General features: G+C 47.2%; 39 protein-coding genes, 2 long non-coding RNA genes, 1 other non-coding gene and 1 pseudogene across 78 annotated transcripts; 24 read left to right on the top strand and 19 right to left on the bottom strand.

The window, feature by feature from the left end:
- Positions 1-272: 272 nt before the first annotated feature.
- On the bottom strand, positions 273-1,302 carry LOC112887330 (putative F-box/LRR-repeat protein At3g28410). Its single transcript, XM_025953472.1, has one exon. The coding sequence runs from the start codon at positions 1,300-1,302 to the stop codon at positions 586-588; it is 717 nt and encodes a 238-aa protein (XP_025809257.1). The 3' UTR covers positions 273-585.
- Positions 1,303-6,790: 5,488 nt separating this feature from the next.
- LOC112887327 (leucine-rich repeat extensin-like protein 4) lies at positions 6,791-8,858 on the top strand. The gene has a single exon (XM_025953470.1). It carries the CDS (start codon positions 7,053-7,055, stop codon positions 8,295-8,297), a length of 1,245 nt encoding a protein of 414 aa, XP_025809255.1. The 5' UTR covers positions 6,791-7,052; the 3' UTR covers positions 8,298-8,858.
- A 4,116-nt stretch (positions 8,859-12,974) lies between these two features.
- Positions 12,975-14,702, top strand: LOC112887325 (cyanidin 3-O-rutinoside 5-O-glucosyltransferase-like). The gene has a single exon (XM_025953468.1). The coding sequence runs from the start codon at positions 13,093-13,095 to the stop codon at positions 14,575-14,577; it is 1,485 nt and encodes a 494-aa protein (XP_025809253.1). The 5' UTR covers positions 12,975-13,092; the 3' UTR covers positions 14,578-14,702.
- Positions 14,703-22,890: 8,188 nt separating this feature from the next.
- On the top strand, positions 22,891-24,050 carry LOC112885139 (strigolactone esterase D14-like). Its single transcript, XM_025950806.1, has 2 exons — positions 22,891-23,234; positions 23,603-24,050. The coding sequence occupies exons 1-2, from the start codon at positions 22,891-22,893 to the stop codon at positions 24,048-24,050; spliced, it is 792 nt and encodes a 263-aa protein (XP_025806591.1).
- Positions 24,051-24,978: 928 nt separating this feature from the next.
- LOC112887328 (nuclear ubiquitous casein and cyclin-dependent kinase substrate 1-like) lies at positions 24,979-28,053 on the bottom strand. The gene is made up of 3 exons (XM_025953471.1): positions 27,390-28,053; positions 25,776-26,034; positions 24,979-25,606 (listed from the first exon to the last, which is right to left on the bottom strand). The coding sequence occupies exons 1-3, from the start codon at positions 27,714-27,716 to the stop codon at positions 25,257-25,259; spliced, it is 936 nt and encodes a 311-aa protein (XP_025809256.1). The 5' UTR covers positions 27,717-28,053; the 3' UTR covers positions 24,979-25,256.
- A 1,622-nt stretch (positions 28,054-29,675) lies between these two features.
- On the bottom strand, positions 29,676-38,101 carry LOC112885137 (annotated as a pseudogene).
- A 10,266-nt stretch (positions 38,102-48,367) lies between these two features.
- LOC112887326 (acyl transferase 7-like) lies at positions 48,368-50,553 on the top strand. The gene is made up of 2 exons (XM_025953469.1): positions 48,368-49,070; positions 49,178-50,553. The coding sequence occupies exons 1-2, from the start codon at positions 48,627-48,629 to the stop codon at positions 50,027-50,029; spliced, it is 1,296 nt and encodes a 431-aa protein (XP_025809254.1). The 5' UTR covers positions 48,368-48,626; the 3' UTR covers positions 50,030-50,553.
- Positions 50,554-55,009: 4,456 nt separating this feature from the next.
- Positions 55,010-67,903, bottom strand: LOC112884748 (structural maintenance of chromosomes protein 3). Of its 2 annotated transcripts, none has more exons than XM_025950287.1 (30): positions 67,567-67,903; positions 65,218-65,269; positions 65,062-65,137; positions 64,522-64,560; positions 64,366-64,433; positions 64,212-64,283; positions 63,830-63,909; positions 63,660-63,738; positions 63,464-63,581; positions 63,217-63,392; positions 62,143-62,388; positions 61,944-62,065; positions 61,728-61,872; positions 61,350-61,522; positions 61,148-61,247; positions 60,940-61,076; positions 60,629-60,830; positions 59,063-59,150; positions 58,822-58,971; positions 58,300-58,451; positions 58,010-58,201; positions 57,746-57,929; positions 57,598-57,668; positions 57,366-57,517; positions 56,746-56,914; positions 56,489-56,635; positions 56,153-56,248; positions 55,792-55,966; positions 55,392-55,602; positions 55,010-55,283 (listed from the first exon to the last, which is right to left on the bottom strand). In XM_025950287.1, the coding sequence occupies exons 2-29, from the start codon at positions 65,230-65,232 to the stop codon at positions 55,412-55,414; spliced, it is 3,615 nt and encodes a 1,204-aa protein (XP_025806072.1). In that variant the 5' UTR covers positions 65,233-65,269; positions 67,567-67,903; the 3' UTR covers positions 55,010-55,283; positions 55,392-55,411. The 2 variants fall into 2 exon arrangements, with proteins under 2 accessions (XP_025806072.1, XP_025806073.1); XM_025950288.1 differs by having other exon boundaries at positions 60,629-60,728.
- Positions 67,904-71,722: 3,819 nt separating this feature from the next.
- Positions 71,723-72,311, bottom strand: LOC112887287. Its single transcript, XM_025953426.1, has one exon. It carries the CDS (start codon positions 72,222-72,224, stop codon positions 71,952-71,954), a length of 273 nt encoding a protein of 90 aa, XP_025809211.1. The 5' UTR covers positions 72,225-72,311; the 3' UTR covers positions 71,723-71,951.
- Positions 72,312-75,739: 3,428 nt separating this feature from the next.
- Positions 75,740-79,408, bottom strand: LOC112887383 (E3 ubiquitin-protein ligase At1g63170-like). 4 transcript variants are annotated; one of them, XM_025953535.1, is made up of 6 exons: positions 79,091-79,381; positions 78,972-79,012; positions 77,349-78,101; positions 76,731-76,856; positions 76,379-76,655; positions 75,956-76,289 (listed from the first exon to the last, which is right to left on the bottom strand). In XM_025953535.1, the coding sequence occupies exons 3-6, from the start codon at positions 77,951-77,953 to the stop codon at positions 76,062-76,064; spliced, it is 1,236 nt and encodes a 411-aa protein (XP_025809320.1). In that variant the 5' UTR covers positions 77,954-78,101; positions 78,972-79,012; positions 79,091-79,381; the 3' UTR covers positions 75,956-76,061. The 4 variants fall into 4 exon arrangements, with proteins under 4 accessions (XP_025809323.1, XP_025809320.1, XP_025809321.1 ...); XM_025953538.1 differs by having other exon boundaries at positions 75,740-76,289; positions 78,972-79,381; XM_025953536.1 differs by lacking the exon at positions 78,972-79,012 and having other exon boundaries at positions 79,311-79,408.
- A 1,287-nt stretch (positions 79,409-80,695) lies between these two features.
- Positions 80,696-84,715, bottom strand: LOC112885807 (pre-mRNA splicing factor SR-like 1). 21 transcript variants are annotated; one of them, XR_003227262.1, is made up of 7 exons: positions 84,497-84,715; positions 83,202-83,689; positions 82,992-83,052; positions 82,817-82,897; positions 82,236-82,307; positions 82,012-82,043; positions 81,743-81,780 (listed from the first exon to the last, which is right to left on the bottom strand). XR_003227262.1 is itself a non-coding variant. In XM_025951460.1 (6 exons), exons 2-6 carry the CDS (start codon positions 83,635-83,637, stop codon positions 81,738-81,740), a joined length of 516 nt encoding a protein of 171 aa, XP_025807245.1. In that variant the 5' UTR covers positions 83,638-83,689; positions 84,497-84,715; the 3' UTR covers positions 81,600-81,737. The 21 variants fall into 21 exon arrangements, 9 of the variants coding, with proteins under 9 accessions (XP_025807238.1, XP_025807239.1, XP_025807241.1 ...); XR_003227271.1 differs by having other exon boundaries at positions 83,350-83,689; XR_003227266.1 differs by lacking the exon at positions 82,992-83,052 and adding an exon at positions 82,663-82,733 and having other exon boundaries at positions 81,763-81,780; positions 83,350-83,689.
- Positions 84,716-89,332: 4,617 nt separating this feature from the next.
- On the top strand, positions 89,333-92,548 carry LOC112884764 (auxin-responsive protein IAA1-like). Its single transcript, XM_025950313.1, has 5 exons — positions 89,333-89,702; positions 89,804-89,976; positions 90,066-90,180; positions 91,882-91,943; positions 92,032-92,548. The coding sequence occupies exons 1-5, from the start codon at positions 89,506-89,508 to the stop codon at positions 92,049-92,051; spliced, it is 567 nt and encodes a 188-aa protein (XP_025806098.1). The 5' UTR covers positions 89,333-89,505; the 3' UTR covers positions 92,052-92,548.
- A 1,192-nt stretch (positions 92,549-93,740) lies between these two features.
- On the top strand, positions 93,741-97,504 carry LOC112884763 (serine/threonine protein phosphatase 2A 57 kDa regulatory subunit B' kappa isoform-like). The gene is made up of 2 exons (XM_025950311.1): positions 93,741-95,181; positions 96,823-97,504. The coding sequence occupies exons 1-2, from the start codon at positions 94,099-94,101 to the stop codon at positions 97,189-97,191; spliced, it is 1,452 nt and encodes a 483-aa protein (XP_025806096.1). The 5' UTR covers positions 93,741-94,098; the 3' UTR covers positions 97,192-97,504.
- A 1,883-nt stretch (positions 97,505-99,387) lies between these two features.
- LOC112884765 lies at positions 99,388-100,556 on the top strand. The gene is made up of 2 exons (XR_003227172.1): positions 99,388-99,520; positions 100,154-100,556. It is a non-coding gene; the product is annotated as an uncharacterized LOC112884765 (long non-coding RNA).
- Positions 100,557-108,867: 8,311 nt separating this feature from the next.
- LOC112885136 (gibberellin 3-beta-dioxygenase 2-1-like) lies at positions 108,868-110,627 on the top strand. The gene is made up of 3 exons (XM_025950805.1): positions 108,868-109,340; positions 109,451-109,609; positions 109,725-110,627. Exons 1-3 carry the CDS (start codon positions 108,868-108,870, stop codon positions 110,191-110,193), a joined length of 1,101 nt encoding a protein of 366 aa, XP_025806590.1. The 3' UTR covers positions 110,194-110,627.
- Positions 110,628-110,642: 15 nt separating this feature from the next.
- Positions 110,643-114,504, bottom strand: LOC112885135 (coleoptile phototropism protein 1-like). Its single transcript, XM_025950804.1, has 3 exons — positions 113,236-114,504; positions 111,009-111,377; positions 110,643-110,873 (listed from the first exon to the last, which is right to left on the bottom strand). The coding sequence occupies exons 1-3, from the start codon at positions 114,079-114,081 to the stop codon at positions 110,643-110,645; spliced, it is 1,446 nt and encodes a 481-aa protein (XP_025806589.1). The 5' UTR covers positions 114,082-114,504.
- Positions 114,505-116,531: 2,027 nt separating this feature from the next.
- On the top strand, positions 116,532-122,481 carry LOC112885838. Its single transcript, XR_003227284.1, has 3 exons — positions 116,532-117,785; positions 120,909-121,017; positions 122,349-122,481. It is a non-coding gene; the product is annotated as an uncharacterized LOC112885838 (long non-coding RNA).
- Positions 118,590-120,407, bottom strand: LOC112885837 (UDP-glycosyltransferase 73C4-like). The gene is made up of 2 exons (XM_025951509.1): positions 119,863-120,407; positions 118,590-119,769 (listed from the first exon to the last, which is right to left on the bottom strand). The coding sequence occupies exons 1-2, from the start codon at positions 120,333-120,335 to the stop codon at positions 118,785-118,787; spliced, it is 1,458 nt and encodes a 485-aa protein (XP_025807294.1). The 5' UTR covers positions 120,336-120,407; the 3' UTR covers positions 118,590-118,784.
- A 765-nt stretch (positions 122,482-123,246) lies between the features above and the next one.
- Positions 123,247-125,296, top strand: LOC112885836 (UDP-glycosyltransferase 73E1-like). Its single transcript, XM_025951508.1, has one exon. The coding sequence runs from the start codon at positions 123,288-123,290 to the stop codon at positions 124,833-124,835; it is 1,548 nt and encodes a 515-aa protein (XP_025807293.1). The 5' UTR covers positions 123,247-123,287; the 3' UTR covers positions 124,836-125,296.
- A 9,794-nt stretch (positions 125,297-135,090) lies between these two features.
- LOC112883813 (boron transporter 4-like) lies at positions 135,091-141,217 on the top strand. 4 transcript variants are annotated; one of them, XM_025949050.1, is made up of 15 exons: positions 135,094-135,548; positions 136,726-136,832; positions 136,921-137,003; positions 137,302-137,494; positions 137,586-137,724; positions 137,800-137,965; positions 138,049-138,215; positions 138,318-138,491; positions 138,752-138,847; positions 138,931-139,047; positions 139,488-139,810; positions 139,893-139,903; positions 140,018-140,160; positions 140,528-140,659; positions 140,780-141,217. In XM_025949050.1, exons 2-15 carry the CDS (start codon positions 136,726-136,728, stop codon positions 140,852-140,854), a joined length of 1,926 nt encoding a protein of 641 aa, XP_025804835.1. In that variant the 5' UTR covers positions 135,094-135,548; the 3' UTR covers positions 140,855-141,217. The 4 variants fall into 4 exon arrangements, with proteins under 4 accessions (XP_025804837.1, XP_025804835.1, XP_025804834.1 ...); XM_025949049.1 differs by having other exon boundaries at positions 135,096-135,548; positions 139,893-140,160; positions 140,780-141,215; XM_025949052.1 differs by lacking the exons at positions 139,893-139,903; positions 140,780-141,217 and having other exon boundaries at positions 135,091-135,548; positions 140,528-140,658.
- A 2,348-nt stretch (positions 141,218-143,565) lies between these two features.
- Positions 143,566-144,426, top strand: LOC112886396. The gene has a single exon (XM_025952293.1). The coding sequence runs from the start codon at positions 143,705-143,707 to the stop codon at positions 144,035-144,037; it is 333 nt and encodes a 110-aa protein (XP_025808078.1). The 5' UTR covers positions 143,566-143,704; the 3' UTR covers positions 144,038-144,426.
- Positions 144,427-147,458: 3,032 nt separating this feature from the next.
- On the top strand, positions 147,459-148,295 carry LOC112886485. The gene has a single exon (XM_025952395.1). The coding sequence runs from the start codon at positions 147,535-147,537 to the stop codon at positions 147,901-147,903; it is 369 nt and encodes a 122-aa protein (XP_025808180.1). The 5' UTR covers positions 147,459-147,534; the 3' UTR covers positions 147,904-148,295.
- Positions 148,296-149,515: 1,220 nt separating this feature from the next.
- On the bottom strand, positions 149,516-153,333 carry LOC112886442. The gene is made up of 4 exons (XM_025952345.1): positions 153,158-153,333; positions 152,973-153,067; positions 152,800-152,890; positions 149,516-149,903 (listed from the first exon to the last, which is right to left on the bottom strand). Exons 1-4 carry the CDS (start codon positions 153,184-153,186, stop codon positions 149,873-149,875), a joined length of 246 nt encoding a protein of 81 aa, XP_025808130.1. The 5' UTR covers positions 153,187-153,333; the 3' UTR covers positions 149,516-149,872.
- A 214-nt stretch (positions 153,334-153,547) lies between these two features.
- LOC112886248 (mitochondrial ATPase complex subunit ATP10) lies at positions 153,548-156,601 on the top strand. 2 transcript variants are annotated; one of them, XM_025952076.1, is made up of 7 exons: positions 153,548-153,752; positions 153,895-153,935; positions 154,095-154,158; positions 154,259-154,456; positions 155,388-155,459; positions 155,942-156,102; positions 156,194-156,601. In XM_025952076.1, the coding sequence occupies exons 1-7, from the start codon at positions 153,621-153,623 to the stop codon at positions 156,309-156,311; spliced, it is 786 nt and encodes a 261-aa protein (XP_025807861.1). In that variant the 5' UTR covers positions 153,548-153,620; the 3' UTR covers positions 156,312-156,601. The 2 variants fall into 2 exon arrangements, with proteins under 2 accessions (XP_025807861.1, XP_025807863.1); XM_025952078.1 differs by having other exon boundaries at positions 153,573-153,752; positions 154,090-154,158.
- A 748-nt stretch (positions 156,602-157,349) lies between these two features.
- Positions 157,350-159,878, top strand: LOC112885134 (zinc finger CCCH domain-containing protein 34-like). Its single transcript, XM_025950802.1, has 3 exons — positions 157,350-157,475; positions 157,667-157,774; positions 158,577-159,878. Exons 1-3 carry the CDS (start codon positions 157,377-157,379, stop codon positions 159,876-159,878), a joined length of 1,509 nt encoding a protein of 502 aa, XP_025806587.1. The 5' UTR covers positions 157,350-157,376.
- A 3,029-nt stretch (positions 159,879-162,907) lies between these two features.
- Positions 162,908-166,539, bottom strand: LOC112884769 (wall-associated receptor kinase 5-like). 8 transcript variants are annotated; one of them, XM_025950322.1, is made up of 5 exons: positions 166,207-166,539; positions 166,034-166,102; positions 164,790-165,942; positions 164,504-164,689; positions 162,908-164,404 (listed from the first exon to the last, which is right to left on the bottom strand). In XM_025950322.1, exons 3-5 carry the CDS (start codon positions 165,748-165,750, stop codon positions 163,218-163,220), a joined length of 2,334 nt encoding a protein of 777 aa, XP_025806107.1. In that variant the 5' UTR covers positions 165,751-165,942; positions 166,034-166,102; positions 166,207-166,539; the 3' UTR covers positions 162,908-163,217. The 8 variants fall into 8 exon arrangements, with proteins under 8 accessions (XP_025806107.1, XP_025806106.1, XP_025806105.1 ...); XM_025950321.1 differs by having other exon boundaries at positions 166,034-166,124; positions 166,212-166,539; XM_025950320.1 differs by having other exon boundaries at positions 166,034-166,114; positions 166,212-166,539.
- A 2,059-nt stretch (positions 166,540-168,598) lies between these two features.
- On the top strand, positions 168,599-174,956 carry LOC112884767 (probable cellulose synthase A catalytic subunit 1 [UDP-forming]). Its single transcript, XM_025950317.1, has 14 exons — positions 168,599-168,971; positions 169,618-169,813; positions 170,024-170,214; positions 170,302-170,386; positions 170,477-170,666; positions 170,907-171,173; positions 171,276-171,621; positions 171,707-171,844; positions 171,930-172,055; positions 172,143-172,355; positions 172,436-172,694; positions 172,871-173,067; positions 173,193-173,543; positions 173,998-174,956. The coding sequence occupies exons 1-14, from the start codon at positions 168,885-168,887 to the stop codon at positions 174,583-174,585; spliced, it is 3,234 nt and encodes a 1,077-aa protein (XP_025806102.1). The 5' UTR covers positions 168,599-168,884; the 3' UTR covers positions 174,586-174,956.
- A 6,867-nt stretch (positions 174,957-181,823) lies between these two features.
- LOC112884777 lies at positions 181,824-185,363 on the bottom strand. Its single transcript, XM_025950333.1, has 3 exons — positions 184,911-185,363; positions 184,671-184,776; positions 181,824-182,502 (listed from the first exon to the last, which is right to left on the bottom strand). Exons 1-3 carry the CDS (start codon positions 185,087-185,089, stop codon positions 182,155-182,157), a joined length of 633 nt encoding a protein of 210 aa, XP_025806118.1. The 5' UTR covers positions 185,090-185,363; the 3' UTR covers positions 181,824-182,154.
- A 7,304-nt stretch (positions 185,364-192,667) lies between these two features.
- Positions 192,668-194,325, top strand: LOC112884781 (uncharacterized protein At2g34160-like). The gene is made up of 5 exons (XM_025950338.1): positions 192,668-192,944; positions 193,057-193,105; positions 193,626-193,688; positions 193,849-193,913; positions 194,044-194,325. The coding sequence occupies exons 1-5, from the start codon at positions 192,810-192,812 to the stop codon at positions 194,134-194,136; spliced, it is 405 nt and encodes a 134-aa protein (XP_025806123.1). The 5' UTR covers positions 192,668-192,809; the 3' UTR covers positions 194,137-194,325.
- A 74-nt stretch (positions 194,326-194,399) lies between these two features.
- On the bottom strand, positions 194,400-197,960 carry LOC112884773 (adenine nucleotide transporter BT1, chloroplastic/mitochondrial-like). The gene is made up of 4 exons (XM_025950329.1): positions 197,763-197,960; positions 196,793-197,679; positions 195,269-195,430; positions 194,400-195,154 (listed from the first exon to the last, which is right to left on the bottom strand). The coding sequence occupies exons 2-4, from the start codon at positions 197,372-197,374 to the stop codon at positions 194,684-194,686; spliced, it is 1,215 nt and encodes a 404-aa protein (XP_025806114.1). The 5' UTR covers positions 197,375-197,679; positions 197,763-197,960; the 3' UTR covers positions 194,400-194,683.
- A 2,270-nt stretch (positions 197,961-200,230) lies between these two features.
- LOC112884778 (embryo-specific protein ATS3A-like) lies at positions 200,231-201,083 on the bottom strand. Its single transcript, XM_025950334.1, has one exon. It carries the CDS (start codon positions 200,956-200,958, stop codon positions 200,389-200,391), a length of 570 nt encoding a protein of 189 aa, XP_025806119.1. The 5' UTR covers positions 200,959-201,083; the 3' UTR covers positions 200,231-200,388.
- Positions 201,084-201,305: 222 nt separating this feature from the next.
- TRNAP-AGG lies at positions 201,306-201,377 on the bottom strand. The gene has a single exon. It is a non-coding gene; the product is annotated as a tRNA-Pro (tRNA).
- Positions 201,378-202,049: 672 nt separating this feature from the next.
- Positions 202,050-204,828, top strand: LOC112884782 (phospholipase D alpha 1-like). The gene is made up of 3 exons (XM_025950339.1): positions 202,050-202,156; positions 202,258-204,185; positions 204,288-204,828. Exons 1-3 carry the CDS (start codon positions 202,050-202,052, stop codon positions 204,722-204,724), a joined length of 2,472 nt encoding a protein of 823 aa, XP_025806124.1. The 3' UTR covers positions 204,725-204,828.
- Positions 204,829-205,779: 951 nt separating this feature from the next.
- Positions 205,780-208,972, bottom strand: LOC112884772 (phosphoenolpyruvate/phosphate translocator 3, chloroplastic-like). The gene is made up of 9 exons (XM_025950328.1): positions 208,071-208,972; positions 207,850-207,972; positions 207,439-207,591; positions 207,264-207,349; positions 207,095-207,179; positions 206,863-206,982; positions 206,704-206,772; positions 206,241-206,370; positions 205,780-206,141 (listed from the first exon to the last, which is right to left on the bottom strand). Exons 1-9 carry the CDS (start codon positions 208,494-208,496, stop codon positions 206,065-206,067), a joined length of 1,269 nt encoding a protein of 422 aa, XP_025806113.1. The 5' UTR covers positions 208,497-208,972; the 3' UTR covers positions 205,780-206,064.
- A 1,006-nt stretch (positions 208,973-209,978) lies between these two features.
- LOC112884775 lies at positions 209,979-213,362 on the top strand. Its single transcript, XM_025950332.1, has 6 exons — positions 209,979-210,672; positions 210,771-210,884; positions 211,425-211,505; positions 212,312-212,484; positions 212,566-212,662; positions 212,892-213,362. Exons 1-6 carry the CDS (start codon positions 210,379-210,381, stop codon positions 213,003-213,005), a joined length of 873 nt encoding a protein of 290 aa, XP_025806117.1. The 5' UTR covers positions 209,979-210,378; the 3' UTR covers positions 213,006-213,362.
- Positions 213,363-214,130: 768 nt separating this feature from the next.
- On the top strand, positions 214,131-220,971 carry LOC112885133 (protein NSP-INTERACTING KINASE 3-like). The gene is made up of 13 exons (XM_025950801.1): positions 214,131-214,473; positions 214,645-214,774; positions 214,866-214,937; positions 215,181-215,324; positions 215,448-215,519; positions 215,636-215,695; positions 215,816-215,949; positions 216,062-216,205; positions 217,854-217,980; positions 218,023-218,123; positions 218,653-218,994; positions 219,258-219,649; positions 220,657-220,971. The coding sequence occupies exons 1-13, from the start codon at positions 214,359-214,361 to the stop codon at positions 220,969-220,971; spliced, it is 2,148 nt and encodes a 715-aa protein (XP_025806586.1). The 5' UTR covers positions 214,131-214,358.
- A 2,530-nt stretch (positions 220,972-223,501) lies between these two features.
- LOC112884779 (auxin-responsive protein SAUR50-like) lies at positions 223,502-224,545 on the top strand. The gene has a single exon (XM_025950335.1). The coding sequence runs from the start codon at positions 223,749-223,751 to the stop codon at positions 224,271-224,273; it is 525 nt and encodes a 174-aa protein (XP_025806120.1). The 5' UTR covers positions 223,502-223,748; the 3' UTR covers positions 224,274-224,545.
- Positions 224,546-226,264: 1,719 nt separating this feature from the next.
- On the top strand, positions 226,265-234,426 carry LOC112884771 (protein NSP-INTERACTING KINASE 3-like). Its single transcript, XM_025950327.1, has 10 exons — positions 226,265-226,397; positions 226,517-226,588; positions 226,994-227,137; positions 227,274-227,345; positions 227,441-227,503; positions 227,631-227,710; positions 227,820-227,966; positions 230,919-231,260; positions 232,320-232,711; positions 233,706-234,426. The coding sequence occupies exons 1-10, from the start codon at positions 226,363-226,365 to the stop codon at positions 234,027-234,029; spliced, it is 1,671 nt and encodes a 556-aa protein (XP_025806112.1). The 5' UTR covers positions 226,265-226,362; the 3' UTR covers positions 234,030-234,426.
- A 587-nt stretch (positions 234,427-235,013) lies between these two features.
- LOC112885132 lies at positions 235,014-235,460 on the bottom strand. The gene has a single exon (XM_025950800.1). The coding sequence runs from the start codon at positions 235,458-235,460 to the stop codon at positions 235,014-235,016; it is 447 nt and encodes a 148-aa protein (XP_025806585.1).
- Positions 235,461-241,547: 6,087 nt separating this feature from the next.
- On the bottom strand, positions 241,548-244,826 carry LOC112884768 (LRR receptor-like serine/threonine-protein kinase GSO1). The gene has a single exon (XM_025950318.1). It carries the CDS (start codon positions 244,756-244,758, stop codon positions 241,837-241,839), a length of 2,922 nt encoding a protein of 973 aa, XP_025806103.1. The 5' UTR covers positions 244,759-244,826; the 3' UTR covers positions 241,548-241,836.
- A 3,982-nt stretch (positions 244,827-248,808) lies between these two features.
- Positions 248,809-249,909, bottom strand: LOC112884780 (universal stress protein PHOS32-like). The gene is made up of 3 exons (XM_025950337.1): positions 249,625-249,909; positions 249,278-249,506; positions 248,809-249,151 (listed from the first exon to the last, which is right to left on the bottom strand). Exons 1-3 carry the CDS (start codon positions 249,797-249,799, stop codon positions 249,046-249,048), a joined length of 510 nt encoding a protein of 169 aa, XP_025806122.1. The 5' UTR covers positions 249,800-249,909; the 3' UTR covers positions 248,809-249,045.
- A 2,519-nt stretch (positions 249,910-252,428) lies between these two features.
- Positions 252,429-256,947, top strand: LOC112884774. Of its 2 annotated transcripts, XM_025950330.1 has the most exons (11): positions 252,431-253,106; positions 253,229-253,345; positions 253,451-253,551; positions 254,324-254,395; positions 254,612-254,693; positions 254,795-254,875; positions 255,258-255,302; positions 255,542-255,607; positions 255,691-255,840; positions 256,310-256,438; positions 256,603-256,947. In XM_025950330.1, exons 1-11 carry the CDS (start codon positions 252,822-252,824, stop codon positions 256,621-256,623), a joined length of 1,149 nt encoding a protein of 382 aa, XP_025806115.1. In that variant the 5' UTR covers positions 252,431-252,821; the 3' UTR covers positions 256,624-256,947. The 2 variants fall into 2 exon arrangements, with proteins under 2 accessions (XP_025806116.1, XP_025806115.1); XM_025950331.1 differs by lacking the exon at positions 254,795-254,875 and having other exon boundaries at positions 252,429-253,106.
- A 7,133-nt stretch (positions 256,948-264,080) lies between these two features.
- On the top strand, positions 264,081-266,743 carry LOC112886496. Its single transcript, XM_025952405.1, has 6 exons — positions 264,081-264,387; positions 264,507-264,593; positions 264,711-264,953; positions 265,430-265,594; positions 265,788-265,841; positions 265,951-266,743. Exons 1-6 carry the CDS (start codon positions 264,160-264,162, stop codon positions 266,476-266,478), a joined length of 1,305 nt encoding a protein of 434 aa, XP_025808190.1. The 5' UTR covers positions 264,081-264,159; the 3' UTR covers positions 266,479-266,743.
- Positions 266,744-268,209: the final 1,466 nt, after the last annotated feature.

Below are 268,209 nucleotides of genomic sequence, written 5' to 3'. Positions count from 1 at the left end.
AAATCTGTTTATAAAACTTTTTGCACAGCTGGGTGCTAATTCGCGAGACAAATTTAATGAGCCTAATTAATCCATAATCTGCCACAGTGATGCTACAGTAATTATCCGCTAATCATGGACTAATATATCTCATTAGATTCGTCTCGCGAATTAGCACTGGGGTTCTGCAATTAGTTTTGTAATTAGACTTTATTTAATACTTCTAAATGATAAGATTCTCTTTGATGTGACCCTTCTAAAATTTAGATCCTAGGAAACGAACACACGCTGAATGCTGGAGGCCACCATCCCCAGGCACACAGTGTTACCGACACGTCGCTAGCTTCTCTTCGCCTCCTCGGACACCGGTAATGCTCTAGACCCCTTCCCCGTCTCACCCTGGCCTTACCAAGACGAGCTTCACCGTGCCCTTGCCCAATCCTGTCCTCCCTCCTCGTCTACAATGAGTCTCACCACTGGTTCTCTATCGTATCTTTTTTTTTCTTTTCAAAATAGGCATATTTGGTTCCTTAACTTTAATCCGAAGGTTAACTTCATCCCTTTCAAACTGCCAATACAGTCTCTCAACTTTCGTTTTGATCAAACTCATCCTTGTATCGATATTATACTCCATTCGTCAATGGTTAAGCTCCTGAGCGAGGCAGATGATATCTCACGGCCTTCCAGATAGCACTTTTTGAGATCCAGGACTTCCAAAGAAGGGCACCGAGAAGAGAGCTGTCTTAGCGTCCTGTCACTCAAAAACGACTCCGATAGCATCAGGACTTTCAGGTGGCAGGACACGATGTTGACGCGCCGGAAATCAGTGTAGGATTCGTCCTCTGGGTGCCCGACGAGCTGGATGACGCGGGCTCTACGCTTGATAGCGGAATGGATCCACATATCAACATCATCACTGAAGTAATCCTTCCCTCCTACAGAAATGGGGCTCCCGTAATCGTTCCGGCCGCCTGCGCAACCGGGGCTCGAGAGCAGCCGGAGCGTGTCCACGGGCGCGGACGCGTCCCGCTCGAGCAAGAAGCGGTAGGAGAACTTGGCGAACTCCTCGGGGGGCCACCGGTGGCGGCCGAGGCGCCAGATGCGGAGGTCGACGCAGGGCGCAGAGGCCCAGAGGTGGCGCCAGCGGCGCGAGAGCACGCAGGTGCGCGCCACCTCCCACGCCCGCAGGAACGACATGACGTGGTGCAGCATCGCGTCCGGGAGCGCGCTGAGGCGGTCCTCCGGGGCCGCGCCGCCTCCGGACCCGGACGTGTCCCCGGCGGAGCATAGCCTGGGCTTCTTCGTGGGCGCTCCGTCGAGCATCTGGCCTGCGGTGCACGTTGACAGCTTCCTCGCGTCAGAGTCGAGTTTGCGAGAAAACCACGAGGGAGAGCTGGATCGTAGGGGCATGAGATCGAACGGGGGCGGAGGATTTGATCAAACCTACGTAGTGATTCGTCGGGATAATGGCGACCTGTTGCCGCTTCAATCCCGCCGGACGGGACGGCGGCGCGGAAGAAGGCGGCGGATGAGTGGGCACGCACGTACAGATATACCATGGTCCAGCGCGCAAAGCCCACTCCAACAGCCCATGAAACCGTCTGGCCCATTCGCAATTCAGCCCCAACCAGCATTAATTAGGCTCCGTGAATAACGTTGTTTTTTTTTTGATGTTATGAATAACGTTGTTGGACAACGATACAAGAGCCTCCCCTCCATCCGAGTCTCAAACAAAAATCTTTGCAGGAATGACACATTGGCGTTTGGCATCATCGAGTCGAACATGTATCTTGTTATTAAGAGTCTAATACCCCTAATTATCACTAACGGTCGATCAATTTTGAAAGTCAAACTGAAAAACCAAAAGCCAAGTATAGCTAAAAAACATCGGTTCATCCGTCTGTCCGAATGCTTGATGGTCTGGTTCACGGGCTTTCGCTGAGCCCTACACACAAGTACCGGTGGGTGTGTTCACTTGCTGGTGGTTGTCACCGGCTCGCCGCCGCACGATCCAGGGCGTGACCGCGATGGCTTTGGACGCACCTGGATTCTCCACTCCTCCTCCTGGCCGACCCCTACCAGGGCGCTCGGCGCAAGCGCAAGCGGCACGCGGCAGAGTTCGGCGCACGCCTAACGTGCCATGCGTCTATCCCACCGCAACCTGGTGCCGCAAAGATATGGCCCGGTGGTTGCCGCCCAGCGTGCTACGGCAGCAGATGTGTGGCGCGGACGCACCGGTGGCGCTGGCGCAACCAACCTTCGCACATGTGCTTGCAGATAAAAGGCCATGCAGGGACACGCCCCCACAAAAGCACGTAACGAACCGTGGCCCACCACACCTTCTTCTTCCTCGATCACCTGGGTTGGGTTGGGTCGGAGTGTCAGACCACCTGCAGGCAGATCAGCGTATGCTAGTAGTATGTTCCTTGGACGCCATGCCTCCATGTTTCATTGATGTCGCTGCAGCGGTCAACTGGCAACAAACGTCCCGTGAGGAGGCGTGCCCAACGAGCAACCGGAAACCCAGGCCCTGCCGTGACCAGAGGCAAAGGCAGCGCACGCAGCACAGCAGGAACGCACGCACGCCCGCGGCCTGCCACGGCTCACGACACTGGCAGCCGCAGCAGCGGCGCGCAGGCAGATGGCAGCTGAGGGTCGGAGGATGGCGACACCCGTAACGAACAAGATGTAGGGGAACCGATCACTGTCAATCTGCTGGTGTACAACGACACGAGATCTCGGCCGTGGCTAGTTGACGACGCTCCCATCTCCTTTTCCACCCTCCATCCGTCTCGGCATCTCGTGGCCAGTGCGCAGCCAGGCGCGCGTACCCCGTACGCGCACGACGCGCCGTTCGTGCCCTCCAGCTGCGCGCACCAAGCGAACCAACTGGCCAGTTCTGGAAGCACACTTCGTCGTCGTCAGGACTCGAGACCAAGCCGTCGATTATCATCGAGCAAACGCACCCTGTAAGGCTGACTCCAACGGGTGGCAGCCATTTGGGCCATCCATCCCGGAGTTTGCCTGCCCCGTTAATTTTACATTGCCATCGATGGACCTGCTGTTTCCAACGGAGCAGCTAAAATAGCTGGAGACGTTGGCCCAGGCTGGTTCGCGCCACGGAAAGGAAAAGTGCCGCGCTAGCAGGTGGAAGGCGGGGGTGGGGGGCGCGGCGGCGAGGCGGCAGGGGCGGGGGGGGGGGGGGTGCGGGCGCGGCGGCGGGCTGGCGGCGGCGACGGAGGAGGAGCTCCGCCTTGGGGAGGGGACGCGGCGGCGGCGGGCTTCGGGCGGGGGCCGGGCGGCGGGAGTGGGGGGGCGCAGGGGCGCGACGTCGGGCGGAAGGCGGCGGGGGCAGGGGCGGGGCCGGCGGCAAGGCGGTAGGGGCGCGGGGGGGGGGGGGGGGTGCGGGCGCGGCGGCGGGCTGGCTGCGGCGGAGGAGGAGGAGCTCCGCCTCGGGGAGGGGACGCGGCGGCGGCGGGCTTCGGGCGGGGGCCGGGGGGTGGGGGGGGCGCAGGGGCGCGACGTCAGGCGGAAGGCGGCGGGGGCAGGGGCGGGGCCGGCGGCAAGGCGGCAGGGGCGCGGGGGGGGGGTGCGGGCGCGGCGGCGGGCTGGCGGCGGCGGAGGAGGAGGAGCTCCGCCTCGGGAAGGGGACGCGGCGGCGGGCTAGCGGCGGCGGCCTTCGGGCGGCGGGGGTGGGGGCGTGGCGGCAAGGCGGGGGCGGGGGCAGTTGCGCAGGGGCGGGGCCGGCGGCAAGACGGGGGGCGGGCGGCGGCGGGCTCCGGGCTGCGGGGGCAGGGGCGTGGGGGGGGAGGGGGGCGGGGCCGGTGCGCGGCCGCCGGCGGGCGGCGGCGGGGGTGGGGGAGGGGGCCCAGGGGCGCGGCGTCGGGCGGGAGGCGGGGGGGGGGGGGGGCAGGCGCGGCGGCGGGCTGGCGGCGGCGGGCTTTGGGCGGCGGGGGCAGGGTAGCGGAGGCGAAACCGATGGAGACGGAGGGGGAGCGGGACGGGGAGAAGGAAGCCGCCGTGCTGCCGTTGGTAGGAGTGGGCCCAACACCGATCGCTAGCGGCCACAGTACCATCCAGTTTTGCTGCTTCTCCCTCCTGCCGCTATTTTGGCTGGCTCAAATGGCTGGCCCGTTGGAACACCCATCCGAGCGCTACAGTACCGCGTGGGAGCCATTTTTGCTTTGCCTGCCCGGATAGCTGCTCCGTTGGAGTCAGCCTAACCAACAATCTTTTTTGCTGTCTGTTCGTGCATAGGTCTGAATATATGCAGAGATGTGATGACGATGCTAGCAAGAGTGCATGTAGACACTGGCCATCACTAATGCATACAATACTAGCCATTAACCGTGCAAGCAAAATGCTAGTGCGGCAGAATACTGCAAGTGATCGCTGATACTGAAAAGGAAATGCGTCTAGTGGTAGAGTCCAGCTAATGGCTAACTGGTGTTCAGGTTTTGGAACTGGAACTGGTTGTGCTAAACATCTGTGAATTTCTTGATTTTTAATATCATTTAGTCTAACAATTATAAAAAATAGAAATTCTAGGATTGACTGGATCTGAAAACATCTATCCTCTTGACCTCCCTTCTCCCCGACGGCTGGACCTACCACCACCACTACTACTATACAGTTATGCTATAGTATACATACTGTTGGCGGCACTTTCGCGTCAACACATACCCATGATTAACAGATTCTTAAACGAAATGAAAAAAGTAGATTCTTCAGCAAAATGCTATCGATACCCTCACAACTTACGACAACAAGGTGCTCGATGAAAGCAGTGCAGCCTTCCATATGGCACTGTTTTTGGTTGGTCACCAACGGGCGTCGCATCCTTGAACTTCAGGGGGCGGCCGGGGAAGCACGCATGGCCGCAGCAGTGCTCTGCAAGTGATGATCAGGCTTCACCGACAAGATTTGAATGCAACTTCTTACCAAACTGTCCTAAGCCGACACAAATATACCCCGTACTACACTGCACATGTTTCCTCTCTTGTTCCAGCTACACGGTGGTCATGTGTGACAGTGCCGAGCCACAGTATCCTCTGGAACTGAAAGCTTTGCTCTTTGGGCAAACACGACAGACCATCTCGGACGGCTCAGATGGCGAGGAGGCTCCAATCCAACCAAGACTGGCTCGGCTGTTCGGCCGGCACGACGCAAGAATTGTTTAGAAGCCAACGAGGAGAGCGTGTGTGTGTGTGAGGCTTGCAATTCCACGGCACAGGTTTCTTTATCTATACTAATCATGTGGATTATTTAACGACCAGCATATAGCCTGCCGTGGTACTAGGATACGCTACTAATTAAATAACGCCAATTATTCGAGGCGACCTGATCCTTAAATTCCTCCGATCGTCGCCCCTCTCTGACTCGCACGCCGCTGTCAGTCTCTGCACAAGGAGGCATCATCCATCCCGCCAGGACACCATGTCGCTAGCTTTGCTTCCAAGCTGAAAAAACATTATCTTTTTGGGGATCGCTGTGAGAACACACAGTTTTTTTTAAAAAAGAAAAGAACTGAATCCTTTTCTACATCGCCATGACATTTGACTCCATGTAGGAAAATCACTTTTAAGATGAAAAGATTGAGAAAAAAAATACTAAAAGAGGTGAAAAGGCTAGGGCGTCATGCGAAAGTACGGTTGGTGAAAGCACATTCGTATCTCGGTGAATTCTCGTACTCGGATTCGATGAATTAGCTGGAGTTAATTAGGTGGCGTCTCGCCGCGTACGTGCGGCGTTGAATGGCGATAAATCAGAGTGTACGTACAGGCAGAATAACCCGGGTCAGGACTTCAGGTTAGGCCGACAGAAGGCAGGCCCACCGGCAGCCTCCCCTTCCCGTCCGCGAAGATACGGTCTCGATAGCATGTCATCATAATTATTTAGTTGATCCACAAATATATATCACTGATACCCAATTGCATCCCTATTTATAACCATGCTAGTAGCGTACTCACCATAAGTGATCTTTTCGCAATAAAATCGCTCAAAGGACAACATCGTCTACGATCAGGATCCGGAAAATTTCCACCTCGCCCTATCTCTTCTACTGTAGCGCTACTAGCGGATGCAATGCGAAGAGATCTCCCTCCTCTGCCTCCTCTCTCTAGCGGTTGTTGTAGTGGTGTCGTGCACACGCAATGTGGCATGTGAACATTCCGGATTTAGGAAGCCACGGTCAATCATGGGCGCCGGTGGCTACCATCGGCTCGGCCGCGAGTTGGTGACACGCACGGCCGTGCACTCCGGCGGGCTCGTGCGCACGCCTTTCGCTCGCATGAACTAGTGGCCTTCCAATTTTCCAAAGGGCTTTTGCACACACTTGTGCGCAGATCGAGGGGAGGTAGGGCAGCAGATCCTACACTTTCCTCGCTCACTTTGCTCTTCTCCATAGTCCCCCGCAGTTTTCGGAAATGTCCAATTCGCTGTCACTCACTTTTATGTCAGTTTGTTTACTTTTTCAAAAAAAAATTCTGTTTTAAAAAATACAAATAAAAATATTTATTTTGATTACTTTTTATATGTTCGATCTTGAACACACAGTGAGCTAACATGAGTGTGGGTTTTTGCACACTTTTTTAGATGCGTGATTTTTAACAGTTTTTACGTGTAATGAATGAAAGATATTAAAAAGAGTGATGAAGTAGGTAGACCCACACGCACACGGGTTGAAAAACAAAAGTAAACCCACGCCATCCCCGCCATAATTACCGTACCGTCCTCCGGGCGGGCAGGCGCGGCGGGGGCCCCGGCATTACTCCCCCGCCATAAATCCTCCTCCGCCGCAGAACCCCTCCGCTCCGCGTCCCCTCGCGGGTAACCCCACCCACCCCAGCTCTGAGCTGTGACACAGCTGTCCTCCTCTCCCCACTCACCCCAGGAGCTCACCTCCTCCCCCTCCCCCTCATCTCCCCTCCACAGGAATCCGCCGCCATAATCCCCTCCGCATTGCTTGCGCCGAGCTCCCTCCTCCGGTTCCCAGCCGGAATCCGCTTCCCTCCCCTTCGTTTGCTTCGTTCTGGACTTTCGGTGGTATGAGCGGCTGGTGAATTGGTGAGACGATGAGGAAGGCGCTGCTGCTGCTGTTTGTCCTGTGCTGCCTCGCCGCCGCCGGCGAGGCGCTGGCAGCGGTGGGGAAGGAGGCGGCGTCGGCGGAGCTGGCGGTGGTGGTGGACCCGTCGTGGCGGTTCCCGAACCAGCGGCTGCGGGACGCCTACGTCGCGCTGCAGACGTGGAAGCAGCAGGCCATCTTCTCCGACCCCCGCAATTTCACCGCCGACTGGGTGGGCCCGGGGGTCTGCAACTACACCGGCGTCTTCTGCGCGCCCGTGCCGCGCGGGGAGCCCGGCGCCGGGGAGCTCGCCGTGGCGGGCATCGACCTCAACCACGGCGACATCGCGGGGTACCTTCCCTCGGAGCTCGGCCTCCTCACCGACCTCGCGCTGCTGCACCTCAACTCCAACCGCTTCTGCGGCCTCGTCCCCGCCACGTTCCGCCGGCTCCGCGTCCTCGTCGAGCTCGACCTCAGCAACAACCGCTTCGTCGGCGCGTTCCCCGCCGTCGTGCTTGACCTCCCGGCTCTCAAGTTCCTCGACCTCCGGTTCAACGACTTCGAGGGCGCCATCCCGCCGGAGCTCTTCGACCGCCCGCTCGACGCCATCTTCCTCAACCACAACCGCCTGCACTCCCAGCTCCCCGACAACTTCGGCAACTCGCCGGCATCCGTCATCGTGCTCGCCGACAACAGCTTCGGCGGCTGCCTCCCGGCGAGCCTCGGGAACATGTCCGACACGCTCAACGAGATCCTACTCATCAACAACGGGCTCGACTCCTGCGTCCCCCCGGAGGTCGGGCTGCTCCGGGAGGTGACCGTCTTCGACGTCAGCTTCAACGCGCTCGTCGGCCCGCTGCCGCAGCAGGTGGCCGGGATGCGGAAAGTGGAGCAGCTCGACGTCGCGCACAACCGCCTCTCGGGGGCCGTCCCGGAGGCCATCTGCGCGCTCCCGCGGCTCAAGAACCTCACCATCTCCTACAACTTCTTCACCGGCGAGCCGCCGTCCTGCGCGCGCGTCGTGCCGCCCGACGGCGACAGGCGGAACTGCCTGCCCAACCGCCCCGCGCAGCGCACGCCGCAGCAGTGCGCCGCGTTCTACTCGCAGCCGCCCGTCGACTGCGCCGCGTTCCAGTGCAAGCCCTTCGTCCCTGTCCCGCCAATGCCGCCGCCGCCGCCAGCGTACCCCGGGCCCTTGCCACCGGTATACCCCATGCCATACGCATCGCCGCCGCCACCTTCACACTACCGATGATTCGTTGATCGGAGAGGCACTATCACCTTCACCTTCCTTCGCCGCCGTGCTGGATGGAGACAGCAAAGTTCACCGTCACAAGTGTACGTGGTCAGTCATTGTTGTGCTTAGATTTCTAGCGTTCTTGATTGATAGCTACCGGCATATATAGAAGATTATGATTATATGGTGCAAATATATCGCTCTTGCTTTTCGCATTGGTCGGTCTCTGTTCTTGGCGTCGATCAGTTTGCGTCATGGTGATGGTGAAAAGGATTGGAGAGTGTTGGTGATGGACGGAGGGAACAATTTGAGCTTGGATTGATTGCTAATTGGGTTGTGAATAATAAACTGCTTGAGAGAGACAGGTTACGAGGCTGAGGATTGGCTGGTGTCTTGGTGCGCACCTGGGCCTGGGGTGTATAGAGGGGCTTGAGCTCGAGTTTAAGCTGCTTTCAGTTGAGAGTCGAGAGATAAGCTTTCAGACCAAGAAATGTATCCTACTTAACTATTCTTTCTTTTTTTGTCACAGTTACTTACTGTTATTCGATTGCTATGATATTTATCTTGGATTCTTAGAAACTTCGGCCTCTTGATTGGTACTCTGTTTTGTTCTTACGTTGTCGATGAGATGATCGTCGTATGTATACTGTTTTCAGGTCGGTCGTTCTTTCTCTTTGCATGTACATTCTGTGTGCTCTCTGCTACAGAAATCACGATGGTGTCTTAGATGCTGCACACATGGTGTGTCGAGCATAATTAGCATCCTATTGGCACAAAAATTTCAAAGCTTATCCTGTCCTTATGAAAAAAAAAGAGTGATACTGCCAGGTGCTTCTTCTCCTAGCTCCGCCATTGCTTTCTTCTGACGATAGATACACCTGGGCAGCGCTGATGCACAAAACTGGGTATAGCTTTGCCAGTTCTTTAAAGGGAAACTTGGAGTACCAATTCAAGATGAGGTCCTTAATCTCTGCTCTTTTCGGCACTGCCACCATGATTAGAAGGTGTAATGATCATCGCTGACGGCATTGCCCCGCCTTTGCTTCACTCGAGTAGGGGGGGAAGTGTGATGAAATCATGCATGAGCTGCTCTGGTGTGATCCCATTTGCTTTGGCCCTAAGGTAATATCATGAGCGTTGTACAGCAGCTTTCACGGCGGTTAAGATTAGAGCACGCTCCTCACTTTTTAGCGTTCTCTAATCTGATCTAGTACTGATTGTTTACTGATTCTGGGAGAGTGCATTTCTAGCAGTGGCAGTGGGGGTGCGGGTTCTTCTTCCGTCACGTGGTGGATTTGCAGTACGAGTTTACTAATCCGGCCATGAAGGGTGCACTGAATTAGCGAGCGCCGTAACAAGTTAACAACCGTTAGCTGTTCGTTGCGGTGGGCAGTCTGGTCATTCTGTAATGCACCCGCACTGCCCCAGGTTCCGTGGGACGGGGAAGCACGTGCACCCCCACCGAGTCGTCGTGAGTTGCCTGTCTGCAGGTCCCCTTCTCTAGTTCTCTTCTGTTCCTGCGATGTGCTGCTGTTCGAGTGAGTTTACTAATCCTGAAATAGTTAGCGCCGTAACCATGCTTACCCGTAGTGGGCATCTTCTTTTGTTGGGAAGGGTAGTCTAGTCTTTTGTCCCATGCACTTGCGCCAAGTTGGGGAGCATGTGCTGTGCGTAGCGGTAGCGTAGGTGTGAGATGAAATGAAATGACACTCGAGAAAGATAGAGCTTTGAGTTCATGGAGAAACTTTGTTCCCAAAAGAAGCCTCTGGGTTCTCGGCTCGGCATGCCAAGACTGCACTAACCATCCCTTTCGGCGCGTCGCAGCGCAGGCAGCAGTGCCGACCGGGCCCCGGCGGCCGAGCCAAAGGTGGCCGCCACTGTTGCTACTTGCGATGCAGCGCAGGCGCTACCGGTACTGCGAGCACTGGTCATGTGCTCGCGTCCAGCAACCGCTTGGCAACTTTGCAATCGTGGCAACCAAACCCAAGTTTTACCAGAAAAGAAGATCGCCGCGGCAGAAGGTCAACTTCGTGGTGGCCTCTCTGGATCCTCTGCCTGGTCGAGCGCTCCTGCATCCGCCGTCTGTTCAGCTCGCCTCCTGGCAGAAACCGCTGCGAGTTCTGCTCTGGTCCATTTGACCACCGACACCGTTATCCGCTGGAGTCATTGAGTAAACGCTGGTGGTGGCACGGCCCAGTCGGTGCGCCACACCGACGAGACGAGAGACGACGCCATCGAGGGACCTTCAGGGGTGCCAAAGTTTGAGAGAGGCGAAGGCGGTCCAGAGGAGAGGCCCTATTGCATAACGACTTTTTTTTGGAAGGGTTGCATGACTACTGTCAACAACAGCAGCAACAAAAGCCCTCGTACTGACTGCTGACACGGTGCACGCGCACCATCGCTGAAACAAATCTCTATAGCCGCATTAAATCTTTATAGTTGCATACAAAGTGACGGGCCGGAAAGTCACAAACCGTAGTACTCCACCGTAGCTCGTAGTAAAGCAGTCACGCACGCCGCCTGCCGCAAAGACGGGCGTACAAAAGCGGTGCGCCGCGTCGTGTCTCCATCCACCATCGCTCGCAGCGCACACGGTTCGGTTCCGTTTCCCGTCGTGGTGGACCTGCTGCTAGCAAAGGCAGGCTAGCTAGCTAGAGGTTGCTGGTACGAGCACTGGACCGCCCCACCGAGAGACGGGCGGAATGGAATGGAATGGCTGGACCTGGACGCGCGCGGACATATTCCCCTGGGCTTTTGCGGATTTGGATACGGCCGGCCTGTTCGCTACCCGTCTCTCGCAAAGGGAAGGGGTCCGGGTCGATGAGTGCCACACGGAACATGAGCGCGCACCAGAGGCTGGGCTAGCGGCTAGCGGCTAGCCTGGAAGGATCCAACCAATGGGACGGCCCCGTTTGGCGGGTTCTGTTCGTAGCCGTAGTGGCCCTTCCACTGCTGATCGATCGAGGCCGGCCGCTCCAGGGAGCACACGCGCCTGCCTGCCTGAGCTCAAATCTCGGGTGCCCCCGTGCAGAACAGGCAGGGAAAATAGGAAGCAGATTGGTGAAACCACGCCGCGCACAGCACACCGGACGATAGACGATGCTGCGTCGTGTGAGTGACCTCATATGGGCAAAGGCAAAATCGGTAAAAGCTATCTGTGCTCTCGACATGCTTGCTTCGCCGACAAACGGGGAGCTTTTTCTGGCGGGCCAGGCCAGAGGGGCCCGGGCGTCCGGCCCTTTGCTGTGCGGCGCCTGCAGCAGCAGGTTGCAGGCTTGCAGCAGCCAGCAGCTCAATCCCTGGCTGACCGGGACCAACCGGACAGCTCAAGTCCGCCGAAAAGCTTGTGGCGACAAGCGTCGGTGGCTCTCGGTGCAAGCAGCAAGGTGGCTCGATTGGTAGGAAAATAATTAATAGGCTTGTTTGCTATAAGGAGGGGCGGGGCCCAAAGAGGAAATCGGTGGGCTCGTGTCCTACATGGACGACGGGTGGTCACAAGTGACAGAAGAGCCCATGGGTTCAGCACAAACAAATCTTGGGAGGCCCGTTACCATCCTACTACATCTTCTTTCTTTACACCAGGAAGTTAGAGGCGCCCGTCAACCGGGACACCGGGTGGAACATAAACACATACCTAGCCAGTAGCCGGGCAGCTATTTAGATGCCTTCCAATTTTTGTTCAGCTAAAATCAAGGTGCATCAATAAAATTTAGCTATCATTTGATTTACACCTAAAAATTCACATTTCAATATTTATGATCAAAATTATGGCAAATTAGTAGAAACTTGTTAAACCTTACGTGAAGGAAAAGTATCGTTTCCCATATTTTAGCACTAAACGACCAAACTTTAGCATACTCTAATTCTAGCAAGCTATGATATTTGTTTGCCATCATTTTAGCTGGATAAAAATTGACATCCAACCTATAAATGCATCGATTTGCTGCCAAATGCATCCAGATTGATAGGGTTCTATGGCACGTTCCTCCTTCCCGGCCGCCGCCGCCGTCCTGCTCCTCGTCGTGGCCTCTCGTACGCTCCGCCTACCGCCGTGACCTTCGCCGGCTACTGTAGCAGCAATCTCCTCGTTCCTCTCTGATCGATGTGTTAACCGTGTGCGTGCAGGGCTGGGCGCTGCGGCGGTGATCAATCTGCCGGGGGTGCGCCAGACCCGGTGCCAGAAGTGCCCGGGGTACTGCGTCCACGACGACGCGTGCTCCATCATGTGCCGCAACGAGGGCCACGACACCGGCGAGTGCCGCGGCGCGCACCACCGGTGGGGTGCTCGCCGCCGCCGACGAGCTCGCGACCGTGAGTGCTCGTCGGATGCGCCTTGTGCTCGTGTATCGTTTCTTTGGTTACATTGCAAGAGATCGCATTTCTCAATTTTTCCTGGTGAGAAAAAGGATGTGAAATCTGTTGAACAAAATCTCTCCCGGATACATGTTTAATGTTGCGAGAATTATGCTTGCAGCTTGTGTTCGTTCGTGCTACTTCGAAGATATGCTGACGTGTTTACGGAGAATAGTATAGAGCTTGTGTACCTCGTGGTCACCTTCTATGATGATACGACAAGATGACTCATTTGCAGAAAAGTCCAATGAGATAAGGAGGCGGAAAAGCAGTGCAAAAGCAAGAGCACAACAGAAGTACAAATCTTATCGGCTATGCGCAAACGTGCTCGAGTCGCCTCGCCTCACTTTCACTCCTCTGCGGCTCTGCCAGCCATCGCCGCTCCCATTCCTCACATAAGAACGCCCGCGAGGCCGCGACGGTCACTCGCGACGCCGTGGAGCCGCAAGACCTAAGCGCCATGGCCATGGAGCACCACCAGCAGCACTTCCTGATCGTCACGTACCCGGCCCAGGGGCACATCACCCCGGCGCGCCACCTCGCGCGCCGCCTCGCCGGCGCGTGCCCCGGCGCGCGCGTCACCATCTGCGCCCCGCTCTCGGCGTTCCGGCGGATGTTCCCGGGCGCCGCTGCGGTGGCGGGGGAGGAGAGGGTCGACGACGGGGATGAGCAGGTCGCGTACGTGGCCTACTCGGACGGCTACGACGGCGGGTTCGACAGCGCCGCGGACAGCTACGCGCGGTACATGGAGCGGGCCAGGGCGGCCGGGGAGCGCTCGCTGGCCGCGGTGCTCCGCCGCCTCCGCGCCGGCGGGCGCCCCGTGACGTGCGCGGTGTACACGCTGCTCCTGCCGTGGGTGGCGGGCGTCGCGCGGGAGCACGGCGTGGCCGCGACGGCCGTGTTCTGGATCCAGCCGGCCACCGCGCTCGCCGCGTATTACCACTACTTCCGCGGCCACCGGGACGCCGTCGCGGCCGCCGCGGCGTCCGGGGACCCCGGCGCGGCGGTGCGTCTCCCGGGCCTCCCGCCGCTCCGCGTCCGCGACCTGCCGTCGTTCCTCGCCATCACCGACGAGGACAACCCCTTCGCGTTCGTGCTCCCGGAGTTCCGCGAGCTGATCGACGCGCTGGAACGCGGCGACGACTCATCGAGGCCGCAGCCCACGTACGTCCTCGCCAACACGTTCGACGCCCTGGAGCACGACGCACTCGCGTCGTTGAGGCCTCATGTCGACGTCTTTGCCGTCGGGCCCGTGCTCTCGTTCCTGCACGAAGCGGATGACGCCAAGCGCACGCTGTCTCCTCCTCGCGATGTCTTCGACCATGACAGGAACGGCTATCTCAACTGGCTGGACTCCAAGCCGGGCAAGTCGGTGGTGTACATCTCCTTCGGGAGCTCGTCGGTGATGAGCAAGAACCAGGTCGCCGAGATATCCGACGCCATAGCGCGGATGAAGAGACCGTTCCTCTGGGTCCTAAGGAAGGACAACTGCAAGGACAATGAAGACGACGCGGCGATCAAGAGCCTGGCGGCGGCTGCGGGCGCCGCCGGGACGGTGGTGGAGTGGTGCGACCAGGCGCGCGTGCTGTCGCACCCGTCGGTGGCGTGCTTCGTGACGCACGGCGGGTGGAACTCGACCCTGGAGGGCGTGGCCTGCGGCGTGCCGCTGGTCGTGGCGCCGCAGTACTCGGACCAAGGCACGAGCGCCTGGCTCGTCGCGGAGCGGGCTGGCGCCGGCGTCCGCGCGGCGGCGCGCGAGGCGGACGGCGTCGTGGAGGCCGCGGAGATGGCGCGGTGCGTGGCGGCCGCGACGTCGGGGGCGGTTGCGTCCCGCGCCGCGGCGTGGAGGGAGGAGGTGAGGGCGGCCGTGGAAGGCGACGGGGGCTCGGACCGGAGCCTGACGGAGTTCCTGAGGCGGATCGTCGCTGACGGTGCTGGCAACTAGCAGACGACGGGCAGCTCGCTCCATTTCCAGCGAAAAACGAGCGATAATCGAGTGCGATTTGGTCGAGAAATCGATGGATTGTTCCGAAATGAGAATAAAACTCCGTTGAAGGAGATTGACACAGATGGCTCCAATCCAAAATGGTGCAGAAAAGTGCTCGTCTGCGCGTACTAGTCTGCTTCTGCCTGCGTGCTGCTCCAGACGTGCATGCATCTGCAGCCTCAGGAACCCAAGCAAACGTGTCGACGCAGGAAGCGGAGAGCGACGGGCCCCTGCGGACGGACTCAAAGCTGAACTGCTGAAGCGCTGGACCCGGTGAGCACGACGTGATCCTCGTCCCGTCGACCGTGGCCGGACGCACCGAGAGGTCGCCCTCGCCGCGGGCAGAGATGGAGAGGGCAAGGCCCGCGGGGGACGGGAAACAGATGCGCGCGCCACCGAGGCGCGGCGCTCCGACGGGTGGGACGTATCCATCCGTGCGTCGTCCTCTGCTTCGCTGTTGGGGCTGGCCGGCTGGGTCATTCTTTCCGCTGCCCTGCTTTGCTCTGGCGTCGGGACTCGGACGGCATGACTCCTCCGCGCGCTGCCTCCACTGGAGACCTTCCCTGCTCTGGCTGCTCAATGCTCGACGCATGATTCCTGAGTGTTGTGTGGATCACGGTTCACGACGGCGATCGAGTAACAAAACAAAATGGCAGTAGTTTTTAGAAATTTGACAACTGTTGTGAGTTGTGACCAAATCAAAACAGCAGCTAAAACATGGAAGGACGCATCGAAATCTGTAGGGGATGTAAAGACGGGACAAAAATTTGTTTGCAATTATCCATAATACACATGCTGTTTTTCATACGGAGCCATCAGCATTGGTGAAAATCTTTATCTCTTGATTGGGATGGAGTATTTGCTTTTCAGAGAGCAGAGCTTGCAACATTAGTATCCCCAATTGGGTTCATGACAAAAATGCCTATCCAATGTTAACAACACAGTGTCGACAAGAAGTTTCTTTGCCTTGACTTCTCTAGATTTGGTAAGCTCCAATATCTCAACAGTGACAACTAAAATCGGTGTAAAGAAGCACCCATTGCGAAAGAACTACTGTAAAAGTTATCAGGCACGAAAGGGTGCTAGTAATTCACATGTGTCAGTCCCCAGCCAAGCCAATGCTTTATATACTGCTGCCAACCACCTCTAGCTGCGTGCTAATACATAAGAGCCGTACTATAATTTTCCGTCCAGTCCGAAGACCGTGGGCCGGCCCACGGCTCAGCTTTTTGGCCTGGCACGTGCGCGGCCCGGCACGAGGCTCGTGCCGTGCCTCGGCCGACTCGTCAGCACGTGGACCGGCTCAGGACGGCATGTTTACGTGGGGCACGGGAGGCCTCCCCTCCCCTTCCGTTCCACATGTCTCCTCCCTTCCTCGCGCCGTCGCCGCCTCCTCGACTGCCTGCTCCACGGCGGCGGCGCCACCCACTCCTCCCTTGCTTGCGCTGTGGCCGGCGTCACCCGCGCTGCGCTAGCGGCTGGCAGCACCCCCTCTTCCCTCCCCACGCTGCGGTTGAAGACGCCTTCCTTGCTGCGCTGGCGGCCGGCGTTGCCCCCTCCTCCCTTCACGCGCTGTGGCCGGCGCCGGCCCTTCCTCTCCTCCCAGCGCTAAGGCTGGTGCTGCACCCTCCCCTTCGCGCGCTGAGTTGGCGGCCGGAAGCGCCCCCCTCCTCCCTTCCTGTGCTGCGGCTGACGCTGGCCCTCCTCACTGCACCGGCGGCCAGCGATGCCCCCTCCTCCCTTCACACGTCGCGGCCGGCGCCGGCCCTTCCTCCCCTCCTAGCGCTGCCGCCCCATGCTTTGCATCGCCACGCAGCACCTCCTCTCCCTATGCGGTGGTGCAGCTGGCGCCGCCCCTCCACCACACCGCGGCCGCCTCGTCCCCCACTCATGGCCTCACGGCGAGCAGCGCTGCTCCCTTCTCCCTCCCCGCGTCACCGCGCGGCGGCTGGCGCCGCCTTCTCCTCCCCTCCACTCTATCACCCATCACCTCCACGCCAAGCGGGCCAATCAGGCCTGCTGCTGTCAAACGAGCCGATCGGGCCGGCTCGACACGAAAAACATATCTTTTGTGCCGTGCTTGGGCCGAGGCCTCGGCACATGGGCCGGCCTGGCACGGCCCGAATAAGTAATCGGGCCAATCGGGCCGTACCGTGCCGGGCAGCCCGGATGGCCAACTATAGCCGCGGTCCAAGGCTGGGGCAATCGGGAGAAGAAAAGATATGCTAAAGACAAGTCGTGTGAAAACAGCGTAATATGTAGACTCCAGTTTGATGGCCATTCTTCTTTCTTTTCCAACTCATGTAAATGAAATGACAGCTGGTCACAACTTTCATATGATAGGATAGCATGCCACAGCAGCGCAGCTGGAGAAGCTTATTACCTGAAATTACCCTTCGTGCCTCATTGCCTGAGATTCAACACTTCGATTGTCACTATTGCTTCATACTGGAGGTTGGAGCTCAACAAATCTAGAGAAGTCAAGAACGAGGGACTGCAAGCAAAGGGAATTTTTTTCCCTCAGGGTTTGATGCAACCCTGTAAAGTAAGAGATCCAACAACACAAGAACAATGAATAGTTTTGCATCAGAGACCAGATGTGCATGTCGTCTGCAACCTCAGGAACCCAGCGTGTCGCCGCGAGAAGCAGAAAACGAGGGCGGCCGTGCGGCTGGAGAGCATCTTCACCAGTTCACCGGCGTGAATCCTATCGTGAGTCGTGACCTTCAGGTCTGCACTGCCAGACGAAACACCGAAGACCGGACCGGGCACCGCCTCGCCGAGCTATAGGTCCTCACCGTCTCGGTCCAAGGAGTTAGCGAAGCGCAGCGCCGCCACCGCGGCCGAATTGCCGGAGGAGGTAGGAGCGCGAGACGAGCGCAAGAGAACCGGAGGCAGCGGCTAGACGGGTGGAATCCGGAGGTTCGGATGCTAAAGCAGGATCCATCGCGCCCGTGCAAGCGGAGATCACCGGCGGCAACGCGGGCTTGCCGGGTGCTCCGACGCCGGCATCCGGCATATTTGCAAAATGCCCGAAGGGGTACTTTCGTAAATATTTGGATCATATATTTTCAAAATGCCCTATAGTTTGGATCACGATTAAGGATCGATCCAGGGTCTTATCTGTAAAATGTGGGATTATATATTTTCGCACAGCTCCCTAGTTTTCCTAGTTTGGATCGTGATTATTAGTCGCGATCCATACTAAAGGGCATTCTATAAATATTGAATTATATATTTGCAGAAAACCCACTGATTTGGATCGCAATCCAAATTAGGGGTCCATTTGTAAAATTCTCGAACTAATATTTGCATAAAACTCCCTGGGTTTGGACGCCTCCGGCTCCGGCATCTACGGCGGCGGCGGCGGCTCCAGCTTCATTTCCAAGTCCCATACTAGCTCAGGCCATCCCCTAGTACAAGAGATTCACCCCTCAGCTCTGCCTGCGGCAGCAAGCCGCACGCATCAGCTCGCGCGACCGGGCATGGCCGGGTCTGGCGTCGTCGTCTCCTCCCAGGACACGGTACTCTACGCGGCCATCGGCCTCTGTTTGTTGGATTCACTGCCACATCCGCACGCGATTCCCACTTCCAGGCTGCGATGGCGGCTGCTGCTTGCTCTGCCGCCATGGGAGGCGAAACAGAGCTGCTTTCTTCCCGCCCCCGCCGGCCGCCGTGTGATCTTTTTCTAATGCAATGCGAATTCCACGCGGAATCGAGCTATTTCTCGGTTAAGACTGTAGAGATTTCTTGGTTTTGACAACCTGAATTGAAGTTCCAATTCTGGCAATTAGCAGCCAAATATACAAAGCAAATGTTCCGCACATCTCACAACGCACACTCGATTACCCTTCCAACCGTCCTGATTCAACTCTCTTACTGCTTCCATCTTCGAGCTCGCTGCTTGCCCATGCCGGTATCTCAGAGCACACATCAAAGGGCCACGCCTGGAATGCAACGTCACATACAAAGCAAATGGTCGGACCACGACGTAACCGTCCTCGCCACGGGTGGAGGGCGAGAGGGACGGCCGGGCCGGCGGCGGGGAAGGGAAACAGATGTGCGCGCCACCTACGCACGGCACCGAGACGGATGCAACGTATCCATCCGTCCGCCCTCTGCTTCGCTGTTCTTGCTAGGTGCCGTCCTGCGTCCTCTCGCTGCTCTGCTTTGTCTCTGCTGTTCAGAGTTCAGACCAAACGGCACGTCTCCCCCGTTTCTGCTTTGCTGGACGTTCGCTGATCTAGCTGCTCAGCGTTTGACGCATGATTCCGAAGATTATTGTGTGGATGTGATCATCACGAGGGATTGAGTAAAAGAAGATTTGAAATTGCCAAATTGGCAGGAACTCTGAGAAATTTTAAAACTTGGTGAACGAATCGCCAGCCGATTAAGGTTGTTGAGAAATCTGAAACGGATGCGTGGAAATCGTGAGCCAAAAGTTGCAAAAGAGAGAGGATGGTTCGTTACGATAGCTCTAGTAGCTTACACAGCGAGGCCACAAGTTTAGAGATGGATTCATGTATCATAGTGGCAGAGCAAGCATTGGAAACTGAGCAAACAAAGGGTTCTGCTTCTTAGACGTTCAGCTTATGCGCTCTGTATATTCTTGTATTCTACTGTAGATTGTGTAGGTGATAGTATATAGAATGTTAAAGTGCTGTAATGGTATGTGTATAGGCTGACTGATCCTCACATGTTTGATTCTAGGCATCATCTATTGGGCGGTTCATGGGAATGTGTATAAATTGACCTTGTCATATGCCTGTGCTGCATTGATTCTCAACATGTAATATCAGAAATTCAGAACTATAGCATGTAAATTTTGTAATTGGGACTGTTGATTATTGTGTAAGGTTTAACGTTCATCAGCATCTAATAATTCCAATAGGAGTCTATATAGAGTGACCTTTGGAGGTTTGTCCATAAGGCACAATAATGTCCACGAAGCTCTGGGCCATTTTGAAACACCAGATTAGGAGAACGAAGGAATTTGAAAGGAATGTATGAATATATGTGCAAACTAGAATGAATATTGTGGGTTTGATTATAATTCAATGGCTAGCTTGCATCAACTATAGAAAAGGATAGAATCCATGCGATTGTAGCATAGCATTCCCAATTTCCTCATCATCAATCACATGCGCAAAAAGCATGAAGCAATGCCAAATTCAACTAAGCTTCATCGCTAATGGAACTTCAATCGAGAGTCCATATGAGTAAGACATGAACAGTCTCTAGAAATAACTATGTCAATTCCTGGATGCAAAAGGTTACAAAAATGAACAAAACTGTTGGTCTTTATATTTATTTTTCTTCAAAGTTTCTAGGAACTCAATTGTTCCATCCGTTGCTTCGTAAGATTCCAATTTAAAGAGGCTATTCTTGTGCTCTAAAGGTCAATGGAGCCATAAGTGTTTTTTAGGATTAAAACACTATATAATGTTTCTATAAAAGGGCTCTCAAGATATATATTTTTATACAATTTTAGTATAAATATTTCTATCAACCATGCATACAATAGTATGAGAATGTAAGGACAAGCTAAGTTAAGCTTAGTCAAAGATTCTAAGCAAGTCAAATTCTTTTCCAAACTAATCATTCAAGTTACTCGTATGTCTATTTCAAAACCATGCACATAATACGCGTGAAGCATGTCGCGAGGCCTAGCTAAACTTGGTCACAGATTCTAAACGAGTCAAACCTTACTGTGAGTTATTGAAGTACTATTCAAAATCTTGTCTCGCCTTAGATTTCTTACTAGGATCCCTTCGAGGCGCCCGAGGTTGTTATGTCATTCGCCATTGAGGAAAAAGAAGTACTATGCATTCTCCACTTCTTGGCTTCTCCAGATTTGTTGAGCTCCAATATCTCACAATCAATATGGCAACTAAACTAATAGCACAGAAAACAGGAGCGGACCTCAGTAGAGGCGAAACTAGGCTCTAGCCCCTGCTTCCCCAAAGCAAATTTTCTAATGTTCAATCAGCGCATAGCCCTCTGATGTATTATTGTCCATTCTTGGGTCACGTTCCGTCACCGACAGGAAAGACTCCATTGCGAAGGGACTACTGTGTAAACTATAAGGAGGAGATATGAAACAACGCTCGTATTCCAAATATCTCACTCCATCTGGATGCTTATATAATGTGGCATTGTGCTAAGCTCCCCTAGCTATGGCATGCCATCGTATCACATGAGAGTTTGACCGGTTGTCATTTCATCTACATGAGTTTCTTCAAGGGAAAAAGGTACATGCATGATAGCACATGCGTTTCCCATGTATTTCCGCTGTGAAGGCCCGCAATGCGGCATCGCGCGGTGGATGACGAGAGCTGGCGATTCCACAGAGGCAGAATTGTTCGCTAGTACTTGCCGCTGGGGCAATCAAGGGAAGCAGTACATGCTGGGGAGGTTTGCGCCATACCTCTTAGATTTTGAACTCGAGGAGGATGAACAGGCGTCTACTTCTCTCTCATATGAAGGATTGATTGAACAATTTATTTTGAGGAAAAAACAGCCCTTTACATGCCTATTAAACAATGAATAATGGTTCTCTGGGTTGTTTAGGCCCTAAACGACCAGACCGTTTGCTCGGTCAAAAAACGTTTAGAAATGGGTGACTTGAGGAGCCTATGCTAGGTGGGTTAAACGAGCCCTTCTGGCATTGAATTTTGGTTGTGGTGGAGCCCGTTCAAGCGTCGTGATCTGTGGCCGGCTAGCTAGCTCCTGTTGACGAGGTGTTCGACAGAATACCCAAGATAAGAGAATACATACATGTTTACAGGAAAAGTTTATGAAATCAGCATAAAAGTAATCTCTCATAATAAAAAATCATTCAAAACATCACCAATGTCTTTCAAATTAAATCATGTCAGGTTCTTTTTCTATAGTAAGTTGAATTAGAAATAGAATATGAGATAATGATATCCCATGAACTAGCTAACTTTTAGTCAGTTTGATCGATGCCATTGACAAGGAACATTCCATTTGGCCTGTTGAACTAGATGGATTCTTACATGCATGGCTGGCCATTTCTGATGCTATTTGCACTAACACAAAATCTGGCAACCATCAAGTTCATATATGTCCGGCCTAATATTTTCTCTGATTTAACTAGCCAGCATACACTTGTTGAAACGGTCTTTTGATCAGGTGACGACTCAATAGTATATGTAAACTAATTAAATCAGCGTAGAACCTTATGTTTGAGTAAACAACGGCACGACAACGACATCTGATTATGAGAATCCGTTGTTTCCAGACAAGTAGCAGTGATGGAGATATCATATCATTGGATGCGACAATAACATGGCTTCGAAAGAGGTTGCACTTAGATTTTGGCCTCCCAATTAATCAGAGATGCTCGGAGCATTAAATAAGTATGAGGAGATGCTTTTTTTTTTTCAACAAAGGAATGCTTGCCAATCTTTGTGGCTGTTTGTTTATTTGGCTTCTGACAATGAATTTATCCCGTCAGTTAAAACTACAAATTTCGAATAACGTCAGGCCAAGGTTTAGTCTTCCTTTTTGTTTCAAAAAAGTTATAACAATTGTAGTTTATCTGCGTGCTTAGATCATCTAAGGATCATAGACCTGATCTGTCCTTCGAGGAAGAGGAACTTGATCTATTCGACCATGGAGGCCAGCTTACTGTATAAACTAGCAAGAAAGTTTGATTAACAGTTTGGACTGTTGAGATTGTGAGTTCCAGTGCTATTCTAAAGCCACCTTGTGCCCTACCAATGCAAATTAGGTGCTCCTGTAAACTGAACACGCCTCACCTACGACAAAAGCGGACCATCCGAAGCCCTAGTCCTCGAGCTCATGGGAATCTTCCGGGTCGCAGTCACGGGCGCAAGGCGCCAAGCAACACCTTTTTCCGCTCGGCGTCATCGTCGATGCGGACGCGAGGTGGCAGCATCAGCAGTTGCTGAGACATGCAGGCTCTCTTGTGACACCCCTGCTTGTTCCCACCCCGGTGGCTCATGCAGCTGTCCACCTCCGCTCCTTACAATTAATAGAATATTCATTCCCTCCGCGCACCACATCACGTCATCGCCCCTCCTCCGATCCTCTCGCTGTCGATCTCTCCGCTCGATCTTATCTAAGGGCGGCTGTAGCTGATCATGAATTCAGGCTATAAATTCAGATGAAACGTAGCTCACCGTGCCTTCTCATCGATCACCACAGGCGAAGAAGCAGCAGCAGCAACTGGTGTAGCTGTAGCTAGCTGTAGCTAGCTTAGGCTCTCCCTTTGGCATTGGGAAGATGAACGCGAGGGTGTTCGGCAACGACGGCGGGGAGACGGTGGTGCTGGCGCACGGGTACGGCGGCACCCGGTTCACCTGGGAGGACGTCGTCCCGGCGCTGGTGGAGAGGTTCCGGGTCGTCGTCTTCGACTGGAGCTTCTCCGGCGCCGCCAAGGACGGCGGCGAGAGGTACTGCTGCTCGTACCACGGCCTGGCCGACGAGCTGGTGGCGCTCATGGACGAGCTGGGGGTGCGCCGGGCGGCGTTCGTGGGGCACTCCATGGCCGGCATGATCGGCTGCATTGCGTCCGTCGCGCGGCCGGACCTCTTCAGCCACCTCGTGCTCGTCGGAGCCTCGCCGAGGTACGTCGAGATCAGACACTTGGAGCTTGGAGGTAGCAATTTAATTGCATGCAAGACTTTCCTGAAGCTAGGACCACGTTTATTAACCTCGTAAATAAATCCAGCCCGATTTAGTCATAGGTTTACCGCTGGCTTATCTGGCCTCTGATTACATGTAACACATGTTACGTTGATCCAAATAGTCGAGAATGTAAAAACAAAAAAGGACGAAAATGTGACCTCAAGTTAGATGTAGTAATCGGCTACTCGCGTATCTTCGAACGCTCAATGAGCGTTATTGTAAAACTGCCAAACTTGAGCATGTCAACCAACCAAACAACAGGTTATAGAATATATACTTCCAGACTGCAGCGTTGCACTTTTTGTAGGTACATCAACGAGGACGGCTACGAGGGCGGCTTCGAGCCCGGTGACGTGGACGCGATGCTCGCGGCCGCCGGCGCGGACTTCGCGGCGTGGGCGCCGCGCTTCGCGGAGGCCGTCGTCGGGCCGGGCCACCCGTCCGCCGCCGCCAGGTTCGCCAAGCAGCTCGGGGCGATGCGCCCGGACGCCGCGCTCCGCGTCCTGCGCGCCGTGCTCACCAGCGACCTCCGGGCCGTGCTCCCGGACGTCGCGGCGCGCTGCACCATCGTGCACTGCGCCCGCGACGCCGTGGCGCCGCTCGCCGTCGCGCGGTACATGCAGCGCGCGATGGCCGGGAGCGGCGGCGGCGTCGGGGCGGACACGGTGGTGATCGAGTCCTCCGGTCACTTCCCGCAGCTCACCGCGCCTAAGGAGTTCGTCAGGGTTGTGGAGACCATCCTGCTCGACCGCTGATCGAGCTAGCTATACCAATATAATACCAGCCATGGGATTTCGAGGCAGTTAAAGTTAGTTAATTTATGTATGGTGCTTTGTTAGTTTCTGCTTGCTTGCTTGCTTGCTTGTAATCACACTAATCACCGTTAGTTGGTTTGCTCTATATTTGTACAAGATGTGAAGTCTGATCTGTGAGAAATGTAATAATGTCTGGGTTGTACATGTAATATACACATGAATGCTAGAAGTATTTGTTAATTTCTACAATATTTCCAAGTTGGTTGATCTTAACAAGAGAAGCCAGAAAATATCTTTCAATCATGAAAAGAAAATAGTATGCATGATAACTTGCTAAAATATGACCTTGAAGCAATAGGCGACCCTTTAATTAATACATATTATTGATGTATATAATATTTTGAAAATAAATTCCACCTGCTTGCTAGGTTTTGAAAAATGATAATGTCCTGCCTCCATACTGTTGGAGCTCCGCACCATGACAGTGGCTACTTTTAAACATATGCTGATGTTTAGAAGAAGGTTCTCTGTTTTAAAATATTTGACGCTCGAACCTTAACCAGCCCATCTCCAGCCTATTATTCATCAGTAGCCTGACCTAGCCCAACTGCCCGAGGGCAAGGAGCCTTCTATCCAGTGAACCAAGATGGTGGACTCGCACAGATCATCAATCCGTCTGCTGCTCTCAGGCAGCATATCCGCCAGCATCCGACCCAGGCCGCAGAAAATTTTCTTCCTGACCCTGAGGGTGGTGCCTGGGCCAAGCAAGCTTTCCAGGACCATATCCAAACAGGCCCAGTGCTAGCGCACCTTCAAAGGCATGCCAACTCAACCACATATTTGTATCTCCCATGGATTGAAGGATATGTAAACCCTGTGCCAGGAAAATCAACGGCATGATATACGATCTACGAACAATTTGCAGACATTTAAGCAAGAAGATAGGTATCCAATATCCCATATATTTCCATATAGTCAGCAAGGTTCCTATGACCAACACCTCAGAGCCCATTTACACCATCATCCAGAATCCAGCGACAATTAGGCCCCCTACACCAAATATAATTACCAAAACGAGCTTACGAGCATCAGACAACACTTCCACCAAGTCATAAACACAGCATCTCAAAAAACTTGTTGCGGAGTCCAAAACGAACAAGGGGATATCAGAGCTCAAAAGTTCTCTAGATCCAAAATCAGGGCAGTTCACCGCAGAGGCTGCTGGTTGTAATGGCTCTTCTCTTTCTTCTTTGCTGCAGCAAGCCTGGCACTCCTTGCTGCGGCTTCGGACGCGGCGATCTTTGCTGCTGCATCCATCTCTTTGCTTGACTTCTTTTTCTTCATAGAAGCTACCTTCTTTATGCGTTCCTTGACATCCACTGAAGCAGTGTCTTCATCAGGTTCTTCCGATCCATTGCCCTGATCCTGTGCTTCCTTTGATTCTTTTGAAGACTTGTCTTTCTTAGATTTCTTCTTCTTTGAGCTCTTACTCTCCGGAGGAGCAGGTGCATCTTCCTTTTTCTCTCCATCAGTGGCTTCATCTGCGTCTTTCTTACCTGCAACAGAAGATTTGGAATCAGCAACTTCACCCCACAAAAGTGGTAAATCTTGAGCAAACATGGCCAACCATTAAGGCATCAACACACCCGGATTGAGTTTGTTCAGTATGCATGTAATTCTTCGTGAAGGACAATTTAGTGGAGAAAGAGACTGGACGTGACTTACCATTTGATTCATCTTGAGTGGAATTGGCTGGTGTGCCAAGTCCCAACTCAGCCAAAACAGCATCAAGCTCTGCTAGTTCTTTTTTCTTCAATTCCTTCTTGGAAAGTTGTCTTTCAGTATCTTTGGGTGCTGTAGGTGGAGCTGCAGCATTCTTCACAGTTGGTTCATCAGGGACAGCATCTTCTGCTTCATGCTCATGTTCCTCATCAGCATCAGCATCGACCTCATCATCAAGGCCATCATCTTCACTCTCAATTTCCTGCATTGTGGGAGGCATTTAGAGTGTTACCAGTACTACTATTCAGGTAAGAATATTGCATAGTGCACTTAGAATGAACTGACAGCGTATAAGGTTAACAGGAAAGACATATGGAAAGGTAAATAAAACAAGCTCTGCTGATGCAGGACTTGGGAGGCAAGAGTATTTCACAAGTCCACAATAATTTGCTGCCCGTTTCAGAACCTATATAGTAGCATAGTAACATCTACATAGCACCTTGCACAAGAACTTCGGATTCATTCCTGTATATATCTCAGCAAAATTTAAACTCAGGCAGATGCAAGATACATTCCACAATTAGTCAGCAATGTGCACAAACGTCCATAAATGCAGGTGTGACACCATCTTATAAAATAAAGTTCTTTCCCCAGCCCTGTTTTCTTTACTTAATGGCAAGAAGGGTTCTAGTTAGATTTCTGGAGTAACTAATGAACTACAAAAAACATGCCAAATTTGGAAAAAAATAAAGGTTGAATCAAAGAATCAATAAGGCCACATGCTAAACCAAAAGTGGGATATCATGGTAAAGTCATTTTTCAGGTAGATGTCAAGAATAAGCAGGTGCCACTAATGCCAGCATTATCTATCAGCAACAACTGGACTGCTCAAGGACACTGATGTGTCTTTTGCTTCCATGGAGCCCATTAGCCGTTATTGGTTCCCTATCTGATTCGCTAAACCTAGCCAAGATTTCCATAGATACTTTTTATTCGTTACTACTTGTCCTATTTAATGTATGAGTGTACATATCAACTTACGTTACCATGCTAGGGCTTCTAACGGCAAGAATCCATCAATAACAAGTCGGTGCATATACCATCCATGCTTACAATTAATGGATAAGCTATAAACTACTGCAAATCATAGCACATTATACGAACCCAAAACCACGATTGGCTATCGTGTAGGCTGTCAATTGAAGTGTGTACAGGGCACATCAACGCCACGCAAGCAAAGCGTTTCAGTAACGCATAACAACAACTAATAACCTTATCATGCAAACATCCAATTCAGCACAAGATGCCTAGGTGAAACTTTTGTCCGTGACACCACCCAAACATCATACTAAAATTGGCGCCAAGCAACATACTAGAATTGGCGCCAAACATCCTGCAGTGCAACTATGTCTTCAAGACCAATCTACATACCATCATGTCGTGTCTAAATGACTGAATCATCAGAAAGCATGCATATGGCATAACCACAAACTTATAAGAAAAAAAAAGAGACAGGAAATTTTGACAACAAGACGAATTGCGATTCAGCTATTCATACAGCACAGGCATTTCATTGAGGGATGCTCGGGAGCAGACATGATGAGAGGCGAGACGGACCTCTTCCAGGGCGGGCGCGTCGCGCTGGTCCTTGGCGTCGTTGCGGCGGTTGTTCCCCCAGATGGGCCTGGGCGGCGGCGCGGTGGTGGCGAAGTAGTCGTCATCATCGTCATCCTCGACGTCGGCCCACGACTTGGTGGTGAGGGGCGCGGGCGCCCAGAAGACCTCCGGCTTGCGCTCCTCCTCCCTGGCGGCGGGCTTGCCCCCCTTGTCCGCCGCCGGCTTCTTCTTCTTCTTCTTGAGCGTCTCGAGCGCCGCGAAGACGTTCCCGCTGCCGATCCTCGGCTCCTCCGCCGCGCCGGCGCGCCTGCTCCCTCCGCCCGCCATCTTCGCGACTTCGCCCACCACACAGCAGCCGAACAAAAGGAGAGGGAAAAAAAAACGATCTCCGCCCCACGATCTGCGGCGACGGCGCGGGGATGGCGAGGACGGGAGGGGGGAATCGAGAGGGAGGCGACGGCGGGCTAGGGTTTGCGGGACGGGGCTGGATCGGATTTGGAGGTGCTCGCCTGCTCGGCTCGGTTACTTGTTCGTTCCGGCTCCTGGGTTTGTGTGCCGGTGCCTGCGCCGCGGAGTGGAGAGGAGACGGGAGACGGGAGAGGCGAGCGAAATTATCCGCGAGCACGAGGGAGGAGGAGGGGGCCCTGCGGCCGTGGGCCTCGTGGTTGAATCGGACGGACGGGGAGGAGCGAGAGCTCAGAGGACGACGGGCTTTGGGTCGGTGCGTCTCCGTGGGCGCGGGCGCGGCGGCGGTGCCGTGTGCAGCCTTGCAGCCCGCCGCCTGTCTGTACAGTTTGTGTCCGTCCTGTCTGCTTGGGCCTGGGCCCGGATCTAGATAGGATCTTGCGTGCACAAGCTTTTACTAGCACCCGCTCAAAAGAAAAAAAAAAGAAAAATGTTCAAAAAAGAAAAAGGATTTTAGCACCTATCGCTATTTCACCAAACTTTTTTTTTGTCGCATCGGCAGGCAACAGGAACTACAATAGATTTGTGCAAGTGGTACTGCATTACTGCCTGTATATAAAATGGCTCGATATACCATGGATTATGATAAGAGGCACTCACAAAAGTAAACACACTTTTGATATACAGTAGAAAAGCACCGTAGCACACTTGGGGTGGCAAAAATAGATTCCATTCAGAGACCCACCACAAAATCGCACTTGCGTTTCTCTCCAAGCAGCATCATACGTCGAGATCCAGAATTATCCACGTGGCTGGTAAGCGACGGAGCGGATATCGATGGCTTTTAAAACTTGCACCACTGTATCACCACAACAGCCAAACGTCTTGACCTGCACCATGTCTTTGAAAACATTTGTTTGGTCGGAGCCATTTTTGTATTTGGACGGAGCGAGCTCTGCACAAAACTAAATGGAACATAGCTAAATCAAGTGTACATAGCTAAAACAATACAATCATTGCTAAAAGATGTCATTTATGCAATCCCATATCTCTGTAATATTAATCTTCCATGATAATCTGGAATCTGAAATTCCATTTTCTTTGGTCCTTGACATTTGAAAACGAATCTCAGATCCTAGATTCTTGCTGTAAGCTCAATTTTTGCGAGAATATCTCCATCCAGGTTTGAGATTGAGGAAAGGGAGTAGATTAAGCTCTTTTTGTCCTAGACATCACAAATACACGTATGGAAAGGTTCATCTCTATAGACCTACCCAATGATGCTATACTTGTTAAATCAAACGAATAGAAAAAAATTCCAAGGCAAAGTATTGAGTATTTTATTATGCAGAGGACATTCATAAACATTATTTAGAAACATTGGGGTGATGCAACAGATGGGTTGATACAAACAATTTTGTTTTTCTAAAGTATCACCATTGTGTTGATATTTCCATGTCAATCAGTACTCCAGGAGCAATTATACAATTACAAAATATGCCCACCATGTTTTAGGGTTGTCGAAGACTTGGATTTAAGGTTTTATCAAGCTATGGGCTAAGTAAAGGTTCAAGGTTCTGTTCAAAAGAAAAAGTAAAAGTTTACCAACGTGCAACCTGACTCAATCACACATCTGAAAACACTTGGAAATTACACTTGAGATCTTAGTCAATTAAGATTAATCTCGTGCTTTAAACTAATTTGAAGCTACTGCAACTTCGAAAGAGAACCACGGTAGCACTTCTCATGAATGGCAGTGTTTCAATGCGGAAAATATCAACCTGTGAAAATGCTGTACGTAATACATCCTGTAACTAAAACATACCTAGAGAAAAATATGCACTTCATCAGCTGTGAGATGTATTGGGATTTGCACAGGTATCACGTGATGAAGAGTACAAATATTAAGAGGAAAATAATGAGCACAATGAAGATCTTGCTCATCAGCCACCTGTTTGATGATATGTTATTGAGATGCTTGAGGAGTTGCTCTTGGGCACCCTCTACATTAACCAGCGTGTCATCCATATATGTTCTCATCTATCCTGTCATGGAGAGCAAGACAATTTATCATTATCTAACAAAAGAAAAATAAATAAAATTAATGCAACTCTTATGACTTTTTTTGTTTTGAAATTATGTCAGAGCTCTACAATGTATTTGAGATGACATCTGGGTTTAAACAACATGAATTCTCTTTTTCTTCTAAAAGGGGATGCAGGAGCTTTGCCTTGGTATTAAAAGCAAGTACCGAACCGACCAGAACAGCTCATCAAAGAAAGAAGAATCTATGTAATGTTTAATGATGGCAAAAAAAAACGATAATATACCATCTGCTTGAACAAGCAATGAAAGGATTGACAAACATTTTGAGTTCAACGAGTACTAGTGGGAAAGAAAATCACTTGTAACTTAAGTGATCAATCGACTATCATGCATGGATCTCACACAATTTCCACTTCAAACAGTGAAAGTATCTTACTATTGAATGGGTTCCCAATGTTACTAACATATGTTTCATATGGATAGCAGGAAAAAAATAAGTCTTTTTCCTCATGAATTTAGACAAAAGAATGTTGCTGAGGTATAACCTGATTGCTACCTCTCCTTGCTGGGAAACCATAGTTGCTAGTTGTCTGAAAATTTGGCTCAGCTCGTTGGTGGTTGATTCCAAGTTTTGAATAGCTTCGGCTCTGCTCTGCATGTAACTGTCCTGCTGGACAGCTAACTGCTGCTGCTCAGGTGAAGAAGATACATCACCTCTATTTCTCTGCCTGGTCAACAAATCAACAGAATTGAAGTTAACTATTGCACAAAGTCGCCATGTAACCCCAGGTGTGTAGTTGGGACTGAATGCTAAGTACTTCAAAATGATTGCTGAGTATTCGATCATATATGAGGAACATTCAAACAGACGGTACAGCAAATTATTATGTTTTTACTAGTGTACTAGAATGTATTTGTAGCACTACCATATCAGGTTCATAAATTCTAAGCAAACAGTGTGAGCACAGGGGGAAAAAATGCCAGGAGTCCAGAAAAATGGACGTGGCTGCCCAAAAAAAAAGGACTGCTACACCACTACAAACTGTGATGGTTCGCAACAGCATGTACCTTTGAAACAAAGAGTTAGAAGCAGAGTTAATGGCCCATGGTGCAGGAGGTATGGACTCAGATGGTCGATCCTGCCTTACGGAATGATTTGATCCATCCCCTGAAGCTGACAAAGAGAACAAATTTCTTCTGTCTTGATGGACCCTCAAGCTCTGCAAATTATGGTATATATGCCACTATGTCTCAACTCTAAACTGCATAAATGAATGGAGTAATGGACTGAAATAAGCAATACTTGTCATAAATCGCTTCTTTCAGGATGTCCACTATCGCAGTTGAATGATTCGCTGCATCTTGTGAAATGTTTCCACCCTCGCTTTGTGAATTGAAGAGGATCTGAAGGTCTAAAACAGCAGCCTTCAAGGCAGTGATGTCCTTGTTGACTGCAGCAGTCAGATTTTGTATATCCGCAGTAGGGTCATCAAAAACAGAAGTGCTCTTTGCCACTGAAAACAGATACTAGAACAACATCAATCATGGTATCCAAAAATAATGAAAAGAACAACTGCAGGGACTCAAAATAACCTTTTGTACACCTAAAATGCTACAGTCAGAACTTCGTAGCATACCAATTAACTCACACCACAACATTAAAAAAATCATGCAGAAATATCAGCATGTTTTACTTAGATAAGACGCTAAGCAAGTAAAGATACGCGTTGCTTTGTATATGCATGGCTAGAGCAGGAACTCATTCAGAAGATTTATCACTTAAATTTCTTGTACTAGGCTTTCTCGGTTCTTAGCAGATGATCAGAACTGCATGACGCTTTCACCAATGTGAAGATCCGCAGCAAGTTCATCAAGTAAGCGCTAACTAAAGTGTGGTCATGGAATTCAGTGCAGAGTTCGTCAGGTAAGTGTTAGGCTCGTGGATCGACTACCGCGTGATTAAGTTGAAAGAAATCGAGTAGTTCTAACACAAGCCGAGTGGGAGAGAAGGAGAGTAGAGGGGCACGGGGTTTATACCTTCGTGGCCCTGCATTCCGGGGTTTGCAGAGGTGCCCGCCATGCTTGGGGCCGCGCTGGTGCTTGCGGTGGCCGAGGCACGGGTCGCAACCGAGGAGAGGGGATGAGGCGGTGGAGTTGAGGACGGTCGTAGGTGGGTCTTCCCGCCGCTGCTGCGCCTTCTTTAGATCGGCTAGGGTTTGCAGTGTCGGTGGGGCGGCGGCGGCGGCGATCCTCGTATCGTGTGCTGCTGGCCCCCACCTTCTTTTATAGCGCAGCGGGGGCCCACTAGCTAAGAACGAGCTGGAGCGCCCCCGATCAGGGCGCGGGTGAGCGGAGGCCCATCGGGCCCGTTGGGGTCCGAGGGTCTCCAGGAGATTAATCCAACAGTCTCCCCCTTGATCTCACCCTATACTTTTCTTTTCCTTTCCATTTACTTTTTCTCATTTCGTCATAGATTTGTGCATAGAGCATGCCTTATCGTCATGATCAACCGCCGATAGATTTAGCAGCTACAATACACGCTTTCATTCAGAAACGGATTCTTTAACCTTTTGGGCCCTTGTAGTCTGAAGATCACAGACTATCCCTTAGCCCCATGCCGGCTACGTATTCTTTGAACACGCTGGGTGGTAAGCCTTTCGTTAACGGATCCGCAAGCATCTTTACTATGCTTATATACTCGAGATTTATAATCTGATCTCGGACTTTATCTTTCACAACATAATACTTTATGTCAAAAATATGTTTGGCAGCACCACTTGTCTTATTGTTGCGTGCATATATTACTGCGGGCTCATTATCGCAGTACAACCTTAATGGTCTAGATATGCTATCGACCATTTTCAGACCGGGTATAAACTTCTTAAGCCAGTTCACTTGCCCCGTAGCCTCATAACACGCAACAAACTCGGCATACATTGTGGACGATGTAGTGACGGTTTGTTTGAAATTTTTCCACGATATTGCTCCCCCTGCGAGGGTGAACACATACCCAGACGTGGATTTTGTCATCCCCTGCATAATCGGAATCTGAGTATCCTACGATACGCAGGGATTCTATTTTTCTGTATGTTAGCATGAGACCTTTTGTTCCTTGCAGATAGCGCAGAACTTTCTTTATTAACTTCCAGTGTTCTGATCCTGGATTACTCTGGAATCTTCCAAGCAACCCGGTAACATAAGCTATGTCAGGTCGTGTGCACACTTGTGCATACTGTAAGCTTCCCATAGCTGAAGCATATGGTACCGTCTTCATCTGATCAATTTCATATTGATTCTTGGGACATTGAAATTCCCCATATCTGTCGCCCTTAACTATAGGCGCAGGTGAGGCGCATTTATGCATATTGAATTTTTTCATAACCTTTTCTATATATATATCTTTTGAGACAGTCCTAATACCCCTTTCACTCTATCTCGATGAATTTTGATTCATAAGATAAATCTTGCTTCACCAAGATCTTTCATCTCAAAATGTGAGGACAAGAAGCTTTTCGTTTCTAGTAGCAGACTGACATCACTACTTGCCAGTAGGATGTCATCCACGTACAGGATTAGAAAAATATACTTCTCATTTTTGAACTTTGCATAAACGCAATTGTCCTCAACATTTTCTTTAAACCCGAACTCTTTTATTGTTTTATCAAACTTCAAGTACCACTGTCTTGAAGCTTGCTTTAGCCCATAAATAGATTTTTTTAGGCGGCATCCCAATTTTTTTTACCTTCTATGACAAAACCTTTCGGCTGTGCCATGTAGACGGTTTCATCCAGATCCCCATTTAGGAATGCTGTCTTCACATCCATCTGATGCAATTCTAAATCATAATGAGCCACAAGGGCCATTATAATCCTGAAGGAATCTATACATGAGACTGGAGAAAAAGTTTTATTGTAGTCAATCCCTTCTCTTTGTGTGTATCTTTTTGCCACGAGTCGTGCTTTAAATTTATCTATATTCTCTTGGGAGTCATATTTAATTTTGTATACCTATTTGCAGCCTACTATCTTGGCTCCTTTAGGAATTTTCTCTAAGTCCCAAACTTCGTTGGTACTCATCGATTTGATTTCATCTTTCATGGCATCAAGCCATTTGTATAAGTATTCACTTCTCATGACTTCTTCAAATGAAGTGGGATCATCCTCCATTTGAACTTCTTCACTATTATAGACTTTATAGTCGTCAGGAATAGCGGACGTCCTTGTTCTTTGGGGTCTTCCATGGGCCTGAGCCTGCGGTGCCTCGTCTGTTTGGGGCTGCTGTTGCTCCTCTCCATGTGTGGCAACAGGTTTTTCAGGAATCTGATTGACAGGTTCCATATCCTCATTCATTGTTACCATAGGAGAAGCCACTGCAGGTGTAGGCATCGCAGTGACTTGCACTGGTGGTGTAGTTACAGCGGGCAGCGAGAAAAAAGATTCTTGAATCACAGGATTGGGTGTATATACCCGCTTCTCCTCAAGATCAATCTTCCTAACTGTTCCGCTCCCCCGGATCATCTGATCTTCAAGGAAGACTGCATGTCTTGTTTCTACAAATTTTGTGGATCTGTCTGGGTAGTAGAAACGAAAATCCTTTGACCTTTCTGGATAGATAATGAAATAGCAAGATACTATTTTGGGATTTAGTTTCGCAATGGTCGGGTTAAATACTTTTGCCTCAGCAGGACTCCCCCACACCCGCAGGTGATTCACTGAGGGTACTCTACCTGTCCACAACTCATACGGTGTTTTCGGCACCGATTTACTGGGAACTCCGTTGAGAATATAAATGGCGGTTTTCAAAGCCTCCATCCATAAACTCACTGGCAACATATAGTAGCTGATCATGCTTCGCACCATATCCATCAGGGTACGATTATGTCTTTCAGCCACTCCGTTCTGCTGAGGTTCGCCCGGCATCGAGTACTGGGCCACTATACCTTGCTCCATCAGGAACTTCGCAAAAGGTTCTGAAACTTGGCCATATGGGGTATGTCGACCGTAGTATTCCCCTCCACGATCGGATCTTACGATTTTAATCTTTAAATCATGTTGATTTTCTACTTCAGCCTTGAATATTTTGAATTTATCCAAAACTTCAGATCTTTCTTTAATTGGATAAATGTATCCATAACGGGAATAATCATCTGTGAATGTTACGAAGGAGTCATAACCATCCACACTCTTTATATTGAACGGACCATAAATGTCTGTTGAATTATCTCTAATACACCTATGCTCCTTTTGGCATTTTTCTATATTTTCTTTACGATTTTTCCTTTTCTGCGTTCAATGCATTGTTCTAAGTCAGAGAACTCTAATAGAGGAATAATCTCATTTTTAACTAATCTTTCTATTCTCGCCCTCGAAATATGGCCTAAACGACAGCGCCATAATTTCGACGACGCATGATGAGTTCTTTTCCGTTTTCTATTCGCGAGTGTAGACGGGAATACATTCGCATTGTTATCGCATATGGAATTCACACTTTCACGCAACGATATCAAATAAAGATCGTTTCTTCTGAATGCAATGGAAATAACTGTATCATTACATTCTATCAAATACCTACCATCTCCGAAAAGACAGGTATAACCATCTTTGTCCAGACAAGACACACTAATCAAGTTTCTCTATAATGAAGGTACATATAAAACATCTTTAAGAATTATGATAAAGCCAGTGTCGACTTTCAAATGAACATCACCCACTGCTTCAACGTCTGCCTGGGCTCCGTTGGCAACTTTAATTTGCCTTTCGCTTCTTTGAGTGGTTCTCGTCGAATGGAATCCCTGCAATGAATTTGCAATATGAATTGTTGCTCCTGAATCAATCCACCAAGTGGTTTTTGAATATTCTATATACAAGGATTCATTTACGAACGAAATAATATTCTCACCTCTCTTTTCCATGATCATATTTAAGTATCTGTGACAGTTTTTCTTGTAATGACCCCTTTCTTTGCAGTAGAGACACTGGTCCTTCTCTACTAGAATCTGTCCTTCTTGAGGTCTGTGTTGATGAGAGCTTTTGCCTTTAGAGAAGGATAAAAAATTGCCTTTGAAATTGGCATTCTTCTTCTTGTTTATATAGTTTAAAGATCCGCCAGTGGCGGATTTTATCCTCTCCTCCTCCTGAACACACATCGCAATAGTCTTTTCTATATCCCAAGTATGTGGTTGGGTGTTATAGTTGACAACAAAAGTGTCAAATTCTTTAGGCAACGAAGCAAAAACCAGATGGACAATGTGATCCTCCTTGAAGGCAAGATCTAATGACTTAAGCTTATTGTTCTGGTTGACCATGCGATGAATATGTTCTCTGATGCCACCTCCATTGTATCTTTCTGAAACCAGTTGTTTGATTAACTGGGTTGCATAAGTCTTTAAAGTATCAGTGTACTGGTTCTTTAATTTCTCAAGATACTCTATAACAGTAGCACAATCTGGAATTGAGCCCATAATGGCAGGCTCAATAGTGTTCTTTACCACTGCCAAGCACTTCTTGTTGGCAGGGAGCCATTTAGCATAAAGCCTCTCATAGTCTGCTTTTTCTTTCTTATAAGAAAGCTCTGTTTGCTTCCAAGAAACATCTGTGTCTGTGTCCTTCCTTACAGGAATCACAGGCTCTGTGGGAGTCGGTGTAGCTAAGACCCAATCCAATTCACCCATAATGAAATACAGGTCTAACTTTCTGTACCATTCATGGTAATTGTCTCCCTTTAAGATAGGAATATTATTGATGGAAAATATCATTGATAACCCTCCTGAAAAATATTCATGAGTGGTGAAAATATTAATATAAATTCGAATATATTGTTGCATATTTTAAAACGACGTTGGTCAGAATTTAAAACATGCAATAACCTTTTGTATTAAGTCTAAAACACCGTTGGGCAAAAATAGAGGTAATACATGAAAATTATCTATCACAAGGATTATAGCATAATTCTTTTGTATTAAGTCTAAAACACCATTGGGCATAATTAGAATTAATACATGAAAAATATCTATCAAAAGATAATACTAGAATAATTGCAATATTGTCATTGTTAACGTTGGTCAACAATATTACAATTCAAAAATTATCTATTTGCCTTGATAATTTAAATTCTCCCGTTGGTTCAAATGTAAAAGACAAGACAAGCAATTATTAGTAAATTAATCTATTGAATCTTTGCAGCGGAATAAACAAATACTATCAAAATTATGTCTAATTTATCTTTTGGAAGCAATGCATCAAGGTTCAATCAAATTTAAATTTGAAATGCATCAAATTCATTGAAATTCCATTGCAAAATGACTTCTGAAAATTGAAAAACTGATGCACTATGCTTCCAGTTGATCCAGCCCGCCCGGCCTTTTTGTGCGCGGCGGCCCAGCGGGGAAAAAGGACCCGCGCGCACCACAGCCCACGGCAAACGGCCCATTAAGGGCCTGCCTGCATGTCCGCGCGCGCAAGACAACCTGGGCCCGGCCTCAATTTCGCATTCCCGCCTGGGCCAAAAGAAGCCCAGTAACGCGTGGCACGATCTCGACCGTCGGATGGCGATGGACGGTGCGCGCGCGTTGCGGCCGAACAACACCCCCCCCCCCCCGACCTCCTGCAGTAACCCTAGCTCATTCTCCCCCCGGCGCCTCCGTCTTCCCCACCCGAGCGAGCGAGAGAGCGGCGGCCGGCAGCATACCGAGCGGCGCCACGACCCATCGGGCCTGTTGGGGTCCGAGAGTCTCCGGGAGATTAATCCAACAGTAAGCACTATCTCCTAGCTGTCTAGGTGCATCGACTAGAAATAAGTTTGGTTGGAGCGTAGAATCGATCATTTGATTCAGAATTTATCCAAACAGGGACACCGTTGGAATCTACAACGAACCCATGCATACTTCCTGCGTGGAATCTACAACGAACCCATGCATACTTCCTGCTTACGTCACGCTTCTACTGCCCGCAACTAGATCGCAGTAGTTCCACTCTTTGTGATAAGATCCCAACAACAACGCGGAAGAGGGATCAATGCAACTATGCAAGCAAGAGATGATCGGGAGAGGGGGGCCGTGGAGCGGAGGGGAACTACTTACGCTGCTCGAGGTGCGCGATCTTCCTCGAGGCCTCGCTGATGCCGTGCCCAACGCCGGCGGCTCGCCTCCAGCACTCCGACACTAACAGCCCGTGGCCGAGAGAGCCACCGGCGGCGCCACACGCGTCGCGGAACTCGCGCGTGCGGTCGCGGCAAGACGACGGCTGGTGCCTCGGGCGCAGCATTGCCGGGGATCGAGCGAGCCGCGGCCGTGGAGAGGCAGGGTGCGGCTGCGGCGGCGGATGAGATCGAGATCGATCAAAGCTTTGGCGCCCGGGGAGGCGAGGCGGTGTTTTGAATGGGAGGAGGACACGGTTCGAGTGATCGAGACCCTTTTTGCCTTGCCGCCCTAGCGTTGGAAGCCAGCTAGCCCAGCGACAGCCCACGCCGTGCCGACGAGAACCGCGTGATTACCCCGTAGATGGCGATTGGGCCTTACAGGCCCATTTTAACCAATGTATGAGACCTGCGTACTGATGGATATTTTGGCCCATTAGTTATTACTCTGCAACTCTCTCTGTCTCTCCTTCCTTTCCTCTTTTTTTTTGTCTCTCTTTTCCAGCATTGTTGGTCCGGAATTGAACTTCAGATAGACGCTTGTCGATCGATGAAAGAACTACTAGTAGTTGGCTACGGGAGTTTAACCGGATTTTTCTAGTTAAAATATATTTAAAATTTTAAATATTTCTTTTTAATATGATATAGTTTACAATTAGTTTAACAAAACAAGATGCAATTCAATATTATGAATATAGTGCAGCATTCTTTTTATTTTGTAGATGAATAGGGTGTGTTCTATATTTTCCCCTAGAGAGTCATGTGGATCCCGAGTGGGCAAGCACTGAGATGATTTTACTCTCGATCTTTGGTGATGTCATGTGACACCCTGAACTCCGTTTCAAACATGTCTTCGCAGCCGACTCGCAAGCGTCAGATCACAAGATTTTGCGTAGCTATCCAGATTGCAGCGCGGATCAATCCGCAACTGGCGCTGATCACTGATCACCTGCTGGTCGATCGTATCGGTTGGAGAAAGCTGAAGCAGCTGAAGGCCGACATGGCTGGACATGTTGGTTGGTTAGGCAGGAGTCGCGTCCGAGAGCACTCAGCGAGGTGAAAAGATGCTCAAGTGCTGGCTCCATCGCCTGGTATTGCTCTGCCCCTTGTTTGCGCCAACACAGGTATAAGAATCTTATCTTCTTTGCGGTAAAGGCAGCCGAACTGGCGGTCACGAACACGCAGGAAACATTGATGCGTGTGTCAGTGTTAGCTAGTACTAGGGTGTTTCAGAAATTTCGGCAGCTCAATGCTGATGTACTCGCATGCCATTACGTCATGCTCCATCATCTTGTTGGAGCATGTTCTAACCATAGAGCATGCCATTAAGCCATGCCACTGAATGTGGTAAGTTTCATTCAGATTTCAGTTTGGCCATGAAAAACTTTAAGGTCAAACTGGGATAGCAAAGTCAGTATCGTCAATTATTTCAAAATGGGCATAGCACATTACAATCTCGTCAATTAATAAGCTAGCCCACATGTGCAAACCTCATTGTTTCTAAGCTGGCGGCTGGCGCCTTCCATTTGCCTGGTTAACTAGTACTACCTGGTGGATTAGCTGTAACAGATAGATGTGCCTGCATCGCTTAATTGATGCCTACGAATGCCTGCAAAAAAAAGAAGAAGATGTCTACGAATCCTCTCAAGATATTTGTGTCCCCATTACTTCGTCCTAATTGCATCTTCCACGAGCACTAATAATCAAGTAACAGGAAAAGGCATCCCTTTTCTTTCCAAACAAAATAATAAAAATTAAAAGAAAAAGCTGCATCAGTTAGTGCTTGTTCGTAGTTAGAACTTAGGACGCATGATACACCATTATTCTAGCGGAGATGGTGTCATCAGCAACGATCATAGCACGGGTTTTTGCATGGTAACACTACTAGACAAACTTTGTCTTGGCCTCATCATTCACGATATCCTTCAAGAGCTAGCTAGTGAGGCCTACATGGATTCATCATCAGCGATCATCGCCTCTCCTGCTGCATATATTTGCATCAGCCGGTGGGCTTATAAATTTGTCTCATCACGATGAAAAGGTGACACACATGAGCGGCTTTTGCCAAGATAGTGGCCCCAGCCCCAAATATCTATCAGCCGAAAAGCGAATCATCTACTTGGCAGATTGGCAGGCATGTTCTCACTATGGGCTGTATTTTGAGGCTACCTAGGTCACTTGATCAGTGCTTGATCACTGCTGTCCTGATCTCACACCTTCAGGCAAATGAACATTTAGTAACCTATATTACAAATAAAAAGTCAAAGGAAAATTTTAGTGCTATATTTAGTGATAAATAAGATGGAAGATCCTCTCCTCTGACAACTTCTTGGCTTTACCATCTCAATTAATTATGTCAAGACTTAAATCATGATCAGACACCTCAATCTATTTATTATTATTTATTGCTAGCCCTATTTTTTTCCTCGAATACGCAGGAGAGTTGCGCATCTTTGTATTAAGAAGAAGAGACGCAGGAGAGCTAGCTCCATTCTAATGGCATTACCAGGATCATGATTAATCAAGCTACTATGCACCAACTATTCAACCCTAACAACCTGCATTGACATAAAGAAGAATAATTCACTTGTACTTTGAATGAGAAATTGCTAATGATGACACATTTTTACTGGCATCCAGAGATGAAAATCGTGAATACTTGGTACCTGCCCAAGCTGCTAAAATAGCTAAAAGTAGCAACAATTCATATCATGTTTATGATTGCCGCGGATCTCGTTTGTAGCTGTAATTGCAGCGCTAAGCAAACACAACATTGAAATGATTCCTTCTAACTTGAATGCAAAACAATCTCTATCTTCGAAAGTGAACGATGCCGATCATACTCCAAATTCTTGACGTGTAGAATTAGCAACATATTGAACCAACTACTACCACATATCGCTCTCGTACTCCCTTGGGTCGCTACCAAAACTATTTCTTCATTTCTCGCAAATAAGTCACCTAAGCTATTATTGTCAGCAAAAGCTTATATGCCAGGAAAGTAACATGGCGCTCTTCTATTTTTCATGGAAGATGATTAAGAACTCTAGTCTCTAGATGATGCTCCTTTTTATGCAATTTTTTTTGCCCTCTCTTTTGTACAATAAACTGATGTGTTACCGGTGGGAAAGAGAACTATGAAGGAGGGCACCACGCGGCATTGGAATGAGTTCGAGTGATCTAGTTTCATCCACTCCAAAAGCGACAAAACAAAAGACTGAGAGAAGAAAATGTCAGCCAAATTATGAGTGCGAAACAGTCTTCTAGTTGGAAAAGAGAAGGCATGAACAGCGAACATAAGACGAAGATTGGTCTTCTTTTATCCTTTTCGAAGGAAAGAAATCCAGAGCTAGTTTGTACTAACCATCAACCATTCCACTGCACATGACATGCATATCCTTGTTGGACCGGGAGGGGTTGAGAGATATATCTCTCCAATCCCAATCCACTCCTGGCTGCACCTGTTGCAAGCTTAGCTTCCTGGTTGTGTCTGAACACTGCCAAACTTTGAAGGGCAGGTTGCCAGTAGCTCCAAGCTACCCGATGCAAGGTAGTCTAGGACGCGTATGCTCATGCATCCATGTGAATTGAAGGACAGGGACCTCCAACGGTCGTCGGAAGAGGCTTCGATTCCTTGCTGACTCCGATCGGTCATCGTCGGTATTGTTTGGCATCACAAGAACGCAACTTGGATTTGGACATTTGGCCCGTTGGATGGGCGCCGTTCGTGGTTGCTTTCCCCGGCTGAAGTTCTGGGGAAGGAGGAGGTCCGGCAAGTCGGGCGGGAAGTGATTGGGAGCAAATTTGGCGGGGCGCTTTTGACTTGCGGGGTCTTCACGTCTGGTAGCTCGCACGCAACATCACTGCAAGCTGGCATCTTCTTCTCATGGATGCGTCAAGCATGTTCCTTATTATCCATATATACAGTTAAATTATACACTAATAATATATATATATTTGTATACATGCATATCTCCTTTAAGCATACTCCATACACAAATAACCACCAACTCTTGAAATTTGAAAAATATGAATCGTGGGAACTGCTGTGTACAGTAGATAACGTGAGCTGGATGAGCAATCCTTGCCAATTTTATACTATTATATACCCTATAGATACATGAATAGTGGCAACTATGACGAAATGATTAATGTGATGTTTAGACATCATACTATAGTGCTTGTTTGATATGGTTTCGTTTGGGTTGTGGCCGGCTGTCTCATTCTCGAATCTATTCTTGGGTGAGCTCGATCTGACTGAAACGGGCCTAAATATTTTTCCAGCCACGCAAATTGCGCAAATTGAAGGAAGCAGGTTCTTTCTTCAGGGATGAAGATGAAGTGCAGAGAAAGAGACAGAGGAGTTGGTGTGAAGATTGTCCACGCAAGGTCGCACACATTCTGCGGCTGTCAAAGGTTGCGAAAGGAGCAATCCTAACTAAGTTAGGCCCAAAGCACAGAGCTGGGGAACCAAATTCACAGGTGGAAACGGACAAGGAAAAGGAGTTTTCACCATGAGGCGGCAAGCTACCTACCCAGGGTGCAGGAGGCCAGCTGGACCCTGTCTCAGTTACTCCAACAACACTCCTAGTTACAGTCTAGTCCATCATGGACGTGATTATTGGTCCAAAGATAAAAAGTCTACCTGCAGAAAGTATATATTTATATTATATATATATATGCACCTTTTTTGTACTGAAAAGTAATACTTACTATGGCTGAATCAATTGGAAATCAAGCAATCAGTTCATTAGATAATTAAGCTTTAATAAAGTTAGCAGTTTTTTTATACCAGCCAACTAGAACTGAAGTTTGAAGATTTGAATGCCTCTAAAGAACTGGTCTCTGAATGATTGAAGAACGACGGCACATGATCCCATGTGAGCTTCAAACGTGCGTGTAGATGTAGCAGTAGTTCACTCCAGCCCTTAATAAGGTCCAAGAAGAACTACAAAAATTAAACTTCGGCTCTGAGATATCCTGCAAGTACTCCCTGATTATTTATCGGGATCTCCCTCCTCCTACTTGGTCCAGTGCAGCAAGTGCAACTTGTTGATAGACTAGATGAGATTGTTTGGAGGTGGACTGCAAATGGTTGTCACTCTTCCAAGTCGGCATATCAAGCACAATTGAAAGGAACTTACTGTAGCTTTGATGCCAACGCCGTTTGGACAGCGCACGCAGAAGGAAAACACAGATTCTTTGGACGGCTTTTGGTTCAAAGCAAGATCCTTACAGCTGACAAACTTGTCGCTAGGCATTGGCCGTGTAACACTGTTTGCCTTATGTGTAATCAAGAGCCTGAAACAGGCGCACACCTCTGTCTGCATTGCAGCTTTGCCAAGCAAGTTTGGCTCCTTGTCAGCAATTGGACTTCGAATACAATCCAAGTTCCAGCTGACCTAGAAGAAGGGATTGAGAATTGGTGGAAGACAAGCCTGGAAATTTTGCCACAAGTGCAGAGGCGATCGGTTGCTGCAATCCAGATGCACACTGCATGGAATCTTTGGAAGGAAAGGAACAGAAGGATCTTTGAGCAGAAGCTATTGCAGCCACTACAAGTATTCCAGCTAATCAAAGAGGAGGTAAACCTTAGAAGGGTTGCTTGTGGCACCCCGGTGGTGTTTTAGTTTGTAATCATGAGTTGAGGAGTTTCTTTTGTTTCATGTAATCACAACCTCTTGTATTAACTATAACCTCTGCTTTCTCTCTTAAATGAATCGGCAGTGCTCCTGTCTAGTTTTCAAAAAAAAAAATCTTTTCAATGCCAGAACATCAAACTTTTTTCTAGGCTGATGTATTTGTTCCAATGATTGATTGGTCACTGAAGATGCATCATGCATTCATGCATGCGACAATCTATGAACTGGTGGCTTAGCAACATACGTTGCGTTGCTACATTAACAAGTACAAGTAGTAGAATAAAACCAATTGATATGAGTCCAAGCCAATAGATAGGATGACATGAGTCATATCACATGCCAGGAGTCCAAATAATGCGAGGGTATATAAACAATTGAGCTATAGACCTATGGTCCATGTCCACTACTCCAGTCCACTACTGTTGCAGCGTTGCGTGCTTTTGCTGCTGTGTTCTTCTAATTTTGTATTGTTATTAGTTCTACCTAAACACTTGCGCCTTGGAACGTGAAAGGCCATGCAATATTCATTTATTAAAACACTGAACGGCACTAATCATTGGTTTGTATTCTGCTGCTATATACCCAACGACTTCAAAAAGCCACCGTACTCCACGTGTTTTTCCATGAGAAAAGGACAACGGGGTTGTTAAGCAAGCTGCTCAAAGCAGGCTCTTTTTATGTTTTATTGCTCTGCAACTTCGCCGCTTTGAACTTTAATTTTGTAATATAACTAGTTCTTTTGTAGCCATATCTGATTTCAGCGTTTTAAAAAGGAAAACTGCTATCTGAATTTCAGCTTCGTGCACCAGAAACCTCTATGAAGAATTAATCTTGAAAGGATTTCCTCTGGCAAGTCTCGTAGAAATTAAAAACTTATGAATCTTAACGCACCTTAAGGGTAGAAAATGTAACTGCATCAACGCTTGTGCACAAAGATCAAACTTCTTTGCTACAATATTACTTTTCCTAAATATTATGTAAGATGTAAATAGTTTTATGGGAAAATCCACTTGCAAAAATGATATTTTTTTTAGAGATAGCTAGAGTACAAAGAGCCACGACCGAGGCTGATCTGTAAATATTGTGCATGCAAAGTCTCACGATCTACACATTCTTCAGTTGTCAAAGGTTACAAAATAAACAAGGCACGACCACACTCTTGTTTTGGCTGGCGGCTGCTTGAAGATCTTTTTGCAGTATATATGGAACACTGGTGCCTGAAGATTTGGATGCGCCTAAAAAAACTAATCAGGGCTGAAGAACAAGAGCACATGATCCCAATTTACCAAACCACCGTGCATATGCAGATTAAACAACCCATTAAACCAGAAGATCTTCTCTCGGAGACATGTGCACACTTCCTGATTATTGCTGGAATCTCCATCCCAACTTGGTCCCTTTGAATAAAGCTCTTCTGTTGGAATCCTTTCATCAATGCCAGGGCGTCAAACATTTTTCTAGGACGACTTACTTAACGATCCATTGCTCTCACTGGAGATGCGTGCATGCGACAACATGAACTGGCCGCTTAGCAAAAAATGATGCCTGCTGCGTTGCTACATTAGTAGCACTTGATGTAGAAGCAAAGCAGTTTTATCAGTACAAGCCAGTAGTAGGATGGCATTGGACCATTGGTTTATCCTCTTTCCTTTTAATTTTGCAGTTTGACTGGTTGAAATGCTCTGTCTACACGGTGGCCGGTGGCCCATTGCAATCCTGTGATCAGGCAATCCGACGACCCTTCCGGTAACTAAAACCAATCGAAGAACTCCTTTCAGCAGAAATAAAAAGGAAAAAGATTGGCTTCTAGAAGCTAATAATAAGTCACACGTGCAGGCAGGCACACACAGCCAGAGTAAGGTGGCACATCGACTTCATCCAACAACACACACACCACATTCAGGAAAAGAAAAACAACACGCACTCTGTGCAGGCTCGGGAAGCTGGCATTGGCACGTAGCGTACGGCTGGTAGGATCGGATCGGAGCACCGTGCCTTCTAGCATGCGATCGAGGCCGAGGTGTGTGTACCACCAGCTTCAGTACCGAACTGATCGACCGCACGTAGCACGTAGGAGAAGCTTAGGGACGCACACGACAGCGAGGTGGAGCCAAACGTTTCGCTCTCCTACCTCGCATGCAATGCAGCCCACCCACAGTGAATCAGTGATGGACCAGCTGAGATCGCCGATCGTCCGTCCATGATGCGTCAGCACACGATCGATCAGTCAGTGAGACAGTGACGCTGCTGGCCCAGGTAGAGAACAATGGTAGTAGCGGTTTGGCTTCGCGAACCACCTGTGCAGCCGCAGCAACGCCACGCGTTCTGTGCACCACGGAGTATTCATAGCAGCGGGGCGGGCATGGTGCCAAACTTTCTGGTCACGCTCGTGTGCGACGAGCAGCGGTGTGGGATGAGATCATCGTTTCACCACCCATCAGATCACGGTGCGATGCGACGAGCCTGCGACCCTGACTGCGAGCTACGGCGGCCCTGCTAGGGGCTGGTAGCCCACCGAAGTCAATGCGATTGGTTCGCGCGAGGGGGCGGCGAAGGGCGGCGCACCTGACCAGAAAGCGGCGGCGCGGCACAGGGCTCGAGGCTCGAGCAAGCTCTCTGGCCGTGAGACGAGGCGCAGGCGACACTTGTATCGTGACGTGCACGCGTGGTGACAAACCCGGGCTTTGTCTTCATCGTGAGGTGGCGCGGAGGCCTCCGACGGTGTACGCACTGCAGCGCCCAAATTAAGTTGCTGAGTTGATGGACCAATTAATGCGATTGTTACGAGAATGTTATCCACGCAAGGCACCCGAACCGATCGGAGTTCGCGCGCACGTTGAGCAGGTTGGCCTGCAACCAAGCGCAGTCAAATGGACCGGAGGAGGACGGGCGGCGGCCCTCAGCCGACGAAAATATCCCCAGTCCCGAGAGCAACAAACCAAACGTCTCAGCCTGCTCGGTTCCAGGATTAAAGTTTAGTTTAGTCTTACCGCATCAAATCTTTAGATGTTAATTAAAAGAACGTAATTATAAAACTAATTACACACAGATGCAGACTAATTCATGAGATGAATCTATTAACCCTAATTAATCCATCATTAACATATTATTATTAAATTATGGACTAGTTAGGTTTAATAGATTCGTCTCTCAAATTAATCTCCATCTATGCAATTAGTTTTGTAATTAATTTATATTTAATATTCATAGACTAAAGTTTAAGCTCCGTTTGGTTCAGCGTTGGTAGGCAGCGTTTGCGTTGAAAACGCTGAAGCCGAACCAAAGGAGGCCCAGCCGACACCTGCTTTTTCAAAAGCAGCTGCGTTTCCATGTGCAATTTCCACCGCAGGTCGAACCTGCTTTCACAGCGTTGGAGGCGATGGAAAGTCGCCGAAATTACCTGCAAGTGCCATCCGTTAAGTGATACCAATTCGCTCATGTTCTTTTCTCCACCCCTCCCGACTCTCCCCGTCAGAACGTACAGAACGCACGACACGACACCGCCGCAGCAGCCAGAGCTCGCTCCTTAACTCGCTCCTTAATGTAATTGAGAGCTGGAATGGCTAATTGATATTTGGGAATTAATAGAATGGTTAGTTAACAGCTCTCAGCTTTTTTTACAGCAGTTTCAACCAAACAACGTTCAGCTTTTTTCACAGCTGACATCTCACAGTCGCTTTTTCATAGCTATCATTTTACAGCAGCCTTTTCACAACTCACAGCTGAACCAAACACACCCTTAGCGTACCAAACACCTTCCTAAATGTACCAAGTTGCCTAACGAGCAGTAGTAGTAGGAACGTAGGGGATGCCGAGCTGCGAGCTGCGGCGGAAGGTTCTCTCTTCTGGGAGATCCTCCTACTGTACCGTCCACGCAGGTTCTCGGGCGCCCGTTCGTCCACGCTGTTCTGTGGCGGCAAGCGGACGGGTTCGGCCGACCCCTGTCAGATACGTGCATGCCCTCCGTGCGGACATTCCCAACGCGAGCACGGCATGTGCGCGCCGCGCAGCTCCGCGGCTCCCGTGCAGGACCGTGACTTTTCTTTTCCTTTTTCGGCTCCATTCTCGTGCTCGATCGCGCAGCTATTCTTTTAGAAAAACGGCGAGCGCCGCGGCGACGGCGGCCGGCACGGCACGAGCACGACGCGTTTTCCTGATCGGGCTGCGGCTCTACGCGTTGAAGGACCGCGCGGCGCGGCGCCCTGGCGCGCCCATGCCTGCCGTCGCGCCAGCTGCCAGAGCTCCGCCCCCGGGACCAGCCGGAGTCCAGAGAGGCGAGAGGGAGGGAACAGGCCGGAGCGGGCAACGGCGGCGTCGCTCTTAAACGTTCTCCTTGGGCTTGGGGTAGGGACGGCGGCGCTGAATGCTTCATTGCTGACGGCTCAGGTTTCGGATGGTAATTTTCAAAAAAAAAAAGGGTTTCGGATGGGAGGGCGAGTGATTTCGAGCTGGTTTAGTGTCGCCAACTTTTTTTTTCATGCGGCAAACCCATGGACCCTCTGGTCCCTCCTAATCTGCTAGTCCAATGGGCTTAATCGAAGAAGGCAGTCAGGCACGGGACCATGGACGCGTGGACCGGGTCCATGTGACTCGCGTCCTCGTCACTCACGGGCACCCCCGGGCCCCATCCTACTCCCATGCTCCTCTTCTTACCGTTACCTGCCTCCCAGAGGTCAGAGCTGTCCCCGTCCGGCGTCCGCCACTGTGCGTGTGCGCCACCTTCCCCCTCCCCTCCCTCCCGGAGAAGCGCCGCGCCGCCTGCCTGCTTCCCCATCCACTCCCCGACGAACTCACCCATCTATAAAACCCTCCACCTCCCCCGCGCACATAACTCCAAGCAACCACCATTTCAATTTCACTTCACCTCGACAGCGCACACCCCACCCACCGGTCTCCCTCCTCCTCCACCACCACCGAATCCCAAGCCAAGGCACAGGCAGAGCAGGGGGACCTCTCCCTCCTCTCCTCTCCTTCCCTTCCTCGCCCCCTTCGCCCGGCGAGCCAGCCAGCCATGGAGCCGGCGGCGAAGACGGTGGAGCGGCTGGGGCAGCGCCTGGTGCCGCCGGCGGAGCCCACGCCCACCGGCCCGCACCGCCTGTCGTGGCTCGACCGCTACCCGACCCAGATGGCGCTCATCGAGTCGCTGCACGTCTTCAAGCCCGACCCGGCGCGGGACGGCGTGAGCCCGGCGGAGACCATCGAGCGCGCCCTGGCGCGGGCGCTCGTCGAGTACTACCCGCTCGCGGGGCGCCTCGCCGTGTCCGACGACGCCGGGGGGCTCCACGTCGACTGCAGCGGCGAGGGCGTCTGGTTCATCGAGGCCGCCGTGCGGTGCCGGCTCGAGGACGTCGAGTACCTCGAGTACCCGCTGCAGATCCCCAAGGACGACCTGCTCCCGCACCCGCTGCCGCGCCCCAGCCGCGAGGAGGAGAACAAGCTCATCCTGCTCGTCCAGGTACGCGGAGGCCTCCTTGATTCGAGCCGCATTGTGCGGGATTGCTTCAATTGGGCGCGGATTTGGGATTTCCGGCTCTCTGACCGCCGGTGCCGAAATTGCTGCAGGTGACCACGTTCGGGTGCGGCGGCTTCGTGGTGGGGTTCCGTTTCAGCCACGCGGTGGCGGACGGGCTGGGCGCCGCCAAGTTCATGGGCGCGGTGGGGGAGCTGGCGCGCGGGGCGGACCAGATCTCGCCGCCCCCGACCTGGGGCCGCGACGCTATCCCGAACCCGGCCGGCGCGCACGTCGGCAGCCTCCCCGAGCTGGACGGCGCCAAGCGCCTCGAGTACCTCGCCATCGACATCTCCGCCGACTACATCGACCACTTCAAGTCCCAGTTCGCGGCGGCGTCTGGCGGGGGCCGCTGCTCCGCCTTCGAGGTGCTCATCGCCAAGGCGTGGCAGAGCCGCACCCGTGCCGCGGCCTTCGACGCCGACACCCCCGTGCACCTCTGCTTCGCCATGAACGCGCGCCCGCTCCTCGCCGCCCGCCTCCCGCGCGCCGGCGTCGGCTTCTACGGCAACTGCTACTACATCATGCGCGTGTCCTCCACGGCCGGGAAGGTCTCCACCTCCTCGGTGACCGACGTGGTGAAGATCATCAGGGAGGGGAAGAAGCGGCTGCCGTCGGAGTTCGCGCGGTGGGCGGCCGGGGAGGAGGCCGGGGACCCGTACCAGATCACCTCCGACTACAGGACCCTGCTGGTGTCGGACTGGACGCGGCTGGGCTTCGCCGAGGTGGACTACGGGTGGGGCCCCCCGGCCCACGTGGTGCCGCTGACGAACCTGGACTGCATCGCCACGTGCATCCTCGTCAAGCCCTGGGCCCACAAGCCAGGGGCGCGGCTCATCACGCAGTGCGTGACGCCCGACCGCGTCGCCGCCTTCCACGACGCCATGGTGGACATGAACTGCTAGTCCACACCGCCATTTGTTCATGGTTCTTTTCTCTTCAAGATTAAATTACCGCGGTAATTAGCAGGGGGTAATGGCATTAAACAGCCCTTCTGGTGATGAAGAGCGACAGCAAAGAATAAAGTCAGAAAGTGACAAAATATCGATAAAGTACATAGAGCCAGGTATGGGGGACTGGTAGACAGCTAGATGGTAGTTGGCAATAGTGGGATTGGTATTGGATTCCTTATTTCCTTTGGATGTCTTCTTCTTTTGTTGGTGGTGGTGGTGGGAGGGATGTCTAGGGGTGTGTGTGTGTGTACATGTCCTCTTTTCTTCTTATTTTCTGCTGTCAGTTCTTGGGGGGCTTTGATTGAAGGAAGGATCAAAGCTGGACTTGGTGGGAAGCCACCAACTAACCTCCCCCGATATCTCAATATAAAGATGTCAATTAGATGACCTGTATTATAGTATTCAACATTTTTTGCTTCTTTGTCATATATACACAAGCCAAAAATGAGTACAGCCTTTGAATTGTGGAATCTAAATTTCTGACTTGTTAAAGTGGTGCTTGTCCGTGCTCCAGTTTAGAAATTATAATTCTACTGAGATCCTCCGATCAGAAATGTAAATGATTTATGATTTTTTATCATTTAAAATTATGCGATTCTCATTAGTCAAATCTTTTTGCAATATTGATGTTAATCAAGGTCTCATCTTATAGAGGCACCAATACTTGGGATATCAAATACGGTTAACTTCGTCCTCTCCTCTCTTTCTACCAGAAGTTGAGATGTCAAAACTCGACCTTTTCTCAAGCATGAATGCATACCTTTCTTCTGAAAAACCTCAAGCATACACACTATCTGAATAAAAAACTATCTGAACGCTTGCATGCCAAGAGGACTGAATCACCGAGAGTCTGAAACCCAATTCGCTTCTGCAAGTTGCAACACGGCGTGTGTTCAGAACGTTCACTGACCTGGGCATCATTCTGTCTTCCAAAAACCGAAGAACTCGGCGCATCCAGGAATACGGTGGCTGCCTGCCTGCTAGCTTGCGTCCGCATTGACGAGTCCATCGGTTCGTCGATGCCGTCGGTGTCAACTATAGCTGGTACGTGTGGGCTGGAGAGCAGGGATGGTCGTCGTTGTCGTCCACGCTGTTTTCCTGCCACGACCGACAGAGGTTGGGGCAACCCGTGGCCTGGCTGCTGTTCAGGTCCGTCCAGGTCACTGCTAGCGCTGCAGTCCAGGGGAGGTAAAAAAACATGGAGATTTTTTCTTAGGAGAGGCTGAAGGAGGACTAGTTCTGAGGTCTAAAATTCTGTTGTCGATGTTAGGGAGGGTGGGTGATTGCGCAACGCCAACGACTCCAGTACCAGAACGACACTTCTCGCCGACGCTGATCGAGTCATAGACATTGCGTCGTCTTGCTAGCTAGCAGTCTCATCAGTTCTGGACCTCTCTCTCCTCCTGGACTCTTTCACATTTGGTATCTTGCTAGCTAGCTAGCTTGCAGGCTCCTTGCAAGGAACGTACCCGTACATTACGGGGAGGAACGACAACACCAAAAGTGTCGGCGAGAGGTCATAAAAAATCGGGGTTTCGTGTGTGTGATGATCAGCCGGGAGCTTATTTTCTCGTATAAACAAGTTGTTCGTATGCAGTAGTAGGGTTCAAATTAAACCGGTTGGGTTTAGTTCAGATTTGACCTAATAACTCTTCGGCTTCACGCGGCAGCAGTTCTCCTCCCATTCCAAGCAACAACCCACCGCGGTGTGCGGTTACGATCTCCCAAGACAGCGAAAACGAGCGCTCATGAAAAGGGCAACCAAACAGGCTCGCTTTGCACAGTTTGCACGCAAGTGAAAACCACATCATTTACCACAGTCTGCTGGTAAAACGCAGGCGCCAGGAGATGCCATCCTTGATTGATCCTTCTGTGCATTACTATTTACCAGACGCGAGAAAGAAGATGTCAAAAGCGAGCGTTCTTGAGCACACCTCGTGTATTTCTGTCGTTTATTTGTGCGGTCAATGTCTGGTGAAGCCGGCGACGGAGGGGTTTTGAAAGAGGGTTAGGTTTTGAGGCTGTGGGTAGGGTAAGTCGGAATGATAGTGGAGGTGAAGGCGAGAGCGGGATGGCAAGTGACGGAAACTACCCTTTGCCATGTCCATCCAATCGAACCACCCTTTGCCATATCATGGAAGGCAGGGGAAGGATGAGCGATGTGTATCTTTGGTGAGAGGAAGGAGAGAAGCGGAGCTGATCAGAAAGAAGAAAAATAGGAAACTGATTAGCCATAGGATCTCTCTGAAAAAATAGCCCACAGTTTAGCTCATTTAAAGAATCCCAAAGTAAAAGTTCATGACAAAAATAGTCACACACTACTAGATTAGGTTGAAGCAAACTAATTTAAATAGAAGAGAAACCTTACTCAAATAACTAAAGTGTAAAAAATAAACAAAGAAAAGGATGGGTCTTGGTGGCTTGTGTTATTGTGCTCCGTCGTAAAGGCTTCACGAGGTCGCGCATCTTTGGTTTACATCATGTTTTTGGATCCGTCACATTAAATCTATCATGTACCTAGTAATCGGTGTACCGACAATTTATACAGAAGATGGTAAGATTATATCTCGAGCAGTTATTATGTTATTTATGATGTAAATGATATTTATGAAATTCTATTACTTAAATAATATATGGTAGAATTAACTGCATTTCCAAAAGAAAATACTCAGGGGGTGTTTGGATTCAATGTGCTAAACTTTAGCACAAGTTGATCCAAACAAAAGTGCTAATGGAGCGGGATCCAAAAACTTTAACAAAAAAGTATAAGTGCTAGTAGGTGTTAAAGTTTAGCACTCAACTTTAATCCATCCAAACAAACTCTTATTCACTCTAACTGCATTATAAGGACAGAGTTGCTGCAGCTGCTTTCTGCCGTGGTGTCCCTGTCAGGTTAGGAGGTTAGGATCGCTGTATCAATGGTCGAGACTCGAGAATTTGTGAGCAGTGGCACCAGTAAAGTAACATTTGTTGGTACTCTGATCAGCATACATACGCAAACACTGTTTACTGTATTTTCCCACTTGACTCCAAAAGATTAGTTTAGTTCGTGGTCCAAACAAAATATGGTCAAAGTCTTCGCTGCAGGAATTGAAAGTAGTGTCCATCCTTACGAAATCATACGTGTTCCTGTCAGCTTTTGCCACCTAATTTTAGTTCCATGAAAGCAACCTTTTACAACTCTGTACCCGTGTGTCTACAAGCGCGAGAACCTGGGCCCTCCTGAACGTTGGAGCAGAAGCTTTTGTTTTTCTCTTCCCTGAAAGAAAGCCTGTGGACGGTTAAGTAACGATTTGGCGCTATTTGGATTTGATGTGCTTCTAGTAAATTCTGTCATGTTAAATATTTCAATATAAATTAAAAATTAAATATAAATTAATTATAAAACTAACTGCATAAGTCTAAGATTTATTCGCGAGACGAATCTATTAAGCCTACTTAATCTATGATTAGCATATGTTTACTGCAGCATCACATGAGCTAATCATGGACTAATTAGATTTAATATATTCGTCTCGAAAAAAATCTAGGGATTATGAAATTTATTTTATTATTAATATATATTTAATACTCCTAATTAGCATCAAACATCTATATGATGGGATTTATAATAAACCCTGTACTAACCAAACCTAACCTTACTCCTACGTTCTTATTCTGTTCTATAGTAACATGATGCTAATTCAGCGAAAATAGTATCTGTGACAGTGCCATTTCTACTAACTGCATGGTACCCATGTTTGTTAGTATAGTTTTTGCTTCCCAGGATTGTTAACCAGTGCCTTTTAAGGTTGGACTAGGATAGCAAATGCAGCTCTCTGAAGATTCTTTTTTTTTTTGACAAAACTAGGGAGGCAGAAACGGGAGCAAGACATGCGTGACGCGCGCACGGAACACGCATGGGCCGGTCGAGGGAGGAGCGGCAACGTCCCGGCGCCAAACGCAGCTGCAGGGAGCGGACGCAACCAAGGGGGTTTCGGTTAGCTCAGCTCAGTCTCAGACTGCTGGGTCGGAATAGGCCCATGGCGCATGTAGATCTGGATCTTCCTAACCTATTCCTATCCTGGGAGGGATGTGGGACCCGCGCACGCGATCCTCGTGTCAATAGTGTAGGAGTAGCCGACTAGCCGAGTCAGTGTACAGCAGAGCATGGGTTCTTACCAAAAAACAAAAAAGAGCATGGGTTGCTTCGGAAGCTTCTTCTGTGAAGGAGCACGTCGTGCCGGGATGATTTGGACAATGCGGCCCATGTGCATGCGCTGATTGGTAACAGATAGTCCAGCTTCCGTTAAAAGAAAAGGAAAGAAAGAAGGCGAGCCATCTAGATGGCAAAGTGGAGAAAACGAATTGTAACCTAGGAGTACTGTACTAGGGCGACTTATTGCTACGCTAGCAAGAAAAAAAAACACAACCAAACAGGCAACAGCACTACAGCAAGCGATGCCTTTGCCCTAAAAATATAAGTGAGGTCTGGTCTGGTTCCATGCACGTCACAGACACATCCCTTGGTCCAGTTTATAGCGATCTGCATACAGTCCCATGGAATTTAAAAGCTGTACCAGCAATTCTGATGGGAGAGCCCCGGCCGGGTATCTGCTGCCTGCTAGACTTTTTTTTTTGCAAAATGAAAGCTACGTCCATTTCCTTGGAATAGCTGCGAGGGGTCAAATAATTTTAAGTTTGACTCTCTCTTAAATTCCCATATGGATAAGGAAAAGTAGACGAAAAAATTTATACAGAATAGTAATAACATTTATATTATAAAATAAATATCATTTGATTAATTATGTAATATGTTTTTATACTAAATCTATTTGAAGATATACGCATCAGTAACGAATTCTCCCCCAACCATCAGGTGTGGTCGCCACCTCCGGCAAATGGTTGCTGCACACGAAATGGAGACGAAATAGCAATCAATCACAAAAAAACTCTCGTTCGGAAATGCAACATGCAAGAGCAATCAATAAGGTTGTGCAGCTACATACAGTGTACAACGTTTAACAATTTGTACCAAATATCAGCAGCAAACCAAATGGTACCCAAATTCGCAATAACACATCACAAATTGCGCATCTAAGATACAGTTAAACAAGTTATCCAATAGCTAACTATATACACACAACTACATCAACCATGGGCCAGAATATCCATGACAACAGAAACGTTGCGAAAGCTGCTCTATCCTTTCTACGTCAGCATCTGCCTGCATTAAAGAAAAAGAAGAGTAGCTGAATATTGTAGGTACCAACAAAACTACAAGTACATGAAGGTTCTAAGATTCAGTATGAAAATAGGTGTCTACGATCAATACATGTGTCGTCCTTAGCAGCCTTAGCTGGCATTGTGCGTCTGATCATGCTCAATGAAGTCCAGCGCCTGGTCCTTGGACACCACATTGATGTAGCTCACCCTGTTCTTGTGTGTCACGCCATATATTTTATCAGCGACTTTGACAATTTCTGGACGGAATGTGGTCGCGATGAACTGGGTGTCAGCCATGTCTGCTAGACCGCGGATCATATCTGGAATAAAAACTTAAGGAAAGCTGCAGCAAAGTTTCTTTTGCTCCAAGGATCTACAAAAGGCATTGATCAAGCCAGTGGTAGACATTAAAGCATGAGTCCACAAAATATCTGGAAACTGCCACAAGCAGAAGATCATTATTCTTTTATGATGAAAAAATATTAAGACAAAAGAAATAAAAAGGATACTTCCAACAGCTGTTCGGTACTGTGGATCCAGAGCAGCATCAATCTCATCAAACAGATAAAATGGTGCTGGATCACATCGTTGTATAGCAAAAATCAGTGTTAACGCCACCACTGTCTTCTGCCCCCCTGACAATTGTTTCATAGACTGAGTTTCTCCCTTGCCAGTAAAGGAAACCTGAATCACGAGAACCCTTAAATATAAGTATAAGGAAAAAGTAAACTGGTCAGGCATCAGAATTATCCAAAAGGAATGTAACAACTTAGAATGCTAATTGTTCATCATCTGGAATTATGTGATGGTTACCAAAATGAATAGTAGATGCACGCCCATACATATACACCCTATGCAAATAAGACTTGCCTTGACTTTCACACCGATATACTTCTCTATTCTCCCTTCAGGATCTGGGTCACGAGGTCCATCTTCGTCATTATCATCATCACCTGCATCCCCATCCTAACAGAAAGGAGCGCATAAACATTAGAAAGTCAGCAAAATTCACCATTGAAACAGCATATGTGCAAGTGCAGGTGAAAATTTCAGGGAACCCAAAGCAATTCATTCATAGTTATAAACATCATTACAAATTATGGGTGATTGCCATTGCATCAAGGAACAACCAGAATAAAACAGAACATCAGAACAATTCCAGCCAAAAGAGGAAGGAGCAGGCCGGGGCGGGGGGTGAGGGCGGACCTTTTTCTTCATCATAACTAGGTATCCATGACCACCTTGCACTAGCTCAGAGAACACTTCCCGGAAGTGCCTTGCAACCCCTTTAAATGTGCGCTCAATCGATTCATCTTTCCTTTGGTCTAAAACCGATATGAGTTCCATAATTTTCTGTAACATAGACCAGAAGTTCTTCAGATTCTAGCGTTTAGGACATTCAGAACTCAGACAGAAGCATGGAGCTAGCTAAATTTAAACCATTTATGCTAATGTGACCTTACCTGATCACCAGCATCAAGTTCAGCCCGCCTTTTCTGCAGTTGTTCACGTTGTTCTGTGAAGTTCACATACTGATCAAGAGCCTTTTGGTTGACATGACTAAACTGCTTCAACTGCTCATTGCAGTCATAGAGCATCTTCTGCAGCTGTTTCTTGTTTTTCCTTTTATACCTAGATTTTGGCCAAAGACAAAATAAGCTGGAACAGCACTCTAAAACCCCCAGTATATATGCTGAAAAGCCCTACAGAGTAATGAAGCCATTGACAGAATACAAATTCTAGCTCATGGAGAGTTGTCTATTCCCTCTGTCCAATTGTATAGACCGTGCATTTTTTTGGAAAAGTCAAAGTTTGTACAATTTGACTAAAACTCAGTCAACTTTTAAGTATGCTTAGCGTATGAAAGTTATACAATTAGACTCATATCCCAAAAGTGCTTCCACACTAATTAGCTTATGTAGCTATAAATGATATATAATGTAACAAAACAATGGTCAAAGTCTAGTTTGGATGACCGTACGAAAACAAAATATAACCTATATACTTGGACCAAGGGAGCATTTAGAGAGACACATCTAATGCCATAAACAAGTAAAGATAATGCAAGGAATGAATGCAGTACGCTTCAAAAGCATCAGCAGGCAATGAGCCCAGGTCTCGGATCTTCTTCATGCACTCTTCTTGCTTGGCTAGATAAGTGCTCCTGCTGTTCATTAACTGCTCCAAATCTTTAGCACCATCTTGTACAGTCTGCTCCAGAATAGCTTCACGAGTCTGGATTTAAATATAAACCAGTATATAGCAAGTCAATAAGTGTGAGATCAGACGATGAAAACTATAGCAATGATAATTACCTTCAGATCATCCCTTTTTCTTTTCAGATCATCCATCTTTCTGGTGAAGTTATGTATGGCATCGACATTAGCTGTCCAAAGGATTGTTTAAGACCTTAAAGGCATTTAATATGGGGGAGAGAAAGAGAAGTCAATCAGTGATATGTACCCTTTAATAACGAAGTTAACTCATCAAGATTTCTCTTAGAACTTTTCAATTCTTGCTCTTTCGACTCAGCTTCCAGAGGCAAGGTTCTAGAATCCGCAGATGAAATTATTGCTTCTAGCTCTTTCTGACGCCTGATAAGATTCGTTGATAAATTGGTCTCCAATTCTTCCTTTCTTGTTTCAATCTACATAATATTAACTGGATTAGAGCACATAAAGGACTCTTGGAAAAAATAATATAACTGCTACTGAATGCTTCAGCAACCTCAATCCGACTGTTTTTACACAATAGAAATCTCTCCTTTAATTCTGTAATTTCAGGATTCAATCGTGATAGGAGATCTCTTTCTTCTGGTGTTAGCTGATCAATAAGTTCTGTGCCCATTTCGTCATTCTTCATTGCAATGCTAGACTGGATTTGCTCAATTTGGTTGCGGATGTTGTCAAGTGATTTTTCCTGCAAGTTAGAACGTTAAACTACAGTGCACATAAGATTGCAGCATGAGTAACAAGAATCCTCCATGAACAATTCAAGAAGAAAACAAAACAAAATACCTTCTTGCCTAGGGCTTTCTCAAGTGACCCTCTTTGCTTCATTGCACTGGCGATGTCAGCCTTAAATTGTTCCAACTCCGACTTGGCATGATCACGTTCAGCATCCATTTGTTGCTGTTTGGTAACTAACTCTGTAATTTTCGTATCTATATGTATGGGAAGTTAAGCAAAATCCAGGATATTTAACATTTTTCTGGCAGATAAAGATTTAACAGTAAGAAAATTAAACCATGAAATATTTCTCTTGCATATAAAAAGTAACCATAAGACAACTTATTGTTGTTTAATGTTTCCAAATTACTTAGAAATTTTGTTTCTTATCTTGTTTGCTTGTCTTTGTGAACTGTTTCAATCGCTTTATGATTTCAATGGATCTATAAGGTAGAGAGCCCTCTGCAGCTCTACCTTTTGCTTCAAAAAAAGTATTCAATACTTATCTAGGAGAAAATAACAGGACATAAGTCTTCAACCAGACTCATGTAAACAGAACAAGTGAACTATAATTAAACAAAAGCAGGATATCTTTTAGCTTGTTTCCCACATTATCTAGATGAACCATCTTTTTATCGATCGCCGTCTTATTATCCCTTATTATTTTCACAAACTTCAGTTTTGAGCGTCTAGAGTCGTAGAAACCTCCTGTCATACCACCTTTTCTTGCCACTTGATCACCTGACATAATAACCAGTTAACTACAGAGTTAATTAACAATTTTAGAATTGAAGTAATAATGGCAACTCAAATGTAAAGTCTTCATGACTACCATCGAGTGTAATGCAATCTAGACCATTGCTACGTGCAACTTTAGTCGCAGTTTCCAAGTCTCGACATATTACTGTCCTGCCAAAAACCTAACAGAAATATCAAAGTTAGATATTGAAAATAATAAAGAAAAATTTTAATGTAGAAAGATAATTGATTTGAGAAGCTAGCTTAGGTGATTGGACAAGGAAAGCTAAGTATCTCGAAGAGGAAAAGCCCCATATAACCATGCAATGCGCAAGTGTGCTAAAAATAAACATATGTTTGAAGAGAAAATTCCCTATATGGCATCAGATAAAATCTGGTTCCCTATACAACACTAGAAAATTTTGCCTCCCTTATTTGACATCAGGATCTATTTTTCATTCCTTTCTCGACACTTATGTTCCTTATTTGACATCGGGATATATTTTTGGTTCCTTTCTTGACACTTACGTTAGTCTGGCTGGTATATCCCACCTAAAAGAAATTTTTACCCCTCATCTTATCTAGAAATATATGGTGAGTTTGATGCAGCTTCATCTAGTTTAGGGTATCGATCACAAATATAATTTTTACACTTATGTTGAACCTTTTTTTCATATGCGCAGGAGAGCTGTGTATCTTTGTATTAAAGAAGAAGGATAGCAACCCTGAGCCTACACACACCCACAACCTGAGTCTACAAGGTCGAACTTTGACTCGCAATTTCTATAAAATCATGATCATGGGAAAAAGAAATTATATTTTACCAAAGTACCGCATGAAGATTAGGATAAATCTAACACTGTCAATCCGTCTAGTTCTTTATATACTGACAGTCAAAGTTGAAAGAGTTTGGTTGGAGGAAGTATGCATTGTGTTCTGAAACATCCAGCATTGCACTCAGAGAGCACATAAATTAGGAAGGAACCTATTTCTCTAAGAAAGGTTCACCTTGAATACATTCAGTATGTACATGAACTTATCAATAGTCTGAAATGTCTAATACATCATACAAGAATGGTTTTCCATGGCGGTTGTGGCTCAAGCAGAGGCACATGGAGAACAAAGGGCTGAGGGCTGGCTTGAACGAGAGCCGCAAGTAAGCAGCAGACAGCAGTGATTGGCATAGGAAAGGCACATGTGGCCAAGATGCTATGCAGCAGCCGTGAATGTGAGCAGTGTGCTTGACCAATCAACTGACATGCTAGATGCAGCAGATCAGCCATCTAGTGTCCAACCTTCAGATCAGGTTTACTTGGTGCCCATCTAGGTATGGGACAGACTAGAACTCAACAGCAGCAAGAGAAGCTGAGTGTATATTACCGGAGACTCGATAGACAACTGCATGTTCTCATCAATGAGGAACCCGGTACTCCATGCAATGTGATACTAATTCATAGCATGCCTATAGCCTGATGATATCAATTGAATGATTAGATTAAATAATTCAATTTGGTTGTATTTAATCGGATGGTAGCAAGAAGGCAACTATTTCAACAGATGGATGAGGGAAGCTGCTTCTAACATATCCTCAATCAAATTAACCAAATGAAACATGTAGGCATAAATTTGGAGGGGATAAGAATATGCGCCCTTGTAATACCTGTTCGAAAGCACGACGATGATCGGCACGATATTTCAATTTTTTTAACAACGGCACAAAATCAGGACTTTGTGGACAACTGAGGTCTGGGACTTTCACCCTGTTCAATGGTATAAATGTCACCCTTCCACCTTTTTCTCGAGTCAATATTTTAATGATCTTTGTTGATATGTCATCATTCTCAACAACCACATGGAACAAGCTATTCATTTAAGAACATAATGGATTAGTGAACTAAGAAAACAATTGATAGAAGGATAAATAAACAAGATCATCATATAACTATCTAAAAGGGCAGTATGATCATATACCTATTTGCAGCAGTGACCTCAACAGCTGTAAAGAACTTCTCTTCGCAGTCAACCAGTTCTAACACAGGACCAAAAACTCCAGAAATACCATGGTCCTTAATGATTCTGCTAACAGAATTCAGGCCTCTCCTGATATCCTGAGGAAGGAAAAATATCAATTAAAATCAGTAATATGAACAAAAGAACATATAAGTAACATTTTCCATACCCCAGGTGTTGCATGGTCCAAGCTCTTTTGTGCCTTTATAAGATCTTCTTTTAGCCTATCGATTTCAGCTGTCACATCAGATTCCTCCTTCCAAAATGACCTGGAATTTTGTTCTATTTAAGTACACAAACTTTAATGCAATACATCTTCCATTCAATGACAAGCTTATGACCATTAAACTGTCAGTAAAAAATTTACATACTTCCTTTCTTCTTGAAGCACATCTCTCTGCTTCCTCAAATCATTGTAGTCATTATGTCTTTTTGCAAGTGCGGCCTCTAACTTACTTGATTCGCTTTTCCGAGACTCAATGTAGTTAGTCAAATTACTAATTTCATCTTTAAGCTTCTGAATTTCTTCTTGAAGTAAACCTTCCTGTCATATTTGCAAGAATGTAATAGATATAAACCATAGATCAGCAAAGAAAGTCTGAAAGAAAAAGGTTTCTTGGATCATGGCATGGATCCAAGATACAGCTGAAGGCTGTTGGCAGAACGTCAGATGAACTGGATCAAACTAAATACATGTGGTAAATGCAGAATCATTCCATGTAGACGCAAACCAGTCAATGGATTACTACCTGCTTTCTATTTGATAGAAGTACAGGCTCAAGATCTTCAATTTCCTTTTGAAGCCATCTATCCCTGGCAGCTTTGTTTGCAAATTGGGTTGCCCTTCCCTGCTTTTGGTACAATATACTTAGCCGCTTCTCACGATCCATAATGCTGTCCCCACAAAATGGAAGTGTGAAATGAATTTTCATAAGAAACTATATAAATCCAAAAATGCATTTTACCTCTTTGATATCTCCTCCTCCTCCTTTAATTTGGCCTGATGCACCTTACTAATTTCAGCCAATTCAGACTTTGACTTTTCACTCTCCCTCCTCACACTCTGCAAATCCCTGGCGGCTTCATCCTAACAGCAGGTTATTTTTAGCACAACAGCAAAATATAACTGACAAAAAATCATTAACAAGGTCAAACATGCCATACCTTTGCTCGCTTCTCATTCACAATCCTGTCCTTTATATCTCTCAAATCAAGTTCAATCTGAGCAACTACCTTCAGTGCTTCAGTACGCCTCTTCTCAACACCTTCCTTTTGCGCCTTGGTATCATTTATCCCTTTAGTTGAGACTTTTATTTCTTTATCGAAACTCTTGATCATCTCACGTACATCCACCACTTCATTATCCGCAAGGGACATACTTTCAGAAATTTTTCTTCGGGTATCATCCATCTAAAGCAACAACGAATTCAAATACAAAAAAGTAGAAGAGTCATTACAGAATAGATCAGGATGATGGCATCTGAAGGTTAGATTTACAAAATTGTATTATTGATTATAGTACTTTGTACAGTAGACCAATGGAATTACCGCACAAGGTGATACTGTTGCACCAAGGGATGGCTAAGAACTAAAACAGTGTGCAGGCAAGGGAAAATATGGTGATGCATTTTAAATGCTTATGCGCATCAGCAGATGCAATTAAAGATAGCATTCATCAACAATTGCTTGTCTGAACAGAAATACAAATAATCTTTAGATTAGTAAAAAAACACCAGAGTACAACCCACCTAACTGATCAGATGAAAAGGCCGATCTTTTAGATAGTGAACGCAGCACAATCAATTGCTACATTTTTATTGGAAATGTCGAGGAATACAAATCCATACCAATTCACAGGAAATGCACTCACAAGAGCAGCCAGAGTGATATTAAAGATAAGTATGAAGTATGACAAGATGAACTGCAGGCCCTTGACTACAACAGGAGCAAATAAAACAAAAGAAGCATTCGCTGTAAAGATGATGAAACAAGCATTTCAAAAGTAGTGCTCCTATGCTCTCCAGAAAACTAAGGTTTTCCCATCAGAGTATGAGACAGTCAAGAGTATCAGAGAGATCATCAGGCAATTGGCCTATGTAGTAGATGTCAATGATTTGATCATCAAATTCAATCCCAATGCCTTCCTTCATTTTCTATTCAAATTATTTCAATTTGTTGGAGCAGAATAAAAATAACATCCAAAAATGTTTAAAAGTTAACTGAAATTGTAGGTCTTACCGAAGCTAATTCATTCCTTGCATCATTTAGCTCATGGTCCAATATAGTATACTCAAGTGATCTTCTCTGTTTGTCAAGCTGCTGGTACTTCTTCAGTTCTTCTTTCTCTTCATCAAGTTCTCTTAGTCTTTCTTCCAAGTACCGAACAACTTGATCAATCTGCTTCCTTTTGTTAGCTGCTCATAAAGGAGGAACTGTCATCTCGACATGCCAAGTTATATAAAGAATTGTGGTAATTCAAACTTACCTGTATCTTGCATTATTTTCAAGCTCTCACGCCGTCTATCCTCGTAAACACGTGTACCACCGATCTCTTTAAGAAGATCCAATCGTTCGGAATCTTTCATTAGGGTAAGGGATGCAATCTACAGATGACAAATTTGTTGACATAAATACATAATATCTGAACAGATGAAAGGAATGACCAGGTCAGTACTTGTTACCTTTCCTTGCTGGACAACATAGTATGGATTAGAACGAGAGAAACCGGCACTCTCTAGAAGATTCATGACTTCAGTTTTACTGGACATAACAATAAAAAGTAGCCCTGAGCAAACAATAGGATAAAACATTGCCGGACTGGTTTAGGGCATACAACAAAACGATAACGTGCCTGACATGCTTCCCGTCCAGGTAGTATTCATCCTTCTTTGAAGCAACGGTCCTGCGCAAGCGTACCTCCTCTTTATCAACCTGCAGCAAAGAAGTATTTTCATTCGCAGCCGGAAGAACAGGGAACATGTTGTACGTTATTGTGCCGATGGAGAAAAGGCAATCATCACACAGTTGTTGCTAGAGCATGTTAATAAGTGACTGGAGCAATGGCTGTCAACTTCCTTACATGAACCAAATCACGTATGCAGAGCTTATAATTATATAAGTGCCTACTATAAAAGATCTAGGAGTCAACATTTTTCATCAAAATATGCAGTTTGAGACTCAAGAAGACAATTTGGAATAAGTAAATTAAAATTGGAACAGATTAGAGGACTTACTGGAATACGGTTGTCTGTATTATCAAACACGATCTCAACAAAAGCAGATACAACCGAGTGTCCAGCACCTTCCTGGAAATGGTTATTAGTAAAGTACGAAACAACAGTTACCTATTCCAACTATCTAGATTGCTTAAACAAAGAGGACGCATACATGGAGAAGAGCACCCCTATCTTCACTCCGCAGATTCTGAAACATGTCACTCAGGACAAATCGTATAGCTGGAGCAATAAGCATGGCCAAATTAAGAGAATAGTCTCATATAGGAGCAGCATGAATTATCTAACAGCATCACATGTTTAAGATTACCATGAAAGAAATTTGATTTGCCGGATCCATTTGCTCCAACTGTGACAAACAACCAAATAAATGTCAGTTCATTAGGAGCCAAGAACTATGCATTAAAGTTCCGGTTCCACTCTTTTAGCACATGCAACAAATTCAATCAAAGGATTGAAAGGTTACTACCATGCAACAGAACAACATGCACACAGAAGAGTTACAAGGATTTAACCATATGTTTCATAGCAAGGTCATGGTTTGCTGATAGAGTCTGTTATATATATATATATCCCAATTTAGGAGATAAGAATATTTGAATCATGAAGAAGTGCCCAATGTTGATCAGTGGTTCATCGCTCGAGCTTTGCAATTAACCTACTATATAAGGATTTATCTAGTGCAGGCTCAATATAGATGGAGATTGCTTTTGATTTATAAGAGCACATTAAGTGATGGAGATTGCAATTAACCTACCCAATGTCTCTAGATCAACTAGCAAGCACAACACATGAACCTAATTACCCTATAGTGAAGTTAGTTTGTGAGGGAACGGCAGTGGGGGTTTACCGACTACGTTAACTTTGGGGCTGAAGGGCTCTGTTGAGATCTCCTCCCGGTAGCTCTTAAACCCTTCGATTATGACCTGTACAGACAGACGGCTACTAAGTCAACACGTTTTCATGAGAACTGCCACTAAATTGTGCCCAAGGCAGCACAGATTACCTTCTTTATATACATCTTTGAGGACCGGACAGATCACGCCACCTTCAAAACCCTGCAAAAGAGCATGGTAACTCAGTAACAAGTAGACCATCCACACAAACAAGCACTATGGCAAGAGTTAAAGCTGGGAGCGCGGGGATTCGGTTGAAGCCTCAAACTTTTTTGAAACAAACTGCACCCGCACCTTGGGTATCAAGTCCAATGGTGTGAGCTGATACAGGTCTCAAGGCTATCAAAAAGGGGGAAGAGGGCGAGTGGAGACAGGGAATTTCTTTGGCACCAGTAACACTGGCTCGCTTGGAAATCTTTAACGCCCCCTTAAAAGGAGAAAAATGGAATTTTGCTATTATGAAAACTGAGCTTCACCTCCTGCAAATGAGATTCGCCACAATGCCATTATCAAACAGGATATACACACTATAATTACTTCTCTCCCTTCTCTAATCCATTCAGACTCTATTTGGATCCCTGGAATTGAAACTTGTTCCATGAATTAGATTCTAGAAATTATATTAACCAAGAAATGAATTACGAAGAATCCGATTGAACTCAATTTTTTTGTTTGGATATCTGTAGAATCCTTTTCCATGAATCAAATTCCATATGCTGTTTGGGCGATTAAACGTGGAATATTTTTAAGTATACTGAATAAACATATGGAAAAATCTCTATCCCTATATCATACACCAATAACTGGATATCTCTCCAAAGAAAAGGTCGTAAGCTTCTCTCTCATCTCCTCTCTCTCCAATGCCTATGCATATGCTTCACTTCCAGTGTCACACACGCGCACGCACACACACAAAAAATCCACGCAAAAGTTCAACGCTCATTGCGTCAATCCTAATGCATCACATTTTTGTAAAACTGTCAGTAGGTAGGGGCCACAGATTCCAAGGTGCACCGCTCATGCTAGGGGTTGGAGTTTATTAATTAATATTAAAAATAATCAATATTCAAATGGCAATTAATGCCACATCTCCTTCAGAATACATGCCATTTGATAATTTCAAACCAACCCAGACAAATGGTAGAGAGAGCTACATATTGAACAGCGGGCCGCAGCTCGCATATGCACATATCCGCAAGTAACTAATAAACCTTGCACACCTTGAGATGAGATGCATCCATGTCCAAACCATGGAGGAACTTTATCTATATTCAGAGAAGGATTCTCAACTATCCATATGACAAAATTAAAAATTAAAAGGAGCAGATTCTTCTACCTAAATATGAAAGCCAAGAAGGCTCACAGCTAGCCCAGGAGCTCGCACACAAAGAACACACACGTACACAGTGGTTTTGGTGCTGCAAGATAGAACACAGCCATACACTTCAAGATAGCCTCGGTCAATCAGCTAATAACTGCAGCCATTACTACTTTGATTCGGCTATTATCCTCACTAACTAACAGTTGGAAATCTGCTACTAGAGACTCTGCACTTAGACACTATGAACCTGGACAGATTCATGCAAACACAAGATTATTGCCAACAAAATACAGTTTGCACAATCCTAAATGGTGCTCAGTAAACTAGCATGAGCAACAATCATCTACTTATCCCTCTACAGTAATAGTGGACCAAAACTTAGTCAGAGCTAATCGTCTCTGCCCAAACTGACACAGATGACATCCAGAATAGGAGTTCCTAGTCAGGATCCTAAATGCAAGGACTTGTACAGTGTCAAGAACAAGATATCCCATCATATTCAAATCATCAAGTGAGCTAGAATATTATTTTCCCACATCATATCCAAAATTCCAAATTCAATTGTTAGCATCTAAAGCAACTCAAGTTTAGGAAAACTTGACGAGAACTGAGATCTGGAGGAATGTAGGGCAGCCCAGTGGCGGACCCAAGATTTGAATCTAGGGTAGTCCTATCCAGTTCTACAATTTGCAGTTCAGCATAATCGGATATACAATATGGTATACAGGTACAAAATTCACTAAGAAATTGGGTATACGAATATAAATTAACCAAAAGTATGGTACGCATGTATTCAGCTCGCATAAGTTACAATATAAACAGTAAGGTTGCATAAATAGAAAATTATAATACTAGCCTAAGTTGTTCGTTTTACGCTTCCTCAGTCCATGAAAGTGTTAAGTATGTCATCTTCACTTATATTGGAAAAAAGTATTCGCGCAATGAAGCTGACTAAAAAATCATTCAATAACTTTGATGGACTAAATAGCACCAGATTAAATGATTCCGATTTGTAATGTACATATATTCACCTGAGGCAGAACTAATTCACAAACAAAATGGAGCATCCACTCATCATCCAGCAATTGGATATGTTACTGAACCGGTACCGTATTAACTAAGCCAAATTTGAGCTCACCACCGCTTGATACGAGGAGGCCGTGCAGAGGGGTCGCCGGAGGTGAGGAAGCCGAGGCGCAGTGGCCGAAGATGGCGAATCGACGAGCGGCCGCGACGAATCCCAGTGGAAACCCTAGCCTAGGGTTTTGCTTGCTGCTTGCGGCGGCGGGGCAGCGCGCGGTGAAGTGGTGCGCAGGCGCTGGCGGCACGGGAGTGTGAGGGAGTGAGGCGGCGGCGCGTGGCGTCGGCAGGCGCGCAGCACGTCGCGTCGGCGACAGAGCACAGCGAGGCCAGCGGCGGGAACCGCGGATGCGCACGCCCGTGGAGTCGGGAAGTCGTCGGGAGAAAACAGCGGAGTGAGGGGAGGAAGAGAAAAGCTTGATGGGCCTTTTCTTGCTTTCTTAATTTTGGGCCTCTATGTGCCAACTACTGGCCCAAATCCAGGGTAGTCCTGACTCCTGAGCCCACCAAGTACCAAGACTAGCCCTCTGGATTGCGCTTGGGCGGATCTGCTTTTGGAGAGACTATTCAAAAGTGTGTTTGTATGGAATACTAATGATATTCAATGATGATTTATGTACTTTTCATTCCCTTTGTATTCGGAAAGTTGACAAATTATAGTATAATATATCATTTATTACAATGGAACTATTGGAAACTAACGGCTTGTGATCTTCAGGGCCACTTTAGTAGAGCTCCAATTGATTCTAATTATTTATGGAAGTTGATTCTTATAGTTCTCTAAGATTAATTTTATAAAACAATCCAATAGGAAGCTATTTTTTAAGCTCTCAGCTCTTTAGTTTATTTCAGAGAATCATTCTATAAAATCAGCATAGATCGTTTATATCGGAAAAAATTTAGTTTATTTCAGAGAATCATTCTATAGAATCAGCATAGATCGTTTATATCAGAAAAAATATTTGGTAGAGCTCTGTCGGTACATACAGGGGTACCTCCTGCTAGGGTGTTCAGGCTCTTGGCGTCTCACGATCCGGAATCTCCCCCTCGCCTCCTGGGTGACGTGGCATACGGCCCGGGCTTGACAGCTGGGACCGTGGTCTCCGGATCCTCCCCGTGCTCTTTCAGGACCAGGGCCTCCGCGTGCCCAGGGAGGTTGGAGAGCTCTCGGGAAGCCCCCGCAGACCCGGACTCCTCAGGGAGGTCCGGAGCCACCACGTGTGATGGCCAGCCTATTGCGGGCCAGACCACTCCAACCGGCTTCGGGGGGCCCGGACCCCCCTCCCCTCGGGAAGGGGTCCGGTGCCGCCTCGTGCCGCCCTACGGTGGGATCAGGGCTGGCCCTGCCACGTGCCTGCGGCTGGAGACCCTTCGCGGGTCTCCAGCCTACCTACCAGCATTCAATGCGGTAGCTGGGCCGGGCGCGCCCAAGTCAAAAAGTACGGCCTGCCACTGACACACGGGGCAAGTATGCTGACACCACGGTAAGCCCGCCTGTTTCCAAGGCGGCGCATCGTATCACCGTGCACAGTGCGCAAGCTGTGTACAGTCCCGTCGCGGCGCTGCGCGCGTGATGATGGCCTGTAATAGGCAAGCCAAGGCGTGCGCTGCAACAGTGCGCACGCAACGGGTCAGCGTCGTACCACCGCCTGACAGAAGGTTCCATCTCAACAGTGACAGCACGGCTTCACTGTTGAGCAACACTGACACCGGACATTGTGCAAGACAAGGCTGCACACAGCCATATCCTGGCTGTTGGCTGTGGATACACACATCAACTTTCCGATCGAGAGGACTACGGAGAGGAGCTCGAGGTGATGACCTCCATATCTCTCATAGAACAGGCTCCTGATGGCCGGGCCCACCTGTCGAGGCCCCGCTCAGTGTAAGCACTCCTCTTGGACTATAAAAGGGAGAGTGCACTCGTTAGAAGGTTCAACACACACATCGGAACACACACGCCTCAGGCTCAGTCAGGTTCACACAATCTATACAACACCAAAGTGGACGTAGGGTATTACGCTCCGGTGGCCCGAACCACTCTAAATCCTTGCGTCTTTTCTGCGTTCATCCACCCAACGATCTAGCGCTCTTAAGTCTCCTCCGAACCCATCCTTAATTAGGATTAGGCGGGTGTATTCCACCACCCGGCTGGAGATTTACTCCACCAAGCTCTTTCTAAATTCAGGCTAGAAACTGGTTTTAGAGCTCTGCCAAACAAGATCTTAAATATCTTAACTAGATCTCTCATGGGAGTCTTTTTTTCTTTTATATCAACAAAATTCGTGTTAGCTACTCGTATATATATTTGGTTCAGTCGTTCAGCTGATCTATGAAGCTACGATTGAAAAACGACACCCTTTCTCCTAATGACATATTTGAGCTTTCTGTAGCCACCATATTCGTTCAATACATATATTTGTTTTTATACATTGCTTTGTTGATCTCCAGGGGACCAAGGTATGGTTATCGAGACACAGTGATGCTTGCTTTTGCAGATAATGGATCTCTAAAATTGGAATCCGAATTGACAAGCAGATCCGTGATGGTAATGATCTTGCGGCTTGGGTAAGGAAGGGCGCGATTATTCATCATTTTAGGAAGAGGATATGATTTATTCGCTACGGGATGCGGTCGCTGTTTTGGGCCGCACATTAGGCCCGTTAGCGCGTGCCCACAAACTTAACGGAAAAATTAGCATCACGGGTAATACTCCCCGCAAGAGGAAAGAGAATAAGATATGCATGTGAAAGTGGAGACAAAAATCGATAACTTATACCACATGCAAAGGGGTTTCAAACTGAAAAAATCAATAAATCTTACAATATGTATCCAAATTAAATTCCGATTACACCATTATCTTTCTTGTGACAATATCTTCAAAATAAGACCACATTTGCCTATCTTTGTACGATATCTTTTAAAAGTAGATTTTTCAATACTAAATAATTAATTTCGACTACTAGGAATAAATATTTTAACAACACGAATAAATGATTATTTTATACGAACAAAAAAATAACATGACAAACAAATAATACTATGTTACAAATAAAATATTAAACATCACGAATATTTGATTGTATAGGATAAATAATGCATATCACGAAAAAATAAGTCAGTCACGCTGAACAATTGAATTTACAAATCGAAAAAATAATTGGGCATTGCGAACAAATCAGTTTCATGCATATAAATAATTTTACATGCGAGCAAATGCATCTACATCATAAATTTACTTTTATAGGCATATATACACATGATAAACAAGTTAGCATATAAAGAAAATAAATCATTTCACACCCCCAACTTATGAGTCTACAATAAATAAACTAGCATACACTAAGCTCTACTCGCTCTTAAATATGAATAATTAGTTTATACTGTAGTACAGGTAAGTATAAGTCTATTAACATGTGATTATATAAAAAATAAACATAATTAATATAAATTATAAAAATAATTTAAATAAATATTATGTACATGAGAAAAAATAAATAGACACCAAGAGTTGAAAAAGAGAGAGAGAAATAAAAATAGAAGGAAAGAAATAGGAAAGAGAGAAAAAGAACAAGAGAAATAAACATAAGAAGAAAATAAATAGAAAAGAAAAATTAAATATATTCATATGTGGTATTTTTTGTTGCATTAATTGTGAGGGGCAATGGTAAAAAAAATATATGATTTTTTGTTAAAGAATCTATGGAAAACAGAAAGAAAGAAAAGAAAATAGGGGGGGAGGTAAGAAAATAGAAAGAGAAAAAAAGAAAGAAAAGAAAAGAGTAAGAAAACCAAAAGAGAAGAAAAAAGAAAAAAGATGCACTAGCTTTGCATGCATGCATGCAGTCGGACAAAATAAAACGTGTAAATAGAGGAGTCATCACTTCGTAGCGCCTGCATGATGGGTTGCAGAAATTTAATTGGACCGCTTATTCTATGTTAGCCTGTGGGACATGCTTCAGGTGATCGATACATATTTGGTAACATATGCGATGTATTACCCGCCAAGATGTACAGCCCTGGCGGGTAAGAAAGATCACGGCTTCGTCTGTTCCGGTTAGCTCAAACTCCTGAACCACCACAGCTTGCGCCATTCCCTACTTCTCGTCCCCGCCGCATTTTCTCCTAGCGTTATTCTGGCGCTCACTATGCGGCTATGCCCACACTGGGCGCCGCGTGGTTCGGTAGAGAGCCGACATGGTGACACGGACTGGTACATGAATTGCAGTTCCGTCGAATCACAAGCATTGTTGCTCAAACACACGCCAAATTTCAGAATGAAAATCCACCAGCGTCTGATTATTTTTGACAGGCTGGCAGTGTCCACGTGCACGCGCATCTCTCTCTGGGTTTCCTACATACAGATCGAGCATGGAAACCAGGCCCGGCCCGCGTAGATACAGCCGGGCTCTAACCAGGACGGAGCGGGGCGGCCCATGCTCCTCAGTCGGAGAGGTCGTCGTGCTCGTGCCAGCACAGGAGCATGGTGACGCAGCGCCGGAGGATGTAGAGCCGCGTCCGCTGCTGCTTCAGCACCGCGTAGCACCGCCGCCGGAGCCCCGCGCAGCCTCCGCCGTGCTTCCTCTGCCGCCGCGCGAGCTGCTGCGCTGACACCGCCGCCTGGTCTCCGCTGTCACCGCCGGCTGCCGGCGCCGGCGCCGAGAGGTGGTTGTACGCCGAGCAGACGGAGGCGGACGTGGAGGCGGCCAGCTCCATGGACGGAGAAACAGGAGTAGAAGAAGAGCTCGACGGCTGTGGCGCAGGCCGGAGAAGTACAAGATGATGGTGAGGATGAATCGGAGTGCGGAAAGCGTGGTGCTCGCACCGGAGTCGAAAGCGGGGTTAATATAGGCTAGGCCGGGCTGATGGCCCGGGCCCACGTGACCGCGACGGCTCGTCATTGCAGGCCGACATGGGGGCCTGGAGTGACGATTGTGTCCTCCATCGACCAAAATCATTCATGGGAATTTCCAGAGCATCCCTTGAGTTGAAATTGGGGCGGATCATGTCCCTTCCCTCCCTCTTTTTATTTAACCACTTCGTTTCATTTTTATACAGATCAGATAATTTTTGAGAGACGCGGAATTTTATCAAAAGAAAAAATCAGCACTCTCTCCAAAATCCAAAACCACGCATGATCTTGTCAAATTCGTGCTTGACCATGTGGCGACGCCTTGAAAAGTAACCACCCTTTGCCTTCTGTTTTTGGGAGCAAGACCTTTGTCTCCTCCAATGTTCATGACATCTAGGGTTAGGAACTAACGCAGCCAATAATCCCTTGTGATGTATATTAGTTATGTGATCCATGACGTACAATGAGTTAGGCGTAGCGTTTCAGGTCATTCGGAATTTGTGGCGTGATTAGATTAGCGCAATGATTAGGAGACATTCGTCCGTTCGCCGCACTGATACGGTGCCAGCGGGACGATTAGTGCGCTAGTGGTGACGTTCAGCTCACTCAGGTAGTCAGGCAGTACATGGATCGGTTAGCAAAAAGGCGGGCTCCTGACTAGGATCTGATGCATGCAGGCCGACTGGTACAATATTTTTTGTTAAAAGAAAGAAATATATACAGTACTAGCTTACATCATGCCACTAATTTGGGCATGACTAAGACAGGAAATCGTATGCTACTTGAAGGGCGCGAAGGCACTCGATTTTCAAAGGCACTGGCGGCGTACTTCGATAGCAACAGGTAGCGCGAAAAGGACACTAAAGCGTAATGGATCGTGGCCCTCTCTTCGCACTCTAATTTGACTATTATATATTTTTAGCTTAAAATTGTATAAAATTAGAGTCTGATTTTTTAGAGCCCGATCCTCAGAGCATCTCTAACAGATTACTCATCCCTCTCCCTAATAAAAAATAATATTTTGATGATTGGAAGTGTTCCAGTAGATTACCAGTACAATCCCTAATACCTAAAGATTTTTAGCGATCACCAAAACACACCTTCCTCCATCCTAAATGAAGAGAATTTATTCCTCTACCTTATTCTTGGTGATTGGATTTTGGTAGTCTGTTGCAGCAACCATTACTAAAAGTATAAAATAGAAAAGTAGTTATTGGTAATGAAGATAGAATGTATTTTAAATGTGAGGTATAAATAATCCGTTGGAGATACTCTTGGACTGAAAATTAAGACCGTTTACCACCCCTGCCCGCATGAACTTGTTGGCAGCAAAGCGCTGGTGCAGGAAGGTCCTGCTATGCTGTGAAAAATAGGCAGACGCTAGGGCAAAGTTGTAAATTCCCGGCGTGCGAGAGGAGGCCGGTCAAGCGTGGGCCCGCGTTCTGACAGTGGCAGCAGTGCAAAGTGCGGCCGCGAGCAGGATCCGGCACCGTCCGTGCATGCCACCGTCGCCAGTCTTATCCGCCGCCACACGCCCCCACACGACACGAGGTCGAAACGCCCCGCGGGTGGCTCCTCGCCATCTATCTCGCGGCACACCACGTTCTGCGTGCATCAATTCCTCCACCGGCGGCGACCGCCGGCCGGCCGGCCCGGGCGCATCTACCCCTGCGGCTATCTCTGACCAGAGGCAGGGACCACACGTGCGAGGCAGCGGGCGCCACACGTTTTCCCCGCCCCGCCCGTGTGTCCCTCCCTCCCTCAAGCCTACCGTACTCGTCTCTGATGGCAATCGCCCGGTGATTGCTCAATCGAAGTTACGTTGTGGCAACAGAAATACGGTTAAAAATGGATAGATGGTGTCAGCTCCGAGGCTTCATCCTTGTCAAGAAAACAGTGTAAAATGGAGTTACAGTACTACATGTACAGCAGGCAGGCACAATGTGCGTCTCTTTTCTGAGATACAAGTTCCATGTCTCGGTTCTCACGCCATGATTGTTAATTTGTTTTTCCCTCTCTTTTCTTGTTGCTTCGATCTGCTGGATTGCACTTGGTGGTTATTGATTAGGAGTTGGACAGAAGGAATACTGCCCGAGAGAAGAACATGGTGCCTGTCATGAGCTGTAGTCTCTGTCGTGTTTTGCTGTTTTGGTATATGGCAGCGAGCAAGCAAGAACAATGATTGGAGCTCTCCATCCATCAGTTTATTCTTCTTTGGCGGTGGACGACAAAAAAAAGGAAATATTTATACTCCAGTTAGTTACGTAATAATCATGCAGTAGTACTTTGCGATGAATCATAAACATTATTAAGGTATGAACCTTGCTTTTATTTTTTTATCTAATGTCAGGAGAGATCAACACTTTGTTTAGATCAATTACTACTCACAAACATATATGTACTAGTAGTCTTTAATCCTTTCCTTTTTTTAAGAAGGTGGTTAAATATGATTTTGCTCCGACGCTTTCGTTTCGGATGGAAAACGAAAAAAGAGAGTCAAGTACTTCAACTCATACAACGTATCTGTCGCACTGTTCAGCTCGTTAGGTGCAGTGAACTTGCTAAGTGAAATGATAGGTGACTCGTCATCCCGAGACTTGGTAGCATCCTGCATCCTGCCATGGCAACTCATAGTCGTGCTCAGCCAGTTGAGGCGCACACATGCCCTGTTCCTGCCTGCAGATTCCACTGCATATCTTGGATCTGCTCACAGACCGTTGCTTTGGCCCTCTGCAACACCTCACCTGATCATCAAATAACTGTCCAATGATTCAGAACCAGCTACGCACTCATGGTCCTATGTTAGTATCTGACAGGAATTTCTGAACCTGCGATGCAGGTTCCTAATGGTTGCCATCCATCCTCATGATACGCACACATAATTATCGAGAATCTGTACTGCGCTTGCAATTATTTGATCGATTGAGGTGGGGCTAACTGTTCCAGATGATTTATACGATGGAGTCTTTGCACGTTTATTTACAGCTTTGGTCAAATTAGTCTCTGACTACCTGTTTCTTGAGATCGTACTCAGCAGCCGTCGTCAAACTGACCAACACAGCAACACTCCAGCGGAGACCTGTAGCTACATTCTTGTGCAGCAACAGCAGATTGCCCCATTCATAGCTGCATGCAGGTCGGCCTTATTTAAGCAAAGGCTCAAACACTATGCAGCAACAGCAGAATGACAACTTCAGACATACAAAGAGGTCTGGTTTATTTCAGGAAGCAAACGCTCAGCGCACTCCTGCGGCAACGCATTTCACTGAGAGACGAAACAATATATGCTGAGAGATCATACTAAAAGGCCTTTTCAATCTTCGGAGGCACAAACAAGTTCCTGAATCTGAGAGGCGAATGCAGCAGGAACGACAGCATTGGGGCAACAGCTGTCCTGTTTCCCAAGCCGTGCTACCAGGACTGCATTTCATAATCAACAGGATCATATCAGCATCCAGAACATGTTGCACAATGGTAACTCTGGAGGTAGGGAACGAAGCTAGAAGCAACACATATGGACGACAGGAGATATCAGCCAGTCAGGAAATAACTTGTTGGAACATAAGGGCTCATCGACCGACGCTCATCGATCGACCGTACAATCTACACTATATATAATTTACAAATTGCTCTTGTGGAAAGCTGCATCAAAGGCACGTTGTCCTATGGCTTTGCTCCAGCCATAGGACAAGCCGCCATAGCTACTGTTGCGATTCAATGTCGTTTCCTACCCTGTTGTCACTGTGGCGGCGCCCAAAGCCCATGGCTGGAGCAGTCATCGAGACAACGTCAAGCTCAGCTTTGCAGAGGGGGCACAGTGCATTTATCTTGAGCCACTTGTCGACACAGTCCTTGTGGAAGAAGTGACCACATGGGAGCAACCGGAGTTCGTCATTGTCCACGTACCTTGCCAAGCAGATACAGCAAACCTGCGACCAAAAGAGTCAATTTAGTTTTGCATTATGCACGAGGACAGAAATAGTAGTGAAGTTAACATTAGTGCAGAAGAAAATCTCACAGCATCTTCAGCAGAAACAACCCGTTCCTTGTCTGTTCCAGCAGCCAAGACCCCACTGCCACCTTCATTTCCATCTCCATTACGAGGCTTCTTCAATTTAAACTTGTATGTGCCCAACGCATTGATAGCATCTGAACTGGCACCTCTATTTTGGTTCAAATCTTCTCGGAAGCCCATTACAGAGATTATGCAGGGGAGGCAGCAACATATCAGTGCGCAGAGAATGAAGGGCATAGCATAGCCGATGCAGCTGAATGTGAGGAAGGCTATACACAACCTGGAAACATGAGTACACCATGAAACATCTAAATAAGTTGCAAAGATACTGCATCATGGCGGGCTAGGAGCGCACCTGTACAAGTTTGGCGCCTCATGGGCAGAAGAACGTCCACCAAACACCCACACATTTCCCACAACGAACCATACAGCGAAGAAACAGTCCAGAGCCATTTTGAAGTGATCAGCAAAAGCTTGGGCCCTACAAGAACAAGAATGAAATTCAGAGAATGGACTCAGAGAAGCTAACCAACAAAGCATTTATGATTCTGATAACCTGTATTGACCGTACATAGGTAAACTGCAATGGATACCAAAACAGTGGGACTATAAAACGTTAGAAATATTACTGCATTACTAAGTTCTTTTACTGTGCCAAGTGCCAAGCAATTTCACTCCTTTTTTTATCTAACAGGTCAGATCTGATAAGATTAGTCAGACCTGTATTATATCAATTGTTACTTCTTGAGGGAAAGAAAGTAACGACACAAGATATATGAATAATGAAAGCACGTTGCCAAATTAATTCTCTTTGCAATACCACTCAGGCCTCAGTGCATAATATTGACCGATCCCTAATCACTCATATGTAAAGTATTACACACCATGCAACTTATGACCACATTTCACAGATATAGACAGTGGAAGTGAATGATGAAGGAAGAGAAATATATAAACAAAAGCAGTAATGTACCTTGGATTTACAGTAACCACGTTGTTTCTTGAATCTCCATTTGTGCCAGTTACAACACCAGCTTCAGACACTCGAGGGGCAGAAAATTCCGCAAAAGAATTACTTTCAGGGATGTTGTTTGGAATGTAGTTCTGATTAGTTGATTCTTGCACAGTGGCCAGGTGGTTGCTGTGGAGATAGCGCCAGTAAAGATGAGGAAGAGTTGCAATACAACCTATTGTATAACCAATGACCCACTCAAACAATGGAGCATGAGGATGTTCATTCCTTGATACAGACAGAACACAAATAGCAGCTATAATCTGGCTAAGATTTACAACTAGTTCAACTGAGATCCAGAAGCCAGAATTCAGAGGACTTTGCCGGCGAGGACCGCGATTATCATCTCTTCTTGCTACAGGAGCATTCGGAGAGTTAGATGCAGCAGTTGTTCCAGAAGAACTTTCTGAGTCAAGAGGCAGTTGATCCATGCCATCATGATTGTCTCGACGAGGTGTAGAAGAAGAAGGGACATCATCCCTTGGGAGACCAATCACATGCTCCATGAGTAAAGGGTGACTATCTGTTTGACTTTCTCTTTCTGATACAACAGGAAGAGCATCCATCAACCAAGAGATTGCATGGGAAATTAATGGTTCCTGTTCCGAGAAACAGAGCTGATTTGATTTAAGATAAAAGTAGCGAAATCCAGATTTTACAAGATAATGTGCTTTGCTCTGTCCCAATTACAGTAGCAAGTTACCTCCAATCCACCTGAAAGAAAAGGATCACTTGAAATCAATAAGCTGTTTAGCTATCTCTCTTTAAGTAGGGAAGTCTTGAAGGAGCAACACAAGCAATAATAATATGGATCTGTAATATAGGCATGAAGGTCGACACAAATGACTACAACATATGATTTGGAACTCCATTCTGAAACAATTTTTGGATCGAGCATTTGCAAATGTTGTATACAATTACCAAATGACAACCATTAGGGGAAAGAAGGGCATATTTTCTTCAATTGAGCATCCCGAGATACGACATATGGTTCACTGCAGGACAGGATTAAAGTAGCACAAAGTACCAAATCCAGCTTCTAGAGATGTTCTGAGGTCCATATGTTATGTCCCATCCTGTGAGGGCATGAGTTTGTAATTCCTCCTAAACTCCTAATAGCTTGAGTTGTGTGGAAATGAAAATTTATGCGGGAAGGCTTCTCATCAATTTCTACACATGCCATAGTCATAGAATAGAATACTAGGATGATAATTTAAGGGATCACAAGTTACAAACATAATGAGTTTGGAGCCCCATATTGACAAATCCTACTGAAACTGAGCAAACAGTTGAACTTAGAACCTTAAGTTCTCTTCAAAGAAGAGAACAAACAAATAAAACAATAACTCTACAACCCAAGCAAGTTCTAATGTAACAAATTCAGCTCTTCCAGTCTTATATGGTGATACACAGTAGCAACAACAATCATGCCTACCACGAGGTCAATCAAAAGAGTAGCATGGTAATTATGTCCACCAAATGATTGTTAACTTGCCACCACATTTTGCCCACTACTTATCAGTTCCACAAATCGCAAGAGACTAGGTAAATACTAAGTCCACCAGCAAGAAAAAGATAAATCACCTCACCAAACGGTCAACCACGGGCACCTCCACTCCGACCGCCTGAAAGATTCACGAACCCATGAACAACCAAGAATCAACGGCGCCAAGAACAAGAGCAGAACCACACGAAACAATCACCTCGGCCACTTAAAGCCGAATCAATGCCAAGGTCGCGCCCAAGATTTGCAATAAGAAACCTCAAAGAAAAATCGCCGGGCGAGATCGCGGAAGCAAAGATTGCGCCGGGGAAGGAAGGGAAGGGACAGGTGCCAAACCCTCGGATCAAGGCAACGCGCTAATATAGAAAAGGATGATAGAAACACGGAAGCATCGCACTTGCGGTGGGGGAAAATTTTACCAAATCTGTGAGCCCGAAGACTTGGAGCCGAATTCTTCCTCCCCTCCCCTCCCCTCCCAGTCTCGAGTGGCAACGTTTACTTAGATACCTTTTTATCGTTTGATTTATTCAATTTGTTTTGGGTGATGGGAATCTTTTTTTTTGGTTCCGGAAGAAGGAAAAGCGTGTGGGCTGCGTCCATCGTGGCCGTTCGTGGGACACGTGTCCCGAATCGGACGGAGGACAGCGAGAAGGACACGTGTGGCCGCTCGATCGGGAGAGGCGGGAGTGGATTAGTTGGATCGGTGGTTGGTTTTTTTTCCTTTTGAAAAGTTTCGTTGATTTGATTTCATCAGCGTTGTACTAGTGTGCGATGGAATAATGTATGACTAAGAGGGGCATTTCATTTAACATTTTCCTTTACTTTTTAGAGGCCTAGTAAAATTGCAATATAGGTCGTCTGAAATCCGTTCGGAAAGTATAGGACTGAAGGAGTATACTGCAGCACATTTGAAGGATTGCAGCAGATGGGATGCTCTAATTTAATTAAGTGTTAGGGTCACTGATAGACGAATCAGAATATTCCTTTCCAAATTTAATGTTTTTCCTATATTATCTCTGTTCTTAAATAATGATGTTTAGAACAAGCAAATTACTTGTCTTAAATGCCATATGTTTAATGATGCATGGAATACAATACAACAACAAGAAAACCCCCACAACTCATTCAGACAGATGCGATCATGTTGTGGATATCTACTTTCACGGCTCCACTATCTTATTGACTCATCTTCTGGGTTCCGCTCCCACTAACCAAATATTACTTGCATCAACTTTTACCTTACTAAAAGATAATGAGACTGACCCGTCAGCTACTTTGGCAGGAGATGACTTGTGGACACGTGGTATTGCCGATTTGAGTCCCAACTTTTTCTCGTCGACTCAACCGTGTGTACATCTTAGACGTAGAGGCCGAAACGTATTGCTCTCTACTGTCTTTATAAAGAAGAAATGCTTTGTCGTCAACTAATCTTGTACCTAGTCCCGTTGCGTTGTTTATTTCATCATCATGCTGCAACTGCCAAGGCATCACCCAATGGTCGGAGTACTTGTTCAGTCACACGTTGCTTTCAGATGATGCACTAAGATATTGTTCTTACGCGTTTGGAATGAATGCTTTAATGCCAACTTGCAATGACGGTTATCGGACAAACTTTGATGCATGGTATAAGCACGAAGATACTGTTCTTACGAGTACTGGACTGACCCCCAAATGCATAGTACATTCTTAGTACAAACATTGATGTAGACTCAAAACTGACTTTATGAGATCCTAAAAGGAAAATGTGAGGTCTGCAGCTTATACTCAGCAAAAAGAAGGTACTTAACTTACAATATTTGAAAGCTGAAACTGAAACATTTAACCTTCATTTTGCATTAGCATCAGGCAAGCACAAAGCACGGGATACCAAGTGTTTATACAGTTACAGTGTGTTCCAATATCTCCAGATGCATCATGCATGGGAGCAGCATATGAAGTATCCGTTAATGACTACTCGAAGTGATAACAAGTCAAGATTCCAAATAACCCTCAGCAATAGCAAGTCTAAGAACAAGTAGCTTTTCAAGACTCAACCAACGCAGCACAATGACAGGTAGAGACCACGGTATTACAGGTCTGTATTTACCTCCATCTAGGGCCTCCTAACCTGATGACCTCCTCAGCGCATGAATCGCGGCGAAGCTTTTCAGCATCGCCATCTTCCTTCTTCTCAGTAACATCACCGTACAGGTCCTTCAGCTTTGCTAGGTTGCTTGAGACTGTGGCTGCCTTCTCTTTATGTCCATCCCCGAATGGGCTGGATCGCTGCTCGTTCCTGCTCCGACTCCTGCTCCTGCTCCTGCTCCTGCTTCGGCTCCTCCTGCCCCTGCTTCGGCTTCTGCTCCTATGACGAGAGCTAGAGCGCCTGCACCTGCTACTTTCACGATCCCTTCTGTCGTCTCGTCTTTCATCTGAATGCCTGGACCTGTAGTAGTCGCGGTCCCTGCTATCACGCTCGCGTCGATGATAATCTCTGATATCCCTGTCACGATCACGGTCCCGGCTTGAGCGTTCCTGGTCCCGGCTCGAACGGTCCAGGTCACGGCTAGAACGGTCAAGTTCTCGATCAGAACGATCACGGTCAGGACCCTCGCGACTACCACTGCGATGAGATGGTGAGTACGATCTTCGAGTATCATCATGGGTGATGGTTCGCCGAACAGGGGATGAGTCTCTGGTGGAAGCCCGGTGTGGAGCACGCTGTCCGAAGGAAACTGACAGAGAGGCTTTCACAGAAGGAGGGCGACGTGCAGTATCTTCTGATCCCTGACGACTGGAGTCTCCAGTCGCTCCAGAAAGCTTGGTAGGCAATTTCATCTTCTCAAGATTGGCTGTTACCTGACGAGTTACTGGAAGAGGAATTCTTGGAAGGAGACTATCAAAATAATACTGCACCATGAAAGGAAAACAAGAAGCATGCTGATCAGTATAAGTTTAATAGAAGCTGGAGTGGCTTAAAATGGCAATCATTTGTCAACAGTAAATGACAGATATGAAATATTTCCACTTAACTGAAAACAGCAAAAAGAATAAACAATGGATTTTCCTTGATGCAAAATACCAGAACAGGGAAATTGAACACAAAGTCTAAATATGTTATGGAACCATGACTTGACTTACCAAAAAAGCAGTCCCGCTAATTGGCATAGTTTCTGATGATACATGAAACAAATGCAGGGATTTAAAAAATGTTCACACACATTGACATGGACAAGGAATCAAATACATAACCTCAGCAGAAAGCAAGAATCTCAAGATACACATGAAAATATGTACAAAACAATATAGCAAAAGACCAATATGCTTATTCCATTCTGAAACGATAGGGGAGTCAAGAAACAGACCTGTCCGAGTATAAGATCACGGACATAAACACCCATGGTAGTCACGCGGCCATTAGATCCAGGGGAGAATTCCTGCACCAGGAAATATACAGCTTATTCAGCTCTTAATTAATGCTCATCAGCTCATTTAGCACATGAAAACAAATGGGCACTCCACAATTCCACATAGCATAAGTGTCAAGCAAGTATATTCAACAAAGAATGACACCTTTGGTCCAAGCAAATATGGGGTAGCCTAGAGATGAAACAGAATAACAGCCACACAAACCAAGAGAGGAAGTAAAGAAATATAGTAATGTCGAACTTGACTGCTGGCATAAAGTGCTAGCAATAAACTAGTATTCTTTGGTATTTTTCATGGATTTTTTGCCTCTGCCTTTTTTAGTATCCCACTCTAGTACAAGTCACACAGAAACCATAGTGGTACCTTTCTTATCAAAGATGACAAATCAGCACTCTTTGGGTATCAAATGAAAGTCCCAAAAAGCGATAAGAGTACTATAATATCAAAAGTAGGTGTTATTTAAAAGTGTGGGGAACAAATAAATAAACAAGCAAAGTTTGTAAAAAGATCTGTGTACCTCATCATCCCTCAAATAGGGCTCATACCATGTCCACAGAGTCTTTGGATCTGCAACATAACGAAGATACAAGAAACCAATCTGCAAAAAACCAACACCACACAGTCATTCACTATAAAATCGTCTGATTGTTTAACAGGCTAAGTGAAGACAAACAAAAAAACAAAATGCTCACAACTCCAAAGCACAGACTGGTACACTATGAACCCGCTTGCAAACTTTGTCATCACCGTGTCCTATGACCAAAAAGTTCAGGCACAAGTCCATCCAAAGAAATAAGTCGTTGGACTGTTAGTGTCTATAACCAAAATGTAAGCACAAAATTATGTATTAAAGTGAATTGCAAAGAATGCAAGAATTATTCCTTCAGATCATAGAAACCTACTTTTTATCGCAAAAACATTGCTCAGTTGAGTTCTGAAATATCCCAATAAACATCTGGATTCATGCACTAACCTCAAACCTAATGAATAGATACAGCGCCATGAAGCAAGACATTCACAAAAAAGAATATGCAGGTCACAGAAACTTACAGCTCTAATGTATGGGGAGTCAGGATGCTTCAACAAACCATGCATCTGTTTGATAGTAAGCTTCATGGTGAAGAACTTGTAGAGAAGACAGAATGCAGTGGAGGGGCCCCTGCAATTGCCAGTCATCCAAGGCTCCACGTGTTCGACACAAGAGTAGATCTCATCGATAACTTCATGATAGGTTTTTAGCCTATATAGCTCCTTAAAGTATTCAGAAGACAGAATGTTCATGCAAAGAACCTTCTCCATCAGCAAATCAATGGGCTTCCCCGAAGTCTGGATCTCCATATTTTTGAACAATCTTCAACCTCAACTACAAAGAACAAGAAGTTTATGTGACCTGCACACGTCAAAATCGGGAGATGAGAAAGGTATGACCAAAACTAAGGAGATAACTGATAAAGTTTCTGCTAAAAAGCTGAAAACAACCGAGTGAGACGGATCATTTCCCAAGAAACAATCTAGTGAAAAATAATACCAGCCTAAACCTTAGATGAGCGAAAGCTACCGATTTAACGCATTATACCTAAAGTGCCAAGCTAAACTTGCATTGCTTTCCACTATGTTAATATCTGTGAAAAGAACAGGATTGACACCAACTCACAGCTAAAAGAACGTTATTTTCACAAAAATCTAAAGATATTCACCACATATACACATCCAAATTATCGAATTGTACAAGGTGCAAGCTGCTTAACCCATTTGATAACGGGTAGCCTAGACAATTTCCCAAAATATTCAACACTCCTGACAACGCTGGTGCAGCAAATAGTTGTGTAACCCTAACCCAGGTAAACCAGACGATTCCTGCACCTTTTATCGATTGTAGCAGAACAAATCCAACAGGTGCCCATAGAATCGATATACCACGAAGCGCCCAGACTCGGATGCGGCCTAATCGTGCGACATGCTGTTTCAGTTGTTAGATGAACCCGCACAATTCAGGGACGGATAAAGTTAGCTGCTAGTATTATCGCGGTATCAATCCACACGGCAAACAAAATCCGCAGCAGACTGGGCGCAAGGACCGAAGCATCCGCCACGGAGAGAGAGCTCTGGTTTCGATTGCTCACGGCTCAGAACAAGCGCCTGCGGCAGGAAACTGAATCATAGAACAGCACATCCAAGGGAGCTAGGGTTTCCGTACCACAAAAACGAGGATTCCAGGCCCAGATGGATCTTCGCGCAATGCCGACCCGGCTGAGTGGAGGAGGAGGGCGACGGAGAGGAGGATTCCGTCGAGGTCGGCGTCGTGCTAGGCTTGGCGGAGGATGCGTGCGCGTTCGGCGCTGCGGCCGGGGAGAGAGGGAGGGGAAGAAGGAAGAAGAGGATTTGATTCGCTAGGGGGGGCGGGGGCCTCGATGCGAGGCTGCGACTGCGAGGGGTATTTTAGATATTTTCTAGTCTATTTTGTTTTCTTCTTTAGATTAGAAGGCGGATTTTGTTGGGGTCCTTTTCACATTTTGTCGTCGAGGCCTACTACGCTTTACCGCCATTTACAGCAGAGCAGCAAGCCGAATTTGACTTTAGAGTGACTGAAAATTACGATGAGTTCTAGATTCTACACTCGTGAGTTGTTTGAAGGTACATTGCAAAAGAAACTCGAATTTTACACCATAGTTTTCAAAAAAAAAATACACCAAAGCATTTAGCATTTTTTTTAAACGACGAGAGTGCATTAGCAAGCATCTCGGGCCGGCTTGGCCCAGTACTTTCTGGCCCATCTGGAAGCTTGGACAGTTGGCCGATAAAAAGAAGTATGGTGTATAGCCTGGCGCTACTAAGTAGTAGCAGGCATGGTGCACTGTAGGTTGTGATTGAGGCTTGCATAGTGCAGGTTTGGATGTTTGGCAGTATGAATAGATCCGTTAGCCAGATTTTGGATGTGCAAATGGTTCGCAAATGGTTCTGTATGGCCTGCATAGTGGGAATAGGAAACGCAAATGAGATCCGTCTCCGGTTGCGCAGGCTGCACAGTGCCCCAGCTTGTCAAGTTTTGGTCCTAGCCTAGCTATAACAGTGAACCTAGAGAGCGATGCAGTCATCCAAACAAAATCTTACGCGGACCAAGACAAGATATGCAGCCACCCAAACAAATCTATAAAATATTATATAAGTCTAGTTTGGGTTAGCTCTGCATAACTCCCAGAAATAGATCAAGTAACCGATCATACCATACGTGAATGCAAATGTATAACCATTCCCACAGCCTTCAGTATTCTAGCTACAAAAGACCATGTGTGTTCGCCCAAACTAGATGAAGGATACTCCCGTTTCCTGCACCGTGAAATGGGACGGCCAAAGCCCAAAGGAATTCGAACGAGACCGTGCGCGCAACAGAACAGAAAAAGAAGAGAATAGAATAGGAGAAAGCCGCAGCACAGTGTTGTCTTCCTGTCCGGCACTGCAGCGGCAGCCGGCAGGCGAAAGATATCCGATATCCACAGCAGCGGCCGGCGCACCCTGCCGTGCCCATGGACGTAGCTGTGGCTGTGCAGTGCAGAAGCAGAACAGGATGCGCTCGATGGCCTCTGCTTTTTCTGCTGCCTGCATCGTCTCGCTTTCGCTCTCTTTCTTTCTGCAAAGCCGAAGGCGCTCATCGATCCGTGCCCTCTCCTCAGCTTTCGCTTTTCTTGCTGTGTTTGGTTCCGGTCCAAGCTGAGCTGCCGACATTGTTTTTGTTTACACGCCGGTGGAGCCTGCCTGCCTGGAGCATATGTGCTTGCAGCCAAAGCTAGCAGATGCTGTCTGCTGGTATTCCACTCACTGCCTCGATCAATCTTGATGAGACGGTCGCCTTTCGGCCTACTAGTCTTATTCCATCCTTTATCTTCCATGTTCCTTTTGCAGAACGCCTATCATAGAGCGCAATGGCATTTCTTCAGTCTTCACGCAAGCGAAGGGCTCCGAGACAGATGAATTGCATTTGCGTGTGTCGATGTATGGGACCTCCAGGTTTCAGATTTTGTCTAAGCTGCCGAGAAAACATGCTTCATGCATCATAGTTGTTAGTTTTTTTTTTCTTTTTTGCCCCGCTCCAAAAAAAACCGGCCAGTCCTCACCCCCCCTCCTTCCAAACATACTAGTACTGGACCTTCCGTCTACCCGAAATTTCCGATTTCTCGGCTGGAACTTCTGGTCCACGTACGGTGCGCGTTACGTTTCCGTGTTAGCCGTATTAAATGAAAACAAGGAGACACCTTGTGCAACTGGCAGTAAATCAAGATCAGCACAAATCCTCGTTAGAATCTAATGATTTCCGTAATCCGGGTTTATACGCGACATGGTGTTGGTACCACAAGTGGGCAGACATGTTGATAAGCGAGGTTGTTATCGATCGGATTCCATGTATGAAGAATCCACCTCAAGCTAGACGGCCTAGACCATCACCATCCCTCGGGGTTCCCAGCTAGGTCAACTTCGGTGCATTTTTTCTTTAAAAAAACAATGCACCTAGAGACCATTCTGGCTTCTGGCTGCTGGACAGATGCATGACAGTGTGGATGCAAATACTGTGTATTTCGTCTTGTGCGCAGACAAAGTGTAATCAGACTCTGAAGAAGAGAACAATAGAAGATTCTGATCGATCCATTTTACAAGTGGTTGCAGTTTACTAATTGCTGTAGGTAATGGACCGGTTGACGGTGATGGAGAAGACAAATCAAGTTGCTAGGATAGAACCAATGGTAGCCAAACTGTACATGTAGTACCTGCAAACAAAAAAAGGACAGCATCTTAGTTTTCATTATTGATGCGTCAAACAAAAGGGAAATAAAAATACTGGCGGCACTCCTTTTATACTCAGACCCTTTTAGGAGGGCTCTAGCTCCGGCTCCATCATCGGCTCCTGCTAGAGCTCTACCAAACACCGATACGTCAAACAGCTTCAGAGGAGAAGCTCATTAGATCCCGGTCAGTTAGGCCACCGAAGAAGCCGCTCCACCAAAGAAGTTACAGCCGGAGCCATAGCAAACGGATCCTCACTGCTCGTAGCTTCTAGCACAGTATATTTCGTTGACTTATAGATAACAATGCCAGGGTTGGGTTTGGATTAATTAGCATTGAGAGACCATGCCAACTTGGAAATGCACTTCCTCCTATATCAACTAAAACGTTGTTTATGACAGCGTTATGATCTATCAAATCTATAAATTATAATATGCCACTTTGGTTAGAAATTATGAAAAATGCCATTTGGAATAAAATGATTATATATCATGAAAGTTTTTTCATGGTAGATCCGGTGACTTTGGTTAGAAATTATGAAAAATGCCATTTGGAATAAAATGATTATATATCATGAAAGTTTTTTCATGGTAGATCCGGTGACTTCATTCTTACTTATGTTATCAGTTATTACCATGCGTAATTCTTCTTGAGACGGTGGTTTAAACTAATAAAGTTTGATCATTAGGTTCTCTTGAACTCGTCTCAAAATAAGTGACTGAAAAATTATTTATTTATGGATGGAATGAGTATTTTTAATTGGAGCTAGTAATCCATTTGTGGTTTTAAGTGCTCGTAGTCGTAGGAATACAGAACTTCTCTCATTGCTCTCTCTCTCTCTCTCCCCCTACTACCGGTGAGGATAAATGTCTGAGAAGATTGTGACGAACCCGGCCTAATGGTCTGAATAAGCAATCGGGCCGACAGGCCTAATGGTCTGAATAAGTAATCCATGTGTTGGATTCTGAATGAAAAGTCCAGCCGACAGGCCAGGAAATCAGCAAAGCTGGGTTGATAGCAGTATCCGCCCGCGGAGAATGAACTTGACGCGAGTCGGTTCTTTACTTGCAGCTTAGCCGCTCAAAGACAAAAAGGGAAAGAGAAAAATGAGGAGAGCGCGTCGCTTGTCACCGATGGGCACGATGCGGAGTGCGCGCGAGGACTTGTTTTGAGCTGACAGTAACTCGTGCCTCCCCTTCCTACGTTCAGCAAGCCATCATCTTTTTTTTTTTGAGATGAGCAAGCCATCATCTGTCTTGACTATTGTCGCTGAATAATCGTGTGGGAAATGTGCACCAAACGGCAAACGCAGCAGCTGCTCTAGGGCGGTGCCATTGCTGCATCTTTCTTTGCTCGTGTAGAAGCAGGCAGACTGGACATTAGGTAGGAGTAGACGAGAAGCTCTGACTGAAGCCGTCAGGCGGGCAGGGGTGTGCCCGGGACAGCGACTGTGCAGTGCCGACAGGATCGCCAGTTTCGTGCTACGAGCACGACGAACAGAGAGATAGTCATAGAGAGGGTGGGAGACGCGCCCGGCACAATGGATGCGGGCACTTGGGTAATCGCGGGCGCGCGCTCTCCGTTCGCGCACCATCCCTGCCTGCGTGTGCCCGCTGCGAATTTTCTGCTCGTACGCCATTAGCCGGGCCCACCTGGCAGTGGCGAGAGATACGAGCACAGCTCGGTTCGGCCGGGCGGCCCGCCGGCGACAACTGAGCCACGGCCGCAGGCGTCGCTGTCCGCGCGCCTCCCGTTCAAAGCGTGCGGCAGCAGAAAGCGATCAGCCAGCCCAAATCAAATCAAACCCCGCGACCCGCGAGAGAAGATGCGGCACGAAATTTTAATCGGGAACGGGGAAGAGAGGGGACACGCTCCCGACAGCCCGGCACGTCCACGCGCGCCCCGCTTTATCGCCTGTCCCCGCGACCCGGTCCCCGCACCGCACCGGGTCACGCAACGACGCGGGCTCTACCGGGGCGATCAAGGACGCGTATGGCCGTCGGATCCGCTGGAACGGGGCCCATGGGGGTGGCCAACCGCCAGCCCTGCGGGTGGGAGCGTCCGGCACGGTGGGGCCGGGCGTTTTCGCGGATACCACCTCGCGTTTCGTCCCAATACCGTCGCACCGCGCACGACCACGAGAGGAAACTGCCAAACCTGGCCCACTGCTTGTCTAGAACCTCTCTCCCAAGCCGAGGCGCCACGTGTCGCGGCGTCACTGGCCGTCGACCGCGGATTAAACCCCGACGACCGGTCCACCGGTGACCGCACCCGCCTCTAACCTCCGCCTCCGCCTCCGCCAACCCCGCCTGCTGCCGCTCCCGGCTCACCGCCCAGCGTCACCGACACGGAGAGAAGCCACCGCCGCCGGCCCGCCGCCAGCCGCGACCGGAGAGCCAATCCGCGGACCACGCCGACCGAGCACCCGCCATGTCCGAGGAGCCGGCGCGGAGCTCCACGGAGTCCTCTGCGGCGTCCTCGGGGCTCGACTTCGAGGACACCAAACTCAGGCTCCGCCCCCCGGGCTCCGACCCCGACCGCAAGCGCGCTGACTCCACCTCCGACCCGGCCGACCGCGCCCGCAGCCGCTCCCCGCGCGCCCACGACGCGCCGCCGCCCTCCAACAGGTACGCTCGCGCGCGAGACTCCTGCGGCCTCGTGGGTGGGGGAACTGGGACTTGGGCGTGATTGATTGATTGATTGGTCCGTTCGTTCGTGCTGGGTGCAGGCCGCGGGTGGTGGGGTGGCCGCCGGTTCGGCGCCGGCCAAACAAGGTCAAGTTCGTCAAGGTGGCCGTGGCCGGCGCGCCGTACCAGCGCAAGGTGGACCTCGAGGCGTACGCGGGCTACGACCAGCTGCTCGCCGCGCTCCAGGACAAGTTCACCGCCCACTTCACCATCCGTGAGTGCATCGCCGCCGGAGCCTGCTGCTTGTGCCCCCTGCGTCTTCCCTGTCGCGCGACCATTTTCATAGAGCATGGATGTGTGCAGGCCGGGGGGCGAACGAGGAGATGGAGCTCGTCGACGTCGTGAGCGGCGCGGAGTGCGTGCCGACGTACGAGGACAAGGACGGCGACTGGATGCTCGTCGGAGACGTCCCCTGGAGGTCAGCTTTAATTCGAGCTCCTTCCTCGCTGTAATTCTTAGTTATTCTTTTAACCGAAATAAAAATCATATTGTTTAAGTTCATCAAGACAGCTTATAATAGAATCGTGACGTCTTTTAGGGTTGATTTGAGGTTTGGCGGGGGAACTAGTTAGTTTGGATTCAGTTAATGATCGATCTGAGAGTATATGGGAATTAGGATCAATCCCTTAATTGGATATTGACATATTGTGATTGTTTGTGGGCAAACTTTTCCGTTGTTGGCCAGGGAATCATGCGCATAGCCCATCGGTTTCCACTGCTATGAGATATCAATTGGCATATTGGTTGGATCTGACTAGCATTTGCTGGTCCTGGATTCATAAACTGTAGTGATTGACATATTGTGATTGTTTGTGGGCAAACTTTTCCGTTGTTGGCCAGGGAATCATGGGCATAGCCCATCGGTTTCCACTGCTATGAGATATCAATTGGCATATTGGTTGGATCTGACTAGTATTTGCTGGTCCTGGATTCATAAACTGTAGTGTATTCTTGACTTGTAATGTTATTTGCTTTGTGGATCTTGGAGCCTCTCGGAATATATCTTTTCAATCGGATAGGACAGCTGCGATAAGGCCTGAAATTGTCTACTCCATCTCCACATAAGTGCACTCAACCATTTCATTTTTCTGACCCCTGAGAACATAATGATGGTGGAAACGATTTAAGACCAGCTAGAAATGTAATCACCAGTAGTTTTTGGGTTGTGTTCAAAAAGCAATCTGTTGTCCCTTATTTGCTAAGAGCTTCAAGTATATAGTTAACTCAATTTAATTAACTTTCTAAGGGTGATAGATAATGGGAGATTATCCATGGCAGTTGACAACTGGGCTTGTGCACTCTCTTTGGGAATTTCTATCTGGTGGCCAGTAGTTCAATCATAGGAGTTCCCTTGCTGTTGCTTCCCCCCCCCCCACCCCCCCCATCATGTGTTCTTTTTATACCAGTAGGCTCAACAAACTCTCGTTTTCTTATTTCTTATATAACTGACTGGCTGAATTGCGTTGATGTATTTGTCTCACCAGAAATAGATAAGCATGTGCATATATAAAGAATAAAGTTAGTTGAAGCTGCTTTGGATGAGGTTGCACTGCTTGCCTGTTTTTGGCATAACCTTTTTGGTTAGGGCTAATTTTGATGGTTTTGTTTGTTTGTGCTCAACCGTTTCTTATACTTTTCTTAAATATCTTTTTACCAAACGTTAGATTCTGGATAGAAACTACAGCCATAGGTCTGTAGGAGCTAAGATTCTTAACTATGGAGTTTGAGCATGCCACAAACCTAAATAAATCGTTACTTCTCCTTTAAAGTTGATTGAATAAGCTGCTCTGGATAGGTTGTAATGCTTGCTTGATTCTGGTATAACATTTCAGGTTAAGGCTACTAATATCTTTTGGACAAACTTGGATTCCCACTGTGTTATTACTTGCCTCGGTCTGTAGATTCCTTGTCTAGGGAGTTGGAGAATGGCACAAACCTAAATTAGTTGATACCTTCTTTACATTTTCTAGTTAGGTTTCAACAAACCAGAGCATCACACAAACATTGAGACAACTGTAAAGATATATGCTCTCTTTATACCCTTTAGAAAAAGTGTCTCTCAAAAATTGACCCCCCTAGTCTCCCAGATGATCCTGACCTCTCTAATATCTCACTACAGAATGTTTGTGGAAACCTGTCAACGTCTTCGTCTGATGAAAAGCTCCGAGGTGGTTAACTTGGGTATGTGCTATCATCTTCTGAACCTTGTTTTGCAGAGCTTTGGTGGTGACTTGTGTTATAACTAGTCCATTTCTCCTTTTCCTTGCAGCGCCAAGAGCTGGCGAATGACAGTGTGAGGCACACCCACTCTCCTTTTCTACGGACTGGTTGCTGAGGTTGGTCTTGTGTGTGACAGAGAGAAACGTGTACAGCCTTCGACTTCTACTTTGGGTTTTGGTTCCAGCACGAGCTGAGAAAAGTTTGTAGCCTGTAGCATCACCAGTTATTGGTGCCTACATACATATAGGCGAGCAAGATGTTTATGCTTTTGAAATACACCTATAGTTTGTCATATGACGAATAAGACCAGGTTGGAGCCACCCCCCTGTTCTTTTCCATCCCGTGTGCTAGTTTTCCAGATTTTGTGATGTTGCGATGCAGGTAAGGCCCCCTGGTATGGTAGCGCTAGAACACTTCATATGGTGTAACGGTTTTGCTCCGAGTTGTGTTTATTGAATGGTACACTATGTATTGTCTGTCTATTGTTCTTCCTTTCTTCTGTCGGCTCTTTTTTTTTCCTTCACTTTTGACTAATTCTGTTCATATGATAAGCAAGAATTCATCTATGTGATTGTGTGTGATTTGATGCAAGGTATGATAATGTTTGCCACTATCCTTTGCATCTAGAATCCAAAAGCTTTTGTTAACAGCTCGAAGGAAAGGAGACTGAAGCTTAATGTCCAACGAAGGAAGTTACAGCCACTACTTTGGCGGAGTACATGATATACTGTACCTTGAAGTGGTTGCTCAACCAAGTGCAGCTGCCGGTACGTTGCTACGCATCGCATCCAACTGTGATGCCGCCGTAGCGTGTACTTCGTGATCGCCCCTGCGTGAAGCACACACGTCGTGTCGCAGACGAAGGGGCAAATGACAGAATTGAGAACAACTTGCCAAAAAGGAAAGCACCAACAGAAAAGGGAGAATGAATCATCTCTCTCCATCTACTGTTTGAGTTTTGGACGAAACGTATCTGAAGATTCATCAGCACGACAAGTTCCTTTCTCCCCTTGCTTTCTCTTCACAGGTGGATCTGCGGTGCATGAGCCGCTGCTGTCAAAACACCACCTGTGCCCTGAAACAAATACACCCCTCTCCGATGCTCCGACCGAACAGCAGGTTACCTCTGTTCGTGAGCTATGGACTGGGAGCCCCAGATATTTGTTGATCGATAGCTGTTGGGCCAGGGCATGGACGACGGGGCCTCCTTTTCGTTTTGTGCGTGAGCTGTCAGCTACTCAGCTGAACTAGCTGTCGCCGCTTTGTTCTATGGAGGGGTTCGGCAGCGATGGATCAACTGCAACAATGGTGTTTCCCTTTCTTTGGCCGAGAAGTTAAAATGACCTCTCAAGTGTGGCTAGGCCCTATATGTCTGCGTTTGGCCATGATAGTCTAGTGGAATGGTTCAGTTCAAAAGTCTTACTGGTGGTTCCAAGCAATACTATGAACACTCTAAATCCCTATTCATAATTTAGGTATTTCTCTAGACTTTTGCCAAAGTTAAGAACATCTTTTTGGTCATACTTTAGATGTTCGGTACATTCTTTAACTGTGTTTGGCTCAATGCTGCAGAATTGTAGTTTGCCAAACCTTCTCTTAACTCGATGCCACTTTTGTGGCTCTTGAAATTCCCCCGTAAAATTCAAATGCAAAAGGATCGAAAGAAACTGTTTCTACCGTCCCGTATCGACACACTCCAACGGTCGGTAAATCGCGCTGCATCGAAACCGACGGCTGAGATTAGTAGAGCCACCCTCTTCGTCTTCCGTACGCCCGCCCGACACCCAGCTGTAAGCTCGAGCTCCCCACTGCGAATCCGCCCAAAGCTCTGCGCTTTCTGCCCCCTCCTCTACCCCCCGCGAGATCCCATCCATGGCAGCCTCCGCGGCTCGCCTCCGGGTCTGAGCCCGTCCAGCTACCACGGGATCCTCTTCTGACGCTTCCGCTCCACTGTCCGACGGCCGCACGGTTCTTTGCCGTCCAAGATTCGCCGCTCAGTTTCTGGGGGTCGGTATAGTGGGTGGTCGGTAGTTGTCCGTGGCCTTCCCATGGATTGTTGAAACGGGTCTTTGATGCCAGCGGTGGGCACCCGCACTCTGCTGCTGCCGCCGCCGCCATGTGGAAGCAGTTTCTTGGCAAGATCTCACAGAAGTCGCTCAAATCCGGCAGCGGCGGCCGAGGCTCGCCGCTGCAGAAGTCGCCGCCGTCGTGTGGAGCCAATGGGGCTAAAGCGGAGCTGAGAGCATCGCCTCCGCCGCAGGCGTCGGCCGTCGCCGCGGCGCCTGGGTCGGAGACCAGGGAGGACGTGTTCCTCCGCAAGCTCAACGTCTGCTGCGTGGTGTTCGACTTCGCCGCCGAGCGGGGGAGGGACTCACCGGATGTGGAGAGGAAGCGGCAGGTGCTCGTGTCCCTCGTCGACTGCGTCTCCGGGGCTGAGGAGCCCCTCACGGAGGCAATGATCTCGGCCTGCGTCCGCATGTTCGCCATCAACCTCTTCAGGGTCTTCCCGCCCAAGCTCCACTCCGGCGGCGCCACTGATGAGGACGAGCCATTCTTTGACCCCTCCTGGTACCACCTGCAGGTCGTGTACGAGCTGCTGCTCCGGTTTGTGATGTCACCGGTTGTCGATGTGAAGGTCGCTAGGAAGTACATGGACAACTCATTCATCTCTAGGCTTCTGGACCTGTTCGATTCTGATGACCCTAGGGAGAGGGAATGCTTGAAGGCAGTCTTGCACAGGATATACGGAAAATTCATGGGGAATAGGTCGTTTATCCGCAAGGCGGTGAGCAACATCTTCTACAGGTTTGTGTTTGAGGCGGATCATTACAATGGGATTGCTGAGCTGTTGGAGGTGTTTGGGAGCGTAATTAGTGGTTTCGCAAAGCCGCTGAAGGAGGAGCATAAGTTGTTTCTGTGGAAGGCGTTGATTCCACTTCACAAGCCAAAGACAGTTGGAGTGTATTTGCCACAGTTGACATACTGCATTACACAGTTTATTGAGAAGGAACCAAAGCTCACAGGGACTGTTATTAGAGGCCTCCTGAAGTACTGGCCGGTGACGAACAGTCAGAAGGAGATGATGTTCTTGGGAGAGTTGGAGGAGGTGCTGGAGTTGACAGAAATGGCTGATTTCCAGAAGTGTGTCGTTCCCTTGTTTCGCAGGATTGCGCAATGCCTGAATAGCTCTCATTTTCAGGTGAAATTTCTTCCTTGAATATTGATTTGAATTTGTCCTTTAAACACTGCTTACTGTTTGTATAAGTTTCTTTAATGCATCTTGTTGACAAGAATGGCCACAATTGATAGCCTTAGGCAGAAAATGCATAGATAAGGGTTCGTCACATGTACATCTGTTTCTCTGAAGACTACAAATACCTTAATAGTTAGAAGAAGCTAGTAGCTAAGGGGTTGTCACATATCCATCCAGTTTCTTGGGTGGAAATCTAGAATACATTCACAGTTAGATTTAAACAAATTTTGCCACCTGTTTTTTTCTGTCTCCATGTGTGAATTTGGACAATGGAAATTATCAACTACAAAACAGGCCACATTTTTTTGTGAACGTGCCTGAGCACGTGTTTCATTAAGAGGAAAGAAATACGACCATTACAAACCTTAATAGGCAGAGGCTATTTAGGCGGAAACCGAGCACCACCAAGCAAGTGGCAGGCGACCCATACGACAAACAACAACAGCAAGAAAAACGGAGGAGACATAGACGAGCACACAAACCTAGGTACGAGCACACAAACCTAGGACCTAGCACACAAACCTAGGTACGACCACAGCTGAACCTGCTAAAAGATACTACAACGCCAAGGGAGCAAAGGTCGACAACACGACAAAGGTGGCAAAGCATTCACCCGACCCACCATGGCGGCAAAGCATCTGCCTGGAGTGATCATCAACATGACGACGGCGGCAAAGCATCCGCCAAAGCAAAACGGCGGCAAAGTATCCGCCAATGAACAGAAGGGCAGCAAAGCATCTGCCAGCAACCCGGACGATGCAGACGCAAAACAGGCCACATGGCTGTGCTTGAATTTGCTCCTTAGAAATTAAACATTAATGAAGCATGACACTGTGGTAAGGAAAATTCATTGTCACTTTAATCCACAAGCCTTAATTATGTTTGTCCATTTTATCCTAAACTTGTTATTTATTTTCAATTTCTGTCATTTTGTGGAAGTAAGATACAGTATTAAAAAACAAAAAATGCTAGTGCCAAACTTGCAAGGTAAAAGGGTACATGATAGCAGTATGACCCCATACTGGGAATACAACAAATACTCCCCCAGTCAGATTACATGTCGTTTCAGACAGTGAATTTGAATTGGATGTAGTTTAATTTTACTGTCTGAAAAACGTCACCTAAAAGTGACTGGAGGTGGTATATATTTTGAATCTGCAGGATAGTTTGTTCCTGTTTGGGCTTCCTATTTGTTCACTAGAGTGATCAAGAGAACTTTATGAGAAGGAAAGATATTATGATCTAACATGTAAGATGAGCATTCTGGGGCCTTTTTCCTTTATAAATTTTGCAGCCTGGTAGTGCAGGTTAAGGTTGTTTGTAGGAAATGAATTTTTCTATTTTGTTCATGAACAAACCCATACTGTATGCTGCTACAAGACACTGGGTACACAAACAAATGCTAATAATCCCAAATCGAACTCCAAGTTCAATCTATGCACGATTTTGTTTATCTGCTAGCAATCCATTGGAGAAATGCTTTGCATGTGCATGTGCATGTGCATGGTGCTTTGTACAGCATGGCATCTTTAACAACTATGCAACAATTTGGCAAACTTAAGAATGTTCTTTCTTTGTTTATAACAGGTTGCTGAAAGGGCCTTATTCCTGTGGAATAATAAACATTTGTTTGACCTGATTTCCCAAAACCGACAAGTTATCCTGCCAATCATATATCCTGCTTTGGAAAGGAACGCTCGTTGGCACTGGAATCAGTCAGTTCTAAATGTAACAATGAATGTGAGGAAAATGTTCTTTGACATGGACGAGAGATTGCTTCTGACTTGTGAGACCAATTTCCAAGCGGAGGAAAAGAGGCGAGCTGCATCTGAGGAACGAAGAAGGCTTGTATGGGAGCGCCTCGAGAGGAATGCTGCATTTCAATCAGTAACCGGAGACATAGGCTTTGCAGTTCCTCCTACATCTGCTCCTCTGGTAGCTCCTGCTATGACATGATTAGTCATGGACTCAGATGTAATTCATAATTCATTCTGCTTGATCGATAGCTAGCTATGGGTATTTGGTGTTGCGCAAGGAATTTTGTTGCCTTTGTAAGCCCCTTGTGCCAAAGTCTGTAATTAATAGTTGCTGGTTTGACAACAAATGCTTGATCCTTTGGTGTACTCTCAAGTTATGGACATATCTGTCTGTCTCAAGATAATGTCCAGTTATACTTGACTGGTGGGGGTGTGAAAGTGGTTTATTTTCTTGGAAAATTTTTGAATGGATCTGAATAGCTTGTGTCATGTTAATGTGGCTGTCTTCTTTATCTTTTGTATTGTGATGGATCTAAGAAAATGTCAGAGTTGATGGAAGAGCATGCAATGAGGTAAGTTCATAGAACTTTTCATGACTTGGTAACTCAAATCACATCATTTATGTTTCTACTTAGCAAGGCATAATCCGAAATGCATCAGAAATCAGGATTTGGCTACAATAATTCGCAGATGTTTGTGGCATTTTAAATCCATTCAATTCATGGCATGTACCACCCTGTCTAACTGATACTTTAGCTCTGCTTTGCCCACGGCTGCTGATCTAGGCAATCACTATGTTATGTTTACATTCAAGTACATTAAACAAAGATAATGGGTGCCAACGTGGTAAATGGCAGACCTGTATTTTGCTGTACAAGATTTGGGGCCTACCAAACTAGGCTAACAAAATACTAATGCTCAAATTACGGCATTTCCACTCCCACTTGTTGTTTCATGAAAAAAAAAACTCTTGATGTAATTTCAGGTTGATATAGATTAGCTCATCCATAATATAAACTCTTTGGCTTAAGATTCATGAACTTCTCTAGAAGATGTGTACTGAAGCAAGTTCCACGTCGTGCCCCCTTTGTTATGAGCACGTGTTTTTTCCCCTCCTTTGCAATCGTGGATCAATGGATGTTGCGCTCATAATGATGGCAGTTGGACCAGATAACAAGGATGGTCCCTCATGTAACCATCTATCTGTGAATGCTAGAGGGGCCTAACTTCACAAAAAAAAGGATTCATAAAATCATTTTCCATCAAGCTATGAGCCTAGTAAAAATTTTCAGCCAGATGGATAATCCCGAGGAAAAAACTTTCCTCCTTGCATCACAGAGTTGCTTTGTCCATCAAATTCTGACGTGACCTGTCTGGCCATGGACTGATGTAACTATTTCTACAGGGTTTGGTTTGGAATTCTAGGCTTAATAGTTGCTACTTGAATTCAAGTATTTTCAAATTCCAATCCTAAACAAGCTATTTCCAAGCATTTAAAAGACTGAAATTCTGAATCCCTACATAAGTATACTGGTTGCAGTAGGTAAACTACCAGTGGCACTTTTGATATTCTACAAACAGTCACAATTCATATCATAATTTTTTTTGCTTATAAAAATGACAGAGGCAATTTGATGACTATAAGAGATTAGCACAATACTGCTTCCGTCGATAAATTTTCCGCACCACACAGGGCACTCGGAAGGTGCCTGGAACCGCCGACACCTTGCAAGTTGTCCAGCTGAATGCTATAAAGAAGGCTTCATATCCACACATATGACTAACACACCCTCTATACAGCTCCCTGCTTTGTTCAGAGCCCCTTTCCTTTACTCCTTGCATATTCTAGATACTTGAAAAGTGAGCTCCGTCAGGCAAACAAGATGTATAACCCTCCCAGTGCACAGGAAATGTCCTACTACGATCATGTTCAGAAGCGCCATGAGGAGAAGGGCTGCCTATATGCATGGTAAATGGAGACCTTTATGTTGTGTTCTCAATTACGCATACCCTCTCTCTCTATATATATTTTTTTCCATTGATATTTTTGTTAACATAATTTCCATGATGAAGCCCCTTGAACTCGTGAAGTTGTCTTGAATCGTTTTAAGAATAGGAAGAACCTTGTCATGAGATGTACAAGGTCACCAAAGTAATTTTTCAAAATTGTGGTTGTTTGCTCATGTTAGTTGATAAACAACATGGAAGAAAATAATTGAAAAGTAAGTGGATTAAACCAGTTGCAAGTAATTTCTCTGAACATTGTAGACAATATCTCTACGTCACAAGAGCAGGCTAGCCTGCACAAGAATACATTCTGGAAGTTCAAATTAGGAAGTTGTATGCAGTTTACACCTTATACTCTTCATAGCAAGCTAATATTTATATTTGCAGAACACCTGCTTAGGTATCTGCCTGAGAACTTTGTTAAGTTTTTCAAAAGAGAACCATGTATGGTTTGAGGATCCAGAACAAATGAGCAAAACATTAACTGGGAAGATATCGCTTGCACAAACCTGTCATGGAAGGTATATGCTGTTCCGCTAACTGAAAGCTTTTCAAAACTTCTTTCAGAGGGAGGAACTTAGCTCGATTCATCAAATTCTCTTTATGTGATTCTCGGAACAAAAATCTGTTAGCCTCCAATTATGTTATATGCTTCTTTCCGATCACGACATGCTAGCTTCCCTCTTCATCAAAGTCCTTTGGAGTTTGGACAGGTCGATTAATCCTTTTTTTGTGAGCATCTGGCCTAGCCTACCATGATCTCTGAACAGAAAGAGGGTCCATCAGCTGTCGTTATCAAGGTCCCTACTGGGTTATAACCTATAAATCCATGATAGAGAAATCCACCGCGCAATCTGTCCCAACACTGTAGGGCCTTTGGCTCAAGTGGTCAGATGGGAAATGGCAATGTGGTGGTTGCTGGTCATTTTCATGTTCTGTGCGTACACCTCGATGTGATGTTGTCCTCCATATCACTTTTCTTGTGGCCATTATCCTCTCAAATGAACCACGAAAAACGGATGTTAAGTGTTTCAGTAGAGCTAATGCTTTAAATCCTGATTCAGAGACTATGGATAAGTTCTTTGGTATACTTAATTTCAGTTAAATATTGATTTTCTACCACAATCATAATGGGAGCTTGTTCTTCTTTCCAGCCTGTTCACTTTGTGCTGCTGCTTCTGCTGCTACGAGACCTGCGAGTGCTGCCTCGAGACCATCTGCTGCTGCTGCTAGTCCAGCTCGAGGAGACCATCAAGGAGGTGCGGCCAAGCGGGACACTCAGAGCTGTCCCATACATGGGCCATGGACCATGGTTATCAATAAAATGCTGTGCTTATGCAAGTATGTTAAAGATGTATTAATGTCTGTATGATGTAATGTTCGTGTGTCGGGGTGTGTGCGTGTGTGTGTGTGCATATTTGCATTGAAAAATGTTTTGTAAAATGCTGTAAATCTGCTGTATCTTGCTCAGATGAATGCGTTATTGTGATCCTGCTGTATCAAACTGAAATTACCGCACTTCTAAGTCAGTAGGATACAAGATTACCTTTTTTTTAACCTTGGTGAGGATGCAGGCACGAAGGAAATGGAAAAGAAAAACATGGGCTTTTGGTTTGGTAGGATTGCAAGTTAGAAGAAGAGAGTTGGAATATAAAGAGAAAAGTATGGCTGTTCTGACTGGATGGGAGAAAACTGCACGAACTTGAAGTGGGAAGAATGGCAAAAGAATGCTTTTATGGCCATGTCTGGTACGGCTCTAGCTCCTAGAATATTTGGAGCTAAGGAATTCTCGGAGCTGGGAGCTTGAGCTGTGAGAAATTCTTGTGGAACAAATCGTTCATAAGAATCTTAGAGGTTTCACGAGTGAACTTGGGATAAGCATTAAAAAAGGGGCTTGGATGAGCATGCTAAAGAAACATTATAATAGCACATTTGATGAGAGATGTGAGAAGAAAACTTCTGTTTTGCTTTGGGAATATATGAAGCCGTAAACAAAGAAAAACAATACAGGCATCTGTTAAAAAGAAAAAGAAAAAAAAACAATGTAGGCCGAGCTGATACTCTTTCTTTGGGTTGATCCACCAGACATCACACTTATGGGCTTTTCAAGGAGAAGAGACAGGAGATAAAAACAACAAATTCATGCAACTGTTCTAAGCCCATAGAACATTCATTTCTCTTAATCTGTGGCCCAAATGTATTGCTATTAGAGGGAATTTTGATTTCCTAAACCAAAAAAAAGGCTTTTGCTTTGTCCTGTTTGGATCCAGGTTGCTAACTATTAGCTGCTTTTAATTTTACGGATAGAAAATCCGGCTTCAATATCCTCATTGAGGCGAAATCAAACCGCCAATTATTACACGTAGTTGGCAAAAGCTGCACGAACTCAGAATGAAACATTTACAAAACAGCCAACAATTCTTATCTGCTAATAAAGGAAGCCAGTAAGCTCTATTAGCTGGGCTAGCCGTGCCCCATTTGGATCCTCCGGCTAACATTTAGTTGGCGGAGCCACTTAATATTTTTTATTAGCTGGAGTTCATTAGACTATTAGAGCATATACAGTGCATAGACAGCTGTTGTCTGTAAGTGCTTAGAAAGACGTATATAGACAACCTAATAGACAGTTCATACAGTAGGCTGTCTATTTGCACTGTCCGTGTGATATTTAATATCTATGAGGCCTTTTAAAGTTACAAGAGATTCTATGTATATGTCATCTTTGTAACCACTGTGTTTCTTGATTAGAAACTAAAATAAACACATTATTTTTTATGGAAGCAAAGAAATATAATATTATCGGTACATATTATCGGTACATACGGACAGGCGTACCTCCTGCTAGGGTGTCTAGGCCCTTAGCATCTCACCATCCGTAATCTTTCCCTCGTCTTCTGGGTGACGTGGCGTATGGCCCGGGCTTGACAGCTGGGATCATGGTCTCCGGACCCTCCCCGTGCTCTTAGAGGTCCGGAGCCTCCACGTGCCCATGAAGGCAGGGAGCTCTCGGGTAGCCCCCGCGGATCCGGACTCCCCACGGAGGTCCGGGGCCACCACGTGTGATGGCCAGACCATCACGGGCCTGACCGCTCCAACTGGCCTCGGGGGCCTGGACCCCTCCCCCCAGGAAGGGGTCCGGTGCCGCCATGTGCTGCCCCTGCGGAGGGAGCGGGACTGGCCCTGCCACGTGCCTATGGTAGGAGGCCCTTCGCATGTCTCCAACCCACCTACCAGCATTTAATGCGGTAGCTGGGCCGGGTGCGCCCAAGTCAAAAAGTGTGGCCTGCCACTGACACACGGGGCAGGTAGGCTGACACCACGGTAAGCCCGCCTGTTTTGCAAGGCGGCGCGTCGTGTCACCGTTGACTGTGAGAAGGCGGCGTACAGTCCCGTCACAGCGCCGCGCACGGCGTGATGATGGCCCGTAACAGGAGTGCCGAGGCGTGCGCTGGTACAGTGCGCGCGGAGGCAACGGCGCAGCAGGTCAGCACTGCTCCCACGCCTGACAGAATCGCACCCAACAGTGGCAACACAGCTTCACTGTTGGGGAGTACTGACAGCAGTCACTGTGCCTGCAAGGCAGCACACAGCAATATCCTGGCTGTAGATACGCACGTCAACTTCCCGATTGAGAAGACTACGGAGAGGAGCTGGAGATGAAGATCTCCATATCTCTCATAGAACAGGCTCCTGTTGGCCGGGCCCACCTGTCGGGGCCCCGCACGGTGTAAGCACTTCCCTTGGACTATAAAAGGGAGAGTGCACTTGTTAGAAAGTAAGGTTCAGAGACACACGAACACAAGTTCACGCTAAGTTCCATTCAGTCTTACACAATCAATACAACTCCTAAGTGGACGTAGGGTGTTACGCTCCGGCGGCCCGAACCACTCTAAAATCCTCGTGTCTTTCCTGCATTCATCCACGCATCGATCGAGCGCACCTAAGTCTCCTCCAAACCCATCCTTAAGTAGGATTAGGCGGGTGCATTCCGCCACCCGGCTGGAGATTTTTCTCCGACAAATATATATATATATATATATAATATGTATTACCATTTGTAATTCAAAAGACATGACATAATTGATAAAATTAGTACATAGCATGATAGTTCTATGTAGAACTATTTTGATGGTTTCCAAATTTTTGCCATATATTTGCAACCAAATCTCTCTTCAATTGAGTGTGAGTCGAGGGAGCTTGAATAGCAGAATTTCTTTGTAGCACCTCAATGAAGCAAGGATCGGGATTGTCACTAGTCTGCACTTCCGGCGGTAGCACAATTGTTGCTCCTGGATTTTCATTTAAATCCAATGGAATTCTAACTTCTTCTTTTTCATCTTCTACAATCATGTTGTGAAGGATAACACAAGCTTGCATTATGTTCACAACATCCCCCCGCTTCTACAAACGAGCATCTCTGTGAATAATATCAAAACGGGACTGCAAAACGCCAAAGCACACTCAACATCCTTCCTTGCCATTTCTTGATATTTTGCATATAACTTGTCTTCTTCCATTTGAGGATGATGTATTGTCTTCATAAATACCGCTCACTCAGGATATATTCCGTCAGCAAGATAATATGGTGTGTTATATGGATTCCCATTGACAGAGTAATGTACTCGTGGAGCTTCCCCTTTTAGCTGGTTAATAAAAAGCGGTGACTTATTTAAAATATTGATGTCGTTTTGAGATCCGAATGTTCCAAAAATAGCATGCCATATACAACGATCGTGTGATGCCACCGCTTCAAGAATCATAGTAGGACAACCTTTGTCACCACGTGTGAAAAAGCCAGCCCAAGCTTTAGGGCAATTTTTCCAACGCCAGTGCATACAGTCAATACTTCCAATCATATCAGGAAAACCACAAGCCTCATTTTGTTGAAGTATTTTTTCTAATTCTTCAGGTTTAGGAGGTCGCAAGTATTCTTCGTTGATTTGAGCCTTCAACTTTTCTCCAACCTGCCTTCCAATTTCATCCAAGATTTCTTCCTCTGCAATAAAATCCTCCATACTGTAGATGTCTAGAGGATCAAAATCGGCATCACTCAAATCATTGTTTTCTTGATCTGAGTCTGGTTCGTGTGACATTGTGGCTGGCTGGATTGTGTGACGTTGCATCAGGTTGCATTAGGGCATTTTATACACACAGCGCACCAACGCGTTCACATGAAGCAGTTTTTTCCACACCAACACGTTCACACCAACACGTTTATAATAAAATGATAGCAGTTCACACCAACCATGCGAGCATATAAAAGGAACTAGATACCTTTAGGGAAAAGTTGCATTCTCATACATCTACGTGTAGCCACATGCTCTTCTTTCTCTTCTGCTGAGTACCCACTGGTGTCTCTTGATAGCACAGTGGTGTATGACTCCAACAACTTTGCTTCATTGTTCTCAACTGCTGCTCGATGATTTAGTTTTGATGCCTCAAGTTTCTCTGTTGAAAGCTTCTGTTGAACCTCTAAAACTTTTAGAGGACTTGCATTAGCTTCACTTTGGATTTGGCTATATTTTTCAAGATCAACATCAATTGCTCTTTCCTTTGACTGTCCATCCTTTTTAGCTTCCAATGCCATCTTTTTTGCTTTCTTCTGACCCATAGTTCGTGGCAGTTCATGAGGATCTTCATCAACAGGTTGAGTGTCGTTTCCCTCATCTACACAGTGAAAGGACCAACACTAGGCCTAGAGGGGGGGTGAATAGGCCTTGTTCAAATTTTTCCTGAAAATCTTGGCAGAAAAACGTCAGCGGCCGGATGATCCGGCTCAAGATCGGATCTTCCAGGTTCCGGATGATCCGGCCTAGTGTCGGATCTTCCGGGCGGCGAATGATCCGGCCTAAGGTCGGATCTTCCAGCCGGGAGAAAATAACCAACAACTAAATTCAAAATATACTTAACTTTTGACGATTCTCTTTGAATACAAAGTTGGTAAAAGGTATTGCAAAGCGTATGCAGGAATCCAATATACGAGATCTACCCCTATCTAGTAGATCGGGTCGAAACAAGCTCAAAAACGATATGAACAACAATAAGTAAATGGAGATACAAGATTTAATCCAAAGTTCACTCCACAAAGGAGCTACGTCTCCGTTGAGATGCTCACAAAGACCCGGGCTGTCACTAGCCCAAGTCTCTCACAATCAACCACAAAGGAGGATTGATATTTATTATTGATCTCACAAAGAGAGGGGTAATACAAATTTCCAGGAGCTCAAAACACAAAGGAATGGGAGCTTACCGGCACCTCTAACCGTCTAGGAGCTGGGCTCCAAGAGTAACAAACGCAAATCGATGAATTAAAGGATGCTTCAAGTGCTTCTTGAGATGAACAAGTGAAAGCCCACGAAGTGCTCTCTTCCCACACCCTAAATTTCAGTCCCTCTCAACCCCTAGGTGAATCCTTAAAAGAATCAAACTCTTGGATGGAGGGGAGGGTTGAAATGAATGCTGTGGAGGTATGTTAGGTCGTGAGAAGCAGCAGCAATGAATGAGGGAGGTGAAAGGGTATAAATACCCCACCCACCTCAAGTGACCGTTATGTGTATTTCTGAGGGGTACCGGATCATCCGGTGTTAGTCCGGATCATCCGAGCAAGCAACAGAATAGGTCAAAATACACTACGCAACTCCCATGGCCGGATCATCCGGCCTAGGGTCGGATCAGCCGACCCAGCACAGAGGGGAACAGCCAGGCAGACCGGATCATCCGGCCTGGGGCAGAGGAAAATTTGCTGGCAGGCCAGATCATCAGGCCTAGGGCCGGATCATCCGATCCAGATGAATTTAGAAGATAGATTTTCTCAAGAAAGAATTTCATCTCAAACTGAAGCACTTTGACAACCTGGATCAATCGACAGCATCCCCCTTTATAGTACGGTGGTCCTATACTCAAATTCAAAATGAAAATCTGAATTAAATCACCAGTGATCTCCATCACCATACATATTTGAATTGGGGATATTCTTTTCATCTTGTTCTCAATTCTTTCATTTTATTCCTGCACACAACTTCATCAAAGCATTCAAATTATGATTGTCAAGAATCACCAAAATTAATTAGAGGCCTAGATGCACTTTCACACAGCCCTTGCTTTCGCGTGTTCTCTTCAGGCCACTGTTGTATGTAATCCACTTTGCCACACCTCTAACTGTATACCATACATCCATTAGCATGAAAGGACCCAACTTGAGATGCTTGTTGTCCTCTAGGTAGAACTTATGTGCCTTATCAATCCACATTTGATCTAAATAGCCACTTGTATATATTCTGCGAGCCTTCAATCAAGCAGCGTGAAATAAGTCATTCCATTTGTTAATCTTATGCCAATGATCTTTAGCTTGCTTCTGAGTTCTCATTCTATTTTTTGGTGTTGTCATGTTGTACTTCTTAACAACATCACCCCAATACTGTTCGTTTCTCTTATCAGCTCCATGAATTGAATCCATCGAATTCTCTAACCAAGCACTCATCTACAAAAAAAATATCTATGTTAAAGCTAAATGGCAGCAACTCATAACAACAAAAATAGAATAAACTACAACTAACCAGTCGAACATCTTCTTCTTGCGTCCAAAGAATCCTTTTCTCAGTTCGGACAACTCCGTCCTCGCTGTCCACATCAATTTGAATGTGGTTTGCCTCTGCAGTGGAATCATCTATACTCATAACAACAAAATGGAAATTATGTGATGATTGATCATTCAGTAGGTTCATAAATCCACCAAGGGGTGTGGATTGTTATCCCTAAAAACAGAATGATGTAATAGCAGTTAACATGTTGAATCAACATATCGATGAATGGAGCATCCAAACATATATCACACAAGGTAAACAGATCGATGAATGGAGTAATTACCAATTTGTAGGATCCGATTGGGGAGTAACCGGAGGAGATGAACCAGGGCTACCATCGAAGGATGAACCAGGGCTACCGTGGAAGGTGTCTGTGCGCAGCAGCCCTGCACCAGCCGTGGTGCCTGTGCGCGGCCGGCCGAAAGTGGCCGTCGAGCCTCGGCGCACCTAGAAAGTCCTCGGCACCGCCGCGGGCCCTGGGCACGGCAGCCCCGTCCTTGCTGGCGCCGCAGAGCCTGGGCGCGGGAGCCCCGTCCTTGCCGGCGCCGCGGATCCTAGGCCCGGCAGCCCTGTCCGCGCAGCCGCCGCGGAGCCTGGGCGTGGTAGCCCGGTTCCCGCTGCCGCCGCGAAGCCTGGCCGCAGCGGCCCCTCCCCCGCCGCCGCCGTGAAGCTAGTGCTCGGATCTCGGCTCTCCGTGGCCGAGGACTCCGCGCGGAGCTCCCTGCTTGCTGCCGCCGCAAGGAGCCGTCGCGCCTGCGCTTCATCGAAGAAGAAGGTGGCTGCCGGTGAACCTCCATCGACCTCCGCCGCTTCGGACTCCATCTGGATTAGGGAAAAATGGAATCACGATGGGAAACAAAGAGGCGCGAAACTATATGGGGAGCTCTCTCTCCTCCGTAATGACTGTCCACGTAGGATTATTTTTATTAATGATGGCTCTTAGAGACGGCAAATTTAATAGCGCTGTACATGCCCTTAGTTGGCCGATTAGCTAGTGTTTTGTGAGTAGTTCCAATGCACTGACTAGAGTAGTTTTCATAGCATTTAATATGCTGCTATATAGGATATTTTGTTGATTTGGCAATACAATTAAAGAGGAGAGAGAGAAAAAAGATCAAGAAACTGAATCTCCTCATGCAAGTAATGGTTTCTTGCATAAAAATCAAAGTCCAAGAAACTACTTCATAAAATCTATTGGATGGATATGACAAATACCAAGATAGAATTAAAGAGTGGGAAGGAAGGAGGAGAAAGGCCATTGGAGAAATTTATTTTATTACCATAACTACAAATTATACATTAGGGGCTATAGTTTCTTAGATGGTATTTATATGACATGGCATTCTATAGACACCGTAGTTTCTTGGCTGGGACTTCGCAGATCCACTAGTGCTAGTTGCAGCAAATGACAACGGGCCTTAACATCTCTTGGCCAAAACATTTCTTTTTCTTAATTGGCATCGATCACTTTTTCAATGGCTCTGATGCATTTTGCGATTCGTGTTTTGTTTGAGATTGTCGTTATTTTCTATTGTTTTATTGGGCCGAAAGCGTATCGCGGGCAGCACAAACATTGAGCCCATGTGGTTCCATTTTCGCCCCTTCTCGTCTTTTCCCCTCTTTTCTGTTCCGCACGTCTTTTTCTCTCCTTTTGCTAAGCAGTCTTTCCTCTGATCCAATTCTACTGCACGCATGTTGTCCACGTCACTTAAAACGATCATATCTGAACTGCACCATGGTAAAGCTGCACGATTTTGAGAGAAGCGGTGGGTAAGATTCCTGGTTTTGCACATTGGACGGCCGACGGTAAAAATGATCTTGCCAAAAGAAAAGGTTAAATCTTGTGAGTCGGGACTCGGGATTACTTGATAATCTTACTAGGATGTCTGCTAAGATTGGGATGACGTGGATTGCTACACATTGAGGAGAAAGTAGAAACCGATACGGTGGTTCAACACTCCACGCCATGCTCGTCACCTCTTTTCACGCACTCAACTCGATCACTCTCCCTGGTTTTCATCACCCTCTGCATCAAAAGCTGACACTGCGCCTCATCTCACAAAGTTGGAAACTGAAACCTGCCAGCGCCCAAACAAGTGTCACCAGTTCTTATCTCTTGCATGCCACGCGTGCTGCGCGCTTGCGTTACAGGCTTGCAGAAAGGGTTCTTACGTGCCATGAGTCGTCTCTGGCACATAGCTAGAGACAGTTGGTGCTAGAGCCTTTTAATTCGTGCCGATCGGGTTCTTACGTGCATTGCAACAGACCGCGCGCCGCCGACCATGATGCCGTCGCCGCCGACCCCGCCGGCCGCCGCCGCTCCCTACGTCGAGCTCCGTTCCGCGGAGCGCGTGCCGGACACGCACGCTTGGCCGGCCGGGCCGGACGACCACCACCCGTCGGTGGAGGCCGTCGGGCGCGACGCGGTGCCGGTGGTGGACGTGGGGGACCCGGGCGCGGCGCGGGCGGTGGCGCGCGCCGCCGAGGAGTGGGGCGCGTTCCTGCTCGTCGGGCACGGCGTGCCGGCGCGCGTGACGGCGGGAGTGGAGGAGCAGGTCGCGCGCCTGTTCGCGCTCCCGGCGCCGGAGAAGGCGCGCGCGGGCCGCCGCCCCGGGGAGGCCAGCGGCTACGGCTACCCGCCGGCGCTCCACCTCCCCAAGCGCATGTGGTCCGAGGGGTACACGTTCCCGGCGGCCGCCGTCCGCGCCGAGTTCCGCCGCGTCTGGCCCGAGGGCGGCGACGAGTACCTCCGCTTCTGGTACGCGCGCGCCACACGTGTCGCGTCACGTGCTCGCAAAGCCTTAGTTTACGTCACGTTCTACATTACACGGGCTCACGTGTGGGCCCGCGTTGACTGCATGCGACCAGCGACGTGATGGAGGAGCACCACTGGGAGATGAGGGCTCTCGGTGGCAGGCTGCTCGACGTCTTCTTCGGGGCGCTCGGGCTCACCGCCGACCAGATCGCCGCCGGCGAGACGGAGCGGAAGATCCGCGAGACCCTGATGGCGACGATGCACCTGAACCTGTACATCAAAATCTCTGGCCAATCATTTCCTTCTTTCTAGTCGCCGCGCCAGCGCCACGCAGCTCTGTGCATGCCATTTTTTATGCCGGTGTGTTGACGTCGTCTGTGCACGCAGGTACCCTAGGTGCCCGGAGCCGGAGCGCGCGATGGGGCTGGCGGCGCACACGGACTCTGGCTTCTTCACGTTCATCACGCAGAGCCCCGTGCCGGGGCTGCAGCTGCTCCGCCGCGGGCCGGACCGGTGGGTGACGGTGCCGGCGCCGCCGGGCGCGCTCGTGGTCGTGCTCGGCGACCTCTTCCAGCTGCTCACCAACGGCCGCTTCCGCAGCGCGCTCCACCGCGCCGTCGTGAACCGGGAGCGCGACCGCATCTCCGTGCCCTACTTCCTCGGCCCGCCGGCCGACTTGGCGGTGGCGCCGCTCGCGTCCGCCGTGCCGCCGGGGAGGAAGGCCGCGTTCCGGGCCGTGACGTGGCCGGAGTACATGGGGGTCAGGGAGAAGGCGCTCCGCACGGACGCGTCGGCGCTGGCGATGCTGCAGGTGGAGGACGAAGGAGAGGATGGTGGAGTGCCACCCAAGAGCTAGCTTGATCGAATAGAGGATGTGAGAATAATGTATAGCAGCTTAATAAATAATGTCAAAGTTGGAGCTTCAAAGGTTATCCTTCACAATCATACATTCATATCAGGAGTCGATAAGAGAGGGGAAAAAAAGACAAGCAAAGAGAACAGTGCACCAGTGAGATTAGATGCTGTCATGCATCTTTGCCAATGCACAGAAAAGATGCTTCACTTCAAACACAAAGAAACAAGCAGTAACCAATCACTCAACCAGTAGCGAACTTGTGCGGGACAGGCGCCATGCGCATGTTCGTGGTGAGGCCTCCATTTATTTCCTTCCGCGATTTGAAGGAACACATGCATGACTACGTCTACATGAGCAAATGAAAACAAATATGAAAATTATAGCACAATCTCACTTGATTTTGATCAGAGACTGGTACGTCGATGCTGGCTACCCGCGCCGCCGAGCCTTCAGGAGTGTGACCTGCGCCACCTCGCCACCGTCGGCGTGCCCGTGGCCGGCGTCGGCGCGTGCCGGCCCTGCTGCTTCCCTCGGCTCAGCGGCGTCCTGTCCGCGCCGCTCTCGGAGTCGTCCGAGCCGCCGCGGAACAGGAGCGCAGCGCCCCAGCCGAACAGCCCCCGCCGCCGCCGGCCCTCCGAGCTCAGCCGGTCCACCTGCGCCTGCAGCGCGTGGCACTGCACCTGCATCCATGGAGCCACGCGCGGGGAGCACCACCCAACACACGCGCACACGTATCCGTCAGCACCCCACGCGTCACGCTGAAACTGATGATGACAACCACGAGCTACGTTCATGGCGGCGTTGCACGGACGGACCTGGAGGCGGGCGACGTCCTCGCGGAGGCGGCGCAGCTCGTGGTGCTGCGCGGCGACGACCTCCCGCTTCGACGGGCACCGAGCGCCGGTCGCCCCGACGGCGGCGGAGGGGAGGTCGAGGGCGGGGGCGGGGCTCCTGATGTGTTGCAGGTCGCGGAAGGAGCCGCCGGTCCACTCGGCGAGGCGGTGGTGGCTGAGCTTGGCCCCACCGCCGCCGCCGTGCTCCGACAGGAAGAGCACCTGCACCACGCAGCGCACCGGCAGGCGGTCGTTCTGCACGGCGTGCGCGGCCGCCTCCGCCGACAGCTTGCGCGCGTCGATCAGCCGGCACAGCGACCGCCGCTCCTCCTTGCTCGCGCGCGGGTGTGCCTGCACGACGCCACGCCATCAGTTTTGTGCTGCAAAGCTCATGTCTGAAATTCTGAATCCAAAGGAACCATCCAATGAAAATGGCCATCCCATTTCTCCTCCTTTCGAACTGCAAGTGATCCGATTCCTCGTTCTTGTGAACTTCAAATTGAACGATCACTTGCATTTGTTCAAATCAACGCAAATATTAGGAACGAAAAGGATCCCACGTTCCAAGAGGAGAACAGAGAACAATCACATTTCAGAACAATCACTTGATGTGTACGACCAGCACATATATGGAGAAGAGAATCCATGTCCATGTGCTACGACAGACGATGAATCTCTTGTTCTCTAGCGCTTGTAGATTGAGGTAGTAGCTCACGTGATCTCGATCAGGATCTCATCGTAGCTTCACCATACATTGAGACTTGAGTGATTGAGAGAAGCCAAAAAAGAAAGATCCCTTTTTACCCTCTGACGTGACCAGACCGTATAGTACTCGTGTCTGGAATGATACAAAGTAGTGGGTGAAGCACACTCTAGATGCATGTTGCAGTAATTTCCTCGCCCAAAGGACAAATAATGCTGATTGCGGAGCAGTATATCAAAGAAAAGAGGAAGAGTGGAAATTCACCATTTTGGACTGTTTGAACAGTTCATCAGGAAGACAGAAGTTCTGCGTGAACTATTTGATATGACTAACTCATTTATGCATATGTGTAAGTAAAGCCTTAATCTGAATGGTATGTCGACATGGTTTCACTATCTTTTGTCTCCGAACTTTTTATCCAAGTTCGAATTGTACATTTTGATGCCAATTTCCTTCAGAAGTTTATGCCAGCCTTAAAACAAAAATAGAGCCATCCTGACCAGTAATCAACTACTGCATCCGTTGATGGTCCAAGTGGAACTACTGCGGTCAAGCACAGAGAAACATGTCTCTGATCCATGGCTTTTTACCACGAGCCTACGCAGCAGCATGCGTCCAAGCGTCCCCACGTACCATACATCGCCTCTGCATGGGTGTTCGTGCGCCGATCACGTCCTAGACATACACACCTTTTTGGCCTGTCACGTCAGAGAGCCAAACGGTTCCCGAAAGAAAGAAAGGAAGGAAAAGAAAAGACGCAGAGCCAACGGGGGAGGAGGGAGCCACGAACTGTCATGAGATTTATATTTCTTTTGACACGGCGTGTCATAAGATTTGCCACGCTTAATGATTTGTTTGGTCATGAGCAATGAACATCATGATCACCCTACTAGTTACTTCGGCCTTGAAATCAACCAACTTCTAAAGCTAAACTTGGTTTATAAAACTCAACTTTGGTAGCATACCATTTTAGTAGCCCGATTTAAGAAATAAAGTAGTACTATTGATATCTAAGTTTGAAAGGTTGAATGGAATTACACCATCCCGTTAGAGGAAGCTTCAATGGTTTTAGTGGGGTGTAAAATGGTGATCTTTGTTTTAGTTTTCAGGTGAACTTTTGAACGTTTTGACAACCATAACTAATAGAGGACATACAAATAAAATAGAAGAAAATGTACATTACTATAGCTAGGATCATTCCAAAGCACACATTAAGTTGGGAGAATTCGCCAAAACCACATGAACAAATTATAATTTTAAACACGTTTAGATGTGAAACACGCCATGATCAATCCTGAAAGATCACTGTAAAAAAAGGCCGGAGCCCCCTTTTCTAACCAGGACACGATGACATAAATAAACATACGATAAACGTACGGACCATAAGTTAATTAACCAAGCAAACCATGAACATGCATGATTAGCCAGAGAGAGAGATAAGTATGATTGCTCCCATGTCCTGCAGATGATGGATAATTAAGCAGCAGGCCTGCGCAGCGCACTCACCTTGAGGTAGGTGTCGACGGCGCGGTACAGCCCGTCGTCGGCCGCGCGGGCGTGCGCCGGCACCGCGCGCGCAAGCTCCTCGAACTCGGCCGGCCGCAGCCCGGCCTCCAGAGCCGCCTCCGCCAGGTACGCGTCCACCAGCCTCGCCACCCTGGCCGCCGCCGCGCCGCCCCCTCCGGCCTTGGCGCCCTCCCGGAGAAAGCCCCGCACCAGGCGGAGCACGAGCGGCACGTCCAGCAGCGTCGGCGACGGCGCGCACGGGGACGTGGCCCCGCGGGACAGCCCGCCGAACGCCGGGATCATCAGGGCGCCCAGGGTGGCCTGGTCCAGCCGCCGCGCCGCGCGGGCCTCCAGGTCCCCGAGCAGCGCGGCGTCCGCGCCCACCGTGCTCCCCGCGCGGAGCAGCCGGAGCAGGAAGTCGCACGTGATGCCGTCGCCGCCTCCGCCTCCGGCGTCGTCGGGCGGGAGCGCGGCCACGAGGGACTCGAGGAGGAGGCGCTTCTTGAGCCACGAGGCGGTCGGGCTCTCGGGGGGCAGCAGGAAGCGGCCGGACGGGGAGGACGCCGCGTCCGGGAGCCACCTCGCCGCGTAGTGCGACAGGACGGAGGCGAGGCTGCCCGTGCCCGCCGCGGCGGATGCGGGCGGCTTGGACCGGATGGCGGCGATGGTGCGCGCGAAGGCGTCGACGTCGTTGACCACGCACGAGTCGTCGGCGCTGGCGCGCGAGGGGGTGGCGGCGGAGTAGGAGTACCGTGACGGCTCAGGGGAGGAACCGTGGGCGGTGGGCTCGACGGCGCGGGTGCCCGCAGCTCGCGGGGACAGGGACGGGGACGGGGGCCGCATCATGGTTGGCTTCGTTGGGCCGGCGAGCTAGCTAAGGCTGCGGCGAGCAAAGCTCTGTGGTGGAACAGACGCTAGCATGATGGGTGGCAATGCGCCATTATGCTTCGTGTAGTGGCAGCATCGCGAGCTTAGAACTCGACGGTTAGTGACATGGAGCTAAGCAGCAGCAGAGTTAGTGTGCGAGAGGCCGGGGCCTGAGGGACTGACGGCCATGGCTGTGGTGTGACGCCCACATTCATGTGCAAGCGGTATCTGGCGTCTGTTTGGCACATTGGTGCCATAGTTGGAGTGGTGTGATGCTCCATGGCCCACGTGTCATGTGGGCCTGAAGTAGAATGGCCTTACGAACAGTGGCAAACCGAGCCCAAAAGAACATGCATAGGCTGTAGGCCTGGACAAATCGAGCGATGATGGATTGACCATTGCCGTAAAAAAAATAAAAATGGACTGAGCATGCACAAACACATCCAATATGTTTTGGCGTATAAGTTTTCTATTCCATTCGAAATTATTGTTCACGTCAGTCTTGTTCTAAGTCAAAGTTATTTTATTTTAATCAAATTTATAAAACAATTATAATTCAAATTGGTTTAATTGAATCCACGATGAAATATGTTTTTATAGTGCATTTATTTGATATCGTAGATGTAATTATACTTTTCTATAAATTTAATCAGAATTAGACAAATTTGAATTAGTACAAAGCGAAAGTGATCAATAATTTAGAACGGAGAGATCTTTAAAAAGATATTGGTAGTTATCTTTTGTGTGCTGGTAACTTTGTGCTTCCATTGTGTAGCCAGCAACTATGGTTGCGGAAAAGGTTGCATTAAGAGATGATGGACTCGGCCACTTGTGCTTCTATGTTGTAAACAGTTACAGTAGCTAGCTAGTTCACTGGTCCAATCAGAGAAGATGAACACGGCCGGGCTGATCACAAGTTGCAACTGCCGTGGTCCTTCGGCAGGGAGGTGTGGTATTTTTACTCTTGCCTCTTGGTCTTCAATCACTCGTCCCCAGCGCGAACGAGTTCAATTTCGCCGATTGGTGGATACTATCCGAGCGGAAGGACAAGCTTGGGTTTTGGCCGGATTTAAGGTCATTGGGTGTGAGCATGATGCTACTAGATCGTAGACGTTTGATGTAATGTAATACGTTCATTTTGTCCGTGGGCTGATTCTCTTACTCATCTGTGCGCTGAATAGATGGTTTGAAAACCGGGTTTTATATTTGCTCTTTTCTCCTCTTAATAAAACACGTTCAGAAAAAAAACACGGCCGGGCTGGCCGGCTGGCGAGGACATCCAAAGTCGTCTCCGGTGCGTACTGGACACTGTCCCCACATGTTATCTTCTCCTGCAGGTTGAAGGTCTCCTTCGTCCTAGCTGTAAACTGTAAATACCACTACAACTACACATATACCAGTTCCATCTCATTTTTTTATATGGAAAAGTGCAGAGCAGTTTTTATCCATCAGCCATTTGGTTGCCACAGGAATTGTGAAAAGGCACGTGGCATGTCGTTGATCGTCCGATCACCTGCGTGCGTGCCAGTGCCATTTTTTGCACGAGATTTGGTACTCATTGCACGGCCAAAACTGTGAACGCAGGCCAGCAGCGCTGTCCCCTAGCTCCGGGCCAATCTTCTGTGCTCTCCAAAAGTCTGAAGGCACTGACACGACGATGAGATGGACCAAAAGCCGAGCACCTTTTCCGATCGGTAAATCTGGTCAGGTTTCCCAAGATCTGCCTTGCTGCTCTTGTTTGGTCACTGGCTTTTTCGCTTTTTTCACAGCAGATGCTTCAGTTGCTTGCTCTTGCTTATGAGGTAGAGCATTTCCTTGAGGATCCAGCCTTACTACCGCTGTACTGTACTGCATCCATGAGTTGTAGCTTAGGTTATGATGTATGTATATCCGTGTTCCAGTTCTAAAAAAATAGAAAAAAACAATCCTAATAAGGATAATGAGTGACTGTATTCTAGCATTAATTAGTTCTGGTTCCTAAAATCCACCTTTTTCTTTCCTGTACAACCGGCGCTGTGTGTTGTCTGCATGATTGACTTGATGGCCATGCCTTGCTGCTGCTCCAGTTCCAGTCACCCTCGACAGGATCGTCTGATGAAAATGTAGCTTTTTCCCCATACGGATACGCTGCGTAATAGTTGCAAAGAGGCTAAGAAAATTTTTCACCTTTTGCAAAAATGTACAGTTGGTTACTGTAGTTGTCCTCAAGTCTCCGGCTCTCACCTCTCAATCTTCTTTTCTCTCCCGAAAACTTAGCTCTCGATTAACGAAAAGATCAATCGACAACATAGGACTAGTTGTTTCCCATGACTTGTGTGAGACATGCAGAGATCAGCCACCCCTGAAAACTAACCGAACGCCATGAAAATCAAGCAGGAGGTGAGGTCCCGCCCGCCCCCTGCTGGTTGCTGCCCCTGCAACAACTCAAAGGCTGCTGCGTCCCCTGTAGTTGCCTGCATCCCGGGCTACCTGCACCCGTCCCAGCCTTACTCTGCGCGTCACTGTGAGCGCAGGAGTGCGTGGTCCTTGATCTCTTCCATGCACTCTAGTCAATCCGCACACACGCATATGGCCAAATTGTTAACTGCCGCAGGGTTGCTCCGTGCAGTTGCAGCAGCAAGGCAGGCAGCAGTCCACCACCATGGCTGCTGGATGCTGCTGCTGCCGCCGCCGTTGCCCCAAGATGCTCCACGGATCGCCTGTTGTTTACCGGACCAGGATCAATCATTGCTGGTGTAACCCAATGACGTATTGGTGTGAGAGTGAGGTTTCTGGTGGTATTCCTCGCAAGGATGCCGGGGCGGTGTGGGTGTTCGGCCGGTGCAGCGCCGGTGTGCCCGGGACCTGTTCGGCAGAATTCCCCATCGGGGTCCCTAGCGCCGGAGCCCGGGCATGGGTGCCTGCTCTTCACAGAGCAGCGGATGAGAGAGCTGTGGATTGCATGCTAAGCAAGACGGGGCAGGCTGCCCGGTGTGACGGATCAATGATATGGTATGGCCACCTTGCAGAGCAGATTGATCGACCGACGACCACCAACAGCTGCCACAAGCAGCTTAGAATTGGCGGCGTGGCACATTGTAACTCTGAACTGTGTCATTATCCATGGATTTGGATGAATGATGCTTGGGTGCTGAACGTGGGTGGGACAGGCAGACAATGTTGCTTTGCTGAACTAGGATTGAGCCCTACTAGCAGGCGTGCCTTATTGAGGAGCATATGCAATGGTTTACATGTGCAGGAATGGGTGGATGCATTGGTAAATATGTGCTCGCTGTCATAATACATCAGCATTAGAAGTACATTTCATATGCCCATGGGAATTCATTGGTGCTTTGATGACCTGCATTGAGAGATGGGAGAGTCAAATGTGACTCTCTAAAGTTACACTTTGTTGAGTAATCTGGAGTGCTAACCTCAGGTCGAATAGGAGTCCAATTTTCTGAAGTGGATTAAAAAGATATGTCGACTATCTTACACCCTTCTGTTCCAGTATATATACGCACTTTGGGATCCTTCTTAGATAATGGAGAATGGATGAAGAATAAATGAATAACCATTTTGCAGAATGAGTAATTGGAGTGGAAGGTCTGATCCTTGGATCTATCTGATTTACTGGGAAATATAGCAGATAATGACATATTTCAAGAATAATGCAGGCTCTGTTTGGAGTTTGCATGGTTCAGGTAATTGATTCGTGCAATTCATTTTTCATTAATCTGTCCTAAATAAGAGCTGACTACTAATCTGTTATACTTACTCTGAAGAAGTTCATTTGAAAATTATTACTTCTCAAAAGAAAAAAAAATGTATGTTCAGACTGTTCCAGAACTGTAGAATAAGAATTAGTAATGAAAATCTAAGGGCAGAACCACAGATGATGTCCGTTATATGTTATTTTGTGTAATGATTAATGAAGCTATAGCTATCTGTGCTCTCAACTTTCACTTGATACCAATATGTTTATCGGTTAGTATTATTACTGTTTTGGGTGAAACAAAATTAAAACAATTTCAATATTCCATACCACTAGCACATTGTTGAGAGGCATATTCTCAGTCCTTTGGAGATTGTGAGTTTTCCAGTTCTCAGTAAAATAAGGCAGATGCTTTTCCTAATCTTCAGCTTTTAAATCTTGAGTCTTGGTTATTGCTCCTTCAATAATCTGTTAGCGATCAATGTGCTTTCCGTACATAACAAGAAATTGTCTTCAAATGCCTTCTATTTAATACCCAAAGTTATTGGAGAAAAATACAAAATTGACAGTTTTGGGCTTATATCATGTGTGCTTAATCAATATAGTTTATTTTTTGTTTCTCCATAAGTCATGGATATGAATATATGATGCAACTGATTGCAAACTATCCCTACAATATAGCAACTCCAAGTAAATAGCAATTGGATCTACTACTATCCAGTGAAAAGGGAAACTGTGCGCCAAGCATTTCACATATTTAAGTATTAGTTTTTAAGATCACTAACAGGAGTCCTGAACAATGTAGTTGCTGCCACGGCAGTTTTCTCACTGTAAGAATGATATGCAAAAGTTTCTAAAGTCTGAACATACTGTGTCATACAATACATGGAATTTTGAGAAATAACTTTATTCTTTTAGGAATACATACTAAAAACTGTAAGAAAAAGATGGTGGAAGAATAATAGCATAGATCACTGAACTTTGGGTCTTATTTCCTGGTTGTAACATATTCAATCAGCTGCTGTATATTGCTGTAAGATGACCCTCCATCTATAGCCTGTCTAGCCTTTTGCTTTAGTTCCGTAGCTCTCATTCTTCTCTCCTTTGCATCTTTATCTTCACCCATCAGTTTCAACACGGCTTTCTCTATATGATCCCTCTTTACTATAGAAATCTCATGAGCCTCCATTGTCCTGCTTGTGATGTTCTGCACGCCAACAGGCACTCCTATCCTCAGAATATCTACTATCAGCTTCTCATTCAAGAATTGCTCTGCACAATGTGGCCATGTAATCATGGGCACCCCATTTGAAACTGCTTCTATTGTCGAGTTCCACCCACAATGCGTCATGAACCCCCCTAAAGATGGATGTGAGAGGATCATAGCTTGTTGTGACCAACCTCTTATTATGAAACCTCTATCCCTTATTCTCTCCTCAAATCCCTCACTCAACAATTTCTCAGTATCAGAAACCTTATCATCAGATTTTATCACCCAAAGAAATGGCCTCTTTGAAGCCTCTAAGCCCAGTGCAATCTCTTTGAGCTGAGAAAACACAGTGCGAGCCATGCTACCAAAGCTAACATAAAGAACTGAGCCTGGCTTCATGGACTCAAGCCATTGCAAGCAATGCTTCTGATCAACCGTTGCCTTGTCACCTCTGATTGCTATTGCACTCATCTCAGTATTATGAAGGAACATCGGACCAAGGGACCATACTTTCTTACCTATTTTCTTCTGGTAGGCCTCATGATACAACGGCTCTAGCTCATAGAAGCTGTTAGTGACTACACCATCAGCTCTCCGTTCCTCCTCCAAGATCTTCTCGCTGAATTGCTCAAAACCTGGTGAATTGAAATTCCCTGGTGATCTCGCCTTTGATATCTCAATGCAATGAGGAAACCCAGGAAGGATAATTAGCTCATTGTCATCAGCTACATTCTTAAATACCTTCTCTTGATGGATGATATACCTAAAACATTGCCACGAAATTCCTACCTGAGATATGAGGAGAAGAGCTGAAGGAAAAGGAAAAAAAATGATTAATGAAAGGAACTGCATGTACCTGCAGAGGGAGGAGAAGGCGCAGAAGCCATTGAACATGAACCTTGGGATTCCCAGCTCCCTTGCAACATCTCCTGTCCATGGCTGGCACAAGTCTGATATTATGCTGGAAGGCAGGTTGCTCTGTGCTTGGAGATAAGATACGAGAGGCTTGTGTAGCATGCTATAGGCGTCTGTCAAACTCTTCACCTGCTCTTTCCCTATGACCTTGTCAACGTTCTCGCAACCTTCTGGTAGTCCTACCTTGGCACAGTCGAGCTTGAGGGGTACAAAGTGGATTGGGAGGTTCAGCTCTCTTGCCTTATCAATGGTGGACTCTATCCGTGTGGTGTTGGCTGGGGTAGTGATGAAGGTGACCATGGCGCCCTGTTTTGCAAGGAGATGTGCCATGTCGATCATGGGAATGGTGTGACCTTGGGCCATGAATGGCACCAGAACAAAGTGCGGCTTTGGAGATTCATCTTCGCATTTCATGGCTATCTGTTTGGTCTTCACTCAGATGCATAGATGGGGAAGAAACTGCTGCCTCTAAATTAAAAGGTATGCAACTTGCTCATCAAATTATATTGAAAACATTGACCCATTGACTCCAATAAGAAAATATATATAGCTGGTATGCAAAGGGCTGCTTGTTTTCCTTGCATTTTCCAGGGCCTGCTTTGTCTTCCATTTTCACCAGCAGAATCCATTGACCAAACTTCAAACAGGTCTCAATATGTAGTCTTGAGTGTTGAAAATTGTTGTCATGTAATTGATTAGTAAAGGATCAGAAAAACAACCAGTGAAACAGATGTGTGGTTGTTTCACAGTTGGCTATTGTAACTAATAAATAATAATTCCAATTGCATAAAAAAATGACATAGGAGAACCAATGAAACTGTGAGCAGATAAAATGAGCCAGATGTGACAAGGAAAAGAATCTACAGAGTATGGTAGGACTGGATATTTTATAACCAATTGGGATCGATCAATTTAGTATTTCTGCTAATATTTGGTTCAATAATACAAAATTATCTTTTCTGAACCATTGTATATCTGTGGCTGCAGTTCGTTATCATTGGAAATTTATTTGAGCCAAGAACTCAAGATCACTGAATTCGTCTGCACTACAATGGGCAAAGAGTAGTTGGAGCTATCTGCCTCAAGTGCGTAGCAGGTGAGCAACTTGGCCAACTGAGTAATGTTAAAAAAAAATAGTGAAACATTGACTAAATGGTAAATACAATGTAGGAAATGTAGACTCTGGTACACTATGGTAGACTTTTTATGGGCCGATATGAAAGATTTGAACTGTCTCATTAGGCTGAGCAACATTGATTGGTTGGTCAAGTAAAATTTATGGGGCATCAGGGGGAACTTTGAAAACATAATGAGATGAATAGCTCGGTCATTAGACTGGAATGAAACATCTGAACTCAGTCATTAGACTTGGTATGCATAGTGTTTTGATTTACATATAATAACTTCAGATAAAACAGAGTGTTTTTCTTTATTTACATTGGAAAAATAGTTCCAGCCTCTACATGATGCACACAAACTAATAACACGGTGAATTATATTGGAACAGAATTGCGTCACAATCAGCAGATTGTTTTGTGGACTGCATAGGTGCGCGTCAGCTGGTCCAGGCTGAAAGCACCACTGCCAAATTAGATAGCTGATTAATGGCCGTGCTAGGATATACTACTGATGAATAGCTGTCCTGGGATGAATACCAAACGTACACCAAAAGTATATGAAGCTTGAATAACAATACAATCGCTGTCCTTTTCTGTTGTTTTTCACTAGAGTTTGAACCTTCTGGGCATCAAATCCACATAGAAAGCTACCGAAAGCTCCAGTTCCAGAAATTAGACGTTTCCTGTTCCATATGGTGTGGTCTGAGAATCTTAGGTAAAGTTGTTCTGCAAGTGATAGAGTTTCTCTGCTCCTCTGCAAGACACAACTACGGCAAAAGAAAATAAAAAAAATTTAAAAAACACTTCTGAGTGGATCGTGGAACAGTAGCAACACATTAGAAATGTTTGTGCTCACCAAACCACCTATGATCCTTCAATCAGTAATTCAGTAAACCAATGTTTTACATTGTATACATATGAGCGTTTCCTAAATTTATAGTACCCAAAAAGATTAAACAATGATTTTCTGGAATATGTAATTATCATCTGAATAACTGAATTTATGCCTCTCCAGTGCAGCTGCAAACACCACAACTATTGCAAATTCACTAAAAACGACTCCTGGAAGCTTTCAAAAGTTTTGTCAAGCTCTAGGTTTGGTTTGGTTATATATCCATGTAAAATTTCAAGTGTAAACCTGATCATGTTTATGAGGTATAAAAAGGAAAAAGAATTAGCTGAAATAGATGTGAACAGCACATTTGTCCTTTGTGCCAATGCATGTACTATGCACCTGAATTTTCCTCTCTTTCTTTTGGGAAAAAAAATCTCTCCAAAGGTACTTGAATCTGCACCTGAAATTTTACAGGGATGGAGGGTTTGCACCGTTGCCGAAAAGGAACCCCCATAAAAAAAAATTGCACCAGAGATGCATCATCCCTCTCCCCTTTGTACCAGGAGCCAATGAGCGATGAACAGCAGCTGACTAGTAGCAATGCGCAATCAGCCACGGAAGCCGTGGTCCGAGGACACCTATTGCTACGGACTTGCGGCCATTGGACGGCCACTTCCGTGCGCCGTGCGGCCGCCGATGTTGCAGCACGTCACCGTCGCTGCGTTATTCTTTTCCTACGCGAATGCGAATGGTCGCCGTGCGTGGTTTTGTTTCCAGATTCTGGAACACTTGCGGTCGCCGGTGGTGGGAGTCCTTTTGTCTGGTTATTGGCCACAGAATGCATGGTGGCGGGCTTCTTGGCTTCTGTTCGGGGTTGGACCTCAGTGCCCCTGATTAATCACCGACTGATCTTGGATCGAGATAAGTAGTGTCATGAACTCACATGGCATTTTGAGCAATCACATTGGCTCGATCTGATATACAATTTTGATCAAAACCTTTCATTATAGGATGAATAATAAGCAATGATGAGTTACTATGTTATCAAATGTTTTTCGTGACAAACTCAGTTATATGCGATTTTTCACATGACCAATCCAAATAACTCGGTTTAGATGGGAAAAACAAAATTTGTCCTTAACACCTGAATTTGTCCTGATGACCAATCCAAATTAATATGTCGCCCTTATGAGAATTTTATCATTGAATAATTTATTTATTTTATTATGACATACGCTAGGGTAGAAAAGTCCAGCTACCGTACACAGCCCCCAGAAACTATGCTCACGTCCACATGACTATTGTATACTCCGAACTTGCATAATAATACTAGTAACGTGCAAATCTTTGGTGATGAGTATATACTGTATATAGTAGCAGTGGTACTCACAAGAGAACGGCGCGAGTAGTGCAATGGCGGCCGAGCTCCACTTCGTGCTGGTGCCGCTCCTGGCGCAGGGCCACGTGCTTCCCATGCTCGACCTGGCGCGCCTCGTCGCCGGCCACGGCGGGCGCGCCACCGTCGTGCTGACGCCCGTGAACGCCGCGCGCAACAGGGCCGTCCTGGAGCACGCCGCGCGGGCGGGGCTCGCCGTCGACTTCGCCGAGCTCGCCTTCCCGGGGCCCGCGCTCGGCCTGCCCGAGGGCTTCGAGAACCTCGACATGGTGACCGACGTATCTCTCGTCGTCCCCTTCTACGACGCCGTGTGGCTGCTCGCCGAGCCGCTCGAGGCGTACCTCCGGTCGCTGCCCCGGCGCCCAGACTGCCTCGTCGCCGACTCGTGCGGCCCGTGGGCGGCGGGAGTCGCGCGGCGGCTCGGCGTCCCGCGGCTGGTGTTCCACGGCCCGTCCGCGTTCTTCCTCCTCGCCGTGCACAACCTGGCCAGGCACGGCGCGTACGACCGCGCCCCCGGCGACTTCGAGCCGTTCGAGGTACCGGACTTCCCGGTGCGCGCGGTCGTCAACAGGGCGACGTCGCTCGGGTTCTTCCAGTGGCCGGGGCTGGAGAGGCAGCGGCGGGAGACGCTCGAGGCCGAGGCCACCGCCGACGGCCTGCTCGTCAACACGTGCGCGGCCTTGGAGGGCGCGTTCGTCGAGCGCTACGCGGCGGCGCTCGGCCGGAAGGTATGGGGGGTCGGGCCGCTCTGCCTCCTCAACACCGGCGCCGACACGATGGCAGGTCGAGGCAACCGCGCGGCCATGGACGCCGAGCACATCGTGTCCTGGCTCGACGCGTGGCCGGCGGCGTCCGTGCTCTACGTCAACTTCGGCAGCATCGCCCGCCTGTTCCCTGCTCAGGTCGCCGAGCTCGCCGCCGGCCTGGAGGCGTCCCGCCGGCCGTTTATCTGGGCGGTCAAGGACACCGCCGGCCTCGACGCCGAGTTCGAGGCCCGCGTCAAGGACCGGGGCCTGGTGATCCGCGGGTGGGCGCCGCAGATGACCATCCTGTCGCACCGGTCCGCGGGCGGCTTCCTGACGCACTGCGGGTGGAACTCGACGCTGGAGGCCGTCTCCCACGGCGTGCCGCTGCTGACCTGGCCGCACTTCGCCGACCAGTTCCTGAACGAGGCGCTGGCCGTCGACGTGCTGGGCGTCGGCGTCCGTGCCGGCGTGAAGGTGCCGGCCACGCACGCGGGGCTCGTGAGGCCCGGGGAGCTGCTGGAGGTGCAGGTCGGGAGGGACGACGTGGGGAGGGCGGTGGCCGAGCTGATGGAGGAGGGGCCAGCCGGCGCGGCGCGGCGGGCTAGGGCGAGGGAGCTCGCGGATAAGGCGAGGGCCGCGATGGCTGAGGGTGGGTCGTCGGACACTGACGTCAGGAACATGGTCCTCCACATCGTCGAGCTCGCTCGGAAGAAGGCGGGCATGGCTCCTGGTGCGGAAGAGGCCGTGAGCAACAGCAAGGAGAAAAAGATGGACGACGGTGCGGATGACATGCTCCCAGTGGCGCCCAAAGTCGCTTGAATTACTATGATTGCAAGTACAAACCTCCAAACCTCCGAAGCCTATACTCCCTTCGATATTAGCTCACGATGCTTCTTGGCATTCTTTGATCCGTGATTTAGAATCCCATACATGCACTCGCGGACCACAACGGAGGTGAAACTGGGCTCCAGCCCTTCTTACTCAAGACAAATTACCAGCCCAGTAGTGAATAGCTCATGATATCCAATGCTCAAAACTGAAAAAAAGAAGCTAACTAGCTGGTACCTATCAACGCACACATCAGCAATTAGCCCCTACAATTTACTTCACTGTCCGCCACCGCATACATACGCATAATTTGAATTTATCCGTACCCTTGCTGCTGTGTTTGGAACTGCACAAACTCCTCCCATTCAACTTTTGTCTCGAACAATGGCAGTGTATTGCCAACTTTTAAGTACCTAACAATTGATGGATCAAGTTTGATCAAATCTGCCAAATTTTGGTAAGGCGAGATATGCCATCAATGGAAGGTAGGCTAGTAGGCATTGCTTTGCTTATGATCTCTGAAGATTGCAAGTAAACTTTCATCAGGCTCCATACCTTCTGTTTCCTCTTGTCGCCCTCTCTTCGAACAGGACCAAGCAACGAGTCTTTTCTTGTCTCCCCTGCTTCTGCTTCGAGTGATGTTACGGCGATACTGTCCATTCAGCCATACGTATACTTTGAGCAGTCCACGGCATGTGTGGCGGCCAGTGGATGTACGGGCCCGGCCGGCCACCGGCCGCCGCTGTGCGTCCCTCCGCCCATGCTGCGGGTCACCGTCGCCAAGATTTCGGTGGGTAGACGGTGCTTCTTGGCTTCCGTTGGCAGTTCGCGCACGTCGATTTATCTCGGATCAAGATGTAGGACGACTACACCAGGGTTAAAATAGGTGAGGTCATGTTCTTGAGTCGATTGTAAATACGTATGGTCTTTATGATCGTACTCTTCCTCTCTCACGTAGATTTCGTATGGTATCTAGCGATTTATAATCCGTCTTTAGGATGCCGTTGACGATTTCACCTTATAACACAGATGAGGTTGCTGGCATCTGCCATCTTACTATTACTTGAAGGTTTTTTTTAAATGTCCACGTGAACCTACCTAGAATTCTAGGTATACGCTGTAGAGAAATTTTAGAAATTTTCATAAAAATCAGAAACATCCGGCTATCAATCCGACAACTCTAATCATAATAATCATTATATGGCAGAACCACCTAAAATTAATCCGGCTCAAGTGCGCTACCGTCACCAATCCGGCCAACACGCACCTCAAACAGAGTAATTTATTGGTCTGTTGGGTAACGTCCCGATGCAACTACTGGAATTTTGATCCAAACAATGCATATATACAATCCACACGAAGGTGAGCCCAGAGATTACAATAATTTATAAATTTTACATCACAGAGTTCAACATGAATTATTATTACAAACCAAGTTCGAAAATCATAAAACAAAACAAGTTCTTCACAGTTCAAATGAAGCGAAAATAAATAATAGTTCTAGTCGATGATATAACATGTCATGATGAAGCCTTAACATGACATCACTTAGCGTCATCATCGTTGGCCGGAAACCCATTACATTTCACCGATCAACCAAGACGAAGTGAACACGTCCAAGTCAAGCCAGTAATCATATCCTTAGAAGACCCATCTGAAAACAGAGCCACAAGCAAAACTGAGTATACTAATACTCAGCAAGACTTACCCGACTATTAGTATATATTTATCCAACTATTGGTATATATTTAGCTGACTCGTAACATGCAAAGAGTAGGTCCTTAATTTCATATTTTAGCTTCAAAATTCTAGTTTGATTAACCATTCTAGATGAGCATCTATCCAACATCACACATGGTGGAAGAAATTAAAATAAGCAACTAGCAATATTAACCATCGTCATTGGTCCTCTTCTTACTCCATGTGGTAGTAAGTCAAGCAGTCTTAATGGCCGCAAGAGACGGACGATTCGAATCGAATTTCTTAACCTTTCGAGGGAAACCTAAACACAACATCATGTGGTTACTCACAGAGTCACATGTGCAACTTTTCCCCTTTATTCCCGTTTCGCGGAACAGGGCCACCGCCCTCAAGTATAGAGCCGCGCTCTGCACTCACCATGCGGCCGCATAGGAACGAAGTCAAGACTGCGCAGTGGTATGTTCCACGCCCCAGTTCAATCAGGTACTTAACCTTACTTATTACCATATTTTCGGCATGTGGTTAGTAAATTTAAAAACTTGACCACCACTACCACATACTGCGACCTTAGCCATTTTCACTATACAGACGGGACCTCAACCATCAACATGAATATCATAAATAGCCCTGCCCGTCAACATTATAATTCCAACATAAGTAAACAAACAACTTTTATATTTTATATCTCACGAGTGACAGGAAATCACTCGATTTTTACCGGAGTTCTATTAGTATGGCAATCTAGCAAACTTTACAACAAGCGTTCATAGCATGGGTATCTAGGATCATGCAACTAAGGTTTCAACCAAACTCCTATAAACGTAATTGCACAAGTAAATAGAATTATAATATTATATAATTTTGAAAATAAGAGTTATGCTCCAGAGCTTGCCTTCCTGAGTAGTGCTAGCCTTAGACTCTTTCAAACTTTGGTTCGGATCTTCGACGACTTCAGTGAGATTGATCTGAGCTTCGCGTTGCTTACTCTCGGACTCCAGCACCAGCTCGTAGGTTCCGTCGGCGAGAGTTGTCGATTCTATATGAATACATAGGTTTGCATTATTTTGATGGTAAGATTTATCATTTATTTCACTATAAAGTTGTAATCCAAGAAAATTTAAATTAAGTTGTAAAATATTTTATTTATACTTTCTTGGGCAATCATTTACCGAGTATAACTTAAACTAACTAACTTCATTAAGTAACCAGGGTTTTGTTATTTTATAAAATACCATTTTTCAAAAGCAAATATGGATTATTCATAACCGCTACTAGGGATAGTTTCTAGAGGTGAGATTTTTATCCAGAGCATATTACTTAAGAACAAACTCACTGTAAAGTTTTCAGCTATTTTTATTTAGCGGATTAATCATGAAAAATAAAATTAAACAACTACTGTTAGGATGTAGATCCATTTGTATAGAAGAAACCATGCAAGCACTGGTTTTCAAAATTTTACCGAGTACTCCTAAATGTATGGTGAGTCTGCAATGAATTTTTTAGATTTTAATGTGCAAGTTACAGAGTATAGAAAAATAAGTCAAGATAAATTTACATTACTCAAGATCTATTTCTATAAACAGTTCTACAAAGTCTCTGCGTCTCAAACTTTTCCAACATAATTATCTACTAAAAAAATATCCACACGTAAAAATATCATCATTTTCTAAGTAAGGAACTATTTATCTTGATTTATTGTGCTTATTCATGGCAAAAATTACTTGAGCAAGTTCCAGTTGGAGCAAAAAGTCCTAATCTTTTTCCACAACATCTAGACATCAATATAATATTACAGCAAAAGTTTCACCTCATGAATCTGAAAGCATCTAGGCCCCTAAATTGTGTTTTGGTAATTAATGACAACTATAAGTGGACTAACTATTTCATTGAGGTTTATGAGAGTACGATGGTCCATAGATGAATAGTTGAAAAAAAGAAAATAGCGCAACGATCTAAGAAGAGACTCAAAATGGACAGCTCAAGACAAAGGTATAACATAGGGATTTTATTTTTGCCGGTCCAAAGTAGAGTAGAGAAGAACTCGACCGGGTTTTAGGCTAAATAGCCGTACTATTAAGAGGGGTCGATGTTCGATTGCTCGGAAATTTGCTAAGTGCCCTATGATCGAGTCTTTGCATTGCACACCTTGAGAAACATGGCACATGAGAGAAAAGATGCACACATAGTGAGGTTTCCTGCACTTCATGCCTGAACCGGACAGTCCGATTCGTTAGACCGGACAATCCGGCACCCCCAGACAGTCCGGTTGCTTACATCAGACAGTCCGGTTTATCTCCAGCTTCTGAGACAGAAAGTTTGTGTCCGGTCGTGTATGGCGGACTGTCCGGTTTTGCTATAACGGCTAGTTCTGTCGGTGTTTAACCGGCTGCCCACCGAGGGATATACCCAAGGTGGTAAGTTTTGGGTGAGGAGACGCCGAGATCAGGAACTCGAAGGTGCAAGGAACACAAGACTTTAGATAGGTTCGGGCCGCACGGAGCGTAACACCCTACGTCCTGTATGGTGGTTTGTATTCCCTTTGGTGTAGAATGACCTAATGATCTTCTGTTTTTTGAGAGGGGTCCCTGACCTCCCTTATATATCCGAGAGGCCAGGGTTACAAAGATACTAACCAATACCAGCTGAGGAATCGTACCAGAACATATCTCGAATAGATTCCCCCTGTACCGGTTAGCCTTATCTCTTATTTAAACGGAATAAATAAGAGATAAATAAGATGAATAAGAGATAAGACGGACTTAATCTCTTAGACCTTTTTAAACTACGTTATGTGCCCAGCCCGGTGGCCCCGGGTCTGACAAGCCCCCGAGCTCTTCGTAGCTGAGTACTGCAGGCTTATCGAGTACTTTCGAAGCAGTCTTCGACTTCTTCTGAAGCTTCGTCTTGAAGTCCTTTTTCGAGTACTTGCTTGGCTGCATCGAAGTTATGAGGTGCTCATGCCCCGAATTTTATTTTTGATATGGTGTGCGATTTGAAAAATCGCACTCCATATGGAGTAGCCCCTGAGCCTTAGGATGAATCGGAGAATCAGGCTGAGGATCCCATTAGTCTGTAATCCTCCTTATCCTTCAAAGAAATTTGAAAAATAAGTAGTCGATGCCACGTACCCCGCAGCCCCCGAGTCTTAAATCCAAATCCCACAAATATGGAGATAAGGATCTAGAAACCGTGGCATTGGTGTTACTCTGGAATTCTGAGAAAAACTCTTCGCCTCTGCATAGTGAAATTAAGCCTCCCGCTGGTTTATTTAACCGTGCGGTGGTTTAGAGTTTCTTCTGCACTCTCAGTCTTCATATGAGTCGTCTTCGAGTAGTTTTACGGCGTCCAGCCCCCGAGCTTACAAGCCAGGAGAGCCGAATGAGTCATGTCGAGTAGTGCGCATCGCCCGGCCCCCGAGCCTGGGAACTAGCGAAACTGCGATGGCACGCCGCGCTGCCTGGAGGGTTGTTGCTGAATCTTGACCTGAAAAAAATGCACACATTATGTAGCATAATGCGAAGATACCGAGTAGTACTCAGTAATAATATAAATACACCAAAATTTATTCGGTGTAAAAATTTCGCATCTTGCTCTTGCTAGGCCATGTAATTTCCCTGGTCAGTTAGCCTGTTACGTTTAAGCACCTGATCCCTGATGGCCGTAGACCATAGCGTAGGGAGCTTAGCCGCATGCACGCGTAGGAGCATAGGCTTACAGAAGAGTCGAGGTTTCACGGATTAAGGCGTGTGCTACCCGAGTACTTTAGCAAACGTTAAGAGAAGACAAAGAAGTCGTCATGCGACAAAGAGGATGCGCAGTGCGCAAAGATAGTCGGCGAAGTGTAGCTCTGGAGGGTTTCATGCCCATCGAGAGTCGTACACGGACAAGTAATCGATCATGGTGTAGCCCCCGAGGGTTTCATGCCCGTCGAGAGGCGTACCAAAAAAGGTAGCCGATCTTGTGAACAACAAGTCGGAAAAGGTATAAATCACTTAGCTTGATTCGTAGACGAATGTCGACGAAGCCGTGGAGCTCGTTGATGAAGCTGCGACGATTTGTTGATGAAGCTCGACTAGTTGGAACCGATTCCGACTAGTTTTCAAGTCGAGACGAGTAGTTGATGTAGTCGTCGGCGAGCTGCCGATCGTCCTCGCGAAGTCGAAGTAGTCGAACACGTTGCTGCCGCGCGCGGACATTGCGGCACAAGCCGAAGTTGAGCCGGGTCGTCGAGGTCGACGGCCGCGGTGCATCGACGCTGCAGCGCAAGGTGAAGTCGAGCCGAGTAGTCGAGATCGATGTAGCCGTTCGCTGAAGGATCCGATCTTGAACTCGATGAATTGATTCGTCGATGCACATGCGTGAAGGTAGCAATCCACCACCTGGTGAACTAGAAAGATGCCATCGAGTTCGCCGGCGGATCTTCGACGCGCTCCCCTACCTGGCGCGCCAGCTATCGGTGTTTAACCGGCTGACCACAGAGGGATATACCCAAGGTGGTAAGTTTTGGGTGAGGAGACGCCGAGATCAGGAACTCGAAGGTGCAAGGAACACAAGACTTTAGATAGGTTCGGGCCGCACGGAGCGTAACACCCTACGTCCTGTATGGTGGTTTGTATTCCCTTTGGTGTAGAATGATCTAATGATCTTCTGTTTTTTGAGAGGGGTCCCTGACCTCCCTTATATATCCGAGAGGCCAGGGTTACAAAGATACTAACCAATACCAGCTGAGGAATCGTACCAGAATATATCTCGAGTAGATTCCCCCTGTATCGGTTAGTCTTATCTCTTATTTAAACGGAATAAATAAGAGATAAATAAGATGAATAAGAGATAAGACGGACTTAATCTCTTAGACCTTTTTAAACTACGTTATGTGCCCAGCCCGGTGGCCCCGGGTCTGACAAGTTCTGCCCACGTCACTTTTGCAACAGTTGACAGTTAGGGGAGCTGGCAGACTGTCCGCTAATGTCGCAGAAAAACCTACCAACTCCTTCAAACGGCTAGTTTGTGTTAGGAGGCTATATATACTCACCCCTTGGCTGCATGAGAGATCTCTTGGCACTTGAGAAAGACACTAGAACATCCTTGAGCTCTCATTCACTCATCTCTCACTCACCATTGCTTAGTGATTGCATTCTTATGAGTTAGAGAGTGTTTAGTGCATTGCATCAAAGAGGTTGATCATTGAGGTACTAGTGGGATTCCAAGCAAGTGTCGTTGGCTTGTTACTCTTGGAGGTTGCCGCCTCCTAGACGGCTTGGAGATCGTGTGGGCCACCGAGCACTTAAAAGAAGATTGTGAAGGTGCTGTGGCCAAGTTTGTGAGAGGTTGAGCTCGCCTCGCCGGAGCGGTGAAGAGCATCCTAGTGGAACTGAGGTTTGGAGAGGTTCTTTGATCAATTGGCTCAAGGACTAAGTGAAGATTTGGTAGAGGAGCAATCGAGTTCATTGAATCCACCTCAACGTGAATTAGGGGTGACCAGCAAGTCATCGACACCACGGGATAAATTCTTATGTCTTGAGAATTGGTTCTTACCTTGCAATTCTTTATCGCTTCTACTCTTGTGCAAGTTTACATTCCTAGATTCTAGTTTTGCTTGATCACCCTAGGTTGCAAACCCAACTTAGCTCGACTTAGGCTAGAAATTTAAATCTCTTATTGTACTAATTAAATTTCTCCTAAGTGCTTTGTATCTAGTTAAAACCGTCTATTCACCTCCCCTCTAGCCGGTGTCCTTGATCCTACAGAATCACAGTAGAATACCTAGAATATTTAGATCTATTTATTCATGGCATAGAACAAGATCTAATAAAATCTATAGCTAGAGATTACCTCTAGCCCTGAACATTTTACACAGAACCAAACTCGTAGAATTTAAACCACAGTCCAAAAATTGTGTACAGCACTTGCCTAGAACATAAGTTACCTTTATGAGCTATTTTCTCTAACTTTTATTCTAGAGATACAACATATTTAGAAACTGAGCATGATTATGTAAGCAAAGTTGTGGATATAGTTGCAAGGAATCCAAAAAGTTTTAGTTTGCATTTTTAGGTTTTTTCTGCAATTTTTAAAGAATTTTTGAAGTTCGCTGATTTGGATTCAAAACTTGAGATATGGTTTTGCAGATATGCCCCTAGGTTTTGCACTGGGAACCCAAGAAAGTTGAAAACTTTGCAATGTGGCCCCTAGGCCATGGCTACGGCGAGGAAGCGCGCGGCCGGCCAAAATCTAGGCTCACCGGCGGCGAGGGGCAAGGGGCGGGGAGGCAAGAGGGAGCCAAGGGCTACCTTGGAGTGGTTTTGGTCGAGGGCGAGGCGACCTATGGAGGGCCGCCGGCGTGATAGGGGCTCGGACGGCGGCTGCATACAGCGGTCCGGCGAGGGGCTGGCAAGGTGGGCGGCGGGGTGAGGTCGAGGAGCTTCAGGAGGGCACGTGCAAGCTTGCTAGCGGGTGGTTCGGGGCGGAGGGAGGCCGGGAGGAGGGGGCTTGGCAGGAAGTGGAGGCTCGGGCGCGCGTGCAGGGGAGTGGCCAGCCTTTATAGGGGCAAGAGGAAGGGAGGAGGGGCAAGGCGTGGCACAACGGAGAGAGGTGCGGCCGGGACAAGGCCGCGACATGAGCGCGGCGTCGCCGGCGTGTCGTGGCTCGACCATCGGGAATCGACAGCTGCGTGGCACGTGTGCGCCAGGCATGGGAGGATTCGGGGTAGGGGAGATCGGCGGGGCGCAGACTTGGTCGCGGCCTGTTGGGGTTCGAGCCTTGGCGCGGCTCAGGGCTCAAGCATCACCGCCCAGGTGGCCGGCAGCCTCTAGCCGCGATGGAACAGAACAGGGGAGTGGAGGGATGTAGGAGAGAGAAGGGAGACGGAGAGAGACACCAGAATTTGACTTCAAAATTTCTCCAAATTTTGTGCAGAAATTTGAAAAACTTCCAATATGAAAGAAAGTTGTCGAGAATTCAAAACTCTACAACTTTTATTTCATGCAAAAGTTCATTTAAGCAATGGTTTGAAAGTTATTTTTAATTTACTCAAATTTGAACTATTTGCCAATTTATATTAAATTTTCAAATTTTGGTCAAAATTTATAATTTATTTGAACATTTCAACAGGGATGCGTGAATACATTTTTGCTAAACATATTTAGTTGATTTTGGAAAATGATAGAAGTACCCTATACTAAGCATATCTGCACACATACATAAGCACACACACATGTATTCATTCGTAAAAAGAATGCATTGTTTGAATTTTTCTTGGTCATTATGCATGATGCTATATGCATATCTCGAATTTATCATTTTAAACACCTAGGGTGTTACAATTATCTTTCCTAATAAATTACCCACCTCTACCATTATAAAAATAGACTAAAGTAACCCTCTAAATATATATCTAAATTACCCACCCCTGCCATTATAAAATAAATCTAAAAGTAACCCCTTAATCTTCATGTAAATTACCACCTATATCATTATAAAAATAATGCAAATAACCCCGTAAATTTGTATATAAATTATTCAATTATATCATTATTAAAAGTTAAAAATGACCCCTAAATATGAATCTAAATTATATAATTATAAAAAAAATATTAAAGTGCACCAATATAAAATTCTAAATTACTATTTCTCTCATTATTAATATAGTATTTATGTTATTTTTATATAAAAAATACTACCCACGATATGTGTCAACATGTATTCATGTATGATGGAAGAGATAATAATACCAATTCACAAATAAATGGTTCATTTAAAAATTAAAAATGTATCAAACACATGTGGAGGTGTAATGCAAAATAAAATCTATTGCAACTAGATAATGATAAATATGTATTTTAGAGTATGTGTTATAATATTTAATAGATGAAAGAGGGCGTGCAATAGATAATTATAATTATTAGTTATAAACTTTATTTTTATATTAATTTTAATTAGCTCATGCGGGAGCACAGGTTGATAGACTAGTAGAAAGTAAAAGATTGTCTGAACACATTAAAATCATCATCATTAGCGATCGATGATTAACCAAATTTAAAGATTATGTGTACGTAGGGATCACCCTGATTTGATTGCTAATGAACAGTTTATTTGAGAAACAATCTTGTATTACTTTTGAATAATCAAACAGTATACTTAGAAACCGTTTGTCATAATTGATGATACTAAAGATTTCAAATGGCCATTTAGGTCACCGACCCAGCATGTTCATAAATCAGACGGCCTTTCTGTGGAATACAATCGGTGTTAATGAACAACTACATACGATGTGTGATATTTCAGACGCTGATTCACGCAAATGAACAGAAAAAAACTACAATATACAAAGCTCAATCTTCTTTTTAAAAAAATTAAAGATAGGAGCGCTGCCGGATCAAGGAGATGAAAGCGGATTCTTATCATACAAATCTCAATCCAGTTGATTGAATATACCACAACAATCACTTGACTACTTTTTTAGCTAACGAAAAGTTGAATCTAAAGCTCATACTGATAGTACTGCACAAGAAGGTGAGAGTGGAATCGAAGCTTGAGCCAAATCTGAAGAAAACATCCATCAGCAGCCAGCAGGACATGTGCTCAAGCCGCGACAGGAGAAAGCAAGAGAAACAACAGCAGGGACGGCGAGCGGATGGCCGCGACCCGCGATCGCACGGGGTTTCCAACCCGGCCTCCCCAAAAGCGTGCGCCCACGGCCGGCCCGGAGCGAGCTGGCCTGACGACACGTGTACAACGTGGCCTTCCCTTCCCCTCCCCTCGCGCTCGCGTCGCCTGTGTCTGCGCCTGCCCTCTCCTCCGTCCGCCGCTCCCGTCGCTTCGGGCACCTTGTCGTCGTCTATAAGTAGGAGGCCATGGAGGAGGGAGGGGAGCAGGGCAGCAGGCTCCTCCGCCGATTCGCCACCCCTCCGCTCCCCCGCGCCTCCGCCTACCGACGCCTAGGGCTCCGCCTCGCGTCGCGGTGGAGGCGGCCAGCATCGCGCCGCCGCCCGCCCCTCATCGCCGGTACGTTCGTGGGGCTTCCATCTGTTGACGATTTGTGGTTGCATTGGTGTTCGCGCGCGCGCGCATTGCTCTTGCTGTACAATTGCTGCCTCTGTGCTCGAGTCGTCTGGATACGGCACGATGTTCAGGAGCAATATGTTGCGCTGGAGGTGTTCACCGAAATGGAAGCTGATTCGTTTCCTGCCATCATCCCATTTGGACACGACACGGTAGTCAGGATAAGTTTGCCGCGATACGGGGGTAGTCAGGAAGCTGTTCGAAATCTTGGTTCTCGTCAAGTCGTCATTTGGACGTATTCAGCGAAATGGAGGTTATTCGTTTCCTCAAGGAATTCCATTTCGGAAGAGTAGGCGGCTGCATAACATCGTGGCTGCAATGTAGTATGATTATTATGTGCTTCAACTGTATCGTGCGGCTGCATCCGAAGGGATTTCGTTTAGAAGAGGAGCGCTGAACAATTTATGCCAATTTCGTGGGTTTTATTTTGGTGTGGCTGTGCTGCGTCTTGATTTCCTGTGCTCTTAATAATACCTCCCTTATCTCCCGGTTTGCTAATTACTAGCAAGAAGGAGCCCATATGTTCATCTTTCGTTGCTAATATCTTTGCGTGTGTAGATGGGACCCGCCTGAATTTGGTTGGTTGTTCTAAGGAGAGCAAATTCGTCTGCTAGGAATTTACCAAATTTATATGCCCAAACGTTCTTTTTCCAACGGTCCTGCTGTGTTTGCATGAAACCTTTGTTGGATCTTCCGAGCTGTCGGTATGCTCATGAAAAACGTGCTCAAACAAGCTAAAGATAGCATAAGGTGAAGTGGAATTTGATCATATCATGGTCTCGACACAAGTTGAAGTCCCTTGTTAGGCACATACATACCCAACTGTACCAACCTTCCAATCGTCCCTTGTTAGGCACATACATACCCAACTGTACCAACCTTCCAATCTTTTTAACCGTGGCTTGATGTGCTACTTATGTCATTATTTTTCAAAGCCAACATCTTAACTTTTAATCTTGCCTATTGCGTGGTAATGCTTGTGTAATCCTGCAGAAATTTTCCTGTTTTCCTGTGATGATATCTGCTGTTCATGAAGCATTTTGACTTATGACTTGTTTGTAAACCGAATGCGTGCCTTTTATGAGCGCAATAACTTATTATTTGGGAGCTTCTTCTTCAGATGGCGGGACCTAATAAAGCCCCGTTTAGTGGAGTGGCTGAGGATTTCAAAGGAAGAGCAGCTTGTTACAAACGAGACTGGAACAATGGATTCCGTTCTGGTTTCAGGTTTGCATGGCACCATTCTGTAAATGCATGTACATCCTATCATAATTTAGCCCATCATGTTCAGTGTGCTACATGAATCTGTTGTCAGGATATTGGCACCTACACTCTACATATTCTTTGCATCTGCCGTTCCTGTAATAGCCTTTGGGGAGCAATTGAGTAAAGATACAGGTGGGTCGTCATCCTTCACACTTAGGAGTCAGGATTGATAGATATTCGTGATCTGCAGTTACTGCCATGATATGATGCATCATTTCCTTCTAGCTTTGTGTAAATCGGTAGAAAAGAAAAGGGGAACACTGATTTGCCATTTGGCTTGCATGTCATTGTTGTTTCAAACAGGGAATATTAGGAAATAGTAACAGTTTGCTAGATTGCTCAAAATTCACATTGTAGAAGAAAATAATAAAAAGGTTAATCCTGAATTTCTTATGCACAGTTGCCAATGATTAATATTGATATGTTTCAGATGGCGCACTGACCACAGTTGAGGCATTAGCATCAACTGCTATTTGTGGAATCATACATTCAATAATAGGTGGACAGCCACTATTAATTGTGGGAGTTGCAGAGCCGACTATTATTATGTATTCTTATATCTACAATTTTGCAAAAAGTCAGCCGAATCTGGGAGAGAAAATGTTTCTTCCATGGGCTGGATGGTAAGGGCTAAATAATATATTATGTCCTGCATTAGTTCGTCATTCACATCTAAATGGTAGGTGTATTTCCTTTTCATGGGGCCTTTGACAGGGTTTGCATCTGGACTGCCGTTATGCTGTTCCTCATGGCAATGTTTAACACTGCAGTTATTCTAAACAAATTTACAAGGTTTTCAGGAGAACTTTTTGGAATGTTGATCACAATTCTGTTCATGCAACAGGCGATCAAAGTATGCAATTTACATATGTTAAATCTACATTCTTAACTGATTTAGTTTAATTACTAACTACATAGCATGTCATAGGGGATGGTGGGTGAATTCAGTGTCCCTGAGGGTAATGACGAAAGTCAACCGATATTCCAGTTCCAATGGCTATATGTTAACGGTCTGCTTGGAGTTATCTTTTCAATGGGCGTACTATATACTTCATTAGCCAGCACGGAGGCAAGATCATCTCTATACGGAACTGGTTTGTTATATTGGCATATATATACTTTTGATTCCACTAAGGTTTCCACAGACCAACTACTAATTCCCAGATAATACCTGCAGGGTGGCAAAGGAGCTTAATTGCTGACTATGGTGTTCCACTGATGGTCATACTGTGGACAGCACTATCGTATTCATTGCCAAGCAAGATCCCTTCAGGAGTCCCTAGGAGGCTTTTCACCCCACTTCCTTGGGAACCCAAGTCACTCCAGCATTGGACAGTAGCAAAGGTAATTAGGAAGTGTTATTATGATTCCAGGATTCAATTGCAGTTTTGTGAGCGTAGAATATTTTTCATGGCTATTCCACATATTTCAATGATGAACTTGCAGGATCTTTTGTCTGTCCCTCCAGCATATATATTTCTGGCTATTGTGCCTGCTGCGATGGTTGCAGGGCTCTATTTCTTTGATCACAGTGTAGCTTCACAGATGGCTCAGCAGAAGGAATTTAACTTGAAGAACCCATCAGCCTACCATTATGACATTTTGGTCCTGAGCTTGACGGTATGTTGTGTTGATTTGTAGGTGTCTCTTTAAGATAACAGCATTACTTTTCATATTAGGGATATCACGTAGTAAAAACTATTGAATGCTTCGCTAATGAATTCCTGCTGCTTATAGGAACCGAAATACATAAGAAATCAATGGTGGAAAATAGTTGTTAAATATTATTTATGTGATAGCATTTTTTTGAACGAACATGATAGCAGACCTTTTATTATTGTGTTTCTTCCTTCTTCTCATACTATAGAAATGTCATGTAGACCTTGATCTGTGGTCTTCTTGGCATTCCTCCATCTAATGGAGTGCTTCCTCAGTCCCCCATGCACACAAGAAGCCTTGCTGTCCTCAAGCGGCAGGTTGGTGATTTTCACAGGTCTCTTTGATGTCGTCTGCTATACAGTTAACGTTGCTCATCTGCCTTCTCTTTCATTTAAAATAGTTGATTCGCAAAAAGATGGTCCAAACTGCCCAGGAGGGGATGATGAACAATGCTACCAGTTCAGAAGTTTATGGCAAGATGCAAGAGGTTTTCATAAAAATGGACCATGGAGGCGACGTGAGTATTCATCCATTAAACACATGCATTACTAAGGAACTATTCTTCTCACTACATTAATAAGGATCTATTTGTCGTTGTGGGTGGGGGCTTATCAAAAGCACCCCTTTATTTATTATGACTGATGTTGTTGAAGCATGTTCATCAAAATACAATGGCGAGATCTTTATAGAATTGGTAAAGGCTAATTGCACTGTCGCTAAATTACAATGCTGTGTCATTTTGCTGATGCCTCTATTTTGTTTTGTTTTTCTCATGGAGAGGCTTTCATACCTTTGTTGCGAGTGCTGTAGCGTTACTGTTTGAGAGCACTGCCCTAATTAATATTTCAGAAAATTGCTCCAGAAATCATCGTAATAATACTTCTGTAAGAAACACACAAAAAAAAATTGGTATCAACTACCTGAAGGCACTAAACACATCTTTGAAAAATGCTGCAGTCTGTTTCTGCCAGCAACGAGCTGAAGGACTTGAAGGATGCCATTATTCCAGAGGGGGATGGAGCAGGGAAAGTGCCTGAAGCATTTGATCCTCAGAAGCATGTGGATTCTTACTTGCCTGTCCGGGTGAAAGAGCAGAGAGTAAGCAATCTGTTACAGTCCCTGTTGGTTGGTGGTTGTATCGGAGTTACGCCGCTCATTCGGAGGATACCAACTTCAGTCCTTTGGGGTTACTTTGCCTATATGTCCATCGACAGTGTTCCTGGGAACCAGTTCTGGGAGAGGATACAACTTATGTTTGTCACACCTCAAAGGCGCTACAAGTAAGCCCTTGTTCGCTGCAGTATATTTTCATTTAGGAAACCGGTGCTCTCAGTGATTATTTGTTTGTTATAACTCTGACAGGGTTCTTGAAGGTGCACATGCATCCTTCGTGGAGTCGGTGCCTTTCAACATAATATTTGCCTTCACGCTTTTCCAGCTAATTTATCTCTTGCTCGTCTTTGGGATGACATGGATACCAATGGCAGGAATCCTCTTCCCACTGCTCTTCTTTTTTCTCATTGTCATCAGGCAGCATTTCATTCCAAAGTATTTCGATCCCGCCCACCTGAGGGAATTAGATGCAGCAGAGTACGAAGAACTTGTGGGTTTCACCCCTGATCCTTCAGAGGTATGAAATCCTGACCCACCTGATCCTGTCAGTTGCCCGTTCACTTTCCTAGTTTATACAAAACACAAGCTATTTTCTTGGTTAATGTTTCCTTTTTGCATACCATATTAGTACATTCATCTTCGTAGTTATTTCAGTTATAGTCTATTCTTTTAGTCATTGTAGTCGAGTTGTTACACGTTTTGAACACCATAACCTTTGGTTGATACTATAAAGTAGTTCTGTAGCAATGGGGTCGCTAGGAGCACGTTATATACCTCCTTTCCTCTATTTGCAATTTGCAAGTCAGATATCTCGATAAGAGTAAAGATTGTTTGCATTTCCATGTTACTGAGATGAACTGAGTTTATTTTGATCCTTTACGCAGGGCGGCGATGAGTCTGTTCGCAGCAGAGATGCCCAGCCTGAATACGCTTCAGAGATACTGGAGGAATTCACGACACACCGTGGAGAGTTGAAGCGCAGGAACTCGAGCTTCCGCGACGGGAGGCTACTTCAGGTAACATCATGCCCAAACAATTCAGCACCACCGGGCTTCGTATAACATGAATGATGATGAAAGCCCCGTGAACATTGGAGTCATCAGAATCTGAAGTAGCTTTTGTTTTGCGTTCCGCAGCTTAACTCGGTCAGGATGACAAGAGAGTTTTCCCGGACTTTGTCGAGGGCTCCAACGCAAAGGCAAAAGCATTGAGAAAAAGATTAAAAAAGAGAGGAAAAGTGAGGCTTGTGTACTAGTCATGTGCAGCAGAGATGGGAGGGAGGGGATACACAAAAGGTGAGAAAAGGGGTAGAATGATTTGCATATATTTACCGTGATATGTGCATTGCTACTAACAGAAAGGGTAAAAATACGGACAGGGTTTTAACTGTCAATGCTGTCGTCTGCTATTGCTGTGCCAGCCTTTGCCGTTGTTTGGATACGACCTACATGTGAGCAGAGGGAGAGGGGATGGGCCTGGTTGTTAGCGTGCGCTCCTCCGTCCACTCGATCGATGATGAATGAGCATTTGCGTTTTGTATGGAGAAAGATCCCTCCGGATGCATTTACTCATCTCAAGCGCATCTGACGCTGTGCGTCTGGCTGAATTCGAACGAGATAGTACGTGCTCTATCTTATCCCTATCTTGTTTCAGAGAAATGAACGAATCGTGAAACGGATCATTTCCGTCCACGACAGTAAACCGCGAGCAACGGCCGCTAATCAAATGAGCCCATGGCTGATGCTAGGACATCAGATAAATGGGTCGATCTCGATCCGACAGAAGTGGGTCGCTGTACCTGCATCCTCTACTGCTTATCCAGCCATTCAGATCAGACATCCCAGTTTGCATGCAGCCAAGCTAGCATGGCCAGCAGAATAGTTAGCCAGGCAACCAGCCGGTGCCGACCTACCCGTCCACGATCCATCCGGCTACAGTAACAGTCCATGATCCATCCGCGCAGAAGCAGCCAGGCCGCACCTGACCCCGTGTTTGTTCCCTCTCGCTTCGCTTCTCCGTGGTCACCAGATCCTCCCGCGTTTCATTTGATCCAGTTTGTTCGTTGGGATTAGCCGTGCCCACCGACCCCCGCGTCCACAGGATGACGAGGAGCCGAGTCAGACGCAAGATTTTAAATAAAGGTTATACTCACTGCTAAACCCGGCTATAACTGATACAAAGGGCAGCCGCTATGGCATTTAGCCGGCTAAAGCCAGCTATAGCCCACTCAATGCCGGCTATAGCTCGCTAAACGCCGTAATATCAGCCCTGCCGCTAAATGTCTTAGCCGGCGATTTAAAATCATGGTTAGACCCCATCCGGCAAGACGGCTAGACGAGGTCCCGTCGTGCTCTGCGTCGCACGCCGTTGCCGTAGGTAGAACGAAGACGGAGGGCGGGGCGTACGGGAAATTCTATTCATCGTGCGCTGCTGCACGGCGACCCGTGGCAGAAGCGCCGCGGCGGCACCCATGTTCATCTTCCTCCCTGAGCTGCGGCAGCCGGATTTCGGGATCGGGGTTGCTGGAGCGCTGGTGATCACCGGCGGCCTTAGATGAGGCGGGAGCAGGGAAGACCGGCGGCGGAGACTGGTTGTGAGGGTGGTGCAGCGAGGCGGCGGGGGCGCCGCCGGCTGCCGGCAGTCGGAGGACAACCGGTGGGGCAGAACAAGAACGAGAGAGCTTGACGTTGGAGTGGAGGTGGGTAGGGGAGGCGGATCGGCGGCATCGACACCCGCCAGAACGATGGTTGGAGGGTGGGGCGTGGGGTGGGGGCGCTTGGATGTTTCAACGGTAGGAAACTATGAATAGACGCACGCGGGCGCACACCTTGGCAGGTTGGCCGCTATACGAGGCCCAGCTTCATGGAATACAACGGCCATGCAAAAGAAAAACGTGAACTATATATCAAATAACAGCACATAGTACAGACCGTAGCTATAAATTTTCCTTTTATTAATATTTTTGTAAGACCATCTCTTTTTTTCCTGTATTAACATAACTTATCAGACGCAGCAATAATAAATAGCCGTTCCATGACTTGAGACAGAGGTCTTCTAGATAGTTTTAGCTTTCCTTTTCATGTTCAACAAAGATCGCTCTCATAATATGCGTGATACTTAGTCCGTATATTTTAGTTATTAATGAAGGTGAGCATGTCAATCGGACGTATGTTGATAATAACACCCACAGAAGGTACACTAATAAAAGTTACTCTCTCCGCTCTTGAAAGAATACAACTCTCGCTTCCCGAGAAGTTCAAGCAATTTTAAATTTATACTAAAATTACAAATATTTATATCTCTAAATAGATTTAGCATAAAAATATATTACATAATTAATCTAATGATATTTATTTTGTAATATAAATGTTAATACTATTTTATATAAATTTAATCAAATTTAAAATTATTTGATTTCTCGGAAAGTTATAGTTACGTTCTTTTATGGATGGAGAAAATATATACCATCTAACTCGACCACCTGTTAGAAAACGACGAGTACAAGGGTAATTGAACGAGTCGCCGTACAAAAAGTCCTTTAACTGCTTCAATATGAGTAGGATAAGAGTATTCTACGGGTTAGTAGTCAAGCAATCCGAGTGTCATTGCCATCTAGAACATCCAATTTAAGATAGTTTGCGCACTGCTATCGCGTGGGGGCAACAACCATTAACCGCTCATGGCTGGCACCACCGTCACGGCAATTAAAACCCATCATCCGGGGCACCTGGGCCCAGCTGTCCGTGGCCCAGAAAAGTAAAGAAGCAACGGTAACACAGAGAGGAGCAGTTACCGTCACAGCACAGGCTTTGCAGGCCGTGTGACGCGTAACGGATCCGTGGATCACCGCCACGTGGCCACGCGGCGGTCTTATCCTCATCGCTTCCATTCCCTCCCGCTCCGATCGCAATAAATTCCCCACCGCCCCCAAGCCTTGGTCATCCACTCATCCATCACCAGCCTCGCTTCGCATCAAGCAATCGGCCGAAGCAAGCAATCTAGCAACTCCAGCCGCCCAAGGCAAGAGGAAGCGTCGGAGAGAACCAATCGGCAGAGATCCAATGGCGACGGCACCGTCCTCATGCGCCGCGTCGTTCCCGGCCCTCCCGGCGGCTGCCCGGCCCCGCGCCGCCGGGGTGATCTGTGCCGCGGGCGGCAGCGGCAAGTGGTGGGCGCCGCTGCTGGGGTGGTCCGGGAAGGCCGACTACCTGGAGGCCCCGGCCCCGGTGGTTGTCCAGGACGGCGCCGTGGCGGCGGCGGCCCGGAGGCAGTTCGTGGGTGGGCTGACGGAGGAGAAGGCGCGGGAGCTGCGGGCGCGGATGGCGCAGACGGAGTCCTTCCACGACGCCATGTACCACTCCGCCATCGCTTCCCGCCTCGCGCGCTCCGCCTAGGCCAGGCGGCACGGCCGCCGGAGACGACGCAGGCGCGAACCAGCTCGCCGGCGCCGCCATCCCACCTCCGTCTCCGCGTGCACTGTACATAGTAGTTGCCGAGGCGAGGAGGATTGATTAGGCGAGCGAGAGGGAGGGAGGGATTAGGGAAGGGGGACTCTGGTTTTTAGCGCGGAGATCCCATTCCCGCTCTGATCAGTGATCTCTGCCGCATGCATCTGTTTTGATCCCACAATCAGTTGCGGGTGGCAAATTGAAAACATTGTTTGTTTCTGTTACGAATTCACGACGATCACAGCTTCATGTTTTGATGAATTATTAGAGCCCTTCTTCACAGCTTGCAGAGTTTTTTTTAAAGAGAAGCCTACGACGAAGCTATTTCCACCTTATTCCAACTTCTTTTGCAGATCCATGTTCCGCCATATGATTTTAAAAATAGCTTCAACAGTTTCATTTATGAAGCCTACAATGAAGCTATTTCCACCTTATTCCAACTTCTTTTGGAGATTCATGTTCCGCCAAATAATTTTAAAAATAGTTTCACAGAAACTGCTTTATGAACTGTTTTAGAAGAACCTGGCACTATATAAAACATAGCTTTATTCCTGCGGGGTCAGATCAGCAGCTCTGTCGTGTTCGATTCAGCTGGCGCTTGACTGCCTTCAGGGCTCAAAGCCAAAAGTTTCTTCCTGAGTACTGATCCCTCGTGCCAGGCCTGAAGATCGACGACGAACCTCCTCCCCTCCGGTACATCAGCAGTCCTGCCCCAGGCACTGCGCACTCACGGCCACGGCCGCACGCCAATGCGAACGACGTATACCCTTTTTGACGGTGCACGGCAGGGCCGGCACGAAGAGTCCGACGACCGCTGCAGATCCGTCGGGTTTCTTCAGGAATGGAAACACGAAGTGCGAGACGCGGACGCGGTCGTTGGCTCTCTGGCTCGGTGACCGTGACCGCGCCGGCCGCCGGAGGTGCGTGGAGGTGAGTCAGCTCGCGGCGCGGGCCGGCACTTGTGGCAGGCGCGCGGAAGCAGACAGCCACCCTGCCCACCCAGGGTGTTCGTTAGGCGCACGCACACCAACCACTGTGGTCCAGCGGGCCACGCGCACGCGATCAGAGCAGACCGTGACCAGCTGACAAGGATCCGAGACGGCTCGCTCCACCTGCAGCCTGCAGGCTCGCCGGTCTATTTTCGTTGAGGAACTGGTGGCTTCCGGGCACCTGCTATCGCGTGGGGCAACAACCATTACTAGGAAAACGGACATGCCAATCACACACGCAGGTCCACACCAATGTACGGCACAGTACCGTGACATGCCAATCGCACACGCGCGCAAAAACACCTGCAGCCCAAACGAAGAGATACTAGGGCCTTGTTTAGATATCTTCAAAATTCTAACTTTTTACACTCTCTCTCCATCGCATCAATTTTGGGACACATGCATAAAGCAGTAAATGTATGTAAAAAAATAACTAATTGCACAGTTTAATTGTACATCACGAGACGAATCTTTTAAGCCTAGTTAGTCCATAATTAGATAAAATTTGTCAAATACAAACAAAAACGCTACAGTAGCAAAAAGTGCCAAAAGTTATACAAATTTGGAATCTAAACAGGCCCTAGGAAGACGGACGGTTTCGTGAAATAAAGCAAGTCATGGCCTCAGGGGTACCAGCCAGAAAGCGACGGCCACTGAGTGAGAGCTTCTGTGGCCATGAATTCGTCGTCCACACATCCCGCTATGTTGGTTTACTTGAGGGTGGATTATTTGTTCTCTGCACAACCACGCTCCTATTTACTGCAATGAATATGTCCATGCCTCCAAATCTTTACAAAGTCACAGCACTAGTGTGCGCGCGCGCACGCGCGCTTATTGGATATCCAAACCTCTAAAATGTGACACCACCTGGTCCAATTCTTCCACAAAAGGCCATGGAAGTCAACGCAAAGAAACAAATGAAGAGTTACCCCTTGGATTCCGAGAGAACTATATAAGGCCTGGCCACCCTTTCGTCCTGAGCAAAGGGTGGTTCTTGCCACTTGGGTGACCCTTAGTTTTCAACCATGGAAGCCAATACGAACAAACAAAGTTTTTCGAAAAGAATACGAACGAACAAAAGGAGAGTATTAAGAAAGCGTAAGCAAAGTCCGACCGGTTATTATGTTATCAGATGGTAGGTGATGATCGCGCGATGTAAATATAATCATCTAAAGTAGGAAGCGGCACTTGGATGGGGTATAATACAATATAGATGAATAACATTTTTACTCTTTACCAGCAGGATCTTATTTTTTTTAGATTTTCAGGGGCTCAACCCCCGGCCTTAAGCACGCCAAAAGGCCAGAACGTTTACAGCATCTGAAGGGGATCACCATTCTACAGTTTTGTTCAGCACCAAAACAGTTTTGTTGAGCACCAAAAGGACTAGAAATTTTCCCTATCCTTGCATGAGCGGAATTCAATCCTGCCATCCTGTACCCATGCAACAGCTTCATCCTCACGAGATGCTCTTCAACCGGATCTTTAGTTACAACAATGTCCAGAGTTGCCGAACTGGATAAGTGGATTCCAGGAAGCAAAACGTTTCCCTTCCTAAACGTAAGATGAGATTGCCGCTAACGGGCGGGCACTCCCTTCTAGAAACCCTAAATAAAGATTAGGTTGTGTGTGTTCTCCTCCATGGCTCCGTATAACTAAAGATGGAAATGTGAAGGTGGAAATTTGATATCCGTATCCGCTTAAATATTAATATGGATATCCGTATTCGAATTTAATGTGGTAGTAAAGTGGATACATCCGAATTCAATTTTAATTGATTTTCTCTATCCAATTCCACATTTGTGTTTAACAATATTCAACACTATCCGTATCTATTTTTATTAAAACTATTTAAAAAAATTATATTCATTTCTCATAACCAATGTTATTAATTTTTATAAGAAGAATAGTTTACATTTAAATATTCTTATTTTATCTAAATTCGAATCCGAGGTATCCATTTTGCATTCATATTAAAAAATATCTGAATTCGTATCCATATTTAAATTAAAATATAGTAAAAGGTAATATGAATCCGATTGCATACTGATCCGATGCGCTTGGATCGTCAGCTGTAGCAACGTTAACCGCTCCCGACGGCATCGCCGTCAGGCCGAGGAGGAAAAAAAAAAAGCAGCACCACCGCCCGCAGGCCGGAGCCCACAACCTGGACCCACGCGCCAGTGACCTGACGGCCCGCCAGAAATAGTAACCGTTGCTGTACAGGCTGTAACGCTGTAACGCCGTTAATAGCCCCGTACCAGGATGGCGAGCACGTGTCCACGCAGCGGTCTTATCCGTTCGTCCATCCCGTCCCCCCCGCCCCAGCCGCTATAAATACCCTCGCCACCCCTAGGGCCGAGACCTCCACCAGCATCCTCCATCTTTTCCTCGCACCAGCCAAAGCAAAAGCAACCACCAAGCTCCAAAGCGAAGCGACCGACCCAACCCGAAATGGCGATGGCACCGTGCGCCGCGGCCTCCGTCTCCTTCCCCGCCCGCCCGGCGGCTTCGGCGGCGGCGGCGGGGTCCTCCGCTCGGCCGCGCGCCGGGGTGGTCCGCGCCTCGGGCGGCGGGGAGGGCGGCAACGGCAAGTGGTGGGCGCCGCTGCTGGGGTGGTCGGGCAAGGCCGACTACATCGAGGCCCCGGCGCCCGCGGCGAAGGAGGACGCGGCGGCGGCGGCGGCCCGGGGCAGGGCGTTCGTGGGGGGCCTGACGGAGGAGAAGGCGCGGGAGCTGCGGGCGCGCATGGCGCAGACGGAGTCCTTCCACGACGCCATGTACCACTCCGCCATCGCCTCCCGCCTCGCCCGCTCCGCCTAGGTCGGGACGACGGGAGCAGCCCGTCGACACCGCCGTGGATCTAGCGCGCCGTCCGTGCGCGCGTGTGTATATGCATGTTGCGTCCTGGTTTTTTCTCTTCTTTGAGTTGGGGATCCGCCCCATTGTTGTTGTTTGAGTTGGGATCCGCCCCATTGTTGTTGTTGTTGCGGAGGAGGAGGCGAGAGCGCAAGGGAGGGGGCTCTGGTTTTAAAAGCGCCCCTTCCTTCGCCGGCTCCCCGATCTGCTCCGATCTGGAGCATGAAATGTGTTGTTCCCGAATCATTTCCGGTCTGCGCTGAAATGGCAGATCCGCGAAAAGTTGTTGCAAACTTGATGAGATTGGATCCCAGACTTTGTTGCTGCCAATTTAATAGAAATGCATTTGCGCCTCATCGCCTCGCTTCGAATTGCTGAAGGCGGAGTGCCAGGCAAGATAGACGCCGTTCGGAGGAACTGTTCGAGAACATTGTTCAACAACTCCAATCCCCATGTTTTTCTTCAAAAAAAAAAGAAAACCCTCCAATCCCCATTTTTCCGAGTGTCCTTTCCCTTCACTTATTTCGCTCCGGTTCGATTATTGGGATTTGGCTGATCTTGTTTGATGATTGGGTTCAGGTTCATCTTGCCCGCTATGATTAGCCGTTACATTACATACACCCTGACGCGTGTTTGGTGGCCACTGACCAATCGCCAATCAGTGATGCCGCCAGTGATTTGCTGTGATCTGGCTAGGAAACAGCGTGCTGCGTACCGCGTCTCAAACGGATCAGCATTGGTGCCGCACAGATTCGATTCGACACCATTCTGATCCACACAAATGAGTAGCCGAATCTCCCCTCGGCCTCCCCTGGACTGGACGGAAGCCTAAAGGGAACATCGACGGCACACTTGGCATTTCTAATTTCGTATTTAAATTGCTGATGACACCGACCTCTCTTTAAAGTAATCGTTCGATACGCTAATCAGAATCAGGGCCAAGGTCTGCTTGCCGGGCGGAACGCGCGAGCTGCCGAAGAAAATGGAGCAAGTGGGCGGTCCCGTGCAGGCGCGGCAGCTTATTTTTAGCCCCCGAGAGGCGGTGCCCCAACGTGACGTGCTTTAGCCTAGGAGGACACGGGGTATCTTTCCCGATCAAAATAACTTAATAAGGATCCACTCGCTGTATGCTAATACTAATTGTTCAAGTTAAACAATTGCTCCACTCCCTGTATGTTCAAGTTAAACAATTGTTCAGCTAGTCCGGATTTGGGAGGAAGGTTGCTGTCCAAGTCCAATCCGTACCTGCGATGAGAGAAGCGGCCAAAGACGGCACGGGCGCACAGCACAGCAGCTACCGGCCTCGTCGATAACAAAGATCGTCAGACTCGGCCTGATGCTTAAACCATCACTACCAGCTCAGCTGTGCAACGGACAAAATGCCGAATGCCAGCTATAGAGGCGTATGCTTGCATTTGTTTGGTGATGATGCCATGACGGTGGTAACAAGACCACGCATCAACAGAGAAACAGGTAACACTAGGAGAGAGATTTACAGGTGTGTTTCTATTTCACACGGAGCAAAACGTTGTGGATTGCCTAAAGAAAAACGAGCACAAAAGAAGCCACCAGGAAAGATCGTAACCAGCCATTCGATACCGAGCTTTTGCCTTTGCTTACCGAGCTTTGAAAGCCCCCACCTTAGAGCACCGTTTCAATCATTCCGATGTACTAGTAGCATCTAATATAATCAAAATCATTCATTAACGCAAGCCGATGACTTGTGAACGGATATATATTTCTCGCTGTCAGGATTATTTTGAGTTTTCAAACTCTATCCTTTTGGTAAACATAACAGCATGAATTGAAGGAAATATAGATACACGGCACACTTGTCAATCTGAAGACCCAGTCAGCTCTTATCCAATGTGGACTCAATATAATCAAAATTTGCAGTCTGAAACTCATCTCCTGATCTTTAGAAGGATGCAACTCATTTGCTCTCCACGTCATATAGCTCCGATCTGAAAGAACAAAGATAAACCAGATAAGCACAACCAGGTTATATCTCTTTGTGGATTACGCTAGCATAGAGCTTCACTACCAAAATGGTAAGAGTTATCCTCAATTCCTAATGAAGTTCTGTAACAGTGCATATGGACAAACCAAATAGAGAAAACGTGGAAGTTGCAAGAACAAGTTCTATGAAAATGCTAGCAACGGTATCAGGCACGACAGGCACTCACGAGTCACGACAAATCAAGCACTAACAGACATAAAAGTTTGGAAACAAGTTTGCACAAAAAAGAAAACAGCATGAAAGATGGGATGTCCACCTAGTATCTCTTTGTGGGTTACCATAGGTTTTCACAGCTATATAATAATTATTAAGAATTATCATCAAGAAGAAAGTTTATCTGTAAATTTGTGCACATGGACAATTCATAGAGACATGGAAGTTGCAGGGAACTAGTTCAATACGAAACTGCCGTCAGGGATAAGTGCATGACAGGACAACTGAAAGATACAGCAATTCTATCACTAGAAGGCGTGAAGATAGGTAGTCATGCACGATAAAATTAACTGGTATGGTAGATGCAGTCACGACCATTGGCAGTGTAAATCAGTTTGCAGAAGCAAGAACAGCAAGAATGAAGGGGTGCCTTTTCACCAGGAACTATAGACATGATTAGCCCATTCTCCCTACTTTTATTTATATGTAATGTGTAAACAGGATTGTAGCACCAAGATTTACATGTATCAAGAGCACTTCATAGTAAGAGTAGAACTTTAGAAAGCGGTTCCAGTTCCTTGTTCAGAATTCACAACTCATTCATAGGTTCACACATATTATATGAGCCATTCATTCTGAAAACACAGGCAATGCAATATGGGATGTCAAACAGACCATGGTTTGACTGCTGTCCTCACATCCTGGACTTAAAGTGCTATATAAGAGTTTGTTGTGAACCGCCAATTCCAATTATAACACCAGGACCTCGAAACAAACTAACAATACATTATTCTAGGGAAAATGCTAGCATCGCCATCAGGCATGACAGGCCCACTGAAGCACTAACAGACATACAGACTTGGAAACTAGTTTGCGCATGCAAGAACAGGTTTCCTTTTCCACACAGGAGCTACAAACAAGAATGTTCCGTTTGTATGGCTTCATGGACTAGCTTAACATAGGCTTTGACAATAAAATAATAACAAATAATTCATGGAGAAAATTTGTCTGTAATTTTGTGCGTATGGACCAGCAAATTGAGACGTGGAAGTTGCAGCAAATAAGTTAAATACGAACCGCTAGTCGCGCCATCAGGCATGATAGGTCAACTGAAAGATACAGTGATTAAATGACAAGCAGACATGTGTGCAGAATAAAAAAAACACTGGTGCAGAGCACCACCATCATCAATGTAAAAACAATAGCAAGAACAGCGAAAGCAGGGGCACCTTTTCAGAGAGGAACTACATACAAGAACATAATCTACCTATTTAGGTTCATACTTCCTATGATATACAAGAACATAGCCTACTCATTTAGGTTCATACTCCCTGTGTAACCAGGATTGTAGTACCAAGTTTTACATATATCAGGATCAGTTGATAATAATAGTGAAAATTAGAAGAGCAGTTCCTGTTCCTTGTTCGGTACTCACATTTGCTCCATAGGTTCACTCATTATATAACCTATTCATTCTCATCTACAGTAAAAAAGGTAACTCAATATGGGATGGCAATAAACATCCTGAACTTAAGGACTCCTAGATCAATGCAGGTCAAGTTCTTTGCTGGCACATATGATTTTTAGTTCATGGAGGATTTCATTTAACATGCCTAAACTTCAAGTGCTTCAATAACACAATGATTCATTTCAACTCCAGTGACATAAGAGTTTCATGTGTGCTTCCTTCCCATTATACCATCATGAATCAAAGAAAATATAATCATGCCTGGAATTTTTCCACGTCACAAACTAACAATAAATTGTTCTAGGACAACCCTGGATAGATTCACAACATAGTAGATTATCATAAAACCTAGATATGATTTCTTTCTTCCTATAACATGCACCCAGATGTTCACAGAAAGTAGACCAACTGTATGTAGGGATCAACTCTCACTTATGTTGAAATCTTATGTATGGATTATGGACATAGAAAATAATTCATGGTCTCTAGTACCTTATTAATACTACTCATGAATCATAGCAGCCAAGTCACTAATTATTTCCATGTTGAAAACATAACAATATAGTGATCATGACTGAGATGGTGAGACATAAAGATTGTTAAGTTCATATGATCATATACAGTCTTTTTTTCCTTCATTTTATTTCCTTTTAAAAAAAACTGTGATTGCCAGATATCCTATTCTTGAATGTGGCTGTGCAGAATTGCCTTTTTTTTTGTTATACTCTAAGGAAACTTACAACAAGTTCTGCTCTGTATTTGGTACAGATGTCATATGACCACTCATGTTTTGTAATTGGTATAAGAGAGAAAACAACACATCTAAATGTAAGTTTCTTAGTGAGCACCATCAAAATTACTGCCTTCTACTATTTCTCTCCGGTTGAACACTTACCAGATATTATCAAATATACATCTGTCTCTAGCACACTAACAACCACATTTATTTTCCCTACAATTGAATGGCATATGCTAGAGTGTTGCAATGTCCGCCATATTGTAATGTTGCGAAACTACAGGCATTCCTATCAGCCATCAGCATTACCAGCTAAGCACAAATAGGCTGAGACATAGATTTATTAGACAATAAGCTGTGCCAGAATTCGCAGCAATCAGAATTGTTCCAGCATAGCAATCGACCATTCAATAAAAACAGGGGCACATAGGCACATAGAGGGCAGCACGAGCGTGCAGAGTGAGGAGGAGGAGGAAGACGTACATGAGGTAGGCGCCGTGGGCGAATGCGCCGGCGAGGACGCCGTAGAAGAGGCGGTCCCTCAACACGGGGTTGTTCCGCAGCCCGATCCTGACTGCCCATCGAGGTCGAACCAACCACAAGTCAGCAAAAACACAGCAATTGAAGAGGGATTGGGGCGGAGGGCGAGAGCGTACTGAGGGGGAGCACGGGGGCGTAGACGAGCGGAAGCAGCAGCATATACGGCGGCTTCCGCTCATGCTGCGGGGGGCGCCTCACCGCCGCCGGATCGCTGACGAGAGAGGACGATGCAAGTCAGGAGATCACTGGTGGAGCAAAAAGAGAAGCCGAATTGAGTAATAGTGGGTATTGAATCGCTTACTCGAACTGCGAGGAGGAGCGGGACGCCATGACCGGTGCCGGCGCCGGAGACGGAGGAGAGGAGATCGAACCGAGTGGAATCTGAACGAGGAAGAGGTGTCTGGCGTCGCGTGCTTCTCCTCCTCCCGGGATTGCTCAGTTCGGCGCCGCCGGTTTTGGAACTCCTTGGAACCGTGGTTTCTACAGGAATACGCCTCCACTAGGTGGTTACGTATTGTGGAGAGGAGTGGGCCAAATGTGGCTTCCTGGACCAGGTTCTTCTCGTGCCGAAACAACGCCCCAGCCCAAAATGATGAGAGGCCCATATGGCCATACACAATTATTAGATAGGCCCGGCCCAGATCTTTAGTTCCGCAACTCAGCCCGCGGATCAGGCTCGCGGGCCGCGGCTCCTCCCGAGTCCTGAGCCTGACCCGGTGACCCGAGTAGACTCGGCGGCGGCGGCGGCGGCGACGACGACGACGATGATGCTGAGGGCGCGGGGGGCGGCGGGTGCACTGCTCCGCCTCGCCGGCGCCACAGCCGGTGTCCAGAGTGGCGGTGCCCCTCAGCTCGCGCGCGCGGCATTCACTCGCGGCTTCCTGGATCTCCACAAGGTAGCCGCTTCGTCTCCGTCCCTCCCCCATTTCTCCGTAGCCGCTTCGTCTCCGTCTCTCCTCCATTTCTCCGCAGCTGCAGTCAATTAGAGGGTTAGAGCGAGAGAGTGACTTGTTTTTCTCGTGTTGCTGGGGTAATCAGATGGCGAACAAGGAGGCCATCGAGAAGGAGAAGGCCAGGCTGTAAGGCTCCTCTCCCCCCACCTCGTTTTACTAGCTATTCATAGTTTTCTTTTTTTGAAGAAAACTAGCTATTCATAGTTACTGCTGCAACTTCACTGCAGCACTGTGTGGAATATGGATGTAACGTGTGATGGTTTGGTTCTGATTGGTCTAGTGCAGTAAGGATGAGATGAGTAGGGGCTACTTCGCGGACATCTCCGAGATCCGCAAGAACCATGGCAAGGTATACCACCTATTAAGCTGTTTTTAGTATGGAGTAGCTTACATTTCGTTGTTGATGAGTTTGGGTGATTGGTAATCACACTGCGATCAAAATGGTTTAGATTGCAACTGCAAGTAAGGTTATCATCCCGGAGGTTGATGCTATGAAGTTTCCTGATCTGGCTGTGGAGTCCCCTTATGGTGGGGCTTTGCACCTGCCTCTTGTTGTGCCTGCTCTACAAGATGATGACGTTGAGGCTGGTGATGGTGTCATTCCTGATGCTTCATTGGTCTGCCTTTCCTTTCGTGCAAGCTCTCAGGTATTTGAATGACTGGTTAGCTGCTTTAGCTTGATAAACCTGCAGTTTACATCTGCCTGGTTTGCAACCATGGTGGTGAGCATTCCAACCGTTTGTTTTGCATTACATTTGCAAAATTATTACCTCTACATCTCCTAAGTTACTGTATACTTGCTAGATACATGTACATAGGAGATTTTGACTGGATGGTCTTGGGTTTTATTTGTATCCATGATAAATCAAGAGTTAACAAATCACTGGTCATGTTTCTATGATAGCATCTTCATCCAGGAAGCTTGGTATTGCGTACATCTATGATTAAAGTTGCATTCATGTAGCTTCCTGGCCTGGTATCTTGTCATTCATGTAGCTTCTTGGGTTTACAGAAGCTTTTATCTTGTCATTCAGGTTCAATTTCGACCAACTACTTCCCACTATGCAGGTAGAAACTTTTAGTTGCGCCTAGTCGAATATCTAGGCAAGACATGACATCCAGCTACAAGTTCTCTCACCATGGTAGTGAACAATTCAGTGTAGACTAGTGTGCCCACCAGTGCATGTTGATTGTGGATTGATGGGCTGAATGTTGATTATGGATTGATGGGCTGAATGCTGACAGTGTGCTATCCAATGTATGTGCACTTTGTTAGATGCCCCTAAAAGGGTTGCTACTTAGGTCTGCAGATGCTCAGATCTTTTTCACATTTTCTCTAATATACTTGATTTGTGGCTTTCACATTTTTTCATGCATTAGTATTTGGTGACTGATACTAAGATTTTCTTCTCCAATATGATATACATTTTTCGTTAGTGTTGCCTTGTAGTTATTTTGTTCGAAATATATAATTGATCTAGTCGTTTACATTTGCATTGACTTTATGCATTTAAAGCTTATATGCCAAGTGAATCTTAGCGATTCAACGTCTAACTGGATGTGCCTTTTGCTTAACAGAAAATGGCAGAATCATGGAGTTCACCTTTCCTGGATGCATTCAGTGCTGACAAAAACATTCATGTTTATGAGGTACCAGTACATAATGATTTTTTTGTTTGGTGTTTGATGCCAAGTACTACAAACAGTATTCAAATCAAAATAAATGAAGGAAGATATTGGATGGCGCTTGATATATTCTGTAACTATAGAAACATTTATGATCAAGCTCTTTTTGTCAATTCTCTCACCAAAATCTTCTTATGTAACACTAGCAGTAATACATTACTCAAATCAAGCTCTTTCTGTGTTACAGGTTCTGAAAATATTAAGACGCTCTAGTTTACATGATCCAATCTATAATAGTTTTGATTGTCAAATTATGGTAGTTACTTTACCTAAGCTTATTGCCAGAGCCAGCACAAATTTTTCATGCACATAATAAAATAGAATAGTGCCAATAGTTAATCTTTTGTTAATTAAGTAATCAACCTGTAAGCTTTTGAATAGTGCCGAGGAAAAAAAAACACCAAACTATTCTAAGCGAGCTGAAAGGGAAATATTTTATGTTCCAGGTCTCATTTATAGATTCTTGGTTATTATCATCGGGTCCTGTGAGACGAGCATTCCTCAAGGTGATGAGGAAATCTAACAATCCTCGCAGACATGTCGTGTATGCTTTTGGGGACCATTATGACTTCCGAAAGAAGCTTCAGATTATAAACTTTCTTACCGGGTAACCTGAATTCCTTTCCCTTTGGTAGTTTGTTAAAAGCTAAAAGTATATATTCTTGTCAATATAAGGTAGTTCAACTCTTGAACCGCAGATACATATACCTGGTCGACCGTGAAGGAAGAATAAGATGGCAAGGCTTTGGATCCGCAACAGAAGAAGAGTTGTCGTCCCTAACAGCATCTGCCTCCATTTTGTTAGATGAAAAATGAGATGGGGTTGGTACTTATTTTTCCCTTGTAACATTTGGTGGATGAAATTTTGTTTCATAGCAACTTCAAAGTGATTTCTACCTTCTCATTCGGCAAATTGAGGCATTTCTTTCACTGCTGTTAATAAGCGTGGGATGGCTGGTTTTTTGGTAACAACTACGATTGTTCGAGGATGCAGCATGGATATTCTGGTGCCAAATGATTTCCATGCCTTATGTAACAGTTTACAGGAACGCAAATCCTAACTTCTGTGGTTAATAAGACTGCTGACCTGATTACGGGTTTTGATATTTTTGTACAAGAAGTTACATGTGGAAGATATGGCAAGTCTCTTTTGTTTGGCTCCTTTTATTCCGAGGGAGGATTTGATTGCCCTGGAACGTGCATAGTTAAAGAAGACGATGCACCGGCTTTTGATAAGTTTTCACATGATTCCGTACCTAATTTTTTTTTATGCTCGAGATTGGCTAAGTTTCCGAGATTCGTAGAATTTCAAGCATATGGTTACGGCAAACAAATTTCTCCCTCAGTTGATTCTTTAATAAAAAATAAAACGGAAATTTTCATTAGTTTTGCATTACAGTATTTAAACATAGTATTTGCACAAACGCTCATATATAGGGGCTCATACACCCCTAGGATAAACTATAAACGCACAGAGCCAAGCATCCGAAGTTTTGCATTACGTTATGACAATAAAAGTAGAACTATGCAAAGTTGAGTAAGAAGAGTCAAGAGTGTAGTTTGAAATATGATGACAGAAAAAATGTCCTTTTGTGAAACTTGATTCTTAAAGGGTTTTGTTAGTTCTTCCAATCTTAATGTGATCTCATGAAATTTACTCTTAATTTCACAAAAGAAGAGACAAAAAAATAAAAGAAGATGAACAGCACTCTCCTCGTAAAAATCTTCTGTAAATCACGACCTCTTGAGGGGCCTAAATGCAATTCTCGAAGAAATCAACAACTGGCTAGTTGATGGCAGTTCATTGATCGAAAACCCCAAAGCCGTCGATACCGGCGCCGCCTCCCCATTTCCGGCACCACCCCGCTGCCGAGTGAAGCAATGGTGGACAAGGCGGCGGGAGATGGGGACGACCCGAGGTGGAGGCGGAGCAGCACCGATTGCGTCTCCTTCCTCGCCTCCCGCTTCGCCTGCACCAAGGTAGTACCCTACTCCCTAGCTACCAAACCCTTCGGCGGCAAAGCCCCAGTCCGGCGCCGCCATTTCTAGGGGTTTTGCGTTTCGGCACCGGCAAGCGGCTGTCGGAGCCACCGTGGAGACCCATTGGTTGGTTTTGGTGGTTGATCAGATTCTTGTTTTCTCTCTGTGTGTGTTTGGGGTTTTGATTGCAGGGGGCGAATTGCGAGTTCCGGCACTGCGAGGGCGCGCGTTTCAGCCCGAGCTGCTGGTACTGGTTCCAAGGCAACTGCGTCAATCCGAGCTGCACCTTCCGCCACCCCGTGAGTGATCGGAGCCTGGCCGCTGAGTTAAATTCCTTGGATGATACGCTGTGTTGGTATGCTTGCTGTGTACCATGAGTAGAGAATGCGCTCAGGTTGGGTACTCGATAGTTGATAATGACGGATGCAATTGTCAAGCTTGTGCTGTTATAGCTTTGGCGACTTCATTTGTGGAGACCCTTTGAAAAAACTTGCATTGTTGAGAGGTGTTGTAAGAAAGATGAGATGGCAGTACTCTGGGCCAATGGACTGACTGTGAGCGACTTATTAAGAACATTTGCAGTGTTGGTACATTGGTCCAGAGGGCTTGTTGGTTGGAGTGATGAAGTCGATTGCATACAGACAGCCCATTAGACTGCACTCAATTGCATAGAGGCAGCCCATTCGGCTACTGCTAATGGACTTTCTAACAACATTGGGTTCTACTTGCCCGTGTTGGTTAGAGTCGACAGTAATTTCCTGAAAAAATGGGTTGTTTGTATGGTAACATTGACCACTTCCATGTTATTGTTCTGTCTCTTGTGCTATGGGCATGTGGCGTTGCTGATGTGTGTAAATGAGTTCAGGGATGGAGAGGGCAGTACATTTGATCCAGTGGTTGAATTTGTTTGTGTTCATCAATTCATTTCCTGATGTAAAGATAAGAGGCCGCCATGCTATTTGGTATTTCTGCCTGTAACATAGATAGCGCTCATTTGTTTGTTAACTTGTTCATAACTATTGATTGAAGTAACTTACATTCTTCACTCTCTACTTTATGCCTGTACAGTGCTTGTTATCTCATTTCACCCTTATCTTGCAGCCATTGGAAAGCTTGAACCATACCAAACTCTTGGCAGATCCACTTCCATCATATTCTTCTGCTTCTGTCAAGGCAGCTAGTCCTTGTTACTTCTACTACAACTCATACTGTAAGAAGGGTGGCAATTGCCCCTTTCTACATGAGCCTCCAACTTTTAACAATGTTGTTGGAACTTGTTCTGGAGCCACCACTTCTAACATTGCTGTACATGGAATTACTGCTGTAGAAGAGAAGATTGAATCATCGAAATATGCTCTTGCTAATCCTTATCAAGGCAGCCCTGAACACATAAAGAAACACCACTCGAAAGGAGTTTCAGAGTCAAGCAGCCCCGTATTTAATGGAGCTACTTCAAATGCACCTGAAACATCAGCTGACACAGTTGGATACATGAAAAGCTCCACGCCGTCTGATCGCAGTTCAGGAGATTCAGGAATGGAACATGCAGAACAATACGAATCACGTGATTCCTCCCCTGGATTTGATGTGCTTGTGGATGATGGACTCCTGGACGAGATTGATCTTGAGCATCAATTGGCACAGGAAAGAGACACTGAGGTGCTTAATGTGAAACATTATATTGGAGACCCAACTGTTTGTGCTCTGGATTATCATGATGCAGAGTACCAGGAACAAGGACTTAGTGTCTTTGAACGTGGCTGTTATCTTAATTATCTTGAAGGAGTTCAAGGGCATGATTGTTTTACCACTTTAGGACATATACCACATAGTAGATTAGATATTGTAAAGTCCAATTCTGAAGAACATGGCAAAAGATTCTTCGACCCAAGAAGTTTAATGTGCTCGTGTGCTGACTTTGATCATCAGAGCACTCAGATTGGACACATATCAAAGCAAAGACCTGAGAGGAGAAGAATTGCAAAGGGCAAGAATGGTCGCACTAAGAGATGTCGTATTCAAGAACCCAGGAATGGTTCTGAGGAGATTGAGCAAAGACCAACTCATCACATGCAAAATTCGTTGATGGGAGATTGTTCTCGTTCTCTTGTCTGTGCAACCTTCAGAGGACAGAAGAAGAAAAGTAGAAGAAGGCAACAACATGCTCGATCTGCTAGATCATCAAACTATACTAATGCAATTGCAAATCACCTTAATAATCCTGAAGATTTTAAGGGTCCAAAGTCCCTTGCCCAGATAAAAGAAGAAAAGTGTAGATCCAGGTCAAGTATTAGTCATCCTACTGTTCACGTGGCTCACAGGAGATCGTCCTCAAATGATTTTGAGGGGCCCAAATCTCTGAGTGAGCTTCTAAAGGCCAAGGGTAGGACTCCTGCTGGTTAAGGAATCATTCTGTAGCAAGTGTATATGGTGACCTTGGTCAGAATGATGCCAGTGAAAGCTAGTTTTTGCTATCATAACAATCAACTTGGAAGTACTTTTGTGAACGAGCATGGAAAATGTTGATTTCCTGCAATCTCTGGACAAAGTGTTAAGAAGACGGTGAGTGTGACTGTGAGGAGGATGAAGGGACCAGTATTCAGGACTTACTTTTGCTTACTGCCGTGATTGGTTAATGGCATTAACCCACTTGTTTACTTATTGTTGCTCTTAACTGTAAAATGGTGCTTTCTGGAGATGAACTTCTTTTGCGCTGTTGGATACCATCCAATGGATGTGGAACAGTCATCAATGTTCTTTATGTAGTTCGCTCAGTTATATGACATCAGCTTATTTACAAGCAAGAGCGAACATTTCTACCTTTGTCCCTTCTGCTATGAATTAAGATAGTTTATGAACTTATCGTCTTCGTAAGTTGATTAATTGATTTTGCATGGATGGAATTATTAACTAGCATGTGCATTGTTTATATGATGGGAACCAATGTAGTGATGCTAAATCAATTATTTATTTATTTTATCCTCAGCTCACTGCAAGTTATACTCAGTCTTTTGTCAAATTTTCTTCACCATTTATTTGTGGGTAGTTATTTTGTTAAACAAAATTGTGCACATGGATGTTTGCTGCTTCTACTGCCTTTGATGTTAATATACTACAGATTAAACTATGTTCAGTAGCTAACCGAAGGGGGGTGTTTCAACTAGTACCACTTGTTTAAGCACGGCGAAGAAGATAGTGGCCCCCATTTCCTTTTCGTCCGTGGCTTGATGTCAATGTTTTGTGCATACAATCCCCCTAAATCTGACCTAAGACCTCCCAACTTGTCACCATCATCTGACTCATACTGAAATTTGTTATAGTTACACTTCCTTTGTATGCAACTATGCATGTACATTATTGGTTTCGCAACACATCATTTCCTCCCCACTGCAGTCCTTACTATAACCTACAGGACTTCCTAGGTTGACACACACCCACACGCAGAGAGATAGAGAGGGGAGGGGGGGGGGGGGGGGGTTGATGGCAGAGCTGCAGAGATCTTCGCAAACATTTAGGAGGTCTGGTTCATCAGGTTTGGTCTGGGACCAGAACCAGAGGGGCCATGGGGCAACTGGGGATACAGGGGAGGACAGCTTAGAGGTCAAGGAGCTAAGGCACTCCCGAAGTGTTGGCTCCATTGGAATGCTGCAGCAGAGTCGGAGTGGTGATGGCAAAGAGCACAACAGGTTCAACGATGACAACCAGGCTTTCCGTACTCGACATGTCCCGCCTGCTCTGGATCCACCTTCACCCAAGGTCTCAAGCTGCATGTTCTGCGGGATTTTCAGGAAGGAAGAGCCCTCACGCACATCCAAACCCAATCCCAGAAGGTACTAGGTGTTATATAAATTTGAGACCTTGTCAGGGTAGAGTAAAGTTCAACTGCATCATTAAGTGTGTTCTTGTTTTGTTAGAGTTGTTGTTTGAATGGGTCTGTGTGTCTTGTGGTGTGCTGCTGTTCCATTTCCTGTTTATATTTGATACTCAGGCCCTGATAACGGCTACTTGTTACTATATCTGTTCTATCTAGTACATGATACTCACTTCTAGCTGTAGTGTATTTGTTGATACACTTGTACATGGAGTATAATGTTTCATTTCAAGGCTACTACTGATTGCTGATTGTGAACCCTGTAAATGACCCTAGTCTTAAAGTTAAACATCATACAAATTACAAATTAGCTGCACCATGAGTTCACTTTTCTCACAGAAGAAACCCATTGTAGACATGTAGTCCATTATGTAATTGTTTTCCTGATGATTTGTTAAATATAATGCTTTAATTTTCTGTCTTTTGAAATATGGCTGCTAGGTTGAGTGCTACTTTTTTTAAAATGCCACAAGCAAATAATACTGTTAGATACACTAACTATGAAGGCACCACTGACCATGCAGAAGCTTTCTATCTTTGATGCACTGATAGGAAGCTTGAAGGTATCAGCTATTGTTTAAATAATTATCACTGTGTCGATGACTTTGTACGAAACAAATTGTAGTCAACTTTCATTGTTTTGTCTTTTTTACCTTATCGTGTCTAATTGCTTCTAAATAGCGATACTAACTCTTGTCAGTTTCTATGGTCCAAGTATTTAACCGAAGTTGCAATGCCATCATTTGATGTAAGCCATTTTCTCTATGGACCATCCCGTTCAGGGCATTAGTTTTTTATTTAAGAATCACTGAGCTATGTTTCAGAGACAACGATGCACACATGCAAGGTTCCTAATAACATGGGCTTGCTCCTTTGATCTCCGTATTCTGTGCTGTTTAAACTTCTGATTTTGGGATCTTTCATTTATCCATATAGAAAAAAGCCTTGTTGTGTCCATGGAATTCTATTTCTGTAAGGCCCCGTTTGGAAAGAATTGAATTTCCATTCTAATAATCATAATTTAGACACAAATCTATTAAACTAATATGATTATATACGGAATATATTTATAAACTATTGTTAGCCATATGAGGGAGATATTTATGTGCTATATTTCTACTACAGAGGAGTGAGCCAAATAGCGTGCCATAAATTATGGAATTGAAATATAGTTTGGTGGTGTATAGAATCAATTTCTATCTCCTATCCTATGAATTTAGGATAGGTTTATATCTAAACTTTGGAAAGTGGTGGGATGTCAAATTCTAAATCAAATAGTCTATTTTATTAAGTAGATTTCAATTTCTTCAAAATAAGAGGATCTAAACGGCCCCTAATAGGATTGAACTAAACCTGGCGATGTTGGAAGCATTTGAACATGGGTTGCGAGGGTTTGGTAAAGCAGGTTATCTAGGCTATACTGAAGTTCCATATATATGACGTGTAGGTCACGTGCCTCTGTGAGCACTGGTTCATACAGGCATACAGCAACCAATATTTACCCACAGGCAAACTGGAAGTGATTGGAATGGGATAAAAGTCAAATAATCAACAAAAAAAATTCCTGTGATATCACGTTCAGATATGATCTTTGCTTCCTTATCTGAAAGGGGAAAAAACGGCAGGCAGGTGGTTGAAAGGCCCAAAGTTCATCAGCAGAGTGCCAGCAAGGGGAGAGATATATACATTCCCTACATTTTTAGGCTAGGTATTAGTTGGACAAATATACATCTGACGTACAGGTCTGAACCTCAGAAGCTTGTATCAAAAGACATGAAAAGCACAATACAAACATGTACCCTGCTCATTAGTTACAAGGTCATGGCTAAGATGTACGCTAAAATTTCCATCTATACACAAAGTAACTCGTGTTACCGTGGGAAGTCCATGGATAGCAAGATCTCCCTTTCCATACTGAACCGCCTGCTCCCATCAGTACTGCCGCTTTTCTGCCCAGCTGAAAGAATGTTCACGATGTGTTCCTCGGTTCTTGGATCGTTTCCGATGTTGGTTGACGCATTTTGTAGCACCTCAAGTCTCATCTCGACTTGCTTCATCGTGGGCCTATCTTCCCCGCTTGGGCTTATGCACATTGCTGCGACCTCTGCCACTTCTCTGGCATCTTCATCCCCTTCCTTGGTGACTTGAGGGTCTAGTATCTCAGAGAGCTTGTCTTGGTTCTGTAGCAAGAGAAACTGTTCCACTAGACTGCAACCTGACGGTGACATGTAAATATGCGGTTTCTCCCTTGTTAACAGCTCCAGTAGCATGACACCGAAGCTATACACGTCACTCTTCTCAGTGAGCTGTCTCGTGTTGTAGCACTCTGGATCTAGATATCCAAAAGTTCCTTGAATGGCAGTTGTTACTCTAGTCTGATCAATAGGGATGCCTCGAGAAGCTCCAAAGTCTGACACTTTGGCTGTTAAATTATCATCAAGTAGGATGTTAGTGGCCTTGATATCTCTGTGAATTATTGACATAGAAGCAGCTGAGTGTAGATACGCAAGAGATCGCGCAACTTCAAGAGCAATTCTCAGTCGTTCCCTCCATGGCAATGATAGTGAAGAACAAACATGAAGATGCTCGTAAAGAGTTCCATTTGAAATGAACTCATAGACTAACAGTGGAACTTCTGTCTCCAGACAGCATCCGAAGAGTTTTACCACATTCCTGTGGTTTATTTGAGAAAGAATGGCTACCTCATTGATGAAATTGTCGGTTTCACTTTGGATTGCTCGCATCGACCTCTTAATGGCAACGACACGCTGGTCAGACAATATGCCTTTGTAGACGGTGCCATGGCCTCCTTTGCCGATCTTTCGGTCCTCATCGAACGTATTCGTTGCCTTTTCTAGCTCTTCTAGGCTGAAGATCATCCTTTCAGCAATGTCCTTGTCTACTAGCTGTTGCAACAATAACCCACGGTTTTTCCTGAAGAAAAAATCTCTCAACTGTTTGGCCTTTTGGGCTCTTAGCTTTCGCCTTAAGAGAATAGCAGAAAAAGTCAGAAGCAGAAGGCATGCGCCACTGCCAAACCCTGTAGCAACAGCTAATCCTGGAACAAATATAAATTCAAATAAGATTTAAGTAATGCTTTCATCAGAAGGTAACATAGCAACAGTTGAAGCTACAGTTTAATGGGAGATCTTGTTACCTGAAAATTTTTCTGCGGCTTTGATGCATCCATGTGGTTTCTGGGGGTTGCCTGAGGTGCCGCGTGGACAGATGCAATTGTAAGATCCATCCGTGTTAATACAGTGGCCGAAGCATTCGTATTTATCTGGATCTGTGCACTCATCAATATCTGTTGCAGTGCAAACCACAGATGTGAAGCATGCTCCTGTGAGAGTTAGCATACTGAAAGTGGAACTCATTTTTTCTTTCTTTTTTTGGTGATGAAGTGAAACTGGAAAGTAACTTATGAACGATAAGTTGCATACCTTGGCACCCATTTGGTATGTAAGGGTTGCCCTCATAGCCATTACTGCAGCGGCATATGTACCCTGATGATTCGCCAGTCCAGTGATCATGGCAGTAACTATTGGAGCTGCGGCACCCAAAATCACTTGAGCTCCAAGCATCGGCACAAGACAAGTTGCTGAAATTCCACTTAACAACAGCCATGGTCTGCACCGGCCCAGCAGAGCTAGATATGTCCCATGATGTGACTAGACCATCTGAGACTGCCTTCTGCAACAACATAGAATGGTTGTCTTTATCCCACCACTCGTTCTCCACCATGACCAAGGTAGCGTTGAACGGCTGCCCTTGCCTGGCCAAGTCATTACTTGCAGTGTAAGAGGCAAGCTCAATTGAATACATGTTGCCTGCTCCTGGCATGGATGCCTCACAGCAGCCAACACCAGAGCACAAGCCATCGGTGGCTACCACAGGACGTCCACGCAGGCACGATGATGTACACCTAACGACCGTGTCGTTTACATGTGGCAGGCTGACAAGAAACTCGAACCCACAGCCCATGATGACAAAGTTGTTCCAAAACGGGGATACTGTGAAGATGCTTTCATCAAGGGGGATCCCCCAGGTCATATTATACCTATTGCTCCCAGTCAGACTGACAATACCATTATCAACGTAGAGCTTCCCATGATGCAGAGATATGTCGAGCACCTCAGCTCTGGTATTATCCAACTCCAAAAAGAGCTTAGGTGGGTTGTAGGTCTCGTTGCAGGTGAGCTTGAACCCCTGGCGGTAGCACCCGGCACCGACACCGAACGGGTAAGGTACCCTGACCTCTCCGCACTTGCTAATGCAACCAGGCAATGCTAGGTTGGTGTCTGCGAGGAGAACTGGTGTGATGGACTGAAGCTGCAGCAGGTGCAGCGCTGCTATGGCTACCACACGCATCCTATGATTTTGATGAATGACGCAGAGAGCCATATTCAGCTCGTGAGGCCAATCACATATATATATGTGAAGGGCATGATGATGCCACCATGTGGATGCGGATAAAGAAAAGTACTTTGACCCCAGAACTCAGATAATTCTTGACTGGTTTAAGGGATAGAGAATCCATTCAAATGGTGTGTGCACTGGAATTTCAACCTTGCTCTGCCATTTTTAAATGCACGCCTGTGATACGACAGTATGTCCATGTCAGCGAATGAGAGAAGTAACCTTAAATTGATGAAAATGCAAGGAGACAAGTTTGAATGAAACTTACTCTGACGCACCTTCTCCCAGTATCTGGGTATTTGTTTAGCTGGAACTTAGGTGACCACCTCGGAATACCCTGCCGTTCAAACTAGTGAAACCTCAGAGGCATAGCGACAAACAGGTGAGAGACATCAGAGACTAAGACAGAGTATCAAGCAAGCGATGCAGCGAGCAAATTACTGAACTGAGGTCTGAGCCTCTGAGGTGCGGCAGCTCACTCCATGGCTCCGGCGCGCACGCGTTCTCCTGGACGTTGGCGGGGCCTCGCCGTCGGCACCGAGCATGTCGGGACAGTGACAGGGTCCTAGCGGGACGGCCAGAAAACGCGACGACATCGCGGGCGTCGGCGCACCCAGGCCATTTCCGGTCCCCGGCTCCAAGGGAGAGCGGAGGGTACCCGACCTGGCAGCGGCATCGCCAGGACGGCGACGCCTGCCGCCTCCGCCTCCGCCCCACGCCTGACGCAAAATCCTCTTCTTTGCTTGCGTCAGGAGAGACGGGAGGAGAGCTGGTGGGCTGGGCCGTCATAGATTCCTGGGCCCTTTCCCTTCTTCTCTCCCCCTCGAATTTACCCTTACGTTTTTCTTTATAACAATTTACCCTTACGTTTCATTATTTATTTGAGGAAACGAAACTCACAAGTTCAGAAATTTTCGTTAAATCATGAGAAATTGAATTAAAAATCATTTAAAATACAGGTTTACAGTTGGACTAGAAATAAACTGGCCCATCCCTATGAATTGCCCTTCGTCAACAGCCTGAGGTTGATCCCTGGTCCAGCACATGTTTACAATTGAGAGCACATCACCCTCTCCCTCTGAACATGTCTGTGGCTGCCGGAATTCTTGAGCATTGTGATTGTGGCGTCTCTGTGCTTTCTTTGTTTTGTTTTCGGTTCCTCTGTCGCCATGCCATGTCGGTCGAGACTCCAGAGACAGACAGCTCTGGGGGCCTCTGCAGCTCTGCTCTGTCATCTGAATATTCCCTCACGTTCCATTCTCCAATTAAAATCTCGCCGTGGCACGGGCACATGTGACCAGCAAGGCGCAGGGTCGTTAGATTAATTGTTTAATGGTGGTTGATGCCGCTCCAAATCCAGCGAAGCATCCACGGATCTGCACACAGTCACACACACTAACCTGATGCTTAAGCTTCACTAAGCTGAACGGTAATGAAAGAGCTGCTCCACGTCAGGCTCGTCAGCTACGGTAACTCCCTGCTCTCTGTCATTTTGGATTTTTGGTGAGGTGTGACTTTCACTGGAAGAGCTTCGATTCTTCGAAGAGACTACTATTCATGGGGCATGACTCATGACAGCATACCTTTTAGTACACATCCTGACTCCACATGAAATTTAGCAGCAAATACTAAACTTTGCCAACGGTCGATCGGTAGCATCAGTTTTCCTTTTCTTTTTCATGAGCTTGGGTGCCATAGCAAACAAGTAACAATCAGACAGTACCGTCACGACAGCACCACGGAGTGTCCCGTCAAACCCAATCACAGAAAGAAAGAGAGCAGCAATAAAAAAGGAGGTCACCGACGGCCGGGAAAGCTGCGCCCCAACCGCCATTATTGGGACAGGAACGGATTACCGGACAAGTTTAATGCAAAGCGCGAGCCGGCAAGTTGACAATGCTCCTAGTAGTATGCTCGAGTGGCAACAGCTGAACAGCAGCGCTGCACTGTCTGCAGCTCAGTCACAGACACGGAAGGGGCGGCGATTTCCCAGAAAGCCCCTCCGGCTTCCTGCTTCACGTGTCCCTTCGGCTTCACACAGACAGGAGTGCTGCGTTTGCTTCTTGGAGCGAACATGCTTGCTACTCACTGTAGGAATTTGTACCTTGCAGATCTTTTTATTGTCGGTGGATGAAACGAAAAAGGGTGGGATGAGTGTTGTCAGCCAGGAGTGTTTGGTAGTCTAGGCATTTCCAATGGCGTAGAGATCTAATCAGTTCAAAGGGAGAGGACAAAACCAGTGATGCTCCTCAACCTAGAAAAAAAAAGATAAGTCACTGTCAAGAGATGATTCCCTATGTGCCTCCTCCAATTCAGTTTCATTGGTTTCCTATGCAGAGGTGTAGTCATGACTCATACTGGCTTCAGAAATGGAACAAAGAAAATCTTTTTTTTTCTTTTGAAAAATCTATAGCCTTCATATGAAATATGAGAATTACAGACAAACTGTAAAAATAAATTATGATTCGTTTCCTATCATGTACTTTCTTTAAAATTGTGGCCGTGGCCAGGGGACACTGAGCCGGTGCTTTGACCATAAATCGATCACCAGTGACAAAATCAAGCCTGTGATGTGATTTCCACCGTGACCTCTCTCCATCTACCAATCACACACCCATGATCAGGCGGCTGATGCCAGCTCACACGGAACACGCATGGTGCACATGGCCGTTTCCTCTCCCTTTTGCCAATAAAAGAAAAAAAATCCCCTCAAAAAATAATAACAATCACCGGCAGGTAGGAGGGCAATTCGGTCCACCGACGAGAGGCCCCCCTCGAGGAGCAATAAATCACCGGCAGGTCGGAGGGCAATTCGGTCCACCGACGAGGGGCGCCGACACATCGACCCGCTGCAGCCGGTGGGAGAGGAGGCTCCCCACCAACTCAACTAAAACTAACCCAGCGAGCGGGGGTGGTATGTAACAGAAGGTGTGGAGAGGAAGGAAGCAGAGGAGGCGGCAGCAGCAGCAGCAGCACTGCGGCATTGCAGCGAGCGGGGGAGGGGCTCTGGGCATGGTGGTGGCCGCCGCCGCCGCTCGGATCTAGAGGAGGCCGATCGGTCTCCGCCCGCGCCTCGTTCGCTGTCGGTGAAGCGGTGTCGGTGAGGGGGAGCGCCCGAGATGGCGGCCAACAAGGGGATGGTGGCGGGCTCGCACAAGCGCAACGAGTTCGTCATGATCCAGCACGACGGCGACGCGCCCGCCGCGGTACGTGCGCCCTCCCTCCTTCGGGTTCTGTTTCTGACGGCTCATGCCGTGCGGCGTGCGCGTGTCGGTGGATCTGGGTCTCGCCGCGTTGGTTGAGGTGTGACGCTCGGGGTTCGCCCCAATTGCGTCTGGTGCTGCGAGTCGTTTCACCTGCTCATTGCGGCGATGCTTCCGTAGCCACTAGATCACAGCTTGTCCTCCCTGCAATTTCAGAATTGTTCGAGCGCGATGGGCAATCGGGCTTCACATGGCAAATTGCCGATTGGGTAGTGCCATAGCGGTCGAGGTTCACTGCATCAGAGATCTAGCGAAATGCAGCCTCGTTTTGTCTAGATCCTGTGTTTACCCAGTAATTCGTGTGCTTCGATAGTTCCACCGACGATGAATTAGATCCTTGTTTGGCCTGCTGCAACGTGCCTTAGTGACCGCAACACCATGGAATTAGTTTGTCTCCTCTGAATTGCTGCCACCCTTACGGGCATCTGGTTCTTAGCCTCGACTTGAAGCCGAGAATACAGTTGATCACCGGCTGATTTTCAGTCTGTGGTGGCTCCTGGGTGGAGTGCCTGAGAGACTGCTGTGCATTTTTAACACGTGTATTTCTGTTTGGATGTGTGCTGACTGTATTGTTCTCTTACGAATGCAGGCTAAGCCGGCGAAAAGTGTGAATGGGCAGGTCTGCCAGATTTGTGGCGACACTGTTGGTGTTTCAGCCACTGGTGATGTCTTTGTTGCCTGCAATGAGTGTGCCTTCCCTGTCTGCCGCCCTTGCTATGAGTATGAGCGCAAGGAGGGGAACCAGTGCTGCCCTCAGTGCAAGACTAGATACAAGAGACAGAAAGGTTGGTTTCCACTTCTTTGAGTGTTCGTATAACTTATATGATAATACTATCGGGGTGTCCACATCATCTGCTTACTTTATGCGAACAAAAAGGTTGCAGTGTAGTGGACATTCCTTATGATGTTGGCAACCAAGATTAAACCTTCTTATCCATTTCATTCTCAGCAACAACAATTGACGAATTCTTCTTACTATCTTGGATAAAATTCAGGTTGCCCTCGAGTTCAGGGTGATGAGGAGGAAGAAGATGTTGATGACATTGACAATGAATTCAACTATGAGCAAGGCAATGGGAAAGGCCCAGGGTGGCAGCTGCATGGTCAAGGAGATGATGCTGATCTTTCTTCATCTGCTCGCCATGAGCCGCATCATCGAATTCCCCGCTTGACAAGTGGGCAGCAGGTATAACATATGCCATTATGTTCATTTATCAATGTTAATCTATGGATATGTGCTCTTACAACTAACATACTGATAAAATTTCTTCAGATGTCTGGAGAGATCCCTGATGCTTCCCCTGACCGTCATTCTATCCGCAGTCCAACATCAAGCTATGTTGATCCAAGCGTCCCAGGTATTCTGTCATACATTATAAATCACTACTTTTGCAGATTTATCTGCATATTAGTTGGGAAGCATTAATGTTTCTTTGCTATGGTTTCAGTTCCTGTGAGGATTGTGGACCCCTCGAAGGACTTGAATTCCTATGGGCTTAATAGTGTTGACTGGAAGGAAAGAGTTGAGAGCTGGAGGGTTAAACAGGATAAAAATATGATGCAAGTGACTAATAAATATCCAGAAGCTAGAGGAGGAGACATGGAGGGAACTGGCTCAAATGGTGAAGATATGCAAATGTATAAACTGCCTTCCTTTGCCTATGTTATTATACTTCCTATAGTGCATTAGATTTAGGTTTGCATGATATAAGTTCACATTGCATACTGGAACTTGGATTTCTTTGGGATGAATTAGCAGGGGGTATGTTATACAAGCTTACACTGAAGAGGACTCACAGGGGCATTAAAGTGCCATTCATGTTTATTGTAGATTTTGCTTCAAAATAACTGAGGTATCTGTAATTTTCTTTGTGGCAGGGTTGATGATGCACGGCTACCTCTGAGCCGTGTTGTGCCAATTCCCTCAAACCAGCTCAACCTTTACCGGATAGTGATCATTCTCCGTCTTATCATCCTGTGCTTCTTCTTCCAGTATCGTGTCACTCATCCAGTGCGTGATGCTTATGGATTGTGGCTAGTATCTGTTATCTGTGAGGTTTGGTTTGCCTTGTCTTGGCTTCTTGATCAGTTCCCAAAATGGCATCCAATCAACCGTGAGACATACCTTGACAGGCTTGCATTGAGGTAAGCTGTGACATTGGTGCACATTTCTTCAAGATTTTGGGTACTGAAATGCTCCTTGTGTTGACATTTTGTGTGTTGATATGCCTAATTCTAATGTTGCAGGTATGATAGAGAGGGAGAGCCATCACAGCTGGCTCCCATTGATGTCTTTGTCAGTACAGTGGACCCATTGAAGGAACCTCCATTGATCACAGCCAATACTGTTTTGTCCATTCTTGCTGTGGATTATCCTGTTGACAAAGTGTCATGCTATGTTTCTGATGATGGTTCAGCTATGTTGACTTTTGAGGCTCTTTCAGAAACTGCGGAATTTGCTAGAAAGTGGGTTCCCTTCTGCAAAAAACACAACATTGAACCGAGAGCTCCTGAATTTTACTTTGCTCAAAAAATAGATTACCTAAAGGACAAAATCCAACCTTCATTTGTTAAGGAAAGGCGAGCAATGAAGGTAAGCTATATATCTCATAGTTACACTACTGTACTGTTGCTGCACCTTTTGCTTAGGTTATAACTTTGGGTATGCTTTTTTTCAGAGAGAGTACGAAGAATTCAAAGTAAGAATCAATGCCCTTGTTGCCAAAGCACAGAAAGTGCCTGAAGAGGGTTGGACCATGGCTGATGGAACTGCTTGGCCTGGGAATAATACAAGGGATCATCCTGGCATGATTCAGGTGCCCTTTACTTAAATGAAGCCATTTCTTTAAAAAAAATGAATGAAACTTGGATCTAATTGAACTTGCTCTATTTGGAAATCAGGTGTTCCTGGGGCACAGTGGTGGGCTTGACACTGATGGAAATGAGTTACCGCGCCTTGTCTATGTCTCTCGTGAAAAGAGACCAGGCTTCCAGCATCACAAGAAGGCTGGTGCAATGAATGCACTGGTATGTTTAGGTTCCGTGAATTCACTTCTGCACCATGCACTGTATTCTATATTCTGTACTAATTATACCCCTTTTGCTGGTGGGCAGATTCGTGTATCTGCTGTGCTAACAAATGGTGCCTATCTTCTCAATGTGGATTGTGACCATTATTTCAACAGCAGCAAAGCTCTTAGAGAAGCAATGTGCTTCATGATGGATCCTGCACTAGGAAGAAAAACTTGTTATGTACAGTTTCCACAAAGATTCGATGGCATTGACTTGCATGATCGATATGCTAATCGCAACATAGTTTTCTTTGATGTAAGTCTGACAGAGTGGTGGTGCCTCTGTTAACCATTCAAACCAAAATTTCATAGCTCACATGATATTTGTTTTTGCAGATCAACATGAAAGGTCTAGATGGCATCCAGGGTCCAGTTTATGTGGGAACAGGATGCTGTTTCAATAGGCAGGCTTTGTACGGCTATGATCCAGTATTGACCGAAGCTGATCTGGAACCTAACATTGTTGTTAAGAGCTGCTGTGGTAGAAGGAAGAAAAAGAACAAGAGTTACATGGATAGCCAAAGCCGTATTATGAAGAGAACAGAATCTTCAGCTCCCATCTTCAACATGGAAGACATCGAAGAGGGTATTGAAGGTGCTTGCTTGCTCTTATGCATTTCTTTTATCCTTAGAGATCTGAGAATAATAATTGCTTATATTGCATATCAAACATGCTTCCCTTGGTCTGATTTTGAACCATAAAAGAACAAAAGAATGTTAACTACTCAAGTTGCCTACCTCCTACTGATCTTACTTTTGGAATCCTATTAGGTTATGAGGATGAAAGGTCAGTGCTTATGTCCCAGAGGAAATTGGAGAAACGCTTTGGTCAGTCTCCAATTTTCATTGCATCCACCTTTATGACTCAAGGCGGCATACCACCTTCAACAAACCCAGCATCTCTACTAAAGGAAGCTATTCATGTCATCAGCTGCGGGTATGAGGACAAAACTGAATGGGGCAAAGAGGTTAGTGTGGCAAGCAAAGTTTCCCTCTTTCTTTTGTTTATAGAGTTGTTTAACTTTGTATTGTGGCATGGAATCTCTTTTCCCATTCCAGGACTCAGAACATGATGTTCCTTTTTATGTTTCAGATTGGCTGGATTTACGGTTCAGTTACTGAAGATATTTTGACTGGGTTTAAAATGCACGCAAGAGGCTGGCAGTCAATCTACTGCATGCCACCAAGGCCTTGTTTCAAGGGTTCTGCACCAATCAATCTTTCTGATCGTCTTAATCAGGTGCTCCGTTGGGCTCTTGGGTCAGTTGAAATTCTGCTTAGCAGACATTGTCCTATCTGGTATGGCTACAATGGGCGGTTGAAGCTTCTGGAGAGGCTGGCTTACATCAACACCATTGTTTATCCAATCACATCAATTCCACTTATAGCCTATTGTGTGCTTCCTGCTATCTGTCTCCTTACCAATAAATTTATCATTCCTGAGGTTAGTCACAAGATATCCTCTTGACTTCCTTGCTCTGTTCAATATTTTTAGGTATCATTTCTGTTGCTTTTTTTATCATATTACTGCTCTAACCTGTATAACTGTTATCACATTGAACTAACAAATAGTACAAGTGCGCAACATTTAACCATAACTAGTACTTCCTCTGTCCTTAAATATATGACATTTAGGACAAGCTAATTAGTCAACATCACGTACTTAAGAACGGATGGAGTACTTGTTTCCCCTTGGCATTTTTCTTCTTACTCAGTAGTCAATTATTTTAAAGTACTACACTTGTTGGGTTGATGAATGCAACCAAACAACGTTTTTGTGCTGTCATAAGTTCAAGTTCAGCAGATCTTTTTTTTTTTGCTAAATTGTGCAGAAACCATTTCCATTGAGTATCATATGGTTAACTTTCTAATGTCCATATATTTTTTGTGATGTGCAGATTAGTAATTATGCTGGGATGTTCTTTATTCTTCTCTTTGCCTCCATTTTTGCCACTGGTATATTGGAGCTCAGATGGAGTGGTGTTGGCATTGAAGATTGGTGGAGAAATGAGCAGTTTTGGGTTATTGGTGGCACCTCTGCCCATCTCTTCGCCGTGTTCCAGGGTCTGCTGAAAGTGTTGGCTGGGATTGATACCAACTTCACAGTTACCTCAAAGGCATCTGATGAAGATGGCGACTTTGCTGAGCTTTATGTGTTCAAGTGGACCAGTTTGCTCATCCCGCCAACCACTGTCCTTGTCATTAACCTGGTAGGAATGGTGGCAGGCATTTCGTATGCCATTAACAGCGGCTACCAATCCTGGGGTCCACTTTTTGGAAAGCTGTTCTTCTCAATCTGGGTGATCCTCCATCTATACCCCTTCCTCAAGGGTCTCATGGGCAGGCAAAACCGCACGCCAACCATTGTCATTGTCTGGTCCATTCTCCTTGCGTCTATCTTCTCCCTGTTGTGGGTGAAGATCGACCCTTTCATCTCCCCAACACAGAGGGCTGTTGCTTTGGGGCAATGCGGCGTGAACTGTTGATCATGACTAGACCCCTCTTGGAAGAGGCTCAATCAGGATCTACCCCCTCGTGTTGATACCTGAGGAGGCTAGGTGGGAATTTTTTGTTGTAGATGAAGATGGATTGCATCTAAATTATGCCCCTGTTTATTAGCTTCTTCAGTGCCGGTGGCTCCTGTTGCGGACTAAAAGAAAATGTGAAGCCTCCTGGCAGCGCCAGCCAGCAGCGTAAATTGTGAATTTTGCGTTTGGTACACGTGGTGTTTATTGTTTTAGAGTAAATTATCATTTGTTTGAGGGGACACTGTTCACACGAACTATACATTCTTTGGTTTGTGAGCAAACACTGTAATCTCTTATAGCACAACTATATAAGGAAGCTGTTGCATGAACTCTCATGTGTTCCTTGTGCCCGGGAATATGGGATTGTCATCTGCTGGCTACAGTGTATGTTGGCTGATGGTGATTGCAATCTGTAATGCTTTAAAGACATGGAGGGATCTATCTCCTGCGGTCTCTCTGGTTGGTATTCAGAATCACATGGCAGCACAGCCAAAGAACTGCTGCTAGAGCGCCAGCTTGTTTTCTGTTGGTAGTATGCTCGAGCACACTGTATGCACACTAGTTAACATGAAGCTGTAGTAGTTAACTAGTGCTTACCAGTAAGTATAGGCTATTTTATGACACCACTATGGCAATGACTTCACAGCGCGTTCGAGGATCCCCTTCATCCAGCATGGGTTGCTCGTCCGGCGTTATTTAAGGAGTGGATGCGTCCTGGACTGGAGATGCGCATGTATGGTTGTTGGCCTGTGAGAGCACTGCGCGGAATGCATCCTCGATGAAGGAACCGGCGACGCAAACCAAACGATCTAATCGATAAGCTTCGGATTCTGGATCGGGTGATTCGTTAATGCAAATCAAACACGATAACTTGTGCACGCTTGTGGCCTCGCGTAACATTACATAAAGGGAGAGAGACTGGATGCTGTGGTGGTCATGGCCAGATCACAGGCATGATTCGTGAATGGAAACTTCGGCCGCGCCGGCAGTCAGTCACCAAAAGGCACCCGACACCGAGACGCCGCCGCGTGACATGCACCCTGTAGTCCGTATCAGGCGTGCGCCCCTTGCGCCTGCCTGAGAGAGGGAGGGAGGGGGGCGGCGGGCCGCAGAGGGGATTGATGGATGACGACGGCCGCCGCGCCGAGGTCGCTTTACGCAGGAGCAGCCGGTGCTGGATACCCTATCCGTCGCCTGCAAACCGACACGCCTGGAGCTGGATATCCTATCCCCGGGCCTCCTGCAGGTGATATCTACTATCTCGCGCCCCCCCGTGCGGAAGCTTCGTTTTCCTCTCGCGATCAAGGCGCACCGGGTGTCACTGCCTCGTTCAATTGGACACCTTGTCGGTACTAGCTCGACCGATCCGCGGGCTTGGGACACTACGCCTCTGCTCTACTTTCCGTTTTCAGCCGACGCGGTGTCCGAAAGGGAGGGGGATTTGATTGATCGACGAGAGGACGACGGCCGCCGGCGATGTTAACAAATAATCCGAAAACAAGATCAAACACGAGACACGATTTTACGTGAAAAGCTTTTATGGGAAAAACACGGGTACCACCGCGATCTTTACCATCTTTACTATAAATAAGTTACAACGCAGGGATCTTCACCGCGATCGTCAACGCTTACCATACGGCTTATGTATATATAAAGCGGATTGAACTGAACTACACAAACATGGAAACAGATCCGCTAATCACGTAACCTAGACCGGGGTCCTCTACACACGTTATAATTCGGAATTCGGATGATATTCAACAGGCGATAAGCGATACGCGCAGAAGCCGGCCGGATAGCAGCCTACGGAGACACGGCGACGATCGCCAGCCTCTAGCTAGCTACCTGGTGAATGATATCTCACGCCCGTAGTGTGCGTACGACGTGACGCCGACCTGCCGGAGTGGCCGCTGGGGAGACCCGAGGCGAGGGAGCTTCCATTTGACAACCCTCTGCAAGATTTTTTTTTTTGGAACCGCTCTGCGAGATATTTTATAGAACCGCTAAATTTTGGGCTCGGCAAAAGCAAAATCTTCCTCGCCGCGGCCGCCTCATCGACTTCTGATTCTGGCTCGCCTTACCCTCCTAGCCGAGCGGCACCTCCCCCTCGTCCCGGCTACCCTCCCGCCGGCAGCCGCGCGGCTCGGTTGCTGATGCCCCCTCCAGCGTGGCAGCGTCCTGCTCGTAGCCTCGCCTCGCCTTTCTCGACGGCCGCACAGACCTCGCGGCGCTGAGGCTGCCGTTTGATTCCATTCCACGCAGTAGTAGGTGCCGTTCCCAAACTTGATGGTGCCCGTCTCGCCGGAGGACGGCGGCGGACCTCGAAGTTTGATGGCACGGCTCTGCGCAATGCAAATCCTCCTACTCCCCGTGCCGCTGTGGCGTTCCGCGTGCATTGGGACGTGCGTAATGCTTCACAGTGTACTGGCGAGTGGCGACCAGGGAGGATTAATCCGCATCGATGTTTTTCTCTGTTAAGCTGGCATCCACAGCGAAACCTGTGTATCTAACCTCTTATTCGCTTTCCATAAAAGCTGGGTGAACCCTGTTTCTAAAAAAAAAATCCGCATCGACACCGGAGAGTGATCTGTAGCAATGACGAGTCAGGGAGATGCTGCTGGTGCCGGAGCAGAAGGATTCGAGGTTGATGGGCGTGCGTTGGTGTTGCGGAGTGCATTGGCAGCAGCTGTTGCTAGGCATTTGGGATTATTGCTCTGCATCGGCAACCCCCGGATGATGCGGCAGAGAATGATTTGGGGGCAATTCAGAAACCAGATAGATGATGCTGGAGTTAGATCAGGCCTTTTGCTATGTTGTGCCTTTGGCTCCATTGCAGAACAGGAGATCTCTACAACTAAAAAAACTCAACTGGCAACAAAAATTTCGTTGGTACATCGCCGCTGCCAAAACCGTCGTCCCAGCCAAAAAAGTCCACGCGCCATCGGATTAGTTTCGTCCTGCGATCCCTTGCGTCCCGTGGTCCGTGTTCCCTTATGTCGTGCGTTCTGCAGCTGCCCTTTTTCCCTTGCGTCGTGCCTTCTGCAGCTGCCCGGGGCACGATCATCGGGGCGGTTCTGCACCTGCCGGCGGCAACCACGGCGAGGGCCGCGTTCCGGCCACTCCGTCCAAGGAACAGCGCTGCCAACCGCTCCTACCCCTTCTGTGCCCCATCGAACACGTTCTAGACCGTCCAGAATAGACCCCACCGCCCTAGAAACCCTTTGCTCACCGTGACTGTGTTCTTTCTGTGCACCGGCAGGCTGAAGGAAGAAGACGACGGAGGGAGGGATGCTGCGGCGAGGGATTTGGCTCGGGAACGACTCAAATCAATACGTGAGGTGGCGCTGAGGCTACTGGGGCAGGGAATCGACGGGAGACCACTCCTCGAAGACGAATTTGGCGGCGAAGCGAGCTCGACGGAGGAGTGGACTGGCGAGCGGAGGAAGACGATGGCCCTTCAGGCAGCATTTATTCTCATCCGCAGCGGCTGAGCGGCCTCCCCCTCCTGCTTGCTCGATTGCTGCTGTCCCTCGCTCGAATAGACGCGTGGCTCACTTTAATTTTTACCGCCATTGATCAGCGGCGGCCATGTAGAGAGGATAAGCTCGAGCTGCTCTATTTCTATCTCTGAATTTTCTAAATGGCCTCGATTGCCATCTAAACTAGCAAGTTTGAGCTCAGTTATCTCCAGAGTTTACTACTGAACTTCAAAATCTGTCAAAGCGACGTTGTAGCCCCGATATTCCTCTACAACTTTCATTACAGGTACCTTCCTTGGTTTGGCCTCGAAACCATTCAAAAATGGCTCTGAATATTGCTGTTTGCACCAAGTTAAACTGAATATTCCTGAACCTGAACACTGCACAGTGCATATTTCTCCAAATTCTTTCACTAAAATTCAAAATCTCCAAAGAGTAAAGTTGTAGGTCTGACAATTATCTACAACTTTTGTTTCAGGCACCGTTGCTGATTTGTTCTCTAACCTTTCCAAATTTTGCTCTGAACAGATAAGGTTCATGCTGTTTTCCTGAATATTCAGCTAAACCTTTTCAGGCTACCTTTGTTTGAATTCAAATTTGAATACCTTGCAAAAAAAATATATGGGAACAAATGATATATTTGCATAGCTCATCCAACCAGCTTTGAAATGGGGTACTTGTCATCCAAATTTATCCCATACAAAGACACTTTATTTGGCCTAAAAGTTGAGCCCTTTTACTGAAAGTTTAGACTTAGAAATATTTGAAGTGCTGAACTGTTTCAGCATTTTCTTCAAACTTTGAGCCCTTCAAATAAATTCTTAGCATCTCCAAATCATCCCATCTTTGATTCTATTGCTTAGTAAATGCTTTGTACTGTACTTTCATGCTGAGAAAGTGCTCTTCATTCGTGTTGTTTTTCCACGCTTGATATACGTATTACTACTATCTACTTGCTTATTCTTAGATGACACATTAAATTTCAGAGATAAGACATATATGATAGCAGATAGTCAGATAGACATCATGTCTATAAAATATATTTTCGTAAGCCATACCATTTTATCTTTTCCAAAATTACTGTTGCTGCCCGTAGCAATGCACGGGCACGCACCTAGTAAAGTTCAAATTCTCAAACAGAGCTCCATCTAAAAAAAAATTCTCAGCAAACTTGGAAACCAGAAGTGTGTGAGTCTTCTCAGCACAATATCCCCAAATTCTCATCTCATTCGTACTATAAATTCTTCCAATGACGCTAAGTTTAGATAGATCATATCACTTAGCTTCTTCACTTCAACCTTCCTTTCATCAGTGAGGAGTCCCTTGAAAACCACTCCTGATCCGCCTCTACCTACTTTCTGGAAGTTCCTATAGCTGAACCTGCAGAACTGGGCGTAAATTGTCATACTCTTTTTTTTTTCGAAAGACCCGGAATGATTCCGGCGTTAATTGATAAGAAGAAAGCATATTACAGGCGCCAGTGACGCTAAGTTTTTAAACCTGTACCGGCGAAGCCAGAAATAGATTGGATCATCAGAAAAACCCCACACCAATAAATTATCATACTCCCTACATCTGTAGTCTCTGATCTTCTTTTGCATTTGTCAAGAACCCAAAACCCAGTTAAGATTATATAACTTCAACAACAAGCAGTTGCAGAAGTAAGGAAGTAGCGAAATTTAAACTTTTTGTGAGGAGAAATAGGTATAGAAGGTGCCCATTTTTTCAGTGAATTTGCAAACAAGGCTTTGTCTAGAAGGCAAATTTGGCAATGGCAATGCTACTTGGGAGCTTTCAGATAGATATCACAGTAGGGTTCTGGAAATTCTTTTATGCCACTGAAAAGCAAAGTCCTAGGTCTCTTCTTGGATCTCCTCATTCTCTTTAGCGATAATCCAAGTTGTCGGATTGTGCGAAAAATGTTATCCATAAAAAAATTTTATGGAGATTTCTCTGGGCAGAGGTTTTTAAGAATAAAAGGCGGGGTTAAGTTTTGAAAAGATTGTACCCTTCTTGGTCTTGTTACTCTTACTCTTATTTGATCGATGAGTTATTGATCTACAAATCGATTACAAATTTGGCATATTTCTATTTAGTATTAGACGAATATTATGAAACAGAGAGGACAAGGGGAGAAAAAAAGAAGAAGTGAAAAGAAGAAGTGAGATTAAAACGGAAAAATGGAAAACGGAGAGAAGAGTGGCGGACGCTTCGCCACCTGGCGCGCGATAGCGAAACATGACTCCGCCGTGAACCACTTCTTTCGGTCTCATCCTAGATTGTCTGGTCTCGTTCTAGATTTTTTTTCCCCTTCCACCTCGTGACTTTGTGAGCAACCAACGATCCGCCCGAGTCCTCATCAGTCACCTCACCTGGATGTGGATTCCTGCTTGCTCCCCTTCCTCTGTTTTTCTCTCCTTCACCCTGATGTTTTCCTTCCGTGTCTCGTCTGCACAGAAAATACACTCAGGTCTCTTGTTTTGTTTCTCCAAGCATAAAGGGCCTGTTTAGATCGCGTGTAAACACAAAAAGTGTAAACGCAAAAACGCAGGTGTAAAATTTTACACCTTTTTGCATTTACAGGTGTTTAGATCGCGTGTAAACGCAAAAACGGCGATGCTGGAGCTCGGCTGCCGCGGCAGGGGAGGGGGCGGACGGCACGGCGGCGGCGGGGGGGGGGGGGAGGGCCGGCTGGGGAGGGGCGGCGGGGGGAGCAGCAGGCGGGGGGAGGGGCGGCGGGGGAGCAGCAGGCGGCGGGGGGGGGGGGGGGAGGGCCGGCGGGGGAGGGGCGGTGGGGGAAGCAGCAGGCGGGGGAGGGCGGGGGGAGGGCCGGCGGGGGAGCAGCAGGCAGGGGAGCAGCAGGCGGCGGGGGAGGGCCGGCGGGGGAGCAGCAGGCGGGGGGAGGGCCGGCGGGGTAGGGGCGGGGGGGGGAGGGGCGGCGAGGGAGCAGCAGGCGGGGGAGCAGCAGGCGGCGGGGGAGGGGCGGCGGGGGAGCAGCAGGCGGGGGAGGGGAGCTGCAGGAGAGAATGCACGCGGCCCGATGCCCAAAAGTAAAAATAAACGTCCCGGCCCGTTTAGATTCCTAAACGCGAAAAGACCCTAAACGCGAAATCGTTTTGCCTTTTTGCGTCGATCTAAACAGGCCCAAAGAAAAAAAAGGATCACAGGAGGTGTTGCTTTCCTTGACGCCTCTCTTCTCCGGCTCCGAGCTAGATATACTCGGTGCTCTCCAGCCGTTTCGGATTAGGACGCCCACGAAACGCCGCGTCGGCACAGGAAATCCAAGGACATGGCCTGATGGCCACGAACCGGAAGATATGGACTACAGGACTAGCCGTAGACATGTGCATGCAAGCAGATATCGATGCATGAACAGTCTGGTGTGAACGGCTCACCGGGAGACTAATTCTAATGGAGGTCTTCATTCTCGTCAAATGAGACGTCATGTAAGCAGATTACTTATCTTTTTCCTTATTATTAAAAAATTTTACTTTTATTAATGAAAGATGCTCCAGTAAATTACCAATTACATCTCTAATATCAAAATATTTAAATATTTTGATCGTCAAAATACACCTTCAGAAAATTTCTCTCTATCTTATATCTTATCTTATATCTTAAAAGTTGAGTCTACAGCACTAACTAAAAAATATTATTGATAATAAGAAGAGAAAATATATAGAGTAAATATTATTGATAATGAAGTAAGAAAATATATAGAGTACGAGACTTGCTGGAGATGCTTTTAAGATGGGCGCGGTATAGCTCTCCGGGTAATAGAAAAAATAACAGCACTGAGTAAAGATTGAGGACAAATGAAGAAGAAATCTTCCTGCCTTAGTTTATTCTTCACTTAGAAGGGGAGCTTTTACTCTTACATACCACCCTACCACACTCGATGCATATACAGAGTACAGACGACGACGCCAGCCGCACTCGGGCGCCTCGCGCCCGCCTCGTCACCGCGATCGACGGCGGCGCACGTACGGCTCCAACGCATCAACGCCAACGACATGACCACGCAGTCGCGCACGCCATGGCTAGCTGCTCACGCGCACGAGATGTGCGCCTCCTCGCCGACGCGGATGGCCTGCGCCGCCGCGGCTGACGGCACGCACTGCGCGGCAGCCGCCGGAGCGGGGGGCACCGCGCCGCCCTGCTGCTGCTGGTGCTGCTGCTTGACGGCGGCGGCGACGCGCTTGCAGGCCCCCAGGACGGGCGCGCCGGCGAGCGGGATGACGGGGAGGTTGTCGCAGTTGCAGATCTCGATCATGAAGCCGTCGGGGTCGTGGAAGAAGATCTGGTCGACGTTGATGCCGCCCTCCTCCACGCACCGCTGCACGTACGGGATGCCCAGCTCCTTGAGCCGCCGCTCCACCGCCGTCATGCTCTCGCACTGCAGACCATACAGTGCAGACATGAGTACGTACGAAGGTGCCGTCACTTTCAATTCACAAGTCCACAACTTGAAATGATAAAAATCAGAGCTTTTACACGTACGGTGACTCGTGTGGGGTAAGATATTTTTTTTTCTACTTTGGCCTATCGTGTCAGATTCGTGTGATGTGAGTCATCACGGCGATCGAGCACAATCCCTCAATCATTATCCACCTCAGCCCTCTGTGGCTGCTGACTCGGACACTACGACACACACGCGACCGCTCAACAGTTTCTGTCCGAAAATATCCCGATCGATGCGTCATCAACGGTCTACACAGGAGAATAGGAGATGGCCGGCCGTCGTCCTTGCAGCAACGTGATAAACACCCGGCCGTGACCCATCGCCGGCGAAAATGACTTGGCGCTCGCCGCATCCGTGGTACCAGAACACGGGCAATTATGCGCGGAGGTTTGGAGCCTATAGCCGCTGATGGACAGCGTCGCTCTCGTGACTGCTAATATTTCCTCGACATTTGTGAGCTGGTTGCTGAGGGAGAGCTAGCTAGCTGTAGGGCCGATGAGCCATGGAGGTGTCTGTGTGCATGTGATTGTGTGTCCCGGCCCGGGAAAAAAGGATTGGGAAAGGGAGGTTAGGGGAAAGCAACATCGACAGTTGATCTGAAGAGGACATGGCTGACCTAACAGCTTGGCTGCCGGAGGGACATGCATGTGAAGCTCTAGAGAGTTCTGACGCTTAATTCCCAGGACTTTGTAATAAAAAGATGATGTTTAATATTTTTTTCTCGAATACGTTGAAGATCAGCTCCGCATTTTTTATATTATATATTAAGAGGAATAGAGTTTGAGCAAGTTTCAAGTGACACCAATGCCCAGTAAGATAAAGAACTTCCGAGTTTTAATGCTTGTTTTGGTTTTGTTTTGGAAGATTAATTTAGCCTGAACTAATTGTATGGTATCTGGAAAACATTATGGGTAAGGTTTGATCATATACCAGTATATCAGGGTAGTACAGCTGTAGCACAAACAAATTCTTTTATGCCTCTCATCTTGGTATAACTGTGGTATCGGAGTGTTTATGTATCCCTCGTTCACTCTCGCTAATTGATACGAGACCTAAAGCCATAAATAAATAATAGATAGATAAATAATTAGACTATAACGTCGCTGCACTGTCAAGCAGGTGGCCGATAGTTGGGCAAAATCCCAGCACGAAACCAACGTGGAGCTCCTAGGTAGGCAGGTACCTAGAACAGAGACAGAGTGACCTTATGCTGAGACTAGAAACAGTGGCTGAACGTACTGCATTTTATAGCAGGTAGGTCGGACGGCGATGGTATCCGCTCGATTTACATGTAGAACAGCGGAAAGATACTTTCGCTGTAACCTGAAATCGTCGCTGCAAGTTGGCTGGAGCACGTCACTGTCGACCACGAGCGGTAGAACCCAAGCCGTACACTCATTCCTAGCTCCTTTTTTCCCCCTGATTCCGTCCAAGATATCGCATGACCTAAGCTACCCTGCACGACATGCACTATGCTATCTGTGGACTCGACCGGCCGGAACACGGCTCGGAATCGTCCTTGCTGCGGAGCGAAGCAGCAAGGGAACGCCAATTCGTCCACATGCTGCTCCTCCCCTTGGTTCCCATCCGATGATCATCCATGGCGGATGGCGCGCACGGCGCAACTTGGCGGAACGGACGGGCAAAGGAGGAGCTCCCGGCCCCCGGAAATGGAGGCGGCGCGCGCACGCAAGCGACCGGAGAGGCGCGCGGCCTTAGCGTGCGCGCCCCGCCGCGCGTCTCGATCGATCGGCTCCGTGACGGGCATGGACGGACTCATGGACACCGACGTGGCTCCATGGCCCGGGGGTGAAACCGTGAAAGCAACCTTCGCCATGTGCGGACGAAGGTGGGGGCGGCGGCTCGGCGTTGGAGGCTAGCGCGGCCTAGGTGGTGGCTACCGTGCAGGTTAATCCATCCACCCATCGATGGAGATGGAAATTATTAGTTCCCAAGGCCCCGTCGCCGTCGGGGATCAGGGAGAAAATAGATATTAATTCTGGAGTGACTCAGCTCAGGCAGAGATTGCTGAGAGTGAGCAAGACAGAGAGATGAAGGGCATGGAGACGAGATAGTTTTCTGGTCATGGTGCTGATGAGTACCTGGAAGGAGATGTGGTTGTCCTTGGGGTTGATCTCCCTCTTCTCCGGCAGGCTGCCGGGGTCCTCCGACTGCAGAAGGTGGATGCCGATCCCGTAATTGAACAACCTAAGCATTCAGAACCGATCTGATCATCATCGCGCGAGAGGCATACAGTGCGTGGCAGAGCTGCTGTGTCTGTGGGCAACAAGACTGTAGATTGGTATGTACAGACTACAGAGTTGCTGAATCGCTGAGCGTACCATGCGCCGTCGAAGTCAAAGGATCCCGGGCGGCGGATGGGGACGAAGCCCAGCACGTCGGTGTAGAAGCGCAGCGACTCCTCCACCGACCGGCACACGATGCTGATGTGGTTCAGCGACGCCAGAGGCAGCACACCGCCCGCCCTGCCGCCGCCGAGGCTCACCGCCGTGTTCACCATCCTCCCTCTGGTGTTCGGCCAGGCACGCGCTCGACCGGGTCCCCAAGCTCGCGGCTTAAGCCGTCGCCGACGAACGAAACCGACCGAGATGACCGGCAGCAGCCCGGAGCTATCTCTATCGACCCAGCTCCCACAGAGCGCCTGCTCTGCTCTGCTCCTCCCTCCTCTGCTACACTACCACCGCTGCGCTAAGCTTGCAATGAATTAATGGCAGCTGGAGGCTGCGTGTGTACGTAGGTTTGCAAAAACAAACAAGCTCCTCCTGCGCTCCAGTGATGAGTGAGGGAGAATGGTGGCGCTCCGGGGCGGGTTATATAGCGCCGCGGCCGCGCCGGGGCTCCGCTCCACGCGGACCTCCCGCCGGACACGTGGATCCACGTCATCCTCATCCAGATCTTTCTCCCCTCCACGCAGGGGCAAGAGAACCCTCACGCTACGGCTACGATGACCAAAATTGACCGTTCCGTCCCCACGCTCCCTCGCGTAGAGTACGTTAGTTAACCTCCCCCAACTGACAGTGATCACTTCGCCTAATCTACTCTCAGTCTCTCACCTCTCAGTTTCAGTGAACCGTACGGTAAAATGGTCCCTCCTTTCTTCCTCGGATGCAGGCCATTTTTACCGTCCTTTCCTTTCCAGGTAGTAGCAAAATCAAGAATCGAGAACGAACTTGATCCATCTGAGCAAAATGCTATACTCCGCGGTTCATGCATGAGAGGAGCGGAACGCGGCCAAATTCGTGCGTCGTCGCTACTCGTCGCGTCCGTAGCTTGCTTTTGTCTAGGAGCAGAGCTGCTACGTAGGGACGTAGGGTTCGAGAGGCTTCCATGGAAGCTGGAGCGGTCGGGGCGGTTGCCGTGGCCAAGGAAGGTCGGCTACGACTGCCGCTGGAAGGGCGCCATCTGTCCTCGCCGATCCGGATCGGAGATGGGCGCCATCATCTCCGGTTGAAGTTCATGTGCATGCAGTTGAAGAAAAATGGAGTATAATTATCCGGTTGAATTTGAAGTACGTAAAAAAGCTGGAGGAGATGAGTTTATGTACGCAAGCAATATATTTTCTCTTTTGCGAGGGATAAGAAGTTTTCAGTAACTTACCAATATTTTGACCACAAATACCAACTTTTAGATATAAATTTTATTGGCATATCCTGATTTTGGTTTAGCAAAAGTTGATATGCAACCAATAAAACTACTAGTCTTTTATAGATTGTGAGGGAAGAGTTTTGAAGGTTGCCACTGCAATCTGCTCTGTTGACAGGGGATGGGAGCATGCGCAACCGGCCCCACCAGTCAGTCAGGTATATATAATCTATTTGTTTTCTATAAAATTTTTTATTCTTGTATCGAAGCCAGCTATACGCTTATAACATGCTTTTTCTCTCTCCTCTCCTTCCTTCTCCACATTAACATTTAATCTGCTTACAACCTCTTCTCTCTTCTCCACCTCAACATTTAACCTGCTTACAACATATTATTATACTTGCTCTAAGCAGTTCAGTCTCCTGCTTGCTTGCTGGGGTGACTGTACATCGATCAAAAGTTTGCTCTGGCTGAGATTTCTGACTGTGTCTGGTGTCTACAAATCGAACTGGGGTTCAGACGACACCCAAGCCAAGCCGAGGGGATCCGATCTGATTGGGGGCAAGACAGGACAGTGCCGACTAATCACGGCCATCGTGGGTACCCTGGGCGTCTGGCTGGCATGAAATGCATGCAGGACGGGCACGTTGTTGATCGAGGCCCACTGACGCCACAACTAGCGGGACCTGCCAACGCTTCATATAGCTTGAGCAGCACTGATCATAAGCTGGTAGGAAAAATTTCCCAGAAAATGCTAGACAGCCATCAAGCCTACGAAGGCGCGAACTTCTGCGTTTGGATTTTGTTCAAATCTGAAGTGCCACCATTTATATATGAGTTCATCCTCTGCTGATGGCGTGATGGACAACATTGTCCAGGTTGCCGTATAGGTTTGGGGATCTGATCTTATTATTCCATGAACTATTACAAATTTCTTTAGGATTGGCTAACCCCGGTAAACAAGGCTAGCGGCCATTTCTTTTTTAAGAAAATGCACAGTTCATTATACATAGATGGTCATACAAACATGCACGCACGCTCAACCCTTCGAATCCTAACCTTTAACGTGGGACTGTGATTGTACATCCTAATCGCTTGGGTTCGAGTCTCATTTTAGTACTTAGTTTTCTGCTAGATTAAGCCTTGTTTCCTAAGTACTTTCCACGCAACATAGAAAGATATAATATATTAATCAAAGATATACGTACTATTCCGATCAGCTCGTAGCATCTCACGTTGCCGTTGGGTACCCAGCATCCGTACCCAACCTATACCCGTTGTATTTGGGTAGGGTACGAAATTACCCATCTAAATTTGGGTATGGGTAGGATATACGCAGGTAATACCCATTTCAAACATACCCATCAGTTATACGCAGCTGCGACAACAGCGAGGGGTGTTCTCCGCGATCTCGTCATGACCGGCGTCACCTAAGCGTGCGACCGGCGGGAGGTGGACCATGCTCGCGCTGCTCATCTTCGTGCATCTCTCTTCCAGTGGCGGCGGCGGCGCCGGCGCCGGCACCGGAGCTCGCGGACGACGAGGAGGGTCGCCTCTGCCACAGTTCAGACCCCGCTTCCATATGTTGTGCAGTGCATTAACGTCCGGTTTCGCTTCCATGCTACCTACTCGTTCAACCATACCACTGTCCTCACCGACGACGATGACCCTCCCCGTACTCAGCTCCTCGACGAAGCGCGCGCGAGGTTGCCGAAGAACAGACCCCCACCGTACGGAACCGACGTCCGCCGCCGCCTCCAACTGATCTGCTGGGACCAGGCCGAGCACCTGACGACCTTGACGCCGAGCTCGAGGCTTGGCTGTACGCACACAACTGCACAAGCCTCAACAATCAAGCCTTGCGCTTCGAGAGCGACGAGTCAACACTAGCATAGGGAGCATCGGCCAGTTGCATGATCAACTGCTTTTAGCCGTATGAGTGCTGAGCTGAGCAGACATAAGAGCTTACCTATGGATTATCTATGCCCGTTGGGTAATTACCTACTCATTTGGGGATGGATAAATTGGGAATGGGTAATATGTGGGCATGGGTGTGGGTGACCCATTCCTTCCCCAACGGCATCGTGATAAACTAGCATCGCCGTATTTTTTTTTAAGGGTAGCATCGCCGTTTATTTTGACATACCAGCGCCCGCGGCGTTACACTCACACCCCCACTTCTCGAGTGCGGGAGAACAGCTGGTCATCATTTCACGAATCACGCGTTAAAATAAACTAACACATCCGCAACCTTTCTGTCCTCATCACCATCGTCTGCTCAACGTCGTGACGTTTCCGGGACGTGGAGAACATGTCGATCTCTGCATAAAAATGGAGACACGGAGACCTACCAAAACATCCTAGCCATTCAGCTAGCTGTCCCATCAGAGCCTCAGCTTTATTTTGCTTCAGATCGATCTAGTAGCTAATGGCTCAGGCTAGCTAATAGGTTCACTGCAACCTGTCGAGGAAGCTGCCAAGCACAAAAACAGGGATGCCTGTTGAGTCGGATAGCACTTCACCTTTGCTGCTGCTACTACCTGTTCGCGCACCTGTGAATGGGATTCGTGATCTTGCCAGGTAGCTCCTCACTACGAGCCTGGGCGAATCAGATGGATCAACATGTTCCTGCTCTTGCTTCTTCTAGTTCAGGAACTATAAAGTTACCTTTTTTGTTTTTTACATAACAATGAGGAACTATATATACAATTAATTCTGGCACTTGTGAACAAAGCAAGTGGTGGCTCATGAGTCATGCGTATCATCAGAAGGCACTTTGTGTTCTGAAAATTGTTGTCCGAAGCTAGGAAAATTAGCTCGCCATTGCAGGAGATAACCGCCACTTCGGGATGACCAGACGCCATCTTGCTCAAAGCAAACCTTATCAACACTACAGAAAATGGTTTTAATACGGTATTTTGTGGTAAGCTAGCGCTGTTCCAAGTTGCAACCTCACGCCACCAAAAGTGTAGTCCACGAGAGACACAGTTATAGCTTTCAAAATGAGCAAATTAAGATTAAGAAGGACGAGGGTGTTGGCTAGTATGGATAGGTAATCTCTAGAGATAGAGTTGGACTTTCATGCATGGAAAAGTTCTTTGCTTGTAAATCAATGCAAAGCCTGTGTGTGCGTGGCATTCATGTAAACAAATCTTGTAAGCCACATTGTCTTTTCGCGTGTGTGATCTACCAAGTCATGCCCCGGGCGCTGTATCTTCACATGTGTGATCTGCTAAGTCATTTTAACTTGTTTAGCAGAGCCAAAAAACGGGGATCAGTGAGAGCGAATTGTGAACAACTAGTACTAACTAAATGAAAGCGAACAAACTCTGAGTCGTTCAAACGATGTCCATGAATGTATCCTAGCTACTTCTCGATCTCCATCTGTTGTCCAAACTATGAATAAGCCTTGGTTTAGTCAGAGCACCTAGCAACGGATGCGGGATGCGCGTGCTGCATGCCCCCGGTCCCATTGGTGAGCTGTGTGAAGGCGCATGACCCGTGAAGTGTTCGTTTTCAGCACGTTTTCTTTGTTAACAGAGGAGTATCAGCAGGCTCCATCAGCTATACAAGCTATCCGTTATGTCTTTCCGCGCGGTGGATTTGTGCGAACTGGGTCTGGAGGATTTCAGACACATTGGGGCATGCTGATTGGGACGCCGCCAAAACAAGAAATGAATCAGCCTCCTGTTTCTGGCATGCCGACGGTTTCCGCAATCAAGGCTTGCTTGATTTCCATCATCTGTACGTCCATGATGATCAACCAAATGATGCATGGTTTCTGGTACAAATGAACTCGATTGCTATCCACTGCTATCATGTACATGAGTTCATGGGAAGCAATACACGAAAAATGCAGAGGAGAGGACAACCACGGCAACTTCTGCATATTGCAAAACAGTTCGACCAAGCATGCGTAGCTAAGGCCATGCTACTGCTAGCCACTAGATTCCTTGGACTTGGAAACAACTCAGAATCGCTGCCAGCCATCTCTCGTCTGCAAGTTCTGCATGTCTCTTGCGTTACCTCGAACTTGTGAAGGCTGATGAGGACCATGCCATGTCCTTTTTTAACTGAAGAAATCATGCCATGTCCTTCATTCAGGACCTTTTTGGCTTGGGACATGACAGGCGTTGTTTTGGCCCCCTTCTGTCAGACTCTTTCGTTTTTCAGGGGCCATCTGTCAGGCTCAGGCGGCATGCATGCCAGTGCAAGCCACCCCATATATCTGCAGTGCAGATGGCAGTTGAAGTTTGATCTATCTCTGTTTGGTTCAGATATCAGTCAAAGGATGCATCATATCATACATGTGGATTGGAAACAAGACAAGAAGTCGATCGATCTCAGACAAAGGGAATCTATCAGTTCGTGTGTCTCTGATCAAAACTTGTTTCTCTTTGTTGCCATCATCGCATAGTATTTTTTTTTCCTTTACCAAAATAGGCTCCAAATTTTATTTGGAGCGTCAAGCTTGGGGGCGGGGCAGAAATGAGAATTTGCTGCCTTTGGCAACTTTGATCCTGTCCTTTTCTAACCGCTAGTTGTATCCCTGTTTCAAAAACATAAACATACAGCTGCTGCGGTAGTGTACCTACTTTTTCAAGTGCTCTGAAGATATAATATTAACGATCTTTTTATTTTTGAATCGAACCACGATGAATAAACTAGTAAATCCTTGACCCTTCTGCACTTCCACCATTTTTACCGACCCCATTACCTTGAATACGCCGTGACGCTTCTGGGACGTGGAGAACATACCTTGCATTAAGATGAGACACGGGGACCTAATAAAAGCATCCTAGTCAATAGTCATTCAGCTGTGTTCAAGGAGACTCATCAGCTTTACTTCACATCAAGCAGCTGTACATCCACTTCAACCTGTCTCTAGGGACCAGCCAAACAAAAAGACTAGGCAGCAGAAATCTGTTGAGAGTTACGTTGGAGAGCACCTGGCTATCTAGCAGCATGCGCATGTGGTGAAACTGATGCATGATCTTGCCAGGTATTAGCACCTCGCTAGCTAGCTACACGCAAAGGATCAAATCAGATCAGCGTACTCATAATTCAGATCAGCACGCGTCGTGCTCATGTTCTTTATTTTGTCTGGTCGATCGTGTGCAGGAACTAAAAGGTTCTGCCAGTCGTGTATCATCTGAAGGCTGATGAACGAGGCCAATTCTTTCATACACCACAATCGGAAACCCCTGATTTTTTCTATAATTAAGCCAAATTAGCACACACATTGTAGGAGACAAAGATCAGGCGGTAATATTTGAATATATGGAGAACATCTTTTCTGCTCATGTGCATAGATCTTCTTTCGATGCCAATATAACGAGATGTTTGGTTGGGAGTCAAGGAGGGATTGGGTGACCGGGGGGAGAATATTTTCCAAGATCGTAGACGAGCTAATTCCAAAAAAAAAAATGGCGAATCGCTCCATCCCGCTTCCTCACTGACATGCGGATCGTAATATCTCATTTCAAGATAATCGACTCGGTGATTATAAGAGTCTCTCGGTAGCATCTCAGGTCCTAGGTTCGACTCTTCGTGGGAATGAATTTTCTATAATTTAACGGTGCTGTGCTTTCAGTGATAGACGACGTTCTCGTCGACAGCGAGATGTCTGTGGTGACTTTGTCAATCTTGAGAATTTGCCAATTCAGAATCTTCAAAGATTCTCATAGGAGTAGGATTTGCATATGTGTGTTCATATGGGTGAGTGTGCGTTCATTGTGAGTATTTGAATTGTACTGTGTAATCGGAAAAAAATGACGCACTCTCTCCGTTTCCTTTCACAAACGTGCCCACAGTTGTTGCTGGTACTATCCACGTTTTTTACGAGCTACATCATAAGATCTAATGATGTATCGGGACCCGTTTTTCTCGTTCACTTTTACGATGTTGCCATAAGAACTAACCAATATTCTGCTGGTGGCAGCTGCTAACCTTGTGGAGATTATAAAAATGACATGATGATATCTAAGGTTATTGTTGAAAACGACATCGTAAGTGTGTGCACATACGTGATTACACGTTCCTCGTTTCTCTTTTTGCGTTCAGCAATGTTCTTTTCCTTGCGATAAGATTTAGGAAATGCTCTTGTAACAGAGTTTTTTTTTTAAAAAAAAGGACCTACATCCTTCTTTCTCTACGCTATTTCCCCCCCCTTAAAGCAAAAAACATGTATATCTGTACTCGTCCTTAACTCTATCCATCATTATTGATGCATGCACGATAAGAAAAATTATAATAATGTAAACTACTACCTCCATTCTTTAATGTTTGATGATGCTGATTAGTTTAAACATTAAAGAATATAGACAGAGTACAAGAAATACTTGATACCTTTCCGGCCCTTGGGCCATGGGATGTGAGTTTCAGCGAACGGCCCAATTCGTGTGAGGCCCACCAAATCGTAATCGGACGCGGGCCGGGAACGGGAACGGGAACGGGACGGAACGGACTCGGTATCGGTCTCCTCGTGTGACCCGCTCCCGATCCGACTCGCCTTCTCCCTCCCGCTGCTGATCCGAGGCCGCCATTAATACCCACCCCACCTCGCCACGAAGCACCCAATCCCAATCCCGCGAGACGAGCAAACCCTCTGATTGTCCGGTCCATTGATCCGCTCCAACATGTACAGCGACAAGGCGGCGGTGGCGGCGGTGCAGGCGGGCGGCGACGCGCAGCAGCAGAAGCCCGGCGCCGGGAACCGGATTCAGGTGTCCAGCTCCAAGAAGCCGCTCTTCTTCTACGTCAACCTCGCCAAGGTACGATCGATCCATCGGCCTTGGCTCTCGCTCGCTGGCCCTTCTTCACCGATGGTGGTGGTCTCTCCGGTGGTCCGCCTGATGCTGATTCGTTGGCTTCCGTTTTGTGCAGAGGTACATGCAGCAGCACGGCGACGTCGAGCTCTCCGCGCTCGGGCTGGGTGCGTCTCCCTTCTTATCCCCATCCCAGTTTCGTCTGCAGATCGAATCTTACACAATTTTGACTCCGCACGTGATGCTTGTTGGTATCTCTGAGACTGATTTTTTTTTTTCAGTTCCCAAAGTTTGCCTGTTGCCATCAGCTGTAGCTAGTATTGCACCGTGTACAAATTCTACAATGCTGCATTGATCAAATTATGAAATTGAAATTAAACCGTTGGGCTGACCAATGCGGTTATAATGTCACAGCTTGTAGGCACTTGTATTCACTCTGAGATATGCAGGACAAAATTATTGGCAAATGCACTGCCATGTCATGTTAGCATAGGCATGTTGATCAACGCCGTTCAATTTTCATAAACATGGGGGGGGGGGGGGGGAAGGGAACTACACCATTCTGTTTCCCTTCGTTATAACTTTCTGTAGTGCGAGCTTGGAGGTCACACCACAAATTTTCAGCATGTAACTAAAATTCTGTTTCGGATTAGTCAACACTAACAAAGCTGTTTAATTTGCTTGCAGCCATATCAACAGTTGTGACCATTGCGGAGATCCTGAAGAACAATGGTCTTGCCGTTGAAAAGAGTAAGGACTTCTGGTTCTTATTCCTCATCAAATATGCGTGTAATTACATAATTACATCGAGATAATGTCAACATCTCAATGTCTTTGTCACTGTTGTTCTTTATCCCTCGTCCTGGCTATTCTCTGGATTCTCTTACTTATTGCCCCTTAACCTGTGCAGAGATTAGAACATCCACTGTTGAAATCAGCGACGAAATGAGAGGCCGGTCGATCCAAAAGGCTAAGGTTAGAACAACATGAATCCCTTCACAATTTCTGAGGACATGGACCAACATGGTTTTTCTGCTAGTTTGTTCATTTTCATACGGCATCCTTCATTTTTTTGAAAAATATTGACCCCGAACTCCGTCTGCAGATTGAGATATTGCTGGGAAAGACCGACAACTTCGATGAGCTGATGGCCGCCAGCGCTGGAGAGGCAAACGCAGGAGATGGCGAGCAGTCCTAGAAAGTTCAAGCGTCTAGTTTTCCCTTACTTTTTCGCCTTTTGGGTACTGTTTTGGTGTGTCCACTTCTTGTGTGGCGTTTTTGAAACACTATATTTGAATTATTCCATTTGTAGCCGAGTTGTGTCTAATGTACACTGCTTAGTGCTAATTTAGTGGTGTTACTGACCACTGCACTGTTGTGAGATCATACATATACATCAGAATAGTTTGATACCATGCTTAGTTAAACTGCACGATTAAAACATCAAGAACATAGCAGCCAAGTGAAATTCCATCCACTTGTGGATTATGATTGCCAACGGCATTCCAATTTGTTTTAGAAAGCCATGCTTTCTACTCATCAAGTATATGAAAATCTGGGAACACAGAGGTAAACTTATCTGATCAAACTGAACAAAACGGATCAAGAATTTTTGCTGCTGCAAGCAGCACCTCAGTCGTGACTTTCAACCAGTTCCAGCACCAGTCGACTCAAAGAAATAACAAAAGACGACCGCTGTCAGAATGTCGCAAAACTGAGCTCTAATGAGGTCGTGCATCTGCACTTCACTCATCCTCTTCTTCGATCAGTATCTTCTTGCAAGCCTCATAGCACATAAAAGAAATCCCAGCAGCAGGCACCAACTTCATGCAGCTCGGCCCCAGTCCTCTGTAAAGTCCCCCAACACCTTCATCCTCAAGAATGCTCAAGAGAGCGTGAAGCATGTTCTTGTAAACCTTCCTACCACCAACGGCTCCAACTTGCATGTGCTTGCGAGCGACCTCGAGAGGGAATGTAGCGGTGCTCGATATAGCTCCTGCTGCGGAGCCGATGAGCAGGGTTGGAACATTTCCGATTTCGTTCGTCTTAAACATCTTCTTGTAAACCTTCTTAAGGGTGTCGTAGGCAAAGTAGTTGGTTGCAGCATATGGCACTACCCCAATGAGACTTGGAGTTAAGCCTCTGTAGAGCTCAGTCGGCCCTTCATCACGGACGATTTTGACGAACGCATCAAGGAAGTTGTCATACACACCTCTCTGCAGAAGTAATAAACAACCATAATAGTCTGTCATGTTTTGCACTTCAGTAAGAAAGCTCACTCACTCTACCAGTTTTAGGGAACCAGATATTTCTTGTGGGGCAGCACTAACCTGTATAGTTAATCGTGTCTTAATCAATTCCAGAGGGTATGTACACAGTGTTGAGCTGACACCAGCAAATGCCCCTGCCACTAATGAAGGAGGGACTGGGATCTTCTGTTCCTCCCCAGATTTGGGGGTCAAGAACTTATTAGCAGTATCAAAGGCAAAAAGCTGCAAAAGAAAAAGGTGAAAACAAACAATTAGATATTTCGATGATTATATGTAGCCATAGATCCACCCATCCCATAAGCATAAGCATAAGAATCAATTGATAGCCATTTTTATCATGGCAACATTACCAGAATCACAAAGCATCTGCTGCTTCATGTATGAGGTCATTAAGTCTATCCAGGATTAAGTCACTATATGGAATAGAAAAAATACAGCAAAATCCATCCATGCTACTGAGAGAATACTGCTATGTGTATTTGTATAATACTATTTGGCAAAAAGCTACTAGCCACCGAGTCTTGTAAAATATGAGGCTAAATTCTAATAGTCGCTAGGGGATGTAAAGTTACAGACTATTACCAACTCAAGATTGTTGATACAAACTTAGTTTTGTCCAATAAACAATTCTGAGTTTTGAAATACTCAAAAGACTAGTCAGTTACATGAAGATTTTGGAAGTCGTAAAACAACAAAATGACAATTCACAACTGAAGGTTTATTTGGAGTTATATTGACCTTATCTGATTCTATAATCTGCAACAAGAACTTCATTGAATGACAAGCAACAAGCTAGATCTTCTACCTTATGCAAAGAAACAGTAATTAGTTAGGTGCTTAAGTATCTGAATTTGTAGGGAGCTCAAGCAGACACCAAAGCAACAGACAAGGCCAATCGTTTCTATTAATTAATGGGCATCTTAGCATAAGTTTTCTCAAGGTCAATATGAGTAGCATTGTAACAAGGAGAGTCAGATTGGAATTATTTACAACTTTTAACATACGAATTTTGATCTTATAAGTTATAAATACAAAGTACATAAAAGGCTTATCTCATTTAAAGTCTGCATGGTGCAAGATTATCCCAATAACCTATATAACTAGGCATGGAAAAAAGTGGTTAGCTCCAGTTATGGGTCCTTAACCATAATGTTCCATTAAACTAAACCGATAACAAAAATATTAAATCTTCCGATAAGCCAGAAGGATAAAAACCCTAGCATTAGCCTCTCTTATAGATGGGGCTTAAGTTTAAAACAATACCGAAAACAAATTAACTCATTGTCCTCTGAGTGACAAACTTAAACACATTGCCACATAGGCCCCAAGAATAGAAAAGATCTAAACATTTCATAGTGTTGCCACGGTGGAAATATTGCAATGAATTAGCACTAACTGTAACCAGGACAAATGTTCAGTTTATTTGCAAGCAGGTAGTAGGTTCTGCAATAGAAATATGTACCAAAGGTTGATTCCCACATTATGGTGAGGAATAATCTACCTATTGAACACAAATAGCAAAGAAAGCACAGTAAAGAATCACAGGAAGATGATGAATTATGTAACCATGCATCAGTTGTTTACCTCGATTGCCTTGCTTGGGGCTACCCGGATGACATTAACAAAGTTACCACGGAATAATCCAGTCCACCCTTCATGCTTCATGATAGATTGGAATACCTCCGTTGTCGAATTCCCATTGCTCCCAACCATCAAATGCGTCCTAATCGTCTCCAAAGGTGCGACGGCAGTCCTCGACACCGCACCCGCAATCGCCCCACTGATCAGCCTCTTGAGGTGGTGATTCCCAACCTTAATATTAAGCTTCACGACTTTCTTCTTCCCTTTATCCCTCAACCCCACACCTTCCCCCGGCAGAGGTGTCTCGACAACCTCCGGTGAGACGTACTTCATATACTGGTCCCTTGGAGTCTCCGGAGACGGGGCGCTAGAGGAGGCCCCGGGGAATCCAACCCCCACCTGCTGGCCCACGCTGGCGAACAGGCCGGCCGGCGGGTGGAAGGACTGGTGGAGGGTCCATGAGAGGTTGAACCCGCCATCGCCATCCACACCGGCAGGTGCTACAGGCGGGAGGGCTAGGAAGCAGCAGCCCCAATCCTTCGTATCCGCGCATTGCAACCGCGAGCCGCCGCTCTTCCTGCTCATCGGCCCGGCCTGGTTTCTTGAATCAACTGGACGGCGATATTGCGGCGGCCCCTCACCTCCACCTCCAAGCAGGCTGAGAAACACCTAGTGCGGCGAAAAAGGGAGCTGACGGGAATGGATTCAAAAGGTGTGGCGTGGAAAAGAAGCGGAAGCAGGCATCTTGGGGCTGAAAAAAGGCGCTATTCTTCAGCGGCTGCCGTCCAAATACACTCTCCACTAGCGCGGAAAAGGACTGATTTCTAGGTTGAAACCCCCCACGCCCAACGAACGCGAAGGAATGACGATACAATTGGTAAAGAATCAATCTGCAACCAGAGGAAAGGGAAAGGAATTAAAGATGAGAACCTTTTTTAATCCGGCGTGATTGGAAATTTCAGCCGGCGATTACCTTGCAGATTGGGAATGGACCCCTCCTTTTCCTCCTCGTTAACCTCGCCTTATGTTTCTTGGCCGCCGCCGCCGCCGCCGGAGAGGAGAGGAGAGGAGAGGAAGTTGGGGCCTTGGGGTTGGTGGCCTTGTGGGAGTAGTAGGAGTCAAAACCGGCAGCACCAACGCGAGGTACTTTTGTTGCCTTTCTCTTCCTCCGAAGTCCGAGCACGTGATTTAACACTTGAGCAGTACTGCTACTGTTCCGTACCGCATCCACAAGAAGTCAAGAACAGCACTGCTACTGAAATGAAAAATATTTTGTTGTTTTATACTGAGACGGGGGCTGACAGCAGTTAGCATGGTACTATTTGTTGAATCTTTGCTTGGATTTTGGTCAATGCTGTTGATGTAGTCGAGGGATTGGAGAGAGGAAGGCACGCAAATAAGGAAGAGCACCGGCATAATCTGATGAGATGGTACCGAGTGGCAGCCCGGTTCGTGAGGAATGAGACAATGCTAAGAGCGTAGATCTTCTCTTTTGTGCAAACCTCGTAGTGTCAAAGATAGAAATTGTGAGAAAACTAACAGTATCAGCAGGAATATTTGTAGTATTATACTTTTCGTGCCTTCTTCCGAGGTGTCTTAGATCTTATTATATACCTCTTTCTTTTAAAATATAGTTCATTTTTGCTTTTTCTATATTTTAATTTATAAAATATAGAAAAATTAAAACGAAACTACATTTTAGAATGGAGTATAAGTTACATTTTATAGGCCTTTAGATTAGATCAACTATCTAATCAATCTTTTAGTGTAATTTGAATTTCACCTTTTACATAACTTCTACTTCTCTGTTTTAAAATGTATGTAGATATATATGTATATCTAGGTGCATAAAATAAAAAAATATTATATTTAGAAAAACCAAAACGATCTATAATTTAGAACGGAGAAAGTATTTTACGAAGCAATTTCCTACTCTCTTCATTTTAAAATATAAACCAATTTAGTATTGTTTTAAGTTATTTTTTCCAACTTCAATTATGTTTATAGAAAATACACCACCATCGATAGATCAAATCAGTTTAGTTAATTCTACTACTAGGCACGTCTTGTTAATTAATTAATTAATTTATTGTAAGTATTACTATATTTTTCTTAGCTTGGACAAATAAAGTCAGAGAAGTTTGAATAATGATAAAACTAAAAATTGTCTACATTTTGGAACAAATGCAGCTAGAGTTCTTCTTCACTCCATCCCATCGATCCCTGCTATTCCCATTTCTCGATCTACCAGCGGTTGGCAGCTCGATCACGAACCGGGTCTCGCTGTCGCTGCATCTCTATGCTTTATTCTGTTTCTGTCCCGATCAGCCAGCGCCTGGAAAAAAAGAGAAAAAAAATAGCGCGAGCAAAGAGCATGGGCGCAAGAAGAAATAGGAGAAGAGGATAAATGCTTCCTGATCTTGCTTCCACGCGCCACGTGTCGACCTGGCCACGTGCGCTGGTGTGTGGCGTGGCGGGTGCCGAGCTGCCGGCCGGCCGGCCGGCCGGCCGGGACGTGACGTTCCTGTTCCTCCCCTCCCGCGATCGCTCTCGCTGGCAGCCATGCTGGCGGTGAATCCGCTTCTCCCATGTCGTGTGGTTTCCCATCGCCGCCCGTCGCGCTCCCTTTCCCTTCCGACAACGATGGCTGGAGGAGAGGCCTCACGCCGTCACGCGTCAAGACTCGAGAGACACTCAGACTCCAGGGCGCGGGAGCGGGACATGGCAGGTGTACCTGGGCCCTATTTGCATGGGCCTAAATTGAACTGGAATTTGTACTGTGCACATCTGGGCCGGGCCTCAAATGTACCCATGATACAAGCACAACGAGACTCAGCAGCCAGTCTAATGTGTAGGTTGCCCCTTACGGGAACAAAGAAACGAATTAGAGGATTCAGCAGTCTTCCCTTCACCTTCCAGATCCGTTGAGAATAAACGCAAAGGCAAGCAGGTCTATTGCTGCTCCAAATGGAAGCACACGGATAGTGCTTCATGGCATGGACGACGGTGTCGCTCGCCAGCCAGCCACGATGCGTCTCCAAGGTGAGTGAAGCAGAGGAGTTGGTTGTTGCCGCGCGGCGACCTGACACTGACAGCTGAGCCAGTGCCATGGAGCGGCTTCAGTCGCACGCCCAAGTAGTTCAGATGTGTAACCTCTTGTTGATGATGAGCATTTCTGATATGTGATGTGACCTTCAAATGCTGTGTTGCGAAGGTCACAAAACTTGAGAGCGCAGGATCTACCTAAATTTGCTATCCTCCTGGCTGTGATCAAGCAACAGACCTTCAAGTGGTGATCGATGCAGAGCCCTGCTTCCCATCGGAATGCTGGAACAGAGAGAGTAAGGCCACTCACAAGTGTCAGCGAGATTCAGGCCAATTCTCCGTCCGAGAGCAAGATCAGATGAACAATCTGAGTTGCCGATACAAATCCACTGGCGGTATACGCGAACGGGGATCGAACATTATTTTATTAATCGTTGCTTGCTGACACGAACAGACAAAGAAGCAGAGCTACAGCTCCAATGCACCAATCCATGGACGACGTCGAGAATGCTCTGGTTCCCTGGCAGGCCAAGGTTGCGGTTGGACCGGTGGTTTCATCCCCGAGGCGAAGCGGAGGAGTTGCTGGCGTGCTGCGCGTCGGTGGACGTCGCCGGGCGCGCCGCGTGCTCACCGTCAGCATCGGCGGCCTTGGCCTTGGGGCACCGGTCGTGGCCGTACCAGACGCCGTCCGGCAGCGGGTCGCCGAAGTAGAAGGTGGCCGCGACCGGCGCGCGCGGGCCGGGCTGGACGACCTGCACCCACTCGGGCGCCCAGCCGTCGCGGCCGTCGCGGCGGAGGTAGAGGTAGCAGACGCCGTAGCCGCAGGGGCCCGGCACGCGGAACGTGTCGGTGCCGCACCGCTCCAGCGCGCGCGCCCCCGACGTGGGGAGCCGCGGCGCGTGGGCCTCGTTGCGGTACGCGTCCCCGAACGCGACGCTCACGGCGTCGGACGTCCGCGCCGCCGGCGACGCGCAGGACGTCTTCACCCGGAGCGTGTACGTGCACGCCCGGGCCGCGGCGGCGGAGGCGCCGGAGGGCGCGGTGAGCGCGAGCGGAAGGACGGAGAGCAGCAGCGGGAGCGCCAGGCCGCGGAGGGGTACGGCAGCACAGCCGGAAGCGGCCATCGCCGGCGCCGGTGGTACGGGGAGGTGGAAGGATGGCGGGTGGATGCGGATGAAGCCGTGCTGGGCCGCGCATCCGATGCGGAGCGGGGAGGTGATTGATGTAGCAGCAGGCGCGCGGGTGACGTCGGCGGCGAGGATGGTGTGGCGTGTCGGGGACCAGAAACGCCTGGGCGACAGGCGAGTGGAGGGTCGAGGCCGAGTCACTGGGTCCAGGCCCACACGTTTTCCGCGGTGCCCATGAGGCCAAGACCATGATGATTGATGAAGTGGGCTGTGGACGCGTGCGCATCCGCCGGGCCAGCAGCGAGTAGGCCCAGCCGGACAAAAAACTACTGACAAAAAATTTAGGGGCATTCCGAGAATTGAACTCGGGACCTCTCGCACCCTAAGCGAGAATCATACCACTAGACCAAATGCCCTTTGTTGTTCCGTCTTCAATATTTTTTAATATAATTTATTCCTATTACTCACTCCACATCAGCATGTCCCCATTCCAATGCAGGAACCAAAATACTACTGGACAGAGCGTGTGCAAAATGATAGTGAATACCAGACAGGAATACATTCAGTCAACAGTGAAGCAACCACTACTCATTCAATCAAGCAGGTCTGAAAATTGCGCAAACCGTAAACGCTAAACAATCGATCATCCATCCAAGGCTGATTAGTCAGTCAGGCTAAACAGTTGGCCACCATTGGCCAGTACTCCCATTGGTCATTTTCACAAGGATGAGTGCGTGTCCGTACCGCGTGTTAAAAAGGAAAACTGTTTCAGCCGCTATCCGATGAGCTTGTCTTTGGGAGTATGGCATGTCGCGGCATATTTGCAGCATGGCTCGGCGAACAACATGCAGCTGTCCGGTCACTCGGTTTGCGCTGCTCCCCACGGCACCTCGCACCTGGTCTTCCTCCTCGGTTTACTATTCCTGACCTCCTTCCACGCATGGGCATGGCTCCCCGTCCTCTCCTTTGCGCCACCGCCACTGTCCACACACCTGCCGCTCGCCTCTCGCCTTTAACCCACCGGCGAGGTCACTAGCCTCGATTTGCTTCCTGCTCTTCAACTTCTCTTCAACGCGTCGACCGGAGCGATGGCGAAGATCCTGCTCCATGGCTCGCTTCATGTCACCATCTTCGAGGCGGAGGAGATCTCCAACTCCAGCCGGCCCAGCAGCCAGGCGCCCGGCTTCCTCCGCAAGGTCCGGGATCACCTTCTCTTCCTCCTCTGCAATGCAATGCGATTCGTGCTTCCTGCTACCTAGTAAATTTGAAATTCTGAACTACTCATCCTTGTACCTGATGGGCGGAGCAGCTGGCGGAGACGATCGAGGACACGGTGGGCGTGGGCAAGGGCAACAGCAAGATCTACGCCACCATCGGCCTGGACAAGGCCCGCGTGGGGCGCACCCGCACGCTCACCGACGAGACGGCCAGACCGCGCTGGTACGAGTCCTTCCACGTCTACTGCGCGCACCTCGCCTCCGACGTCGTCTTCACCATCCGGGCCAAGAGCACCATCGGCGCCTCCACCGTCGGCGTCGGCTACCTCCCCGTCCGCGACATCTTCGGCGGCCAGGAGGTCGACCGCTGGCTGCCGCTCTGCGACGACGACGACAAGGACCGCAAGCCGCTCGAGGGCGGCTCCAAGGTCCACGTCAAGCTCCAGTACTTCGACATCTCCAAGGACCACAGCTGGGGCCGCGGCGTCCGCAGCGGCAAGTACCCCGGCGTGCCCTACACCTTCTTCTCGCAGCGCCAGGGGTGCAAGGTCACGCTGTACCAGGACGCGCACGTCTCCGACGGCTTCGTCCCGAGGATCCCGCTCGACGGCGGCAGGTGCTACGAGCCGCACCGGTGCTGGGAGGACATCTTCGACGCCATCAGCGGCGCCAAGCACCTCATCTACATCACCGGCTGGTCGGTGTACACCGAGATCACGCTGGTCAGGGACGGCAGCCGGCCCAAGCCCGGCGGCGGCGTCACGCTCGGCGAGCTGCTCAAGAAGAAGGCCGGCGAGGGCGTCCGGGTGCTGATGCTGGTCTGGGACGACCGCACCTCCGTCGGGGTGCTCAAGAAGGACGGCCTCATGGCCACGCACGACGAGGAGACGATGAACTACTTCCAGGGCACCGACGTGCACTGCGTGCTGTGCCCCCGGAACCCCGACGACTCCGGGAGCATCGTGCAGGACCTGCAGATCTCCACCATGTTCACGCACCACCAGAAGATCGTCGTCGTCGACCACGACATGCCGGCGCCGGCGGCGGCCGGGCGGAAGAAGCGGATCGTCAGCTTCGTGGGCGGGCTGGACCTCTGCGACGGCCGCTACGACACGCCGCTCCACTCGCTGTTCCGGACGCTGGACACGGTGCACCACGACGACTTCCACCAGCCCAACTTCGCGACGGCCGCCATCGCCAAGGGCGGGCCCAGGGAGCCGTGGCACGACATCCACTGCCGCCTCGAGGGCCCCGTGGCCTGGGACGTGCTCTACAACTTCGAGCAGCGCTGGCGCAAGCAGGGCGGCAAGGACATCCTCATCCAGCTCCGGGACCTCGCCGACAAGATCATCCCGCCGTCGCCCGTCACGTTCCCGGAGGACGGCGAGGCGTGGAACGTGCAGCTGTTCCGGTCCATCGACGGCGGCGCCGCTTTCGGGTTCCCGGACACCCCTGACGACGCCACCAGGGCCGGGCTCGTCAGCGGCAAGGACCAGATCATCGACCGGAGCATCCAGGACGCCTACATCCACGCCATCCGCCGCGCCAGGAGCTTCATCTACATCGAGAACCAGTACTTCCTGGGCAGCTCCTACTGCTGGAAGCCCGACGGCATCAGGCCCGAGGACATCGGCGCGCTGCACCTCATCCCCAAGGAACTGTCCATGAAGGTGGTGAGCAAGATCGAGGCCGGCGAGCGGTTCGCGGTGTACGTCGTCGTGCCCATGTGGCCGGAGGGCATCCCGGAGAGCGGCTCCGTGCAGGCCATCCTGGACTGGCAGAGGAGGACCATGGAGATGATGTACACCGACATCGCGCAGGCGATCCAGGCAAAGGGGATCGACGCCAACCCCAAGGACTACCTCACCTTCTTCTGCCTCGGCAACCGGGAGGCCAAGAAGCCCGGCGAGTACGTGCCCACGGAGGAGGCGGAGCCCGACACCGACTACATCAAGGCCCAGCAGAACAGAAGGTTCATGATCTATGTCCACACCAAGATGATGATCGGTAACAATCCTTCCTCTTGATTTTCCTTTGTAATTTCAAGGATGATCGTTGCCTTGATTTTGATTTTAATTTGTAACGAACCCTGGTGATCGATGCCTACAGTGGATGACGAGTACATCATCGTGGGGTCGGCGAACATCAACCAGAGGTCCATGGACGGCGCGCGGGACTCGGAGATCGCCATGGGCGCGTACCAGCCGCACCACCTGGCGGCGGCGAGCCGGCCGGCGAGGGGGCAGGTGCACGGGTTCCGGATGTCGCTGTGGTACGAGCACCTGGGCGCGGTGGACGACGCCTTCACCCGGCCGGACAGCCTCGAGTGCGTGCGCAAGGTGAACGCCATGGCGGACAGGTACTGGGACCTGTACGCCGGCGACGGGCCCGACCGCGACCTGCCGGGGCACCTGCTCACCTACCCCGTCGGGGTCGCCGCCGACGGCGCCGTCACGCAGCTGCCGGGGATGGAGTTCTTCCCGGACACACAGGCGCGGGTGCTTGGCGCCAAGTCCGACTACCTCCCGCCCATCCTCACCACATAGGCGTCGGCGCTGAACTGCCCTGCTCATCTAGTTACCTTATTCTTTTGTTCGGCTTTGCTCTGGAGATCTTGCTGATTGTCTTTGTTGGAATAAGAACGGCACTAGCTTTGGATTCATTTTATTTTTAGAAAATAAATAAAAGATGCACTGATGCAGTGTAAATGATGATTTTAGGTGTCTTAGTATTACATATGAAAAGGATTTTTAACATCATTGTCTGATTGACAATGTTCTGCTTGTAACATCAGTGTTGCAATCAACTTCCAGAAAAATAAATAGAAACAGAAACTAAAAGCAGCACTACTCTAGGAAATAAGAAATGCCCTGATGCAGTGGGCATGATGATGAACTGACGGTGATTTTAGGCTTTTGATTCATTCATAGTTTGTTTTCTTTATACTGATTATCAATTGCTTGCGAATAAGTGAAAAAGAAAAAAAAACATGTCCATTTAAAACGCCTAACAGGATCATGAGAGAACTCTTTGTACTCAATTCTCTACATTTCACTGCCCTATCCTCCTAAAAATGAACAGGTTCGCACATCAAGATAGAAGCAGGGACGAACATAACAATTGTGTGATTGCAGCACCACACAATTTTTAGACCCACATTTTTTTTTGCTTTCAGCAAGTGAATATTTGGCGCTAGGTAAATTGGATTTGATGGAGGTCCTGGAACATGAAGTGGTAGGAGAATATGTCCAAATTAAAACCTTAGTTGATTCTCACTCTCCAGTGACTGCTTTCTTTCGTTTGAGCTTTTCGTTTTTCATGGTGATAACCTTCTCAACTTCTCATCCACAAAGGCGATATCCTATATTGAATCATGGCAAATTTTGTCAACTATTAATTTGATTCTCTGTTACATATTATAGCCAGCATATTTGTTTGAAGCAAAATAACACGTAAAGTTCATCACATAAATAAATAAATAGAAAATAGAATAAGAAAGAAAAAAATGTTTTGATGTGAAGTCGATCTACTGTGATTGTTCTGCCAATTTTATAAAGAATGACTTGAAAAGAGATGGATAAATCTCATCAACATCAAAGAGTGTCAGGCTACCACTAACTGAGAACTATGTGCCAAAATTTGTATTCTCTTGAAAACTATCTGACAATGCTATTTCGGTGTTGTTCCACCACAACCTTCTTAACATTTATGTACAAGATTCTCACAGCCAAAGAAGCTGACAAGAGAATATGGTTAAGACAAACTTGGCGAAACAACAGCTGTTTCACGTTTGCTACTATGAAGGCAAGTCCATTTCACCATATCAGTTGACAGTTCCCGAATTCTTGATCCTTCTATAGTTTGTTACCTCATCAGGTGGTTGTATTTATGCAGCCTTAGACTTTGGTTTTGCCTTTTTTAATTGAGAGTACAGGAAAACTCCAGCAAGAGCAATACCAGTTCCTGCAAGCAAGAACAATAATGCAATTCAGATACAGACAAATTAGATGATGGGTTATTGGTACATGCATGAAGCATAGCATCAGTTTATGTGTGACGTGCCTAAGGCATTTATAGGTGAAAGTGGAGTTCTGAAGAAGAGAACAGATGACACGATGACCACCACACGTTTGAGAGAGTTGGTAACCGAATGGGTCACAGGAGATACTCTAGCCAATAAACTGTATGAAACCTGCCAAGAAACAAATAGAAACTTTGTTATAGGTAATCCTATGTGGAACAAAATTCACTGTAAAACTAATAGAAGCTTATGCAGAGAAACATTATACCTTGAAGGCTCAAAATGTAAACTATTCAACAATACTGAAGATAGTATCATATTGGAATTGGAGAGCCTGACCACAGCAGCAAAGCAGTGGACAAAACGGGACCATATATAGATTATCAGCTAGCAAATAGTATGTTTGTTTCGATCTAAGTAGCCAACCGCAGTAGCCACTAACAGACAATTTTAGCAACCTCTGAGAGACCACAAAATTTGATTTTTAGCGGAGACTGGCCTCACCTGTTGGTAAAAATGGAAACATGTTCCAGCAAGTGCTGCTTTCACACATAGTTCTTTTACATTAACTCCCTGCAAACCCAGAAAATTGAGTGTTAGCCAAATTCTTATGTATTAGTGAAGAAATATTGGGAATTTCTTTTCAAAGTTGGCAAGACTTACAGCACTCTGCAGGTACAATGGACTAAACTTGATGCCTTCTACAGATAGCATCAGTGGAGCAGATAACAAGAATGCCATGACAGTCATTATCGAGAACAGGTTTATATCATCCAAACTGTCCTGTAATAAGAACAAGTTGTGTGAGGAGCTTCAGTGTTCACAGAACATACTGTGCTGCACTGTTGCCAATGTACAACCTTTTTTTTTGGTGGAGGGGGGGGGGGGAGGTCACCTCTTTATCAGCGAGGAATTTCTTGCTTAAAACATTCCGCGATTGGTTGGTAAGATTTGAAGCCATGGCGCTCCAAAATCCAATCCTGTTTTCTCAGAATATTAGAATCAAATGCACCATATTGCTTGCAGTGAACTCCTTGACTTGACACATTGAAGGCACCACTTACCAGTTGAAAGAAACTTCAGTCACGGATGCCAATACAACTCCACCAGCAATAGGGACGAGTGAACCCAACACCAATACAGAAGGTGTCTGTAAAAATAATAGAACAGGGAAACAAAGGTTATATGGAGTATTCCACTATTAAGATGAAAAGATCCACAAAGGCACAAACCAATTACCTCCCCTAGGAACAGGACAGAGAGGAGGACAGAGAAGAAGGGCTCCATGGCCTTGATGGTGTGCGTGAAGGAGACAGCCACCTTGCCCAAACTCACATTGGTAAAAACATTTCCCAGCATGTGGATCAAAGCAAGAGGCAGGATCTTTGCATACTGCATCAGCAAACAAAAACAACAACTCACCACATCAGTCATATGAGTAAACCAATTTCATAATGCTGTAGTTTGGTCGAATGTAATATTCAGTCAGATGCTAGGAAACAATGACAAAGACAACTCTGCTTCAGAAATATATATTTCAATTTTCAACATGCACCCGTGGAATTGAGCAGGCTTTCAGGCTAGCTTGTTATATCTCATGATTTTACATCAACAGGTAACAACAAAAGATTAGTAATATTCTTATTATACCTGTTTGAGGGAGAGCCTCGGTCTGGGATGCAGATTCAGCAGCCACATGAGCGTGATGAAGAAGGATCCGGATGCGAACTGGAAGGTGGTGATGGTGTACGGAAAGGGCACGGCTTTGAGAACCTGCGCAAATCACAGGTCAAAACAACTTAGAAGATTCGATTCTGTTGAAGAACCATTAGGAAATGACCCGAGGATTGAATAGGGACGAAATATCTAACCAGCTTGTTGTAGATGTTGAAGTAGACGTTGAGCAGGTACCAGCCGAGGATCATGGCCCCGAGCTGCAGCGTCCGCGGAATGCCGTTGGCGCCCTCGGGTTTTCCGCCCCCGTCTGCCGCCGCCGGCGACGCGGCCGCTGCAGCCGCCGTCCGCGTCCTCGCCGCGGCGCCGGCCCTGGCGCCGCCCGCCGCGAGCAGGGCCGACGGTAGCGGCCGTAGGCCCCCGCGAATGCTGAGCGGGAGCGCCGGCGCGCCGGCGCCGGCGACCGGCCAGCGGCAGCCATGAGAAGAAGGGGCGGAGGACGGGGAGGGCGGAAGCGCGACGTGGCGCCAGGAAGGCAGGGCGGGGGGCGGGTACGAGAGGCGCGCCGCGGCCCAGGCACTGGAGGAGGAGGAGGAGGAGCACGCCGCCGCCATGCTCTGCATCTCGCGGCGCTCCCTCTTGGGTTCTCGTGGTCCCCTCCTCGGTTCTTGGCTGGCGTATGGACAATCACAATGGCCGCGAATCCGGCTGGTTCCGCGGGGTTTCTGGACTGGAAGGATGAGGAGGGAGGGGGATTGAGAGTGAGGAAGGGTGAGGGCGCTGCCGCTGTCACGGCGCGGCCATTTATGGCACGCAGCAGGGGAAGAGGAGTGGAGGATGAGTTCGAGAAGGAAAGGGATTGGTGGGCTGGTGCCGCCGCGCCCGTGGCGTACAAGGCGGGGCGGCGGCAAGCGGAAGGTAGTGGAGTGGAAGTCTGGAAGGCGTGGAGGTGTGGAGTGGACCGGGCTACCGGAGTGAGGGGAGGGAGGGGCGGGAGCGGCCGGACGCGCGGCGCGGTTTCGACGAAGGGAGACGAAAGGGAGCGCCCTCGGGCACGGTGGCCGGGCAGGTTTGGGCGGCTGAAGCGGGACTGCTGCACAGCCTTTTCCTGGAGACCAGCGCGTTGGTTTTCACGGCCGGGACCAGCAGCCACTCCTGAATGCGTTTTTGGACGCCAGCGTCCAGATGGCAGATCTGATGCCTCTTCACCCTACGCCTCATTCTTCTTTTTCTGAGCAGTAACAGTGCAATTTTGGGGAAGGGAAAAAACAGGAGTACCAGGTGGTGGTGCTTGAAATGCAGGCAGCACTGCGTTTGCAAATATTGTTTTTGTACAAACAACAGTAGATAGAAGTCCAAAATATATCCGGGTGGTAGATAATGGCTAGCTACGGTACAGGTACAACTATCTCAATCAGAGCTATAGCTATCCTAACCACTGTCCTTTTTTTGGACGAAACATAGTTTGTTACTAAAATTCCATATAATTGGTGGTGCATCCATGGAAACCTTTCTTAAGAAGGTTTACTTTTTTTTTCTCGACGCAAATCCAAACATATGTTGGTTCCATCTTGCTATAGGTTCCATATTCACTTCAAAATTTAGACTTTGTTATCCCTAATTTAACAACAAGTCTAATAGCATGTATATCCAACTCGGCAATGAAATACCGAGTGAAGCTGAGTTCATTTTAAAGATCGCACCAAGCTAGCTCTCTTTGGTTTAGCTTGCTGAAGATTGTTGTAATATGGAAACCGGAGAATATGGATTGCTCGATTTTAAAATTTTGATGTGTGGATTGTTACAAATCTGTTTGTTTTTTTCACTTTGCGGACTGTAAGTTTGTAACAACCTATTGCAATCCATAATCTACGAGCTAAAACAAACTGATTTTCCCACAACAAAGTCATTGACGTGCTCTGTCGGCTCAGATTTTCAGTAACCTTTGTCGTTGTAACTTTCTCTAAACTTTGTAAAACATTTCAAATTGCATTAATAGCGATGGAAGCAGATATGAATTTGTGACTTCTGTGGCCGTTTTATTTAATCCTACCAGCAAGTGAGCAAATGGTCACCGCCGACGAACTATTTGCGGCTGCGGTGGCTGAACCTTGCGTTTGTGGCCTGGCCGCGCCCACAAGACGGGATCTTTTCCTCCCGGGGCTCCCCGACTCCGACGTGTTCCATGTCGTATCCGACCGAATAATTGATTCTCCACCCGGCTAATTCGCCCGCGTTAGCTCCAAGATTTTTCCTCCTCCTTCGTTGTCCTCCCCTGTTGGTTGGTGCCGGGTTTTTTTGGCGAGCGGCGGAGCCACAGAAATGGAGGGCAAGAGCGGCGCCTAATTTTAGCGGCGGGGAGGGGAGCGAAGCCTGGGCAGCCACTCGCCGGCCTCCAAGAAACCGCAGGGATCTGTTCATCTGAGTGCCGCTGAATTCGATTTCTTTCTTTTCTACTTTCTTGGAGAACCAATTCGATTTGGTTTCGGGAGAAGGGAGAGGAGGATGCAGTGGGCTGGTGTGAGGTCCTCGTCTCCGGCGCCGACGGCGGCGTGGATGGGCCGGAGGCCAAGGACCGCGAGGTGGCCGCGGGGTAGGCTCCCCGCGGCGCGCCGGGCGGTTGTGGCATCTGCAGCGGCCTCGGACGCGAATTCGAGCTCGAATTCGCCCGGGAAGGACGAGGAGAGGGAGGAGGTGGCGCGGAGGGAGAAGGAGGAGAAGGCGGCGGCGTCGCTCCTAATGAGGAGCCAGAAGTACGCCATGCTTAAGCAGCAGCTCGCCGTGGCCGCCCAATTCGAGGTACCGGAATAGACACCAAGGCAAAATGATGAAAGTTTGCAGTATGGACGTTCATCAAAATTGGGGCTTTTGGCTGCAAATTGGGATTCATTGTGCAGGATTACAAGGAAGCAGCGAGGTTGAGGGACTCGCTGAGGTCGTTCGAGGAGGAGGAGCCCGTGCTGCGCCTCCGCGGGTTGATGAGGAAGGCCATCGAGGAGGAGAGGTTTGAGGTATTCTACTCATGCATCGCCGTTGTTTCAAGCAGTTAAATTGCAAGTTTACCACGTTTAGTTCGTACACGTCTAGACAAGCATTAGCATTAGCAAAGTTTGGAAACCTCCAACCATTGCCGTTGATGGTGCTAATTGAGACAAAGATTTGATTACACAAGACTTTCGGAAGACTATGCATGCTGCAATGTCTTCTGATGATGACCGATGTTCTCATATGCTGACTGTACCATCGATACATGATTCCTTTTCACCAGTTTAGGGTTCTTGAAATTCTTCTTTTTTCGAAAGGTGGTTCTAGAAATTCAGAGGAAGTCTTAGAGGGACACTAGGGCATGAGGTCTTACCTAGTCTTCTGCTTTATTCCCATGTTTGGAATTGTTTGTCCTCTATTCCAGCCTCATGGTTTGAACTTTCAATTATACCACTTCTGTTAGGTGGTTTTTCAATTGTGCCACTTATGGTGACAAGTTTGTTATTTTCATCTCTTAGCAAGCCCACCATGTTCATGATTTTCTTTTGCTGATTCATGCTTCCCAGGATGCTGCTAAATATAGAGATGAATTAAAGATTTTGGCTCCACACTCCCTCCTCAAATGTTCTAGTGACGCTACAACTCTGGTAACTCTTCTTCTTTAATTTTTTTTACTTTACATTGTTTTCAGCATCCCCCTTTCAGTTTGGAAAATACTATGATATCCTACGAATTCATCAAACTGCTTGAAACTTCTTTCTTTAGGAAGTAGTACTATTGCTTTCCATATAAGCATACTGAGTGTTGAAAAGTAGCGTTACCTGAGCATGAAACCACTAAGAAACTGGTCTAAGGTTACCAGGAAATAGTTCAAGGTCTTCAGGAAATCATATTCCACCTGACCTGGTCAAATTCACATGCACACACACAGGGTCAAGGTCTTTGGAAATTATGTTCCATCTGACCTGGTTAATTTTTCACAAATTGGACTCTAGTTATCTCGTCACATATTTCGGCACTCAATTTCCAAACTCACATCCTTTACTCATGCCTGTCATCTTCCATTTTCCTTCACATGTTTAAGCATGCTTGTAGAAAATGAACACAGGAGTATCCATCATTTGAATCTGGTCAGGATGCTTTTCAATAAATTGGACCTTGTGATTAATATGAGTCTTTGATTGGAACTTGCATATTATAGTAGTGACTACAACTTTTTGACATCTAGAGGCCCGGTTCTGCAATGCTAGTTCCATGGTTCGCATGCATAACTTGAGATGTGAAGGAAGTTCTGCTAATAAGAAAGCTGAAGCAGCTTAGGAATCCTAGGTTACGAGTAAACCTGTCACTGACTGAGAAAAGACCAAAAGGACTTAGCTTTCTCACCATCTTGATATGTTTGAGAGTTCGAGTGCATTCTAATTTTCTAATACAGTTGAGGTATCACATTTAGGGGATAAGGGTTCAAGTCAGGAGCGTCTATATTGAAAGCCGGAGCCAGCCATTGAAGGGCCAATTCTTTTTTGCTTATAGGATCAGAATCACAAATAATTCTCAGCGCCCTGTTCAGCTTCTCAGAAGACATTGGATTGTCACAGATGGAAATGGAAGGACGGAGAATATTTGGTTAGTGTTTATATTGTACTATTACTCTAATTTGACTGTCACTAGGACATGCTAATATGACCGACTCCTTTGTTGTGTCAGGGGAGTTGGTGTAGTGGGAGAGCAACCTGTCATATTTCCAAGGACTGGTTTTGAGTACTCTTCTGCGTGCCCATTGAGCACTCCAAATGGAAGAATGGTAACATTACAGTTCTTCTGTTCTGCACAGATTTTCAGCAACAATTTCCTGTTTTACTTTAGCATTGCCTTTTTCCTGTACAAACTGAATGCACTGGGGTGTGATGCAAAAAGGGGGGATATTTCATTTAAAGTAAATTTTCTTTAAAGCTTTTCAGCCGCATGGGATCTGCCTTGGCATATCTGCACACTGCCACTGGTGCTTACCTTAACCCCATTTTGAATTGCAGGAAGGCGATTTTGAGATGAAGCACATTGACAAGGCTGGATCGTCAACGTTCAATGTCGCAATCGCACCATTCTCTCTATCAATTCTTGGGGATGACAATGACGTTCTCCTCTGAACGCGATTGGACGTGATACTGAGATTTAAACTAGCCACACGAGCACAAGTAGTTGCTGTTAGCGATATAGTTGAGTGCAGTGTTCAGGTTTCAAAGTTCTGCTGAAGCCAAATGCCCTGGCGCAAGTGCATGGAATGTTGCGTGTGGACCACGTGTACTTCTATTGAGGCAACACCAGGACATCATATCGTTGGAACTTCAAGTGTACAGGATAGAACTATAGAGCTTGCTATCGTGTAATACGCTCTCTTGTTTTCCCAACACCATAGTGATCATGGCTTTTTTTATTATACTCCATTTAAGAATGTATAATTTGTATATGACATATCTTTTTGTATGTGACTTTCGATCTTTATATGTTCCAGGAAAAATATAATATCATAATGCATGATCGCTGATGTGAAGAATGCTTTTTCAGAATGGCATCGTCGCATTTTGAAGTGGGCCTGCCACTGATGTCGTCCAACAAGGATTGTTTTCATGGGCCTCGTCCAGATAATTGGGCTGGGCTGATTGGGCCTGACAAGATTGAGTGATTCAAACAGGGAAAAGTTTCAAATTATTCTCCTGAAGTATGCCGGATGATTTTTCTCTAAATTATTTTTGGTTCAATTTACTCAGACAACTATATCAGATCATTTGATGTAATTTATCGTTTGATAATATTTTTCTTTATGTTTATCCACACAGAAGTGGAGTTTGAAGATAAAATCTTAGATGATAGCAAGACCAGAGAGAGGTTTACATTGAGGATTGGCGTGTGCTGACGCGCAACCTGCTGGCAGCTGGCTGACCCTGCACGAGGAAGGTGAAGGCAGACACTGGAAGACGCAAGGCATTTAGTTCCAGTCTGTTGCCATAAAATTTAGCATGTAATAACACACTGTCGTGAACACAGTCTCAGAGAGTTAGTGAGTAAATCGCTGCCAAATCTAAAAGATTCCATTTCTCGCTTTCCTCATGCATTGCCAAACGTCAAGGGTCTGCATGGCCCCGGCGTCTAGCGCCGGTGACCACCTCACCGGCGTCACGAGCGGCGCGCTGCCTTCGTACGCTCAGCGCCTGCGCCCAGGCCACCGGTAACCGAAGCCCTCTGGAGCGGTGCGCTACCGGACAGGCAGGCGGGGCACGGCGCGCGATGCACAAGTACAACCGCGCTGGCGTCACCGCGTCCGCGTCTACCACCGAGGGCGCATGCCGGCAAGCTGCCCCCTTTCCCGCATTGCGTTTCGCTGTCACCGCCTCTTGACCGCGCGCGGCACGCAGCAGCGGCGGCGGTGTTTCCATTTCTCGCCCTCCCACCCTGGTCGCGTGCCCGCCGCCGCCGTGGAAGCTAGCTAGCTCGACGGCGCCATGGGCGGGCGTGGAGCTTCGGAGGCGGCAAGGATGGTGGTCGCCGTGGTGGGGGTCGTGGTCGCCGCGGCGGCGGTCCTTTCCCCGGCCGCGGCTGGGGGCTTAGGCAGGGAAGGTACGTCCGTACGTGCCGCCTCGCCGTATAGTCTTCCATATTAGCTCAGCTCCCTTCTTCCTCCGTCCCGGCCGGAGTGATCAAAGAAGGCTCAGATCTTGTGCCCACACGCTCTCTTCTTGGTTCCTGCCGCTGAATTCCGTCGATGTCTTGTGGTCGTGTGGTTTGCAGCGGCGGCGCTGGTGGCGATCAAGGCGGCGCTGCAGGATCCGGGCCAAGTTCTCCGCGACTGGGACCATAAGTCCGGCGACCCTTGCCGCTGGAACATGGTCACCTGTCATGGGGGCCACGTTCAGGAGCTGTATGCTCTTACTCTCCTCGTTGTATTGGTATTCTTGTGCTGCCATAATGGTCAGCTCCGTCTCATGGTTTCTTTGCTTCACTGTTCGCAGGTCCATGGTGCAGCAGAACCTCTCCGGCACACTGTCGCCGGCGATTGGGAGGCTCAGGTCTCTGCGGTATCTGTAAGTCTCGATCTGAAACTGTTTTCTCTGTTAGCCCTGTCTGGGAGCATATGAATTTCTAGGGTATTCAGAGGAGCCGTTCTATTCTAGCGAAATTCACAGGTTGAAGTTTAACAGAATCTTTATTAATTCGTCGAGCACTTCGAATTGTTTATCTTATGACTCGTGGTCTCGTGGGCATCGGTATGTTTCTGCAATGGATTGAGATGAAGAAATGATGGGTTTGTTTTCAAATTGTGGCAGGTCTTTACGCCAAAATGCAATTTCTGGTCCTATCCCTAAGACCATAGGCAGGATGAAGCTGCTGCAAGTACTTGATTTGTCAAACAATCAGTTCAGTGGAAGCATCCCGAGTACACTGGGTAGTATGGTGAACCTCCAGTACCTGTAAGACCACTCTTCCTGATCACCAACATTCAGACATCTATGTCGCCGTGTTATGTACATCTTTCAGAATCTGAACATTGAATGAGTCTCATGATGTTTTATCTGATTGCCTCTTCCATCCAGGAAATTGAACAACAACAGCTTATCTGGACCTGTACCTGATTCACTAGCCACTGCTCGCATGATCTTCATCCTGTATTTACCATCCTTATTATGTCATCGTTGCATTAACTGTTCATTTAGCACGTTCAATTTCATTGTGAATTTTACCTATTCCTTATTTCTAAGAAAAAAAGTTACCAATTCCGCAGGGATATTTCCTTCAACAACCTGAGTGGTCCCCGGCCGACTTTTCGCACATGGAATGCCTTGTAAGTGATCTAAGTTTATATTTTCCCGGTATTAACTGATAACACATGAGCTTGGGTGAAGCTAATACTAAATTGTTTGCCTGCTCTCTCTCGTTTCCTTAATCCATCATGCCTGAATAGTCTTGATGGTAATCCATTGCTAAGTGACATCAACTGTGAAGGAAGCGAACCAGGTGCAGGAACGCCTCTTTACGGAGGAAGGTGCTCAGAGTCACTTGCTTTCCCTGCTGTAGGCCCGGAGGATATGAGAAAAGGTTGCTCATTGTCCAATTCTGATTGATTTCAACTTCATTTTAGGAAGTTAATTCAGGCATCCATATTTGTCTTGTGAATGTGTGTGCTCACCACAATCATTTTGTTCTCCAGATGATTCACGAGTCATGGATAAAAAAATTATGATCCTTGCAATATGCATAGCAATTAGTTGCTCAATGGTTGCCATGGTTGCTGGAGCTGTCATCCTATTTCGGCACTGGCATCGGTGTCAACGAGTCTTTGCAATTGCAGAAGGTAGTATTCTTTCAAACACTATGCACGTGTGAACATCCATACCAAAAAGGGCTTAACAGGTTCATGTCTCACATTGCAGATGAGGATCCTAGTCTTACATATGCTGGGTTCATCCAGCTCTATTTATGACCATGTTTATCATCCCCTAAGGAATTTGTTTCAACATAACATATTTCATTTTTGTATGGATTGATTAAACATAAATATAATCCATAATAATCTCATTCAGGAAATATGGGAAATAATGTTGCTTCCCTTTATATCCTAGACTGCTATCTGTTGAATTCTTTTGTTGTTTGTGTAATTGATTTTCCTGATGATCGTATCAATATTCTTCATTTTCTATTTTGCTAAGTCTATATCTTGTAACCCATAATTTGAAAAGTTTCATCGATGATCACACCCCTTGGGCCCAAGGTTCCAAGTTTCTAACTGTTGAGAGTTTAGAAGCGGGACTTTAGGAATGAGGGGACCTCGTCCGATATAGTGAGAGCAATAATGGTGTGGCGAAACTTGGGGTTAAGGCCACAAAGCATGTTGGTCACCTGGTTCTCCTCTCGGTCTGGTTGATTGACATTTACATGGCTGTTTAGCATGGGACTTTAGCCTGGAGAAGTATTCGGTGATGGTCATCTCAACTTCCTAGTAATTGTGAAACTCCGCTTTGATGTACACCACATGGGTAAGACAATTATCATGGAAGGAGGCTTTCAGTCGCTGTCCATTGAGAGGTGGCGGTGTCGTCAGAGGTTGCATGACAATGCTTCGAAGATCTGTGGTGATCGTGGAGCAGAGCCAGTTGATAATGCACTCATACCCACTCTAGATTAGCACGGAGGTGAGATGCATGAGGGTTCACGTTGTCAAGGATGAATACCGAGCTTCCCAAGGATGATGGTGAAGAATTGGCACCACTAAGAATTGTTGGAGTCATCGAGATCAAGAGTGATGAGGGCATGCGCCCGGGTCCTCACCATTTGAGCATGGGAGGTCGGGATGATGAGAGCAATAGGAAGAGTCGTTGCCTGGTTTAAGCGGTGAAGGAGTTCGCCAACAGTATCAGGGATGCCACAGAAGAGAAGGATAAGAGAGTGATGAGTTAATGAACGGGTTGTCACATGTGGGCACATGGCGAAGGCACAAGCTAGAGAGGATCAAAAGAATGAACTGGTGAATTGTATCCCGACATTATACCATGGAGAGAGCTTGAGAGCCAACAAGCTGATTCCATTGATCTCAAGGGTTTATATTACAAGTACAAGGCATGATAACGTGCGACTGGAGCTTCTAACTAGCTGCCTAGCCTATCCCTGAGAGCATGAAGACTAGACACTTGAGTCCCGTGCCTGACCAGGAGAGTATCCCGCTGACACTAAGTTTGAGATGTAGGAGTGTAACTTAACGATCACCGCTTTTATAGAAGTTATTTTTGCAACCCATTCAATGTCTAGATACCAGTATTCATTGACTAAATCGCCATTCTACCATAAAAACTGAAAGGCAAGAAGCAATTATGTAGATACAACAAAACCCATAAACATAATACTCCGTCAAGTATCTTGACCCAATATCGGAATCTCTGGGTTCATATTTTTGCATAAAGTTTATGAACACCATGGTGATATTCTCAACCATTCTATTCTTTTAGGCAATGGCTCTTCTATACATTACACCGGATTTTCATACCTGGGTTTGACTGCGTTTGCGGCGGCGGTGTACACTAAAAGTGGAGAATCTCACCAACGAGCTGCGCCAATCAGGCTTTTCCGCACAAAGCGATATCTGGGACACTAGCTCTAAATGGGAAACATGAGAAGTGAAGAAGAGAGGGAAGCAATGCCTCTTCCCGACGTGCTCATGTGGAGTGCGCTGCCACGTGACATTGTCCCAAACAGGGTCAATAATAGTTATGCTAGAAGTATATATAGTATGATGATATATATCTACATTTTAATGTAGTATGGATAACATATTTCACTAATGTCAAAAGAGGAATGAATTGGATGTTTTTGCATAATGTCATGTTTATTTATTGAAAATAACTTATGTATATAATAAATAGGATAGTGAACCACAATAATTACTATTAAAATTTTAACTGAGGTCGATCTAAATGATTAGAATACCTAATTAGAAGGCCTAAATGATTAGTGATTAGCCTAACTAACAAATATTGAGTAACTAGTAACCTTTGTTATATGGATCATTCTTTTTTTTTTTTGGGGGGGGGGGTATGGCCCGTGCTGGCCCCCTTGGCTCTGTCGCGGACTCGTGGTCTTGCTAGACAACTATTTGTGCATTTCATGATTATGATTTCCTGTTCAGTTTTGCCATTGTACCCATGTTTTTTTCCAGAGCACATTAGCCTGTAGATGTAACTACTGTGTTATTTTGGCATTGTGCACTATTATACCTGATTGCTAATGCAGTAATTATCACATTTTCAGTTCAACATTGCCGAGAAGTTTCTCTTGGGCATCTAAAGCACTACAAGCTTAAGGAGATCAGAAAAGCCACCGATAACTTCAACCAAAGAAATATTTTGGGAGAGGGGGGATATGGAATAGTTTACAAGGGTCATTTGCCTGATGGCACACCTATTGCTGTGAAAAGATTGAAGGATCGTGATTCGGTTATTGGCGGTGATCAATTCCACACAGAAGTTGAAGTGATAAGCTTGGCTGTTCATCATAATCTCCTCCATCTTATTGGGTTCTGCACTGCAAATAATGAAAGGATCCTTGTTTATCCTTACATGCCAAATGGAACTGTTGCTTCTAAATTAAAAGGTTAGCATATATGATGCTTCATGCTTGTATATCCTGTGTATGGTTGCATGTATATTTGGAATCTCACAGTGATGGAGCTAGAAAAATTCATTAGGGAGGGTGGGCGGGCATGGCTCGATCCCCCAGTCTCGGTACTACCTCTGTTGCTGGAATCCCATGGGGGTAAAAATGAAGAAAGAAATCATGAGAAACTTTTGAGCACTCCCTCTGATCTAATCTATTATCTATGTCTATTACTAAGTGTTTCTCTTTTACTTTGTCAGAATGTGTTAATGGGGAACCAGCCTTAGACTGGCCAAGGAGAAAGAGGATAGCACTTGGTGCATCACGGGGACTGCTCTATTTGCACGAACAATGTGATCCTAAGATAATCCATCGCGATATAAAAGCATCCAACATTCTACTCGATGAATATCTTGAAGCAATCATTGCAGATTTTGGATTGGCAAAACTTGTAGATCATGGGATGTCTCATGTTGTCACAACAGTGCGTGGAACAGTTGGTCGTATACCACCAGAGTATTTCATGTCTGGCCATGCTTCGGAGAAGACTGATGTTTTTTGCTTTGGACTCTTGTTGATCGAGTTAGTCACTGGTCGAGAGACCCTAGAGCTTCATCAGAACGAATATCAGAAGGGAGGAATTCTTGCATGGGTAAGTATTTTCTCTTGTACTTTTAAGATCAAGTTCAGTTTATTTATTTATATATTTTTGGAGAAAAAAGGTTTGGATAATGGCCTATAAATAGTATGTGGGCATGTTAAAGGAATTTGAAGATAAACGGCTAATCAACTTGAAGCAAGTAATTGGAAGAAAAAAATAAACAAAAGGCATTTTTAAGTTAGCATGATTTAAGTATCTGTATTTTGTGGTTTGTACTACTCGCCTGATTGGCTCTAATACTGTTGTTATTTTGTTGCACTTATGCCAACAAATCATAGCACCGGAGAAATTTAAAGGTACAACCACTTGAGCTTTTTTTAAAAAAAAATTAATAGAGTACAACTTTCAGCCTCTACACCAAACAAGATGCTTAGAAGCCAAGGATGCATATATCCATATACACCATCTGAGCATAATGCAATCTGAATTTAAATTGTATTGTAAAGAAATGGAGATAATCATAAATCCCATCTGGAATGAAAAAAAACAACCCATGAAAAACCAAAATTTAACATTTTTATCGCGGCATGCATGATAAGAAAGACAAAGATAACGTGGTTTTCCCATCGATATATTTTGATCTCTAACTAAGCTATAAAACAAGTCAACATCTGCATTTCTGAACATGAATGTCACTTTTAACTTGAGTTTAGACAATAAGCTACTCCAGCAAATACAATTATATATAGACTTATTGCGAACCTTGCTCAGGAGCAGTAATCAACCCTTGCCACATTTCATTTTATTCTTTCTAGTTTTCCACAGTTTTTATATGCTGGCAACATATCTATACTGTAACTATAATCTATTGCTCCCTGTTTCCAGTCCCACTTCAGTACGTAGTAACCAGGCCACAACAGCTAGAGTCCAGAACCGGTGGTCTAAGAATTTCAAAACAGATTTAAGAAGGATCTTTTTTGCCAATTGTGTTTCTTTTCCTCTTTCAAATGCCATGAACTGTCACTCACACAGATGCGCATTCATCAATATTGTTTCAGGCCAAGGAACTTCTTGAACAAAATCAGCTAAGCTCATTTGCGGATAAGAAGCTAAGGAACAACTATGACAGTGTTGAATTGGAGGAGATGGTTCAGATAGCATTGCTCTGCACAATGTACAGCCCTAAAGATCGTCCCAGGATGTCTGAAGTTGTTGCAATGCTGGAAGGAGATGGGGTTGCAGAGAAATGGGAGGCCGTGAAAAATGTCGAGGAACCGAACCCCGAGGATCTTAAGTACCGGGCTATAAACTACGATGAAGACCAATGCAGCTCGACCGAGTTGCAAGCCGTCGAGCTCTCAGGGCCAAGGTGATCTGAGTACCGTTTTTCATGTGTGCACCATGTAAGCTTCAGACCCCTCCAATCTGGGAAGAGAAAAGAAGCATAGCATGTTTCAGACTCTCAGTTGAAGTAGAGAGTGCCATTGCTGTTGTATCTGCCCATGGCCTCTACGAAAAAGAAAACAAGTGTTTAAGCGAACACCCTCTTTGATGAACATCATGGTGGCACGAAGAGATGATTTCTGAAACATGAATAAGCTAACCAGTGGAGCTTCTGCTCTGCATCTAAAGAAGCTATACATGGTCTGCCATCAAAACGTTGGCTAGAGGTTTAATCATGCACAGTTCTTTATTATTACCATCCATCTCTATCTCTTTGAATATCTGAAAAAGAAAGAGTACCTGCGATGTGTCTATCCTGATTATGAAGTCGACGTCTGTATCGGAAGCTAGTGAACAGAGTATGCACGCGTGCGCATATATGCAGGTTGATCCTGCGTCGGCGGTATCTAGCGAAAGATGCAGCCAAGGATATCTCCAGCTAATGAGGCACAAACATTAAGCTAGAGAAGTCAAGTGAGGCACGTACATGCATAATACTCCCCCCCCTCTCTAATTTAGGACATTATTGGAAATTGTTTTAAGTTGCAGCCTACATTTGTTGGAATGTAGGCTACATACATACATTGGTTGGAATCTCTGAATAATTTGCAGCCTACTAATTTATAAGTTGTACACGTCCAATGAAATAGAACCAACTTATTGTATATAGCTTCGACTGATCGAAGTTTCCATAGTGGAAATCTTTGACCATACATAACAAAAGATGGAATTGTTTAGGTCAACTAGTTTAGATACAGGCTTTCACGCACACAACAACGCTATTGCTTTTTGCCAGATCAACAGAAGAGGTGATCCATTCGATCACCAGTCATCGCCTACCCCATAAGCACCTTCTGCTGGCTCTGTCCAGGCTCCTTCTGGGCTGTTGCTACTTGCTACAAAGATCGGGACAGTATACCTGAAGGACAACGGGAGCACAATGCAGTAGTACTACGATTCTACTAACCCTTCAACAAATGAGCTGCTGATGAGCAATGCAATTACTCGCCCGGTGTCACTTTCTCGTCCAGAAGATGCGAAAGCTGTGTCAAACTTTTCTTATCTGAATGTAGTGTCCCTTAACTTGTACGAGATTATCCTATTGCCAACTCCCGTAGTCAATCAGAAAGTGTTTGGAAAAGATGAACCAAAAGATCCATTTGCATCTACTTCCATATCCATATACAAGACTCAAAAGGCAAGCATATCAGGGTTACCGATGTTAGCATTACTGTGAAATTTCTGAAAAATCAACGGAAAAGGGATTCTAGCTTGTAACATCAAGCGACAATGCAACAACAAAAGTGTAAGTGGAATGTTACATATAAGTGACCCTGTTTCAAGAGCTGGTCGTAGAGATCGATCTAGTGGAGCATGTATGGTGGATATATAGTATGCTAATTGACCACTAGGTATTGTTTGGTTCATCATCATTTAGCAAGCGGCGTTGACCGTGAGAGTATATATGCCGTGCCACCACACACAATTATTGAGCATTGGGCTCCTCGATCATATAGTCGATCAAATACTTGGTCATTCGAACTGATAAAATACACCATGGATAATACATGTATCTCTTTCCAAGACGTCTCATTTTTAGGCCCTCTTTGATAGGGCTCCGTGAGGTGCTTCTCCACCGGCTTCACCTGGAGCTCTACCAAACGCAGAGTCAAAATGGCTTCTGAGGTGAAGCCGCGTCGGAGCTTCCTCATGAAACGAACTGGGCGGAGGGAGCCGAAAATAGTACCTTTTCCCGGCTCCTCCCCACCGCCGCATTAATGAATACGAGATTACCCCTTAAGTTGGTCAAATTTCCAGCAAAAATATCCTCAGCATGGGCAGAGCTCGACGGGGAAAGACGATGCAGAGCGTTGGGTTTACCAGCGGCAGGATGCACGGCCGCGCAGGGACCACCGGTGGCGGCGACGGGGTCCTTAGCTTGACTGAACCAGCGTGGGCGCCCACCTGGCGTCCACGCCTCGGTCGCGACCGCGTGCGGCTGGACTGGCGAGGAGCGGCGTTGTGGGAACGAAGAAAAACTGCTGCGAAGAAAAACGATGAGGGAGCAGCGAGCTCGAAGCTGTGCGTCATGACGGAGGAGCAGAGAGCCTCGCAAAATGCGTCATGGAGTTTCAGCGGATTAGGACGAACGGAGGAGAGGCAGTGACGGGTCAAAGGATAAGGCTGTATAAAAAATAAAAGATGCGTTCGTATAGACATTTGACATCGTTAATCACTGATGCTCGTATGGAAGAACGTGGTGGTTGGGTATATCGGATATTTTAACTACCATGAAAAAATACCGTTCTACCAAATATTTTTTAAAATAATTTAAGCTCTATAAAAATGCTGCTCCACCATAAAAGCCGAGCTATTTTAAAAGTAGCTAGAGCCCTACCAAACAGAACCTTAATATTTAAACACTCGCCACTGCGACTAACACGAACCCATAGACTTACCGGTCGAGTTAAGCATCCCTTGCTCTTCGTCGTCGTCGTCCTCCTCCTCCCTTTCTGTCCAGCTTCTGCATCCTACCATATGACATGAGAAACCCTGTAGCTTGTACGCCCATGCAGACATTCACAAGCATGCCGTGAGCCCGTGAATGCACTAGCTGCTACCTGAATTTCATCTCCTTGTAATCTTCCCCTCACCTCATCTCGGCGCTCAAGAAAGGTGGGTCCTAGGACCTAGGCAGCTAGGCAGCATGGCGATGACGTCGAGCAAGGGCGTGAGGAAGAAGAGCCTGATTTCACGAACCGTGGAGCGGTGCAGGTCCGGGCTGAGCCGGATCGGCGCCGCCGCCGGCAGGGCGGCGCCGGTGGCGGGGTGCTTCCCGGTCCACGTGGGGCCCGAGCGGGCGCGCTTCATGGTGCGCGCCGAGTTCGCCTCCCACCTGCTCTTCCGCCGCCTCCTCGACGACGCCGAGCGCGAGTACGGGCACGCGGCGCGGGGCCCGCTCGCGCTGCCCTGCGACGTCGACGCGTTCCTCGACGTCCTCTGCCACATGGAGCACGGCGGCGGCGGCGGCGAAGATGACGATGGCGGCGAGATCACCCCACCAGAGGCCGTGTCGTCGTCGCCGATCTGCGGGCTACGGAGCTGCGGCAGCCGGGGACGCGCTGCGGGTTACCGAATCATGAACCCGAGGTCGTCTCCGGTGGTCGCTAGGCGGTGGCCTGAAGGTGAGCGCAAAGCATCTAGGCACGCGCGCACCCGATCGCTTTGTTAGTTACTACACTTAGCACATGGTCTTTTATGAATGCTATAGTCATGATTCACACGAGTAACCTGCAGAACAGGAAATCGTAGTGAGCAACTATCATCATCATCATCATCGTCGAACCATCTGCAACTAATCTGTAGTAACCCATTCAGTTAGAACGTTACTGTTTTACACAGTTCATGTGTGAGTATTCTTGTGTGTAATAGAGGGACAAATATATGATGCATATAATTGGTGCCTATATATGTACAAAAGCATGTACTGTGTGTCTCTGTGTATATGGTGTTGTGCACAATCTTTTGGGCACGTTGTTAGAGAAATGTGCTTCACTTACGGTCGCACACGTGCCAATAGTGATGTTGCATCGAAACCGACTCAGCGGATAGAAGCTATGCCAATTGTCGACGATACCTTAGATGAATATGGTTCCAGCAATCGTTATACAAATAAAGAGGAGCAACAAGCTGTTCTAAACGGTGGGCGTAAACATGTCTGCCATAGCAATAATGCAGCAAGATAACATTCTAAGATATGAGGCTAAAAATCCTATTTAAGGCGCATCGTCTAATACAATATAAAAGTTAGCTAGAAAGATATTTGTAGAAACCGCCAGAATCATGTAATCAGACGGCTGCCTAAGGTCAACCATTTGAGGTGTTGGGAAAGATTGGTAACGCCTTTTGGGTAAAACCGTGGTCAAATGTTGATAAACCTTCAGTTCTATATCCATCGGTATTCTTTAAAAGCTGCTCTTTTTTTCATTATTTGCAAACTTTCACTACCATCAGATTTTTCACGAACCTCGTAGTTTATAGTGCAAAGAAAACATGTTTATAACATGTAATCACATCGCGATATTTGTGGTCGTGTTAGTATCCTGGCTTGTGATATTTCTGGTCGCGTCTAGAGCCTTGTGACATTTGTGGCCATATCTATAGCCTTCTAATTTAGTTAGCACTTTGAGTTTGGGCATGGTGTTGTAATCTTTGAATTATAGTTTGTGCTCATCAAAGAATGAAACCTAAAAGGGTTGGGATACCCTTCTTAATTCCTTATAAAAAGCACCAAGTAAGTTGGGCAACAGGACAAACTTCTCTGTTCACATTTTGTCAACAACCACAGACAGCACACCTGGCCTGTACTTTTAGTATGTAATAGTGGCATAGCGCACAGTTGTTAGCACAATCCTAAGTAAGGTAACTCTTAACTCACTGCCAAATGTTGAAGCTTTCCTCTTTTTTCTTCTCTCTAAAACAACTCATCAGGAGGAAAAATCTCAGGCCAGTTTACCGCCTCTCTCCAGCCTCGGCACGGTGCCTCACGCGCGCCGCGCGCTCACCTCCTATACACGCCACCCCGGCCAGCGCCCGCGCAGCCCCACCGCCCACCGGCCACCGGCAGAGCCGAGGCCAACGGAGCGGCGCGCTACCCGACGAGCCGGGAGCCGCGCGTCCGCGTGCGCGGCGCATGCCGTGCCAAGTACCACCCGCGCTGGCGTCACCGCGTCTCCAGTGCCGCCCACCGCCGAGACTCGAGAGTGCTTTGCATGCTGGCGCTCTCCCCCCTGTAACGCGCACTGCATTTCCTCCCGCTCTCTCGCTGTCACCGGAGCTAGCTCGCCGCTCCCACTCCAGCAGCTAGCTAGCGTTCACACCACGTGCGTCGCGCCATCGTATCGCCGCCGAGAGCGCCATGGCGGCGGGCACGGCTAGGACTGCGGCGGCGGCGGCGGCGGCCGTGATGGGCCTCGCGGTTGCGGTTGCGGTTGCGGCGGGGGCGTTTCTGTCCCCGGCCGCTGCCGGGGACGTTGACAACGACGAAGGTACGTACGCCGGCTCGCGGCCGCCCTGCGCCCTCTGTCCTGGCGGCGCCGGCCGGAGTGGTCGAAGTCGAAGAAAACTCAGACCACGTGCTCAGCTCACTCTTTTCTTGGTTGTTCCTGCACTTTTTTTTTCTTCTGTCGCACATCCTCGTCGTCTTTGTGGTGTGGTGTGCAGTGAATGCGCTGGTGGTCATCAGGGCGGCGCTGATCGACCCGAGCGGAGTTCTCGGCGACTGGGACGCTACGGCCGGCGGCGACCCGTGCGGCTGGGCCATGGTCACCTGCAACCAGGGCCAAGTTTACGAGCTGTATGCTCCCTGTCCTTGTTCATTGCACGCTTCTGTGCTTCCATGATGATCGATTCTCACCGGAACCAGGTTCGAGTCCGGGCTCGTGGTTCTTTGCTGTTCTTTTTTTTTTTTTGCAGGTCTCTGAGGCACCAAAATCTCTCCGGTACATTGTCGCCGGCGATCAGGAGACTCAGGTCGCTGCAAAATCTGTAAGGCTCCATCTCTAATTACCTGGAGGATCTTGAGTTCCTTCTAGCCATAAACACTACTATTATCTCTTTTTTTTTCCGAAAGGACGGCAAGAGCATTGCCGCATATATTATTAGAGGAAAAAGAATTTCTTGTCTCATGTTTATTTTAGTTTATAGATTGTGAAAAGTAGCTTGCGGATTATCATGATCCACAAACCGAAGAAGGAGAGCAGGTTGTTCGATGTATTAATCGGGCCTGTGGATTGTTACAGTAATCCTATGGAGAAGCTGCTTATTTGTTTCAGCTTATGGTTGTAAAAGTTGCCCTTCGTCATCACTAGCTGAAACAAACAGCACCTGAATAGCAATACCGTTCGACTATATGTGGAAATAAGAAGTTTTCTTTCAATGTTGCATTGCCAGGTATTTGTGTAACAATGCAATTTCTGGCCCTATCCCAGACTGTATAGGCAGCTTGGAGTTTCTGCGAAGTCTTGATCTGTCAAATAATCAGTTCACTGGGAGCATCCCAAGTACACTTGGTGGTCTGTCGAACCTCCTGTATTTGTAAGATTACTCCTCCTTCAGCATTCCAATATATCATAGGGCATCCATTCTTAAGTCTTAACACTGTGACTTGATTTTCGAATATATCACTATCATTACTCTTCCTTTCTTCAATCTTCGCGCATCTTTCGTGCAGGAAATTGAACAATAACAGCTTATCTGGACTTATACCTGATTCACTAGCCGCTGCTCCCATGATCTGCACCCTGTATTTTCCTTTTCCATTGTTCCTTCTGTCATTTTGCATTGTTTTTTAATATTCTACCACATTCTAATTGCCCGCTTGAACTACCTTTTTTGCAGGGATCTTTCCTTCAACAACCTGAGCGGCACATGGCCAATTTTTCAGGCGAGGATTACTGTCTTGTGAGTGATCTCAAGTTCAATACTTTGCCTTGTGTACCAACTAAGTGGTCCACGCAGACTCAACATGAAGCAAGATTTAAATGATTTTTCTTATTTCTTATTTATGCACTCCGTCATATCTGAACAGACTTGGAGGTAATCCATTGCTAACCGCCCCCGTAAAAGAGCCGCTCGATCTCCTGGCATCAAAGCCAATGAATACAGAAGGTTGCTTGCTCAATAATTTTGGAAGATTTCAGTTCTACTTTTCGAATTTTGTGTGTCCATATTAATCTTGGCTAGATATTCTCAACCCAATCATTTCTTTTTGGTCCAGCCGACTCAGAGAGCGTGGATGAAAGGGTTCGTATACTTTCTATCCTTGCGCTATGTGTAGCACTTGTTTGTGTGGCTACCTTGGTTACTGGAGTTGTCATGGTATTTCGTCATGGACGTCAGCGTGAGCAAGTCGCCGCAGAAGATGGTAATATTCTTTCAAACCTATATATCTATCCTTTTGTTTTAACTTTGAGAGCATGATCCAAAAAGGGGTTAACATGTTCATGTCTCACATTGCAGATGTATCATCGGCTATAAGTGTAACTGACTCTGGGTTATCCAGATACTCTATTTCTTCCATTCTTATCCTTCCATAACAAACTTGTTTAAACATAAACGTATATAATCTTTATATGCTTTAATTTGGGCTATGATGCTATAAGGAGGCTAAGAATGAGCCCATTCAAGAGAAATGAAGAATTATGTAGTCGATGTATTTTGGATGTTTTGGTTGGTCTCCTTTGTTGTTTGTAACATTGAATTTTCTAAAGTTGTATCAACATCCTTCATTTTATTTATCTTTTGCTAAACCTCTACATCATTTCACCCATAAAATTCCAAAACTTCCACTGAATGACTATGGCCATCCAACCAAGAATTAGTAGGAGCTAGAGGCATTGATATATCGGGGTAATCTGACCCTGATGACCTTGGACAAACACTATGGTAGCATTAGTGTGAAATTATTGCTGACCCCATCAGTCTTGTTAAGGGCTTGCACGGTGAGCATGGGACACACACATGTGGAGAGGGAGGGAGGGAGGGAGGAAGAGAGATTGAGAGGGAGAGAGACGGGGACACACACACACAAAGAGAGAGAGAGAGTCAGAGAGAGAAGCAGTATCGAATGTTGATGCTATGAGATTTTGGGGTCCTATATTTCCCTTATATTTTTTATATTATTAGAGAAAACGGGAACATGTTCTGTTTCCAAATGGCCGCACTATTCAATTCTTTTGCTGAATCAGCATTGAACATGTCATAAGAAAAGAAGGAAAAGATCGTGTCAATACACAAAAACACTTAAGAAGTCTCTGGATTAACAATAATCAACAAGACCATAATATCAGAACGAGGTGTTTATTAAGAGCTTATTTTTGAAGTGAACAACAATACAACATAAAAGGAGGGCATGAATACCTGTATGGTTACTAGTTTGATGGCACCGTAATGAACATGCCATAATCCATGATGCCACTCTCCACCCGTCGAATTTGCGTATCAATGCCTCGTGAGAAGAGGTGAGTGTGATTATAGGAGTTTAGGATTGCTGACCCCCACAAAATAAATCCGAACTAGGTACCCAAACAACATGCCTATTACGAAAAAGCTCTAATAGGCATGGACCTAATTTAGATTTTACTTGGTAATTTTCATCCTTTTCATTTTAACCATTTGTGACCTTAAAATATTAGAATTGTAGTACTGTCCCAACACTTAGTTTTCTTCCATGCCTAACGATAATGGAGGCAATTCATGTTGATTTCCAAAGTCACTATGCCTAAACAATATGCCTATCACGGAAAAGCTCTAATACGTATGGGGCTAATTTAGATTTCACTTAGTAAAGTTTATCCTTTTCGCCTTGATCAGTTTTTAAGCTTAAAACTATTAAGTTATACCTAACCATAGTGGTGGCAGTCCGTGTTGAGATTTCCAAAACTACTATGCGACAAAGGAGCCAGTGATGTTCTTATGTCGTCCAAACTAAGAAGGTTGTTGAGTGAAAACTCATGCTATTTCACATGAAACCTTATGCGTCACAAAAGTATGAGTAGGGCCCTTGGGCCATGGTCTTCCTTGTCCTATGCGAAGAAACAAGATCCTTACCCACAAAGAGAGCTAAAGAAAGAAATCTTTGGGGTTCAGCCGAACCCCAAATATTTCTTGTTATAATTGTGCAATCATGAATTTTTTTCAATACGAAGAAACAAGATCCTTACCCACAATTATTATGGATCTGTATTCAATGCACTTGTCTTTCAGTCTTAACTTGGAGAACTGCAATTGCTACAGCTGTAACTTATTCATATAAATTTATAGTTTTAGTTTGATGAAACTATTTGAGTCTTTAGAGACTTATGTTAGTGCAGTCATACTATGGCCTTGTGTTTCATTTTGCATCCTATTTTACTGTTTCTTTTTCAGAAAAGGACCAAACTTCACATTTTAGTATTTCCTTTTGAAGTTTTTTAAAATACATGTTTGCTTATGACATTAGACCCCTAGAGGTTGGATAGCCGATGTGAGTGGTTGCGGGCTGTGATGTGGCAGCGGTGCCACAAATCACCGGGTGGTGCAATTTGTGTGGAAGGAATGATTTCTGATGATTCGATATTTTGAGGTAAGTTTTGGGGGTGGAGGGGTGGAGGGGTGGAGCTGCTGGTGCTGGTCGGTCAAAGGGGCTCGAAAGGATACCAAGGATGGGAGAGAGAAGATAGGAAGTGCTATTGAGGTGCTCCAAGGCTTTGAAGAAGAGGGAGTGCATAATCAAAAGATTTTAAGTGTTTTCAGTGGGACGAGGGTGGCAGCGGCGTTGATTTTGTGGGAGGAAGGGGAAAGGAGTAAAGCTAAGGGTAGGGATCTTACTTGATTCTCTGGGTATTAGATCTAAGGTTTCCAATATAACATGCTGGATTCCATGAGAATGAACTGTTTGCGTTTACATGCATATAGTTTAAGCTTCAGGATAGTATGATATTATTCCATCAATCTATTTTGTTCGGGCAACGGGATCGTACCTAGCATTCTGATTTTGACCTAATATGTTTACATGCTTGACATTTCAGAAAACAATAGTCTTATGGGCATTGCATCGTGTTTTCAGATATTCTATTTTTTATGCCACTGCTGTCACGGTTGACCTTTATATGCATCTTATTTTAGTTTATTCTCCTATCACTGTTCATTTCAGTTCAGACCTTCCTATAATGACAAAACAAATGTTCATAATATTGCCAAACAACTAGTCCAGTTCAGGTTTTGATTTCCCACTTAGTTTTGGCTTTGTTTTGTTAGCCCGTAAATCCATTTGTTCTATTCTTTTACATCTACAGCGCTCTGATATCTGATCAAATGTATATCATCACATTGTCAGTTCAACAAGGCCCAGAAGTTTGGCTTGGTCATCTGAAGCATTTCAAGTTCAAGGATATAAAAAGGGCTACTAATAACTTCAGTCGAAGAAATATTTTGGGGGAGGGGGGATATGGAATAGTATACAAGGGTTGTTTGCTTGATGGCACTATAGTTGCTGTTAAAAGATTGAAGCATCATGTTTTAGTTGTCGGGGATGATCAATTCCACACGGAAGTTGGAGTGATAGGCTTGGTTGTTCATCGCAATCTCCTTCATCTTACTGGATTCTGCACTACAAATGATGAAAGGCTCCTTGTGTATCCTTACATGCCAAATGGAACTGTTGCTTCTAAATTACATGGTTAGTATCATGCTTCGTGCAATCATGCTCATATATCCTGTGTACGATTGAACCCACATGCATGTCATGAGGGTAAAAATGGAGAAATATATTTTTAGTAAATCGTGTTATCAGAAGATTTTGAGCACTTCCTCAAGTATATGTCCTTTACTTCCCATTTAGGATAGTGACATGGTCCCTAAGACACACCTCTGATTATGTGTTTTTAAATGCACTTTTGATTCTAACTCCCTACAAAAGCCTCCATATGACAAGTATTGTATTAGTCATAATAGTTTTGAAAGGTAATTTGCTCTGGAACTGAGCCTACCTCAATTATTTGAGGGTATATATGGATATATGCTCAGACCTCTAAGTTCAATTTTTCATGAGGCGAATTCGGGTGCCTATTTTATTCTTAATATAAAGCTGCCTAGTTCCTCCTAGGTTGGCCTTTTTTTTCAAAAACAAATATCTACATGGTTCTAGGACAACATGGAATTTTTTACTGGAGGTACAGCAATATATATGACAAAGAAAATGTACTTATATCAGTGTTAATGTTAAATATTTTGGCATTGAATGGTTATGTTTAATTTAAATTGAGTCCATCTTGTACATTTTGTGGGCAACTTCTATATTATATTTGAATTAGCAGCATCTTTTGCTCATGGTAGTCATCTTAATTTCTTATCATTGATTTTGTATCATGACTTGCCTAGTCCAAGGTGAATCTTTGATGTGATGCATGCATGCGCTGCAAATGTTTTGGCATGGGAGATGATATTTTTATAACACTTTGGTCTTTTTTAAGACATGCGTATCCCTGTGCTTGTCGTGCATGTACAACTTCGCAGCCGCAATTCGTGTTTTGCAATAAAATAATAACACAAGCTAACCTCATTAGTTGATCCTGGATTATTAAGAAGTATCTTACTCTGCAGTTCAATGAAATTTCTGCTATATTATTTGTCTTTTCATAAAGCTTCCATTTAGTTCAAAGTATGGTAAACCCTATATTCTGTAATGTTTATTTTTACCAAGAAATTCAAGCTAACAATGTCTCTTTTGCTTTGTCAGAACTTGTAAATGAGGAACCAGCGTTAGACTGGTCAATGAGAAAGAGTATAGCACTCAGCGTGGCACGGGGACTGCTCTATTTGCATGAGCAATGTATTCCTAAGATAATCCATCGTGATATAAAAGCCTCAAATATTCTCCTTGATGAACATCTTGAAGCAGTTATTGCGGATTTTGGACTGGCAAAACTTGTAGATCTTGGGGTGTCTCATGTTATCACAGAAGCACGCGGAACACTTGGTCGCATACCACCGGAGTCTTTGATGTCTGGCCACTCATCAGATAAGTCTGATGTTTTTGGCTTTGGATTCCTGTTGATCGAGTTGGTCACCGGCCGAGAGACGCTGGAGCTCCATCAGAATGAGTATGTGAATGGAGGAATTCTTGACTGGGTAAATATTTCCTGTGCGTTTCTCTAACTACAATTTCATTGTTCTTTTCACCTTTAATAAAAAAAAGATTTGTCTCATTTAGCTCACTCTCCTAGGAAACGTTAATGAACATGAGAATCATGGTGCTGAAAAAAATAATTGGAATTAAATAGGTAGTTTTAAGTTAACATTTCAGAGTATCTGTATTTTGTAGTTAGTGATATGTACCTGATTTTTCTCCTAATAGTAAATCTATTTGGTTGTACTTATGTCAACAGCACGTATCAGCAATGGAGTATAAACCATCTGTGATCTGTGCTTAATGAAATCTCAATTTCAATTTATAAAGAATCTGGGATAATGTCAATCTGTAGAGGAAGAAAAGATGAAAAAAAAACAAATTCCAGTTGTTATTGCAAAGTCATGCAGTATGAAAGCCAAAGATGTGGAGAACCTGGTGCTTAAAACCATTCATGTGAATTTTTTTTCTTTTGACATTGTATTCAACTCATCTCTCAAACAGAGTTTGCCAAATATTTCTCAGACATTGACCAGGAGCACTAACAGGCTTATTTCCGGTCCAGTCCTAGTCATTGTTACTTTTTTCCCCATTTTTATTCCTGTAGTGAAAGAAAGTTTAGAAGAACAAACTGTCTCAACTGTAACTGTAATATATTGCTCCCCATGGAATGTTCCACTTGAACCGTAACCAAGCGATTACAGTTACAGCTAGGATCTGGAACCCCATTCAAAAGTTCCACATTTTTCGTTTTTTTTCTGAAAGGGCGACAAAAGCTTTGTTGTGAAATTTATTAGGGGAAAATAAAATTCAGTCTTGACCCATTTTCTAAATGGAAAAACCGGGCCCAAAAACCTAGAGAGTTATAAACTTCCACCACCAACACTTTCGGTTTCTTTCCCCAGCTATATTTCTTGACTTATTTCAATTGCCATGAACTGCCATTCAAACACAGCTGCGCACTCATATATATATATATATATATTCTTGTCGCAGGCCAAGGAACTCCTCGAACAAAATCAGCTAAGCTCCTTTGTGGACATGAAGATAAGAAACAACTATGACAGTGTCGAGTTGGAGGAGATGGTTCAGATAGCGTTGCTCTGCACAATGTACAAACCTGAGCATCGCCCTAGGATGTCAGAAGTTGTTAGGATGCTGGAAGAAGGAGATGGTGTTGCAGAGAAATGGGAGGCCATGAAAGATGTTGAGGAGCTGGACCCCGACTCCCCGGGCTATCTGTTCCCTGTTCTGGATTATGATGTAGATCGAAGCAGTTCAATTGAGTTGCAAGCCATTGAACTCTCAGGACCAAGGTGATCTCTAGCAGACGCTTCTTATGTCTACATGTAGTGATCAATTTCAGAGCCCAAATATGCGGGTTTTAAAGGAACAAAAGGATATTTCAGACTTTCTGCTTAAGTAGATTGTCCTATCTTGGTGTACCTCTTGATGGACGGTAAAAAGGCTCTTCACTGTTAATGACCTCCCTGAGAAAACATCTGGTTGATGAGGTGAAGTGAACCCCTCTTTGCTGACCATCATTTGGTGGGAGAAGGATATGAATTGGAAAACTTAGATAAATTTTGTTAATGCATTTCTAGGATTCTTTTCGTTTTTCTGATAACAGATGCTACACTTGCATTGTGATCAATTATTTTTTCTCTGGTGCTGACAGCGGTCATGTAAAAGAACATTTTTGTCATATTTGGAAGAAATGCTGCAAATTTGTGATCGTGAACCAGATCATGTTATCATGTTCTGAATCAGTAGAAGGTTCAGCAAATGCATCACCAATCCAAGTTAGCCCCTTTTCAGGCTTTACCTTCTCTCCGCCTACTGGCAAACAATATGAAGTTATGAACTATCCTGCTTCATCAGAAGCACAAGAAGTTCAGATCCATGAACCGTGTGCTCTTTCCTTGCATACCTCAAAAGCATGGCGGCTCCCCACCCGTTGAAGGCGGTGGCGGTGGCGGTGGCTCGAGCCCGACGATGGTTGGGCTGTGCCGAAAGGAGCTACGCTTGAAGTACTGACGCCGATGCCGCAATTGATGGGTGGTGGCGGCTTGGTGATAGGGTCTCCAGCAACCGACGGCAGCGGCCCTTCGGAGCCGCCGTGGCATCGTATCTATAATCTATTCGCCTGATGCCCCTAACTGCGATCCGAATTGGGGGTTATAGTGCAAAATACCGGATCTTAATCGCGATCCAAATTAGAAGGATATATTATGAAAATCGAATCACGATCCAAATTAGGAGGGTATATTGTGAAAATCGGATCGATATTTTACACATATACCTCTATTTTGGATCGCGACTATTAATGGCGATCCTAATCAGGGGGTATATTGCAAAACTCCCGGATCGACATTTTGGATCGCGGTCGAGGAAGTTCTCCACGGTGGCCGGGGAAGCGACGGCCGCCGCGTCGCTGGAGGCTCTGGCGAGCAGCAGGTGCGCCAGCCTCGCGGGCTCCCTGACCCGGCACCCGCCGCCTTCCCCGCGGTGGCAATAATGGCGGATCCAGGCGTCCAACCTCCACTTCTCCCCGTCGCACTTGGGCCCGGCCACGCCGACGACCTTGGCCAGGAACCCGTCAGCGCCGCTGCAGTCGCACCCGCCCGTGTCGCCGTCTCGCAGCCGTGTCACCTGCTTCCGCTCCTGATGCTTCTCGGAGGCCAGCCGGCCCTCCACCCGCTGAAGTGAGGCGAAGAAGCCATCGTGCCGGGAGAAGGTCTCCCGCCGCATGCCCGCATCGTGCCGTCGCCGGGGTCTGGAGCCGGGAGAACAAACGGTAATGCTCACATCGGACGCTTCATCAGGGAAAAAAAGAATCTAGTACCCAGCCAGCAACTTTATTATGCGATGCAAATTCAGAGTTCAGACTTTAGAGCTGTGAGACAGCATTCAGAAAGCAATACTGAGAAGCTGTAAATCTTTGAGCCCTGTGACGTTATCTGTGATTAGCACTTGCAGCGTAGCGTCTGGACTGGAACTTGGGACGGCATGCGTCTCGCACTCTCGCTAGCCTCCAGTTTCCAGTTCTGGACCCTGGCCTGGCTGCAGTGCATGGAGCCATCAGCCAGATGACAGATCCAAGACAGCTGCTGCTGCATGGGAGAGTTTGGCAGCTGCTGATGGATGGAACCCTTCATGGTTGTAGCTGCTGCTGACGGGGATTCTGGATTTGGCTGGCACATACTCGATCTCACTCACGCAGCAAACGTGCTCGCTGATCACTAGATCCTCGCATCAAATGTGCTGTTTACAGAGACTATTGTGCAGACGCAGCAATCGGATGAATTCAGGGCGAGGCAGACTGAGCGTCGTGTTTGTTTGTAGGCTGATGGATTCAGATTCAGGGCCAGAAGACTGAAAGAATTTCTGCCATGTTTCCTATTTGAAGTTCCCATATCTCACACTATGTTTCAATTTGAGTTGAGATCTTTGACCTGGAAAACAAAACAAAAACAGAACGCTGAAAGTTTTTTTTTCTTTTACCCTCTGCCAGCAAGAGGTTGCGTGGCTCAGAGATCGCCGTAACTAACCCGGTTACTGCCAACGTTTTATCCTCGTCAGAAACGGAGCGATGATTGAAGATTCAGAGCAGACCATCACACGTCTCGGTCGATCAGACATGGAGATGCATGGCGGCATTGTTCGTGGACGAAACGTCTGCCTACCGGTACGATCAAAACACCACATGCCGCCGAGCTGAAGAAAGCTGCAGTTTGGCTCGAGAAAACAACAAACACCATATATCTCTCTCGTTGCTCGGTCGCCTCCTACGTCAAATCACTCGGGACCGGCCCGGCCCGCCCCCCCCCCCCCCCTCCCTCTCTCTCTCTCTCTGTCTCTCTCCATGCATCATTGGTTAACATTACATTGCCATCTCTGCATTCCCCATTGGCACAAGCAACCAGTTCTCACCACCTCCATTTCCTCTCGCACTAGCTACTACATAACACAAGGTAGAGAAAGAGAGAGAGTAACACGGGGTAGAGAGAGAAGATGAACTGCGTCAAGATCCTCCTGCTGGTGTCCCTGATCCCTCTCGTGCTAAGGGGAGTCTCCCTTCTCGGCAACGTCATTCCGTCGCCTGATGAGCAGCCGCCCAGCTCCAGGAACGGTGCAGGCGTTTCGGTTTCAGCCTCGGGAGAGGGTCGGGGGCGCCTCTCCGGCTTCAGCCAGCGGCGGTTCGGCGGCGACGGCGGCTTCTTCAGGGACGACAAGAGGTTCTCGCCGACCGGATCCAACCCGCTGCACAACTTGTGATCGACCGGCGTTCAGGAGTGTAGCTTGGAGTGTAGAAGGTGATGCCTTTTTTGCGATTTTTTCAGAAAAAGTCATGTCTGTGAGGTGTACACTGCCTTCTCTGATCAACTCCCTGTATTTCTCATAGTTTTCTCTGTATATGAATGTGCTTGGTTAGCTCTGGTTTTGTGTACATGCTTGTTATTATTGTTAGTGTCGATCATTTTTTATTTTTCAGTTAGGAAAAGGCTGAATTTCGCTCTGTTTTTATGTCTTTTTGTGCTGACTTGCTCATGACTGGTAATTTCTTTTTGGGTCTGTTTGCTTCAGTTCGTAGGAATATGAGTAACTCAATTTGACTTTCAGTGATTGTAAGATGGGTTTTCATGAGATTCAAGAATCGTTTAAATCACTTACCAGAGTGGGATAATAAGTTGACTGCTGCAGGAAGTTGAGAAGTTACACATCTGATGCCTAGTGTTCTGACAATAACAGCAAGCTTGGAGACATTGCAGATAATGTGATGGAGGAAAATAATACGGATCAGTTGAGGTTGACTCCTCAAACTGGCACATTGACTCCATCAAAGCGCTCTACGTCCTCAACTCCGGTTCGCTGGAGTTAGCGGATAGAAGCAAACGGTGGAAGAACACTAGTTGCAGAAGGCTAAAGATGATGGTGGTGTTGCAGGACTTGGAGGGGCCTCCGATTAATGGCTATCTACTTGGGACATATTGGAGGTTCTGGTCTTTGCTGCAAAAGGAAGATGAACCAGCACTGATGCAATGGGCAGGCAGCCGCATTATAGACACTACGGTTATGGAGATCTTTGCCAGCCACGGTGGATGTTTAGGCTTTGTGCTTAGTTATTTTCGCTTGCTTAAGCTGCATTGACCCTTCCCTTCTTGTTGGCTCTTTGCTGTTTGCTGGCACTTTAATCACAACATGGAGTGAAGTGTTGCTTTGATTAAAATAACAGTTACAATATTGAGTGCATGGCAGTTAATTTGCAGCCAAGCGTAACAAATTGTATCCTACTGTAACAGCAAGATCCGTGCCAACCATAACACGCAAAACATGCTCATGAACGAGACATAAGAATCTAGAGAATCTGAGGCCCATGGCCATTCGGCAACAAATGAATTTTCAGGTGACAAGAGGCAGAAAGCCAGAAAGGTGCCAAAGTGTGCATCTGCAGGGGTACAGAAGAAAAGCTGCATGCAGGGATCAAATTGGAGAGAAGTGGAATGAACTGATGCCTGATTGCCTTCGAAACTCCATCGAAAAAGCGCAAACTGCGCCAAAAGGCAGCCACGGAATGCCCGAAATGCCCGGTGGACAAAGCACGAACTCTTGTGCTCAGCTTGAAGCCGCCTGAGATTCTCTGAAACCTCGTTTCTTCAGACAATGATTCTGTCGTCGAAACATGGGTTCAGTTTTCTTTTTTTTTTGAAAAGAGAAACTCTGCTTCTATTGAAAGCATATAAAAACATGGGTTCAGTGAATTTCATACGAAGCTAATAATGAGAACAAGATGACAGAAACATCAAAGATAATACATTCCAAAGATAAAAACGCTTGAGCAGAGCTCACTCGTCGCCAGGGCCTGGAATTCAGGGAGCAGAAGTCTGCTAGTCCTCAGATCACGGCCAGCAGGCTGAACAACGACCGTAGCTTTCCTGAATGAATTGATGAGAGGAATCGATGATGGTGAAAAGAGAGAGTCGGCAGGAATGAATGCACTGGGATGCTCCGGCGTGCTGGTACGTTGCGTCTGGCGCTGTGGCACACGCCGTGCTCACAGGGTGAGCCGACCAGAAATTCAATGCTCCGTGTGAGTGCTTCACAAATTTATGTGCTTCCTTTTCTTTCTTTCTTTTTCCTTTTTTCTGTATATAATTTTCTATGTTTTTCTTTTTGAGCAAGTACTCAGGAAGTGATTCATGTAATGCATCACATACCATTGGTTTCACAATTAGTAAATAGCTAGCTACTCGATGCTTGAATTCGATGGCGGTTTGGAGGGTTGGTTCTCGATCGGACAGCTACAGTGAGCTTTAAAGAACATATGGAAACCTCTGTGAATCTCCTTCAACGCTGCACAGGTTGCAAGGGCCAGCCAGTCAGCCAGAGTCTCCAGGTGCAGTGCAGTCGTGATCACTGCACCACTCTCACCGACGGGCCTGTTTAGTTCCGGCTGTGTAAAGGTAGAAATTTTTTTTCAAAGGAATCTTACCAACTTGAAGTACTAAATGAAGTCTATTTACAAAACTTTTTGCATAGATGGGTTGTAAATCGCGAGACGAATCTAATGATGCTAATTAATCCATAATTAAGTAATAATTAGCGGATGGTTACTGTGGCATCACTGTTGCAAATCGTGGATTAAGTAGGCTCATTAGATTCGTCTCGCGATTTACAGCCCATCCATGCAAAAAGTTTTGTAAATAGACTTCATTTAGTATTTCAAATTAGCAAGATTTCTTCGAAAATTTTGCGTTTACAGCTTTTTTGCGTTTACGGGGTGGGAACTAAACAGGACCTGAATGAATGTACTGTGCCAAATGGCAAGAACAGCAAGTGTTTTAAGAGGAGAGTGATGACGTCAGTTGTCAGGTGTGCCTTTTTGAAATCTCTGCCGGAAGCATGAGTGTGTGCACATGATGAGCCGGCCGCTAGCAGCAGGCCAGCAGCACCTGATGGTCAGTGGTCAGGCCAGGACGGGCAAGAGCTGACGGCTGAGGCCTGAGGTGACAGTGCTTCACACCTGCCATATCCTTGGCTGCTTCGTCCTTGGAGATCTCAGTAAGCTTTGAACAACCGAGATGAAATGGAGTCCGATTTCATCAGCTGCGATTCCTGACATGCATTGATGCATGAGTATCAAAAGATCACGTGGTATTCATGTACTGGTTGGTAGAGGTAGGCTGTTACGGTTATCGTCGAGGTAGGTGGTTGCGGTGATCCTTCTATTGCTATGAGCTTGATCAAAGTACTCCGGGTTTAGAAGGAGCTCATCAAGTTTGGTGACCATCCAAAGGAGCTTAAGGTTGGCGGCAGCAGCTGAGGCAAAGGAGGCTAGGAAATTTTTTTGCTTTAGGTCTCGTTTGGTTTTAAAGATCTAAACTTTAGCCCTTTCACGTCAAAGAGAATTTTGCTATTTAGAAATATTAAATAAAATATATTTAATTTTTTTCACAGATAGGTGTTAATTCGCGAGACGTATTTAATGAGTCTAATTAATCTATAATTTGTAGCAGTGATACTATAGTAACCATCCCGCTAATCATTGATTAATATACTTCATTAGATTCGTCTCGCGAATTAGCCCAGACGTTATGCAATTAGTTTCATAATTAGATTTTATTTAATACTCATAAATGATAAAAAAAATTGATGTGACAGAGCTAAAGTTTAGCCCTCCGAAACTAAATACCCTCGAGCTTTTTGCTTGCGGTCTCTCTTAACAAACGATTTCAACTAGGGATGAGTGTTTGCACGTCGTCTATATTGTATTTTGCAAAAAAGAAAAAGAAAAATACAAGTCAACGATAGGATCACAGGACACAAGCACGGAACTGTAGCCCCCTTTGCTGGGCTCTAGATCATCGTATCATCATACTGCATGTGACGGGACAGCCCAACAGGAAGAAGCCCAACAATAATTGAGAAGATTTTCTATGGGTAAAAGTTTCTGTTTACCTCCTGAATTTTGGGATGAACCTCCATTTCCTCCCTAGATAATGAAATCATCCGCCTAAATTTCTCGGACTCGCAATATCGGATATATGACCTCTCTGACTGGTTTCTCTAAGTGATTTTTCTCCTTTTCTTTTATATTTATATTAACTGAATCTTTCAAAAATTATAGTAAATTATAAAAAAATTATAAAATAAAAAAAATAATTTTGTTTGACTCCATGTGAGTAGATCTATATAGTGAACATATGATATGATACGATATAATTTAGTAAAATAAATTTTTGTTGTACTTTTAGATATATATTTTTCTATAATTAATTTATAGCTACAGTCTTCGTGGTCCAATTATGATAAAATTTTTATGGTGGGCTAATAATTATATGCTTGATCTATTATAAAATTTTATGATTATTGGATCATATATGCTAGAGCAACTAAAGAGTTTCTGATATAGCTTGAAATTTAGTTGCTCAAGCATACATGATCCAATGAGTATAAAAATTTTACTACAGCTTAAGAATATAATGATTAGTCCACCATAAAAATTTTACCATAATTGGACCACAGGACTGTAGCTATGAATTAATTAAAAAGTATATATATCTAAAAGTACAATAATTTTTTATTAAATTATATTATATCATATGTTCACTGCATAGATCTGCTCACGTGGAGTCCAAAAAAATTTGATTTTCTATTCTATAATTTTTTCATGATTTACTATGACTTTTTAAAGTTTCAGCCAAAATAAACATAAAAGAAAAGAAGAAAAACCATCGAGAGAAACCATCTATGGAGGTCATATGTCCGGTATCACAAGTCTGGTAAGTTGAAACGGATGATTTTATTATCTATGGAGGAAACGTGAATTCCTTCTAAAGTTTAGGGAGGTAAAAAAAATTTCTTTTCTATCTAGGTTTCCTCAAAACAGTTGGGCCTCCAAGCAAAGCCCATAACCACGAAACGGAACGCGCGTACCGAAGATCTAACAGATGAACCACTGCACTCCACCACGTTCCACCTTACAGCTCCAGATCAAGAACACCACGAACAGAGCAATGGAGGAAACAATAACGCGAGATGAAGAGGAGATCGGATGGAGAAACAGCCATTAAAGGCTTAAAGCATTGGTACATAAACATCATAGATAGAGGCAACCAGCTCGTAGCTAGCTCTTCGCGGCGCAGCCGGCAGCCTCCGTCGACTTGTCGCCACGGAGCACGCTGGTCTCGGACCCCGAGCTGTGCTTCTCCTCGGCCGACGACGACACCGGCGATCCCACCTTCCAGTACTTGCCGTCCCCAGCGGCGCCCCACTTGTCGCGGCCGCCGCCGTGCGCCGACTCCTCGCCGTCGGAGCTCGACACGGACACCGCCCGCCAGTTGCTCCACACCCGCAGCATGGTGTACAGCAGCGCTACGCACACCGCCGCCGAGACCACGGCGATGCCCGCCACGATCGCGGCCACCTCCGTGCCCGGCAGCCGCCTGGGCGACGACGGCACGCACCGCGACAGCGGCGCGCCGCAGAGCTCGTTGCCGGCGAACGACGCGGCCGGGAAGCCCGACAGCCCCGCGGGCACCGCGCCGGAGAGGAGGTTGTCCGACAGGTTCAGAAGGTGCAGGCTCGTCAGCTGCAGCAGCGACGGCGGTATCTCCCCGTCCAGATGGTTGGACGACAGGTTCAGCCGCTCCAGCTTCACGAGGTCGCCCAGGGACGCCGGGATCTCGCCGGACAGCCTGTTCCGGCTCAGGTCCAGTATCACCTGCAGCTCCGACAGCTGACCAAACTCCGGCGGGATTGGCCCCTCTAGCGCGTTTTCCGACAGCCTCAGCTCGTACAGCTTGTTGCATTGCCGGAGCGCCGGCGGTATGGCGCCGGTGAGGCTGTTCTTGTTCAGGTTCAGAACATTGAGAGATGTCAGGCGGCCGATCTCCGGCGGGATGCTGCCGGAGAGATGGTTGTCGCCGAGTGACAGCTTGAGGAGGCCCAAGCAGTTGCCAAGGTCCGCCGGGATGCCACCGGTCAACGCGTTCGACGAGAGGTCCAGCTCGCCGAGGGACCGCAGCCCCCCGAGCCAGGAAGGGACGCTGCCAGTCAGGCTGTTCCCGTCGAGCTTCAGATGGGTGAGCAGCGCGCAGTTGGAGAGCTCCGCCGGGATGTTGCCGGAGAGGTTGTTGAACGAAAGATCAAGCATGCTGAGCCGCGTCAGGTTGCCCAGCTCGGCCGGTATTGCTCCGGCGAGCCGGTTGCCGCCGAGCTGGAGCCGGACCATGTTCCTCGACCGCGCGACCGCCGCCGGGATCACCCCGGAGAAGCTGTTGTTGGTCAGCGCCAGCACGGCGAGGGAGCTGGAGCCGAGGACGGGGACGAGGCTGCCGGAGAACCGGTTGTGCGAGAAGTTGATCACCGTCAGGTTCTTGAGCTGGAACAGCGACTCCGGCACGGGGCCCTCGAGGGAGTTGTTGTACAGAGTGACCACGCTGAGCTCGTCCAGCTGCCCCAATGTCTCCGGCAATGCGCCGGAGAGCCGGTTGTCCGCCAATGCCAGAGCCTGGAGGCTCCTGCACTCGCCGAGGCTCGCCGGGATGGGGCCGGACAGGTCGTTCTGCCGGAGCTGGAGCACGGCCAGATTTTTCAGGTTTCCAATCCTTTCAGGGATGGAGCCATGGAAGTGGTTGCCGAAGAAGTCCACCTCTTCCAAGCTCGTGCAGTTGGTGAGCTCATCAGGGATGGTTCCGGACATCTGGTTCTCGTAGAGGAACAGGAGCTTCAGCTTCTGAAGCCTGCCGATCTCCGGCGGTATTTCGCCGGTAAGGCCATTGTGAAACAGAGACAGGATCTCCAGGTTGCTCAGGTTCCCTATCTGCGGGGGCAGGACGCCGGTGAAGCTGTTGTTGTGCAGAGCAAGGTTGATGAGCCCCGACAGCCGGTCGATGCTCGGCGGTATTGCTCCGGTGAGGCTGTTGTTCGACACGTCGATGGCCTGCAGAGCTCCGCAGTTGAGCAGGGCCTCGATGCCGCCTCCAAGGTTGTTGCCGGCGAGGAACAGGTTCTCGAGGCTTGATGAGTCGCTGGCACAGAGGTCTTCAGGGATGGCGCCGTCAAGGAGATTGCCAGACAGCACAAGGAACTTCAGGTTCTTCAGTTGTGCTGCTGAGATGCTGAGCTTTCCAGAAATGTTGTTCATGGACAAGTCCAGAACCTGAAGCTGGCTCAGCCGGTTCAGTTCTTCCGGGATGGCGCCGGTCAGGCCGTTGTCGAGCAGGTTGAGGTATGTCAAGCTGGAGAGGTGGCCGATCTCCGCCGGAATCCCACCGGAGAACTGATTGTTAGCCAAATTCAGAGACTGGAGATAGCTGAAGCTTCCAATGAACGAAGGAATGTTGCCTTGCAGCATGTTGTCAGCCACTGACAGAACGCGCAAGCTGGCGCACCCGGCGAGCTGCTCCGGGATACCGCCGGCGAGGGTGTTGTTGTCCAGGGCCAGATGCTGCAGGCGCCTCAAGTTGCCGAGCTCAGCGGGAATGGTGCCACTCAGCTGGCAGTAGGCCAGGCCGAGCGTCTCCAGCTCGGTGCAGTTGCCGAGCTGCGGCGGGATCTCGCCGTGCAGCCTGTTGTCGCCGATCCTAAGAACCTCCAGATTCTTGAGGAGGCCGAGCTCCGGGGGGATGGTGCCGGCGAGAGAGTTGGAGAAGAGGAGCAGCGTCCTCAGGTTCTCCAGCATGCCCAGCTCCGGCGGGATCGGCCCGGTGAGGGAGTTAGAAGACAAGTCGATGGACTCGATGGAGATGAGTCCACCGATCGCCGGAGGTATCACGCCTGACAGGCCATACCCGGACAGGTTGAGGCCTGTGATAATGCCCACCTCACCGGGCCGGCATGTAATGCCGTGCCACGAGCACACATCGGCATCCGGCGACCAGCCGGAGAGGACACCTTGGGGATCAGTGAGGCTGGATTTCAGCTGTAGGAGAGTGGCAGGAGCTGTGGTTGGTGCGGCTGAGCATACAGGGGCAAGCAGGATGCAGAACAGTAGGGATAGATCTGCAAGAACACGCAGAGGGGAGCTGCTCTGCTTGATAGCCATTGCTAAGATGGTTTCATGTAGCTGTGTGAGCTAGGAGAAGTGTATAAGCTCCATGGCTGTGGTGTGGCCCTTCATATGCAGAGTCGTTGCCCAAGCTGAAAGAGGAAAAAAGAGTCGTCAAACACTACCTGCTCTATGTATCACAGTCAGAGAATGTGCTGGATTCTCAGCATTGAAATTGCAATACAGGCCAAACGAGAAGGTGAAAGCAGTTCAGAATGCAAAACAATCAGATACGGTATCAGAATAATGACCGGCATTGTTTTTTGATAATGCAAGGCCTAAGCAACAGGTAGTTTAAAGGCTAACCTTGTTGTTTTGACTAGTTACTCCAGCTTCTTCTGTTTGATCTGTTCTGACGAGAGCGAAAAAGGTACTTGGAATTAGTTAGCTATGCGCTTTACAGAGTGTACATGCTCAAACAGTTCAACTGCCCCCCTTGATTTGGTGGCATCAGGACAATTAGATGATGCTTCCATGCTTACTCAATGGTTTTCTTGCTCATTTTTAGTGATAAAAATAAGTACAGAAATATAATGCTCTATTCATCTCTGCCAAAGTCAAGTTTCTGACTTTGCAAACAAGATGGATAGCATGGAAATTTCTCCTTGCCTGCCTAATTTAAGATAAATACGTATAATTGTATAAATCAGGAGAATATACTATCGAATAACTGAAGATAAATGCATATACTCGTGTATGTGATGAAGAAAAAAGGGATATACGATCGGTGTGTACAATCTATGTATCTGGATGTATCCCTGGGGAGGACCCATACCAATCACCTCTCGGCTAGACCACAAAGCAGCTTTTCAATTATCAGGTCGAGGGAAAGCCAGTGACTTTTGCGGGGGATCGACAGTGACACAATCGAATGGACAGGCCACAGGAAGCAAAGGTGCAGGGAAGAAAATAAAACGGCTCACAGTAACCACCTCAGCAGTTCTAGCCAGCCAGGCAGGCAGAGGACTCACCAGCAGCATGCACGGGACGGACGGGGCTCGCCAGCTCGCACTTGGCTTTGCTTCCTGAAGTTCAAATGCAGCTGCTGCTGCTGCGCACACAAAAGTGATTCCATGGACAGAGCGAGTCCATGCAGATAGGGACAGACGGCTATCTGGTTACCTGCTAGTGGCCTTCCCAGTTCTCATCATGCGCAACCACGCCCTCCTTTCTGGTTCAGCCTTCAGAGTTCAGACCGCCTAGTGGTGTGCCAGCTTTGTGCAGCCATTTCAGTTCAGTTATTGACTCATTGAACTGCTAACCCACAATGCTAACGAATAACTAATTTGATGCAAGTTTTGTCGAAAAGGGTAGAAATATAACAGAATAGTTGGGAAGTGCAACTAATACAGAAATAGTTTCGAGAAGCATAATAAAGTTAAGAGTGAAGTGGCATGCCCGTGAAAGAGTTTGATGCTTGAGTGAAGGTCAGTAAAACAACTGAGAGGACAGAAGATGATTGGACACCTAGGCACAACCTACCCGTCGGTTCGGCGGCATGAGGACAGTGACTTGCGCCTGGTGAGATGGTTGCATCATTGGTCCAAGATTGACTTTCTTTGACATCCGAACAATTTAGTACTGGTTCCTGATTGATCGGGGTTTGACTTGTGCCTCCTTCACACTGCGCTCTTGCTTGCTTGTACGCTTCTCACCTGCTCACCCACAGGATTCGAGTTGGAAAGGACACGAGTCAAAGGACAAATGTGGGTGCATAACAGCATGCCATCTTTTAAGCTTATCTCTTGAACTTACTATTTAATCAAGCCCAAGAAAAGAGCTGCATATTTTATCATGAAGTATCGTAAGACGGGCTAATTCAAGCTAGAATCACGGAGCAAATGTTCTACGACAAATGAACAAGTTCCATTTAGCATGAACAAAAACATTTATATGGAACCGACATTTCATACTAGAAATAGTGATGCAGGAATGCTACCTTCATAATCTCAATTGAGAAACACTTCTATGGCTATATCTAGAACAGTATTCAAATAATAAAAAAGTAGTTTGTGTGATTACATCAAATTAAACCTTCATCACCTTCCGATTGCTGCCCAAGAGAATTTCAACAAAGGATAATATCGTTCCCTATAAAAAGGAGGGTAGGATAGTGCTTTTCCTTGTAAAAAAAATCAAGGGTGCGGCACATTATGTTTTGTTTAAAAAACAGAGGAGAAATAACTACTTAAAAGACCTTTTTCCGTATCATAGAAAAACTAAAGAGAATGTGAAGAATTTCAGATACTACACAGAAAACTAAACTAACTATCATTGCAGCATGCTATACAATCTTTCTAAATTATAACTTAAAGGTGCAAAAGGTGTGCTGATATTCTTTTACAGCCTATTCAGATGATTTTCCTAAGTATCTTGTTGTTCAGTTGTTACTATGATTCAAATCTCTTCAGGGTTCCTCTGGACACGCAGCGCACCCACTATCCTCATTTGAGTCATTTCAATGTTCGGAGGAATGCATACCAAGCCACAAACAGTGATCAGCAGATTTGAGTGAGCACCCACTAACCTGGCTGCGGTAGCAAGCAACAGGGGGCTTGTTAACCATGTGCACGGGTGCACCAGCCAAACCTTTTCCCATGCAGCAGCAGTAACATACACCTCAGCAAACGAGGTGTCCACTCCAATCAGCTGTTGAGTCTGAGACCAGCTTTCCACTCGGGAGATGGTTGAAAAGGCGGATCTCCTTTCAGAGTAATCCACCCTGCCGGTGAAGCGTTGCGGTCATTGCATTGACCCATGAATACTAGGTACAGTACGCTAGCGGGTTAGCATCTTGCAGGAACAGCACTCGATGAAGAATTGACAATGTGATGCGGTACTTGTGCGGGCGCATGCAGGAGGGGAGAAAAAAAAGGGGGCAGGAGCTCTACCAACCTGCGTGTGCCCGTGCCAGCGGGCGTGCGCGGCGGGAGCGTCAACGGGGCAATCGATTGGGTTGGCCACGCGGAGATGCGGACGAACGGGACGGGACGTCTCGGCATGCCATGTTCAGCTCGAGCTCGTAAGGAGCGGCGCTCGTCAGCTGGATCGGCGAGTCCGGGGTCCCCATGTTGCTTGTCGCCGGGTTCCATCTCGCTCCTCTGACTTGTTGTCTTGCCAAGAGACAGCGCGCAGGCACAGTAGCGCCTGCCAAATCTCTGCGGAAGTCACGGAGGATCCGGAGCCGATGGCATCTAGGTAGACGTCAACGGGTTGGCATGGCAGGCCAGATGTGGAACTGTGGACTTACTCCGGTTGCGTTCGCATGTCAAGGTGGTTTCTGGTCTCCGGTCTGGTAGAAGCGGCGGCAACCGTTTTTGTGCGGGCGCAGGGCCAGTGTGGTGGCTCCTGCAGATCGACGATGACGGAGACAGAGCAATCGACGGCGCCGGCTTCGGCGCCATTACGTCGAGCACCTCGCGGGCGGCAGCCGGCAGGTGATCGAGACGGCGTCCGAGAAATCGCAAGCGGTGTAAGAGGTTAAGAGATCGGTAGCTCTTTCCGATGCCACGCCGCCATGGGATCTAAGCTGCGAGAGCGGGTGGGGCAGAAACCCGCGGTGAAGCGCGAAGGCCGCGGGGCTTCTCGTGCGGCGGCCGTCGGGCGCCAACAGCCACGGGAACCGCCATGGCCGCCCGCCGCGCCGCTATCGAACACGAGAAGTGAATGACCAGAGAGAGCCCCGCCAGCGTCAGGGATTCGTGTGGTGTTGGGCCTGGAAGGCCAGCGGAGGTGGCCCACGGCCCCACTGTGTGCTCCTTTGGAGATCTGGGCCCACTTCCGTCCTTCAAATCGCTGTGCTGATTTTAGTGCTTTGCCTTCATTTCCGGCCCGGATCTCCCCGGCCCTGTATTTGGGCCTGACAGTCACTGACACACACCATTCATCCGCGCTGGTGCACCTCACAGATTCACAATAATGTTCGTTGTCTATGTTCAGCTCAAAAAAAAAAAGAAAAAAAGAATCTAGCATTGTCAAAATCAATCTTTAGATGAACTTTTCAGAAAAGAGTAACATTTTAACAGATTCATGTATTTTTACCTCTACACATATATATATTTACAAAAAAGACCACAAAGAAAACACCTTTACGGCCACACACTATCCACAAGGGCCCTTTCACAATCTGTTTCTTAGTCATATATGACACAGATTATGTTGTTACAAAGAGTGACATGGTGCAAGACATCTTACTCCCTGGTTTACATGGGCATCAACGTACTAGAGCAGAGCAGGCAAACCCAGCTGCACTGCACACTGCCGTGCCATCCCCATGGGAGGACATCAGTAGCTGGTTGTCAGTGCTGATGGCAGCATGTTCTCCCTGACGACGGTGATGGGGCAGGCCGCGTGGTTCACCACGTAGGTGCTCACGCTCCCCATCAGAACCCTAATCATGCCAAGAACGAACAGAAGGTAGGAGTGATCATCAGGCAAAGAGAGCATTATTCTGAACAACTCTGAACTCCGAAGGAAATAAAGAAGCAGAGGATCCATGCATCTATATATACTGCACCTCTTGACGGCGCTGAGCCCTCTGTTGCCGACGACCAGCCACTGTAGCGGGACCTTGTGCACCGCCTCCGTGAGCTTCCTGGCCGGGTCGCCCCAGAGCACCTTGGCGAAGACCTGGACCCCTCGCTGGGCGGCCGCCCGCGCGAGGATATCCAGCGTCTCCCGGTCCAGCGCCAGGCCGTAGATCTTGCTCACCCGGGGGTCCGACAGCTCCAGCAGCGGGATCAGCGCTGCGAAAATCCCCTGATGAGCGCCTGGAAACCTCTAGGCTCTGGCTGATCCTTCCTTATTAACAAGCATAAAGGCACACCGGGGAGGGGGGGAAGAGACGGGGAAAAAATGTCGTACGCGAGCCGTCGCGTTCCCAGAGGTGCGCCACACCCTCCTCGTACTGGTACGAGGCCTTGGCGTGGATCAGGATGAGGCGGTCGCCGGGCGCCGCCAGGTTCGCCGCCGCCCACCGCAGCGCGTTCTTGCTGCACGGCGAGAAGTCCACCGCCACGCCGACGTTCCGCCCGGCCATGCCGATCGCGACAGCCACGACGCGTAGCTTCCGTCCAAGGAAGAAGTACTTGTAATAAGCAACCTGAGTGCCCCAGGGAAAGCCGGTGAAGCTTCACTTGGGCTTCGAGATGAACTGGCACGGCTTAACCGGCAAAGGCGAACGGATCTCCTTATATATAGACGGCAGAGCCGAAGCCTCCCTATATATATATATTCGGGAATGGTAGTTTCAGCGCGTCCGATGAAACAGCTAGAATCGGGCGGCGCCTCACCCGTCAAAAGCACCTCCAATTAAGAAAACAAATCATTCTTATCCGAACGCCGCTTCTCCACACTGCAACTATTCATTTTGCAAGCGCAGCCCCCTCCCCTCTTCTCCCCTTGCTCCGCGGGTGCCGCACGAGGCCGGCGGCGACAAGTGTGGCGCCTCGTCCTCGCAGTCCTGCTCCACGGCGGGCAGCACACCATCATCCCGTCGCTGAGGAAGGCGCTGTCGTCGTCTTCGGCGCTGGCGACACCAGTGCCAGCGGAGACGAAGGATGAGATGGAGCGCGTGTTCTGCAAGTTCGACGCAAACGATGACAGTCGGATCTTACGGTCGGAGCTAGTGGCGCTGTTCGAGAGCGTGGGCAACGCGGCCACCGACGACGAGGTGTCGCGCGTAATGGAGGAGGCCGACGCCGACGCCGTTGAGGAGAACCTCGCTCGCGCGTGCAGCGGCGCGCGAGGGCGACCGTGGGATCTCCGGGGCGGCGGCGCACGAGGCCAGCAGCGTGCACCGCGCGGGCGGCGGCGACCTCCAAGCTGGCGGTGAGAGATCCGGGGGCGGCGAGCCCCATGATATTGCAGTAGAATTCTTCTTGCCGATTGATTTTTTGTGGAGGCAGTTTTTTTCATGTTGCGCCTGTATGAATTTGATATTGCATTAGTATTGTTTTGATGCTGCGTGAATTTGACTGGATGTTGTATGAAATAGAGCTATGATGTTGCGGTAGAAATTTTACTCTTTGCAGATGTTTTGATACATTTCAGTACGTGTTTTGATACATTTCAGTACGTGTTTTTTGATGTTGCAAATATTAATTTTTTTATATTGCAAGTGCATATTTTTAATGTTGCCACGGAGAGTCCGATAAAACATATTATCGGACTGGCCGCTAGCAGCTCCTATATATATTCCGTTGGCTAGTTGAACTTGCAACTCGCTGGATTCGGATTCCTTACCGGCGTTTCTAGTCCCGCGGCGACGCGGCACGCCGGCGGCTCGCCGGTCCTGGCGCCACCCGGATTGACGATGAGCGGCGCGTCGCGCAAAAGCGAACGGAAACATCGACGTACGCACGGGAGGAATCGGATTCCGCGCTGTGCGTGCCGGTATGTGCTCTAATTTATCTACCAGAAAACTATGGGAAGTTTTTCAAAATCGAGGATCGTTGCTCATGGAAGTGGAACTGGTGACTTCTAGAAATTAGTAGGTTTTGGAAGAGCTGTGCAACGAATTCTTCTATCAATTTTGCAACTTTTGCCGAGCGGTCACGGATAATCTTCACTAAATTAGTGAAGGGTTAACCCCCTTTCGGTCTCAAATACTTGAGGTTCTTGACCAAAATTTAATCGAATTTCAATTTGTTTCATCAATACAAGATTATTATAAGGATATATGGCATGCGCGCACCATTTCACCAAGTGCAAACCAAGAGCATTTTTTTTATTTGTATGAAGCCACATTTCGAGACAAATCTACTCGTATCATTTTCAGATATCCAGAATCCATTATTTTAGACGAGAGAGAATAATTGTTTGAGCTGCACAGCAGTGACGCTGACATTGCTGGGCTTCAATCGAGCAATGGGCTGGGGTGAATGTCGCTGTACCTGCGTAATGCGGGCCAGATCTTTCGTTCCGTTTGAGGCGGCAGGACCGCAGGAGGAACCAGCCCATCCTGCGAAGAAGAAAGGAAACGTAGTGACAACTGGGCCAACTGGGCCCTTCATGAGCAATATGATGTCGTCGTCTTTGTGCCGTCGTCGCTTCGATTGTTGATGGGCGGTGTGTCAGCTACTGAGACAACACTGTTAACAATATAGTAATGCAAATCATGGAAACTTCACGTGCCACTCACATGTGACAGCGTGGCCACGCTTTTGCTTGCTCCCTACTCAGTAAGTTTGGATCACCCCACTGTTCAAAAAACGTTTGGATCACACCCCCACCAATCAATTGATTAATCACGTGCCTGTCACGATCTATGACAAAAAGCTTTGCTTATTAGCGGAGCATGGTTTCCAGCAGAGCTGCATATTCGCGTGCCCGAACAGCCCTTTGATGATTTGATCCGAACTCAAGTCAGCATGCCTGCCAAGTGATGCATCTCCCTTGGCTTTGGATAAATGTGCCATACGCCGAAAATTAGTGGAACGCTCTCCACACTGAAATCTTGCATGCATTAGTGAGTGTGACCAAGGTAGAATTACAGTCTAAGCTGAAAAAAGTTATCTTGCTGGAAATGGAACCTTTTGATACCTGAATCGAAAACCTTCAATCTGATGGTGTGGTTCCGGAAACAAAACCATAATCGTCCAAGCAAAGCATGTCCCCCGCAGCAGATCCGCAGCCTCGTGCCGTCGTGGCCGGTGGCCGCTGGTTAGTTAGCACGTCGGCAGGCCGCACCACACTTCGACAAACTACACCATCTCCTCGGCGCCACTGCCGCGCGCTTCCTCGGCAAGCACGCAAGCCTGAGATTCGATCCCCCCGCGCCCCCCCTCCTCGGCGTCGCCACCGCAATCTCACGGCGTCTACGCAGCCCACCCACCACCACCTCTCCCCCCTCACGGGATCACGAGACCACGCCGCGGGATTCACGAGACCGGGAGCGCAGAGATCTGTGCCGCACCGAGCCGAGCCGAGCCGAGCTGAGCTTACTCTGCTCTGCCGTACTCTGCTTATGCCGCCGAGGTAGAGTCCGCGGGGGGCGGGGGGAGGTACGGCCGCCTACTCCGGCGGTGGCCGCGGCCTAGCCTCCTCGGTCGGTTGGCGGGATGAAGCCGCGGAGGTTTGGCTACGGCCGGGGCAGGCGTGCGGTGGCGCTGCTCGTGCTGCTGCTCTGCCTCTGCCTCAGCAGCGCCTTCCTCCTCCTGCTCCACGGCTCCTCCGGTCCGCTGGAGCCCGCGGCGGAGGAGAAGGCGGCGGCGGGGGCGAGGGTGGCGGAGGCCCGGGCGGAGGTGGAGGAGGCGCCGCTGCCGCCGGGGAACTCCAAGGTCGCCTTCCTCTTCATCGCGCGCAACCGCCTCCCGCTCGAGCTCGTCTGGGACGCCTTCTTCCGCGTACGAATCCCCGAATTCCGCTCCTCAAAATTCGCTCTTTTCCCTGTGACCGTTGCCGCCCAATGCCACTCCATGCCTGCGTTTGGATTCTGCTGACTGTGATATGTTATGCATTTGATCAGGGTGACAAGGAGGGGAGGTTCTCCATCTTCGTGCACTCGCGGCCGGGCTTCGTGCTCACCCGCGCCACCACCCGGTCCCGATTCTTCTACAACCGCCAGGTCAACAACAGCATCCAGGTCGGCACATTCTCGGCGTATTCATGAACATTGAATTGTATTGAATTGTAATTGCGTCGTCTGCACCGTTGCTCTTGCTGAGGTAGGCTGCCCTGTTTGGTGCAGGTGGATTGGGGGGAGGCAAGCATGATCACAGCTGAGCGCATTCTGCTCAGCCATGCTCTCAAGGACCCGCTCAATGAGCGCTTTGTCTTTGTCTCCGACAGGTACACACTTCAATGAGATTTTTGAGAATGCCGTGCACAAATTCTGATCTAGGATTTATGTAGAGAATGCTATCTGGGGTTAAATGCGAGGACTTGTCTATCTCTGTGTGTATCAACCAAGCATGTGTGATTTTTAGTTATTGATGTAGTTGTAGCAAGTAATTTTTTTAGAGCTCATTAGTATTAGTGATGCTTTTGGAATCTGCAATTTGTCGCTTTCGCTTGTTTTGGGTTTCAAAAAAAAAAATTGTATTTACAAACAATGAACTACTTGTCTTGATTCAACTGGCGAATCCTCAATGAGATTTATCGTTCATGATTACATCAAATAAATATGTTCAAGGAACTATACATATTGCTGTACAAAAAAAAAGGAGAACCAGAACATACTGATAAATTAGTGGCCCTTTGTAATTACAAATTGGTGTAGATAAATAGCATAGCAGTTCAAATGTTGCTGTAGTTATCCTGAGATATTGTACTACAACCACGGAGCTTATGTAGAATAAGCTAAACCCCATATGATTGATCATTTGACTGTTGGATGTCAGTTGCGCAGTAACACATTGAACTACCTTTAGTATTAACGCTCTGTATTACATCTACAAAATCTAGATAACATTTTTTTCTGTACTAATAACTAAAACCACTGCCTAGTTCTACTTCTGTTACTGTCAACAGTCCCTATGATTTTTTTTTTGCTTCATTCATCACTGGGAATTTTGGACCATAATTTTGATCCGTGCTTACAAGGATCTTATCTCTCTGGCAGCTGTGTACCATTGTACAACTTCAGCTACACTTATGACTACATAATGTCATCATCAACCAGCTTCGTAGACAGGTATAAACATCTGAAGATTCTGTGGTCTTGCTTATTCCAATATTTTTATGTATGTAATTGGAAATTTATTTTAACCCCTTTTCCCTTTACGATTTATCTACGTTTTCTTGTGTCTTGATCGTGTAGATAAATTACACAGCAAACTGCAGGCTTGCAGCTGAAATGTCTTTTTTTTTTTGCCTTTAATATCTCCCAATTGTATTGTGCTGGTTGTAGTTTTGCTGATACAAAGGCGGGGCGATACAATCCAAGAATGGACCCAATTATCCCAGTTGAGAATTGGAGAAAAGGCTCACAGGTGGCCCTTTTACCTTTTATTATAAAGGAAGATGAGATGTTACATTGATAATTCATTTTGATGCCTCTACCACTGAAATTCTATGCACACATTATTTCCAGTGGGCAGTACTAATTAAAAGGCATGCTGAAGTTGTAGTTGAAGACGAAGTGGTGTTGCCAGAATTCCAGAAGCATTGCAGGGTATATATATCTTAATATTTGTACACAGATAAGTTTGAGAACGGTAGTAGGTGAGTAGGTATTAGATAGTCAAAACTGTCAATTATTGTCGATAGGTTTTTGCATGTTATGGAAACATGCATAGTTCACAGGGGATGAGCTCCTATCAAAACGCCAAAAGAACTGGTAAAGTTAGCATGCTAACTGCTGTATATGGGACCACCAACACATGAAAGTTTATTGTTATAAATTAATGTTCGCTCTCCTTTTCCTTCGGTGACAATCCATCCAATTTTTTTATAGCATGGTTTCTCAAATTATTGGATCCTTGCCTTGTTCAGCTTAAGTCCTTTTATCTGTTCTATGTCTAATCTTGACCAATCATATATCTTGTGTGCTGCAGAGGAGACCATTGCCAGAGTTTTGGCGGGATTGGGATCGTCCTATTGTAAGTGAAAATCTTTCAGAACTATCCCAATTTTTTTCCTCAGTGATGTAAAATACTGATTACCATTTTGGTAGTTTTTCCTTGTAAAGTATATCTAACTCCCATCATCATCATCAACAACAACAGCAATTGCATTACTTTACTTAGATTTTTATGATTGCTTTTCATGTGGATATTTTACAAGGGAAGCTCAGATAATTATTATTTTCATTTAAATGTCATTTTTTTTATTTTCACAGCCTGCAGAGGCATGGAAAGCCCATAACTGCATACCAGATGAGCACTATGTTCAGACATTGCTTGCAGTAAGTCAACGGTCATTGCAAGATTCTTCACATGATTTCTTGTGAACTAAGTTCCCTGTTCGTTCAACTCTTCTACAACGCAGCAAACTGGTCTAGAAGAAGAACTTACACGGCGATCAGTTACACATAGTGCATGGGATCTTTCAGCTTCTAAAGATCGTGAAAGGCGTGGATGGCATCCTGTAACATATAAAGTCTCTGATGCTACTCCCGCACTTATTAAGTCTATAAAGGTATATGGCTTCTTCAAATCTGGGCATGTTTCTTTCCTTTAAAAGTTATACACATGCTGAAACAGAACAGCAGATACTTTTGTTCGAGGAAGTTGGGGTAGGCATATCTATGATTAAAGGAGAAACTAAAAGGTCCCATCACCATTTGAATTTAGGTTTGGTTTGCCTTTATTTGACATGGTCAATGAAGTCCATATCATTTACTAAAATGATTCATCTTTTAAAGCAACAAGAACCTGCTTTTTAGGAAATGCAACAAGTTGAATTCCTCAAACCTATAACCCTGGTGGTGTTAAATACTGTCATTCAAGAATAAATTTCACCAAATGTCTGTTTGGAAAACTATTGCTTTTGTAACAGGATTTTCAGCTATGATTCTTGATGTACCAATTTATACCAAAATAAGCTACCTTTAGGTACGCAATATAGTTTATTACTATCACTGAGAATCTATTCTTCTCGATTTTAGGGTATTGATAATATATATTACGAGACTGAAAATAGGAGGGAGTGGTGTACAAGTAATGGAAAACCAGCACCTTGCTTCCTTTTTGCAAGGAAGTTTACACGTGGAGCTGGTCTGAAGCTTCTTGATTCAGTAAGTCCATGGCCTTTCTTTTTAAGTTGTCTTTCTTTTTTTTAAAAAAATGCAATGGTATGCACATACGTTCATATGCAAACTTAGAAGTTAGAACGTAGTATATTAGCCTATGAAATTCCTCTGTCCTTTGCTTACAGTTATTTCAAATTTATTTTGTGCAGTCATTGATAGCAGTAAAGTGAAGAATATAGTCACAGGGGCAACTGCTTTTTAATGGTTTCACCCTTACAAGAATACTGCCAGTTCACACAAATGTAAAGGAAGATACGCAACTACTGGGGAGACAGAAAATAACAGTGACTTTTTTTTGTTCAGTGTGTGGTACTATATTAATCTGTTACACCATAGAAAGGTAAAATACATGTTGTAAAGCAATAATTTTGTTTCTTTTAGTACCTAGGTTGGTGCATCACTAACCCACGATCAGCATTGTAACAACAGTCAGCCAGTTGGTGCTTGAACCCTGAGAAAATTTGTCGGCAAATTTATGAAGAAATGTTCTCTCATACTGTTTGCACACTCATTTTATCGTACACATTGCAGTATTGATCCAATTGAGCGTATGATTCATAGATGCATGTTAAGAATTCTGTTTCATCAGAAATGTGGGGCCATCACAGTAAAATGGTCGAAACCTGTCTGACTTTGATGGTCTCAAGACTTAATTTGCAATTTTTATTGTACTGGCTGGATAAGAAGACATTGTTTTGCCAATTTAATGCTTCAGCGGAGCTCATCATGTTGTTGGTTCAAGTGATATACTGTACAATTTTAATTATGATTCAGAAGGTCTGGTGCTGTTGATATTGTACCAGTAGCCTTACAAGTACAGTACCCATGTAACATGCTAATGACAGAAACCAGAGTCGTACACTTCACTGTGCAGATTGTCTGCGTCGGTGATGGGCCATATCAGTAATCCAACATCACCAAGAGTGTTGAGAACTTGAGATAGCACCGGCATGCCCACCATGAACTGATTGTTACCTGAAGAGACCGTCAAACCATTCATACACTCTGCTCGTAAGTGGTTCTGCTACATCTTTCATACACTCTGCTCGTAAGTGGCCTGTTTGGATCCTTTGGCAAAAGGGCAAATAGCAAAAAATTTACTCTTTTTTTTTTCATTTGGACCCAAACACCCTATAGAAAAAGGAAAGAGCAACAACAGATAGCAAAAGGCAAATGGTAAAAATTTTACCCTTTTACTCTTTTGCTGGTTGGATCCAAACGGACCGGTTCTGTTAATGTCCAGCCATATTCGTCTGGGTGTTCCCGCGGCAGAGTAGCATCATCTGTTTGCTATTTTGCTTCTCATATGTGATCCCTAGTCCCACCACATCGCGTCGGGAAGCGTTTTTCCGATTCACCTTTTCTGAATGGGTCTTGCACGAGGATTGTGATCCTGTGGTACCAAAGGGAAAATAATGATGACGGAGGAGAATGCTGGATGCATGTTGGTTGCATGGGCTGTTAGCCTGGGGTCTATTTCAAGCGTTGCTTGGTCACTTTCAGTTTGCTTAATTTCCCAGGATGTCTGCAACTGTAACGCTAGAACCAAACTAGATAGATCTTTGTGTGGCTGCCTGTCCATTTTGCAAGCCTATGTGTTGTATGTTCTGAGCCTTGCAACCTGGCATTGGGAGCAAGCAGACCCTGATAGCCGCAATGTGTAGGTGACGCTTGTCAGTGTACATCTGATGGCAGTTGTCTCTGTGTGAATTGTGACACCTAAAGTGCAGAAAAGTCTTTTCAACTTTTTTTCTAGTGGTATTTCTGACAAGGAGGTGAAAGAGCCTGGAGGATCTGCCCCAGCTTTTTTACAGCATGTAGCCTGGAGGAGTTGCCGGTCCCCGGCCCGTGACGAGAAAATGTGAAGAGTTGTGTTAGGTTTGGCGAACCAGCGTAAAAATCAGCCACTCTAATGGAAATGAAACCCATAAGAAATTCGTTGGGGCGTAACCCTCTTAGCGACGCGCTACATCGGAACCCGGGTGTGATGTTAAATGGGCAAGGGCCGGGTCGTCATCCCCTCAGGGGCGCGTCGTATCGTGATCCGGGTATAATGATAAGTGAGTAAGGGTCGGGTCGTCGCAGCCTATGTGGCGCGCTACATCTGCGTCCGGGTGTAGTGAAAAATGAGCAAGCGTCTTCGCATTTCTCTCGACGGGTGCGAAGGGTAAGGAAGCTAGCCGAGCCAACTAGGATTCGTGTAGGTAGTTGGAACGTAGGGTCTCTAACAGGTAAGTTAAGAGAACTAGTCGATGTAGCAATTAGGAGGCGTGTAAATATTCTATGCGTGCAGGAGACTAAATGGAAGGGCCAGAAGGCGAAGGAGGTGGAGGGTTCTGGCTTCAAGCTTTGGTACACAAGGACAACTTCGGGTAGGAATGGTGTAGGCATCTTGATCGATAAGAGCCTTAAGAATGGAGTTGTAGATGTTAGGAGGCAAGGCGACCGGATTATCCTAGTGCAGTTGGTCATTGGAGATTTGATTCTGAATGTGATCAGTGCCTATGCCCCTCAGGTAGGTCTTAGTGAGAGCTCCAAGAGTCAGTTCTGGGAAGATCTTGATAGCATGGTTAGTACTGTGCCTATCAGTGAGAAGCTCTTTATAGGAGAAGACCTCAATGGCCATGTGGGTGCGACTAATGTAGTATATGAGCGAGTACACGGGGGTTTCGGGTATAGTAGTAGGAACGAGGGGGAGGATGTTTTGAATTTTGCGTTGGCCTACGACCTGCTGTTAGCGAATACCCTCTTTAGAAAGAGAGAGTCCCATCTAGTGACCTTCCATAGTGGACAATACTCGAGCCAAATCGATTTTATCCTTGCTAGGAGAGAGGATAGACGTGCCTGCTTAGATTGTAAGGTGATACTTGGGGAGTATGTTGTCCCCCAACACAAGCTTGTGGTGGCGGATTTTCGTTTTCGGGTACGTACCCACCGGGACAAACATGCCAAGATTGCGAGAACGAAGTGGTGGAAGCTTAGAGGGGAAGAGGCACAAACGTTTGAGGAGAGGATGCTAGGCGAGGGGTCTTGGGAAGAAAGAGCAGATGTAGATGATATGTGGCTAAAGATAGCGACATGTGTTCGGAAGGTGGCGTTAGAAGTGTTTGGTGTGAGTAGGGGAGGCAAGCAGGAAGTGAAAGAGAGTTGGTGGTGGAATGACGAGATGCAAATGGCTATTAAGGAGAAGAAGGAGTGTTTCAAACGCCTTCACCTCGACAAGAGCGCAACCAACATCGAGGGCTATAGATTAGCAAAAAGGTGTGCAAAGCGAGCTGTAAGTGTAGCGAAAGGTCAGGCTTTTGATGACCTTTATCAACGGCTAGATACGAAGGAAGGAGAGAAGGACATTTATAGGATAGTTAGGACCCGCGAGAGGAAGACAAGGGACATAAACCAAATCAAATGCATCAAGGATGGGACAGATCGACTTCTGGTGAAGGATGAGGAGATCAAGGACAGATGGCGAGAATACTTCGACAAGTTGTTTAATGGAGAAAATGAGGGTCCTACCTTTGAGTTGGACGACTCATTTGATGATACCAACAGACGCTTTGTGAGGAGGATTCAGGAGGCAGAGATCGGAGAGGCTTTGAAAAGTATGAAGGGAGGTAAAGCGATGGGCCCCGATGGCATCCCCATTGAGGTGTGGAGATGCCTGGACGAGAGGGCGGTAGTATGGTTAACTAAACTTTTTAACCTAATTTTTCGGTCAAATAAGATGCCGGAGGAATGGAGGAGAAGTATATTAGTACCGATCTTCAAGAATAAGGGAGATGTTCAAAGATGTACTAACTACCGGGGGATTAAGCTGATGAGCCATACGATGAAGGTTTGGGAGAGGGTTATCGAGCATCGCCTAAGAAGATTGACAAGGGTGACCCAAAACCAGTTTGGGTTCATGCCTGGGAGGTCGACCATGGAGGCGATTTTCTTAGTACGACAGTTGATAGAGAGATATAGAGAGGAGAAGAAGGACTTACACATGGTCTTTATTGACCTAGAGAAGGCGTATGACAAAGTACCGAGAGACGTCATGTGGTGGGCCTTGGAAAAACACAAAGTCCCAACTAAGTATATTACCCTCATCAAGGATATGTACAAGGATGCGATGACTTGTGTTCGAACATGTGATGGCGATACCAGTGACTTTCCAATTAAAATAGGGCTACATCAGGGGTCAGCATTGAGCCCTTATCTATTTGCTTTGGTGATGGATGAGGTCACAAGGGACATACAGGGTGATATCCTCTGATGTATGCTCTTTGCTGATGATGCGGTGCTAGTTGATGAGAGTAGAGCAGGGGTTAGAGCTGTGGAGACACACGCTAGAGTCGAGGGGGTTCAGACTGAGTAGGACCAAGACCGAGTATATGATGTGCCACTTTAGCCCGACTAGGCATGAGGATGGGGACGTTAGCCTCGAAGGTCAAGTGGTGGCCAAGAAGGATACTTTCCAGTATCTAGGATCAATACTTCAGAAAGATGGAGACATTGATGAAGATGTTAGACATAGAATTTCAGCCGGTTGGTTGAAGTGGCGGCAGGATTCGGGCATCCTCTGTGATAAGAAGGTGCCACAGAGGCTAAAAGGTAAGTTCTATAGGACGGCGATTCTCCCGGCGATGCTATACGGTGCTGAATGTTGGCCTACAAAAAGGCAACGTGTCCAGTAACTGAGTGTAGCAGAGATGCGTATGCTGCGTTGGTTCTGCGGGCATACAAGAAGGGATATAGTCCGGAACGAAGATTCGAGATAGGGTAGGGGTGGCACCTATCGAGGAGAAGGTGATTCAACATCGGTTGAGATGGTTTGGACATGTACAACGGAGGCCTCCCGAGGCGCCGGTGCGTAGTGGAGTTTTAAAGCGGAGCGATAATGTAAAGAGAGATAGAGGTAGACCTAGACTAACTTGGAACGAGACGGTTAAGAGAGACCTTAAGGAGTGGAATATCGCTAAGGAATTAGCTATGGATAGGAGCGCTTGGAGATTAGCAATTAACGTACCTGAACCGTGACCTTTGTTATTTTTTATTTAACCCCTAACTCTTCCTTTGGCTTGTGCTCTTTTTATGTTTCTTATTCTTGTTTTCTGTGGATTTCATCTCTAGCCTACCCCAACTTGCTTGGGACAAAAGGCTAAATTGTTGTTGTTGTTGTTGTTGTGGAGTTGGAACATCAACTGAATGATCTGTACCGGCTCTAACTTCTATGGCTCCTGACAGCATGTTTCCGGACAAACTTTGGAAAGCAGTAGCTTAATCTTAAACAGGTTCCGCGGAGAAGCTTGTAAAAAAAGCGAGTTCCTGGCACGTGTTTCATTAAGATGGGATATTTTGGAATGCACGAGCAAACGTATTCCATGTTCTTTGACACGGTATTTGAAATCATCGATGAATGCAAAATCAACTGAAGGTGCAACACGCCATGCCGGCGACAACAGGCATCCAATTCGGTCATGAAAAGAGCTGCTTGTAGTCTTTTTCAAAAGGACCAACTGCCCAAGGAATTAATTGGGTATACCTAGGTTAGGCTTGTAAACGTAGTAAATCCATTCTTTTGATCCATATTGCACAGAATCTTGTTGGTAGGCCCTAGGCTAGGCTTTCACAGACCCCACACTGGACACTGGGCGGCAACACCAACAATTGCTCCCACTGAGATATGGATGGATGGAGATATCTAATCTTTCCTCCACACCACTCTGTCCAAAACCAAAAGGGCACCAGTGCAGCACTGCATATGCAATGCAGGCACTGCCATGCAGCTGCTATGTGGGCCTCTATCTCCCTTGAGCAAAATGCAGCATGGACTGGCACTGTCTCAGTCTCACTGCCTGTGTGGGGTCCTGTGGGGCTGTAGGTCACTGTGGGTGGGTGTAGGACTAGGAGAGCAGCCAAGAGAGCTGGATCCACTGCAGCAATGGCAATGGCATGCTTGACTGCCTTGAGTGGTGGTGAAGACTGAAGAAAGACTGGAGAGTGCTTACATGATCCTGGCTCCCTTTTCCCCTTTTGCAGCTAAGGTTGTCAAATCAAGCTCAAGAGGTGTGTGTTGTTAGTTAGTCCTCACTCACTTGGTATCATGGCACTAATGATTGTGGCCTTGAACATTCTGCTCTGTCTTGCACCGAGTCTACTAACAATAAAGGTTGTGTGAGGCTCTGCATGGTTCTGGTAATGGAGATCCTGCCTTTGATGATTGGAAAGGGGAAAACAAAAGAAGAAGAAAGAAAGGAGAAAGCATAAAAAAAGATGCTATAAAGATTAAAGGGGCATGCTAGCATGGGCAACATGTGCATTTTGGCTGGGTAATGTGCATACTGTCTCTGGAGTGCTAACACCAGTAGTGCTTACCGATGCAATTAACATTCTTTCCTCACTGCGAGGACAGGGTAAACTTGGTGAGTAAATTCAGATTCAGGACGCTGCTGGCCATCGTGTTGCTTCCCATCAGCAAAAGCTGGGACGGTGAAAGAAAAGGAGGAGCACTTTCGCTGGTGGCCAGGACACGAACAAACAGAAACTACAGAAGGATGCATAGCCACAGGCAGCCGGCAGCGTCCTGAAGGAACTGTCAGGTAAAAGTGATGGCTGCCCTCCTGAAATTCTGTGAGGAGATGGTTGTATGGATCTGAACTGGACGAGGCATTGCTAGTTTTGACTTTTGAGGAGAGGTTCAGTGCGAGCAGAGAGCGCTTGCAGGGAAGGGATTGGCCTGCAAGGAGATAGTGGATTAGGAGCAGTAGGTTCTAGCTTCTGCATATTCTCCTAGCAATGCGGTTGCTGCAAATGGTGGTGGTGGCGCCCTAGCTACAAATGCGGCTGCACCTTGAAATCGAAAGGCTGCCGCGCCTCAGCTCGGAGCTAGTCAGGTAGCGCGATGCACGCCTCAAGCTGCCGTCTTGCATGTAGACCCACAAGCTCGATCGTGCTCTGAAAGTTGCCGCTGGACGCCACCACTGACGTCCACCAAAAGGATGAGAGAGAGAGAGAAGCGGGGGAGGGGGGACATGAACAGCATGCAGGATTAGTAATAAAATCATGGAACCATGGGTCCCGGGGGGACGCGCATTTCGAGGCAATTATACAATAATATGCCGCTGGTCGTCTCATGCGAGGGACTCTGGTCTCTTCAGTTGAATATCTAGGTATAGATATTTTCTATTTTAAATTTCTCGGCAGTTAAAAGATAGAGAGCGAGAATTGCTGTCTGAACCATGTATAAAATATAAAAAAAACGGTTCGAGAATAAAAATTATAGAAAAAAATAGATTTTAGAAACCTGCCCAAGACAATCGAGCCACGAGAGCTCCTCAGCTGCACCTGCACCAACCACCGCACACGGAGGGAGAGCGAGAGTAGTGAGACTGGCTATGCTTCGTCTCGCAGCTTCTTCCTGGTAGCTTTGCCACTTTCATCCATCCATGCACACCTTCATACACATACACATACTGGCATACCACCATGGAGTAGATTGTATTTAACCTTGGGGTTGGTTGCCCAGCTGAAAATGGGAGCTGGAGAGCAACGAGACAAGCGCGGCAGCGCGCGCGCGTAGCGACAGCTCTAGAAGAGGAGAGGAGACCGCGGCAGAAGCAGCCACGCTCCTAATCCCCTACCCCCCCCCCCCCCCCAACCCCCCTGATCCAATACAAAATTCAGGGCACGCAGCAGGCGCCTCCAAAAGAGATCCGCCCTGATAGATGGATCCCCCACGCTGCATCGTCGTCAGCCCAATCATTGCCTCATTTGTTCCCTTCCTCCTCCTCCTCCTCGTCTCCTCCTCCGTCGTCATCCCGGCCTCGGCTGGAGGCGGCGGCGGCAGCAACGGCACGGCGGCGCCGTTCCGGTCGGCCGAGGAGCTGCTCCGGTTCCAGAGGATCAAGGCCCGGCTCGCCAGGACCAGGGACGCCTCCGTCAAGACCATCCAGGCATGCGTTCGTTCGTTCCTGTTCTTGCTCGTGGTCGTCGTCGTGCAGTTGCAGAGGTGGGTGGATGTCGATCTTGGCCATGGTTCTGCTTGGCTGACGATTTCTGGTTTGATTTGCAGAGCCCGGATGGCGATGTCATCGACTGCGTGCCGACGCACCTGCAGCCCGCGTTCGAGCATCCCAAGCTCAGGGGGCACAAGCCAGAGGTACCTGATGTCTGATGATACGATGAACAGTTCGGCACTGGTCTCTGTGTCTGAAAAGGACAAATGCACGGCGTGTTCTTGCTGGATCGGAGCTGACTGGTTGGTGCTCTTGTGCAGAGAGAACCTGCGGAGAGGCCGAGGAGCAGCAGTGGTCGCGTCGACGCCGATGATCGAGACGAAGAGGAGGCATTGCCGCAGGTGTGGCGGCGCTCCGGCGAGTCGTGTCCGGATGGGACGATACCGGTGCGGCGGACCACGGAGGCCGACGTGCTCCGGGCCAGCTCCGTCGGCCGGTTCGGGATGAAGGCCCGGGGCGGCGGTGGCTTCGCGCGGCGCGACTCCACCGGCGGCGGCCATGAGGTCAGTCATCTTGCTGGTCACCGATCGAGCCACCGGAGTCCATCAATTTACACAGGCACATTGTGTAATCTCGCCCCGGGGATAGGCTGGCGTCTGGGGAAAGGTAGAAACCCGCCACATTTCCAAGCTTTTAGAGAGAGAGAGAGAGAGGCGAAAAGGAAGGCAGAAATGGCACCAATAATTGCAGGGTTTCGTGGTTCATCTAATCGTGAATCGTCTAGCTTTTGAGCCTCACCGATTCTCAGCACTGGTGCTGACAGAGGGTGCCGCACATTGCGCTGCATGGTCGTTGATTTCGGTCCACCAGCAAGTGTACTTGTTCTTGCAAACATTTTCACCTTTTTTTCTGGTTTAGGACTTAGAACATGTAACATGCACTCAAAAAAAAAAGAGGGAAAGAAACCGACACCAATGTCGATGCTAGGACTCAAAACCTAAGCAGCTTATGTGGTGTGCGTATTCTGGTGGTGCTGCAGCACGCGGTGGGGTACGTGTCAGGGGGCCAGTTCTACGGCGCCAAGGCGAGCCTGAACGTGTGGCCGGCGCAGGTGGCGTCGCCGGCGGAGTTCAGCCTCTCGCAGATCTGGGTCATCTCCGGCTCCTTCGGCAACGACCTCAACACCATCGAGGCTGGCTGGCAGGTCTGTCCTCTGTCCCTTTCCTTTTTTTTTTCTTCTGAAACTCTTGCCTTCCTGTCACACCCCGCAACTTATGAATGTCACGTTCAGTCCTAGTTTCAGAGTTCACTGTAAAGTTTATCTTTTTTTTCACATGAATAACATTTGATTTGCCTCTAATCTCTGACAATCTTTCTGCGTGAAATTTTCGTTTCAGGTAAGCCCTCAGCTGTACGGTGACAACAACCCAAGGTTCTTCACGTACTGGACAGTAAGCTAGCTCTCTCTTCTTCGGAACTCGTCCTCACCATGCAATTCCCTCCCTCTGTTCGTGCAAGTTGCTCATCATGAGAGTTGAAAGCAAAGCAAATGCCGTGCAGGACGACGCGTACCGGGAGACCGGCTGCTACAACCTGCACTGCTCGGGCTTCGTGCAGACGAGCAGCCGCGTGGCCATCGGCGCCGCCATCTCGCCGATCTCGTCCTACGGCGCCCGGCAGTTCGACATCACCGTGCTCATCTGGAAGGACCCGCGGCAGGGCCACTGGTGGCTGCAGCTCGGCTCCGGCGCGCTCATCGGCTACTGGCCGTCCTCGCTGTTCACGCACCTGGGCGCCCGCGCCGACATGGTGCAGTTCGGCGGCGAGGTCGTGAACGCGCGGCCGGCCGGCGCGCCGCACACGCCCACGCAGATGGGGTCAGGGCGCTTCCCCGGGGAAGGGTACGCGCGCGCCGCCTACTTCCGCAACGTGCAGATCGTCGACTGGGACAACAGCCTCGTGCCCGCCGCCGGGCTCCGGCTCCTCGCCGACCGGCCGGGGTGCTACGACATCGCCGGCGGCAGCGGCGGCGCCTGGGGCACCTACTTCTACTACGGCGGGCCCGGCAGGAACGCACGGTGCCCGTAGGTTGCTACTAGCTAGGAACGGAACCGGATGGGTGTTTCTTTACGTACGTGCTGATCACTGATCAAGAACAAAAGCAAATATATGTGGCAAAATTAAAGCTTTGATTTTTCCCCCCTCTTCACCTGCCTCTCTACATGAATTATATAATGCCATCGTGATGAAATGTTCACAGAATTTTGTTCAATTGTTTTGCGCCATAGTGTTGAAGCCCGACGCAATTAATTAACGATGCAGCCGAAGCCCGTTAGAACGCTGGAATTTCTCCATTTCCACGGGACATAAAATTAGCAGCAAAATTATATATGGTGCCGCTCGTACTTGGCCGGCAGCGTCTGAATGCCGAGATGAGGACGCGCACGTCGCCGTTGTCGTCCGGCGCCGGTGCGGCCTCCGTGGCGGCGGCATGGGGGACGCTGGCAGCCTTGCCCGGTGACGCGGAAGCGACAGCGGCCGCAGCTGCCTGCGAAAAAGGATTGGAGCTTTCATGTAAACGAGCACTATTGAAATGTTAATCTCTGTTTCTTCAAAAAAAAATGCTAATCTCTCCTGGGTGACTTGATTTTCCCTTTCTGCGCGGCCCGAGCTTCTTCATCTTCGTGAGCTTCGTCGGCAGAAACCGTTGCTCTAGTCCCGAGCCAGGCGAGCCTTGCTGCTCCTCCGCGGGCGTCCTCCAAGACTCTTCGACGATGCCGGAGCGCGTGACGGCGGAACGCAGCTCCCTCCGCGCCGCCAGCATTTCCGGTGTCGCTCGGACTTTGAATGGTGCGCACGGGGAGCAGGAGGGGGACGTATAGGCGTAGGCGAGCGGGTGCCGACAGAACCTCGCGCGGAGCTCACGGGAATAGCAGAGGTCGCCGGCGGCGGCGCAAGCTCGGCTGCTCCGGCGCCAGCCCGGAAACATTTTTAAAAAGCCCCCCGGTTTGGATCGCGATTAATAGTCGCGATCCGAGTTAGGGATCCTTTTGTAAAATTACATATGAAGTATTTATATAAAACGCCCCGTGATTTGGATCACGATTATAGATCGCCATCTGATTGGGGTCTATTTGTAAATATTAGGTTAAATATTTGCAAAATTACCCCTGATGAGGATCCAACATTTGAAACAAACCCTTTGTCTCGGGCAGGTGCCGCCGCTCGTACTTGGCCGGCAGCGTCTGGACGCCGACGAGGACGCGCACGTCGCCGTCGTCGTCCGGCGCCGGCTCAGGCGACTGGGTGGCCTCCAAGGAGCCGCGGAGGCGCGGAGGCATGGGGGACGCTGGTAGACTTGTCCGGTGCCGCGGTAGCGGCAGCGTTCGCGCTGGGGTGGCTGCAGCTAGCTGCCTGCGAAGAAGGATTGGGGAACTCGTTGGGGTGGACGACCAAGACGGCCAACGCAAGGAAGCCTGCACCGAGGAGGAAGAGGAGGTGGCCGGCCGGAGATTGGGAAACTGGCTCCCGCAGGGCCCAGCTGCTTGAGCTGCTTGAACCAGGAGGAAGAAGACGACATGGCGATAGCCGATAGCAACTGGAGCAATTAGCTGGAGTTGGGGGGAAAGAATTTTTTTTGAAAAAGGGATAAAAAATTAAATTCAAAAAAGGGTGCCGTTTTGGAAATTTTCGAAAAATGGGTACCCGATCAATGGGCGGGAGGCGTGGGGCCGAAGACCTCTGAAGCGTCCCCCCATCAGGGAAGACTTAAAAGTGTTGATTTATCAGTCCCAGGAGGCTGATAACACTTTTATTACA

Source organism: Panicum hallii, chromosome 3, assembly GCF_002211085.1.
Source record: "Panicum hallii strain FIL2 chromosome 3, PHallii_v3.1, whole genome shotgun sequence".
Classification (NCBI taxonomy): Eukaryota; Viridiplantae; Streptophyta; class Magnoliopsida; order Poales; family Poaceae; genus Panicum; species Panicum hallii.
The sequence above is the reverse complement of the archived record's forward strand: the minus strand, read 5'-3'. Positions and strand labels throughout refer to the sequence as shown.

What these genes read in the sequence shown, in the direction of transcription:
- LOC112885134 (XM_025950802.1), top strand. Translation starts at nt 157,377, where the DNA reads ATGGTGGACAAGGCGGCGGGAGATGGGGACGACCCGAGGTGGAGGCGG. An exon ending in CCCGCTTCGCCTGCACCAAG is followed by an intron (nt 157,476 to 157,666) that starts GTAGTACCCTAC and finishes TTTTGATTGCAG; the next exon opens with GGGGCGAATTGCGAGTTCCG. An exon ending in GCTGCACCTTCCGCCACCCC is followed by an intron (nt 157,775 to 158,576) that starts GTGAGTGATCGG and finishes CTTATCTTGCAG; the next exon opens with CCATTGGAAAGCTTGAACCA.
- LOC112885836 (XM_025951508.1), top strand. Translation starts at nt 123,288, where the DNA reads ATGGCGGCCGAGCTCCACTTCGTGCTGGTGCCGCTCCTGGCGCAGGGC.
- LOC112885807 (XM_025951453.1), bottom strand. Translation starts at nt 83,637, where the DNA reads ATGGAGATCCAGACTTCGGGGAAGCCCATTGATTTGCTGATGGAGAAG. An exon ending in ACTCCCCATACATTAGAGCT is followed by an intron (nt 82,898 to 83,349) that starts GTAAGTTTCTGT and finishes GGTTTTTTGCAG; the next exon opens with ATTGGTTTCTTGTATCTTCG. An exon ending in GTGATCTTATACTCGGACAG is followed by an intron (nt 81,781 to 82,235) that starts GTCTGTTTCTTG and finishes TTCATGGTGCAG; the next exon opens with TATTATTTTGATAGTCTCCT.
- LOC112884772 (XM_025950328.1), bottom strand. Translation starts at nt 208,496, where the DNA reads ATGCAGAGCATGGCGGCGGCGTGCTCCTCCTCCTCCTCCTCCAGTGCC. An exon ending in ACTGAAGTTTCTTTCAACTG is followed by an intron (nt 207,180 to 207,263) that starts GTAAGTGGTGCC and finishes CTGAGAAAACAG; the next exon opens with GATTGGATTTTGGAGCGCCA. An exon ending in AATTCCTCGCTGATAAAGAG is followed by an intron (nt 206,983 to 207,094) that starts GTGACCTCCCCC and finishes TTCTTATTACAG; the next exon opens with GACAGTTTGGATGATATAAA.
- LOC112884773 (XM_025950329.1), bottom strand. Translation starts at nt 197,374, where the DNA reads ATGAGCAGGAAGAGCGGCGGCTCGCGGTTGCAATGCGCGGATACGAAG. An exon ending in CCCCAAGCAAGGCAATCGAG is followed by an intron (nt 195,431 to 196,792) that starts GTAAACAACTGA and finishes TTTCTTTTGCAG; the next exon opens with CTTTTTGCCTTTGATACTGC. An exon ending in AGACACGATTAACTATACAG is followed by an intron (nt 195,155 to 195,268) that starts GTTAGTGCTGCC and finishes TTACTTCTGCAG; the next exon opens with AGAGGTGTGTATGACAACTT.
- LOC112884774 (XM_025950330.1), top strand. Translation starts at nt 252,822, where the DNA reads ATGAAGCCGCGGAGGTTTGGCTACGGCCGGGGCAGGCGTGCGGTGGCG. An exon ending in AGGTCAACAACAGCATCCAG is followed by an intron (nt 253,346 to 253,450) that starts GTCGGCACATTC and finishes TGTTTGGTGCAG; the next exon opens with GTGGATTGGGGGGAGGCAAG. An exon ending in GGGATTGGGATCGTCCTATT is followed by an intron (nt 255,303 to 255,541) that starts GTAAGTGAAAAT and finishes TTATTTTCACAG; the next exon opens with CCTGCAGAGGCATGGAAAGC.
- LOC112884764 (XM_025950313.1), top strand. Translation starts at nt 89,506, where the DNA reads ATGTCCGAGGAGCCGGCGCGGAGCTCCACGGAGTCCTCTGCGGCGTCC. An exon ending in CACCGCCCACTTCACCATCC is followed by an intron (nt 89,977 to 90,065) that starts GTGAGTGCATCG and finishes GGATGTGTGCAG; the next exon opens with GCCGGGGGGCGAACGAGGAG. An exon ending in CTCCGAGGTGGTTAACTTGG is followed by an intron (nt 91,944 to 92,031) that starts GTATGTGCTATC and finishes TTTTCCTTGCAG; the next exon opens with CGCCAAGAGCTGGCGAATGA.
- LOC112885135 (XM_025950804.1), bottom strand. Translation starts at nt 114,081, where the DNA reads ATGATGCGGCCCCCGTCCCCGTCCCTGTCCCCGCGAGCTGCGGGCACC. An exon ending in CCGTCGACACCTACCTCAAG is followed by an intron (nt 111,378 to 113,235) that starts GTGAGTGCGCTG and finishes GGCGTCGTGCAG; the next exon opens with GCACACCCGCGCGCGAGCAA. An exon ending in AGGACGTCGCCCGCCTCCAG is followed by an intron (nt 110,874 to 111,008) that starts GTCCGTCCGTGC and finishes CCATGGATGCAG; the next exon opens with GTGCAGTGCCACGCGCTGCA.
- LOC112884782 (XM_025950339.1), top strand. Translation starts at nt 202,050, where the DNA reads ATGGCGAAGATCCTGCTCCATGGCTCGCTTCATGTCACCATCTTCGAG. An exon ending in GCGCCCGGCTTCCTCCGCAA is followed by an intron (nt 202,157 to 202,257) that starts GGTCCGGGATCA and finishes TCCTTGTACCTG; the next exon opens with ATGGGCGGAGCAGCTGGCGG. An exon ending in CCACACCAAGATGATGATCG is followed by an intron (nt 204,186 to 204,287) that starts GTAACAATCCTT and finishes CGATGCCTACAG; the next exon opens with TGGATGACGAGTACATCATC.
- LOC112887325 (XM_025953468.1), top strand. Translation starts at nt 13,093, where the DNA reads ATGGCCATGGAGCACCACCAGCAGCACTTCCTGATCGTCACGTACCCG.
- LOC112887383 (XM_025953536.1), bottom strand. Translation starts at nt 77,953, where the DNA reads ATGGATGCTCTTCCTGTTGTATCAGAAAGAGAAAGTCAAACAGATAGT. An exon ending in GTGGTTACTGTAAATCCAAG is followed by an intron (nt 76,857 to 77,348) that starts GTACATTACTGC and finishes TTGTTCTTGTAG; the next exon opens with GGCCCAAGCTTTTGCTGATC. An exon ending in TTGTTTCTGCTGAAGATGCT is followed by an intron (nt 76,290 to 76,378) that starts GTGAGATTTTCT and finishes TTTTGGTCGCAG; the next exon opens with GTTTGCTGTATCTGCTTGGC.
- LOC112884781 (XM_025950338.1), top strand. Translation starts at nt 192,810, where the DNA reads ATGTACAGCGACAAGGCGGCGGTGGCGGCGGTGCAGGCGGGCGGCGAC. An exon ending in TCTACGTCAACCTCGCCAAG is followed by an intron (nt 192,945 to 193,056) that starts GTACGATCGATC and finishes CGTTTTGTGCAG; the next exon opens with AGGTACATGCAGCAGCACGG. An exon ending in GCTCTCCGCGCTCGGGCTGG is followed by an intron (nt 193,106 to 193,625) that starts GTGCGTCTCCCT and finishes ATTTGCTTGCAG; the next exon opens with CCATATCAACAGTTGTGACC.
- LOC112885136 (XM_025950805.1), top strand. Translation starts at nt 108,868, where the DNA reads ATGCCGTCGCCGCCGACCCCGCCGGCCGCCGCCGCTCCCTACGTCGAG. An exon ending in GACGAGTACCTCCGCTTCTG is followed by an intron (nt 109,341 to 109,450) that starts GTACGCGCGCGC and finishes GCATGCGACCAG; the next exon opens with CGACGTGATGGAGGAGCACC. An exon ending in GCGACGATGCACCTGAACCT is followed by an intron (nt 109,610 to 109,724) that starts GTACATCAAAAT and finishes CTGTGCACGCAG; the next exon opens with GTACCCTAGGTGCCCGGAGC.
- LOC112884778 (XM_025950334.1), bottom strand. Translation starts at nt 200,958, where the DNA reads ATGGCCGCTTCCGGCTGTGCTGCCGTACCCCTCCGCGGCCTGGCGCTC.
- LOC112887330 (XM_025953472.1), bottom strand. Translation starts at nt 1,302, where the DNA reads ATGCTCGACGGAGCGCCCACGAAGAAGCCCAGGCTATGCTCCGCCGGG.
- LOC112885133 (XM_025950801.1), top strand. Translation starts at nt 214,359, where the DNA reads ATGGGCGGGCGTGGAGCTTCGGAGGCGGCAAGGATGGTGGTCGCCGTG. An exon ending in GGGGGCCACGTTCAGGAGCT is followed by an intron (nt 214,775 to 214,865) that starts GTATGCTCTTAC and finishes CACTGTTCGCAG; the next exon opens with GTCCATGGTGCAGCAGAACC. An exon ending in CCCGGAGGATATGAGAAAAG is followed by an intron (nt 215,950 to 216,061) that starts GTTGCTCATTGT and finishes TTTGTTCTCCAG; the next exon opens with ATGATTCACGAGTCATGGAT.
- LOC112884775 (XM_025950332.1), top strand. Translation starts at nt 210,379, where the DNA reads ATGCAGTGGGCTGGTGTGAGGTCCTCGTCTCCGGCGCCGACGGCGGCG. An exon ending in TCGAGGAGGAGAGGTTTGAG is followed by an intron (nt 210,885 to 211,424) that starts GTATTCTACTCA and finishes CATGCTTCCCAG; the next exon opens with GATGCTGCTAAATATAGAGA. An exon ending in GCACTCCAAATGGAAGAATG is followed by an intron (nt 212,663 to 212,891) that starts GTAACATTACAG and finishes TTTGAATTGCAG; the next exon opens with GAAGGCGATTTTGAGATGAA.
- LOC112885837 (XM_025951509.1), bottom strand. Translation starts at nt 120,335, where the DNA reads ATGAAATGCGAAGATGAATCTCCAAAGCCGCACTTTGTTCTGGTGCCA. An exon ending in GCCTTCTCCTCCCTCTGCAG is followed by an intron (nt 119,770 to 119,862) that starts GTACATGCAGTT and finishes GCAATGTTTTAG; the next exon opens with GTATATCATCCATCAAGAGA.
- LOC112885139 (XM_025950806.1), top strand. Translation starts at nt 22,891, where the DNA reads ATGAACGCGAGGGTGTTCGGCAACGACGGCGGGGAGACGGTGGTGCTG. An exon ending in CTCGTCGGAGCCTCGCCGAG is followed by an intron (nt 23,235 to 23,602) that starts GTACGTCGAGAT and finishes CACTTTTTGTAG; the next exon opens with GTACATCAACGAGGACGGCT.
- LOC112884777 (XM_025950333.1), bottom strand. Translation starts at nt 185,089, where the DNA reads ATGGTGAACACGGCGGTGAGCCTCGGCGGCGGCAGGGCGGGCGGTGTG. An exon ending in TTTGACTTCGACGGCGCATG is followed by an intron (nt 184,777 to 184,910) that starts GTACGCTCAGCG and finishes CTGAATGCTTAG; the next exon opens with GTTGTTCAATTACGGGATCG. An exon ending in ACAACCACATCTCCTTCCAG is followed by an intron (nt 182,503 to 184,670) that starts GTACTCATCAGC and finishes TATGGTCTGCAG; the next exon opens with TGCGAGAGCATGACGGCGGT.
- LOC112884763 (XM_025950311.1), top strand. Translation starts at nt 94,099, where the DNA reads ATGTGGAAGCAGTTTCTTGGCAAGATCTCACAGAAGTCGCTCAAATCC. An exon ending in TGAATAGCTCTCATTTTCAG is followed by an intron (nt 95,182 to 96,822) that starts GTGAAATTTCTT and finishes TGTTTATAACAG; the next exon opens with GTTGCTGAAAGGGCCTTATT.
- LOC112887287 (XM_025953426.1), bottom strand. Translation starts at nt 72,224, where the DNA reads ATGGAGCTGGCCGCCTCCACGTCCGCCTCCGTCTGCTCGGCGTACAAC.
- LOC112886396 (XM_025952293.1), top strand. Translation starts at nt 143,705, where the DNA reads ATGGCGACGGCACCGTCCTCATGCGCCGCGTCGTTCCCGGCCCTCCCG.
- LOC112886442 (XM_025952345.1), bottom strand. Translation starts at nt 153,186, where the DNA reads ATGGCGTCCCGCTCCTCCTCGCAGTTCGA. An exon ending in CGCTCCTCCTCGCAGTTCGA is followed by an intron (nt 153,068 to 153,157) that starts GTAAGCGATTCA and finishes CTCTCTCGTCAG; the next exon opens with CGATCCGGCGGCGGTGAGGC. An exon ending in CGCCCCCGTGCTCCCCCTCA is followed by an intron (nt 152,891 to 152,972) that starts GTACGCTCTCGC and finishes CTCGATGGGCAG; the next exon opens with TCAGGATCGGGCTGCGGAAC.
- LOC112883813 (XM_025949049.1), top strand. Translation starts at nt 136,726, where the DNA reads ATGGCGGGACCTAATAAAGCCCCGTTTAGTGGAGTGGCTGAGGATTTC. An exon ending in TTTTGGTCCTGAGCTTGACG is followed by an intron (nt 138,492 to 138,751) that starts GTATGTTGTGTT and finishes AATGTCATGTAG; the next exon opens with ACCTTGATCTGTGGTCTTCT. An exon ending in TCACCCCTGATCCTTCAGAG is followed by an intron (nt 140,161 to 140,527) that starts GTATGAAATCCT and finishes TCCTTTACGCAG; the next exon opens with GGCGGCGATGAGTCTGTTCG.
- LOC112887328 (XM_025953471.1), bottom strand. Translation starts at nt 27,716, where the DNA reads ATGGCGGGCGGAGGGAGCAGGCGCGCCGGCGCGGCGGAGGAGCCGAGG. An exon ending in ACGCGCCCGCCCTGGAAGAG is followed by an intron (nt 26,035 to 27,389) that starts GTCCGTCTCGCC and finishes CCCACAATGCAG; the next exon opens with GAAATTGAGAGTGAAGATGA. An exon ending in CACTCAAGATGAATCAAATG is followed by an intron (nt 25,607 to 25,775) that starts GTAAGTCACGTC and finishes CTTCTGTTGCAG; the next exon opens with GTAAGAAAGACGCAGATGAA.
- LOC112884771 (XM_025950327.1), top strand. Translation starts at nt 226,363, where the DNA reads ATGGTCACCTGCAACCAGGGCCAAGTTTACGAGCT. An exon ending in GCTCCCATGATCTGCACCCT is followed by an intron (nt 227,346 to 227,440) that starts GTATTTTCCTTT and finishes CCTTTTTTGCAG; the next exon opens with GGATCTTTCCTTCAACAACC. An exon ending in ATGGAGGAATTCTTGACTGG is followed by an intron (nt 232,712 to 233,705) that starts GTAAATATTTCC and finishes TTCTTGTCGCAG; the next exon opens with GCCAAGGAACTCCTCGAACA.
- LOC112884748 (XM_025950287.1), bottom strand. An exon ending in CCCCAAAGTTAACGTAGTCG is followed by an intron (nt 64,561 to 65,061) that starts GTAAACCCCCAC and finishes TGTTTGTCACAG; the next exon opens with TTGGAGCAAATGGATCCGGC. An exon ending in ATGTTGTCCAGCAAGGAAAG is followed by an intron (nt 63,582 to 63,659) that starts GTAACAAGTACT and finishes TGTCATCTGTAG; the next exon opens with ATTGCATCCCTTACCCTAAT.
- LOC112887326 (XM_025953469.1), top strand. Translation starts at nt 48,627, where the DNA reads ATGGAGCCGGCGGCGAAGACGGTGGAGCGGCTGGGGCAGCGCCTGGTG. An exon ending in AGCTCATCCTGCTCGTCCAG is followed by an intron (nt 49,071 to 49,177) that starts GTACGCGGAGGC and finishes AAATTGCTGCAG; the next exon opens with GTGACCACGTTCGGGTGCGG.
- LOC112885132 (XM_025950800.1), bottom strand. Translation starts at nt 235,460, where the DNA reads ATGCGGCGGGAGACCTTCTCCCGGCACGATGGCTTCTTCGCCTCACTT.
- LOC112887327 (XM_025953470.1), top strand. Translation starts at nt 7,053, where the DNA reads ATGAGGAAGGCGCTGCTGCTGCTGTTTGTCCTGTGCTGCCTCGCCGCC.
- LOC112884780 (XM_025950337.1), bottom strand. Translation starts at nt 249,799, where the DNA reads ATGGCCGGGCGGAACGTCGGCGTGGCGGTGGACTTCTCGCCGTGCAGC. An exon ending in CTGGGAACGCGACGGCTCGC is followed by an intron (nt 249,507 to 249,624) that starts GTACGACATTTT and finishes GGATTTTCGCAG; the next exon opens with CGCTGATCCCGCTGCTGGAG. An exon ending in GGGCTCAGCGCCGTCAAGAG is followed by an intron (nt 249,152 to 249,277) that starts GTGCAGTATATA and finishes TGGCATGATTAG; the next exon opens with GGTTCTGATGGGGAGCGTGA.
- LOC112886485 (XM_025952395.1), top strand. Translation starts at nt 147,535, where the DNA reads ATGGCGATGGCACCGTGCGCCGCGGCCTCCGTCTCCTTCCCCGCCCGC.
- LOC112884779 (XM_025950335.1), top strand. Translation starts at nt 223,749, where the DNA reads ATGGCGATGACGTCGAGCAAGGGCGTGAGGAAGAAGAGCCTGATTTCA.
- LOC112886248 (XM_025952076.1), top strand. Translation starts at nt 153,621, where the DNA reads ATGATGCTGAGGGCGCGGGGGGCGGCGGGTGCACTGCTCCGCCTCGCC. An exon ending in GCTTCCTGGATCTCCACAAG is followed by an intron (nt 153,753 to 153,894) that starts GTAGCCGCTTCG and finishes TGGGGTAATCAG; the next exon opens with ATGGCGAACAAGGAGGCCAT. An exon ending in CCTTTCGTGCAAGCTCTCAG is followed by an intron (nt 154,457 to 155,387) that starts GTATTTGAATGA and finishes TTTGCTTAACAG; the next exon opens with AAAATGGCAGAATCATGGAG.
- LOC112884768 (XM_025950318.1), bottom strand. Translation starts at nt 244,758, where the DNA reads ATGGCTATCAAGCAGAGCAGCTCCCCTCTGCGTGTTCTTGCAGATCTA.
- LOC112884767 (XM_025950317.1), top strand. Translation starts at nt 168,885, where the DNA reads ATGGCGGCCAACAAGGGGATGGTGGCGGGCTCGCACAAGCGCAACGAG. An exon ending in GCTTGACAAGTGGGCAGCAG is followed by an intron (nt 170,215 to 170,301) that starts GTATAACATATG and finishes AAATTTCTTCAG; the next exon opens with ATGTCTGGAGAGATCCCTGA. An exon ending in GCAACATAGTTTTCTTTGAT is followed by an intron (nt 172,356 to 172,435) that starts GTAAGTCTGACA and finishes TTGTTTTTGCAG; the next exon opens with ATCAACATGAAAGGTCTAGA.
- LOC112884769 (XM_025950322.1), bottom strand. Translation starts at nt 165,750, where the DNA reads ATGGCTCTCTGCGTCATTCATCAAAATCATAGGATGCGTGTGGTAGCC. An exon ending in CATACCAAATGGGTGCCAAG is followed by an intron (nt 164,690 to 164,789) that starts GTATGCAACTTA and finishes TAACTCTCACAG; the next exon opens with GAGCATGCTTCACATCTGTG. An exon ending in AGCCGCAGAAAAATTTTCAG is followed by an intron (nt 164,405 to 164,503) that starts GTAACAAGATCT and finishes TATTTGTTCCAG; the next exon opens with GATTAGCTGTTGCTACAGGG.
- LOC112886496 (XM_025952405.1), top strand. Translation starts at nt 264,160, where the DNA reads ATGGATCCCCCACGCTGCATCGTCGTCAGCCCAATCATTGCCTCATTT. An exon ending in CCACCGGCGGCGGCCATGAG is followed by an intron (nt 264,954 to 265,429) that starts GTCAGTCATCTT and finishes GTGGTGCTGCAG; the next exon opens with CACGCGGTGGGGTACGTGTC. An exon ending in GGTTCTTCACGTACTGGACA is followed by an intron (nt 265,842 to 265,950) that starts GTAAGCTAGCTC and finishes AATGCCGTGCAG; the next exon opens with GACGACGCGTACCGGGAGAC.